The 288,358-nt window shown below is 40.1% G+C and overlaps 11 protein-coding genes and 1 long non-coding RNA gene across 15 annotated transcripts; 8 read left to right on the top strand and 4 right to left on the bottom strand.

Annotated features, from left to right (window-relative positions):
* Positions 1 to 9,896: 9,896 nt before the first annotated feature.
* LOC124260987 (fibrinogen-like protein 1) lies at positions 9,897 to 20,152 on the top strand. Its single transcript, XM_046695305.1, has 2 exons — positions 9,897 to 10,134; positions 19,476 to 20,152. The coding sequence occupies exons 1-2, from the start codon at positions 9,897 to 9,899 to the stop codon at positions 20,150 to 20,152; spliced, it is 915 nt and encodes a 304-aa protein (XP_046551261.1).
* A 5,319-nt stretch (positions 20,153 to 25,471) lies between these two features.
* On the bottom strand, positions 25,472 to 50,786 carry LOC124260992 (zinc finger protein 622-like). Of its 2 annotated transcripts, none has more exons than XM_046695309.1 (8): positions 50,646 to 50,786; positions 45,826 to 46,021; positions 43,140 to 43,431; positions 37,224 to 37,400; positions 36,026 to 36,188; positions 34,841 to 34,977; positions 34,297 to 34,428; positions 25,472 to 26,330 (listed from the first exon to the last, which is right to left on the bottom strand). In XM_046695309.1, exons 2-8 carry the CDS (start codon positions 46,009 to 46,011, stop codon positions 26,203 to 26,205), a joined length of 1,215 nt encoding a protein of 404 aa, XP_046551265.1. In that variant the 5' UTR covers positions 46,012 to 46,021; positions 50,646 to 50,786; the 3' UTR covers positions 25,472 to 26,202. The 2 variants fall into 2 exon arrangements, with proteins under 2 accessions (XP_046551265.1, XP_046551266.1); XM_046695310.1 differs by having other exon boundaries at positions 45,841 to 46,021.
* Positions 50,787 to 50,990: 204 nt separating this feature from the next.
* LOC124260993 (60S ribosomal protein L37a) lies at positions 50,991 to 57,983 on the top strand. Of its 2 annotated transcripts, none has more exons than XM_046695313.1 (4): positions 50,991 to 51,066; positions 52,309 to 52,437; positions 56,064 to 56,146; positions 57,889 to 57,983. In XM_046695313.1, exons 1-4 carry the CDS (start codon positions 51,064 to 51,066, stop codon positions 57,950 to 57,952), a joined length of 279 nt encoding a protein of 92 aa, XP_046551269.1. In that variant the 5' UTR covers positions 50,991 to 51,063; the 3' UTR covers positions 57,953 to 57,983. The 2 variants fall into 2 exon arrangements, with proteins under 2 accessions (XP_046551269.1, XP_046551268.1); XM_046695312.1 differs by lacking the exon at positions 50,991 to 51,066 and adding an exon at positions 52,095 to 52,110 and having other exon boundaries at positions 52,283 to 52,437.
* Positions 57,984 to 71,234: 13,251 nt separating this feature from the next.
* Positions 71,235 to 77,064, top strand: LOC124260989 (zinc finger protein 431-like). Its single transcript, XM_046695307.1, has 2 exons — positions 71,235 to 71,293; positions 74,420 to 77,064. The coding sequence occupies exon 2, from the start codon at positions 74,716 to 74,718 to the stop codon at positions 77,062 to 77,064; it is 2,349 nt and encodes a 782-aa protein (XP_046551263.1). The 5' UTR covers positions 71,235 to 71,293; positions 74,420 to 74,715.
* Positions 77,065 to 77,128: 64 nt separating this feature from the next.
* LOC124260991 (gastrula zinc finger protein XlCGF7.1-like) lies at positions 77,129 to 78,272 on the top strand. The gene has a single exon (XM_046695308.1). The coding sequence runs from the start codon at positions 77,129 to 77,131 to the stop codon at positions 78,065 to 78,067; it is 939 nt and encodes a 312-aa protein (XP_046551264.1). The 3' UTR covers positions 78,068 to 78,272.
* A 30,074-nt stretch (positions 78,273 to 108,346) lies between these two features.
* LOC124260997 lies at positions 108,347 to 121,642 on the bottom strand. Its single transcript, XM_046695318.1, has 7 exons — positions 121,367 to 121,642; positions 117,547 to 117,643; positions 115,384 to 115,505; positions 114,200 to 114,284; positions 112,730 to 112,821; positions 110,008 to 110,134; positions 108,347 to 109,331 (listed from the first exon to the last, which is right to left on the bottom strand). Exons 1-7 carry the CDS (start codon positions 121,516 to 121,518, stop codon positions 109,275 to 109,277), a joined length of 732 nt encoding a protein of 243 aa, XP_046551274.1. The 5' UTR covers positions 121,519 to 121,642; the 3' UTR covers positions 108,347 to 109,274.
* A 12,440-nt stretch (positions 121,643 to 134,082) lies between these two features.
* Positions 134,083 to 162,277, bottom strand: LOC124260995. Of its 2 annotated transcripts, none has more exons than XM_046695316.1 (6): positions 162,050 to 162,277; positions 157,993 to 158,083; positions 157,429 to 157,553; positions 156,063 to 156,147; positions 135,050 to 135,252; positions 134,083 to 134,299 (listed from the first exon to the last, which is right to left on the bottom strand). In XM_046695316.1, the coding sequence occupies exons 1-6, from the start codon at positions 162,250 to 162,252 to the stop codon at positions 134,140 to 134,142; spliced, it is 867 nt and encodes a 288-aa protein (XP_046551272.1). In that variant the 5' UTR covers positions 162,253 to 162,277; the 3' UTR covers positions 134,083 to 134,139. The 2 variants fall into 2 exon arrangements, with proteins under 2 accessions (XP_046551272.1, XP_046551271.1); XM_046695315.1 differs by lacking the exons at positions 134,083 to 134,299; positions 135,050 to 135,252 and adding exons at positions 153,565 to 153,805; positions 154,700 to 154,902 and having other exon boundaries at positions 162,050 to 162,272.
* Positions 162,278 to 164,573: 2,296 nt separating this feature from the next.
* Positions 164,574 to 165,101, top strand: LOC124260986 (jerky protein homolog-like). Its single transcript, XM_046695304.1, has one exon. The coding sequence runs from the start codon at positions 164,574 to 164,576 to the stop codon at positions 165,099 to 165,101; it is 528 nt and encodes a 175-aa protein (XP_046551260.1).
* Positions 165,102 to 166,430: 1,329 nt separating this feature from the next.
* LOC124260996 lies at positions 166,431 to 176,362 on the bottom strand. The gene is made up of 6 exons (XM_046695317.1): positions 176,162 to 176,362; positions 175,667 to 175,757; positions 170,418 to 170,542; positions 169,355 to 169,439; positions 167,652 to 167,848; positions 166,431 to 166,807 (listed from the first exon to the last, which is right to left on the bottom strand). The coding sequence occupies exons 1-6, from the start codon at positions 176,323 to 176,325 to the stop codon at positions 166,663 to 166,665; spliced, it is 807 nt and encodes a 268-aa protein (XP_046551273.1). The 5' UTR covers positions 176,326 to 176,362; the 3' UTR covers positions 166,431 to 166,662.
* A 1,485-nt stretch (positions 176,363 to 177,847) lies between these two features.
* Positions 177,848 to 185,706, top strand: LOC124261000. The gene is made up of 6 exons (XM_046695320.1): positions 177,848 to 178,027; positions 179,757 to 179,847; positions 180,502 to 180,617; positions 182,629 to 182,710; positions 183,763 to 183,920; positions 185,529 to 185,706. The coding sequence occupies exons 1-6, from the start codon at positions 177,876 to 177,878 to the stop codon at positions 185,629 to 185,631; spliced, it is 702 nt and encodes a 233-aa protein (XP_046551276.1). The 5' UTR covers positions 177,848 to 177,875; the 3' UTR covers positions 185,632 to 185,706.
* Positions 185,707 to 190,424: 4,718 nt separating this feature from the next.
* Positions 190,425 to 197,854, top strand: LOC124260998. Its single transcript, XM_046695319.1, has 6 exons — positions 190,425 to 190,659; positions 191,589 to 191,679; positions 194,476 to 194,597; positions 195,279 to 195,366; positions 196,529 to 196,689; positions 197,522 to 197,854. Exons 1-6 carry the CDS (start codon positions 190,472 to 190,474, stop codon positions 197,646 to 197,648), a joined length of 777 nt encoding a protein of 258 aa, XP_046551275.1. The 5' UTR covers positions 190,425 to 190,471; the 3' UTR covers positions 197,649 to 197,854.
* A 3,484-nt stretch (positions 197,855 to 201,338) lies between these two features.
* LOC124261002 lies at positions 201,339 to 221,632 on the top strand. The gene is made up of 3 exons (XR_006894234.1): positions 201,339 to 201,426; positions 205,867 to 205,871; positions 221,621 to 221,632. It is a non-coding gene; the product is annotated as an uncharacterized LOC124261002 (long non-coding RNA).
* The last annotated feature ends 66,726 nt before the right edge of the window (positions 221,633 to 288,358 follow it).

Raw genomic sequence — 288,358 nt, 5'->3', positions numbered from 1 at the left:
TGAAAGTGAAAAGTAAGGTGACATTGTGGGTTGAGAGTGAAAAGGAAGATGGTATTGTTGATTCAGAGTAAAATGTAAGATGGTATTGTTTATTCAGAGTGAAAAGTGAGATGGTATTGTGGTTTGAGGGTGAAATGTAAGATGGTATTGTTGATTCAGAGTAAAACGTAAGATGGTATTGTTTATTCAGAGAAATGTAAGATGGTATTGGGGGTTGATATTGAAAAGTGAGATGGTATTGTTGATTCTGAGTAAAAAGTAAGATGGTCCTGTGGGTAAAGAGTGAAAAGTGAGATGGTATTGGGTGTTGAGAGTGAAAAGTAAGATAGTATTGTGGGTTGACAATGAAAAGTAAGATAGTATTGTGAGTTGAGAGTGAAAAGTAAGATAGTAGTGTTGGTTGACAATGAAATGTAAGATAGTATTGTGGTTTGAGAGTGAAAAGTAAGATGATATTGTGGGTTGGGAGTGGAAAGCAAGATGTTATTGTGGGTTGAGAGTGAAAAGTAAGGTGACATTGTGAGTTGAGAGTGAAATTTAAGATAGTATTGTGGGTTGAGAGTGAAAAGTGAGATGGTATTGTGGGTTGAGAGTGAGAAGAAAGATGATAATGTGGGTTGAGAGTTAAAAGTGAGATAGTAATGTGGGTTGAGAGTTAAAAGTAAGATGGTATTGTTGGTTGAGAGTGAAAAGTAAGATGATATTGTTGGTTGAGAGTGGAAAGTAAGATGATATTGTGGGTTGAGAGTTAAAAGTGAGATAGTAATGTGGGTTGAGAGTTAAAAGTAAGATGGTATTGTTGGTTGAGAGTGAAAAGTAAGATGGTGTTGTGGGTTGAGAGAGAAAAGTAAGATGATCTTTTGGTTTGAGGGTGGAAAGTAAGATAGTATTGTGTGTTGAGAGTGAAAAGTGAGAAGGTATTGTTGGTTGAGAGTGAAAAGTAAGATGATATTGTGGGTTGAGAGTGAAAAGTAAGATGGTATTGTGGGTTGAGAGTGAAAAGTAAGATGGTATTGTTGGTTGAGAGTGAAAAGTAAGATGGTATTGTGGGTTGAGAGAGAAAAGTAAGATGATATTGTGGGTTGAGAGTGAAAAGTAAGATGATATTCAGAGTGAAAAGTAAGATGATATTGAGGGTTGAGGGTGAAAAATAAGATAGTATTGTGGGTTGAGAGTTAAAAGTATGATGGTATTGTTGATTCAGAGTAAAACGTAAGATGATATTGTGGGTTTAGATTTAAAACTAAGATAGTATTGTTTCCTTAGAATGAAAAGTAAGATGGTATTGTGGGTTGAGAGTGAAAAGTAAGATGGTATTGTTTATTCAGAGTGAAAAGTAAGATGGTATTGGGGGTTGAGAGTAAAAAGCAAGTTTGTAATGTGGTTTGAGAGTGAAAAATAAAATGGTATTTTTGATTCAGAGTAAAAAGTAAGATGGTATTGTGCGTTGAGAGTGAAAAGCGAATTAGGATTGTGGGTTGATAGTGAAAAGTTAGATGGTACGGTGGTTTCGAATGAAAAAGTAAGAAGGTCCTGTGGGTTGAGAGTGAAAAGTGAGATGGTATTACGGGTTGAAAGTGAAAAGTAAGATGGTATTGTTTATTCAGAGTAAAAAGTAAGATGGTATTATTGATTGAGAGTGAAAAGTAAGATAGTATTGTGGGTTGAGAGTGAAAAGTAAGATGGTATTGTGTGTTGAGAGTGAAAAGTAAGATAGTATTGTGGGTTGAGAGTGAAAAGTAAGATGGTATTGTGGGTTGAGAGTGAAAAAAAGTAAGATGGTATTGTGGTTTGAGAGTGAAAAGTAAGATGGTATTGTTGATTGAGAGTAAAAAGTAAGATGGTATTGTGGGTTGAGAGTGAAAAATAAGATGGTATTGTGGGTTGAGAGTGAAAAGAAAGATGGTATTGTTGGTTGAGAGTGTAAAACGTAAGATGGTATTGTGTTGGTTGAGAGTGAAAAGTAAGATGGTATTGTGGGTTGAGAGTGAAAAAAAAGATGATATTGTGGGTTGAGAGTGAAAAGTAAGATGATATTGTGGGTTGAGAGTGAAAAGTAAGATGGTATTGTGGGTTGACAGTGAAAAGTAAGATGGTATTGTTGGTTGAGAGTGAAAAGTAAGATGGTATTGTGGGTTGAGAGTGAAAAGTAAGATGGTATTGTGGGTTGAGAGTGAAAAGTAAGATGGTATTGTGGGTTGAGAGTGAAAAAAGTGAGATGGTATTGTGGGTTGAGAGTGAAAAAGTAAGATGATATTGTGGGTTGAGAAGTGAAATGTAAGATAGTTGTTGGTTGAGAGTGAAAAGTATGGTATTGTGGGTTGAGAGTGAAAAGTAAGATGGTATTGTGGGTTGTGAGAGTGAAAAGTAAGATGGTATTGTGGGTTGAGAGTGAAAAGTAAGATGATATTGTGGGTTGAGAGTGAAAAGTAAGATGGTATTGTGGTGTTGAGAGTGAAAAGTAAGATGGTATTGTGAGTTGAGAGTGAAAAATAAGATGGTATTGTGGGTTGAGTAAAAAGTAAGATGGTAATGTGGGTTGAGAGTGAAAAGTAAGATGGTATTGTGGGTTGAGAGTGAAAAATAAGATGGTATTGTGGGTTGAGAGTGAAAAGTAAGATGGTATTGTGGGTTGAGAGTGAAAAGTAAGATGGTATTGTGGGTTGAGAGTGAAAGTAAGATGGTATTGTGGGTTGAGAGTGAAAAGTAAGATGGTATTGAGAGTGAAAAAGTGAGATGGTATTGTGGGTTGAGAGTGAAAAGTAAGATGGTATTGTTGGGTTCAGAGTAAAAAAGTAAGATGGTATTGTGGGTTGAGAGTGAAAAGTAAAGAGATGGTATTGTGGGTTGAGAGTGAAAAAGTAAGATGGTATTGTGGGTTGAGAGTGAAAAAGTAAGATGGTATTGTGGGTTGAGAGTGAAAAGTAAGATATTATTGTGGGTTGAAAGAGTGAAAAAGTAAAAGATGGTATTGTGGGTTGAGAGTGAAAAATAAAAGATGGTATTGTGGGTTGAGAGTGAAAAGTGAGATGGTATTATGGGTTGAGAGGAAAAGTAAGATGGTATAATGTGGTTTGAGAGTGAAAAGTAAGATGGTATTGTGGGTTGAGAGTGAAAAAAGTAAGATGGTATTGTGGGTTGAGAGTGAAAAGTAAGATGGTATTGTGGGTTGAGAGTGAAAAAAGTAAGATGGTATTGTGGGTTGAGAGTGAAAAAGTAAGATGATATTGTGGGTTGAGATTGAAAAGTAAGATAGGATGGTATTGTTGGTTGAGAGTAAAAGTAAGATGGTATTGTGGGTTGAGAGTGAAAAGTAAGATGGTATTGTGGGTTGAGAGTGAAAAAGTAAGATGGTATTGTGGGTTGAGAGTGAAAAAGTAAGATGGATATTGTGGGTTGAGAGTGAAAAGTAAGATGGTATTGTTGGTTGAGAGTGAAAAGTAAGATGGTATTGTGGGTTGAGAGTGAAAAAGTAAGATGGTATTGTTGGTTGAGAGTGAAAAGTAAGATGGTATTGTGGGTTGAGAGTGAAAAAGTAAAGATGGTATTGTGGGTTGAGAGTGAAAAAAGTAAGATGGTATTGTTGGTTGAGAGTGAAAAGTAAGATGGTATTGTGGGTTGAGAGTGAAAAGTAAGATGGTATTGTGGGTTGAGAGTGAAAAGTAAGATGGTATTGTGTGGGTTGAGAAAAGTGAAAAGTAAGATGGTATTGTGGGTTGAGAGTGAAAAGTAAGATGGTATTGTGGGTTGAGAGTGAAAAGTAAGATGGTATTGTGGGTTGAGAGTGAAAAGTAAGATGGTATTGTGGGTTGAGAGTGAAAAGTGAGATGGTATTGTGGGTTGAGAGTGAAAAGTTAGATGGTATTGTGGGTTGAGAGTGAAAAGTAAGATGGTATTGTGGGTTGAGAGTGAAAAGTAAGATGGTATTGTGGGTTGAGAGTGAAAAGTAAGATGGTATTGTTGATTCAGAGTGAAAAGTAAGATGGTATTGTTGATTGAGAGTGAAAAAAGAAGATGGTATTGTGGGTTGAGAGTGAAAAGTAAGATGGTATTGTTGGTTTTGTGAGTGAAAAAGTAAGATGGTATTGTGGTTGAGAGTGAAAAGTAAGATGATATTGTGGGTTGAGAGTGAAAAAATAAGATGGTATTGTTGGTTGAGAGTGAAAAGTAAGATGGTATTGTGGGTTGAGAGTGAAAAGTAAGATGGTATTGTGGGTTGAGAGTGAAAAGTAAGATGGTATTGTGGGTTGAGAGTGAAAAGTAAGATGGTAATGTGGGTTGAGAGTGAAAAAGTAAGATGGTATTGTGGGTTGAGAGTGAAAAGTAAGATGGTATTGTGGGTTGAGAGTAAAAAGTAAGATGGTATTGTGGGTTGAGAGTGAAAAGTAAGATGGTATTGTGGGTTGAGAGTTAAAAGTAAGATGGTATTGTGGGTTGAGAGTGAAAAGTAAGATGGTATTGTGGGTTGAGAGTGAAAAGTAAGATGGTATTGTGGGTTGAGAGTGAAAAGTAAGATGGTATTGTGGGTTGAGAGAGTGAAAAAGCAAGATGGTATTGTGGGTTGAGAGTGAAAAGTAAGATGGTATATGTGGGTTGAGAGTGAAAAAGTAAGATGGTATTGTGGGGTTGAGAGTGAAAAAGTAAGATGGTATTGTGGGATTGAGAGTGAAAAGTAAGATGGTATTGTGGGTTGAGAGTGAAAAGTAAGATGGTATTGTGGGTTGAGAGTGAAAAATAAGATGGTATTGTGGGTTGAGAGTGAAAAGTAAGATGGTATTGTGGGTTGAGAGTGAAAAGTAAGATGATATTGTGGGTTGAGAGTGAAAAGTAAGATGGTATTGTGGGTTGAGAGTGAAAATTAAGATGGTATTGTTGGTTGAGAGTGAAAAGTAAGATGGTATTGTGGGTTGAGAGTGAAAAGTAAGATGGTATTGTGGGTTGAGAGTGAAAAAGTAAGAGATGTATTGTGTGGTTGAGAGTGAAAAGTAAGATGATATTGTGGGTTGAGAGTGAAAAGTAAGATGATAGTGTTGGTTGAGAAGTGAAAAGTAAGATGGTAATGTGTGTGGTTGAGAGTGAGAAAAGTAAGATGGTATTGTGGGTTGAGAGTGAAAAAGTAAGATGGTATTGTTGATTCAGAGTAAAATGTAAGATGGAGAGGTGAAAAGTGTTTATTGTTGAGTGAAAAGTAAGATGGTATTGTGGGTTGAGAGTGAAAAGTAAGATGGTATTGTGGGTTGAGAGTGAAAAAGTAAGATGGTATTGTGTGGGTTGAGAGTGAAAAGTAAGATGGTATTGTGGGTTGAGAGTGAAAAAGTAAGATGGTATTGTGTGTTGACAGTGAAAAGTGAAATGGTATTGTTGGTTGAGAGTGAAAAGTAAGATGGTATTGTGGGTTGAGAGTAAAATGTAAGATGGTCCTGTGGGTTGAGAGTGAAAAGTGAGATGGTATTGTGGGTTGAAAGTGAAAAATTTGATAGTATTGTTTATTCAGAGTAAAAAGTAAGATGGTATTATTGATTCAGAGTGAAAAGTAAGATATGGTATTGTGGGTTGAGAGTGAAAAGTAAGATGGTATTGTGGGTTGAGAGTGAAAAGTAAGATGGTATTGTGGGTTGAGAGTGAAAAATGAGATGGTATTGTGGGTTGAGAGTGAAAAGTAAGATGATATTGTGGGTTGAGAGTGAAAAGTAAGATATTATTGTGGGTTGAGAGTGAAAAGTAAGATAGTATTGTTTGTTGAGAGTGAAAAGTAAGATAGTATTGTGGGTTAAGAGTGAAAGGTAAGATGATATTGTGGTTGAAAATGAAAAGTAAGATATTATTGTGTGTTGAGAGTGAAAAGTAAGATGGTATTGTGGGTTGAGAGTGAAAAATGAGATGGTATTGTGGGTTGAGAGTGAAAAGTAAGATGATATTGTGGGTTGAGAGTGAAAAGTAAGACATTATTGTGTGTTGAGAGTGAAAAGTAAGATGGTATTGTGTGTTGAGAGTGAAAAGTAAGATGGTATTGTGGGTTGAGAGTGAAAAATGAGATGGTATTGTGGGTTGAGAGTGAAAAGTAAGATGATATTGTGGGTTGAGAGTGAAAAGTAAGATAGTATTGTGGTTGAGAGTGAAAAGTAAGATAGTATTGTTTGTTGACATTGAAAAGTAAGATAGTATTGTGGTTGAGAGTGAAAAGTAAGATAGTATTGTGGTTGAAAATGAAAAGTAAGCTGGTAATGTGGGTTGAGAGTGAAAAGTAAGATGGTATTATTGATTCAGAGTGAATAGAAAGATGGTTTTCTGGGTTGACAGTGAAAAGTATAATAGTATTGTGGGTTGAGAGTTAAAAGTAAGATGGCATTATGGGTTGAGAGTGAAAAGTAAGGTATTATTGTGGTTTGAGAGTGAAAAGTAGGATTGTATGGTGGGTTGAGAGTGAAAGGTAAGATAGTATTTTTTGTTGAGAGTGAAAAGTAAGATGGTATTATTGATTCAGAGTAAAAAGTGAGATTGTATTATTGATTCAGAGTGAAAAGAAAGATGGTCTTCTGGGTTGAGAGTGAGAAGTAAGATGGTATTGTGGGTTGAGAATGAAAAGTAAGATGATATTGTCGGTTGAGAATGAAAAGTAACATGGTATTGTGGGTTGAGTGTGAAAAGTAAGATGGTATTCGGTATTCAGATTGAAATACGTGATGGGACGCTGTGTTTAGCCGGAAACGTAAGATGGTAATGTGGATTCAGAGTATACATTGAGATGTTATTCTAGATTCAGATTGAAAAGATAGATTGTATTCTGAATTCAGAGTGAAAAGTAAGGTGGCATTCTGAATCCAGTGTGAAAGGTAAGACGGTATTCGGCATTTAGGACTGGGTAATAAGATTCAAACTGTCAAAAGAGTATTCTGGAATCTTGGGACGGTTGGTGTCCTTCGTAATTCGACGTGGACCACAACGGTCTGTCATGTGTATTTGATGCATACTCTATCGGCCTCATACTTCATGCACTCTTCGTTCTATAAATATCCCAGTTCGAGTTAACTGTCCATGCACGATATGTAAGGTGGACCTCAAACTCGAAGTTCGTCATAACAGATGTGCGTGTTTCACGAGTGCGTTAAACGCCTTGAACGGTATTTCATTTCTGTCAACTAATGCATGTCGTAGACGATTTTATCTTATGAGTAACCCAGAGTGTTTTTAATATATGAATAATGGAAATGGAAAAGAATGGTCGCTCAGTGACAAAAGATCAAATTGAAATACAAGCGGAGACTAGAACATTTTATAAAAAACGTTTTTCAAGTAAAGATTGTTGACAAATAAGATTAGAAGAATTATTCAACGAAGGTCAAATATCTGAATTTTCAGATGATGCAGCTTCAACCTTAAAAGGAAAATTAACTTATGATGAAACACTTTCGGCTCTAAAAAAATGAAAAATGATAAATGATAAAAGTCAAGGGCCCAGATGGCTTTTCGAGTGAATTTGTCAATTCTTTGTGGAATGATTTGAACAAATTCTTATAAACGCCTTGAAATATGCATACACAACCTGTGCGTTGTCTGTATCACAAAAACAGGGTCTCATTGCATGTCCCCCTAAGGGTAATAGAAGTAAAGAAATTCTGAAAAACTGGAGACAATACTACATATAATCTAGCCTCAGCAGTTATAGGAAACAGAATAAAGACAATATTACCTGTTATCGTTTATGAGGATCAAAAAGGTTTTGTTCCAGGAAGATATATAGAGGATGTTACAAGGCAAATCTTTTACATAATGGACTATACAGTAACATATATAATTCCAGGTTTGTTTCTACTCGTTGACTTCGAAAAAGCTTTCGATTCAGTTGACAGAACATTTATGCAAAATGTTGTAAAACGTTTTAATTGTGGACCAAATGTGCAAAATTGGATACACGTTCTGTTGAAAGATACTGAACCTAGCGTCCTAGCAAATGGATCGCGAGTGACTTCTTTAATATAGCCATGGGCTCTCGTCAGGGAGACCAAATATCACCTTATAATTGTATTTTATGTGCTGAGGTGTTAGCGCTATTACTCAGAAAAAGTATAAAGATCAAGGGAATACACGTAGGTAATATTCAAAGCCTTTTAGCCCAATTTGCAGATGATACTGCAGTGACCCTAGACGGATCTGAATCAAATGTTCTTTGAGATATTTGACACCAATGGGTAGAAATGTTGTCTTAAAATCCTTGCTACTGCCAAAGTTAAATCACTTATTCTCATCAATTCTCATAGCCCACCGGCTGATATGATACAAAAGTCTAAAAAAACGTGTTTTAATTTTGTGTTGCAAGGAAAATAAAGATCAGGTAAAGCGAAAAATCATGCTGGGGTAAAGATGGGGTTATCAGTGTACCTATTATAAACAATACTATAAATGCCCCAAATGTGTTGTTGATGAAGCAGCTTACATTCGAACATTCAAAATGTATCTCTATCGCAAATGAAAGCTTAGTTGATTCAAATAAATTATACTATGCAGATGCAGAATGAGTATGCAATAATATCATTCCTTATGTTTCAAATAAATTCTGGTGAGATGTATTAGTGGCATGACATCACTACCTAAAGAGGTGTTATGGAAATGTGAAAGAAATTTCAGATTTTTTTCTGCCAATCTTTATGGTTTAATTATAATATCAGGACAGCGGGAGAGTTCATTTATAACGAAAATATGGCAAAAAAAGGGAATATTTTTGTTTGTGATATTGTAGATCGGAATGGAAAATTCTTACAAAACGTTGACACTGAAAAAAATATGGAATTGTCAAAATAAACTGTGGATTCAGAGTATACATTGAGATGTTATTCTAGATTCAGAATGAAAAGAAAGATTTTAATTTCAATTCAGAGTGAAAAGTAAGGTGGCATTCTGAATCCAGTGTGAAAGGTAAGACGGTATTCGGCATTTAGGACTGGGTAATAAGATTTAGAGTGTCAAAAGAGTATTCTGGAATCAGGGGACAGTTGGTGCTCTTGGTAATTCGACGTGGTATATGGAATTGTCAAAATAAACTACCTCCACCTTGAAGGCATAAAAGTTCTGTTCTAGCATGTTGTAGATCTAAAGATGTACTTGATATGGGTAAGACTTGCTATCAGATTCAATATCCAACAATACCATTCAACATATTTTGTATTTATGGACAAAATCAAAAGAGTAAATCATTATATACTACTTTCATCAAAATGTCAAACCAGACCGACTGGGGTGGGGGTGATATCCTTAATAAACAATATTACAAGGAGGATTGGTCAAATATCTATTCAATGGCAAATAGATGCACAGTAAGTTTACAGTTTGATGGATTCACTTCAACATCACTCACAATATTCTAATGCCCAACCATGAGCTATAGTTGATGCAATACAACTACTCTCCGTTGTGCTCCTTCTGCGAATCTACTCCTGAAACAATTATACATTTACATTGTGAATGCCCTTATACTGTGAATGTATGGTGGGATGTATCCATCCAGTTTATTTCTTCAACTGATAAACATAACAATCCCTTGCTAAAAGACGAGTACATTGTACGATTACGGTTGTATCATAAACATATGTCTATGAATCGCTATCAAATAGTGATGATACCAAGTGTGTGTGAAAATGTGTGTGTATCCTGCCCCACCTGCAGCACTAGTCACAAACACACGCAAAGGCAAGTCATGTGTTCACCTGTATCAAAATCCACAGGATTTGCCCCACATGTATTTTTTTGTCACCAATGCGGAAGAATTAAAAATGTCCTGATAATATCTAAAATAAACCGACAAAAAAGTAGGACACTTAGATAACGAGTAATTGTTGAAACCCTTTTCAAACGACTCATTGGATAGTTTCACTTCAAATTGTTTAAATGTTCATTCCAGAATGGCGTGTGTACTGAAGATTAGGATTCTTCTCCTCGTCACCGTCCACGTTGCAAAGGCTGCAGACGTCTCCATGAAGGATTTCATCACATACCCAGGATGCACCAGTGGCATGGTCACAGAAAGTGTCTCCATAGCTACTATATCGACCAGTTCCGGTTTAGAATGCTCAGCCTTGTGTGCGCACAGAGATGACTGTCAATCTGTGAACATCTGTGAAGGGCCAGGATACAATACATGTGAGCTCTTGGACACCAGGAACGGCGGATGTGTCGGGCTGGTGAAGAGATCAGGCTGCATATATATGGAGAAACATGTTCAGGTAAAGTGAGTGAGTGAGTGGGTGGGTGAGTGAGTGGGTGAGTGAGTGGGTGGGGTGAGTGAGTGAGAGTGAGTGAGTGGTGGGTGAGCGGGTGAGTGGGTGGGTGAGTGAGTGGGTGATGGGTGAGTGAGTGAGTGGTGGGGTGAGTGAGTGGGTTTGGGTGAGTGAGTGAGTGGGTGGTTGGTTTGGGTGAGTGAGTGAGTGAGTGAGTGAGTGAGGTTTCACGCCGCTTCTAGAATCAGAAATGAGCTTCACACATTGTACCCATGTGGGGATTCGATCCCAGGCCTTTGGCGTGACAAGCGCACACATCAACCACTAGGCTACCTCACCTCCTCCGATCAGGTATAGAATCCTGCAGTAGCCAGTCACGTAGAATAGCCGGAAGAACAAGAAACAACGTCCCCATGACAAAGAGCGGATAATTTGAGTGAGCGAGTGAGTATGGTTTTACGACGTGCGCTCGACATAGTACTGCGTGTGCATGCTATACTATATCGTGCTATACTATATCGTGCGCGAACTTTGGTATTTTGTGTGCACGATGTACAATTATTTTTGTTTTCCTATTCAAGTCCCTTCAGCGCTTCCGTATATCACACTTCATTGTTTACACACAAACTATTTCATTTAAACGGGTATTTTGTGCACGTGTGTCGTTTAGTATTTTCAACACCATTCGTGATTATATGAATGATTGAGTATGTGCCGATTTTAGCAATACTCCAGGAATGTCACGGTGGGGGTAACAAGCAAAGGGCTTCACACATTGTACCCATCTTGTGCATCGAACCAGGACCTTCGGCGTGACGGGCGAACGCATTGACCACTAGGCTACCCATCCACCCCTTGTGAAGTATGACTGCAGACGTTGTGACCGCAAACGATTCTGAAGGACGACGCTGCTGTAAGACGTTGACGTTTTGGGATCAGTAGTGTGTAATACTACGATATGTAAAGCATTCATTCTCCCGACGAGGCATTCTGTGTATGAGTCTCGGTCCCTCTTTTGCATCGCGTGGTTTGTCCAAAGTGGTCGGCGGATTATCTCCGTTTTCAACGGTGGAAAGGTCTAGATTCATTGCTGTCCATGGCATTCTGTGGATGTTCAGCTGTTTGAGGTGACCACCGGCATTGTCGTCCTAAAAGACAAAAAATCAAACCACACACGGACAAGAAAGGTTGTCAGTTTGTTGGGCTGGGGTGTTGTTTAACGCTGCACTCAGCAATATTCCAGCTACATGGCGGCGGTCTGTGAAAAATCGAGTCTGGACAAAAATCCAAAGGAATTAAAACTAACCTTTATTTATTTTACAGGACCACAACCCATGTTATAACGGGGGTACCTGGATCTACGCCCAACCCTGTGTGTGTCTGCCTGGTTGGGCAGGCTACTATTGCCAGAGAATAGTCCGAGGTAACGTGTATACAGTAGATTACGTTTATAGCTGACACGCTTAAAGGTCACATGCAACCAAAAAATCAAACATAATTAAAACGCAATTATCACTTATTCATGACATATAATATACATTGCTGGTTATGAAAAAACATATAAACAAAATTATAAGTGTACAATCGCAAATCAAAAGTGCAATATTGTTGTACTTGGGTTTACTTCCCAAGAAACGAAGCAGCCGGGATACCGAACCCAGTCAGAGCGGGTGGGTGTGCACTCAAGTGTAACGGCTGGTTCATTTGCAGATGCCCTCACGGCTCATTGTGTGTGTATATATAGAGATGTTGGGTTTTGTAAATACATGCTCATTTTTTGTGTATAACATTTTACAATCAACAGACATCATAACATGTCATGTGTTCAAGTATCACACCTACCTGTCTGTGTAAATACATAATGTGACAGAGACCGAACTCGGGCCGTAAATCAATGCATTTTGTTTATGGTGTATAGCCTGATTGGTGTTAAGTTCAAATTGCATGTGGTCAGTGATAGCAGCTGTGTATTGAATATTGTCATTAGCAGCCGGGCAGGCAGACACACAAGTGTCAATAAAACAAGACATTGAGTTTTGTCTGTGACAACGACATATCTATATCACAGTTGGAAATTCTGTCAACGCTAAATAATGACATTGCTTTTAAGTATCGAACTGAGAAAGTGGCTCGGTAAGAAGAACTTGTGGTGAAATAGACAAATGAAATTATATAATCAGTTAATTTACTGTCATAACATAAAAAAAGCTCGCGCCTGTGAGATATCAACAAAACATTAGAAAAATAGCTCACACCAAAGCCTTCACCGAGTATTCACCGGACAACCCGCTCCCAAGCTGCGCAAACCTATTTCACTGCGCACGTGCTATGAGCGCAGCCCAGCTGTTGAAACCAGTTTTCCACCGAAAAGTCTGGGGAAAATTAGTGAAACGTTTGAACTCCGATTTCGCGCGGGTTTTTTCATCGCGTTATTTTTCAACTTTATAAGTTGAATTTGCATTTTTGAGGATTTGTTTCGGTAAGTCCATACCGAAAGGTATCAGAATCTGCAAAGTTGTGTTTTACGTTGCATGTGCCCTTTAAAACGAACAATCGGATGTAACGATCTGATTTGTTCCAGCCACTTTCTGTATATTTTAGTCGAGATGCGTATAACGAACAACGGTTATAGCGAACTACAATTAGTGTCAGTTCGGTAGATCCGTTGTTTATTTGTACGATAGTATAATGTTTTGTATAATTGACCATCTGGTGCCTCTGGAATCATTTATAAAATATTCTATTATCAACAAACAACATACTGTATCTATCTTTTTCGACTTTTCATGTAAAAGTGGGTTAAACACTGTCTGATTATTTCCACCAAGATCAGGGCGCCCCTCAAGGCGGCATCCTGTCTGTCACACGTTGTAGCATAAAAAGTAACAGCCTAACTAACGTTTTGAACAGTTGTGTTGATGGGTCTCTTTTCGTGGATGGTTTCAATATTTCATGGTAAGAATAGAAACGCAATAGAAACGCAGTTACAACTCAAACCACACAAAACACACAAAGATCCAAACCTATCTTTAGATGATACTCCCATCAAAGAAGTAAAAGAGGCCAAATTCTTGGGACTCATATTCGATCGTCAGTTGACATTCTTACCACACATAAAATATTTGAAAACAAAGTCCTTGAAGGCTCTTGACTTGATGAAAGTCGTTTCAAATACTGAGTGGGGAGGGAATCAGACTATCCTCATTCACTTGTACAGATCATTAATTCGCTCTAATTCGGCTTGATTTAATAAAATTAGATTCCATCCACCACCAAGGCCTCAGGCTCAGTCTCGGAGGTTTTAGGACATCTCCGGTAGACAGTCTATACGCGGAGGCTAACAAACCTCCTCTTGAAGAACGTCGCTTTAAACTTTCACTGCAGTATATCACGAAATTATATACGTTTAAATCAGTCCAATCCAACACACAATTGTGTTTTCAACCCTCACCATGAAAATCTGTTTCTTTACCTTCCAAGCCTGGTTCCACCACTTGGAATCAGAATTCAACCACACATATCTGCAGCTAATATTTATCTCAATATCAGAACACCTTACCAGCTTCTGCCTTCCCCACCCTGGCGGATGGTGAAGCCACAGGTGGATCTTTCCCTCACCAAACTAAAAAGTCCGAAACAAATCCTTTGGTATTCCAACAGGAATACAAGCAGTTACGTTCCAAGTATAACAGGGTCGGTGGGGTAGCGTAGTGGTTAAAGCGTTGGCTCGTCACGCCGAACACCCGGGTTCGAATCCCCACATGGGCACAATGTGTGAAGCCTATTTCTGGTGTCCCCTGCCGTGATATTGCTGGAATATTGCTAAAAGCGGCGTAAAACTAAACTCAGTCAGTCCAAGTATAACACCCATAGATCCATTTCTACGGATCCAAGGATGATGGCCAAGTTGCCAGTGCCACTGTCATAGGATCCAAGACTATCTCCTCCAGAATTCCCGACAATGGTTCCACTTTCACTGCTGAAACCAAAGCTATCTTCACGATAGTGACCTATATTAAACAGCAGAACCATTCCAAAAACTTCATCATTCTTACGGACTCTTTGTCTTGCCTTCAAACACTTCAAAATGTTACTTCAAGTCATCCTATCATCCAACACATTTTAGAACTTTACAACGAAGTTTCTACTGGCCAAAGTGACATCGCCATCTGCTGGTTACCGGGTCACGTAGGCATGGCAGGTACCACAAAAGCCGATGCTGCAGCTAAAGCAGCTCTTGACAAACCGTTATCCTCACTTCTGATCTCGAACAGTGATTTCAAAACCACTATCAAAAGTTATACTCAGGAAAACAGGTGGGACACCCAGGTAGGAAGAAGTAAACTTCACGAACTGAAACCAACAATCGGTTATACCTTCTTGTGTTGTCAGACAAGTCGTCATGACGTAATTTTACGACGATGTTGTATTGACCACAGTCGGTTTACTCATGACTATCTGCTGAAAACGGATGGAGATGGACCTCCTATGTGTGTCTCTTGCGATGAAGTGTTTAGAAATCAAGCATATTCTGCTTGATTGTGTGGACTTCTCAACTGCGTGGGACATTATGAAGCAAGGAATCTCAAAGATCTATTTTCACTAGTCAACGGGCATCTCATTTTGAACTACTGAAGGGAAATTGATCTGTATCGTAAATTGTAACTATATAATAGGGGTGGGTATTGCAAGGAATTTTCATATTGCGATAAATTGCGATGCGAAAGCATGTATTGCGAGTTTGTATTGCAATATATTGCAAGAAGTTTTCTTTAACAAAACATACGTATAATCGGGTTAATGCTTGATTTATAAAGTAAATACACAACAAAATCACAATGCTTTATTAGGCGTTAATAAAAACTTTTAATCATGACAAAATAAAAATGTAAATAATGTTTGGCACAAATGAAACAAGGAAAGGAACAATTTAAAAAGCCGGAAATATCCGAAGATTTCCGAGTGTTACGAAGTTTTCCGAATGCATGTCAAAATACCGGTTTTCGATCAGCCTATCGCAATACGTACCGTTTTCATGTCTGAAATGGTAAATCGGTTATATTGCACAGCCCTACTATATAATGTGAATGACGGATTGCTTATTTTTGAATTTGGTGCTATATGTTTTCAAGAAACTCTTTTGGACTTTGTGCTTAAAATGTGTATGAATGCAGACTTGGTCTCGTCGCTATAAGGCTGGAATAATGCCGATGTGACGTAAAACTCAACTCAACTTGTATAATAGATGGTGTGGTCGATGAAAAAATACCCAAATCCGATACTCCTTGTATGATATGCAAATGGGGTTATATAGCATTAACGGCTTATATAATTATAACGTCGGTGGTAGCAACACGCGACTAGGACTCACTTTGTTGAAATGAATATTGAAATGAAATGCCTGAACTGAGTTAGAGATAACTTCAACCAATCTGGATTTGTAAATACCTTCTCCTCTTACTTCTATACCATCATTCCTACTCCGATCTCTCGGTATATCCCTACCTTTCTACATTTCTATATTGTCCGTCTTGCTCTCACCTCTGGGTATATCCCTACCTTTCTACATTTCTATACAGTCTGTCTTGCTCTCACCTCTGGGTATATCCCTACCTTTCTACATTTCTATACAGTCTGTCTTGCTCTCACCTCTGGGTATATCCCTACCTTTCTACATTTCTATACAGTCTGTCTTGCTCTCACCTCTGGGTATATCCCTACCTTTCTACATTTCTATACAGTCTGTCTTACTCTCATCTCTGGGTATATCCCGACCTTTCTTCAATATCTATATAGTCCGTCTTATTCTCATCTCTGGGTATATCCCGTCTTTCTTCAATTTCTATATTGTCCGTCTTGCTCTCATCTCTGGGTATATCCTGTCTTTCTTCAATTTCTATATTGTCCGTCTTACTCTCATCTCTGGGAATATCCCGTCTTTCTTCAATTTCTATATTGTCCGTCTTACTCTCATCTCTGGGAATATCCCGTCTTTCTTTCTATATTGTCCATCTCTGGGAATATCCTGTCTTTCTTCAATTTCTATATTGTCCGTCTTACTCTCATCTCTGGGAATATCCTGTCTTTCTTCAATTTCTATATTGTCCGTCTTGCTCTCATCTCTGGGTATATCCGTCTTTCTTCTCACTTTCTATATTGTCCGTCTTGCTCTCATCTCTGGGAATATCCGTCTTTCTTCAATTTCTATATTGTCCGTCTTACTCTCATCTCTGGGAATATCCGTCTTTCTTCATCTCTTTGTCCGTCTAATATCATCTCTGTCTTTCTTCCATTTCTATATTGTCCGTCTTACTCTCATCTCTGGGAATATCCTGTCTTTCTTCCATTTCTATATTGTCCGTCTTGCTCTCATCTCTGGGTATATCCTGTCTTTCTTCAATTTCTATATTGTCCGTCTTACTCTCATCTCTGGGAATATCCCGTCTTTCTTCAATTTCTATATTGTCCGTCTTACTCTCATCTCTGGGAATATCCCGTCTTTCTTCCATTTCTATATTGTCCGTCTTACTCTCATCTCTGGGAATATCCTGTCTTTCTTCCATTTCTATATTGTCCGTCTTGCTCTCATCTCTGGGTATCTCTGGGAATATCCGTCTTTCTTCACTTCTATATATTGTCCGTCTTGCTCTCATCTCTGGGAATATCCCGTCTTTCTTCAATTTCTATATTGTCCGTCTTACTCTCATCTCTGGGAATATCCCGTCTTTCTTCCATTTCTATATTGTCCGTCTTACTCTCATCTCTGGGAATATCCTGTCTTTCTTCAATTTCTATATTGTCCGTCTTGCTCTCATCTCTGGGAATATCCTGTCTTTCTTCCATTTCTATATTGTCCGTCTTGCTCTCATCTCTGGGAATATCCTGTCTTTCTTCAATTTCTATATTGTCCGTCTTACTCTCATCTCTGGGAATATCCCGTCTTTCTTCAATTTCTATATTGTCTGTCTTGCTCTCATCTCTGGGTATATCCGTCTTTCTTCAATTTCTATATTGTCCGTCTTACTCTCATCTCTGGGAATATCCTGTCTTTCTTCAATTTCTATATTGTCCGTCTTACTCTCATCTCTGGGAATATCCTGTCTTTCTTCAATTTCTATATTGTCCGTCTTACTCTCATCTCTGGGAATATCCTGTCTTTCTTCAATTTCTATATTGTCCGTCTTACTCTCATCTCTGGGAATATCCCGTCTTTCCTCAATTTCTATATTGTCCGTCTTGCTCTCATCTCTGGGTATATCCCGTCTTTCTTCAATTTCTATATTGTCCGTCTTGTCTCTTGCTCTCATCTCTGGGAATATCCGTCTTTCTTCCAATTCTATATTGTCCGTCTTGCTCTCATCTCTGGGAATATCCGTCTTTCTTCAATTTCTATATTGTCCGTCTTGCTCTCTCATCTCTGGGAATATCCTGTCTTTCTTCTTCCATTTCTATATTGTCCGTCTTCTCTCATCTCTGGGAATATCCTGTCTTTCTTCCATTTCTATATTGTCCGTCTTGCTCTCATCTCTGGGTATATCCGTCTTTCTTCAATTTCTATATTGTCCGTCTTGCTCTCATCTCTGGGAATATCCGTCTTTCTTCCATTTCTATATTGTCCGTCTTGCTCTCATCTCTGGGTATATCCCGTCTTTCCTCAATTTCTATATTGACCGTCTTGCTCTCATCTCTGGGAATATCCGTCTTTCTTCCATTTCTATATTGTCCGTCTTGCTCTCATCTCTGGGAATATCCTGTCTTTCTTCCATTTCTATATTGTCCGTCTTGCTCTCATCTCTGGGAATATCCTGTCTTTCTTCCATTTCTATATTGTCCGTCTTGCTCTCATCTCTGGGAATATCCTGTCTTTCTTCCATTTCTATATTGTCCGTCTTATTGTCTCATCTCTCTCTGGGAATATCCTGTCTTTCTTCCATTTCTATATTGTCCGTCTTGCTCTCATCTCTGGGTCTTTCCTCAATTTCTATATTGATATCCTGTCTTATCCTGTCTTTCTTCATTTCTATATTGTCCGTCTTGCTCATCATCTCTGGGAATATCCTGCTCTTTCTTCCATCAATCTATATTGTCCGTCTTGCTCTCATCTCTGGGAATATCCTGTCTTTCTTCCATTTCTATATTGTCCGTCTTGTCCATCTTGGGAATATCTTTCTTCCATTTCTATGTTGTCCGTCTCTGGGAATATCCTGTCTTTCTTCCATTTCTATATTGTCCGTCTTGCTCTCATCTCTGGGAATATCCTGTCTTTCTTCTATATTTCTATATTGTCCGTCTTGCTCTCATCTCTGGGAATATCCGTCTTTCTTCCATTTTCTATATTGTCCGTCTTGCTCTCATCTCTGGGTATATCCGTCTTTCTTCCATTTCTATATTGTCCGTCTTGCTCTCATCTCTGGGAATATCCTGTCTTTCTTCCATTTCTATATTGTCCGTCTTGCTCTCATCTCTGGGAATATCCTGTCTTTCTTCCATTTCTATATTGTCCGTCTTGCTCTCATCTCTGGGAATATCCGTCTTTCTTCCATTTCTATATTGTCCGTCTTGCTCTCATCTCTGGGAATATCCTGTCTTTCTTCCATTTCTATATTGTCCGTCTTGCTCTCATCTCTGGGAATATCCTCCCTTTCTTCCATTTCTATATTGTCCGTCTTGCTCTCATCTCTGGGAATATCCTGTCTTTCTTCCATTTCTATATTGTCCGTCTTGCTCTCATCTCTGGGATATATCCGTCTTTCTTCCATTTCTATATTGTCCGTCTTGCTCTCATCTCTGGGAATATCCTGTCTTTCTTCCATTTCTATATTGTCCGTCTTGCTCTCATCTCTGGGAATATCCTGTCTTTCTTCCATTTCTATATTGTCCGTCTTGCTCTCATCTCTGGGTATATCCTGTCTTTCTTCCATTTCTATATTGTCCGTCTTGCTCTCACCTCTGGGTATATACCGTCTTTCTTCATTTTCTATACGGTATGTCTTGCTGGATTGGCTGTTGCAGACAGTTGTTTTGGTAAACAACAAACAAACACACAAAGCAGTGTATGGACTTAACCTAACTTATGTACATCCAGGCCCCAGTTTACCAAATTGATTTTAGCGTAACGGTTTCCGAAATTCCAATACTCTCACTTACAACATCTAACGATAGTTTTCAACAACAACTTTTCTCTTTGGAATGAGGGCCTGTATACAGGGCCCTTGTTCAATGACGTTCACTACGACCACGTGACTGCTTTCCTATAATTTCCAGATTGCAGTGAGGGGAAGAACTCTGGTCAAACTGGATACAGGATGTCCCAAATCCAACCAATCAAATGTCCGCACGCCTTTGAAGCTTTCTGCAGCTTCGAATATGGGGGCACGTACTTCTTGAGGAGGAACCATCCCTTAAGTGACGTCAGCGTCTGTGAAGGAAACATCCTTGAGCCAAACATGGACTGGGACGGTTTCAACTCGAAGTTCGGGGACCCCCGTTGCGACTTTCTCCTTGGTCTTCAACAGCTGTGGTACATCTTACGTCAAGGCGTTTACAACCTGCACGTCTATCTCGAATACTATGAACACCCAACAGACCTGGAGCCCATAATAGCTAATGTTTATTATTTGCACTTCCGGATAGGCTCTGACTTAGAGGGCTACCCCATCCAGTACAGCTCCTACAAGACTTACAATAATGCAGAGGACGGTCTCATGTTGGGGGTCGACACTCCCACCAAGTTCTGCACTCGTGACCGGGATTGTGGAACTTGTGCTCAGGACAGAGGAGTCGGGTGGTGGTACACGCCTAACTGTACTAACTTTCCCCTGACCGCGAGGAACGGAACAGTTGTATGGCCAATCAACGGAAAGGTCAGGACGCTGTATTTATTGTCGATGCTGATCACGCCTCCCAATTACTATTGGGAGAGCAGGGGCGTCGATGTATGATGCCAACAGCAGATTATACACTTGAAAAAATATATTGATGTTTTGATTTTTTAATCAATATTACTAGAAGTTATTATTTGAAGTTACCAACTTTGGTATGGTGATGGCAAACCCGGAAACAGAATCGGGATTCGAACTCACGATCGTAAGTTTCTGGCGTGTCTAAGGGAGGTATCCATGGAACTATGTTCACCAAGGTGAGGTGCCCAAACTGATTGCATGTCATGGTACCCCGTGGATCGTTCCTCAAAATATCAATCACTGTATTATCTGGTTTAGACTGCGTTTTCTAATAATGTCTCAGTTTTCTAACGTTTTCTTACGATGCATCTGTTTTTTCACGTTTTCTCATCATGTGTCTGTTTTCTCACGTTTTCAAATTATGTATCTGTTTTCTCACGTTTTCATAAAGTTTGACTGTTTTTTTTCACGTTTTCTCACCATGTGTCTGTTTTCTGAAGGTTTGTTACCATGTGTCTACTTTTCACGATTTTTAGCCATGTATTTGTTTTCTCAGGTTTTCTAACCATGTATCTGTTATGTCACGTTTTAATATCATGTGTCTGTATTTTCACGGTGTATCTGTTTTCTCACTTTTTCTAACAGGGTGTTTATTTTTCATGCTTTCTAATCATTCGTCTGTTTTCTCACGTTTTCTAAGCATGTGCCTTTTTTCTCACGTTTTCATAAAGTTTGTCTGTTCTCAAGTCTTCTCACCATGCGTCTGTTTTCTCAAGTTTTCTAACCATGTGTCTACTTATTGCGTTTTCATATCATGCATCTGTTTTCTCAAGTTTTCAAACCCTGTGCCTATTTTTCACGTTTTCAAACCATGAGTCTATTTTTCTTTTCATGGTTTCGCACGGTGTCTTTTTAGTCATGTTTTCTAACCGTGTCTATTTTTCATGCTTTCTAACCATGCATCTGTTTTCTCACTTTTTCTAACCATGCATCTGTTTTCTCACTTTTTCTAACCATGCATCTGTTTTCTCACCATGTATCTGTTTTCTCACGTTTTCTGACCGAATGGCTATTTTCACGTTTCTAACCATGCGTCTGTTTTCTAACCATGGGTCTGTGTTTTTCACGTATTCTAACCATGTGCCTGTTTTCTCACTATGTATCTGTTTTCTAATCATGTACTTGTTTTCTCAGGTTTTCTAACCATGTATGTCTTCTCACTTTTTCTCCCCATGTATCTGTTTTCTCACGTCTTCTGACCGAATGGCTATTTTCACGTTTCTAACCATGCGTCTGTTTTCTAACCATGCGTCTGTGTTTTTCACGTATTCTAACCATGTGCCTGTTTTCTCACTATGTATCTGTTTTCTAATCATGTACTTGTTTTCTCAGGTTTTCTAACCATGTATGTTTTCTCACTTTTTCTCCCCATGTATCTGTTTTCTCACGTCTTCTGACCGAATGGCTATTTTCACGTTTTCTAACCATGTGTCAGTTTTCTCACTTTTTCTCCCCATGTATCTGTTTTCTCAAGTTTTCTACCCATACATCCGTTTTCTCCCTTTTTCTCCCCATGCATCGGTTTTCTAACCATGTGCATGTTTTCTCACTATGAACACGTTTTCTAATCATGTACCTTTTTCTCCCGTTTTGTCACCAAGTATCTGTTTTCTCACCGAGTATCCGTTTTCTCAACATATGCCCGTTTTCTCAAGTTTTCAAATCATGTGTTGGTTTTTAACCATGTATCTGTTCTCTCGGGTTTCTACCCATGTGTGTCTATTTTTCACGTTTTCTAACCATGTATCTACTTTTCACGTTTTCTTACCATGTGTCTATTTTCCACGTTTTCTAATCATGTATCAGTTTCCTCATGTCTCCAGCCATGTTTTCCCTGGGCTGGAGAGTTTCCTCCATTTTCGAACTCAACATTCTTTGTTTAAGAGTGTCTTTTGACTCCCGTTACCAAATAAAGTGTCTTCATTTTGTTTCCATCTCAAATATAAGCTGATGTCAGAGAGTAATCGGTCTTGATTATCGGAACAGATTCTGGTTTGATATTAAACATTCAGATTGATACTAAACATTCATACAGTGTGTGCTTTCTTTCAACCAATGTTTATTCAGTTTTCCCCAAACCAATCACACAATACCCTTTTTGAAAAGGTTGTTGCTCAACTACTGCAAAAAAAATAAACGAAGACAAAAAAAAAATCCCCCCCAAAAAATAAAACAATAAACAAGTTCATTTCTTTTGTTTTAATTATATACATATAATTTGTATGCTTTAACAAAACAGATTTTTTTAACAAAGATATTAGGATGTTGAAAGCTTAAATAAATATGTTTTGTATCCATAATGTGAACATTTTTTGTGAAACTGTAGCATTAGTTCACAGAACAAGGGAAGATATTTTTACATTTCTCAGATGAATGGGAACATCATTTTGTCGCAGGCATTATTTTCAGCATATATTTTGTTTAAATACCTATCTCCCTGCTCATCTATTATACTCTGAGAGAATCTTCTTCAAACTATCACACAAATATTCACATAATGATCAATCTATAATAAATCACATCCTGCTTATGGACAATTAAGCATTAAAGAAATTAAACTGTTTTGGCTACCTTGAGATAATTATTTAAATTGAATAATGACCCGGTACTTATATGTCTAAGATAAATCTGCTTGTCTGATATTCCGGTGAGTTGTCCCAAAAATGTAGTTAGCATTGTTATCCAAAGAACTAGTATGAAATGATAAGATGGATTCAACACCTAGTGTCCGTCATGCTGATAATGACTTTAGAGAAACACATGACAATAAGTATGACTGACCGTATGTCACCATCAGTGTGACAGACTGTATGGCACCATCAGTATGACTCACCTTACATCAACATCAGTATGACTGACTGTACATCACCATCAGTATGACTGACTGTACATCACCATCAGTATGACTGTACATCACAATCAGTATGACTGACTTTACATCATCAGTATGACTGACTTTACATCATCAGTATGACTGACTCATCATCAGTATGACTGACTGTACGTCACCATCAGTACTGACTGACTGTACACCATCAGTATGACTGACTGTACATCGCCATCAGTATGACTGTACATCACCATCAGTATGACTGACTGTACATCACCATCAGTATGACTGACTGTACATCACCATCAGTATGACTGACTGTACATCACCATCAGTATGACTGACTGTACGTCACCATCAGTATGACTGACTGTACGTCACCATCAGTATGACTGTACATCACAATCAGTATGACTGACTTTACATCATCAGTATGACTGACTGTACATCACCATCAGTATGACTGTACGTCACCATCAGTATGACTGACTGTACATCACCATCAGTATGACTGTACATCACCATCAGTATGACTGACTGTACATCACCATCAGTATGACTGTACGTCACCATCAGTATGACTGACTGTACGTCACCATCAGTATGACTGACTGTATGTCACCATCAGTATGACTGACTGTACATCACCATCAGTATGACTGACTGTACATCACCATCAGTATGACTGACTGTACATCACCATCAGTATGACTGACTGTACATCACCATCAGTATGACTGACTGTACATCACCATCAGTATGACTGACTGTATGTCACCATCAGTATGACTGACTGTACATCACCATCAGTATGACTGTACTGTACATCACCATCAGTATGACTGACCATCAGCATGACCGACCGCATCACCATCAGTATGACTGACTGTATGTCACCATCAATATGACTGACTGTACGTCACCATCAGTATGACTGACTGTACGTCACCATCAGTATGACTGACTGTATGACACTGTACGTCAATCAGTATGACTGACTGTACATCACCATCAGTATGACTGACTGTACATCACCATCAGTATGACTGACTGTACATCACCATCAGTATGACTGACTGTATGTCACCATCAGTATGACTGACTGTACGTCACCATGAGTATGACTGACTGTACATCACCATCAGTATGACTGACTGTATGTCACCATCAGTATGACTGACTGTACATCACCATCAGTATGACTGACTGTATGTCACCATCAGTATGACTGACTGTATGTCACCATCAGTATGACTGACTGTACATCACCATCAGTATATGACTGTACTGTACATCACCATCAGTATGACTGACTGTACGTCACCATCAGTATGACTGACTGTATGTCACCATCAGTATGACTCACCATCAGTATGACGTCACCATCAGTATGACTGACTGTACATCACCATCAGTATGACTGACTGTACATCACCATCAGTATGACTGACTGTACGTCACCATCAGTATGACCGACTGTACATCACCATCAGTATGACTGACTGTATGTCACCATCAGTATGACTGCCTGTATGTCACCATCAGTATGACTGACTGTACATCACCATCAGTATGACTGACTGTATGTCACCATCAGTATGACTGACTGTATGACACCATCAGTATGACTGACTGTATGTCACCATCAGTATGACTGACTGTACATCACCATCAGTATGACTGACTGTACATCACCATCAGTATGACTGACTGTACATCACCATCAGTATGACTGACTGTACATCACCATCAGTATGACCGACTATGACTGACCGTCACCATCAGTATGACTGTACGTCACCATCAGTATGACTGACTGTACATCACCATCAGTATGACTGTACGTCACCATCAGTATGACTGACTGTATGTCACCATCAGTATGACTGACTGTACATCACCATCAGTATGACTGACTGTATGTCACCATCAGTATGACCGACTGTATGACTCACCATCACCATCATATGACTGACTGTACGCGTCACCATCAGTATGACTGACTGTAATTGACATAACTCTGTATACTACTTCTGCTCATCACACATATACGTTATTGTGAACTGAAACTGATTTGTGCCAGCTGTATTTTTCAACCTGTCCACATACTAGATTCCATAGAGGAAATAACTAGACATCTGTTCATTGACACCAAGTGATTTACCAGTGCAATAGAAAAACCAAAATCACTAGCCAATGTTTTGGACAAGATTTGTACCCGTAACATATACCACTCACAAGAAGTGAAAGACCCCTCATTCTTTCATATTACTTAAGTTGTACTTTGCCTTCACATTAGACTGTATTCTAAGATGCTCGGTGAAAGATCAAAGGCGCAGACAGTACTTTATCAGACGATAATGTACACTTATTGCATGACGTCACACTGTATTGGTGTCAATGCGTCCTTCTAGTCTGCCCCCTTGTAATCGAACGTACCCTTGGTAACCAACGTCACGATGCATGTCAGTTGTCATCGCCTCGTATAGTCTCCTACAGTAAACTACCCCGTAGCATCCCGTTTCTTGGTCTGCAGTTGCATCACTCGGCTAACATCATTGGTGGAAACATTACGTTTATATTTTTCGATGGATATAATACCTAAGTTCAACTCACGCAATGTTTACGTTCCCACAATGCATCCGTGGAATGTCATGTGACTCCTCAGCTTGGTAGTAGAAATGCGACGTTCATATTGCCCCATATGGTTTACGTTAATGACAGATATTATTAAAATAATTTAGAGAAGATATTTAACCCAAACGTAAACCGTCATCAAACTGTTTGTCATTTGTCTTTCTGGTCACGTGCGCCTTAACGTAGGAAGGCAGACCTGTCAGTTAGCCCTGAACAAAGATTGTTAATTTAGGTCACCGACAGTCTCTTTTCTAATTGTTTTCTGCCTTAGATTTATCATTGGTTTATTATTCAGAAAACTGTAGATGCCAAAATATTATAACGTTAAAGCACTCGGACACAAGCGTCCTCGTGCTTTAACTTTTATAGTTCAGGGCGAAAGTGTGCAGTATTACACTATACATGGAAGTAGAGCGAACTGTAATTCTTAAACAATGTGAAAAATTTGGGTTTTAACTTTTTTTGAGTGGTATATTTCACTTTATCATAATGTTAGAATCTGGTGCAGGATTTGCAATGGTTCTACCCCAGTTGTAAAGGTTGGCCAATCTGCAGTCATGCTTTATATGGGGTTCTGAGAGCGGAAGTGTGTCTGAAGGTTGTTGGCCTTGCAGCCCAGTTTCATGAAGTGGCGATGCTTCAACCTCTGCATGTAGCCCAGGTCCTTCACTCGCTGCTGAATCACTGTGCCTGAAACCATCACAACAGACCTTATCCACACCGTGTCTGGTACACATAAAGACTTAGTGAACATTGTTTTACACAGCTTTTAGCAATATTCCAGCAATATCATGGCAGGGGACACCAGAAATGGGCTTCACACATTGTACCCATGTGGGGAATCAAACCTATGCCTTTAAAGTAACGAGCGCGTGCTTTAACCACTAGGCTACCCCCACCACCCCTGTTACACATAAATATAATATATATAGGTTATCACGCAAGTGTGTTTTGGGATGGTTAATATCCTGCATTAGGAATAAACACTGTATTTAGTGAGCCTTGGCAAATGTTTGTTCCTCATAAAGGATATTAACCATCCCAAAACACACTTGCGTGATAACCTATTTATCATACAATGTCAATTTTACTTTATAATTTAAAAAAATGTGATTTCAATTACCACAAATCATGAACCTCAACTTCGTGGAATGTGCACAGATATCTATGACATCACAAATATGAGCATGTAATACGTTGCGTCACAAGCTTCGGTGACACAATTTTCTACTGATCACTCAATTGACAGCGTTAGGTCTTCTAGTTCCCAGTAAGTTTTTATGTTAAAGCATGCATTGTTGTCAACAAATCTTAGCTCAAGTTTGAAAAATAACAACTAACATTTCGAAACTTCAGAAACCTTCAGTTAACCTGGACTCCTGTGCCGTCTGCTCGCTAACACTGACAGTCGGTCAGGGAACTGGTGTTGGTATCTTTGTAAGCCTATGAATTTCTGTCTTTGCTTCGTAATCCACCCCATCTATCATAACCAGACATGAATTGTCTTGGATCAAAACACGGACAGTACCGTAACCACGGCCGTCAATCCGGACACGATCGCCGACATGTGACGCCATGTTTGTTTACACTATGAAAGTAGTCCCTAAACTTTGCATATGACCTCACTAATTTGCATTAATATCCGTGTATGACCCCAACGGATACCGAAAATATCTGTTGGCTTTATCCTGCTGAGAACACTATCCATTGTATGATAAAGTAAATTACGTTATAACGAACATGTTTATAACAAACTGAAGAATGTTTGAGGTTCTTGCTACTTGATGTATATTTTAGTGGAAGTGCGAACAAAAAATGGCTATAACAAACTAAAATTATTAGTGGTCACTAGGAGTTCTTCATAACCAAAGTATTTACTGTAAGAGGACTTTCTGCAGGAGAACTAGTGTTAACACTGCACTTCAAAGGAGTTCTGATTGAAAACTAATACTTACACATGCTTTTTTTGAAATTGATAGAGCCATATCATTGTTTTACAGGTCTTAGTGTGTAGAATATAGGATCTGCATGTACAATCAATGCCACTACTAGGGGTGAAATGGTACGCTCTTACCACGGTACGGTACGTATTGCGGTACAAGGCCTTCGGTTTGTTCCTCTTCGATTCGGTTTAGAGATATGATTATAATGCAGAAAATTGACAAGAGCCAATCCTTCATTGTTTAATAGCATGGGAAAAAAATAATCATAATCTTTTAGATTTGAATGAACAAATTTGAAAATTTTACTATAAATTGTATGTTTATATACTTATCCTATCTCACGGTATGCACCTCTCGTCTTCTTCTACGACCATGTGTGGAAACGTGCTGTAGGCTAAGTTTAATCAAATCTTACTGGCCTCTGACCCCCCTGACCTCTGCCCCCACTCCGATATCAGCACCTGTCAATCATCTCCATAAGCGTGCAGCTCGCTCAGATGATCACGTGACTACCTGTGCCTGTCTTTCTCGTCTTGGAACTTCCAGTAATCTGTGATGTGGGGCAGGTCGGGTGGGTATCCATCACGTGAGATAGGATAAGTTTAAAAATATACAATTAATAGTAAAATTTTCACATTTTTAAACTTATCCTATCTCATTGTATGCATAATCCCACGGTTGGTAGGAGGGCCGCAGATTACCCTGTCAATACTTACAACCGTGAAGACGCATAACCCAAGGAGGCCAGGAGAAAGCACCAACTCCCGATATGCAAACTCCAAACTTGCGATGGGTTTCTTCAGGTAACCCCTTAGCTTACACAGCACAAAAACTCTAGGGTGCTCCCGAATTAATGTGGTTTTCAGCCGCAACTTTTGACAAGCAATAGGACGCAGTTTGGCCCCACCGCCCCGCGATTTGTCAGGTGACCCCAGTGAATTAAAGTCGAAGACCTAATGTGGCAGTCCCTGCTTCGAAACTAACCCCACAGACACACGCTGGAAGGCGGTGAAAGAGTGAATAGTCCGGTTGCTCAACTAGTTTAACGTTCAGTACCAATCCCCCTAACTTACCAAAGGTGAGAATGGACTTAGGAGTGGAACGCTTCAAAAACCATGTAGGTAATCGGAAATCAACACTTCACTGACGTAATTGCTCAACGAGTAGAGGTCAGTAAGCGGAATGTCGACCATCTCTGCATGTAGCACAAGACTTGCCTCACAGTCTATCCAGTGATATTTATGACAGTGCAAACACGCCATAGTCCCCTAGGTGAGAATGATCTAAGCCCAAAAGAAAAAAGTACCAAGATATGGATTACATCGATATCTTATATTAGGTACAGAGCAAAACCGACCAAGGAAGGACTGCTTTATCTGCGAACACGGGCCGATGACAACTGCTGCGCCAGGGCCAGGGGGCCGAATTGATGTAGACCTTCCACGACTGTAACCGATAGGTCCCTCAGGTAGTGTGAAGCAAACACCGTATCGGATCGCCAAAAACATCCCTCCATGATGGACTGGAGGGAACAATTCCTGTGAAGCGCCCGAGTCTCATGAGGCTTCGCCGTCGACGGTGGAGGCAGGTCAGCAAAGGCATAAGCATGCAGGATTGTAGTTCTCATCCAAAACGCCAAGGTAGTGCATGAGACTTCCGAGGCAGAGGCAGTAGATAATGGAATGAACAATCTCTTACGCAGTCTGCGGCGATCCTGCGAGGCAGCTAGATAAATCCGTAATGCTCGAACCGGGCATAAGGAAAGATCTTCTATGCCATCTGGGCCCAAGATAGTGGACAATGGCGGAATCGTGAACGTGCGATCCGGCTGTCCTGGTAACTGATTCTTAGCAAGAAAATCCCACCGCAAACCAAGGAAAACTCCCTCATGTCTAGACCTCTCAAATCGTACACGAGGGACATCGAAAGCGTGCAACTCGGAAATACGGGTAGCAGTGGCCAAGGCCAGGAGAAAGAAGGTATTAAAGGAGACATGTTCGAAATCTTTCTCTCCAGAGGTTCATAATCAGCTGACTTGAGATGAGCAAGCACAACGAAAAGATCCCAAGCTGGAGGTTCGGAACTTCCGGGATTGGTCAGCAAGTTTAGAAGACCTGAGGAAAGACTGGAGCTCAGGGACAGTGGACACCTTCATACCCGAGGCCGATGCAATAACCATGTAAAGGGCAGCCTGGTAAGTAGATAGCGTAGAACCTTTGAGTTTTCTGGAGGTTCAAAGATGCTGAAGGTACTCTGCTACCATCTGCAGGGATGCCGTAGTGGGAGATGTTATGCCCTTCTTCCTGCAATACGCTTCAAAATTCTTCCACTTGTCATCATAGAGTGACCTAGTGGAGGTGCGATGGGCTGTAGTGATGGCAGTAGCAACACGCTTCGAAAAGCCCTTGGCCATTAGCGACAGATGTAAATGCGACAAGCGTGAAAATGGAGCGTGAGCGGGGACCAATGTAGCTGGTCGGAGTGCGGATGAACCAGTAGATCGAGCCGATTGGGAAGTGGTACGGGATTTGGTTCGGCTAGTTCTTGAAGATTTACTAACCAACTTCTGGCCGGCCAGTGAGCGCGACTAAAAGTAGTGTCATCCGATGAGTTGCGCGCAGTTTCACTAGTATGCGAGGAAGAAGAGCCACTGGCAGAAACGCGTAAGCGTTCAGGTCGTCCCACGGAATGGCTAGAGCATCGTGATCCCAAGCCAGAGGGTCCAGAATCGGTGACACAAACAGAGGCAGCTGATGGTTGAACCGAGTGGCGAATAGATCCACTGTCGGCGTCCATGGAAGGCAGAAGTTCTGAAACACCTGAGGATGTAATTTCCATTCCGTTGGAGAGGGACAACTCGGATGGGACAGGGAATCCGCGATGACATTCTTCACCCGCGGAATGTGGTTGGCTCGCACAGAGATGTTGAGAGAGTCCACTAGGTCGAAGAACTGCTGAGTCCACTGCAGGAGCTGAGTAAACCCTGTTGACCCCATCCTGTTGATATGCTGCGTTGTCCGATTGGACCATGAGGGAAGTTGCTCGTAGGACACCTTGCCAGTTAATGATTGAAAGAATCACTGCCCTGAACTCCAGAACGTTGATGTGACAGGCGCGATCTGCAAGAGACCACTGCCCTGCCACTTGCTGATTGAGAAGATGAGCTCCCCACCCGCGTTGAGACACGTCCACATACATGTGGTGAGACGGAACAAACGGCCCAAATCAAACTCCGTCGCAAACTCTTCCATCCACCACAGGAGCTGGGGATGTGAAGATCGAGACTGACATGTAGTCTCCTGGTTTGATAATGGTCTTGAGTAGGGCCACCGAAAATGGGGCAGAGGCTGCAGAAACATCTCGTTGAAGACCTTCACGTCTCAACTTGTCCGAATCCTTCTTGGGAACCAGAAAGATTGGAGTATAGAACCCCGGGTTGATCGGGGCCGGACCCAGGGATTCGATCACAAGTTTCTGGAGTAAGGCGTCTATTGTGGATCGAAGAACAGCCGTTTGCTGAGAGGGATACGTTCTGTGATCTGGAAGCAAAGTCAGAGGAGGATCCCCAATGATCAGCAGCTGAAACCCCTTGGACAACGTGGAGAGGATGTAAGGGTCGCCCAAGATGGTCCAGTTGGGAGCATAAGTCCCAAGTCTTCCGCCTACTGGGGAGGTCTGGATGGGCACGACTGGAAGAGGAAGAACCCAGTCACGCTCTAATGTCGCTGATGAGTGGAACGTCCTCTGCCGGAACCCTTTCCACGAAAGGAAGCAGCAGAACCCGAATGAAGGTCTGGATTGGAAGGAACATAACGGGCTGGCAGTCGCTGGCGCAACGAGTCCTCCACCTGCAAACGTTGGAATTTCAACAATTCCACTGACACTTGTAAATGAACATCTTGACCAACTCTGGTGGCGACATCTCTAATCGCCCCGTTGAAAAGTGACCTGCCAGACCACGGCTGATGAAAAAGATCAGTTTGGAACCTATCCTCCCATGAGAATAAGTGCAGAAGCCCCCTGCGACGCATAGCTGTGACGTAAGAAAAGAAGTGAGCCAACTGATCCAAAATGGTCTGAAATTGTTCTTGTTATAGCACTATCGCCGTCCGAATATACGCCTATTGATGGGACGTAGCATGTGCAACCGACACAGCCACCGCTTCGGTAGTCGTCAACACCAAGTTGAGTGGCGCCATAATCTTCCTTATGACACTATCCAAATGCAAGGGCTCATGATACTCGACCAGGAACGGCAAGTAGGCTTTCTGTTTGGTTCCGAACTACGTAATATCATCATCCACCGGAGGGGAGACGATCAGCGTAGAGAAACCATGAACATGAGCAGATGCTAAATTGAAGCGGGGAGCCGCGAACCCATCCTTAACCTTCCTCAGGTTACCAAACGCCTCATCCAGAGACGCTGCCAATTGAGTGATGCAAGGGCGAGGCGGAAAGGTGATAGAACCCAAATCACCTGTCTTCATAAATAAACTGGATAACAAATCCGAAGGCGAACTACTACGCTGTTGTCGAAGGCTATCAGCAATCCAAACTAACAATTGAGGTGTGTCAACAGCATCAACGCTAACATCTGAGTCTGATGCCGTAAAGCCGAGGCTACCGCTTGCACAATAGCGTCAAAATCAACAGGTTGTGAAGTCGAACCCACAGATAGGTCTCGCCACCTGGAGGAGGCAAAGACGAAACAGGAGCAGATAACGAGGGATGACGAGGTGCCCCACTAAGAGAAGACGGGCAACCAGCTGACTGATACAAGTTCCCGTGATGAAACGATGAAGCGTAGGGTCCCTCACACTCGCCGCTCTAGGTGGTAAACCAAACCCCGCTGTGACAGTTTCACAGGAAGAAACAGTAATACTCATGGAATGTGGCGCTCCCACCACTGAAGATGCATAGGAAACACAAGGTGTACTAACCGTCGCACTGGGAATAAGCAGAGCACCGGGAATCAATGTAGCAGAAGAAACATGCACCAAACAGGTAGCAAGCGACGCATTGAAAGCAAGAGCTGAGCTGAGTGTACCAAGCGCCGAACCAGACACATTGGAAGTAAGCGCTGAACTCTGAGCAGCGCCCGAACCGAATGCACTGTGAGGAAGCACTGAAGCCAGTGCTCTATGAGGAAGCGCCGAACTGGATACACTAAGAGCCGAAACGGGAGCACTGTGAGTAAGCGCCGAACCAGGGGCAAACAAGAGCGCCAAACTGGAAACAAGTGGCGCTCTAAATGGCGATGGAATCAGGACCAGCGGGCTCTGCAACCAGGTACCTGTCGATGTAAAAGCGGTGCTTGGGAGGTAAGCGACTCACTAGAATAAAGTAATGGTCCGTAACCAAATGGTACAGGATAAAGGGGATATATGTGGAAAAGTTAAGCACTGGGAATCATCGGCAAACTTGTCGACCCCACCGGAGGATGAGACAGCGCCGAACCCGAAACTATCCACTGTACCAGAACCAAGTGTCACATGAGACACAAGCACCCGAATGGGAAGTAAATGTAGAACCAACCACCCGAAAAGGAAAGCCGAACTACAAGCAAAGCGTAGCTTGAGAGGAGGTAATGTTAGGAATCACACCAAGTGCTGCATGAGAAACTCCCACCGAAGGAACATAGAGCTGAGGAACAGTTACCACCAAAGGCGGGGCCGGGACTGAACAGCAGATGTAGATAAAGCGACAACCCTAGGTGGTGTGGAGTCTTCTAAAGTGATAGGGCTGGATGCATGCAGACGGAAAAGAATCTGAATTTTTCACTGAGGTAAGAATCAGGCGCCTCTCCCTAGGAAATCTAGGAGGCGGGGACTTGAGCGTCGAACTGCAGTTTTCTTATGGCGTTCTGCCTTAGGGCGTTTAGACGCATGACGGACCCTCATATGTTTTGCGGCGATCCCTATCTGACATCGTCTACAAGCTACCGGCGATATTCAGAGAAAGCATCGTCATTGAAGACCAGCACAAAAGTGCAGCGTTGAGACCAATCACAACGACCTAAACAATCTACACATACAGCATGTGGATCTGCCGCCGAGAAATTACTGTTACACTTGTCACAATGTTTGCGCTTATTAGAACCATTGCGATTCGATTTACCAATGTTGAAACAACAATCAAACTTTCTTAGAGACAAGCACACGTCCACATGACGTAGCGACAAGAAAGAGAATGACAGGCACAGGTAGTCAAGTGATCATCTGGGCGAGCTGCACGCTTATGGAGATGATTGACAGGTGCTGATATCGGAGTGGGGGCAGAGGTCAGGGGGTCAGAGGCCAGTAAGATTTGATTCAACTTAGCCTACAGCACGTTTCCACACATGGTCGTAGAAGAAGACGAGAGGTGCATACCTTGAGATAGGATAAGTTTAAAATCTGTCATTTCATGACTAGTTAGAAGAACAATATGAAAACCAAAAATACTGAATTTTTGGATTGCATTACGGTATACCGAACCGAAGCCAAAATACCACGGTTCCACTAATACTGCGGTATACCGTTTCAGCCCCAGCCACTACTGTCACACACTTCAGCTCCCAAACTATATCTCAATATTGTTTGTCAATACTCAGCCCTAGCAATCTGCAAGACACCTGTGACAGTCGTTATGCCAAAATGATTTAACTCGCATACATTAACTTAATATACACAAGGAGGGAGAAACAAGACCCTGAACGACAACTGTCATCTCACCTGTTGCACCTGTCCAGCCAAGAGCCTTGTATTGAGCCAACATTCGAGGGACTATCGACCGTGTTTCCTTGCGAGTTGGTGGCACATTCTGGCGGTAGTATTTGGCAAGTGACCGATGACCAACTGTGGCTCCTGAAGACAAACAAAGTATGTGGTAAGCCAGCCTTTAGATACTCAACCTTGGTTAGCAGACTCTTGTTGATTCCATGGGCATGGTTAATGCTGGTTGGGTATTCTGACTTAACAAGGAACCATGAACATAACCAAAGAGCTGTGAGGACTAATACAGACTATATTTCCTGAATGAATAAATGGGGTATATTCCAAACCTATGTTGAGAGCACTTACTGTACTAATCCACGAGAGAATAGAAAATAGAGAATATACCCCATTTATTCATTCCAGGAAAGGCCTGGGAAGATCTGGGTTAGAACTTGATCTTCAGTAACCAATTCTTGTCAACCAACCAACCAACCAGCCAATCAATCAATGCTGCATCGTGACAAAAGGTTGTTAGATGGAGAGTAACCATGGCAACACTTACCTGAAGGCAGGACAAGCTCATAGCCGTCACTGATCAGACTCTCAGGCTCTGCGGTATTCTCCATGTCAACGTCCTCGCTGCCTCCCTCGGCTGACCCTGCCGATGTTCCTGAGGCCTCTGCGTCTGGGTAGCTGCTCCTGTTGTCAGACGTAGTACAGTCAAAACCCAATTCAAAAGTAACCATGGTAACCAATGTCCGTACAGATCATCAGCCATCAAAGTTATAGCCTGTTTAGGGGCTTTCCATGGGCCAATCAACAATGTCAAGGAACTATAGATTGGTCAAATGTCGGCCCGACCATCAGGCTGAAATAACTCTTAGCTATATTGCTGCACTGGGAAAGGTCACTTCGCGATGGAGATTAATTAACACCCATTGTCATGGATATTTTTATGTATAAGGTTTTCTATAAAACCAAACGTTTTGCTCCATATAGGGCCATTTTAGGGCAAATCACAGGCAATTAGGGCCTTTTGGGGGTTAAAAAGTATTTAGGGCCTTTTTAGGGTGAAAATGTCCGAATTTCAGGCTTTTTCAGTGAGTGAGTGAGTGAGAGAGTTAGTAAGTGAGGGTGGGTGGGTGGGTGAGTGAGTGAGTGAGTGAGAGAGAGGCTGGGTGAGTGAGTGAGAGAGTGGTTGGTGGGTGAGTGAGTGAGTGAGTGAGTGAGTGAGTGAGTGAGTGAGTGAGTGAGTCAGGTTTAACTGTATTCCAGTTATATCATAGAGGGAAGAAACTGCAAGTGAAGCAGGTCTCAGATGGTTTTTATTTATTTGGTGGAACCAACAGGCATGGATATGGTTATGTGGGGACATGATCAGGATGAATTTGTTCCCCAATCATAAGTTTCCAGTGTACTAAGGAACGCAATACTGCACAGAAAATGCAATTCCAGAACCTCAGGCAATTTGGCCACCCAATCCTCCAAAGTATTAAAGAAGCTTTAATTGTTTCAGCTTGAAAATCAAGATGACACTGTCACATGTCACTGCTGCATGACACTGCCCCATGTCACTGCCTCATGACACTGCCACACAACTGTCACATGACACTGTCACTTGACACTGCCACTTGACACTGCTGCATGACACTGCCACATGTCACATTCTCATGACACTCACATGACACTGCCACATAACTGTCACTTGACACTGCTGCACGACACTGGGTAACCTGCCAATACAGACCTGTAGTCATAGAAGTCTGTATATTCAAACACGACGTCTCCCTCGTGCAGCATCTTGCAGTGACCCTTGTCCACCATGTGACGCTGGACGGCCTGGGTTGTGTGGAACGTCTTGCCTTTCTCGTTACACCACAGACACACATGCCCCACGCCGATCTTCTCACCTGAACACAGGAGGTAATAACTCAAATATACAACAGCCTTACACACCTTGTACTATAAAGAGACACACGAACAAGAACAAAACATGGGTCATATCCCTGTTTCACTTAAGACCTACATTACTCAAACCCATGACCTTCATGTGTAAAATCCATGACCTTTATATGTCAAATCGATGACCTACATGTCTCATATCCACGATCTACATGTCTCAAAGCCATGACCTACATGTCTCATATCCACGATCTACATGTCTCAAAGCCATGATCTACATGTCTCATATCCACGATCTACATGTCTCATATCCACGATCTACATGTCTCAAATCCATGACTTACATGTCTCATATCCACGATCTACATGTCTCAAAGCCATGACCTACATGTCTCAAATCCATGACCTACATGTCTCATATCCACATGTCTCAAAGCCATGATCTACATGTCTCATATCCACGATCTACATGTCTCAAAGCCACGATCTACATGTCTCATATCCACGATCTACATGTCTCAAAGCCATGACCTACATGTCTCAAATCCATGACCTACATGTCTCATATCCACATGTCTCAAAGCCATGATCTACATGTCTCATATCCACGATCTACATGTCTCAAAGCCACGATCTACATGTCTCATATCCACGATCTACATGTCTCAAAGCCATGACCTACATGTCTCAAATCCATGACCTACATGTCTCATATCCACATGTCTCGAAGCCATGATCTACATGTCTCATATCCACGATCTACATGTCTCAAAGCCACGATCTATATGTCTCATATCCACGATCTACATGTCTCAAAGCCATGATCTACATGTCTCAAATCCATGACCTTCATGAGTCAAATCCATGACCTACATCTTTCAAATCCCACCTACATACATCAAAACAAAGACCATTCAATCATATGGTTACAAACATCCAACTGATTACACATTTCAAAACACGGTAACGATATGATATCACTGTACTCTTCAGAAAATCCAAATTGAAAGATAACAGTAACAATAAGAATGAAGCTGGCTTACCTAGATATGTTATAAGACCCTCCATGTCGACCACATATTCTATGTCGGGGATGAAGAAACTGTGTTTCTCCGTCATGTGACCGACGTTTTCCTCCAGGGATGAGCTGACGTGGGAACAGAACAGACATTCCTCTAGACCCAGCATGTTCTCCTCCCACGAGTCAGCATCAGAACCTTCTGCAACATTGATGGAAGAACTACATGAAGCAGTCAGCATCAGAGCCATCTGCAACATTGATGGAAGAACTACATGAAGCAGTCAGCATCAGAGCCTTCTGCAACAATGATGGAAGAACTACATGAAGCAGTCAGCATCAGAGCCTTCTGCAACATTGATGGAAGAACTACATGAAGCAGTCAGCATCAGAGCCTTCTGCAACATTGATGGAAGAACTACATGAAGCAGTCAGCATCAGAGCCTTCTGCAACATTGATGGAAGAACTACATGAAGCAGTCAGCATCAGAGCCTTCTGCAACATTGATGGAAGAACTACATGAAGCAGTCAGCATCAGAGCCTTCTGCAACATTGATGGAAGAACTACATGAAGCAGTCAGCATCAGAGCCTTCTGCAACATTGATGGAAGAACTACATGAAGCAGTCAGCATCAGAGCCTTCTGCAACATTGATGGAAGAACTACATGAAGCAGTCAGCATCAGAGCCTTCTGCAACATTGATGGAAGAACTACATATGAAGCAGTCAGCATCAGAGCCTTCTGCAACATTGATGGAAGAGCGACATGAAGCAGTCAGCATCAGAGCCTTCTGCAACATTGATGGAAGAACTACATGAAGCAGTCAGCATCAGAGCCTTCTGCAACATTGATGGAAGAACTACATGAAGCAGTCAGCATCAGAGCCTTCTGCAACATTGATGGAAGAACTACATGAAGCAGTCAGCATCAGAGCCTTCTGCAGCATTGATGGAAGAACTACATGAAGCAGTCAGCATCAGAGCCTTCTGCAACATTGATGGAAGAACTACATGAAGCAGTCAGCATCAGAGCCTTCTGCAACATTGATGGAAGAACTACATGAAGCAGTCAAAGCATCAGCAGAGCCTTCTGCAAGCATCATTGATGGAAGAACTACATGAAGCAGTCAGCATCAGAGCCTTCTGCAACATTGATGGAAGAACTACATGAAGCAGTCAGCATCAGAGCCTTCTGCAACATTGATGGAAGAACTACATGAAGCAGTCAGCATCAGAGCCTTCTGCAACATTGATGGAAGAACTACATGAAGCAGTCAGCATCAGAGCCTTCTGCAACATTGATGGAAGAACTACATGGAAGCAGTCAGCATCAGAGCCATCTGCAACATTGATGGAAGAACTACATGAAGCAGTCGGCATCAGAGCCTTCTGCAGCATTGATGGAAGAACTACATGAAGCAGTCAGCATCAGAGCCTTCTGCAACATTGATGGAAGAACTACATGAAGCAGTCAGCATCAGAGCCTTCTGCAACATTGATGGAAGAACTACATGAAGCAGTCAGCATCAGAGCCTTCTGCAACAATGATGGAAGAACTACATGAAGCAGTCGGCATCAGAGCCTTCTGCAACATTGATGGAAGAACTACATGAAGCAGTCAGCATCAGAGCCTTCTGCAACATTGATGGAAGAACTACATGAAGCAGTCAGCATCAGAGCCATCTGCAACATTGATGGAAGAACTACATGAAGCAGTCAGCATCAGAGCCATCTGCAACATTGATGGAAGAACTACATGAAGCAGTCAGCATCAGAGCCATCTGCAACATTGATGGAAGAACTACATGAAGCAGTCAGCATCAGAGCCTTCTGCAACATTGATGGAAGAACTACATGAAGCAGTCAGCATCAGAGCCTTCTGCAACATTGATGGAAGAACTACATGAAGCAGTCAGCATCAGAGCCTTCTGCAACATTGATGGAAGAACTACATGAAGCAGTCAGCATCAGAGCCTTCTGCAACATTGATGGAAGAACTACATGAAGCAGTCAGCATCAGAGCCTTCTGCAACATTGATGGAAGAACTACATGAAGCAGTCAGCATCAGAGCCTTCTGCAACATTGATGGAATAACGACATGAAGCAGTCAGCATCAGAGCCTTCTGCAACATTGATGGAAGAACTACATGAAGCAGTCAGCATCAGAGCCTTCTGCAACATTGATGGAAGAACTACATGAAGCAGTCAGCATCAGAGCCTTCTGCAACATTGATGGAAGAACTACATGAAGCAGTCAGCATCAGAGCCATCTGCAACATTGATGGAAGAACTACATGAAGCAGTCAGCATCAGAGCCTTCTGCAACATTGATGGAAGAACTACATGAAGCAGTCAGCATCAGAGCCTTCTGCAACATTGATGGAAGAACTACATGAAGCAGTCAGCATCAGAGCCATCTGCAACATTGATGGAAGAACTACATGAAGCAGTCAGCATCAGAGCCTTCTGCAACATTGATGGAAGAACTACATGAAGCAGTCAGCATCAGAGCCTTCTGCAACATTGATGGAAGAACTACATGAAGCAGTCAGCATCAGAGCCTTCTGCAACATTGATGGAAGAACTACATGAAGCAGTCAGCATCAGAGCCTTCTGCAACATTGATGGAAGAACTACATGAAGCAGTCAGCATCAGAGCCTTCTGCAACATTGATGGAAGAACTACATGAAGCAGTCAGCATCAGAGCCTTCTGCAACATTGATGGAAGAACTACATGGAAGCAGTCAGCATCAGAGCCTTCTGCAACATTGATGGAAGAACTACATGAAGCAGTCAGCATCAAGAGCCTTCTGCAACATTGATGGAAGAACTACATGAAGCAGTCAGCATCAGAGCCTTCTGCAACATTGATGGAAGAACTACATGAAGCAGTCAGCATCAGAGCCTTCTGCAACATTGATGGAAGAACTACATGAAGCAGTCAGCATCAGAGCCTTCTGCAACATTGATGGAAGAACTACATGAAGCAGTCAGCATCAGAGCCTTCTGCAACATTGATGGAAGAACTACATGAAGCAGTCAGCATCAGAGCCTTCTGCAACATTGATGGAAGAACTACATGAAGCAGTCAGCATCAGAGCCTTCTGCAACATTGATGGAAGAACTACATGAAGCAGTCAGCATCAGAACGCCTTCTGCAACATTGATGGAAGAACTACATGAAGCAGTCAGCATCAGAGCCTTCTGCAACATTGATGGAAGAACTACATGAAGCAGTCAGCATCAGAGCCTTCTGCAACATTGATGGAAGAACTACATGAAGCAGTCAGCATCAGAGCCTTCTGAAGCCAACATTGATGGAAGAACTACATGAAGCAGTCAGCATCAGAGCCTTCTGCAACATTGATGGAAGAACTACATGAAGCAGTCAGCATCAGAGCCTTCTGCAATTGATGGAAGAACTACATGAAGCAGTCGGCATCAGAGCCTTCTGCAACATTGATGGAAGAACTACATGGAAGCAGTCAGCATCAGAGCCTTCTGCAACATTGATGGAAGAACTACATGAAGCAGTCAGCATCAGAGCCTTCTGCAACATTGATGGAAGAACTACATGAAGCAGTCAGCATCAGAGCCTTCTGCAACATTGATGGAAGAACTACATGAAGCAGTCAGCATCAGAGCCTTCTGCAACATTGATGGAAGAACTACATGAAGCAGTCAGCATCAGAGCCTTCTGCAACATTGATGGAAGAACTACATGAAGCAGTCAGCATCAGAGCCTTCTGCAACATTGATGGAAGAACTACATGAAGCAGTCAGCATCAGAGCCTTCTGCAACATTGATGGAAGAAGAACTACATGAAGCAGTCAGCATCAGAGCCTTCTGCAACATTGATGGAAGAACTACATGAAGCAGTCAGCATCAGAGCCTTCTGCAACATTGATGGAAGAACTACATGAAGCAGTCAGCATCAGAGCCTTCTGCAACATTGATGGAAGAACTACATGAAGCAGTCAAAGCATCAGAGCCATCTGCAACATTGATGGAAGAACTACATGAAGCAGTCAGCATCAGAGCCTTCTGCAACATTGATGGAAGAACTACATGAAGCAGCCAGCATCAGAGCCATCTGCAACATTGATGGAAGAACTACATGAAGCAGTCAGCATCAGAGCCTTCTGCAACATTGATGGAAGAACTACATGAAGCAGCCAGCATCAGAGCCATCTGCAACATTGATGGAAGAACTACATGAAGCAGTCAGCATCAGAGCCTTCTGCAACATTGATGGAAGAACTACATGAAGCAGTCAGCATCAGAGCCTTCTGCAACATTGATGGAAGAACTACATGAAGCAGTCAGCATCAGAGCCTTCTGCAACATTGATGGAAGAACTACATGGAAGCAGTCAGCATCAGAGCCTTCTGCAACATTGATGGAAGAACTACATGAAGCAGTCAGCATCAGAGCCTTCTGCAACATTGATGGAAGAACTACATGAAGCAGTCAGCATCAGAGCCTTCTGCAACATTGATGGAAGAACTACATGAAGCAGTCAGCATCAGAGCCTTCTGCAACATTGATGGAAGAACTACATGAAGCAGTCAGCATCAGAGCCTTCTGCAACATTGATGGAAGAACTACATGAAGCAGTCAGCATCAGAGCCTTCTGCAACATTGATGGAAGAACTACATGAAGCAGTCAGCATCAGGAGCCATCTGCAACATTGATGGAAGAATCCACATGAAGGTCAGCATCAGAGCCATCTGCAACATTGATGGAAGAACTACATGAAGCAGTCAGCATCAGAGCCTTCTGCAACATTGATGGAAGAACTACATGAAGCAGTCAGCATCAGAGGCATCTGCAACATTGATGGAAGAACTACATGAAGCAGTCAGCATCAGGGAGCCTTCTGCAACATTGATGGAAGAGACTACATGAAGCAGTCAGCATCAGAGCCTTCTGCAACATTGATGGAAGAACTACATGAAGCAGTCAGCATCAGAGCCTTCTGCAACATTGATGGAAGAACTACATGAAGCAGTCAGCATCAGAGCCATCTGCAACATTGATGGAAGAACTACATGAAGCAGTCAGCATCAGAGCCTTCTGCAACATTGATGGAAGAACTACATGAAGCAGCCAGCATCAGAGCCATCTGCAACATTGATGGAAGAACTACATGAAGCAGTCAGCATCAGGGCCTTCTGCAACATTGATGGAAGAACTACATGAAGCAGCCAGGCAATCTTCAATACATTTTTGTGTTTGTCTCTCTCTGAGTGTGTGTATTTGTGTGCGCATTTGTCTTGCTCTGCATGTGTGTGAATGGTGTCCATGTGTTTGTGTGTCTGTATGCTTTAGTTTGCATGTGTTTGTGTCTGTGTGTGTTTCGCTCTGTGAGTGTGTGTTCCACAGTGTGTGTATGTAGGGATGCACACCCCCCAGGTGAAAATGGACTGTGCCGACCGCCCCTTTTTAAAAAAAACTGTATCCGCGCCTGGAGTCGGTCTTCTATCAGGCGGATATGATACATATCACAATGAATATGAATATTGGGTAAGGAATACAATCACAAGTTCGCAGACAATGTATTGTTCATCATGTTCAGATGTTCAGAGTGAGTGAGTGAGTTTGGTTTTACGCCGCTTTTAGCAATATTCCAGCAATATCACAGCGGGGGACACCAGAAATGAGCTTCACACAATGTACCCATGTGGGGATTCGAACCGGGGTCTTCGGTGTAACGAGCGAACGCTTTAACCACTAGGCTACCCCACCGTCCAGATGTTCAGAGAGGAACAATAACACAATCAGATATTTCACCTGTTTTGAACATGTTGACATCAAACCATTAAAACTGTTTTTTCAATAACATTTCAAACCTTGTTGTTAAAAAGCAAATAAAAACAAAATTAATAATAATAATATAAATCAATAATAATAAACATAATCAAAATCTTACTAACCATCCTCCGAGTCCATATCAATATCATCACCATCTCCTGACCTCTGACCTTGCAGCCTCTCTTTCAATGCCATATTTACTGTATCTTTGCTTCGAACGTCAGACTCGTCCAGCCCCTTCTCAGCATTTTTAGCATTCAGCTGTTTAACCCGTTGTGCCAGTTTCTTTTCCTGTTTCGCCTCCATCTCCTTGTGTTTCTTTGACTGGATGTGATTGTCAAACGCATTTTGGGTGTTGAAGTGCTTCCCACAGATCTGACAGCTGCGACCTGTGTCTTTTCCTTCATCAGCAAGCTGGGAAGAAAACATCATTTTCAGAAATATCTTAGAATACATATGTATCAACTGTATTAACTTAGAATATATATGTATAAACTTCTGTTCTCTGCTGTCTGGGTTTGGTTGGTTGGTTGTTGTTTAACGCTGCACTCAGCAATATTCCAGCTATATGGCGGCGGTCTGTAAATAATTGAGTCTGGACCAGACAATCAAGAATGATGTTCTGTTCAACAGCATGAGCATCGATCTATGCAACTGGGACATAATGACATGGGTCAACCAAGTCCGTGAGCCTGACTACCTCATCCTGTAAGCTGCATATACCGTATTCGACGTATTTAGCACCCTGTCCTCATAAGCGCAACCCGACCACATTTTCAGCTACACAAAAAATATACTTTGTTAGCACTCTCCTTTTTGAGGTTTATTTAAGTTGTATAGCGAATACAGTATGTGGTGAAAACGATATGCATCAGAAAATTTGGGCAACAAATATAGATAATTAATCACAAATACAATAATTAATGTTGATATCGTTGTCAAGGGCCGTCAAATGATTGCTTGTGCAAAGCATAACTGCTATTTCGTGTATTGTGACAAAATAAGCGATGTCATATTGTCGGATGTAAAAAAACCAAAAACTTTGAAAATGAAAATAAATATATGTGCTGGAAACTTGCAATCAAACAGCACCAGACATGATAATTCAATTGTCGTTCCTGTTATGCTACCCAGCTGTTGTTCAACTAAGCCAGAAATAGCAATTGCCTGTGTACACATTTCACTCTAATCTACTGGAGATTCAGTTAAAAACGATCCGAGAATTTCTGTTCCACCATTAGAGGAATTTATATCTTAAGCATTCATTTGTACAAGGATAATATAAATTGCTATCACATTAGTATAAAGCTTTATTCTACGTATATATTTAACATAATACTTGACATAGGCTCAGCACTTTGAGTACGTGGCTTGATACATTTTACGTGTGGAACAGTTTGACAAGTCACATTTGACGTCACGCAGTACATGTCACTTTGATTGCACTTGCAGAAAAAAATGTTGGCAATAAATTGTCAAATATGACTTCAGTGAGTCAATAACATGGGTCTTGGGGTCTGCTGTTCATGTAATTATTCAAGAAACCCCCAAATCTTTTTAAGCACCTGAAAACCCATAATGACTTGAAACTCCATATAATATGTACAATGAACAGTTTTTAATTGCGAACCGCTTTGAATTTCGCAAGTTTCATGATTGTTTGCAACTGGAAAAAGCAATGTACCATGCGCTTATTGGCTGATTATGTTTTGATTACCACTGATTGGTCGTTTTATTTAGGTCAATGACATTCTTCAATTTCATTGGCCCAGTGAGTTACTAATCGACAATATGGCGACGGCAAAATAGAGATTTCCATAGTTTGTTGTCATCATGATGATGTGAAGGTATTTTCGTTTCAGTTATGAATTCTTTCAATAGTAAGTGTTTTTTAGTGATCAATAATTACTTCCGAGAGTTGAAGTGATGGGAGTTCAGCGATTTGTCAGTCAACTCGTGTCTTAACGCATGGGCGAGTCAATCAGTAATATGCTGTGGAGGTGAGGTGGTTTTGTTGATTGCAGAAATGGTTGAGGTGTTGTAACTATGTAACTAACACCATTGTTTACATTTTGTAGAAACAGCAAAAGTTGTTTCAGTATCAAAAACAAAGTTAAAAAAATACTGCATACTTTCATTGCAAGACCTTATCTTATGTTGGATGATTCTACAGCAATTCAAAATGCCCTATCAAGCATCAATGCTCTTGTGTGCAGAAGTGTCTAAATTTCAAATGTGTGTCAGTCATGCTAGAATGGACTGACTGACTGAGTTTGGTTTTACGCCGCTTTTAGCAATATTCCAGCAAATAACGGTGGGGGACACCAGAAATGGGCTTCACACATTGTACCCATGTGGGGATTCGAACCCGGGTCTTTGGCGTGACGAGCCAACGCTTTAACCACTAGGCTACCCCAACCCCCCTGCTAGAATGGAGATAAAGCAAATCTCTTTACAATTTTGTGGTCCTTACTCTTGTGATTTAAGACTGGACATTTACCAACCTTATATCACAAGATAAAGGAATGCAAGAAGGAAAACAGAATAGCTTTATCTTCCTATCTTAATGACTAATACATATATATTGCCTATCATAGTGACATGCATATTCATTGTCAGGACTCAAAAGGGGCGATTGGGGTAGCCTAATGGTTAAAAGCGTTGGCTCGTCAACATTCAATCCCACATGGGTACAATGTGTGAAGCCCATTTCTGGTGTCCCCTGCTGTGATGTTGCTGGAATATTGCTAAAAGAGTCGTAAAACCAAACTCAGTGAGTTAGTACTCAAAACATGCAAAGAAACATACTTTAGTTACAGATACCTGAGCTCTTTGTACGAGAACACGCTGCTGGAAATTCTCCGCAGTCACTGGCGGCATCTCTGCTACTTTACGCTTCAGGTTGTAGCGATGCCAGTCAGTCTTGTAGTGTGCTCGCTGCAGCTCGGCATCGGCAAACGCCACTCGGCAGGTGATACAGGTATAAACCGACATCGTCAGTTCACTGAAAACAAACAGTCATTAATTACAACTTTAGTAAGAGTGTACAGACTGATCATTCTGTTGTGTTTTTTCAATCTGGACTAATGTCGATAGACAATCCGGGGTTTGACATAAACATTTTTTTACTACTAGAATAGTGATAAAGAAAGTAAGATTGTTTATGGATAACAACTTCTTTTATTATATATGATGCGACGTTTGGGTATGGATTCTTATACTGCTGTCTTGCTTGACAGGAATCACTTCTGCTAAACCTGGAGGGCAGTTAATCTAATCCGACCAAGTCATCTTGGTGTGTTCTGGTCATGCGCCTAGCAGGCAGCAGACTTGTTGAGCTCTCACAAAATTTTGAGTTTTCACTCGTTTACTCAACAATTTCCAAACTGAATTTTGGATACACAAGTGCATTGTGATTCCTTTAACCAGATGTTATGATGAAAATTGTGAAATTTTATTCAGAATGTGGACTTTGTGGTATTTTTGCAATTGTGATATGTGCACACTTTGCTGATTTCAACACAGAGAGCTATTCACAGTCAATCAAGACCCCAAGCCTGGATGGTGATAGACCTACACTGACTATGTCACCACTTTCCTACAACAAAGGACAGCTGATTGAATACTCCAGCCATACTCTAAAGCTTGACATTGATCAATTACATCACATAAGAAGGCTTGGAATAAGCACATCAAAACCCACTACCAGAGGTAAGCGGAGTGGACGACGCAAGTGGAGGAATACAATGACATCCACTCAAATGCAGGGCCCATGTGACCATTCTGTGACCAAACCCATTGTGTCTGACTCTCAGGTTATCAACTGTGAATTATGGAACGCGCAGTCTATCAGAAACAAAACTCTGGAAGTCAGAGATTTTATATCTGATTTTAATTTTGATGTCTTCATGATCACCGAGACCTGGTTATGCCATTCCGGAGATGAGGCCAAAATAAAAGAAATTACACCAGAAGGATACAATATCAAACACATTCCCGCGCCTAATAAAGCGAGGTGGTGGCTTAGCCATTTTGTTTAAAGACGGCTTCCAAGTTAATCTAGTTCATCAACAATCTTTTTCATCATTTGAACAAATGACATGCATTTTCACCTCAGACCAGAAATCACTTAAAGTGGTATACATTTACAGACCGCCTCCATCAATGCGTGGTAATAAACTATCTGACTCTGATTTCCACAAGGAATTTGCTGATCTGCTCATCACCCTCGACAGGACACCGAGATCATACAGTCATATTAGGTGATTTTAATATTCACTATGACAATGCCGAAAAACTCCTTAACCAAGAAGGTATTAGAACTCCTTTGCGTACATTGATACGATCAGCATGTCACATCAGCCACGCATTGAGATCCGGGTCATGTGATAGACTGGGTTCTGTCTGTGAACAATACTGTTCAAGATGTAAAGGTGACTGATCACCAAATGTCAGATCATTTTCTTGTGAAATTTACCCTTCAATTCAGTAAGCCCAGAGCAGCAGCCAGAACCATGAACATCCCGAAACTTTAAACCTGTAGACATTAACTCTTTTTCAAATGATTTTCTTGAGAGTGCTGAAGACACGTTCCTCCCCGGATGATGTAAACAACCTTGTCAGCGAGTTCAACACAAAACTGGCGGCTATAGTTGATAAACATGCTCCTGTCAGGACCAGAGTTCGTAGACCAAGAACAACATCTCCATGGCACACGGCAGAGATCAGAGAAGCCAAAAGCACTCGGAGAGCTGCAGAACGGCAGTGGAGGAAGTCGCAGCTGGAGATTCACAGACAGATCTTCAATGCTTGCAGGCACTCTGTGAACAATCTCATGCATAGAGCCAAAGCTGAATATATCAATGCTGAACTCACAGGCAGTTCTAATAATCCACAGAAGATGTTTTCTATCCTACACGGTTTACTCGGAAAACAGTCAATTGCAGCACTTCCTCATGGTGGAGATGCTCACCTAGCATCAGAATTTAACAGCTACTTTCTGGACAAGATCAGCAACATCCGCCAACATTTTGATTCTGATATGGACAACGAACCATCTCCTCAATACATGGGCACCAAGTTTAGTTCATTCCGGGTTGTAACAGAAAATTAAGTCCGTAAAACCATCCTCGAGGCCAAACCAACATCGTGCAGCCTAGATCCACTACCCACCAAGTTCATGTTGAAGATCCTGGACGTTCTCCTACCCACCATCACAGATATAATCAATGTCAGTATATCCACGGGTGTTGTGCCGGATTATTTTAAAAAAGCCATTGTCAAACCCCTTCTGAAGAAGCCAAATTTAGATCCGCAGCTACTCAAGAACTATAGGCCAGTCTCCAACCTATCGTTCATATCCAAAATCCTAGAGAAAATAGTTAAAAGACAGTTGCTGTACCACCTGACCTCAAATGATCTACTTCACAAGTATCAGTCAGCTTATAGACAGGCCAACAGTACGGAAACAGCATTAAACTGTGTGATGAATAGTGTGCACATGTCTGTTGACAGAGGGGATATTGCTATGCTGGTATTGCTAGACTTGTCATCCGCCTTTGATACCATAGATCATAGCATAATATTGCATCGTCTCGAAAATACCTTCGGCATCACAGGGATACCGCTCAGTGGTTGGTCTCGTACCTCACAAACAGGTCACAGACAGTCCTAATTGGTGATGAGATGTCCACTCCAGCCAGATTATTCTGTGGAGTACCACAAGGATCAGTGTTGGGGCCAATACTTTTACCCTTTACATACAACACCTCTAGGTCAGTGTATTGAAGAACATCATATACCTCATCACTTCTATGCAGATGACTTCGCAAAGTACAGAACTGCTTTAAGCCAACACCCATCAGTCAATCTGAAACAAAACATGCAATGCAACAGTGCACTGCTGATGTCAGTACATGGATGGAAAAGAACAAGCTGAAACTCAATTCAGACAAAAAAGCGGAGGTGATTTTGTTTGGACCTCCATCCAGGTTATGGAAATGTACTTTGGATCATCTGTCTATCGGGTCAGCTGACATCACCTTCAAGTCATCTGTCAAAGAACCTCGGTGTGTACCTTGATTCCTCGCTATCCATGGAAGATCCGTGAGCCACTGCTGCAAAGTCAGTCATTACCACCTGAGGAACATCAGTGCCATCAGACATTTGCTGACGAGAGACGCAGCTGCCTCCCTCTCGTGAGATCTCTGATATTCTCTCGATTAGACTATTGCAACAGTTTGCTCTATGGAATCACCAAACAACAAATCAGGCGTCTGCAGCACATCCAAAACTATGCTGCCAGATTGGTCACTAGGACGAACATAAAAGCACACATCACACCAGTGCTAAACTCGCTTCACTGGCTTCGCGATTCCTGAAGCGAATCATTTTCAAAATACTCTCAATCACTTACCAAGCTGTCCATGGTACTGGACCTGCCTATCTGAGTGATCTGACTGTCTCATACCTCCCTTCAAGAACTCTACGGCTCTAGTCAACAACAGCTCCTTCGGGTGCCTGTCACCAAACTTAAAACTTTGGAAGCTTCCAGATCCTTTTCTGTCTCAGCCACTACTCTGTGGAACTCTCTACCCGAATCACTGAAGTTGATTCCATCTCTTGAAACTTTTAAATCCAGTCTTAAATCCTACCTTTTCAAGCACTATACCTAAAAGATACACAACTCATACCACTGTGGAGAACTCAACTGCCTCTGTTTCCATCGTTTGAGGCAATGCGCTTTGAGCATACCTTCATGGCGTGGATATAGCGCAATATAAGTGCCATTATTATTATTATTATTATCTTCTGAATTGTAACATAGTTTCATACTATAGGCGCCAGACTCTGATATATTTATAAGCATGACCTGTATATATAAGTCTTATATCTTACATATAGATAGGTCATGCTTATTAATATATCAGAGTCGGGCGCCTATGCATAGTTTAGATACGCATGAAGGTTGGGTGTGTGTCATGAGATCTACAAATGGCTAGAATGCACTTTACCGGGCGCAGCCCTCGCTGCTCCCTTTACGATCCTTAGGGTTAGGGTTAGGCACCCTTTACGATCCTTAGGGTTTAGGGTTAGGCACCCTTTACTATCCTTGGGGTTAGGCACCCTTTACGATCCTTAGGGTTAGGCACCCTTTACGATCCTTAGGGTTAGGGGTAGGGGTTAGGGTTAGGGAACCCCAGCAGCGCTAATTAGTCTGAAAAAGTGCGCCCGGTAAAGTGCAGTACTCCCCTACAAATAAATAAGGGGTTGTTTTTATTTCAATTCAATTTGGCCTTGACCCACGACCAACCACAGACAGTAAGTCGCCATATGATAATAAGCTAAACCCTGTGATACGCTCTGATTTGGTGTAACATACGTGTCATGAGATCTACAAATAAATAAGGGGTTGTTTTTATTTCAATTCAATTTGGCCTTGACCCACGACCAACCACAGACAGTAAGTCGCCATATGATAATAAGCTAAACCCTGTGATACGCTCTGATTTGGTGTAACATACAGTTATCAATCGCATATCAAATAGACACATAGAAAGGCAGGATTTCAGGTAACAAATAAAATGGCAAATATGCTGTACAATTTAAAACAGCAAATATATACATACCTCGCACAAGCAGTGTGTCGGGAAAGAACTGTTATTATGAAATGTCACTGTCGAATGTTAGTTTTTATATTAGCAATAGCCTACATACAACATAAAAACATACACACGTGTGGCAAAATCTTGTGCAATGAACTTGTCAATTTCAAAACTATTATGACTACAACTAATTGCATTTATTAATATAGTAAAGATTCATGTAATAAAATATTAATTACAGTTCAACAAATACCTTTAAAATATTACTTTTCGTAATTTATACACAAGTTTGTAAATTTGAATATGTTGTTGTGATATATTTTGAGTTCTTTGTTATATTCTATTTTACGAAAGTGTATTAGTTGCTAGGAAATACACTTTCATTTTAGACATGCGCCGTCTTTAGCAAACTCTTTTCCTCTTCCGCTGCAGACTCGAAAAGATGGTATGGGGCTAATTGCTATAGTGAATATATCCATCTAATCCGACTTCACCAAGTGGCTACTTTGTTAAATACATTTTGGAAAGTTGAATTAATGCATCCCACTACTCACTGTGCTGAATATTTGTGTACCACAATAAAGATTTATCGTATGACACACATTTTCTTTGAACCCACAGCTCTTCGTACATAAACAAGACATGGTATACCGATCGTAGAAATCACAAAGTCTGCATCTATGATCAAGTAGTTTTTCGTGTTTTAACTACATATATATCTCGTAATATATATATAGTAATTGTTTGTAGTGTTGTTTCTGAACTAAAGTAATAATTCAACAAACACCTTGCTACCATTTGCATGTCAATTCACTTCGATGTGGAGTCGAGTACCCAGTTTTCGCAAACAAAAGTGATCGTGATTTGTTGCGCTGCAGAAAGATGTGACTGCCTAATCGACTGTACACTCTTTCAGACTGAAACATTTGGTTTATGTGAATAGTGGGACCTACCATTAAATTTCTGTGAGTTTTTTCGAACGTAACAATTCATTCTATTAAACAGACTAAATAAGCAGTTTTATAATCATCTGCCAGACAGTTGAACAGGTGAAGGAAAACTTCATCTAGCCCAGCAGTAAACAGGTACAGATAAGCTGCATATCTGCGTAAATTACACAAATATTTGTGAAACTCAATTCCTATTAAGTTTATTCCGTACAAGCACGCTTGATTTTTTTGTAAATACTCAATAAATTTGATCTTACATGTGCCACACAAATGTCAAATCTTAGCTTGCGTACCGGTTGACAGATAAAATAACTGAGGTATATTGAGAGGTTCTATTTCAACACATGAACATTGCAACTTGCAGTCTTTCTTATCGTTTCTCATGTTACATATCAATTGTAAATTAAACCAACATTTAAACTTTTTTATATTTTTACAATTAAAGGAGAATTAGGATATCCAATTGAGATGAACACAAGCGAGTACATAACCCAATGACCCAAAAAGTTAACTGTAGCTCTGAGTGTTTCATATTTGAATGGGGGTTGGGTAGCATAGTTTAAAGTGTTGGCTCGTCTTCAAGACCCGGTTCAATCCCCATAAGGCAATAATGTGAAGCCCATTTCTGGTGTCCCCAGAAGATGTTGGCGGAATATTGCCGAATATTGCTAAAAGCGTAAAACCAAACTCAGTCAGTCAGTCATATTTGATTGTTTTTTCTTCTTTCCTTTTTTAAGGCCAAGCGTACAAAGAAGGTTGGCATCGTTGGAAAGTATGGTACCAGATATGGTGCCTCTCTTCGTAAGACTGTCAAGAGAATGGAAATCTCACAGCACTCCAAATATACTTGTCAGTTCTGTGGAAAGGTATGAACATGTGTACTTTGTTATGAGATACACTTTGTCACGTCAGTCTGTAGTTGATGTTAGTGATATTTGAATGTCTTTATCTTTGCCTTTTTTAATCAAGCGCTGAATCATGGCATGTTTTACTCTATGCGATTATAATGAAGCTTACACTTATTTACAGTATGCACTTGGGCTGTTTCAATTTTCTTTGGTATATCAAAGTGTTTTACTTAATAAATTCCATTCATTTTTAAGAATGAAATGTTTACTTATAATTGTTTTAAACATGTTTTGTACTTGCACTTGACTGTAAAATATCAAGACATAATGGACTTAATGCAAACGATTCAGTAATGAGCTTACAGAACTGTCAACCCAAATATTAGGCTACAAGTAACGCATCTCGTTGCATATATTTGTTGTTACTGAATAGTGTCAGTAACACTAGGTGGGGTAACCTAGTGGTTAAAGCGTTCGCTTCGTCCCGCCGAAGACCCAGGTTTGATTCCTCACATGGGTACAATGTGTGAAGCCTAATTCTGGCATCCCCTGACATGATATTGCTGAATATTGCTGAAAGCAGTGTAAAACTAAACTCACTCACTATAAGTAACAGATCCATTGCTTGACTCTGTCCATGATTGTGTGTGTGAATAAGTGCTTGTAATTTTTACCCAGTATTTGTAATATGTATCATCTTTGCCTCAAAGAGTATTTGCTGCAGCCCTTGTGTGCATGCTCATTTTGAAATTAATATCACAGTAAATGCGGAAAGTATTAAAGTATCCTTTTAACCTATGGCACAATAAACTTTCAGTTCATTCCTCAACAGAACAGAAAGCCAGTTGTTGATAGCAGTAATTTAGGTAAACCTTAATGATTCAAACTAGCATGTTTATTAGTGGTTGTCCGACTAATTGAAATAATCGAAGATTGGTTGCAGTGACTAAACGACCAAGCAATCGATCATGTTTTCTCATGATCGAACACAAACAATTCTGGAATACTTGTTTTCATTAACAGTATTTTTCACAAGGTTGGTTTTGTCTGTTACATTTCATAAGCACTACAAGCTCATTCCAAGTCAAGATTGAATTTATCTTAAAGACACCAAGACATTTATGTTTCTAACATACTAGTCATCCTTTAAAGATGTGAAGTTTTGCCCAAAAAACCCCCAAAGAACTACATGTTTTTTCCTTATTTGTTTGTGCATTAACAAATTTCATAAATGACGCTAACCAATTATTTTCGATGATTGATCGGTTGTAATGAAGCCAATTGACAGACACTGAACTAGAAGGTTAATTAGGGTAACACCTCACGAATATAATGGAACAGTCCACTGTTTAGTGAGTAGAGCAGGGTGAGCCTGAAACAGGTTAAGTTACTGAGAAGTTTGATTGTAGGTACATAGAACTTTGTTGTGTTTAAATGATAAATGATTTCTCCTCTCAAAATTGTTTTTACTATCAATTACTATCGAATATAAAACAGGTTTGTCACTGAGAGGTTTGATTGTGTTTATTGATAGAAAAGCCCCCTCCCAATAATAGCATATGTACAACAGAAGTTAACTGAGAAAAACGTTTTGTTGAGAGATATATAGATATGTACATATTTATAAACATTCTGATTTGCAGTAAATGAGACACCTGCATTGCCATGTAGATACGGGTCGATTAATACAAATCAGTGTTCTAATTTTAACAACACTTTCTAAAGATTGTACAGTTTATGTCTTTGAGTAGTATCGATGGCCATTCAAAGGGCGTAATGATAAACATTCTCACATCCATGGCCACATTGACATGATCGTCATATTTTAAATATTTATTCTAAATAAATCGTAATTAAGTTCACTCGTCATAGATCTTAATACTGTGTGCAAAACATATAACTTCTTTATTCCATATGAATAATATTTAGGTTCACATTTACTTTATTTGATTTATATGATACATCAGTGTCGCAATTTCTAATAGCTAAGCTAATGTTTTCAATATAATGATGCCGACTCCGTTAGACTAGAAGGTTAAACCGAAATGTTTGTGAAAACTGTTTTCATATTGCAGCAATAAAATTCAAATTACTGTCTTTAGGTCCATCTTTCAAAATAAATAATATAGCTTCAGTTTAACACAAGACAAATCTTGTGGATAACAACTTCTTGATTTATGTTATCCATAAGATTTGTCTTATGTCTCTACCCAACTTCTAAATGCCTTTGAAGAATTTAGCTTTAGTTTGTTCCTGTGCTTTTATTTGGACTCATCAATTATGAGATATTAACCAATTCCCAACACTAGTGTTTATTGTAACCCCCAGAACTTGTCAGAAGTTATTTCTTTTATTTTGCATAACTGTTTATAGATGTGTGTATTCGGATAATGTGTGTGCAGGGGAATTTGTATCCTAATACAGGACTACAGTCGAACCACGTTTAGGCCTAAACAAATTTGTTGTGGTTCCGATTACCCGACCAACCCTTGAATTCTGGTGCCGACCCTAGTTTTTTTACAAGGTATGAATAACATAAGCTTTCAGATACCATTGTTTTCTCCCGGCAGCAACGGACATTTGTAATTCTGATAAAAAGTCGACATGATGGCCGCAAGCTTGATTGAATAAACAATTACACATTGATAAATGTGTTATTAGTTCGTACTTTACTTCTAAAAATAAATGTAAAAAAAATTCCTTCCTGCCTACCTACCCTGAATTTTAAGAGAGGTAATCAGAACCACAACATTTTTATTATTTGGCCTTACTCGGACCCTGTATATCCGGAAAGCCCGCATTCTGGACGGTTTTAGGTGAAATGAAACTTACCTTCAGTAATTGTACTCGCTTAGCTGGACCCCGCACTTCCGGGGAGAATTTTCAAACCATTCCCATAGATTTCCATTGAAAAATGATCCTGTTAACTGGACGGAAAGTTCTGTGCACATGTGTATGATTACCACACCACAAAGTGTATTCATAGTTAATCTTTCGACAGGCGTTTGATGTGAATTGATTAATTACCCATCAAAACACTAGGGACGCGTGAAAATATCTCATCAGTAATGAAAACACATGTTAATTAGGATTAGGATTAACTACATTGTAATTGTACTGTATATAACGTCTCGTCACATTTCTGTAGACAGGTATTGGGCATAATGGCAAGTCAGCCTGCTAAACGCAAACGTTGTGTGACTGCACCCAAACGTTTGACTGTCCCAACATCACTGTACACTTCCTTCCTCCCTTGATTTTTTGATATACATGTACATACGTGAATACATTTTCAATATGCATCATCTATATGTTTTGGTTGTTTGATCCAGTTAACAGGATGCCTCGCTATCCGGACGATTTCTGAGTGTAACCAAATTGTCCGGATGAACAGGGTTCGACTGTATTTCCATAAGTTCACATCCTCTCACTTTCTGCAGGTGAATCACAACCCTAACCATTTGTATTTCAATCTTGGACAGCAGAAATGGGATATTGTACGGGAGGAACGTATAAGCTTGGGGGCAGTGAGTATTCAGCTGTTGATAGCCAAATGGGAAATATTAGAGAATCTGGATAAACTAGTTCTGCATAAATTGACAAGAATGGCCAAGGCGTCACTGAGCTTGTGTTTTGTGTTATAGGACAGTATGAAGAGGAAAGCAGTAGGCATCTGGTTCTGCTCCAAGTGCAGAAAAATTGTCGCTGGTGGTGCATGGGTATACAGGTGAGCCAATTTATAAGGGGATTAACAAGAGCTGAAAGAGCTGACTAAATGGTGTTTGCCACATGGTTGGTGTCTTTGTATCGAGACAGTGCTATCAACCTAGGTGGAAGGGTTACTAAAGGCTAGGACTCTTGCTCATCCAAATAAAACACCAGTTCGATTCTTCAAGCAAGTAAATATTGCAGGGAAATATTGCACTAAATTGGCCCGGAAGGTTACTCACTTGCTAGTGCTTTCAGCCACTAGTTTGCTGGGCATGTCCAGTGTGCGAAATTTACACTTGTCCTGTAGTCCCTGGCTAGTAGAAATTCATCAGGACCACTAAATGAAAAGTTTGCAGTGGTCCTTTGTCAACTTTGTTATCCCCGGCAACGCTTTTCCATGGCAACAAGTTTCACTTTGACTGAAATTGATGATAGTGCTATTTCCTGGAGCAGAACTTTAAAAACCTTTCAATACTCTCCTTCCACTTTTCTATATACACACCTAAATATTTGACATAATCATAACTCGTAGACATAATCATGAAGAGTGTTTTGCCATTGCGGGGGATATTGATGACTTTGTCTTCTTGTTTTGATAGTTAAGTAAATCATCAAATGTTATTTTGGACCAGTGAAGTACAGACAGTACCGCTAATTATTGTCCACTCACTGGTCCTGTGGTCTAGTGGGGAATTTTGAAAGGTTTCTTTCCCTGCATGTTGCCCACACACGTTTACAGGCTGATGGGCAATTGGTGGAATATTCCTGACTTTGCTGTTAAGCTACAGTCAGTATGGACATGTTTGTTATAGTCACTTCTCTGACAATATTCATAATATGAAGAAAAGTGGAAGTTAATGAATCCTGTATGGATTCTGGGGTAAATAGAAGGTCCCCAAACAGCTTATGCAGGTTGTAACATGGGACAAGACAGATTGGGTGGTCAGGTTTGGTTTCATGGTTGGTCAGTAATTATATTTGTGCCACATTTGCCGAGTAGTGTTAAACCAAAACAAGAAAAAGCCAAATTATGTTCACGTCATTATTGAGTGGTCATGCAGATGAGGGGTGGTGGGCTAGCCTACTGGTTAAAGCGTTCGCTCATCATGCCAAAGGCTTGGTTTTTGATTCCCCACATGGATACAATGTGTGAGCACATTTCTGGTTTCCCGCGCCATGGTATTGCTGGAATATTACTAAAGCGACAAAACTCAACTTACTCATGCAGATGATATTACATTGCAGAGAAAAGTTGCATTTTAAAGAGCCTGGAGAGGTGGTCAGTTTCCTCTTGAAATAACTAAAATATGAACAGCATATGTTTTTTAACTGTTTATCACCGACAGAGACCTGCAGAGTGACCTTCGTAGGGACATGTTCGTGTCATACCTTGTTGACCTTTCAAATATGATGCTGACCTGTATATTTTACCAACTGACGACAAAATTTGTTTCAACTGTAGACAAGATTGAAAGCATTCAGCTGCGATATTGATATCTGACTCTGTGGCTACTGTATTAGTTTGTTTCTATTGTTCATGGGGCGGTGGGGTAGTCTAGTGGTTAAAGCGTTGGCTCGTCACGCCGAAGACCCGGGTTCGAATCCCCACATTGGTACAATGAGTGAAGCCCATTTCTGGTGTCCCCCCTGCCGTGATATTGCTGGAATATTGCTAAAAGCGGCATAAAACTAAACTCAGTCAGTCAGTCTATTGTTCATGCTCCATTTGCACTTAACCTTCATCCTTTCATCTTCCAGCACAACTGCAGCTGCAACTGTAAGAAGTGCCATCCGTCGTCTGAGAGAAATGAAAGAGTCCTAAGCTGTAAATACCCAATAAATAGTCACCACAACGGACCGTGTTTGTCTTTGTGTTGTATCTGACCCTTTGAAGATCCCATATAAAGCTGATCTTCCACAGCCCATGCTGGGCGGTGAATCTCTCCGTGCTCGTAAGAGGTGACTGATGGGATTGGGCGGACAGTCGCCTGTGTCAGTGTTTCATAATTGCATGGATTGGCTCGTGATGGATTTTCAGGTCCGGGATTGACATTTTACAGACAATAACATTCAGTAAGATGACAGAAAGACAAGGGTAGCATTAGGCAAAGAAAGAAGAGGTCAGCATTAGGCAAAGAAAGACGAGGGTAGCATCAGGCAAAGAAAGACGAGGGTAGCGTTAGGCAAAAGAAGCGAGGGTAGCATTAGGCAAAGAAAGTGAGGGTAGTGTTAGGCAAAGAAAGCGAGGGTAGTATTAGGCAAAGAAAGAAAGACGAGGGTAGCGAGGGTAGGTAGTGTTAGGCAAAGAAAGACGAGGGTAGCATTAGGCAAAGAAAGACGAGGGTAGCATTAGGCAAAGAAAGACGAATCAATGACTGTGAGGTAGCCTTGCAGTTTGGGCTGATGCTGTTTACTTTTTGGATGTTGACATGATCTGAGTGAGTCAGTGACCGTTGCTTGTTAAAAGTCTGAACTGGTCCAGTAGTGCAGGTGTGATGATCATACATGGGAGATGATGGGACACTGCTTATAATTGCAAACACTGAATTGAATGGTAGTTTACATGCCATAGTTTAAGACTGGACTATAGATGGTTGGTTGGTTGTTTAAAGCTGCACTCGGCAGGTTGGTTGTTTAAAGCTGCACTCGGCAGTATTCCAGCTATATGGCAGTGGTCTGTAAATAATCGAGTCTGAACCAGACAATCCAGTGAAAAACATCATGAGCAGCGATCTATGCATGTATTGTCCGTTTGGCTTAAAAGCGGACCGATGAATTGCAATCTAACTCGAAAACTAATAAACAGAAAATACTCAATGAAACACTGATCATAATCAAAACGTCAGACCAACTCTGTGAGTATGTCGCAGAATTTATGTCCTAAAAATAAAAAAACCCATCATTAAAATATTGACAGTTCACTATTTGTTACGAGGGAGGAGTGCAGAGAAAGGGACAGCCAGATGTTCGAGAAAGGATGGAGAGGGCACAGCACAGGTTGATGAATCAATAACTTTGTCGGTACTTGTGCACGTGCTTCTGTAACACCTGCCTGTCACTTTCTCTGCACTCCTCCCTCATAACAAATAGTGAACTGTGTCAATATTTTGATGATAGTTTGTTAAACAACTTTTTTTAATTTTAGGACATAAATTCTGCAAACAAATCACAGAGTTGGTCTGATGTTTTGATTATGATCAGCGGTTCATTTAGTATTATATGTTTATTAGTTTTCGAGTTAGATTGCGATTTATTGGTCCGCTTTTGAGCCAAACGCACTATAGGATATGATGACGTGTCAACCAGGTCCGTGAGCATGACCACCGGATCCTGTTTATCGCATCTTAGCACAAGCAAGGTTACTGAAGACCAATTCTAACCCGAATCTTCACGGGTTACTGGTCTTTTGAGGGGCGGTGGGTTAGCCAGGTGGTTAAAGCGTTGGCTCGTCATGCCGACGACCTGGGTTTGAATCCCCCCATATGGGCACAATGTGTGAAGCCCATTTCTGGTGTACCCCGCCGTGATATTGCTGGAATATTGCTAAAGGCAGCGTTAAACCATACTCACTCACTGGACTATTGATGACAGTCTCATCTTGGTCCTGGGTTGAGGCTCTTTGATGATGTTAAATACACTTGTTAAATGCAGTGTGTTCGTCTGTGGTGGACAGCACCAACATATTCCAGATTATATTTTTTTAACATTACTCTCTTTGTCAAGTGTCTGTTGATATTTTGGAGGGGCGGTGGGGTAGTCTAGTGGTTAAGGCATTCGCTCGTCACGCTGCAGACCCGGGTTCGTTTCCCCACATGGGTACAATGTGTGAAGCCCATTACTGGTGTCTCTCACCTCTCGCCTGGCGCTCGGCATTAATGGGTACAACAAGGACTGGTCGGCTCGGAGTCGGTATAATGTGTCTGAGTGGGGTATTCATGATTCACTGCGGCATGGTATCTCAGTGGGCTAGCACTATAAAACCAGCTGAAGTCTGGGCTGGTACCAGCAGCCGCGATCGGGGATCGAACATTCCAATGGTGAAAGTGTCCTTTTTTTCTGTTGTAGCCGTGTAAAGGTTGTGGAGGCCTTGGATGAATCTTTCCATGAGGTCCCAAAAATATGTCGAAGCTTTGTAGTACATGCGATCGATGATCGAGACGATCAGGCACTCGCTCGGCGTCGCGCATGTCCAGAATTAAAAAGATGGAAAAATATCTGGCAATTCCAGAGAGTAAAATTTGAATCGAGTGTTTTTTGCCCATGGGTGACGCCAAATGAGTGCATGTATGTTTCTCTAGATGTCACGAAGGAGTTATGCGACATGCTTTAAAATTAGTTTCCATTAGATTGTCAAGATGTTAATTATGCCTATAACATATGCAAAAGTTGTTTTTTTATGTCAACATTTCACACTTGAATTCACTTCGGCTATATACTTTGAGATATGGCTAACGCAGCAAACTGATATCTGTGCCTCTGGGCGTGCGAAAAGTTGTGGAAAGTCTCCTTAAAGTAACTGAGATAACATTTGGTTTATGCAGTATCACAAATGTGTCTTAGAATTCACACTTCACAGTAAAATAGGACAAGTATCTTTAGAAAAGTATTATGACCAACCCGTACACCAACTGTTTAGAAAAAGTGACCAACCCTGCAGTGTATGCCAAACCAACCCGTACACTAACAGCATTGACCGGCGCTGGAAAAACGCATTTCTACGGCCAAATGCAATGTTTCCACCAGTGAGTTCGTCTCAACGGTACCGTATTCCCAACATGTAGCAGAGGGTTCCCGTCATACAATTATGCGTGGTGACAGTTTCCAACTGTTGCTCGTTATCAAGAAAGAAGCAATAATACGAGTACACCAATTATTGTAGGGGGTTCCCCTAATCTGAAATTCAACACGAAAACCACGAAAACCTGACAATTTATCTATGATAATGCACATAATAGCTGGAGTTCATGGAATCGTATGATAGAAAAGTATTCCAATGAATGATGTAAACCTTAGCTGGCATTAAAAACAACACCTTATTAAACTCCCTGGGAAAAAACGGGTGGTCGTCGCCGAGTGGCCGCCATGTTGGTTTTTGACTAATCCGGAATATCGGTGACCAACCCCAAACTGCCGGAGCTGAATGGACGTTGTGAGTAGTGGTGGTCCGATTAATTGAAATAGTCGAGGATTGGTCGCAATGAGTAAACGACCAAGCAATCGATTGTGTTTTCTCATAATGGAACAAAAACAATTTTGGAACACTGGTTTGCATTAACAACCATTTTCACAAGGTTGGTTTTGTCTGTTACATTTCACAAGCACTACAAGCTTATTCCTTGTCATGATTGAATTATCCATGGATCATACCATACTAAAGTACTGTCGGAAATGCTAGAAAAATGCTTTTTTGACTTATATTTAAAATTCAGAGGTATTACAGTTACTTAAATAACAAATATCACTTCAAGAAACATCTACCTAATGTAGACCGAGGGAATAAATTGTGAGACATGCTCTAAAATGTGTTTTCACTGATGAAAATACCAAAAACTTAGAAAAATAAGGGGTAGTGGGACGTTATTTGATACAAACATTAATTGCCTGTGTTACGTCATCAGCATCCACGGTATCGACAGGTGAAATTGACACCTGAGCACACGCTCGGGCGAGGGGTCATCTCAATAGATGTTTTCTGCAAATTGTTGAATATGTGTAGGTATAGTATACGTATTGGTTATGTAAGGGATCATTTGTGTATGTGTGTTTGTTTTGAAATAAACATACGAATTACTGTACGTTGGAAAGAATCCTATCACATGTGTTTTGCATGTCAACAGTTTATTTCATTGAAAAAATATGGATGTAATTCGGTCAGTTTAATCCAGTTGTGAACATTGGCCAAAGATTTAACGAAGTCACTGGTGTAGCTTCTTTAGAATATATATATTCTTCTCATTAAGTTTGTAGACCGCCCGTCTATGCACTCCCTTGTCAAAGTTGTCAAGGATGGTTTTACGTCCCGGTTTTGCTTTTGAGACGGTCCCTGTCTTGTCTGATTTGTTTACTATATTGTAAACTTGTTGGTAAGACATACTAACAGCTCTACAAGTTCTGTAATAAACCCTTTCTAAACTAATGAAAGGTTTACCTCTGTCTTTTTCAAGCAGAAAAAACTTATAAACCGTTGCAACAATCGACTGCAAATCGTTGGCCATAATAGACGCTGTGATAAAGATGTGCATGCATGACGGGAAACTTATTTATCAAGACTTAACATTTATATTAATATTTCTTCAATAAAGAAACGATAATTAAGTAAAGTAACACAAACGTTTATTTGTTTAGGAAATACGTTAATTCATAGTTTTACACCACCTGTATTATTAGCATAAATGTAAAGACTATTTCAGATTTCTGTTGATGACTCGGAAAAATCTGAAGTTGCTGTTTTGGTACCAAATTCTCTCCTGTAAACTGCCCTTTAAATGCATGGGAATGTTAAATCGATTGAAATAAAAATTAGGTACACTATAGGCGAGTTGATATATTGACAACATAGTACATTTATTACCTTTATAAAGATATTAAGGCTAAACAGCATTTTTCTAGCATTTCCGACAGTACTTAAGTCGTCCTTTAAGATGTGAAATTTGTAAATGTATTTTGTGCAATTTGCAAAAGAAAACCCGAAAGAACTACACGTTTTTTGCTCTATATTTTTGTGCATTAACAAACATAACCAGGAGAATTTGATAAATGACCCTAACAAATTATTTTCGATGACTGATCGATTGTAATGAACCAATTATCAATTATGAGATGTTAACCAATTCCTAACACTAGTTGACAGTACCATACCTGCCAACTCTCGCGCCTTTTATTCCTCATGTCAGGCTCTCAGACAAAACTGATAAATCTCACACCAAACTGGGTTCATATGAAAAATAAAATAAAATAATTATAGAATTCTGAATACTTCGTCTTCAGTGACTTCTGAGAAGGGAATATGCAGTTACGCGTTGTCTTGGTCCCATAAATCGCAGCAGTCAAAGAAGTAAACATCTACCTGAATCATTACATTAGATCCATCTGCTCAAAGAAAATACAAATACTTTCGTACGGTTTTATTTCTCTTCCTCACAAATACACTGTCGTTATAGTATTCACGCACAAATGCACACGCGTTTAAAAGACTGCATAAACATACATTCCTGTCCTCAGTAACTGAACTATCACCCGGCCTGCATTCCACGTTGCCAATACCGTCGGTGCGTCGTTCATGCAGGGGCGGATACAGATTTTTGAGAAATGGGGGGTGCACACTATTGAGAAAAGGGAGGGTGCACACTTCATTTTCACCCGAGTTTCAATGGTCATTAAATAAACTTTCAGGACAAAAGGGGTGGGGGTGGTATGTATCATAAAACCTCTTTAATGGCTTTAAATTTCTATTGACAGAAAATAGTCTCATATCTTATCAGCCCCAAACTCGTTAGTATGCATGACTATCTCACTAAATTGCACAGATTATTTTTAGGATCACATTTAACAAAGGCAATTACAGAAGACAAGGAAAGTTTTACTGCTCATGATTATTTATTACATACTGTGTTGGTTGAACTGCACGTATGTTTGACATGAAAGGCAAGTGTTTAAAAATACAGTTGTGAAGATTTGGGATTCATGGCATCTTTAATGTAATTTGCTAAATGTTTAAGATGGAGCGTTGTTATCGTTTAAACTATCACTTGCATTAGCATATGTATGGACGGTGAAGAAAGGGAACTATTTTGAGCGAATATTTGCATATGCGGGGTATATCAATACAACATGAATTTCATTTTCAATAACACACAAGTTACAAATTGAACAAAACCGTAGTGTCCTATTGATACCAATCTCCTGCTTATATGATGAAATTTTCTAGTTCACCGATCCTTAGTAAGGATAGCATATGCAGCGTTCGAAATTAACGTCGGTCCTTAGGCCCGAAGCCGACTGAAAACCACTCGGACCCACTGCTTTTGTTTTCTGCAGGTCATTATGGCCGACAGCTTTTTCACCCCAATTACTAAGAGTATTATATCCATATTAACATATAGGACCTACACATTCTGATCAGGACCCACAACTTATTATGGTTCTGGGTCCTTAGGGCCAGCAGCTTTTCAGGGTAAAGGGCAAACACTGAGCATATGTCTGTTTTCTTTTGCTAAGAACTAGAAGGGGTCTTATGCTTGCATAATATTTAGCATAACTCTAGTTTTGGGCAAGTCTCCACCTCAGTATACCTGACGACGGTCGGGTAGCCGTGTGGTCCAAGCGTTCACTCGTCACGTCGAAGACCCAGGTTCGAGTCCCCACATGGTTACAATGTGTAAAGCCCATTTCTGGTGTCCCCCGCCGTGATATTGCTGGAATATTGCTAAAAGGGGCGTAAAATAAAACTCACAACAAATTCTACACCCTCCCCTGGCCGAAACAAATCAAAATCAATATTCATTAGTCTTAACTGTCTTTCTTTTTGAAAAATATAATGTAAAATTGTAACTAACAAAGCTAAACATAGTGAACAAGGGGTAAACTTTACGATCTTCAGCAACCCACGCTTGTCGTCAACTCAGTATGTGTGTTCGTCCTGGAAACGCAAGCATAAACATATAGGTTGAAGAGACACCAGGTGATCAGAGAAGCAACTGCATGTAAAAGTGCATCTCCTGTCTCGAATGAAGACAAACATAACTTACGTTCAATTACTTATGTCCTGTGATGACGTTCTGTATGTATTCAGTATTTCCATCTGACATTTGAGTCGGTAGCGGGAGTGGCAGAGGTTAGATGCCAGAGCTCTTCGAAATGGCCGGTAGGTGGCAGTGTAAATTAATACATTCCAAAAGCTGTTTGAAAATAAAGCAACAACACTACATTTCAGCCAACCGCTGATGTCATCCGTTTTCACCCCAATGATGAGCAGAATGATACACACAGACACTGGAACATAGGATACGCAGAACACACAAGCAGGCAGAAGTGCCACCAGAGAGGTTTTAAGTCTGGGTTGTATAAAATGTGAACTGTATGACAGCACTGGATGAAAAAACACTTTGCAGACGATACTCAAGAAGCAAAATACAATTACTCCAAATGTGGCCAGTGGTAGCACCAACACGCCGGCCATTCGGATCCTTATTGCAGATGTACTGTTGGTGAAGGCGGGAAGAGACATGGCCAAATATGGATTGTATTCCATTTTAAGACCGGTCGAGGCTATCAGTCCTATACGACACACACCCAAGATAACTGTGAAGACAATAACTGCAATGAATCTTCTGGTTGTTACAATATTCACGTACTTCAATGGCCATCCAGTTGCAATGTACCGATCTAAACCAGCCAGAGCGATGTTGGACAGCGTCTGCCCCAACAGAAACGAGTGTATGCAGAAGGACACATTCTTCATGCTATCGGAGAAGACAAAACGGCGGGAAAGCGCAGACGGCATGTAAAACACTGATATGAAACAACCCATGAAGAAGTCACAAACGGCCATGAAGGTGATCACCCACAACGTCGGAAAATGAAGTTCACGAGTCTTCGCGACGACGAATACAACGACGCTGTTTGCCGACATCACCAGAATCCCAACCACGAGGTACGCCCAGCCTAAGACCACCGTGTCTTTTAAACTGCCGTCCCCAATGTTTGTTGTGTTTGACATCGTCTTCTCTTTTGGTTGGATTGTCTCCGCCTAAAGCTATGAATCTCTTTGATTATACACAACAACGGGACACTTGAAGGTATCAATCACTTTGAACATCCATTTACGTCTTCACGTTTTGCCATTAGTTGGTCATACAGGATGATCTTGCGGAGTCTTCCTCTTGCTCATCCGGATGTGCTTATGTCCGACTAGATTCTTCGCGCTCAGTATGAGAAGTTGACAGAACACAATGGGGCGAGTATCTTTGACGACGTTACAGCCTACATATCGCATGTGGGCGTTATTATGAAGAAAATAGGAAGTGTCCATGTATCAGGCTAATTTTCAGCCTATTTGGGTTCAACAATCTTAATAATTAACTCCAAAGGCGATATCATTATGCACTTATTATAATTTGGCTTTGTAGATTAAGGCATAACGGACTATAACATGCACATCAATGCCGTGTCTTTGTTTACGGCTGTGTGTAATCAGCCATTAATGTCGTATGCTAATCATCATTTCTCAGACATTGTTAGTAGCTCTCGTGGGGGTCCATGTGACTTGATTAACAGACTTGTTGGTAAAGGGACGTTCAGTTCGACACAATGATATTAATATATGAAGCATTAACAAGGAAGCAACAGGTCGGGTGCACTACGTGGTTAGGGATCAATAGATTTTGCAACTGTGATTATTCGGTTGGTGTCGTCTCAGGACGTCCGATTTTCCACTAGTCTCAGGGGTTCAGGCTCATAACGACGACCTTTCGACCAAACTTTACGGTTGAGTGAAATATGAAGGTCGACGTCCTGAGACTAGTTTCATTTTGCCAATTAATAATGGATTACGAGGACAATGAAGGATCAACGAGTTGTTAGAGGAGGATAATCCGGATAATGCGGATGAGAGCACACCTAATGAGAAGATGACAACAGTTTAGATTTTTATCAGTTTATTTCCATACCTGAAACACTCAGTTGACAGATTTTAACATTAAGCAGCTTACTGAAACACTGTTATAAAATTTGACAAAAATGTGGCAATCATTGAATAATATTTATACTCTTACCTTAATAGCACTCGTGACAGTGTGATGATTGTGTTCATCTTTCACCATGGTGACGATGTCATTCGTTGTTGATGCTGTGGATTTGCAGTCTTTTGCAGTACATATCCAAGATATCCAGTCTCGTTTTCTCTTGCTGACTCTGTACATGAACCCGCCAACAACCAAGTAACGACTGCCGCGAGCTGTAGGGATGAATCTCTGATCTAGCTGTGCATTTGCCATTTCGAAATCGAATGTGAATCCATTGGCCATTCCATAGATATTTATACCAAAGATATGAACAGAGTTCAATATTGGCACTCTGCTAAGTGTTATTGTAAACTTTTCAATCAATTGGAAGTGACATGTGCGACGAGTTCACCTTATGAAAACATCTGGAGTAGATTATCCGCAACGTTACTTAAAGGTCACATGCAACGTAAAACACAACTTTGCAGATGCTGATACCTTTCGGTATGGACTTACCGAAACAAATCGTCAAAAATGCAAATTCAACTTATAAAGTTCAAAAATAACGCGATGAAAAAAAACGCGCGAAATCGTAGTTCAAACGTTTCACTAATTTTCCCCCGACTTTTCTGGGGAAAACGGGTTTCAACAGCTGGGCTGCGCTCATAGCACGTGCGCAGTGAAATAGGTTCGCGCAGCTTGGAAGCGGGTTGTCGGGTGAATACTCGGTGAAGGCTTTGGTGTGAGCTATTTTTCTAATGTTTTGTTGATATCTCACAGGCGCGAGCTTTTTATATGTTATGATAGTAAATTAACTGTTTATATAATTTCATTTGTCTATTTCACTACACGTTCTTCTTACCGAGTCACTTTCTCAGTTCGATACTTAAAAGCAATGTCATTATTTAGCGTTGTACAGAATTTCTAACTGTGATGTAGATATGTCGTTGTCACAGACAAAACTCGATGTCTTATTTTATTGACACCTGTGTGTCTGCCTGCCTGTCTGACAATATTCAATACACAGCTGCTATCACTGACCACATGCAATTTGAACTTAACACCAATCAGGCTATACACCATAAACAAAATGCATTGATTTATGGCCCGAGTTCGGTCTCTGTCACATTATGTAATTACACAGACAGGCAGGTGTGATACTTGAACACATGACATGTTATGATGTCTGTTGATTGCAAAATGTTATACACAAAAAATGAGCATGTATTTACAAAACCGCACATCTCTATATATACACACACAATGGGCCGTGAAGGCATCTGCAAATGAACCAGCCGTTACACTTGAGTGCACACCCACCCGCTCTGACTGGGTTCGGTATCCCGGCTGCTTCGTTTCTTGGGAAGTAAACCCAAGTACACAATTTTGCACTTTTGATTTGCGATTGTACGCTTATAATTTTGTTTATATGTTTTTGCATTACCATCAATGTATATTATATGTCATGAATAAGAGATAATTGTGTTTTAATTACGTTTGATTTTTGGGTTGCATGTGACCTTTAAGCCTAATCAGAACCTAACCTTCAAAGGAAACCGCAGGTCGGCGTCCTGAGACGGTGTCGCCGACCTTTCGATTTTCCACTAGTCTCAGGACACCGACCTGCGGTTTCCTTTGAAGGTTAGGTTCTGATTAGGCTTAAATAACGTTGCGGATAATCTACTCTAGATGTCTACTCTAGATGGTCAAATATCTTCTCTAAATTATTTAATATTAACTTACTGTGATAATCTACTTGTTTTACTGTCCTTCATTGACAGATGTTTAAAATTTACTTTTAATTATTGTAAATCTATAACTTGAATTAGTCACGATATGGCTGAAATATTGCCGATGTGACTATAAATTTTAACTCACTCACTCTAAATTATTTTAATTACATCTGTAATTAATGTAAACTATATGAGGCTATATGAACGTCGCATTTCTACTACCAACGTAAGTTTAGATCAGTACATCCACATTAAACTGACTGAAAACGGCTTCAGTTCCAAATTAAAACCAGTTACAGCTGGCGTCCCACAAGGTTCCGTCCTAGGACCGCTATTATTCTTAGTTTATATCAACGATATCGTCGATGACATTGACAGCAATATACGTCTATTTGCTGATGACACTTCGCTCTATGTAGTAATAAACGATCCGAATGTAGCAGCACAATGCCTGAATAATGATTTATCTGTAATATCAGACTGGGCTAAAGAATAGCAAGTTGATTTTAATCCAAATAAAACGGTCTCTATTCAATTTACCCGTAAACATACTGAGAATACCAAACCAGTCTTATCTATGGATAACACTAACATAAACGACGTCTCATCCCACAAACATTTGGGTATAGTTCTTCAACAAGATTGTATATGGCATAGCCAAATCGAAAATGTCATAAAAAAAGTCAGTCCAATGATAAACTGCCTAAGAAGTTTTAAATATCACATAACAGGAAAACGCTGCAGACAATGTACAAATCATTTATTTTACTAATGTTCGACTACGTGTGTCATGTATGGGATAATTGCACTAAAGAGCGGTACACCTACAGAATACTGGACATCTACCAATCATATTCTTTAACGTCACGCGCACTTCCTATTATAGGGAAACACGAGCTGTAAAATTCGAAAAAATAAGGGAGCATCAAAATAAAAAATAACCATTAAAATCGGATTAAAGTGGTTCTTCCTTGTATGAAATAGCGAAATGGGACAACAAAATAACGATCGTTGGTTAAACAATTTTTTTATTCGGATGTCAAAAATTATGAGACAAATCATCAGAGTTGGTCTGCCGGTTTCATGTGACTGTGCAAAATTTAGTTTTGTTGCAATTATTAGATTTTGTGTTAGTGAGCAATTCATCGGTCCAAAATGAAGTCAAACGGACTATAAGGTGGGGTGGTGGTGTAGCCTAATGGTTAAAGCGTTCGCTCGTCACGCCGAATATCCGGGTTTGATTCCCCACGAGGGTTCTATGTGCAAAGTCCATTTCTGGTCTCTCCGACGTGATATTGCTAAATCGGCGTAACTCACTCAGTGACTCACTCACTCACTAACACCAGGCAGCCGCTGAGAAGGACATCATCAGTGTATAGTCAAGTTTATTTTCTTCGTATTCTCAGTATCAGAAGATGAATATAAAACTAGGGGCGGATACAGTTTTTGAGAAAGGGTGGGATGGGGTGTGTGTGTGCGTGTGTGTGTGTGTGTGGGGGGGGGGAGTACGCCCCATCTGGGTCCGCCTGTGGTAACATTACAAGGTCTATCCATATATGAAATACTGGTTTTTATGTTCTAAACTTATCCGTCTTACTATAGGTTCTGTCCTTGTCACGATATCGTTGAACTGTGGCCGATGTGGCGCGAATTATTAACTCACTCACTGAAACATATTTAAAACACTATAAAAACGTTATGACGAAAATATATTGAAAAACTTGTCATGAAACCTCATGAAAATGTTTTGAAAATGTTATGTATTAGTTGGGTATAATATAGTGAAAGCTTTTAAACTGACATCATCACTTGGTGTCTGCAGCAATCCAGATGCTTGTTGTAAGAGGCGACCAACGATATCGGGTGGTCATGCTCGCTGTCTTGGTTGACACTTGTCACAATTTCACAGCTGGTTAGATCGATGCTCATGCTGTTGATTACTGGATTGTCGGGTCCAGACTCGATAATTACTGACCGCCGCCATATACCTGGAATATTGCTGAGTCAGGGGCTTACTGGTGTTGGGAATTGGTTGAAATCTCACAATTGATGATTGATTCATTACCAACGAACAATCATCGAAAAAAATTGGTTAGCGTCATTTTACAGATTTTCCTATCCAGGTTGTTATTGCAGATATGTATAACATGATGCAACTTGCTACTTTAAAGTGATGACTAATATATCATGAACATAAACTTCCCGGAGTCTTTAAGAAATATTCAGTCATGGCTTTTCTGTTAGTGAAGTGAGTTTTCTAAGAATTAAACACGTTTTCAGGTCCTGACACTTCAACGATATGTTCCATTGTCAAGTATTTTAAAGACTAAAACAGTAGTTCCAAAATCGTTTATGTTCGATTATGAGAAAATGTGATCGATTGCTTGGTCGTTTGGTCACTGCGACTAATCTCCGATTATTTCAATTAATCGAAACACCACTAGGGCTTACGCATGATTTGCTGAAAAAGTTGGGCAAGCCCTCAACACTATTGAAATATAAAGCTTTGCAACCTATAGGGCTTACACGAAAAAATGGCTAGCTACGCGCCTGTGAGTGCGGCGTTAAACAATAAGGCAAACTTGATCCTGTAATAGAAGGGAGCCGAGGTTCATTAGTCTACACCAAAGAAGCATGGCAACAATCCTTCGAATAAAGTACAACCGTAAAGTACAATTTCCGGCTTCCAGTTTCGCGTCGTTATTCAACGTAAGTTTGCTTGTATTTGTTCAGAATTATATCATTACGATTATCGTAGCTAATTATTTAAACTATGCATTACAGAAACAAAACAGAATATCCATTTTAGCCAGGACTTGTGACATTTTGATCAGCTCTCCCCCAATAACAGCACAGATGGCATTATCAGACAGGTGAAAATGATCTACAAGTGTCCGTGTCGAACACCAGCACGCGAACTGCACCATAGTTAAACGTGATATGACGCAATATGTACTGATCTGATGATTGCCATTAGGTTTATATGTGGAACTGACAGCAAGCAGTTATTGACTAATGAGAGATAGCAGATGACAATATTTTTCGCGTCGGACCATCGACCGCGTTTTTGAATGGAGTTACCTCCCCTGTTTATATACCATGCCGAGAATTTGTGTCACCAGGAAATATATTCATTTCATGTAGCTTTTCCTTTGTGCATTTCAGATTTAGCATTACTGTGTGTGGTATTTGATTAATTTGATCCCTAAGGGTAAGAGTTCCTCCCGTTCCCCCATCCCAAATAATATTTATAAACATACAAAAATTATTAACAAAACTTAACACAACAATTACTAGAGAACTCACAAAATTACTAAGAGTCCAAAATTTAAGTTAGGGTTAGGTTTAGAGTTAGATTTAGGGTTGAGGGAACGGAAGGAACTCCTTACTAAGACTAGAAAAGGTAATGATGTCAGTAATTTGAGCACACAGATGTAGTCATGATATAAATGTAAACCCTCACTGGCTCAGACTAAATCCTACATACAGATATTGGTGGTTGCAGGGATCCATGTCGTCACAAGTACTACAGATACGTACCTTATGCGATCAAATCAAGTCTTGCATGACGTGGGACTTTTGATGTACATACACTCCCACGCCTCACTGACAAAAATGTTCCGAATCTCTGCATTACACTTGTACGCTAAATCTAATTGTCCAGCACTGAGATAAAATTATCTCAGTTCGCTGTTTATAGCAAAAGATCACTAATGCCACTAATACCAATTTATATTTTTACAAAATGTCAAGTAAAAAAGATAGCGTAGGCATCAACCTTCTCACATCTCGTCGTCTGCTTTCATAGGTGTCAGTACTTACTGCAATGGACTGTCATACACAGTGATATATAGTAACCAACTATGTAATCCATGAAACAAGGTAACGTCACATTTTGTGTGCACATGAATGGGCGGTGATTGCAAATGGCTTCGGTAAACAAATGTTTCATTCACGCGCAGAATATTAGGCATTTTCCATTTGCTGAATCAGTGAAGAAGTAATTGAATCAGGGAGTATACAAAATGAAATCGTGCATTTAAAATAGGATTTTTGCAGCACTTCCCATATATCCATGAATCAAGATTACGAGAGTGAAATATTTAACGAGCATACACAATGTCGCGATGCACATTAGGCATCACTCGTAAGCAGGCAAACGGGAGCTATAACATGAACCGTCTTCGGAGCTATAATATGAACGCGTCTGTTGTTTAGGAAACGGGTATATGTAATGTATTCTGATATATGGCTAGGGTTTGTTATGTATACAGAAACATACCTGGGGTACATATCGGTAGTACCCCTTCAAAAGTACTGAAGCCTTCTAATCTGATGTGTGGTGGGGTAGCTGAGTGGTTGAAGCATTTGCTCGTCATGCCAAGTACTCCCCACATGGGTACAATATTAGAAACCCATTTCGGGTGCCCCAGCTATATGCTGGATTATTGCCAGAAGCATGACGACACCATTTTAAGTTTACAGGGTTGGATTTTATCAGGGATTTATCTAGAGCTGCTCAGAAGCCAATATTCAGCCTGCAGTACATACTAATAATCCTGGGTTTAATAACAATTTCTCAGTTTCTCAAAATTTATGAAAAATGGCTCTTCCATTTGTCTTCTACAGATGATTGAATGGAGTGTTTGTCAACAAATCACACACATGATAATTTGCATGATAGTGACTATTATTATATGACCCCAAAATGAAATAGGGAAGGTTGTCATTATAAATGGGGTGGTGGGGTAGCCCAGTGGTTTAAGCATTACGCTGAAGACCCGGGTTCGATTCCCCACATGGGTACAATGTGTGAAGCCCATTTCTGGTCTCCTCTGCCATGATTTTCTGGAATATTACATAAAACCATACTCACTCACTCATATAAAAAAAATAATACATTTCTAAATCATAAAAATTGATTTTCTTTGTCCACCATAATCTTGCTTCTTGATTGTTGCCATTTTGTAGTTTACAGATTGTGTACTATTGTTTTCTTGAATACAGTGCCTACTTAAAATGTTAAAACATTACGGAAATAGACATGTACTAGCTTGCTCTAACCCTAAAATATCAATTTTTTTAGCATGTCTGTGTATGAATTCTCTGACAGATATGGTATGTTTCAAGACATCAATAGCGTATGTGTGATGCCCATTTCTAGTGTCCTCACCCCTTCCAGCATCAGAATCGCCTTCCCCGATCCCCACGCAAACCCTCATCCTTGTCCTCCCAGCTAGTGATACTACTGGGCTGTTTTAAAAAATCATTCTCAGTCTATCCCTGCGACCTTAACTTTGATTTTGGGGTGGTTGGGTAGCCTAGTGGTTAAGTCCTTTACTTGTCACACCGAAGGCACTGGTCTTATTCCCCACAAGGGTACAATGTGTGAAGCCCATTCTGGGGTCCCTTGCTGTGACATTGCTGAAATATTGCTGAAAACCTGTAAACCTAAACTCACTCACTCACTCACTCACTCTCACTCATTAACTTGGATTTTATACCAAGTCTTCTCATGAATCTTCAAGTGAGTGAGTGAGGTTACTTTTACACTGCTTTTAGTTGTGTGAGTGAGTAAGATTTTATTCTGCATTTAGCAATATTCCAACAATATGACAGGAGGGTACACTTGGAACCCTTGTGGGGATCGATCCCATCCATTTATATAGTGAAGGTTTGTAAATATTGAGTCTGGACCAGACAGTCCAGTGATCACATCAGCATAGACTTTGTTTGAATGATCCAAGCTATGGTTTCTCTAAAACACACAGAAATACTTTCCAGTTAGGAAGTCCTTTGTTGATGAAGACTAAAATGGGACTTCTTTTGTTGCAGGTGGAAGACTTTCATAGACTGTCCAGGGCAGAGGTGGAAGGATAGCCTTGTGGTTAAAGCATTCGCTCATCACTCTAAAACACCCTGGTTCGATTCCCCACATGGCTCGATTCCCAACAATGTGTGAAGCCCATTTCTGGTGTCCCCTGTCGTGATATTGCAACAATACTTCTAGAAAGGGTGTAAAACCAAACTCTCTCAGACCACAGTTGACTCTTCACAACATACTGAACCATGAGAATAGGCAAAAGAAAAGTCCGACTGAGCCAGCCCAAGACAGAACTGAGAAGTCAATCATGGCGCAGAAGGGGAACCAGAGACAAACAAGAACAGACAGTGGTACAGTTAAGATGGACAAATCAGTAGTCACATCAGTTGACACTAGAGGACAAGACAGAGCTGAAGCTCTTGTCAGTGTAAAGAATGAAAGCCATGCCTGTGAGTTCTGTTTTGAGACTTTTACAGGTAAAAATGAATTTGAAAGCCACATGCTGCTTCATTTGCCCTTCGGCGACCGTCCTTTCCGGTGTGAGACTTGTGGCAAGACCTTTAAGGAGTCATACCAGCTCAAAGAACACATGAACACCCATCTCATAGAAAGGCCCTACAGATGTCATCTATGTGGGAAGTGTCTTTCGGCCAAGAAAACCTTGAAGAGCCACATAGCTAATCATACAGGTAACAAGAAGCACAGCTGTACCATTTGTGAGAAGACCTTCTTCTATGCTGGTGGGCTGAAGGAGCACATGGCTGTACACAGCTCAGAGAAGTCACATATGTGTGAAATTTGTGGGAAAAGCTTCGCGAAGAAGTCTGCTCTTGGACATCACCAACTGGTTCATACAGATGTCCGTCCATTCAAGTGTGAGATGTGTGAGAAGATGTTCCGCCTAGCATGTGACCTCAAAGTACACATGAGGTACCACAGAGGGGAACAGCCTTTTGAGTGTGAGCAGTGCGGGAAGACGTTCTACCGGGCTCAGTATTTGAAAAAGCATTTGTTGGTCCACGAGAAGAAGAGGAAGATATCCACACAGCATGAGACTGTTGCAAAGTGTGTTGATTCAGACAGTGGTCATGCGAGAAAAGGTTCTTCAGATGTTGTGTTGAAGCAGGTGGTTGAGACACCTTACATTGATCCTGAAGAAGACGATGGAGGTGATCGTGGTGAGTGTGACAGTGATGATGGATGTAGTGATGATTTTATTGGCTATCCTCGAAGTGAAGAAACTCATCCTGAAAGCCAGCAAGACAAGGCTGATCAAGGGAGTGGAGAACATGACAGGTATATATCTGTGATGAAGGAAGTTCCTGTACAACCAGTTGATGGTGCTGGTGAGATGGAGGATATCAGTGTTGCGGTCTCTGCAGGAGACTCATCTGAGGAAGGAACCCACCATCAAGTGTTGAACCTGGTTGAATTTCATGATTCTGGAAAGTCTCTGCTCGAGCACAATATCATCCGGGATGTTGTTCGGGATGTGAGCTGTCAGTATAGCGGTGAAGAAAAACAATTACACTGCAAACATACAGCTCTGCAACAGGAGAGTCAACATGAAACTATGCCAAACATCCTTGTGCAAAGTAATTCTGATACAATATTCATCACCGCAACCGAAAATCACAAAACTGTGTCAGGCGTGCCAAGTGATTTGGACACATTAGTGATCACTACAGCCAAATATCAACCCAAAACTTTGCCAAACATGCAAATGCCAAGTGATTTGGACACAGTGGTGATCACTACAGTCCCAAACCACATACCTCCACCAGAACTTTCAAAGCCGGATGATTCAGACACCAAGTTGATGACAGAATCTCATCCAGGTCAGGGCACTCCTGAAATCAGGTCTGAGGAAAAATGTCATGTTTGTGATACATGCGGCAAAGGCTTTGGTCTACATGACTTAAAAGTTCACAAGTGTGAAAGATGTAAAACAGCATTTGAGCCTCTTATTGAAGATGGTGTGTTACAAGATGACACGTCTGATGAAGACAAAAGCTTGACAAGTTTGGAAGTGATTAACAAAAGCATTGAAAGAACTGACAGTAATGATGATGACAAAAGTGCTAAACTAAACAGTAACAAGTCTGGATCAGATATCAGGAAGGAGAACCAAAACAAGAAGGAACAGATTATGTGCAGTGTTTGCGGAAAAATGTTTCGTTTTCCTGTCCATTTGAAGAAGCATATGATTGCCCACACAGAGAACAGACCGTTTCAGTGTCCACATTGTGATAAGAACTTCAAAACCCCAATGGCACTGAACCTACACAGTCGTGTCCACACAAAAGAAAAACCATATGCCTGTAATATTTGTGGAATCTGCTTTGCCCAGAAGAGTACTCGGAATCTACATAAGAACACAGTCCACCTGGGCCTACGACCTTTCAAGTGTAATGTATGTGGCAAGACATACGGTCGTCGGAGTCACCTGATCGAACATCGGCAGTCACATGTCGGGTTCGGTCCTACACATAAATCTTCTTATTGTAAACTTTGTGAAAAGTCCATCAGCAATCATGCCATGAAGGAGCATATGAGAAAACACTCGGGAGAACGACCTCTTAAATGTCTTTACTGCGACAAGACGTTTGCCTGGGCGAGAGCGCATAGAAGGCACATGAAAACCCATTCGGGATGAGAGACCCTTCAAGTGTGAGAAATGTGGAAAAGGTTTTGCTGTTGCTTCATACCTCAAGGTCCACATGGTGTCTCACACTGAGAAGAAGTTTGCTTGTGAAGTGTGTGGGAAGGCATTTCACTCTCAGTCAGTGTTGCAGATGCATCGTCATGTTCACAATCCAGACGAAAAGCTTCAGTTTCAGTGCGATCGCTGTGTGAAAAGTTTCCACTCTGCAAGCGCCTTACGAACACATATGGATGTTCATACCGCTGAAAAGATTTACCAGTGTCAAATATGTGGAAAGAGTTATTCGCGGATATCGGTCCTCAAGAAACACATTAAAAGCCATTCAGAAACTCCTATTGAAAAGACGATAAAATGTCCCGATTGCAACAAAAATTTTGCCAGCACTTTCCAATTAAAGGAACACAGGAGAACACACACAGGTGAACGGCCATACACATGTGCCACTTGTCACAAAAAATATGCTTCAAAGAAAGGACTCAAATCTCATATGTCCAATCATACTGGAGTCAAACCTCACCGTTGTTCAGTGTGTGGGAAATGTTTCTCGCGAGCGGGAGAATTAAGTCAGCATGAAATGATCCACGGAGAGAAATCTTTCTCTTGTAAGGATTGTGGGAAAAGTTTTCTCCGTGACTTTAATCTGAAAGAGCACATGTACACGCACACTGGTGGGAGAGAAAAGACAATTCCGTGTGAGGTTTGCGGGAAAAAATTTGCCACGAAATGCATGTTGAAGCGCCACATGATATTTCACACCGATGACAGACCTTTTGAGTGCAAGGATTGTAGTAAGAGATTCTTCTTGCTGGGACATCTCCAGTCTCATATCAGAACTCACACAGGAGAATCGCCATACTCGTGTAGTTATTGTGAGAAAACATTCAAGTCTCATCATGGCTGCAAGAAGCATATAAAATCTCAACATGGAGAACTTATTAAACCTGGTGAACCTATCAAGGAAACTGTGTACTTCTTGACATTAAATAACATGTAGTGGAGTGGTTAGAATTGATCTGCAGCCACCCATGCTTGTTGTAAGAGGCGACTGGATTGGGTGGTTATGCTTACTGATAGGGCTGTGCAATATTACTGGTAAACCGGTATACAACCGGTACAGTATCTCACGATACGATTATCGTGATATGGTTCAGATTCTGCAATATATTGGGTCATCCAGAGTTAGCTCCATTGGAATTATCTGCCCTTGAGTTCCATAGCAAATAAATGTGCTCTAAAAGTGCCAAATATACTTCTATTTCTGTTGGTTTCATGTAAAATCTTACAAGTGGAAGTGTCATTATAAGTGGCTCCAGAATTGCCAAATAGTCTACCAAATACGGTACATTTTGTGGGTTTGAATGGTTTCATTTGAAGGAATTAAGTGGCGTCAAATGGTCCAAGTTTTATTTGGACTTATTAGTAGAGCTTCTGGCTCTGAGTGACCATTTCAAAGTTCACAGTATTTTGTTATTTTTGTTTGTTTCATAATGGGGCATATGATATCAATTTATCCTACAGGCCTGAGTCTTCGAAAATATGTGGGACTGTATAATGACATTCCAGTCAAGGATATTTGCTATTGGAGGTCACATGCGATTTTAATCTCAACTAGTTCAACTAAATCTTGTTTTTGTTTCATTGGGCCATAGTTCATGTTAACACTTTGAATCTGAATGAATCACATACAGTAACAATATAGATATATACTGCACTGAAGTGCATTCTGTTTAAACACAACACTGACTATGAAAATCATGTTATACTATTACCTTTATCATTATGTTCGCAAAACGTTGGTGCAATATATTCCACATTAAGGCTCTATATTATTTTATTTATCTGTAAATGATTGGCATACAGCCATACACAATGGGAACAGTCCAGAAAGTATGGTGTAACAGCAACTGAGAAGATGATGTCGCACACAGAGAGCTATTATCAATTTATTATGTATGAACTTGGGTAGAAACCTTCCAGTCAATATATCACAATATGTATTGCAATATCTCTTAAATTATTGCAATATACCGCAATATGAAAATATCCAGCCCTACTGACTTGGTTGACACATGTCATCGTATCCTATTTCGATGCTTATGCCATTGATCACCATAGCAGTGTTAAACAACAAACAGACAAAACAGGAGACTGTCCATATTAAATTGTGTATTTCCCTTCTCCCACAAGCCTTGATGTTTCAGTCTGATGGGAATCAATAAAGAATTTGTTTTTATTATTTCTTGTCACTGTGAACATTGCGCCCTGTCGATGCTCATGATGTCAGTCAGTGGATTTTCTGGTTGAGACTTTACTATTCACAGGAATGTTTCTGTTTGGTGATAAACAAACAGCTTAACAAATTATCATGAGGGCGTGGGTGTAGATCATGAAAGACCCGGTTCAAATCCCAATAATTTGTGTTGAAGCCCATAATACACTAAAAGCCAAGCAAAATACAGTTAGTAAGTGTAGATCATGAAATGCAATAATTTGTGTTGGATACACACACAAACCAGTTATAGTAGTGAGTGAGTGGGTATGGTTTTACCCCGCTTTTAGCAACTTTCCAACAATATCATGGTGAGGGATACCAGAAATGGGCTTCACATATTGTACTTATGCGGGGTATCGAATCAGTATCTTGCATAACCTCCCCTGCACACGGACAACTGATTCAAGATGCCTCCCCATTTGTTGGATCAATCTCCGGATTTGATTCTGAGGAATCCTGTTCCATTCCTCATGCAAAACAGTAGTCAATTCCTTGAGGGTCTTGACGCGTGTCTTTCGAACAGGACCGTTAAATGTCCCACAGATACTCACGGGGATTGAGATCTGCACGTACTCTGTGATGTCTGGCATCATCACCCATGAAGATATGTCTTGTGGCAAGAGGATGGTTATTAAAATGTGGGACAACAGCCCTCTCAAAGATCTCCAGTTGCTACCGAGGCCCACTAAGGTTACCACAAATGGTAATGAGGTCCATCTTGCTACCAAAGGAAATGCATCCGCATACCATGATTAACCCTCCCCCCAAAGGGAACTGTCTCCTGGGAACCATAGCTTTGTCTCCCTACACGTGTACGACCATCCACCATAGGCAATAAGAAACGACTCTCCTCGGAAAAGTGAACCGCCTGCCATGAGGCAATGTTCCAGCGAACACGTTGATTACACCAGGAAAGTCGTGCTGCTTTGTGAGCTGGAATATTTTATACACTTGATGGGTCTGTATCCTGCTGCTTTCAGCCGATTCCTGAAGATCCTGCAGGAAAAGGGTTTCCCTGGTAACCACCGGTGCCTTAACGATGTGCTTGAGTACCATGAACGGTGCCTAAGAAATCTCAGTAATGCTTTATCCTCTCTTATTGTTGTATTACAGGGTCTGCCAGGTCTTCGAAGATCGTAAACAGCATTGTTATAGTCCGTTTGGCTCAAAAGCGGACCGATGAATTGCAATCTAACTCGAAAACTAATAAACATATAATACTCAATAAAACGCTGATCGCAACCAAAACATCAGACCAACTCCGTGAGGTTTTTGCAGAATTTATGTCATAATAAAAAAGTTGTTTAACAAACTGTCATTAAAATATTTACACAGTTCACTATTTGTTACGAGGGAGAAGTGCAAAGACAGGAACAGCCAGGTGTGCGAGAAAGGATGGAGCACAGGTAAATGAATCAATAACTTTGTCGGCACTAGTGACTGACTAGTCCTTATTTACAACAAAATCAACATCCATGTCAAGATCTAAGTCTTCTGAATCAGAATGTTCTGACAGGGATGTGTCAGTTATTGGGGATGAAAAAGCTGTCGGCCATAAGGACCTGCAGGAAACAAAAGTCCGAGTGGTTTTCAGTCGACTTCGGGCCTAAGGGCCTACGTTAATTTCGAACGCTGTACCCTAACCTGCCCCATCCCCACAAGCAACACTTACACGCTCACCCGCTTTTCACGTGACCCTACACACAACCTCTCCAACACTCACATCCACATCCACATCCACATCCATACCCACATCCATACCTGTCGCACATCCACATCAGGATCTACGCGTGTGGGACATCATCTTTCGTGTCCAGCAAGAGCAAACTCGTAGGAATATGTCAGAAAAACATCATTCTTATGCAATCACACTGCTCATATCTTATGTTGGTAAGGGTTTGGGTGGCTAACATTGGAAGCTGCTAACACAACATTTAATCATGGTGGAATGTGTTCTTGTGCATAAAGCTCAGGTTAAAATCAGCTGAAGTTAATGCTGTGTTCACACTATCACGATTCACGCCACGGTTGAAAGGAGGTCTTAATCTTGGACTAATCGTGGTGATCCTATCAGATCTTATCAGATCTTGAGGTCAGTCGTGGCAATCGTGTTGCTCGTAGACAAATTTTGGACAGTTAAGAAAATTTGGAGATGCCTTTACTGACATGAACAGCACACATTGAGACGGCGGATGCCCGAAATGTATCCTCCTTTATAACAGCAGCAGCAGCAGCAAGTGCCGGTGGCACTGAACTCACACTCTCCACCAGCCAAAACTCTGTAGTTGTCTCTACCACCACCAGTTGTTTCTGACACCACCCCTCCAAGCGGTCTCACCCCCACCCCCACCAGACAGCCTCCCAGTCAGGGTCGGTCGACATGTCTTGTGGTCACCAGTGGTCACCAGAGGGGTGTGCAGTCAGAGGGCAGAGTGGGGGTGTTTCAGTCTGTCTGACCCATTGAAAATTGGAATAAAAATTAAACCACCTCCAAACATAAGGCCGTTGAAGTTTGAACAGCAGACACTTAATAGTCGCCCAATATCTGAACACTGTTGAGCTGACATGGGCAGCTGACATATGTCCTTTTCAACCAAACTCGATCCTCACAAACTTGCAATCTTCATCCACCAGAGCTGGGAGTTGTATCGAAAAGAAGTCCTTGTAATGGAGGTACAGGCTGCCAGTTTGGGGTGGCTTCTTGACAGCAATGTGAGTTGCGTATCAAGATATCAAGAAAAGCATGTTTACTCGTAAAAGCGGGCAAAAATTTGAAAAAATACGAATAGCTGCTCAAAACAATAGATCGGACTATAGATGGCAATTAGGTTGCTCGGCCAGGTATGATGACGAACCGTCGACTCACCTGGCATGAAATGCACGTCCTGCGTAAAGCACAAGGGGTCATCTCAAAGACATTATATGCTTTTTCATGTATGTTGAATATGTCTCATCTATTGATCATAAAGTTTATGTTGAGATACCTAAAAGGGTATGATACCCATGGAAAAGCCTAATCAGCCACCGTATTAAATGTCTCAAAATATATAGGTGGCATGACCACCCGAAGATCGACAGGACTGGATATTATTTGTAAATTGTTATGACATGCCGTTTGCTTCCCAGTTTAATTCCCCTAAAGGATTATCTTATCTCAGCTTATATCTCTATCCCTCAGCCCGATCCCAACCACCGTCAGCGACACCCGTCCTGGGTTTGCTTTTGAGACGACCCCCTCCTACCTGTTTCTTTTTATAGTGATAGTGAGACTCCATGGCAGCTTCATCCTTAATAGTTTCAGTATTAAAGTTCTTATTTTTTACGTCAGCTATCTTTATAATGAAGCTAAGTTTAATTTCAAAATGGACATTTACAAATTGTCCTTTGTAATATAATATCATCGCACACTAATTTGCATAAAGCCATGGCCTGTTCCAAATAAGTCGCTTTGGACTAGGGGAAAAAAAACGCATTTCTCATTCTGCACTAATCTCTCCTCAGTAAAGTCATTTTTCTACGTTTCCTATCTCCCTACCACTGAGACTGTAGTTAGGCCGAACTTAGTTTAACAGATATTTCACACTTACACATATTAACTACATAAGTTGTAGATATCAATGCGAAAAAACAGGGTTTTTTAAAAATTGCCGACAGTACTTAAGCATAAGTAGCCTTGGGCGCAGAGAGTCGTGTTTGGGTGGGTGACCGTGTTTGGACTGTCCTGCCCCACAACGAAGCACCCGTGACATGTGTGGTCTCAATACAGGCAAGTTAGTTTTTTGAAAATTGGTTCGGTTCACCCAGCAGAAAATGGGTACCCGATGGGATAAGTCACATGATTATTAACCTTCTAGCGCCTCACAGGCAGCTTGGGATATCTTGGGTTATATCCATCATGTTGTATGGGTTAGCGATATCCCATGAGGAGAGGAGTTCAACGCCATATAAGTGTCCTTATTTTCATTATTAATCACATTGTAAATGGATCAAATAATCAAGATCACCGCGAATAGCTCACGAATGTTTAAGGGTCTTTTAACGGAATCCTGGACCAATATCACAAAAATATGTGAAAAAAAAGAAAGAATTAAAATCAAATTTATCTTGGCCACAACATGAAATAGAAAGTTGGAGGATAGTTCAAAACATTGAAATACACGTGCAACATTAGCAGAGGAAAATGTAGGAAATCATGACAACAATACCAGTTACCTCCCAATTTCAATAGAAATCGATGAAGCGTGAGCGAGTGTACAATGGAGTGAGGTACTTGAATGTGCAGTGGACCGAAGAAGACTCCCTAAAGATGTGGTAACAAAGGGGACAAAGGAAGGTATTGAATTGAGCGTGTGAATGGAGCGACGATGGTGTTCGTTGGGTTGGATAGGAAAAGTCCGTCTGCTTTAAGATTGTCGTCTGCTAGCGAACCACTTCCGGTTTACACGTCCGAGGAAGGTTGCTGAAACAGTCTGTTGCGTTGCGGTGTGCGGTGTGTGTGTGTGTGTGTGTGTGTGTGTGTGTGTGTGTGTGTGTGCGCGCGCGTGTGTGTGTGTGTGTATTAAATGTAATCGGTATATTTAATACATTTGAATGAAATTGCGGTCATGTAGGAATGTATGTGCGTGTAGATTTTATGCATATATCTGAACATGAATGTATGACACCTTTCAATAGATCCATTACGGTTCTAACCACGGCATGAAACATTACTATGAGTATGGCTAGCAGTTCGTATTTATAAACACATCGTAAGTAACAGAATTCTGATGAATGAACTCGCCCGCACACATGTCTAGGGTCAACATAACTCTGGGTATTTTCAGACCATCCAACTGTAAACAGTTACACATTGATAACAGGAGTGTGTAGCGTTTGTTCGGAATGCACTCATCCTTGTAAAGGTACATCCATGTAAAAATACGCGTTTAAACTCACAATTTAAATGATGGCATTACTTTTTAGCTGTATTGCTATGGATGGGAGGTTCGTAGATCTGTGAAGTGTGTATCGATGTCTGTCTAGGGACTACACATATATTATCATCGAGGTATATAAGGATTATATTCTAAGTATGCAAACAAAAAAACCCGACAAAACAAGCAATTCCATTCATATCATTTATTGATTCAAGTCAATCGGTTCGATACAAAGCTGTGATATACGAATGGACAATAGGATTCACTCTGGAACATTAAAGTCAACAGTTCAGTCACTCTAGACACAGGCTGCTGCTTCAAGGCGCGATTGTTTAAACGGCAAGTCCATGTTTTGAAACACATTTCGCACTGTTGAATATTCAGTTCACCTTTCCTATGCTGTTTTAAGGTTGAATGGTTATCAATAGTCTATGTTTTATCCACTGCCTTTAACGATGTCCGTCCAGGGGGTCCCAGTTTCACAACTCCTCTCACGTAGAGGAAAATTCGGCGTTTCTCATCGTTCAAGCGCCTCAGTGTATGAGGTGTTTTAAAAATATGAATCAAACTAGACGTGCGGCGTTGACTCGGCATTCTCTTCTGACTGTTAGACTGATATACTAATGACCAGTATTTATTTCCTATCTCCTTAGGCTTTTGTGATCTGTTGCGCATGCGCCAATGTCCTTTGAGACTGCTTACAGTTCAGTTCAAGATGTCTTACCTGTGTGACGCATGTTCTGGGTGGCTGCCCGTGGAAGCCAACGATGAAGACCATCAAGGATTATTTACCTGTGTGTATTGTAAGACCAAATTAAAATACACATACCATCGCTTTTTAACGCATAGTCACAAGTGTGCTGTGAAGAAAAGAGTGTCTTCTAAGATTCCCTCCTGCACGTGTAAGATAGTATAAACTCTATGGTAGTGTAGCCTGACAAACAGTTTAACTCTCGCCAGCAAACGGGTTGGACGTGAACAACATGAAGAAAGCATCAGAGATTAGACTTGACCCTAGAGATATATTTAGGAAGACCACGTTAAGAAAGTCACAACAGAGAATGAAACCACCAGCACCCAAGAAGTCGATGCTGAAGACAAAGAAGAGACAGGTAACACCTAAAATGAAAACGGTGACAACCAAGAAGGGACAGAAGACAACACCCCAACCCATGAACATACGATATATGTCAGAGATGCAAGCTGTAGTGAATCGGGCAAAAGCTGCTTTGAAACGAGCGGAAGCTGACTTGAAACGTCAACAGTATAAAAGAAAGCTTGAACCCTGGTAATCTGGACACTTGTATAGGATCACGATGGGAGTGACTACCTGTCTGGACTGTGGGATGAGGTTTACACGAAAAGATAATCTACAGCGACATTGGAAGCAGATACACGCTCTAAACGTACCTCCTCCTCTGGATAATGATGCCCCTCCTGTAGGTAGCGAGCCTCCTCAAGAGAGACATCCTCCTCCTCAAGAGAGACACCTACCACCTCCTCCTCAAGAGAAACACCTACATCCTCCTCCTCCTCAAGAGACACATCTACATCCTCCTCCCTCAAGAGAGACACCTACCTCCTTCTCCTCAAGAGAGACACCTACATTCTCCTCAAGAGACACCTACCTCCTCCTCAAGAGAAACACCCTCCTCGCCAAGAGGACCAGCATCAAGAACGGTTCAGGTTCCTGATTCCGTCGAATGCGCTCGTTGTGGGACCCAGTGGCTGTGGAAAGTCTGTGTTTACCTCCTCATGTGCTCCGACATGGCCTGATCCAACCCCGACCTACCCGCATTGTTTGGTGTTATACTCAATGGCAGCCCTTATATCAGGACATTAGCGAGCAGCTGCCTCAGGTGACCTTTGTCAAAGGAATTCCTTACGATATCTTGGACGAGGATTACTTTGATGCTGGCCAACGGAACGTATTAGTGTTGGACGATTTCCTGGCCGAAGCAAAGAACGACAAACGTATTTCGCGGCTGTTTACTCAAACCTCCCATCACAAGAATGTATTGATCTTTCTCTTGGTACAAAATCTCTTTCCGAGAGGAAAAGAATCGAGAGACATTGCTTTGAACGCGCATTATGTCAGCTTGTTTCATTCCCCCATAGATAAACAGCAAATCAAACTCTTTGCCCGTAGAATTTTCCCCGAACATATGGATCACTTTATGGCTACGTATGAAAAGGCTGTTGAAACACCCTATGGACAACTCACCATTGATCTAAAACCTACCACCAAAGATAAGGATCGATTGCAGGTCAATCTCATAAAAGAGGAAAACGGGCGAGTCAAAGCTCAGTGTGAACAGGATCTGCATAGGGAAAAGTTGACTACAACAGAATCTCTGGATAGTCCTCTGACTGAAGAAGAGAGACTGCCCCAACATCAGCTCACTCAAATTGAAACCGATTCAGAAACGAGTAGTGAGACATCGTTGACTATGGCCACGGCTTGCGCAGATTGCGGAGTGCTGATAGATAACGTGCACGATCTTCAGCGACATATCAAACATTGGTGCCCGGCCAATAGCCTTCAACCTAAGAGAAAGCGCGCCAGACTCGAGAGTGATGATAATGACAGTGACTATGACGACCTAGCCTCTTCCCAGAAAGGCAGTGGTCTTGCCGTCAAACCTCCTCGTGGGAAGCCAACATTCACTGATATGGAAGCCGAGGAGTGGCAAAATGTAGGCTTACAACGCATCTGGAAGCAGGTGTACGACATGTTCCAAGACAAGATGAAACTGCAGAGAAAACAGTACAAGCGACAGGGACGAACGCAAGAATGGATTGAGAGAAGATTGAAACAGAGGTGGGAAGATCTACTGCGTAATACTCTCATCTTTGCGGTGGAATATACCAAGTACTTTAAAGAGGCACCTCTGTTTCAAAACATGCTACACAGCCTGGGAGATATGAATCCTTTTCCACGGAGCAATCCGTTCTGAAAAATAAAATCAAACTCCTCCTGAAACCCAAGATGAAAGAGATCCTGCCTTTGATAGATATGCCGGAAATAGAAAGTGAGACTGAATCTGATAGCGTTGCAGAGGATAACGACGTTGATGACGAGGAGGATGACGTGGAGGAGAATGTTTGAGGAAATAAATACCGGTCATTAGTATATCAGTCTAACAGTCAGAAGAGAATGCCGAGTCAACGCCGCACGTCTAGTTTGATTCATATTTTGAAAACACCTCATACACTGAGGCGCTTGAACGATGAGAAACGCCGAATTTTCCTCTACGTGAGAGGAGTTGTGAAACTGGGACCCCCTGGACGGACATCGTTAAAGGCAGTGGATAAAGCATAGACTATTGATAACCATTCAACCTTAAAACAGCATAGGAAAGGTGAACTGAATATTCAACAGTGCGAAATGTGTTTCAAAACATGGACTTGCCGTTTAAACAATCGCGCTTTGAAGCAGCAGCCTGTGTCTGGAGTGACTGAACTGTTGACTTAAATGTTTCCAGAGTGAATCCTATTGTCCATTCGTATATCACAGCTTTGTATCGAACCGATTGACTTGAATCAATAAATGATATGAATGGAATTGCTTGTTTTGTCGGTTTTTGTTTGTTTGCATACTTAGAATATAATCCTTATATACGTCGATGATAATATATGTGTAGTCCCTAGACAAACATCGATACACACTTCACAGATCTACGAACCTCCCATCCATAGCAATACAGCTAAAAAGTAATGCCATCATTTAAATTGTGAGTTTAAACGCGTATTTTTACATGGATGTACCTTTACAAGGATGAGTGCATTCCGAACAAACGCTACACACTCCTGTTATCAACGTGTAACTGTTTACAGTTGGATGGTCTGAAAATACCCAGAGTTATGTTGACCCTAGACATGTGTGCGGGCGAGTTCATTCATCAGAATTCTGTTACTTACGATGTGTTTATAAATACGAACTGCTAGCCACACTCATAGTAATGTTTCATGCCGTGGTTAGAACCGTAATGGATCTATTGAAAGGTGTCATACATTCATGTTCAGATATATGCATAAAATCTACACGCACATACATTCCTACATGACCGCAATTTCATTCAAATGTATTAAATATACCGATTACATTTAATACACACACACACACACGCACGCACGCGCGCGCACGCACGCACGCACGCACGCACGCACGCACGCACACACACACACACAACGCAACGAGACTGTTTGAACAACCTTCCTCGGACGTGTAAACCGGAAGTGGTTTGCTAGCAGACGACTGTCCTAAAGCAGACGAACTTTTTTCTTATTCACATCCAACCCGTTGCAGACGGGGGGGAACCGCTAGCAGACGACGAACACCTGTGTCATCTCATTCACTCCGCTCTATTCAATACCTTCCTTTGTTCCCTTTGTTACCACATCTTTAGGGAGTCTTCTTCGGTCCACTGCACATTCAAGTACCTCACTCCATTGTACACTCGCTCACGCTTCATCGATTTCTATTGAAATTGGGAGGTAACTGGTATTGTTGTCATGATTTCCTACATTTTCCTCTACTAACATTTATTTCAAACACATGCATATGATTCTGTAAAATCTGTGCTGACAAAAATCTATTTATAACAGTTATTATAACAGAACTCACGAGGAAATTGAAAAATATGTGACAGGTGCAGTTGATGTTTTAGGTTCCGAACTTTGATAAGCCCAGTGAAAACTGATCTTTCTTGTTCTCACCAATCAGCTTCGAAAAAGACGAAGTGCACAATGTGCAAATATCAAACTGCATATTTATTTATACCATGGTAATACGGTCAAGTATCCTAGATATAGAAACCGTTATTTGGGTTAGAATTGATCTTCAGTAACCAATGCTTGTCGTAAGAGGCGACTAACGGGATCGGGTGGTCAGGCTCGCTGACTTGGTTGACACATGTCATCGGTTCCCAACTGCGTAGATTGATGTTCATGCCGCCGTGATACAGCTGGAATATTGGTGAGTGCCTCTTACGACAAGCATGGGTAACTGAAGACCAATTCTAACCCTGATCTTCATGGGTTGTCTTTCTATGACAACCAATGCTTCTATGACCGTCAGTTCCGACAATATGTGCCCTGTTTCACATCAAGCCAACCGTTTCATTCAATTAAAGCAGTAGTGAAAGCAAACGAGCCAGGGTAATACTCTTGAATGACACTGTAAATAGTCTTGTTTATCAAGTCCATGATGACAATGCTGCAGTGATTGTCAAGTCCATCGTATATCAGACAGACATTATGTTTGTAAAAGACAGCGCTTTCAGCATAAGAGCTGAGAACCTTTATCACTTTAAGTGTGTTACTTAGCAACGAAAATTCAAATACATCATAGGCATTTGCGTAATACAATACCTTTTTGTGGGGGTACACCTGAGCAAATGAATCTAAGGTTAGTCCCACTCTAGTGCGTTTTAGTTTCCGGCCATCATACGTGAATGAAATTATCACAGAGGTACTTAATACATACACGATTCTATTGTCCGTATCAGTTGCTAAGCCGTTCACGGGTAAGGACTTTGACAAATGTTTGAATTCTTTACCATCAGTCTTAACCCTTGCAAAACCAAGCATAACAACCGACAGAAAAACAAGCTTCATCTCATTGTCTACAACCATTTGACGTGCTGATACATTTTCTTTCCATAAAACTTTCTTATGGGTGTCAATATTAAATGATGATATTTCCTGGTTTTCTGCCACAAGAATAGCCCTGGCTGACGAGACATACACGGCAGCTTGGGCATCTTGCACAGTTAAAAATGGATATACTTCCACTGATGTATTTTGAAGGAACAACTGTTTGCAAGGTTGGGACTTTATGGTGTCTCTGGGAACAAGCAGGATTCTTGGGTTTGCAGCATCCCTCCTATTTAGCCCGACATCATCTCCTGCAATGAACAATAAAAGGCAACGTTTATGTCAACGTATGTGACAAAGCTTAAGATAATGTGATGTTACTAGGTGCGTCTCAGTGCATTGATCCATACACAATAGTGGTATATGGAAGTAATGCATTCTTAAACAATGTTGTCAATTGTTATACCGTAAACTACATCTATAACGAGTCCGGTTAGAAGTGATCTTCAGTAACCCATGCTTATCGTAAGAGGCGACTAACGGGATCGGGTGGTCAGGCTCGCTGACTTGGTTGACATAAATCATAGTATCCCAATTGCGTAGAACGATGTTTACGCTGTGGATTGTCTGGTCCAAGCTCGATTATTTACAGACCGCCGCCATATAGCAGGAATTCTGCTCTGAGTGCGGCGTTAAACAACAACCAACCAACCAGCCACATCTACGACGAACGTGTTTATAACGAGCTGACGTATATAACGAACTGATTTTCCAGTCTTGGCCTCTCAGCTGTATAATATATATAGTTGTAAGGCAGATACACCACCTTGATGCTTTTGAGTGAAGGATGGTCTGCAATAGTTTCGAACAGCCTTGACATATTGAACATGTCATTAGGATACATTGTTCAGTCTGTTCCACATGCATCCTTGATAATCTCCAGGGTATACGTTACGATCACTCTCCACTATACCCTGGATGCATCCACAGCTATGCCCGATAATTATATTACCTCCCTTTGCTGGCTCCGCATTCTCACAGTAGCCAATCAGTGAAGCCGCCGTTACATCCGAGCTTGCCAGTGTCAACAAAGATAGCGGTCGCGAAGGTGTTTTCGCAATGCCACTCAGATTTTAGGGGAAATAATACAGACAAATTGACCGATCTGAAACTTAAAATAAATATATGAAAGAACTCCTTCTACCTCGTTCAGAGTACTGTGCATCAGTTGTGTTGCCTAGTTTAAACGGTTAGATAATTTAAGAAGCGAAAGTGAGTTGTGATTGGTTCGCTCAACCTCGCAGCGTAGACACCTGATTAAATAAAAAGCCAACAAAGGGATGTAATTTAATAATCGGGCCAAGCCGTGGATGCATCCAGGGTATAGTGGAGAGTGATCGTAACGTATACCCTGCAGATTATCGAGGATGTTCCAAATGCAGAAATGTCAGCTATCATATATGTCACATACTAAGTATACCCAATAACACATCTATTTGATACTTTGATCCATATATTGACAGTGCTAACTTTCACCTCAATGTACAGGTCTCAGTGATCGCAAGAAATGCCACGTTGCTCAAGTAAGTTTGCCACTCTTCTACCGTCAGTATACTCAATAACACATCTATTTGATACTTTGATCCATATATTGACAGTTGACACAAGTACACACTTTCACCTCCACTTACAGTTCTCAGTGGTCGCAATAAATGTTACGGTTCTCATATAGTCAGTTATGCATATAACACACTGAGAGTGAGTGCGAGTATGGTTTTATGCCGCTTTTAGCGATAATCCAGCAATATCACGGAGGGGGGACACCAGATACGAGCTTCACACATTGTACTCATGTGGGGAATCCCGGGTCTTTGGCGTGACGAGCCAACGCTTTAACCACTAGGCTACCCCACCGCCCCTAAAACACTGAGAACTTCTATGAAGTTGGGTTCTCTCTAAAACTGGTATTCAATGTCTATATTCTGTATGTGCAAATAAACTTGTAGAATTATCATGCAATATAATTTTAAGTCTTGTTGATGGTTATCTTTTCTGTCATTAGGGCGAACTGGCTAAAGCGCCAGGCTAGTGATCCAGCGAGCTTGAGGTGACTGGATCGAGCCCACCCGTGACCGGGTGTAAAAACCTTGGAGTCAACTCTTTCAGTGTTGTCACAACCCCTAGTGTAGAGTACACAACCCTGTGCACTTGAAAGAACCCACGAATCCGTTGGTATATGACCAGATGGTGGCCACATGAATACGTGCAAACACCCAGTTGCGGGTACAGCAACGTGCAGTAAACTTGGACAAAGTACTGTGACTATGTGTCCCAGTCCACCCAGCTGTGAATGGGTACCTCGTAAGGATGTGAATGCCCCATTAACTCGGAGCGCCTAGTGGCTGCAAAAGTTCAGATTGACAATACGATGTGCCGTTGAGATTGACATCCAGTGATCGAGGGAAAAACAAAGCGCCTTTGAGCAGCTGAGCCTTTCAGCGAGCAGCTGAGCTGAGCTGGATATCAGCGCTATGTAAATGTATGTATGTATGTATGTATGTGTATGTATGTATGCAAATGTATGTATGTATGTATGTATGTATGTATGTATGTATGTATGTATGTATGTATGTGAACCTTGACCAAAATATCTGAGCTTTTACAGGATATTAGTAGAGACAGATATTATAATGTTCTGACAGCCTTTTTTATTTCTTTATCTTTCCATCAGAAGGCGGCTTCTCCACTGTCTTATTGAAGTAGTCGTCCGTGCTAACGGTATTTGGCTCACCGTCAAATCACGGGATTCCACACCTGTGACGTATGACAATTTGAATGCACAGTCAATTGTCATCCGTCAGCAATCACACATGTATGGCTGACACCACAACATCTTCCTAATTTTCTATTCCATATTCACAGGCAATAAACGAGATTTTTACACAGTCGTGGCTCTCCGTCCTATTTTTGTCTGCTTGGCATAGACTATGGCCTGAACCCGCGACATGCATAAAGAATTGAAGAATTGTGTATTCAGGTATCACGTGATGTTTGAAATGGTAAATTACAACACACAATAATTGTATGAGTATTTAATGTCGCAAGGAAAATACTATACGATACTGTACGCTTCCAGCCATAATCAGATAACGTGACCTTGTGCCTCAGCCCACTGTAATTATGTGGAAATATGCATATACAGAAAATAAACAATATCCAAAACCACATATAACAATTTAGTGATATAGTTGTTGAGTGAGTGAGTTTAGTTTTACGCAGCACTCAGCAATATTTCAGCTATATGGCGGCGGTCTGTAAGTAATCGAATCTGAACGAGACAATCCAGTGATCAACAGTATGAGCATTGTTCTACCCAATTGGGAACCGATGACATGTGTCAATCAAGTCAGCGAGTCTGACCACCCGATCCCGTTAGTCGCCTCTTCAACAATCATGGGTTACTGAAGACCAATTCTAACCCGGATCTTCACGGGATATAGTTGTTGACATATCATTGTTGATTGTTGACTGGTTGATCAATGATGGTTGGCCATAGATCTTCTGTCAGTCAAACGGAAGGTAAATATAACAGCTTTTATATGATGACCAAAGATATCTTGTAGAAAGTTGCCAAACGTCACACGTTATATTTGTGTGTACACTTTCTCAGTAAAATATAAATTCTAGTACTTTTGGGCATTGACCCCCATCCGAGATTCGAACCAACACGCTTACACAGGTTACAAAGTCAGCGATCAGTACCACTCAGCCACCGTGGCTTCCACTACAATAGGAAGTCCTGCTTGTTTACACCATCTACTTCGTGTACCCCTTGGACAAGTGACAAGTAACCTCACTAATGGTTTATAACAAATGTTCTGTCTATCAGAAAAGAAACTAACCACTACAACATTTATATGTCAAACTATAATAGAAACCGATTGTGCATGAGAAATATTAAGCATATATTCAAGTTATAGTTCAGTAAATTAACACACCCAGTGACCGGATGTGTAGATGAACCTCCATAAGTACAAGCCATAAGACGTTTCAAATTAAAATCTTGAAATTTCGAGATCAATTTGGTAAAATTTCCAGATATTGAAGTTCAGCGGCCTTCTGCAATAAAAGAAAAACACCATGAAAAGAGTCCCACTATCCCTTACCTTTGAGTTGGAATTTACGGTTAAGATATTCCATGTAGAAGTTGAGAGGTTTGGCAAGGTCACGTTTACAGCCAGTTCCTGAAACATCATTGTAGTTGTGATGGCTTTCCTCTGTATTGCTCTGGCCAATCAGCAGCAGAGTTATCGAGTACTTCATCAGTTCCATGTCTTTCTAAGCACTGTGGTCACCTGAAGGTATATAAACGGTTATATCATGAGCGTGTGTTCATTAGGGGTGACTACTGAGCGGGAAACAACTATTGTGATAGCGATAGTCTATTGCAACATACTATTGTGATAGATAGCGATAGCCTATTGCGACCAACTATTGCAATAGTTTATTTCTCCTTTCCCAAATGAATGCATGATTTATATGAAATATAAACAAGCTGAAGTAATTTCAGTCTCTTTTAGTAACTGGCAAGACACTTGTAATCCCGTTCAAGTTTGTTTAAGAGGTAACAGTGGTGGATAACCGATTAATTGCTATCGGAGGCACAACAATTGCAATCCATCGATAGTTCGATGCATCGTTACAGCCCTAGTGTTCAGGTCTCACCATCAAAGGGAAACACCTGGGAAAAGGGGAACGTATCCTGCAACACAGGTGACACCCGCCATTAACAAATACAAAGGCATGTCAATTGTTCGCCTGAAAGAAGTCATAAGAACATTTCAAAGTATGCATATGAGATGGTACAACTCGAAAAAGGGAATCGCGTCCGACATTCTTTTTGTCCCTGATGCGTCAAATGTGGAGCTGTCCTTCACATGTTTGTCATAAAACTTTATGAAAACTTTCTTGCTTTATTTGGAAACCTGGGTAAATGCATGCTAGGTCCATTCAGTTTTGTTTAATTTCCTTAAATGTTTTACAAGATTATAAAGATGTACAAATATTTGAAACACACAACCATAAAGTGTGTCTTGACTGACTTAGAGGTATCAAACATCCATATGATCTTCTTGTTCACCTAAGTGAGTGAGTGAGTTTAGTTTTACGCCGCACTCAGCAATATCCCAGCTATATGGCGGCAGTCTGTAAATAATCGAGTCTGGACCAGACAATCCAGTGATCAACAGCATGAGCATCGATCTGCGCAATTGGGAACCGATGACATGTGTCAACCAAGTCAGCGAAACTGACCACCCGATCCCGTTAGTCGCCTCTTGCGACAAGCATAGTCGCCTTTTATGGCAAGCACATGGGTTGCTGAAGACCTATTCTATACCGGATCTTCACGGGTCTGTTCACCTAAGTGGTGTGAACACTGTTTCTAAATGGTCCGTGTATGGCTCCCTGTACATATGGGAGTGAGTTTAAATTTACGCCGCTTTCAGCAATATTCCAACAATATCACGGCAGGGGACACCAGAAATAGGCTTCACACATTGTACTCATATGGGGAATCGAACACGGGTATTATGCATGACGAGTGACCGCCTTAACCACTAGGCTACCCCAACGTCCCTGAACATATGGAGCGACTGTAGATCGTCTTGAGGATGTCACACTAAATTGTTTAATTCAAAACTAAAAAATATTAAAACCATTACTTACAGACAAGCAACTTCCCCTTCCTTCCACAAGTAGCACCAATAACCTGTCTGATGCTACAAACGTACCTTCATGCTCAGGTTATATCTACTGAATGATTCTTCTTCTCATGAAGTGGTAAATGGTTTTGCTGTCTCGAGCACCTGTTAGGCTCTGTCAAACCGATCTGAAATCCTACACGTCCCTGATCTGTTTGTATTCACAATTAATGTCGGATCATATATATCCATTATTTTTATATTAGTAAATTTGTAATGAGTAAAATACACTTAAAGCCATATTCTCGGTTGGTCTCATGAATAATTCCTCTTCCCACTAAGTCCAAAATGTTTTGTTATCTGACACGACTCTTTCAAGCTCATCTGACATCAGTTCTCTGACATCACATATCTATTTTGAATCGTGGGGTCTTATAGGAAGTGCGAAATGTTCCCAGTGCGATGCGAAAATAGGAGAACTCATCACAATTTATTTCTGGAAACCTAAAAGTACAGAAGCTCTCCGCACTGTGGCCACTTTCTGACAAAGGATTCGACGAAATCCAACATGCAGTTATCAGGAACATATGCTGAGGATGAACAAATGAAAATATATTTTGCAAAAACCTTGTCTATGGGCCGGCTTAAAAGCGTCCGTTGTTTTACGTTTTAATGAACAAGACCAAAAATGGGACAGACTGACTTCTTGTCAATATTTCAGCAATATCGTGATGAGAAAACCTTATACGTCGGTAACAAATGTATGAAATATAATATAACGGTTTAAAGTCCTGTCGCCAAAAGACAGTATAACAACTAGATTATCACATTTTATTTAAAACTAGTTTGGGAACATATAAAATAGGAAACTGTTTATCAACAACACAATATGAAAATGGGTTATAGATCGCCAACAATTGAAGGTAGGGATTAACAGTACTTTTGCTACCTGCTTGGACCCCAGCTGGATTTATATCATCCCTTCAGTCAATGGGGACTGTAGTCAAATTAAGCCATCATTTAAAATCACCAAAATACTACGTTTTAACAATCTGGTAAGTTTAAATTTCTTTGAATCATTAGTGACTTATGTACCCTCTCAGGAGGACACTAATTTTAGAATAATTTAACCCCCTTTAAGGATACAGCCATTAACAATCTCAGTTACTAATTTAAACTTCCGATCATAAAAAATACATCGATCTACAATACATATCAATCAACATTTTTCAATTAGTTCTATATCGTTTAACAAATTAATAATTAAATGATACTTGATTTTACTAAAGAGATCCTTAACTGCTTTTACACTGAAATATTCCGGTAAAGTTCCGGTAAATGCTTCAGGAGTTGATAATGGATGTTATCATCTTCTGTACCAGTATCTAGGGCCTGGTCAAGAGCATCAATGAAAATACATCGTTGTAATCTTCCCCATTATCTGAAGTAAAATCAATAGATTTATTTTCTTGCTGTTTCTTTTATACTTTTGGAATTGAGGTACATAATTTGATGAAGAAGAATGTTTTGCCAATTTTTCACCAAGTGTATTAGCAATATCGGAATTATTAGTTAATAACTGGCTTCCGTCTTTAAGTGGTGAATGCTAGATATGGAGCCCTTACCCTTGATTTTCTCGATCATATTCCATACCGTAGAAATCGGTGTACGTGCATTGGTTTTAGATACATAGTTTCGCCAAGGTTGACGTTTATTTTCTATAAAAGTACGCCGTGCTTTAGCGTTTACAATTTTAAATTTTTTAAAGCTATGGACCATAGGATGGCAACGGAAATAATGCTCGGCCTTTTTCCGTGCCTTACGAGCCTGTTTGAATTCAATCTTAAACCATGGTTTTCGTACGTGAGGAATTGCAGAGGACTTTGCGATACACTCGTCAGCTATGTTGTTCAGTTCATCGGAAAAGCATTTTATAGTATCAAGAACATTTATAAAAAGTTCAGGTTTAAGTTTATCAGTACAGAGCGTTTCATATAAAGGCCAGTTGTCCTTTTTAAAATTCCATCTTAACGATGGAGGAACATCAGATGGGTTCATCGGTTTTAGTATTGTTGGGAAATGGTCACTTCCACAGAGGCCACCGCGGACTGACCATTCAAATTCAGACAAATTTTGGAGTCAGTAATTGATAAATCAAGAGCTGAATATGTGTTCCTGTGCCAGGATGTAAATATGTCTTTGAACCATCATTATAAATGCATAGATCATTATTTGAGATGAAATCCTCCAGTAATTTACCTTTGGTGTTTGTATTAGTACTACCCCAGAGTGGATTGTGGCCATTTAAATCACCAACGATTAAACAGGGTTTAGGTAGTTGATCATAAAGACCATGTAGATCAGAGTAAGGTGGAATATACACTGAACATAGAGTAAATGCAACTTGTAATGTAAATCACATTGCCACGGCTTGGGGATTTGTTTTAAGTGTGACTGGGCTATATATAACATTTTGCCTAAACAGGATTGACGACTGACCGGGATCCCTATCACTTGGAGGCGAAAAATAGTGATACGCATTAAACTGACGTAGGCCAAAACTATCTGTCTGTTCCAGATAAGTTTCTTGTAAGCCAAACGATGACGGTTCAAAATCTTGAACTATTAACTGTAAATCATTTAAATTAGCCCTAATTCCTGTACAATTCCACTGAATTACAGGTGAAGACATTATTTCTTCGGCGGGGGATGTACAGGAGATCTACCTCTCCCCTTCCTTGAGGGCGACAAGTTATGTGACCCCACTTTGAATTTGAAACGACTTTTAACAAATCGAGTGCCTTCAGGCATTTAACTTTAAGGTATTCTAATTGTGGTAGAAAGGTTAAGTGTGAGTCGACTCAACAACTATGCCTCCTTGAAAACGTTCATGAGAGTGCCATTTAAAAATAGTTGCGGGTCTCTATGCGGATTATATTTACGGCAGAAATGAATGCAATTAGTTTTTGATTTAGAAAATTTGAAACAGTTTTCAAGTGACTATATGTGAATTTTGTTGAGACAGAGTTGTAACTGCCTTTCTATTTCATGCATATATGTACCACGACAGGAATTATTTAAATCATCCACAAATAGCGATACATCGACTGAATCAGTTAAAACCTTTGAAAGGCTGGTTATGTTGATACTAAATAACGTGACATACAACATACTGCCTTGTGGCACACCCTGATCGTGATTGTCCTGATCAGACACTAGGACTTGAAATTGCCTGTCTGTTAAAAATCGTGATGTAAAAAGAGGTAAACGACCTCTCAAACTGAAATCATGTAAATCCCTCAAAATGCCGTGCTTCCAAGTAGTATCGTAGGCTTTCTCAAGATCAAAGAAAATTTAGACTGTTCTAAAGGGTCCGTGACAGCACAAATACACCTGAAGCGCGACAAGGACATTAGCTTTTCATGCTTCACGAGATTCTGTGCGAAGTTCGACTGCGTATGATACAGATGTTAAAACTTTCAGTTTAAGGCCCATGTGACGGGTTTTTAATGGGTAACTGTCCCCAAGTGATAGATGTTGAACTAGCAAGAAAAGTTTAGATTAAATAGAAATAGAAATACACATAGTTGAGAGAATTATCCATTAACATTTTGACAGTTGCTGGATAGACAGATTCTTCATATTAAGTTTATACTTCATTATTTATTAGTTTATTTCACATTTTTCATTGCGTTAAAAGGGGATTTCGCTGTTAGTTGGTTAAAAAGGGATTTCACATTTAGTTGATTGAAAGGTAAGTCATTTTTTTTGTATTAGTTTAACTTCCACTGCAAAACATAGGTACTTTGATTTTCCACTGCGTACCAGAGACAATGTGTCCAGAAGCAACAAAACCCTTTCCACACCCAAAGGAAATCTCTGCTAAAAGCAGGGCCGATTGTGTAATTGTGACAATATCATGAGAATATATTTGTGTCAGCAGTATTACAGCTGTACGATGTTGTTTGAAAACAAATCGAGTCTGAACCAGACAATCCAGTGATTGTCACCATGCGATACGATGACAGAACATGTGTTCATGAATCACTGTGAAATAGTGAAGATACCAGGTGTTCGCGAAAAGGTGACCGGTGGCACCCGTAATGAACATATGCTTAGTCTAGTCAATTGTTCACCTGAAATAATTCGGGAAGTCAAAATAGGAAATGCATCGGACATATTTTTTTTGCTCACTGATGCATCCAATTTGGAAATGTCCTCGACACGTCTACCACAAACCTTGAAAGCTTTACAACTTCAGAGCAAGACTGGCATGACGCTATTTGAAATCCTGATGAAAAAAGCACTCTTGATTGTACCTCAAAAGTTGTTAACTGTAAACACCAAAGGCTGGAGCTGTTGGAATATTGCTCGACATGAAAGGGAAGTTAACTATTGGACAGTTGAAATCATCCCTTTTGTCATACAACCTTTGGGGAGTTTTATTTGTCATTCTGAATCTTTATGCATAGATATAAATATGAAACAGTGGTCTCTTTAATTTCAAATTCAGGTGGGTAAACCAGTAGAAGGCAATTGGCAACTTGATGGTTATTGAACGATATTAAATCATCGATGTACCGGAAGGTTAAGTTAAACTTCTTAGCCAAATTACCTTGTTTTGAATTTGCCAACCCAATCAGAAATTCTGACTGATATGCAGAAAGAAACAGATCCACAAGGAGGGGAGCACAATTGGTGCCCAGGGGGATGCCTACTTCTTGGCGAAATGATTTACCCCCAAACTTCACAAAGATGTTATCAATTAGAAAGTCCAGCATTTCATATATTGTTTTCTCGGTACACTTTAAATGACATTTGCTTTCACTTTTAACAAATTGTCCTGAATCTCTGAAGACAGATATATAGGTATATCTTTGTTTACCACGCTTGTTTACAAAAGCTCCATGGTTACTATTGTATTTTAACAAAGGATTCTAATTGTACCAAATGATCAATAGTACGTCGATGTGTTTGGAAACCACATTGCATATTTGTAATTAGGTTATTTGTTTCGAAATACCAAATTAATCTAATATAAACCATTTGTTTCATGATTTTACACAACTAGTATTTATATGTAAATAGAAGTATCTGTATAATCCCGGCCAGGTTTTGGTATAGGAGCTACAATGGCATTATGGCACGAAAATGGAAAATTCCCTGAAGTCCATATTGTATCAAATATATCTAGAAGTGTTTCTAGACTTTGAGTCAGACAAATGCTTCACGAGCTGATAGTGAATATTATCAGCTCGTCGTGCTGTATCATGAGCTTGCCCTTGTAGCTCATGTAGCGGAAACAATTCGTTGTAGTATTCATCTTTGTCAAGTTTAATAGCAATGTCTGTTTTATCAAATAATAAAGTGTCACTGTCCTTCAGATGGTGAACGGTAGATTTTAAACATTTGCCTTTTATACTCTATTAAACCAACGTTTACGAATATGTGGTGATGCTGGGGAACTAGGAATTGTTCTGTCAGCAATGTCATTTAGTATATCTGAAACACGTCATTCTTTAAGTGATCAGTACATACTGTCTTATATAATGACCAGTCAGTCCTGGCGAAGTTCATTCTCCTAGTTCCTCCAACACAATACAACAGATAGCATAACACACATTGGATGTCTGTGATGTGCACCACCACATATCGCGTGAAGAAGGGTGTATATATTTAGAAGTATGAATTATGTACAATGCGAAAGAACCTGAAAAGAAGCAGGCGACAAGCCCCTCGCTACACGCCTCTATCGGCAACAAGCCTCTCAGTCGGTACCAAACATGGCCGTCAATGACAAGCCTCTCTATCGGCGACGAGCCTGCAGACAGCGATACGCCTCTCAGCTGGCGACAAGCTTTACAATGACCTGAAACATTAAGAATAGGATAATGTACAATATCAAAACATTAGCAGCCTCCAATGCATTTCTCACCAGAAGATTTTCAGTAGGACTGGGCAAGCCTATTATACTATGAACATGACAAATGCTACAAAAAGCTGTATGTACGGGCGAAAAGAAATGGCTGAGTTGCATCACAGAAACTAGGTAAGCGGTACAATTTAAAGGTTTTATGGGAAAATGTGTAGGCATGTCATTACTTCTCGCCCACTGTATCCACTTCTGAACTAAATAATCATATTTCTGATTAGTTATTATTATTATTATTATTATTATTATTCAAATTGCAAAAGTTCTGGAATTCCACGAACCAAATCTCTTGCCGGGCCTGAAAGGTTATGGATGTCATCAGAGAAAGGGACAGCCAGATGTGCGAGAAAGGATGGATACGGCACAGCTCAGGTAAATGAATCAATAGCTTTGTCGGCACTTGTGCAGGTGCTCCGCGTACACTTGGCTGTTCCTCTCTTTGCACTCCTCCCTCGTAACAAATAGTGAACTGTGCAAATATTTTAATGATAGTTTGTTAAACAACTTTTTTATTTTCAGGACATAAATTCTACAAAGAGCTCAAAGAGTTTGTCTGATGTTTTTATTATGATCAGCGTTTCATTGAGTACTATATGTTTATCAGTTTTCGAGTTACATTGCAATTCATCGGTCCCCTTTTGAGCCGAACGGACTATAACTGTGTGGCCAAGTGACGAAGGTAAGGTGAGGTGAAATTGGGTTTAAGGTCGTGCTTGAGAATATTTCGCTCATATGACGACGTGCATGGGCGTGTTTGTGTATGTGCGGCTGCTTGTACTAGCCCAGACTTAAGCTGGTTCTATAGTGCTAGCCCACTGAGATACCATGCCGCAGTGAAGCATGAATACCCCACTCAGACACATTATACTGACTCCCGAGCCGACCAGTCCTTGTTGTACCCATTAATGCCGAGCGCCAGACAGGGACCAACAAGTACCATATTTTAACGTCTTTTGGTATGACGCGGTCGGGGATCGAACCCGCGACCTTCCGCTCTCCGGGCGGACGCTCTAACCACTACACCACGAAGGCGGTCCCCAAGTGACGAAGAACAGTCGTTTGAAGAAGCATGCCATAGTGAAAACATTGTTGATGTAATTGATGGCAGTCGTATTCGACTGTCTGGCATTCCCAACCAAGATTAAGATTACATATGCAGAAAAGGCTTCCCATCAATCAAAGTACAGTCCGTTTGACTTCATTTGAGACCGATGAATTGCTCACTAACACAAAATCTGTTAAATGAAACAAAATCAAACTTTACACTGTCACATGAAATCGACAGACCAACTCTGATGATTTGTCTCCCTCGTAAGAAACAGCGAAAAGTGACAACAAAATAATGATCGTTTGTTAAACAACTTTGTTATTCGGGTGTCCAAACTTATGAGACAAATCATCAGAGTTGGTCTGTCGATTTCATGTGACTGTGCAAAGTTTGATTTCCTGGCATTTATTAGATTTTGTGTTGGAGACCAATTCATCGGTCTCAAATGAAGTCAAACAGACTATACAGGCTGTGACAGATGATAATTTGATAATCAGAGATATATACACTCGTGCCAACAAATAGGGGAACACCTAAATGAACACGTTTTCCAGGTTTCTTCACAAGCTTTGTATTGCACTGGGGGTGAAAGTTTGGAAAAGAATAAAGGAACACTTGTACTTTCATGTTTTTCGGAAAATGGGCCCAAAAAATCGGGCACACCCCCAAAATATATTTTAACATGATATTCCCCAGCACTTCGCAAAGTTTCAACTTCAAAATGTGACCTAAGTCACTGCACTATTATTCGTTTCCAGGAGTATATATTGGCCAGGCTGTCCCCACGATGGAATGGTAAATCTACTGTAACAGGTACATGTACTGTCATCGAATTTAAGTTCATCTTTGTATAATAAGGTTCCATATTGGACTTGCAATGTGTAGAGTATACGAAATCTTTTCAAAAGTTTATGCTATGCACCATACTGGCAAGAAACGCAAACATACGGCAATGAGTTTATGACCCAGACAAAGTCCAAGTCAGATATAGACACACCGTGTAAACAATGAAAATGAATGGTTAGGTCCCGTATTCGACCTTTGGATGGATGTAAAAACGAACTGGTCGGTTTGGAGGGGTGTGTCGTTTAGGTCGACTTGTTCCACACAATGAGCAGTCAATGTTTTTACAACGGCACAGTTAATGCTAAAATGTTCACCGGAACATAACTGAATAAGGATCACGCTGTAAAAAGTCATTTTTATTTGTGCATTCATTGGGGCATGATAAATAACAAATATAAATAAAGTTGATAGCTGTCCTTAAATAAAATAACATAACAGATGGTTTTATTTTGATACACACACATTATACATTAAACTATCCATTGCATTTACTAGTACTAGTATATGTATTAGAGTAATCTTTATATTATGCTCTATATTATATGATATATAGTCGAAAGATTTACCTTGACTTCGTTCTGTACAAGTCCGTGGTTGTGGTCACTCACCCATGTTGTTGTAAACACCGCGCCAAATGACGCCCTTCCGCCGCTCTCATGATCTCCCTCCTCGATTTTGCAGGAGGGCCCTCTTGGCACTCAAGAGTACGCACGCGAGAGACGCTCGGGCTTAGGAAATTCATCGCTCGTGCGAAACACTGCAAAACGAACGCACCCAGTACGATCGTGAGTCACACTCTCACCGGACTGCACGGGCTGGGTGCTGGATGTAGGTCATGACATCGGCCTACTCGGACATCCCCGTGAAGACCGCAGACTCTTGGCCTTGATCTTCCCGATAGCCTTGTTCTCTGCTCGGTTATTTCTCTGCTCTGCCTGTCATCGTCCGAGTTCTCAGCCAAAGCACATGACACCTAGTGATGTACCATTTCCCAACCAGCTTCGGAAGAATCAGCTATTCGTATCAACTTATTAGGCTTCTCTATCCAAGATACCTCGTTCTGCACAACGTCTTTCATGTAGTCTAGCTTCTCATACTCGAAACCAATTTCAATATGACGAAAGGCCTACATGTCTCTGTTTTAAAATTGTGCCGGATTCGATTACCTTCTATTGACTACGTAAAGTCTTTATCAGCCTTGGATTTCGTTAGTGTTTTTTCGCAACCTCTTCCCTCAAACGCTCGAGACTAGCCTCAATTCTTGATGCGATCTTGCGTTCTAAATCCACCTGAGAAGAGTCCAAACGCTTTAAAATAGCATCGAATTTGTCGTTAATAGAATTGCTAGATTCTTCAGAAGTACCATTGACGCAATGTATACTTGGTGCACAACAAGCGAGAATGACAATTCAAATATCTTACGCCATATATACTGTCGTTATAATGGTGCCTCCTACAACTGAACTGCATCCCTTTGTTGTATTGCCTTACGCTAGGAGAAAGTAATTTCTATCTCATTCGTCCCTCACACGATATATGCAGAATATGGTCAGTAGCTGGATGTAGATAAGTGGTGGGATATGCAGAGATCTTTCTCTGAAACAGATTCCTCAAGGAGTTTTCCTTTACTGTAGGACCTGTAAGTCTCGCGACGCGCTACTTCCGGTATTAAGGTGGTTCCCGGCATCCTTTGCATGCGCCAACTTGAGATATGGGAGACGGGGCCCAGCCTACTTCCGGTACCAGATTTCCGGTGACAAGCATATAGTCAAGAGTCAGTGAGTGAGATTAGTTTAACGCCATTTTTAGCAGTATTCCATCAATATCACGGCGGGGGACACCATACATCGGCTTCACACATATATTGAAAAGCCAGGCCTGGTTCCAACTTGCGCGACCATCAAATATTTCCAGAGCGGACAATTGTACAAACATGCTTGGCAGTCACAGCTCTTGACAGTCGTAATAGTTGGCTGATTTGGGGATGGTTAGATCGGTAATGTGTTATTCCTGCAAGGATGATCGGTTCCTTACTGCCAACTTTACAACCGTGACACCATTCGAAAAGTATGAAACGTTGTTTGTCACCGGAAGTACCAAGGCCTCGCGAAGTGCCGTGACCTACTTACGGGCGCTCTAACATACCGGACCACAGCTATAAGTTTTGATAAACGAAACAATGATATTATAACTTGAAACATAAAGAAGACCATATCCGTTTGACACAATAACGTTTTTTTTTTAAATGAGTGTGGTGATACTAATTGTTACACTTTGTTGTATTTTACGGGCGGTTGGGTAGTCCAGTGGTTAAAGCGTTGGCTCGTCACGCCGAAGACCTGGGTTCGAATCCCCACATGGGTAGAATGAGTGAAGCCCATTTCTGGTGTCTCCCGCAGTGATATTGCTGGAATATTGCTAAAAGCGGCGTAAAACCAAACTCAGTCAGTCAGTCAGTTGTTGTATTTTAGCATAAACAAGATTCGAGGAAAGGACAGTTTTGTCTGCTCATTTTATTCGACCCAAAATGGGCGAGATATTATAACAGTATTACAGCTGAATGAAGTTAAAATAATTATGTGTCATGATACTTGCATGTATTTTTAAACTGTATATTTGCAATATAAGGAAACATTTAAGCAAAAGTAAACATTTGACTCATGGGCGAGATATTATATTAACGCTCTAAATTGGCCGAATTAAGTTTAAAAGAGTTGAATTTTATGTCATGATACTTTTAAAACATACTTTCATTCATCTACAAGTAAACATTCTCGCCCATGGGCCGGCCTATGGGCGAAGTAGTTAAATTTGGACTTTTCGAAAAAAAGAAAAACCCAACTTTTTTTCAACCTAAGCATACATTCATGTTAACTGTTGAATTTTGTCGAAACCCTTTGTCAGAACTTCTGATTGGCCTCGGTGCAGAGAGTCTTGACTTTTGTGTTTCCAGACTTTAATTGTGTTAGACGCAATCGTAGCGGTCGTATAAAGCATTCATAACGAAAATGCATTCGTCCTCCTGTTTATCACTTGATTGTCTGGTCCAGACTGGTTTATTTACAGACTCCTCCATCGAACGGGTGACCTTCTTGAACGCAGTCTGGTGCCGGTCGCTCTCCCCTGCGTCGAAAAACTCGAACTCTGCCATCGTTTCTTAACATCACCTGTAGAGATCACTCTCTCCCAGTCACGTCGCTGCCACCGACGTACAGTTCGTGCCCATGGCAGTCAGCGTTGACGGTGTAGACGGGTCAAGGCCATTCAACGAAAGGGGCGGTGGGCTCGTATACCAGCCATACCAAGTCGTCGAGGGACTGTTCGTCTGTTGATGGCGTGTCCTAGTGCTGTCGTCTCGGTCACGAATCTGTTCCGGAGGTGGATCTGCCGGGTATAGCGGTCATCGGCCGGTGTCGTGACTCTCGGTCTTCCCGATCGTGGACGGTCTTGGGTCTGGCCTGTTTGCAATGTTTATCAATTTGTTGATGGTGGCTTGGCTTCAGTTGAAGGGTTTGCCAGCTGACGTTTGAAGCTCCCATATTGGCCATACCGATCGCCCTGTCTCGTTTAGCTGGCGTAACTCTTGGTAAATTCGTCTTGGTTTTGTGGTTTGTACTCCATGCTTGCTCTGACCATGTTGCGTTTTGGCAAATGTTTTCTGCTTGGGTTCAAACCGGTACCAGCGTTTTTGCTTTATATACAATTACTTTAAAAGTGATAACTTTCTTTTACCAGGTAGTTTAGTTCAGAATTGGAGGAGATACATATTTCATACAATATAGGACAAAATATAGGATTAAATTTAGGATAAAATGCAAAAACGTAAGTGCAAAAGAATTCCCAGTCTTGATTATTCTCAGAAACAAATTCCGTTAGGGTGAGTGAGTGAGTATGGTTCCACGCCGCTTTTAGCAATATTCCAGCAATATCAGGGCGAAGAACACCAGAAATGGGCTTCACACATTGTACCCATGTAGGGAATCGAACCCAGGTCATCGTCGTGACAAGCGAACGCTATATATATAGCTATGAAAATGATATGAATGTCTCGCGGAGATTCAGTGACAACACCGGGTGTTCTCGAAGAGGATAAATCCTTCCTTTTGATGGATTATGTTATCCCATGGTGCATTGTGGGACATTGTGGGCGCTTGGCGACTGCAGACATCCGAATTTATGACACTGCACCTCTCGACAAGCGGAGTTAACAGACAGCTTTCAACTGTATTGATTCATGTCACCGATTCACCGTGTGTTACGACCTGGGTGCTGTTGTACAAAGGTATCGTAGTGTACGACTGTCGTAACACCTATACTGTAACAGACTTACGACAGTCTTAGCGCTACGACTGCTTTGAACAACGACATCCAGCGCAGGTTGTTGGGGACCAGTTCTAAATCGGAGTCTCGAACCGGACTTACAATTCTATTATCTACGCAAGGTCAGATTAATACAAAATTTGTTTGTTTGTTTGTCTGTGCATGCGTGAGTCTGGGTGTGTGTGCATGCATGCGTGAGTCTGTGTGTGTACATGCGTGAGTCTGTGTGTGTGTACATGTGTGAGTCTGTGTATGTACATGCGTGAGTCTGCGAGTGTGCATGCGTGAGTCTGAGTGTGCATGCGTGAGTCTGTGAGTGTGCATGCGTGAGTCTGTGTGTGTGCATGCGTAAGTCTGTGAGTGTGCATGCGTGAGTCTGTGTGCTGCTGGTACTTACACCGGTACTCGTGAAGATTCGGGGTAGAATTGGTCTTCAACAAACCATGCTTCTCATGCTAAAGAGATCGGGTGGTCAGGCTCGCTGACTTGGTTGACACATGCCATCGTAACGCAATTGCTTAGATTGATGCTCATGCTGTTGATCACTGGATTGTCTGGTTAAGACTATTATTTACAGGCCTCCTCACATCGCTCGATTGTTGTCGAATGCAACAAATTAAATGAGTAGTACCCTTTCAGTGAAGATGAACATATTTTTATTACTAAACCGAAGTGCAATACAGCATGCATGGTAAATGTACACATGGATATAATGTTCTAGGTATAATAAATACAGATGGCATTTATATAAACGTGAAGCAAAAACACGATACTATGAACTCTCGTTATACTACTCAATTTAGATCGACATATACGTAGTTCGACATAAAGTAAAGTCGACATTACACAGCCATAGGGAGTGTATTGTAGGAGTCGAATGACAACCTTTGTCGTTGTACCGCGATGGATATTTAATAAACAAATAAATACATTAATAAATCATTCAAGCAATGGTAACAGGCGAAACATCAAATGAGTGAGGAGGTTTTGATTTCTCGGCGTTGGTGCCAAATTAACACATATTGCTCAAAATATTTTGGGACTGAAAATATACATTTATGGAGATAAATAAGGCATTGTCATATCACATATCAAGACAAAAACCCGTGTTTTTTTCAAGCGCTATGTGAGTTCTATATGGTACAGGGCGGTCAATAGAATCTTCTGTAAAACACATATTACAGTCCGATCTAAAATTACAGCCTACATCGCAATTCTAACACGCATCATGGGTATTCTATACTAGGTGTAAATATATAAGCGATAATTCGGATACATACCATTCGTGACCAACTCGTGTTATTCCGGAAAGGGACGACGAATGGAGACATACATGATTTAGGACTCTTTATTAGAGTTATCTGCCCTTGGCCTAATCGGGGCATTCTGGATGACAAAATGAAAATCGAGAGAAGGCCTGAAAGTTAGAGTTTGCAGGATAGAGGTAATGACGTAGGTGTTAAAAAACTTATTTGACTAAGCACCATTTGATGTACGATCGAATGCTCGAAACCACAGGGCGGGTTTTGTGCGTAACTTCCTGTCCTGCGCAGATACATGGTGTCTTTCAAACCTTCCCATAGCCAGACCGCCGACCACATGTGAATGTGAGAATGACCCCATCCTGTAAAATGAGAGAGTGAGTGAGTTTAGTTTTACGCAGCTTTTAGCAATATTCCAGCAATATCACGGCGGGGGGACACAAAAAAATGTTGGGAATCGAACTCGGGTGTGCGGCGTGGTAAACGAACGCTTTAGCTGCCCCGCCGCCCCCGTCCTGTAAACTATGTTCAAACACATGTCACAACTCACCAGTGATGTGAAATATGTTTATTTGTTTCAGACATTTTTGTCATTTTCCCCTCAAAATTGCGTCTCCGACCTTTATCGATAATCGATCTATATTTAGTTAACGATTATCGATCTGTTTTTCACTTCATTTGGTAAGGAGCAGTTAACCCAGAGATTTAGGCGTTCTTTCATTATCCGTTCTGCTTGTCTGCATATTGATGAAGAGGAAGAATGTTTATGGATAGGCAACTTCTTTATCGCAAAAGATGCGACGTTTCGGTGTAGACGCTGATTTCAAGCAGGGGACAAGCAAGTGTCAGCATCTACCCCGAAGCATCGCATTTATTGCAATAAAGAAATTGTCTATCTAAAAAAAAATCCTCTTCATCATACCAGCTTCTAAAAGCCACTTAAACATGTTCAAATGCATATTGATGGTTCAGCATGGATGATAAAACGTGGTCAAGGAATTTCGTAATTAGAAGAAAATGAAAATACCAATTACTCACTCGTATGAGACCTGGTAGCGCCGACCATAGGTTGTAGTTGGGTACCATCTCTCTGCCAGACGCTTTTCGTACAAAGGCTTGAAACACCAGGCCCGCTAAGATGTATACGAACGCCATACCAAAGAAACTGCAAGAGATTGTTAAGAGTGAGTGAGTGAGTTTAGGTTTACGCCGGTTTTAGCAATATTCCAGCAATATCACTTCGGGGACACCAGAAATTGGCTTCACGCATTTTGCCCATGTGGGAATCGAACCCGGGTCTTCAGCGTGACGAGCGAACGCTTTAACCACTAGGCTACCCCACCACCCTGATTGTTAAGACCAACGTTTAGATGTGCAGAGGGTAATTTGGCTTTCTAGTCATGAACATTATAGCTTCGTCACATGTGAAAATGAGTGGGATATATAGAAAATATCAAACTGATGTCTCTAGGGGAGACGTTTAGGGGATAGAAGTAACGTTTTGTTTTACGCCGCACTCGTCAATGTTCTCGCCCGGTGACTTTTAAAATGGGATGTGAAATAGAAAACAGCGTGATTAATATCATGAGCAACGAGCAAATACACCGGAGCATGATGACACAATACCAACAGAGTTATCGAGCCAGGCCAACAAGTAAAACTCGCTGTGGAACAATCAGCCCAGACCCTCACACTCTCTAAACAGTCGGTACTGTAAAGATCCAACCCATGCTTGTCCTAAAAAGGCAGCTATCGGGATTGGGTGGTCAGGGTCGCTGACTTTGTTGTCGCATGCTGTTTCCCCCCATTTCCTAAATCGATGCTCATGATGTCAATCACTGGACTGTCTAGTTGTTGTCTGATTATTTACAAACCGCCATGAGTGCAACGTCAAACAAGCATACAAACGAACAAACACAAACACATGTCGCAGGTCAGACACAGTAGACTGACAATACGCTCAAAGAGCTGACTGGCACTTGTATTTCCATATGGTTACGGACCGCCTTCGTGGTGTAGTTGGTAGAGCGTCCGCCCGGAGCGCGGAAGGTCGCGGGTTCGATCCCCGACCGCGTCGTACCAAAAGACGTTAAAATATGGTACTTGTTGGTCCCTGCCTGGCGCTCGGCATTAATGGGTACAACAAGGACTGGTCGGCTAGGAGTCAGTATAATGTGTCTGAGTGGGGTATTCATGCTTCTCTGCGGCATGGTATCTCAGTGGGCTAGCACTATAAAACCAGCTTAAGTCTGGGCTAGTACAAGCAGCCGCACATACACACACACACGCACACGCATGCACACGTCGTCATATGAGCGAAATATTCTCAAGCACGACGTTAAACCCAATTCCACCACCACCACCATATGGTTACAATGCGTGAAGCCCATTTCTGGTGTCCTCCACCGTGATATTGCTGGAATATTGCTGGAATATTGCTAAAGCGGCGTAAAACCAGTCAGAGCTCCAGATAAGCTTTTGGCCATGTGGGTATGATACCCATACTTTTTCAACTAAGTGGTTATTTCCAATTTCAAGTGGGTATCTAAACATTTTGATACCCACCATATTTTTAAAATTCGGGCATTTATTTCAAATATCAATTTTAAGAGGTGCAACATTTTTTTCATTCGATAATAGAGATAATACAAGATCCTCCAGGCTAAAGATGAATAACAAATAAGAAATATTATGTGCCTTGGTCTGCATCTGTTTTGGTGCCGCGAACAGCTAATGTTACAAGTTCATTTAAGATATCACCGTCAATTGAATCTGATTGTGAAACACAGCACTTGCCTATAAATTAATCTAGCAGTGATCTAATGAAATAGTTTTCTGTTTGTAGCGTAAAATAACTAGATATTTTATTTTGAGTGTGTTTAAGCTTTCGACCACGCTTGCACGACATTATCAGTATTACATTACATGTAGAAAGACAACAGCTATTTGATTGGTCGCTATTTATAGATGGGCCAATCAGTGAGGGATTAACAAACCATGACTGGTATTATATCTGTGTTGCGCATCTTAAATGCGTTTTCAATTATTCAAGATTCTTTTAATCACGAAAATTTGGAGATGGAAAAACTTCAAGTTTATTTCCATTGGTTTGATTTGATACGATACCAACATAATTTCGATGCATTGGGTACATACGCATTGCTATTTTGACATAGCGTAAACGTAAATATTTAGTGTTTTTTCGTACGCTGGCATTTATTTTTCTTGCGTATTTCAACTTTTCTACAGCGTATTGTACGCAAATACGCAGCTTATCTGGAGCTCTGAAACCACACTCACTCACTGTATTTCCTTGCTGCCAAGCGCCAGGCAGGGCAACAACAAGTACGATGCGGACGGGGACTGAATCACCAGCCCTCGACTTAGACGCTCCATCAAGATGTGATGGTCGGACGTCACTGACCTCCCGTACCGATTCTTATTGCACCCTGGATTTTCTGGGGATTAAATCTCCATTCTGCTACGATTATTTACAGACGCCTGTCATACAGCTTAAGGGGCGGCGGAGTAGCCTAGTGGTTAAAGCGTTAGCTCATCACGCTGAAGACCAGGGTTCGATTCCCATCTTAGATATAATGTGTCAAGCACATTTTTTGGTGTCCTTCGCCATGATATTGCTGGAATATTGCTAAAAGTTGCGTAAAACTAAACTCACTCACTCACTCATATAGCTTGACCGTTGCTGAGTGCAGCGTTGAACAACAAACAAATTAGACATTGGGAACGCCCATGCACGTACATTATGACAACGATGCTGCCTGCAGACAGCCCTCCCCCTCCATTGTCTTCGGGGTTAGGAAAACAACAGTGCTTGCTGGTTAGCGTGAAGTACTGAAATATACAAATATACAAGTTTACTCTTCATGCATTTCGGATGTGTCGAACAATAGTAAACGCGGTAGTTTGTGTTATCGCTATCGGGATTAGGAGCGCCGACTGACCTTTGGTACTATATCTATTCAGTTGACTGTATAATAATCATATCTGTTGTAAATAATGTGGCATATTGTCGCTGATCGTTCAATACCAGCGCGGCAATACCGGCTGCCCCTTTAGACCCGGAAGTGACTCACTATCACAGCGGTATTGCTATTTGCAGACTACGGCATGCCATACAGGCATATAACACTGTCTGACATTAGAAACGAATGTTAATGATATTAATGTTAAAAAATATTTTGGAATTGTAATAGGATCAGCAATGTAAATTTCCTTTTTAAAAATGATTTTAACTACTATTCATTTTCAAACATGGAAAGAAACGTATCAAAATAATGTTTAGCCTCAAAACGTGACATAACATTTGCTTCCGTTTGATCTACGTCAAACTCAGTAGAAATACAGTCAAACACCTTTGCACAATATTAACAAAATTTAAGGATAACAGCTTCTTATATTTCGAGCGTCGTTTGTCAATATTTTACTTCATGAATTTTTACATACTTCGAGTTATGCGAGGGTCGACGCAACTGCAAACTAAGACTTAATAAGAAATACACAGGGAACTTCGAGAAAACCGTTAGTTCGACACATCAAATCTCAACCCAACGATGTTTAACTGTATGTACAACAATTTATGTAAATACTTCGAGTTATCCGAGGTTTGACACAACTGCAAAAAGAATAGGATAGGATACTATATATAGCGCACATATCCACGTAACTAGTACATGCTCAAAGCGCTGGGTTTTTACCCTCGATCATTGGATGTCAGTCTCAGCGGCACAATGTATTATCAATCTCATCTCCCTTGGGAGCATACAACTCTTGCAGCCACTATGCGCACCAAGTTATTGCGGCTTTTCCACCCTTACGAGGTACCCATTCACAGCTGGGTGGACTGGGACATATATTCACAGTACTTAGTCCAAGTTTACTGCACGCTGCTGTACCCGCAACTGGGTGTTTGCACGTATCCATGTGGCCACCAACTGGTCATTTACCAACAGATTCCCGGGTTCTTTTAAGTGCACAGGGCTGGGTACTGTACACTAGGGGTTGTGACAACACTGAAAGAGTCGTCACAGGTGGGCTCGATCCCGGCACCTCAGGCTCGCTGGATCACTAGCCTGGCGCCTTAGACAGCTCGCCCACCAATACTATATAATGGATGCGCAGAGGCCAAACTTCGAGAAAACCGTAAGTTCGATACATCAAATCTCAACCCAACGATGTTTATCTATAATACTATGTACAGCAATTGACTTACGTATAATGCACTTCCTGGGGGGTTTTCACCGTCAACCGTAAAACTTTCAGTGGTTTCATCACATTTGAGAGTTACATAAGATGTTCTGCAAGTAAACAATACTGATTACGAAATTCGAGGAAATGAAGCTGATCGTGCTTCACCGGTAGATTCATGAATACCAGAGAGAAATGGTTTAGGATTCAGGATTCATTAATAATGGTTGTGGATTTAAAAATGCTCTCCAGTATTGTTTCAGGGCTCCAAAGATTCGCAAGTAAGGACACACCTTTTGCAGTTTGTAGTCACGCTCGGGAGATTACAAGTATATATTTTCCCGTGTTGTTTGAAGTGACGCTCAGGTGAGATAAGTAGCTATTTAAACCTTGTCATGTATGTACGGATTCTCAGGAGATACAAGTAGATAGTTTCACCTGTGTTATTTGAAGTGACGATCAGGTGAGATCAGTAGCTATTTGAAACTTGTCATGTATGTACGGATTCTCAGGAGATACAAGTAGATAGTTTCACCAGTGTTGTTTGAAGAGACACTCAGGTGAGATAAGTAGCTATTTGAACCTTGCAGAGTATGTACGGATTCTCAGGAGATACAAGTAGATAGTTTCACCTGTGTTGTTTGAAGTGACGCTCAGGTGAGATAAGTAGCTATTTGAACCTTGTCATGTATGTACGGATTCTCAGGAGATACAAGTAGATAGTTTCACCTGTGTTGTTTGAAGAGACACTCAGGTGAGATAAGTAGATATTTGGACCTTGCAGAGTATGTTCGGAATATCAGGCGATACAAGTACATGTAGATATTTTCACTTTGAGTAGTTTGTAGTGACGCTCAGGTGAGATAAGTAGATATTTGGACCTTGTCATGTATGTTCGGATTCTCAGGAGATACAAGTATATATTTTCCCGTGTTGTTTGAAGTGACGCTCAGGTGAGATAAGTAGATATTTTCACCTTGTGTGGTTTGTCGTGACGCTCAGGAGATTACAAGTATATCTTTTCCCGTGTTGTTTGTCGTGACGCTCAGGAGATACCAGTAGATATTTTCCCCTAGTAGTGTGTGCAGTAATAATCGGGTAAAACAAGTCGATATGTTGATCTTGGGGTGCCTGGGGTGATGTTTAGGCGAGAAGAATATAACTTTTGATCTGTAGTGCTTCTCAGATATGATAGGTGGATAAATTTACCTTTTTGTATCTGTCGATGCGCTGTATTCTATCTGTAGGCCATTAGTGGGGTCATCTTTGAACTTTGCCGAAGCTTGATCGCCAAGATTGAAGTAGGAGGAAATTGTATCCGTCTGACACGCCTGTACAACAAGGATTAGATGACAATTTATGTCAGCCGAAGCAACGGCAACGCGTGGCCCATGAAGTATCCACCATTCTTCCGTGACTTCAGTAAATACTGGATTGTCATTGGTTAATTAAAGTCATTCAGAGGTATGTAAGCCCGTTATACACATCTAATTTTGTAATTTTATGCATATTTTTAAAAATCTTAATAACGCGGTTATGATAGAATGGAGATAAACATACTTTGTTGGAAAACCAGAGGTATATAACGTAATTATATTAGCTCTAAGTTTTATAGTATGTTTATCTCCTAATTATTGGTTTCGAATCCAATATAACCCTTAAGTTCTTGAAAGGCTTTTAGAAGTTGATGAACATGAATGCAAGACACGTTTTATGATTAACAACTTCTATTTATTCTTTATGCGACGTTTCAGAGCTAATTCGTACTCCTTCATCGTTCACCCGATTAAGGACGAATAAAAAGAAGTTGTTACCCATAAAACTAGTCATGTATTATATAACCCTTAATCTGCCAGCCGCCTCCGTGGAGTAGTGGTTAGAGCGTCCGCCCGGAGAGCGGAAGGTCGCGGGTTCGATCCCCGACCGCGTCATACCAAAAGACGTTAAAATATGGTACTTGTTGGTCCCTGTCTGGCGCTCTGCATTAATGGGTACAACAAGGACCGGTCGGCTAGGAGTCAATATACTGTGTCTGAGTGGGGTATTCATGCTTCACTGCGGCATGATATCTCAGTGAGCTAGCACTATAAAACCAGCTTAAGTCTGGGCTAGTACAAGCAGCCGCACATACACATACACACGCATGCACGTCGTCATATGAGCGAAATATTCTCAAGCACGACGTTAAACCCAATTTCACCTTACCTCACCTTAATCTGCCATTAATTAAATATCCTTTACCTAACCAGATAATGTTTAAATAAAAACTCACTATATGAAACAGTCACCTGTACAACTTGTTTCTGCTATATTTAAGTTTGTATTCACGAGGATAATATGCGGTGGACTATACGCTCTATCAACGTAAGCTATAAGGACGTAAAGACGTAAAGAAGGACCTAAGAAGCAACCCGGCTCTTTAGGTCATACGTTCACAGTGAGGTGAGGTGAGGTGAAATTGGGTTTAAGGTCGTGCTTGAGAATATTTCGCCCATATGACGACGTGCATGCGTGTGTATGTGTATGTGCGGCTGCTTGTACTAGCCTAGACTGAAGCTGGTTTTAAAGTGCTAGCCCACTGAGATACCATGCCGCAATGAAGCATGAATACCCCACTCAGACACATTATACTGACTCCTAGCCGACCAGTCCTTGTTGTACCCATTAATGCCGAGCGTCAGGCAGGGACCAACAAGTACCATATTTTAACGTCTTTTGGTGGATGAGGCTAAGTATCCAACATAATTTCAGAATTGTCAAACCAACACACCTGCTTACACTGTCTTCCTTTGTAAACCACAAGGTGCTGATTCGATTGAAACTCACACCCTTTTCCAGTACCTAAACTTGTGATTAACATGTCGACATAATGGAAGATGCCAACCTTACGTCTTTGGACAGTTTTACTTGACTTGTAATTAAAGAAATTGGTTGTTGGTTGTGTAACGCAGCCCTCAGCAATATTCCAGCTATATGGCAGCGGTATGTGAATAATCTAGTCTAGACCAGACAATCCAGTGATCAACATCATGACCATCGATCTACGCAATTGGGATACGATGACATGTGTCAACCAAGTCAGCGAGCCTGACCACCGGATTCAGTTAGTCACCTCTTAGGACAAGCATGGGTTGCTGAAGACAAATTATAACCCGGAACGTTTCACAGAGTATGGGTGATCATTAGCTTTGTGCCATATTTTGTCTTGATACCAGATACCAATATTTGAAGGCATCCAGCGAACTGGGATTTGACATCTGGAATACTAATTAACAAATTTCAGCATCCGGCCTGCTACAGAGAGGTTTCTCGTGATGTTGCAGCTTCTACAACATGGTGTATTCACGACGACGACGACGATGAACCACTTACCGCTACTTTGTCGCATCCCCCACTGCCCTCGGAGAACTCGTTGCACGGGTTGTAGGAGTAGTACCACTGTCCAGTACCGTCTGCCTTGTCGGCATATCTGGCGAGGATGAACGATAATAGAGTCTTATAGTCGGAATTATGGCATTGGAGTAAACAACAAACAAACAAAGAAACAAAGCACGTGACAATAGTTAACTTTGTGAGATAGTTTACCTGCTGACACAGATAGTTTAACGGGTAGTTTAACTCGTGTTGTAATAGTTAAGTTAAGGTTGTGGTGTACCTGGTATTAAAGTTTTATAACTGGGCTGTATTGCTTATACTGTGTAAATGTTAACCTTGTGCTATATTGATCTAGAGCTTTAGGAAAACAGTGTTATAACCGGTGTTATAGTTAAATTGGTGCTGTTGTTCCCTGGTTTAATACTTAACGGTGTATTATAGTTTACCTGGTGTGAAGGTAAACTGAGTGTGGTACATGTACCTGTCAGGGACCAATTGCACAGAGCAATCTTAGTTACAATCAATCTTAGGCCCCTACAATCAACTTTACAATCACCATACAATTGCCCTAATCCACTTGCACAAAGCCGATCTTAGAGCGATTGTAAGACGGCATGTATTTAAGATCGCGATCTTAGCTAAGATCGAACTCTTCAACGGTAGAGGTACGAATTTCTTAAACTCGACTCCCGTCTACAGTTGTCTGAAAGTGCGCATAGCATGCTGCGCAAATAAAAAGTGATACTGGTCCAAGCACACAATACATACCCCCCTCAATCGCACCTTGCAGAATTTTCGTGAAAAAGTCCGAGAAATCTTAGAAGGAACCGATTACGTGGACGATAGCATATATTTTTCTACATTCTAACTGTCTTGATTTATGAACTGAAAATGTGATATTGCAACCACAGAAATACCTACCCATGTTTTATGAAAATACTGAAATACGAAAAAATACATGAATAAATTTGAATCTAGATTTAGTGACTTAATTATGGAACTTAAAAAAAAAAATATCAACAGTATCTCCTTATGATATAACACCTAAATGTATGATTTGCCAATGGTTGTCAATGAGACATTGTTTAATACGCAGCTGTTGGTGTGTGTGTGTGTGTGTGTGTGTGTGTGTGTGTGTGTGTGTGTGTGTGTGTGTGTGTGTTGTTGGGTGTGTGTGTGTGTGTGTGTGGTGGGGTGGTGGGGGTGGTGTGGTGGTGTGATGGTGGTGGTGGTGGTAAAATCCTAAATATATCCTAGACTACAATACAATAAAATAATGGCTACAGAAGTGTTCTAAAGAATCCATGGCAGGGAAGTACGTGTATTAAATAATATTTCAAGAGAGTAGTAGTTATTAAAAACCTATTCACAGTATATAATTTATTTAACCCTATTGCGTTGATAAATATTTTCCTTAAAGTGAAATTCTTTTGAAACATAATTTTTTAATGCCTCAACATGTGTATATCCCTATTTGATGACTACTTGTATATATTTAAATTGCATAATCAAATTTAGATTTATGGATGAGAAAGAAACTTGAGTTTGCACGTTAACTTGTATCTAATTATAGATTACTTTAATGATAAACTAAGACAAAATCACTCCATGACCGAAAAGAGATATCAGTATGTTGAGCTCTGCACATTGGGCATGACAGACTGTACGGCAACGGCATATGCCAAGGGAAACCACTCCCATCTTGCGTATAAAGTAAAATTATCTGCTCTTGAGTTAATGAAAAGGTCACGGCCATTGTTAATCGCACGCTGACACCATTCACTATTATCCTTTCTTTGATTATCAAGAAGGTATGTTGTTTCACACTTATTTCAACATTGAATCGGGTGGGAATAGTACTTTGTGATATCGACTCGATAGTTATGTGTTTCACTACAGTAAATAACAATGTATCCGACGTTAAATCGGTTGTGCATTCTCCGTGTTGTTGAAGTGTCGAGGCGAACCACACAGTTTTATGCAATATAAATGCAATCTCCAAACGTAAAGCTGATTATTTGCGTGAAAGACACACTAATTTGAATGCCATTTCTAAAATGACTCAAATGATCTTAGCTCCTTGCAATTGGTCCGGACCAATTGTAAGTTTCGATTGTAACTTACAATGATCTTAGCCAACAATTGCTTTGTGCAAGTAGATGGCGATTGTAACCGAAGCCTAAGATCGCGATCTTAAGGAATTACAATAATTGTAGCGCTAAGATCGTTCTGTACACGCGGGCCCAGGTATGTTTTATGCTATACTTCACCTGGTATTACAGTGAGTGAGTGAGTATGGTTTTACGCCGCTTTTAGCAATATTCCAGCAGCATTACGACGGGGGACACCAGAAATGGACTTCACATATTGCACCCATGTGGGGCATCGAAACTGGTCTTCGGCGTGACGAGCCAACGCTTTAACCACTAGGTTACCCCACCGACCCCTGGTATTACAGGCTACTGCCTGTTCATTTACCAGGTGTAATAGTTTGTAATCTATTTCATACCTTACCTTCCCCATGGTCCCTAGTATGGTGATCTACCTTCAGTTGTTGGCGATCTACAGCCTGTTTGCATATTGTATTGTCCAAATGGTGATATTAGTTTTAACTTTCCACGCTAGTTTTAATTCTAATTGTGATATTCTAGTTGTTTTAGTGTCATTCGTCGACAGGTTCTTATAATATACATATATTCCATTTCAATGTCAAATATGTTCTCGTCACGATATGGCTGAAATATTGCCGATGTGACGTTAAATATTAACTCACTCACTCACTCTTACTTTACCTGGTCATATATCTATATCTGTATTGTGGTCATGTCAGTACTTTTGTTCGGTGTTATCGTCACAATGTGTACAGGTATGTGTTGCATTCCCCATGTGTCTCCTATCAGTAAAGGTTATCGTCCTCATTGTGAATCTCCACATCCTGGTCACACGCGGTGTGAGTACGTCATCGCGGTATACCCAGATAATATCAGATAAAGTTACCACGAGTACTGGCATCGGGTGGTCACGTTCTGTGACACTGCAGATTGTGCATTGTGTTGTCCAATGTCATGGTTCCTTGAGTGGAGATCGTGCTTTTAGTCATTGGTGTGCCAAACCTAAGGTTACACATCGTACAATATGAATAGTGTTGTGCTCACTATGGTGTTAAACAAACCTAAGGTTACACACCGTACAGTATGAATAGTGTTGAGCTCACTATGGTGTTAAACAAATCTAAGGTTACACACCGTACAGTATGAATAGTGTTGAGCTCACTATGGTGTTAAACAAACCTAAGGTTACACACCGTACAGTATGAATAGTGTTGAGCTCACTATGGTGTTAAACAAACCTAAGGTTACACACCGTACAGTATGAATAGTGTTGAGCTCACTATGGTGTTAAACAATATTCTCCGAATCTGATGTTGGTTTGTTTAACGCCGCACTCAGCAATATTCCAGCTATATGGCGGCGGTCTGTAAATAATCGCGTCTGAACCAGACAATCCAGTGATTAACAGCATGATCATCCATCTACGCAACTGGGATACGATGACAAGTCAGCGAGCCTGGCCACCTGATCCCTTTAGTCGTGTCTTACGTCACACACGTTTTGCTGAAGACCTACTAGTTTGCTGACTCCCCACCATCCGATCCCGTTAGTCGCCTCTTACAACAAGCATGGGTTACTGGAACAAATTCTAACCTGGATCTTCACGGGTTCAGGATCTGAGAGTGCAATAACCCAAGTATATCCCAAGAACGCCATATCAATCAGACTTGATCAATCATCAAACAGTACATGGTGAAGGTACTTACTTCGCAGTTCCGTCATTTTTACCCAGGGGTGACAAGTCAATGGTCCCTTTAGAGTTTTTACATGAACAAGAATTGATTTTCTTGCAGTCTTCAGATGAACTGGGCGTTATCATATAAACACACAAAATCACTATCAGCGTAGAAGCATTCATTTTTGGTCAAGGAAGAATCTTCAGTTAGACAACCATAATCCGACACAAGCGGCGTACAACACTGTCCCAAAACGTGAGAATCATGTGACAAGACAATCAGCACCTTCCCGGTGGAACTCGTGAGACAGTATACCCATATGACTAACCGACGTTATCCGAAGTTTTCCGAATGAACACTTGTCATATGATTACAATGAGCTATGCAAAGTTTATCGTATGTGAACTTGTGTATGAAGATATCTGTAGATAGTGACACATTCGCGACATTCAACAGTTATCTCCCTTAGATGGGTTAAAACTCTCTAGTGATGGTAACAATAAACTGATGAAATGTCGTGGTCTTAGATTAGACAGACATGTGATGAAGGCGTGACCATCAGTGTGTATTCTATATTCGTGATATAAGCATGATTTGACAATAAACAGCTTTTTATCAATACACTTTTGAATCTTCCTATATCTTCTGGTCAGGTCAAACAGGGCGTAATCGATTGAAAATTCAACAACTCTGAGAAACCGAAGTTCGCTGTGCGTATTCGCCCGGTAATTTCCCCATAATAGTGGGTTCAAATCCAAAATACACAAATGATGGAGGTGTAGCCTTTTGGATACAGCGTTCGTCACGCTTCCACACTCGTTTCCAGTGTGTGAAGCCATTTCTGGTATCATTGCTGAAATGTTACTCACTCATGCACTCACTCACAAACTCACTCACCCACCCACTCACTCACTCATGCACCTACTCACTCACTCACTTACTCACTCACTCACTGAAGACCAGGTTAGAACTGGTCTTCAGCAAACAGTACTTGTAAGAGGCGACTAACGTGATCAGGTGGTCAGGCTCGCTGACTTGGTTGACACATGTCATCGATTCCCAATATCGCAGATCGATGCTCATGCTGCTGATCACTGGATTGTCTGGTCCAGACTCGATTATTTACAGAAGGCCACCATATAGCTGGAATATTGCTGTGTGCAGCGTAAAACTAAACTCACTCAATAACTCTCTCTCTCTCCCCCAGATCTCACAACAGTTGTTGTGTCATCAGCTCCACCTCAAGGTACTGGAGGGGTTAAAGGAACTTCCAAATCTCCACCTTAAGGATGAATGACAGTCCATAAGATTTATCATCTATTTTGAAGAACTGTAAGGGAGTACCCCATTATCATTTTTGTTCTTATGAATAACTCATGAGTATAAATGATAGCCACAATATTATGAGCATTAATATTTTACTGACATTTATGGGCGTTTCAAAATGTCAGTACTTATGTGAACAAAATATTTCTTAAACAGAAACTGCAAGTGAGTACCCTATTGTCATTCTTGTTTGTACGAATAACTCACGAGTATGAATGATCGATATAATATTGTCAGCATTAACATTTCATTAACAACTTATAGATGTTTCAAAATGTCAGTACTTATGTGAACTAACTATTTCTTTAACAGAAACTGCAAGTGAATACTATATTGCCATTCTTGTTTGTTTGAATAACTCACGAGTGTGAACCATTGATATAATATTGTCGGCATTTTCATTGACATTTTATAGATGTTTGAAAACAAAGATGCTTATGTGAACCAAATAAGTATTTTTTCCTCTAATAGGAAATGCAAGAGAGCACCCTATTGTCATTTTTTCTTGTGTGAATTACTCATGAGTATGAATGATCGACATAATAGTGTCGGCATTAACATTTCATTAACATTTCATTGACATTTTATAGATGTTTGAAAACAAAGATGCTTATGTGAACCAAACAAGTATTTTTTCCTCTAATAAGAAATGCAAGAGAGCACCCTATTGTCATTTTTGCTTGTGTGAATTACTCATGAATATGAATGGTCGACATAATATTGTTGGCATTAACATTTCATTGACATTTTATAGATGTTTGAAATGAATGATGCTTATGTGAACCAAACAAGTATATATTTTTTCTAATAGGAAATGCAAGGGAGCACCCTATTGTCATTTTTGCTTGTGTGAACTATTCATGAGTATGAATGGTCGACATAATAGTGTCGGCATTAATATTTCATTGACATTTTATAGATGTTTGAAAACAATGATGCTTATGTCAACCAAATAAGTATATATCTTGCTAATAGGAAATGCAAGAGAGCATCTTATTGCCATTTTTGTTTGTGTGAATACGCATGAGTATGAATGATCGACAATAGTGTCGGCATTAACATTTTATTAACATTTCATTGACATTTTATAGATGTTTGAAATGAATGATGCTTATGTGAACCAAACAAGTATATATTTTTTCTAATAGGAAATGCAAGGGAGCACCCTATTGTCATTTTTGCTTGTGTGAATTACTCATGAGTATGAATGGTCGACATAATAGTGTCGGCATTAACATTTCATTGACATTTCATGACTGTCTCAAAGGAGTTTATGTAAACTAAATAAGGAAGTTAAGTATTTAATGTCATTGTTAGTTTTCACAGAGGTACATTATTTAAACTCCTCACAACATCTCTGTAGTATAGGCTGCAATTTTCAAGGTGGGATCTTTGGGTGAAAATAACCACTATGATCTATATCTAATGTTTCCTTTGTGCTTACAAAGGTACATTAATGATTGTCCTCATAATACCAAGGAATACAAAGGATATACTGTACTGTTTCTGTATTAGGGCTTATAAATTTGAAAAGATGACGTGTGTGAAAGCAGTCATTATGCTCTATACTTAACGCTATCTCTAGTCTTTACAAAATACATTACTTTTGCCCCTCATAACGCCAAGGATACCTACAACCCTCTATCTTTTGTGTTCACATATATATATATTACTTATGCTCCACATAATACTAAGGATATAGTAAACAATATGAGTTTATTGAGGTGTATCTATACTATGGTTTATGGCTTGTAACCTCAAAAGGTGAATTTGTGTGAGAATAGTCATGATCTATGCTTATTGCCAATTTTCCTGTTTACGAAAGTTCCTGATAATATCAAGGAAATACCAAGTTATATATGAGTGTATACAAATGTACTGCTTTCTGTACTATGGTATTGTAGCTGATGGCGATAATAGGAAACACAGTACCTTGGAGCACTAGTAAAACTATGAAAATATTAGCTTGTGATGTTAATTAAATTTGATGTACTTTCTACAATTTTACCCAGTTCCCTGTTTTGTATAATTGATACTTTGAATATATGTAGCATACCCTTTTTTAAGGGATGGATGCCTTTCTACTTAATGCATATGTTGAAAGTGGGGAGCAAACCGCCTGATGTTGTACAAGGCGAATTATGTTTTTGTTTTTATGTTTTAATCGTATTTCCCAATATATAACAATCAAGGAAGTCAGTACTATTATGTTGCTTTCACATGTACCAGTTAATGACGTACAAAAAAAAAAATCCCAGATGTTTACCATGAGACTCATAGATTCATAGTTGTCAGGTTTGGTAAGGGCACCCTAATGAACTACACATTAGTGTACATTAATGAAAGATAATCAGGAAAAGTTTAAAATCCTTTTTTTAAATTGTAGAGGCCTAAATAATAATTTTGAAAGAAAACGAGTATTTAGATTCCTATGAAAAAAGAAGGCACAGATATTTAAATTCAAGATGTACATCTTACAAAAGAACAGGAACAATTAATCAAACAACAATGGGGTTATAATGAATGTTACTTCAGCCATTATAAAAGCAATGCAAGAGGGACTGCCATCCTCTTCAATAATGATTTTCAGTTTGACATTCTATAGACTGTAATAGACAGGAAGGAAGGTAATTATGTTGCATTAAAACTAAAACTAAATGAAATTGTACACTCACTAGTGAATTTATACGGACCAAATACTGACGATCCAGATTTCTATAAAACAAATTAAAACAGCTGTTGAGAATATGGAAATTGAGAAGACAATACTCTGTGGTGATTGGAATCTAGTATTAGATACTGAGAAGGATACATATGATTATAAGCATATAAATAATCCTAAAGCTAGAACTGAACCTATGGAGAAAATTGAATTTTTAGACTTAAAGGACCCATGGCGTGAGATTCACCCTAACGAAAGACGGTTTACTTGGCGACAGCCAACTCCTTTAAAGCAATCTCGTTTAGATTTCTTTTTAATCTCTCATAATCTAATGCACTCAGTCTCGGACACATATATTATTCCAAGTATTAATTCTGACCACTCAATAATATCTGTTACAATCAATTCGGCACAACTGGAAAGAGGTAAAGGATTTTTGAAATTATTATTACTCATTATTGCACGATGCAGAATACATTAGAATGGTTAAGGAAACAATAAGAGCTACTTTACAGCAATATGAAATCTCTAACCAGGAAGAGGAAGGTTTGAAGTATGAACTAAATGACCAGTTATTGTGGGAAATGTTGCTACTTGAAATTAGAGGTATGACTATATATTACTCATCAACAAAGAAGAAAAAGAGAAATAAACAAAAACAGGAATTGAGGGTAAATTACAAGAATTAGAAATTAAACTAGATACAGAGGAAAATATGACTGAAAAGGAGAATATATTGAATAAGTTAAATGAAATAAAAATAGAATTAGAAACAATAAATAAGGAGAAAAGCCAAGGACTTTTCATTAGATCAAAAGCGACCTGGATAGAACATGGAGAAAAACCAAGCCAATACTTTTTGCACCTTGAGTCGAGAATGTTTTTAAATAAGTCGATTTCAAACCTTGTAAGAAACGATGGCTCTGTAATAAATAAGCAAAGTGATATTCTAGAAGAAACAAAACAGTTTTACCAACAGTTATACTCCAGGGTAGACAGAGGAATGCATATAAGACTTGTTGTAGAAAATATAAATCTGACCTCGCTAAAGTACGACTAGATAATCTTTGTAAATCTTCAAAATCTCCTTCAAAATTTTGGAAAAAAATACGATCGCTACAGAATCGGGAAAAGATAACTTCTCCTGTTTCTAAATCTGAATGGCTCGGACACTTCAAAAATATGTATGCAAATACTGATCTATTCAACAACATTGCCAGTACAATTGAAGATGATACCATATACTCCGATTACGATGATAGCGTTGATGAACAAGTTTTAGATTCTCCAATAACAGAAACGGAAATAAGGGAAGCCAAAAGACATTTAAAGAGGGGGAAAGCAGCTGGGCCTGATAATGTTATTATAGAAATGTTAAAATGTTCGCAAAATGAAACTATGCCTTTTCTTATAAAACGCTTCAATTACCTTTTTAACAGCGGTACTTTTCCCGCTAGCTGGTCACGTTCTATCATTATTCCACTGCATAAAAAGGGAGACTCTAGTAATCCAGATAATTACAGGGGAATATCTCTAATGAGTTTATTAGGGAAGCTATTTTCAACAATATTGAACAATAGGATATCCCAATGGGCAAATATGCGCGATAAAATTCCAGAAACACAAGCAGGGTTTAGAAAAACTACTCCACGACTGATCATATCTTCACTTTATATGCAATTATTCAAAAATGTCTATCACGTAGAAAACATAAATCATATGCTGCATTTGTAGACTTCAAAAAAGCATTTGATACAGTTGATAGGTTTAAACTCTGGAACTGCTTAAGAGATACTGGTCTCAGGGGCAAAATGTATTCCATGCTGAAGGAAATGTACTCAAACATAAAGTCCTGTGTCCATTGTGAGACGGGTACAACAGACTATTTTGATTGTCCTTTAGGTTTGCGACAAGGTTGCATCCTCAGTCCCATCCTATTTTCATTTTTTATCAGTGAATTATATAATGATATTGTTTCTTATGGAAAACATGGTATTCAACTGTTCCCAGATTATTTGGAAATTTTAATGCTTCTCTTCGCAGATGATGTGATTTGACTATCAGATACGGTAGTGGGATTACAACGACAACTTAACATTCTAGATAATTACACTAAGGAATGGAAACTCTCAGTAAATCTTGACAAAACCAATGTAGTTATTTTTCGGAAGGGTGGTCACATTTCTCAAAAAGATAAATGGTTTCTTGGTAATCAACTTGTGAAAACAGTTGATTGTTACACGTACCTCGGTGTTCGTTTTTATCATACCTTCAATATAAAAAAAGTGTTTATGATCTCTCCCTACGTGCTAAGAAAGCTCTTTTCCAGTTAATACCGGTTATTTACAAGACTGGAATGTTAACACCAGGTCTATTTTCAAACTTTTTGATGCCCAAATACAACCAATTTTATTATATGGTTCAGAAATATGGGGATTTCAACGTTTCGATTGTTTAGAAAAAATACATTTGTTAGCATGTAAAAGATTTTTGGGAGTTGTGTCGTCAACACCAAATATTATGGTGTATGGGGAGTGCGGGAGATACCCACTTTACATAAATTCACAAATAAGATGTTTAAAATACTGGCTTAAAATTCTTAATATGCCTAACCATCGTATTCTAAAACTGTCCTCTAATATGTTGGTTCATTTAGATAGTATTGGCAAAGTAACGTGGGCATCAAGTTTAAGATATTTATTATGTTCTCGTGGTTATGGGTATGTCTGGTTAAACCAAACTGTTGGTCATATCGATGTTTTTATTAATGATTTTCGCAATCGAGCTATTAATATGTATCACCAGGAATGGCTATCACGTTTGAATAATAGCACACGCTATGATTGTTATAGGACATTTAAAACTTTACTACAACCAGAAAAATATTTATCTGTTCTTAGATGCAACGATCTATGGCATACGTTTATAAAATTCAGACTAGGTTTGCTAAATTTAATGGTAAATGAAGGAAGAAAAAATGTCCATCGAGAGGAATCAAAGAATCTGTCCATTATGCAAAGAAGCAGTAGAAAACGAAATTCACTTCACCTTTATCTGTAAATTTTATGCTGACATTAGAAAAAAATATATACCGGAGTATTACCTGTCAAACCCCCCCGATGTAGCTTTTAAATCACTATTATGTTCTTGCAATGAACAAAATATTAGAAATCTGTCATTGTTTATAAAACACGCCAGTAAGTTAAGAGATGAATTGTTGAAACATTAGTTACAACTGACTTGTAAAAAAATACTTATGTACAACTCTGTAAACTGTATATGGGCCGGAGGCCTTGATTACAATAAAATTCTTGTCTTGTCTTGTCTTGACCACTCAATAATATCTGTTACAATCAATTCGGCACAACTGGAAAGAGGTAAAGGATTTTTTGAAATTATTATTACTCATTATTGCACGATGCAGAATACATTAGAATGGTTAAGGAAACAATAAGAGCTACTTTACAGCAATATGAAATCTCTAACCAGGAAGAGGAAGGTTTGAAGTATGAACTAAATGACCAGTTATTGTGGGAAATGTTGCTACTTGAAATTAGAGGTATGATTATATATTACTCATCAACAAAGAAGAAAAAGAGAAATAAACAAAAACAGGAATTGAGGGTAAATTACAAGAATTAGAAATTAAACTAGATACAGAGGAAAATATGACTGAAAAGGAGAATATATTGAATAAGTTAAATGAAATAAAAATAGAATTAGAAACAATAAATAAGGAGAAAAGCCAAGGACTTTTCATTAGATCAAAAGCGACCTGGATAGAACATGGAGAAAAACCAAGCCAATACTTTTTGCACCTTGAGTCGAGAATGTTTTTAAATAAGTCGATTTCAAACCTTGTAAGAAACGATGGCTCTGTAATAAATAAGCAAAGTGATATTCTAGAAGAAACAAAACAGTTTTACCAACAGTTATACTCCAGGGAAGAATGCACAGAAATTGAACTAGAGCATCTGTTTTCCGAGACAGATGTTCCAAAATTATCTCCTAAGGAATCATCAAATCTAGAAGGTAAACTAACGTACGAAGAATGTTTGATGACACTAAAAACAATGAAAAATGAAAAATCACCAGGACCTGATGGGTTCACTACCGAATTTTAAAAATTCTTTTGGAATGATCTAATCTCTTATTTAATCAATTCCTGGAACTACGCGTATGAGCATGGCTCCTTATCTGTAACCCAGAAACAAGGGTCAATTACATGTTTGCCTGAAGCAAATAAGCCTAAACAACTTCTCAAATCTTGGCGTCCCATTAGTCTATTAAATGCCTCATATAAAGTTGCATCTGCAGTAATCGCTAATAGAATTAAATCAATACTTCCAACAGTCATTAATGAAAACCAAAAGCGATTTGTCACAGGTAGATATATAGGGGAGGTAGACTTATTTATGATATTATGGATTATACTGAAACACTTCAGGTCCCTGGATTGCTATTATTAATAGATTTTGAGAAGGCTTTCGACTCAGTCAATAGAAATTTTATTATGAATGTACTCACTTTCTTTAATTGTGGACCAAGTTTACAAAAATGGATTTCAACCCTCCTACATGATATAGAATCATGTATCCTCGTAAATGGTTTCGGAAGCTCTTTTTTTAAGATTACGAGAGGATGCAGACAAGGGGATGAGGTCTCGCCCTATATATTCATCCTATGTGTAGAAATCTTAGCAATTATGATCAGAAAAGATAAGAAGATAAAGGGTATCAAGATGGGAAATATTGAAAGTATTCTAGCTCAGTTTGCAGACGATACTTCGCTAACACTAGAGATGGTACTAAAATGGCTCTTTATGCAGTGCTTACTGTTTTAACTGTTTTTGCAAGGTTTTATGGACTTAAAGTTAATACTGAAAAGACAAGACTAATATGGATAGGATAAAAAAAGGTAAAGGTAAATCTTTGCAAGGAGTATAATCTAGATTGGTCACAATCACAGTTTAATCTACTAGGTATCAAATTTGATGTTGATCTAGAATCTATGGTAGACATTAAATATTCTGACAAGTTTGGGAAAATTGAGAGAGAGATGAAAACTTGGGAATTAAGATTGTTAACACCTATGGGAAGAAATGTTGTGCTGGAATCACTACTACTGTCAAAATTAAATCATCTCTTCTCATCCATACCAAGCCCACCAGATGATACGATTCTATATTTTCAGAAGAAATGCTTTAACTTTATTTGGAAAGGCAAGAAGGATAAAATTAAAAGAAAGGTTACGACTACCATTGTTGAATATGGAGGTTTCAATATTCCAATAGTAAAAACATTATAACATCCCAAAAACTTTCATGGATTAAAAGACTGTTATGTGACAATTCTACATGCTCAGAAAATGCCACACTATGTATTCCAAATATTCAGAAACTATGGTTCGCTGATGGCGTTTATATTAACAAATGTATGGTACCCAATGTTTCAAACAGATGGTGGAGGGAGGTTGTGGAGGCATGGTCTGACTATCTAAAAATTTGTTATCAGAAAAAATTAATAATACAGAGGTATTAAATCAATCACTTTGGCACACTAACAATATTTTGATCGGTGACAAAACAGTCTATCACAGGAACATACTTAAGAAATATAGTGAATGTGGACGGTAATATACTGTCCTTGGAAGAACCGAATTACAAATATGATGTAGATGTTGATTTTCTTACATACCAAGGACTTAAGAGAGCAATCATTGGATATATAACAAAGAGGAATTTCACTTTTAAACACGTGGAGAACATACATGCCTACCCTAGTTTACCTTGCAACATCTCCAAAATAGTTAGTAGCATCCAAAAAGAAATATTAAGTTACTATCAAGCATGTTAATTCATTGCTTTTACAAACAACAATCAGTCCAAAGTTTTTACATTTTGGTCCTCTTTCCACACGCTATTTTTAGACTTGTAGCTGAATATTTAATTGTAAACCTTAAAGAGTACCTTTTAATGTTACAATGATTTGCCTTGCAGGTGATTAGAAACAGTGAAACATGCAGTAGACGTTGTCATACACTGTGTACTTTGTACATTTATGTATAGGTAAACATCTGTTGAGAAATAATGGGTAATGTTAAATGACTTATATCTTGCATGTTACCAGAGGTAGTCAAACATACACAAGTTGTAATTCAAACACAATACGAAACAACATTATGCACCGATATGTAGTTATGCCCACTTATCTATATGTAATATCTGCAAAGATAGAAAGGTCAATGTAACACCGACTAAGGCCCTATGCCAAGCCTGTTAATACTACCTATTTATGTATGGCTTGTATATGTGAATATCTATTCATAATTATAATGTCATGTAAACATGTACTGGGAAATAAAAACGTGAAAATAAAAAATAAATCTATTTTGAAGAAGAATGGAAAACTATTAAGTCAACCCCAAAAAATCTAGATTCTGTTCTTTACTGAGACAGTGTAATCCTAAATAGTACATAATTATGTTACATTTGACCTCTTTCTCAAAGGCATTGTGTATTCACAGCTTTGGCCGTGGGAGCCGTGCCAGTGTACACTTGTCAGAGGGGTAAACAAGGTCTTTCGGACTTCCATTTTTGTGGAGACCACAGTGGCTGAGTGGGTTAGATGGCTGACTTTGTGGGCTGGCGACGAGGTGCTTGACTCTGAGAGTGTGGGCTCGAATCCCGAATGGGACTCAAACGAAAAATAGAAAGTACTGGAATCTGCACTTTTCTGAATGTAATTCAAACTATAACATATGTTATACACACTCTACCTTACGTTGTTATGTGAGACCCGTGAAGATCCAGGTTAGAATTGATCTTCAGTATCTCATGCTTGTTGTAAGAGGCGACAAACGGGATCGGGTGGTCAGGCTTGCTGACTTGGTTGACACGTCATCGTATCCCTCATGTGTAGATCGTTGCTCATGATGTTGATCACTGGATTGTCCGGTCCAGACTCGAGCTGGGCTATTGCTGAGTGCGGCGTAAAACTAAACGCTTGTACTCACTAAGTATGTGAAATCGGCCTGGACAAATGTAGTTCTGATCGGCCCATGGAATCAGGGTGTAAAGTGGGAATTTGTTGTCGTGGCATGGATTGTACAATCCTTGGCACAAGGCCCCATGTTTGGAGTTCGTCAACATGGTATCTCTTAAATTTAACCGTCTGAGTTGGAACTGATCGTGAAGCCGGGTATGGCTGATATTTCTGACCCAGATCAAATTCAGTCAACAATTTTGCATGCAAGGCAAACATTATCTTTGTTTCAAATGATACTTCTCAACAGAAGCAAATACAATCCAACACCACTGTGTCGAAGCTGTAACGTTGAGTAGTCAGACACAACGGCGAATTGATGAACAAAGCGAAAATACGACCACTATTGGCCTGTAACACAGTTCCACAACGCCAACCCATTGAACGAGTTTCCGAGTTCGAGCCTGTGGTATTCATGCCCATGCAATATCTGGGGAAGTTACGTAAGCGTTTGATCATGAGGCCATGGAAGCACAGTGAGAACTGATTCTGATTTTCGTCTCCTATGATTCAAAGGTGGCCTTGAACTGCCATGCCCCTTAGCTCATTAACAAAATATGTACAGGCCCCTTAGCACCTTAATAACTATAGTTATCTCCCTTAGGCCAGAGGTGCGGGCTAGGGAAATTAATTTCCAAGACAATCACGTAGAACCGGTACAGAAGAGACGGTGTCTGTCTCTGTAATAGCCCGATGACGTGATCCTTGGTCTTCCAGATCTTGGACGATCTGCTGTAGACCCACACTGTATCTCTCCCAATGATGTGTACCCGTGAAGGCCCGCGTTAGAATATTGATCTTCAGTAACCCATGCTTGTTGTAAGGGGCGACTAACGGGATCGGGTGGACTTGGTTGACACATGTCATCGGTTCCCAATTGCGCGGATCGATGCTCATGCTGTTGATAACTGGATTGTCTGGTCTACACTCAATATACCACCATATAGCGGGAATATTGCTGAGTGCGGCGTAAAATAAACTCACCCACTCACCCAGTGATGTGAAACTGTGCTGTGACGGATGTCAAAATGAAATGACGGACAATAGACGACGGCGATTCTCCAACCTCTGTACCTCCGATGGTGTTATTTTTGTTGTATAATCGTGACATTACTCACATTTTACCGCTAGAATACCGCATTTTTATACCCAATAATCCAATGTTCTATTTCCCGAAAACAACTCTCAGGCACCTAATCGTCACAACGCACCCACACAGAGATCTAACCCACTCAGCCATCGCTGCTTCCACAAAAAGGGAAGTCGGACAACTGGTAGTCAAGAACCTGCACTTTGCGTGCCCCTAAGTGTAAATTGACACGGTTATGAATACACAAAGCCATTTAGAAAGTGGTCAAATATAACACGTTATATTTGGGATTACACTTTCTTTACTTCTTTTGTTTGTCCCATCCGGGTTTCGAACCCACACTCTCAGAACCAGGCAGCGTTTTTGTGGGAGCCGCGGTGGAGAGAGAGAGAGAGAGAGAGAGAGAGAGAGAGAGAGAGAGAGAGAGAGAGAGAGAGAGAGAGAGAGAGAGAGAGAGAGAGAGAGAGAGAGAGAGAGAGAGAGAGAGAGAGAGAGAGAGAGAGAGAGTGTGTGTGTGTGTGTGTGTGTGTGTGTGTGATATCGATTTAGTTTCTCATTACTAACGCTTCAGAAACCTCACGTTTATCCCCTCGTATTGATGTCAACAAAATATGCAACAAAATTCTTTTGTCTTAATTTGTTTTACTTCCGTTTTGTCGACAGATACATGCGCAGTGCAGTCTCAAGGTGTAACCAGCCTCTGCTTGTCACTCACTTTCGAGGACGAGTTACTCCCGTAGTCGTGCGTTGGTGATGCAGGAGTCGTCGTCCCGTTGCCGAGACGGAAGAAGATGTAAGATATCATCATCAACATCACTGTAACCAGGAGAGTCAGCACTGCCCTGGGAATAGAGGCATGTAAAGGATGAGGATAGTTTTTGACTAAGGTAACACCACGAAGTGATGATAATGACCGGATACTGTTGTAAACTGTTCTCTGTAGATATACTACCGGCTATACTTCCGCATTAAGCAGACTCGTGTAGTAGCCTTTATTTATCATCCCAAACTGTGTTCCACTGGGGATAAAGCTTGTGTGAGATCAAACGATATCTCCTAGGAGCCCAATTTCTGGTGTCCCCCGCTGTGATATGCTGGAATATTGCTAAAGCGGCATTCAGTATTTCAGAGCAGGGAAAACTAATGAAGTGACGCCTGTCTTAAGGTGCTGACAAACCAAAGATCTGGAATTCGACGCTCATATGATTCTTAGGATCCCGAAAGAAGCAACGTGCGCAGGAAGACCTTGCCCATCGTGCCTCTGTATATAGACATACAGAATATTAAATATATCATGAAAGTGAGTGAGTGAGTGAGTGAGTTAATATTTAACGTCACATCGGCAATATTTCAACCATATCGTGACGAGAACATTCGATATTGAAATGAAATATATGTATATTATAAAAAACCTGCCGACGAAGGACAGTAAAATAACTAGAAAATCCCAGATATGTATGTAAAACTAGTAATTAAACTAAAATATGTTACTTTTAAATTACAATACAATATAAAAACGGGCTATAGATCGCCAACGACTGAAGGTAGATCACCATACTAGGAACATATCATGAAAGAAGTAAGATACTTACAAAACAACAATCATTAAAGCACCAAGGGAATTCATGTCAAAAAGAGGTTCCATGGTCGTGGTAGGTGGTGACGGGGTTTTCGCTGTTCCGATAAAGGCTGGAGTTGTCGGCCTTTGACGCCTTGTCGTGGAGACCGTAGGTTGAAATGAGGTACTTGCGTTGATCTTCTGTGGGCATGCGTACTTGCTTCTCAGTTCAAGGTACTGTGAAAAAAAAGTCACACTTAACACATGCTCTGTCGCCTGGTTGTTCATAAAATGCCTTTGTTCTTTAAGCAATAAATGGGTACCCGGTGGGATGTTGGTAAAGTGACTGCTAACATTCAAGTGCCTCACAGGCAGATTGTGTTGTATAGTTTCCAGGGAGCTGAGAAAGAATATCGACTGCACATTGATCCAAGGAATGAGGGATGTTGTGAACGGTTGGGGCATACACCTCGTGTGTCGAAGCTAGTGCAATATAAGGACACACATATTTTATTCTGATGCTACTGACTGATTACTGATGTTAACGGTTACTTTCATTCCTGTATGTCACATTGCCATAAAACACCTTCATCCCCGCTCCCCGCCGTGATGTTGCTTAAATACTGACTTCTTTGAGAGGCTTTTAGAAGTTGGAGCAGCAAGGAAGGATAACAATATATGGATGAACAACTTCTTTATTGCTGTGAGAGCGGCGTTTCGGTGTAGGTTTTAACACTTGCTTGATAACGGTGAAAGCAGAGATATGTCTGCTCACTGACTTTATGTATTGTTTAGTGAGTGAGGTTAGTTTTACGCCGCTTTTAGCAATATTCCAGCAATATCACGGCGGGGGACACCAGAAATGGGGCTTCACACATTGTACCCATGTAGGGAATCGAACTCGGGTCTTCGGCGTGACGAGCAAACGCTTTTACCACTAGGCTAACCCACTGCCCTTAGGTATTGCTTAAAACTGCATGCAGTAATATTACCTCTGTATGACGGCGGCCTGTATATAATTGAATCTGGACCACACAATACATCATGTGATATTGTGATCAGCTGTTCCGTCAATGAGACGAAGCCTTTGAGGCTTTGATGATGTTTGTTTTGTTTGTATATTGTTTTAAACCACCTTCAACAAATTCCAGCTTTATGATTATGTGAGTGAGTGAGTTTAGTTTTACGCCGCACTCAGCAATATCCCAGCTATATGGCGGCGGTCTGTAAATAATCGAGTCTGGACCAGACAATCCAGTGATCAACAGCATGAGCATCGATCTGCGCAATTGGGAACCGATGACATGTGTCAACCAAGTCAGCGAAACTGACCACCCGATCCCGTTAGTCGCCTCTTACCACAAGCATAGTCGCCTTTTATGGCAAGCACATGGGTTGCTGAAGACCTATTCTACCCAGGATCTTCACAGGTCTTATGATTATGTAAGTAATAGAGTTTTGAATAGTCAATCTAGAGCATCGTTCTAAGCAATTTAGACACGATGACATGCATGAACCAAAACAGAGAGTCTGACTCTTTACGTCTTGTTTGTTTGTTTGTTGTTTACTTCTATAGCGGTGGGCTGTAAATAATCGAGTCTGGACCAGACAATCCAGTGATCTACAGCATGAGGATATATCAACGCATTTGGGATACGATGGCATGTGTTATCCAAGTCAGCGAGCTTGACTACCCGATCCCGTTAGTCGCCTCTTACGACAAACATGGGTTCTGAAGACAAACATGGGTTCTGTTTTAAGGTAAGGGAGTTACGATCACCTGAGCGCTAAGGTTGCTTTGTACAACGACACCAAGAATGATAGAGAAGCGGATAACACGCTATATTACTCACAAACTCGCTGGCAAAATCTGCATCCGGGCGTCTGGTAACAACGCCTTCTTCACCTGCGTCACATGTTAGGATCACGTTACCGGAACTGGAATACGAAATGTGTGAGTGAGTGAGTATGGCTTTACGCCGCTTTAAGCAATATTCCATCAATATCACGACGGAGGACACCAGAAATGGGCTTCACACATTGTACCCATGTGGGGAATCGAACCCGGGTCTTCGGCGTGACGAGCGAACACTTTAACCACAAGGCCAACCCACCGCTCCGAAATACGAAATGAAGATTTGTCACGACTGACCAACAGTATTACAAAACACATATACATGTCACATAGGAGTTATCATTTCAAACTTAGTTTTAAAATTCATTGTAGAGAAAACGTGGGCCTGGGTGCCGTTAAACAACCTTGGCGTAAAGACTGTCGCAAGTCGATGTTAAGGTATGGGAGTTACCTCCACCTCAGCGCTAAGATCGATATGTGCAACGCAACCCTGTTTCATAGAGGCAATATTCGACCACGGGAAGACAGCCAAACACTCTGACCTTTGCAATACATTATAAACATTTCTAGGACTGCACCGTATTACCGGTATATCGGTATATCGCAATACGCTTTTCAAACGATACGTATTGCAATGTTTTTACTGAGAACCTGTATATTGGGTAAAGAACATATATGAGTTTTTTCAGTATCTTTATGGTTTAAATTAAAATCTACACATACTGCCATTCACAACAAATGTTTTCCTTCGTTATTCAATGACATAAAAGGCATACAGTTATACTATAAATTAAATAGAATCCATGACGGCAACCTAATGTTGAGATTGCACAACCTAACATATATGTTTGGGACTTATAATGTAGAAAATAGGGTTGATGTACACAATAAGTGTCACTCACTGTCAAACACTGAAGTTCCCAATATATCGCCTACGCATCGCAATACGGGTACCTGAATCGCAGTATACATAGGTATTGCAATACAATGTATTTTGCCAATACACAGTTCTAAACATTTCCGCATGGTTCTGAAGTCATTCCTGTCAGGCAATATTCCTGACAATCTCTATTCGCCTACATCCCATTTCGCCTACATCCCATTTCGCATACAAAAACAATGTAGGCAAATTGGGATTAGAAAATGCACCCTTACTCTTATAATGAACTCACTGGTCAGCGCCATACTAATCAGGTAAATCTTTCAAATTATCCTTACTCATCTCTAAATTACTTTTTAATGACACACATTTTGGAAAAAGTAAGCATATATGGATAATGAATATTAAATATATTTTTGACGAAATTTATATCTGGAATTCCCAAAATTTTGAAACTTTGAACAAACTAAAATTACAGTTAAATGTAAACTAGACGATGCGTATAAGCATGTGTGGTTGTCGACGGTAGAACATTCATCAAAAGGTATCTAATATTGCTCCTTATCTAACTTAGATTTAAGGTTGAGAAAATATTTGAATATTTTACATGATAATTGTTCAAAGGCATTGTTACGTTATGAAACAACAAATCATAACTTACCCATTGAAACAGGCCACTGGAGCAATATTCAAAAATGTGATAGAATATGTAAACTTTGTAATGGTTACGACATTGACGATGGATTTCATTATTTATTTATTTGTTCTCACTTTGTAAATGCAAGAGTTAAATATGTAAATCCATATTTTTGTTCCAAACCAAATTTTCATAAAATGTATACATTATTCAATAACAATAAGAAAGTTATTCTTAGAAAACTGTTTATTCTGTAATATTATTATAAATGTTTTAAAGAATCGTCGGTAAGAATACTCCATCTAAATATTTCTATTATCTTTATGCAATCTATTTGCAGATAGATTTGCAATCTATCCATATATAATGCATTACTTATTCATCTGTATACTAGTATATGAAATACTCGACTGCACATATATTGTATATAACTATATGAATATAATTAATTGCAACATATATGTAACCTCATATGCCGCTGTCTGCGGCCTGAGTTGAAATAAAGTTCAGTTCAGTTCAGTTAAAATAAAATGAAAGGGATTAATGCACAAGCTAAATTGTAAAAGCAATGGTGATATGTAGTTGAGTAAAGAGGATTGGTGCATCCACTAAGAGGTTCAAACAAGGTTATAATAAAATACTCAGTTCTCGGCTACTTATAGGCTTTAAACCAACTTAACCATATAAAATGGAGCGTTCGCCAAGCACTGACAGTCACAATTAATGGCTAACTTGCAGAGGGCAGAGTTCATCTTGTCTCAGAGAGGAGGAAGACAGGTACTCCATGATGGCCACAAGTATCGACTGAATGTTGTGAGACAAGTAGCCACACATAGATAAATGTAAAGGTTAATGCAGTACCATTGGCGACCACGTATCTTCCGTCACAGAACACCCTCCTCTGATGAATGAAGAAGAGCCTCCTCACCGGACTGAGACAAGGTGCTCGTGATGAAGTGAGAATGGACATCCGCACAAGTAAACGTCCTTTACACTAATGTGATATGATGTTATATGATGTGATATGATGTGAATATCATTGTGATCGGAAAATGACAAATAACAGAGTAAATAATTAACAGACAAATAATAGAAATAAAAACTTTAAAAAAATGTCTTTTTGTCCTTCAACTACTCCAACTAGAATAGACCACTTTTAGATCATAGGGGTGCCACTAGTTTACCATTACGTAATCAACAGTCAACAGGCCATGAAGGGTTGTTTTAAGACTGTAGTCGAATTGGGATGTAGGCGAAATGAGAACATGCCGCAATTAGTTCTCAGTGTGTTTTCAAGAATAATCCTGGCAAAAAAAGGTGTCACAGTGTGTCGTTCATGAACTCGCTAATGAATATCACTTTTGCTGTTATACTTCCCCGTCTCTTGTCCAATGGGAAAGGAAACAACATAAATCACGTGACTTTTGAATAAAAAAATATTTTGTAACATTTGCATCGCGATAGATATATGCTACAGAGCGCGTATGATATTCTGTTAAATCGTGTGTGTGTGTGCGTGCGTGCGTGCGTGCGTGCGTGCGTGCGTATGTGCTGGATAAAACGTTCGTTCGTCACACCGAACACCCGGGCTCGATTCCCCATATGGGTAGAATGTGTGAAGCCCATTCCTGGTGTCAGCTGCCGTGATATTGCTGGAATATTTGCTTATATCGGTGTAAAACTAAACTCACTCACTAACTCGGTTTTGAAAGTTATTCATAAACACACGTTCATGATATAGTCGGAAGTTTACAGTCGAGATCTGTTTCTGGATGTGGAAAGTTCTTCTCTCTCAAGTGTTGGTGTTACTCACAAGTTAGCCCCCCCAGTTGGTGTACTGATACACCTGGCCGTATTCAGAGGAAGCCACGAACACCAGACTAGACTGGTTGCCCAGGCTCTGACTGGTGGCACCGTTATCCTTTATCTGACACATCTGAAACGTAAAACAATATTTTTAGAACACACAATCACACGTGATACATTTAAGAGAGTTGGTAGTTAACTCAACAATATTCAATGCCCATGCTGTAGATCACTGGATTATCTGGTTCAGATTCGATTATTTACAGACCGCTGCCATATAGCTGGAATATTACTTGGTGCGGCTTTAAACACCAAACAAACAAAAAGCATATGAAATGACACATCAAATGACGCAATTTAGTTCATTGGCATTATGAACCACTGTGACGTCACATTTGTGACTAAAGAGCACATGAAATAAGTTTCTCCCGATGACGTTATAACATTAGTGACGCCATAAACAACGGCATTATGCCATATTCTCAACGTTGGAGCAATGTGACTTCACATAGCCTCAAGCGACGCACGTGTGCAAATATTAGAAAGCTATTACTGTCAATCTTTCTAACCTAATCGCGCCGCCATATAGCTTGAATACTGCTGAGTGAGGCATTAAACACCAACCAACCAACGAATCTAACCTAATCGTTCATAAACCAGCGTTTTAAACTACCCTTACTGAATATTCATAAATGTTCATCTTACTGCAACATCCCGGCATCCAGCCTCGTCAAAACCATAGCAGGGGTTCCAGGAGTAGAACGTCTTTCCGTCTGGGTCGGGGATGTCCCGGAATCTGAAGTGGAAGTATAAATATTGATAGGGATCTTTAGTCTAAGGATTGCATTAAAGAAGTTGTATCACATATTACGAGTAATCAGGTGAAACTATTACATATTTAATGATCAACACACATGCAAAAACTTAAAACAATTTTGATATAAGTATTTTTTTCTCAAGCCTAGTGTGTTTTTAAATATTACTTAAATGAGCGAGTAAATGAGTATGGTTTTACGCCGCTTTTCGCAATATACCAGCAATATCCCAACGGGGAAATGGGATTCACTCATTATGACCAGGTGGGGGGTCGAACCAAGCTCTTTACCAGGTGTGAGGAGCGAACGGTTTAACCACTAGGCTAGCCTAAATGACGTTAAACGTTAAATGACATGATGATAAAAAATATATGAATGGAGACTGCTCATGCCTACACTCACCTGGGTGTTCCATCGTTGTTTCCAAGTGGGTGAAGATCTATTAACCCGTCAGCGTTAACACAGGAACATGTTGATTTGGGAGCACAAGGTTTTAGGGGAAGAAGGCAGGTCCCGTGTTTAAACATGCCAAGGATACCTATCATCAATATGGTGCTGAATGACTTCATCATGGTTGCAGCTGATGGATGGTTTGAAGTGGCCATTCAACGTGATACGTGGTTTATAAACACCTTTATCTCTGTGACGTCTTCCGGGTGAACTTTGACCTTCACGAAGCCCGATACGTGTATCATATACCCTATGTCTATCCAGAGGTGGGTGGTAGGATGTGGGTCACAGTACTTGATAAGCTAATGAACAGGTGTATAATTATGGTGTCAATAATAAATAATTTAACAGTTGAATAAAGCGCTGGTTTCTGTAGTTTTCTAACATGACTGAAGTTTTGGTAAATGTATATTTGTTGTCAGAGGTTTTTGATGAAAATAATCACCCTCCTATAACCCTGGTAATATTTTTGGATGCCCCTCCCCATGTCCTCGTACATTATTTTTCATGTCCCTCCCCGCACAGAGAAAATCCAAAAGCACTTCATATGCGGTTATAAAATGTTCACCTTTTCATTTATTTACCTTCCCTAAATATGTATATTATTTTATGACCCTCCCAGAAGACTTGTGTTGGTGACCATCCCTGATTTTCTCTGAACGATCCCACCCGGTTTCAACTGACAAGCCGCTTACAACATTCAAGGCCTCAGTAAATCTTTCAAGATGTTTTACAGTCGGCATGTGGAGGTTAGATGTTGATAGATAGGACACCATTGATAGAATACTGTTAACCATACAGCTGGGATATTGCTGAGTGCAGCATTAAACAACAACATCCGACAGACAGAATAATTGACATAGAAAATACTTGGAATGACAAGTCTTTATGGTTGATCAACTTTTTTATTGCATAATAGCAACGTTTAGGTTAAGATACTTATACCGTTTTGAAGCATGAGGTGGTGAATGGATACAGCAACTTATATACGAAACCACATTAAGCAGATCCTTCTTTATTTGTACATCAGCATATCTAAATGAACTAATTTCATAATATTTTACTTTGAAATTATTTAGTATATGTGACTTTTCAAAATGTCACAGCCATTTCATGAGGCCAGCCAAATATAAGAATATTGGTGAAAGCCAACAATTCAATCAAGATGAAATACACTATGGTAGAAAGCAGGTTAACATCAGATATGAGAAAATAATGCAAACAAGACAATATAACATGACTGCATGTATTGTTTCATAAATACATAGACCCTATTACAGTTACACATGTTAAATATATATGTAATACCATTTACAAAAACATAACGTTTACGTTCCTATTTGGTTTTACTTTCTTCAGTATGGTTGTAACAAAACAACATAAACTCTAACATTACAGGAATGACACACCCACTTTATAACTCGAATGCACTTTAATTATGTAATATAGTAATAGTGCTTTTAGTGTCAATACGAATAACATGACACATGACAATTCCATGAAAAGGGGGAATCTTCTAGCCATGACATGAGGACCATTCTGTTTTTACCTAGACAGGGGTATTTAAAACAAAAACAATTTCAGACTTAACAAGAGCTCCCAAACTCTATTTACTTCTATCTATCTATAACTACTGCCAATTTAACTTGTGCCTTATCAAATATATCCAGTGCATATCCAGTGCATCACATATGCCGCCCCTAGAGAGAAGTCACGAAAAAGAGCAACCAAGCAAAATATCGGGTAAATACAAATCTACACCCCATCTGAGCCTATAAACACACATGAACTGCCTATAGAGGACCAGGGAAGACATTTATGTGAAAAATGATTGACATTGTCCTATATAGAGCTAGGATCGGGAACTTTTCACACCCGAGGGGTACACGGCAGATTAGCCATGTTGACACGTACACACGGTATACAGCCAGCTCCGACATGCCCCTCAGATTCAGTGTGTGTGTAGTGTTATTATCCCTCCATCTCATCGCCTCATTCTCCCTCATCCAGTGTGTTGAACGTTGTGCAGTGCTTGACCATAATGTGAGGGCCTATAGACAGTCAGGAATGCATTGTTTACATTTGTGCGATCAGAGTGACGTCACAGACTACACACACAGTGTCAGGCTTAGTGAGCTGTATCTACCACCCTCTCTCCCTGTGAGTAGTTTTCTCTCTCCGACCCTACTCCTTTCTGGGGATGTTGAGTTGAATCCGGGACCAACCCCAGGTTTGGATGAGATGAAGAAGGCTATCATTGATCAAATAAAGGATTCGGAAGAAAGATTGTCGAAAGACATATGTTCAATAAAAGAGGACATAAAATCTATGAAAACTGATATCAATGAATTAAAGACAGATGTAAGTTTTACTAAACAAAACCAAGAAGTAATCAACATAGATATTGACGCTCTTAATGGCAAGACTATGGATATGGAGAGAGAGTTAGAAGACTTAGCAGCACGTGTTGAGGACCAGGAACAACGTAGTAGACGCAACAATTTGGTGTTGTATGGTGTACCTGAGAGTGGGGACAAGGAGACATACACTGAAAGTAAACAGAAAGTGCTAGACGTACTTAACAAAGCACGAGTAATGAGAGATCTCCCACCCCTTATCCCCCGCGACATAGAACGAGCCCATAGGATATCCACCAAACGGAACGACAAGACAAGACCTATAATAGCCCGCATGTGTCATTGGGAAGACAAGTGGCACTCGGTTAAGATGAGAAGTGTCTTGAAAGATCAAGGAGTGGGGATTGCCAATGACCTTACTTCCCATCAACGTCAAGAACTGTATCGACTCCGCAGTGAGAACCCCGAAACTCGATACTACTACAAGGGTAGTAAGTTGCTGCATACTCCCCGGGAAGACACTAGTAGATCTGCGGGTACGTCGGCCTCACACCGTCCCTCACCGACAAATACTGACCGTACACCCAGATCCTGGGGTAGCCAGGACACAGGGGGTAAATACCCCCTGAGGTCGACATCCAGACGTGTCGACAGTGACAAGTAGGGGTGTGGCCAGGGCCAACATGTATATAGGCATTTTATGGCGCATCGAAGTGAAGCAAATAATGAAGATGATGATGTTAAAGATACTACTAAAGACTCTTATAACCCAATTAATTTATTATTTTGGAATATTTCTGGTATTACGCAGAAACTAACAGACTCTGATTTTATTGAATATATTAAGTCATTTGACATAATTGGATTAACTGAGACATGGTCAAAGAATCTAGATTTAAATGATATTTTTTCTGATTATAAGAATGTTATAAAACATGCACAAAATATATCAAGCGGTGGTCGATCTTCCGGTGGTATTGTGGTTTTAATAAAGAATCATTTACTTAAATACTTGAAGTGGTTTAAAGTAACAGAAAATGCTGTTTTCGTTCTTTTCGACCGTTCGCTGTTTGGTTTTGATAAAGATATTCTATATTCCTGTGTCTATGTACAACCGGAGTCATCGTCATGGTATGATAAATTTTCCCCTAACTGTAAAAATGGTATTAGTATATTCCAGGACTCTATATTAGAAATTATCTCATCTTTACCAGATTGTTATATCTTGTGTGGCGGAGATTTTAATGCTCGAACCGGAACGAAAGCAGATTTTGTTGAAGATGACTTATTTGAATATACAGAAAATAGAAATCATTCCTACTGGGATTTTCTTATAGATTATTTTAACTTGAAGCGTTTCTCCGCCGACAAGGTCGTTAACAACTTTGGTAAAACATTTCTTGACATGTGCTCTGTTTTTAACATTCATATACTAAATGGCCGATGTGGAAGTGACACAGAAGTTGGAGACTTTACTTTTCTTGGTCCAACTGGCACCAGTGTTATTGACTATATCATTTCTTCATCAACAATATTTGACTATATTCTAGATTTTAGCATACAAACGAGAACTGAATCTGATCATCTTCCCACTACATTAAAACTAAAAACAGTACAACTTGAGCAATCCAACACTTCTACCAAATGTAGGAATAAGTCGTTTAAGTTCATTTGGGATAACGATAAATTAGAACAGTTTAGAGAAAATATTTTGTCAGATAACGTACAAAAATTACTAGATAAATCGATTGACTGTGCTTTCGTTAATATTGATGATAGTATAAGCTATATGACCGAGGCACTCTGTCTGGCCGCCTCTTGCATGAAGAAAACAGTTAGCCCTCCCACAACAACTACTAATAAATGGTTCGACTCTGAATGTGAAAGATTAAAATCAGACCGATGTAGAGCTCTGAATAAGTTTAGGAAATCGAAAGATAAAGAATCATACGATCAATATTGCGCTAAAAGAAATAAATATAACTCAATTTGTAAGGAAAAACGCCTTAATTATTTTAAAGAGAAGCAGAGAGTAATAGAAAACAGTATATCTGATTCAAAACAATTTTGGTATGAACTCAAACACCTGAATACTAGACATGAAGCTCAAAACAACATCGAAATGAACGACTGGCTAGAACACTTTCGGACACTGTTTAACTCTTTACATAATGAAAATGACGATGTAACATGTGATAATTTCGAGAATGAAAACCCATCAGATCCGAATTCTGAGCTTACCACGGTAATACTTGATTCCCCAATTACTAGAGATGAAATCTTAGCTAGCATTAACCAATTGAAATGTAATAAATCACCAGGAATTGATAAAACGATATCTGAATTTTTTAAATACTCAGCAGATCTTATCGTCCCGTACTTAGAATTGCTTTTTTAATTTGATATTAGAAACTGGCACGTTCCCCAGATGTTGGGCAATTGGCATAATAGTTCCTATTCATAAACAAGGTAATATAAATAATCCAAATAATTACAGAGGCATAACACTACTGAGCATATTTAGTAAAACTTTCACCTTTATAATAAATAAAAGACTTGTAAACTGGGGAGACTCAATGGATAAGATCAGCGAAGCGCAAGCTGGCTTCAGACAGGGATATACGACAGTAGATAATATGTTTATACTGCAAAGTATTATTCAAAGGTACTTAAACTCTAAAGGGGGGAAATTCTACGCATTATTTGTAGATTTTTCAAAAGCTTTCGATTCAATACAACGAAAAAAACTTTGGCTTCTATTTAATACCCACGGTCTCAGTGGTAAAATGAGTAAACTTTTATGCAATATATATGAAAATGTCAAGTCTTGCATTAAAAGTAATCATAATTATTCAGAAACATTCGACTTGCAACTTGGTGTGAGACAAGGCTGTATACTAAGCCCATTTCTATTTTCCTTTTTTTATAAATGAGTTAGCACGACAAATTGAAACTAATTGTGTACACGGGATTCAACTCCACCCTGACATAGTTCATATTTTCCTATTGCTATTTGCAGATGACATTGTTTTGTTCTCAAGCACGATTAATGGCTTACAGAATCAAATTAATGAACTTGAAAATTACTGCGATAAATGGAAATTAACTGTAAATAGAGAAAAAACGAAAATTGTTGTATTCAAAAATGGAGGCAAATTGTCAAAAAAGGAAAACTGGTTATATAAAGGTATGCAGCTGGAGTGTATTGGCTTTTATAAATATTTGGGACTATACTTCACCAGTGGCCTGTCATGGACGAGGCATGTAAAATATGCAGCGTTACAGGGACAAAAAGCATTAATTGGAATTATGAAACAGTTGAGTATACTTGGTAATATTAACTACTCTTCATTCTTTAAAATATTTGATGTCAAAGTCAGTCCAATTTTATCATATGGGGCCGAAATTTGGGGAATAACAAAATTTGACGAAATTGAAAAAATCCATTTATACGCATGCAAAAAAGTTCCTCGGAGTTAAAATTAACACTATTAACGCAGTTATTTATGGTGAATGCGGTAGGTACCCAATGCACATTCTTACAAGCATTAAAGTTATTAAGTACTGGCTAAAACTGCTGATTATGCCTTCAAATCGCTTACCCAAGAAGTGTTATAATATGATGTTGTTATATGATAAAGGTGGACAAAAAAACTGGGCAACTAATGTAAAAAACTTTTTATATTCTATTGGTTTTGGAATTACATGGAATACACAATATGTCGAATCACCTACGTTATTCATACAATCCTTAACGACAAGATTAAAAGATATGTATATTCAAACATGGAGTGAAAGGATATCCTTATCAAATAAATGCATGTATTATCCATTGTTTAAAAATGCCATAGTTCTTGAGTCATATCTATCCTGTGTTAATGTTAAAAAAGTTTAGAATAGCACTGGCACGATTCAGATGCTCTTCTCATGATTTGTTGATTGAAAGAGGCAGATATATGAATGTAAAAAGAGAAAATAGAATATGTACACTTTGTAATTTAAACGAAATAGAAGATGAATTACATTTTCTCCTAATATGTCCATTTTATGACCGGTTGCGAACAAAATATATTAAAAGATATTACTATGTCCATCCAAATGTGATAAAATTCTCCTCATTGTTAAGTAGTAAAAATCCAGTTCTTCTACAAAATATTTCAATGTTCATTTACTATGCTATGATTACCCGATCTAAATTCCTCTCAAATGTAACATAACTTTATGTACTATAGGCCTGTGGCCTTCTCAGTGCAAATAAAGATTATTATATTATTATATGCATGTATGCATCAGGGTTACAATCAGTAAATAGGGTGAAATGATATTGTGATTGTATGTCCGTATGGATGTTTAGGTGTACAGAAACTACTATGTACGTCAGTGGACCACTGGCGGCCACATCTTAAAGTTCCGCTGAGGCCTGAAATGTGTTCTTTGTTAATGATATCTGACTGACTGACTGACTGAGTTTGGTTTTACGCCGCTTTTAGCAATATTCCAGCAACATCACGGCGGGGGACACCAGAAATGGGCTTCACACATTGTGCGTATGTGGGGGGATTTGTACCCGGGTCTTCGGCGTGACGAGCCAACGCTTTAACCATTAGGCTACCCCACCGCCCCAATGATATCTGAAAAGGAATATGACAGGATAATAAGAGCTGAATTAAAATGACAGGCGAAACACATTAAAAGTATAAGAAAGAATGCACCATGATGTTTGGATGTTATATACATTCAATGTTCTCTAACGCCATGTAATAGATTACATTACATATTTTAAAAAATGGAATGAATTGAAAAACATTTGATTGCTTCTGCATTTTTCATCGTTCCTCTCTATTGCCTCCTTCACATTTATTTGAAGAGCTTTCTCTTCCCTTGGCGTAAACATTAAGGATTTAAAGAAGGACTAGAGCTTACATATACATACATATATACAGTTGTGTATTTGATCATACTTTCACCTGAATCTGACTTGACAAACCTGTTGGGTAAGCAACTACCTGTAAATTCCAGGTAATCGTTGTGGCCAACTGACCTGGATCTGAATTACTGAGCTTGGGGTATTTGCTTCAGAATTAGATTATTTGACCTATGAACAGGAAACTAAAACCATATATAAAAACGAGAATTTGTGGATGTCAACATCTGCATGTTGAGGAATGCGATTCCTCAAAATATAGACGGTTACATCCAAATATCCTCGCCTTTATGTGTATCAATTCTAAATACAATTCAATGACTCTAAACACAAACACTTTTGTCATGCCTCCAAAAGTCAAATATAGCTATGTTTGAAGTATTGAGGCCAGATGTAGGAGGTTGTGTATATGTGCAACTTTGCATACAAAAGCGTTATAAACAGTTTTATTATGCTGCCGGGACATAACACTTCCTGGGAATTTAGAAATTAGAGATACTTGAGAAATTCTATTTACCACTATATTGAGCTAACTACTCCTAAACCTGCATCAACATTCATTTGTTTACACCACTGAGCCACCCACACCGGTAACCTCCCTAACCTCCTACATCCAGCTTGTAACCAAAACGTTCATGATTCAGTGCACTGTTAATCTCCTGCCTGTTACCTATTTCATACAATGGACCAGCCCGAACATTTAGTAATTAAGAGAATGATTTTATTTAACGATTTCAAAACTAAGAGTTTGAAAGAATGGTTTTCATGGATGATAACAAAAATATTTTAACAAAAGTTTAATAATATTGAACTTGAGGTTTAATTAACTTTATTAAATATCATAATATCATTAGCATATTAAATATCATTCTAATTCAACTTAGTATGTAACACGAGTTCTGATTGGTCAATGCTATAAATTTCCGACCGTATAATCAGCATATACGGTCGCAATTTGAAAACCTATTTACCAAAGCTTTGAATGTATCACTACACTATTGGGGTAACGCTGTTTTTCAGGGCATTGTCATTTGCAGAAGCCCTAGGTCAGTTTAACTCCCCTATCCCGCTAAAATGGTTGGAATTTGTGTTCAAAAAGACAAAACAGTATCATAAATTTAATTGTAAGTTCAAAGAACTAACTCGCAACGGGCTGTTGACCCAACACTGTTAAATCATGAAACAAGATTTAGGACGTCATTATGGAACGTGACGTCACCAGCTATGACACTCTAATTTATTCATCATTGTCAGATTTAGTCAGTGTGAATATAACCTCACCTATGTCTCACAGCTCATAGAACGTGCAGTGTGTCTTAGACTGTCAGAACATCTCCAACAACACGACTTGTATGACAATCTCCAGTCTGCATATCGTGATCATCACAGCACTGAGACAGCACTAGTCAAGGTCCTCGATGATATGAGGCGTGGTGTTGATGAACACAAAGTTGGTATATTAACCCTTCTCGATTTAAGCAGTGCCTTTGATACCATCGACCATGACAAACTCATCCATCGTCTCAGGGGTGATTTCTCCATTGACGGAACGGCTCTTCCTTGGTTCCAGTCGTATCTGTCGGGTCGTGTTCAGACCGTCATCATGGATGGTCATTACTCTGACTCGGCCAGCATCAAGTATAGTGTTCCACAGGGGTCGGTCCTAGGACCAGTCCTGTTCACATTGTACATAACTAGCTCGGAGGTGTAACTGATGAGCACCGTGTGAATCGTCATCACTATGCAGATGATGCCCAGGTTTACAGATGCTTTACTCCTGACAAGGACCTAACAGATATTGCCTCGAGAGACATGTCCCAATGCTGTGTCAGTATCAAATCCTGGATGCTAGTAAATAAACTGAAATTGAATAGCAGCAAGACCGAATCTATTCTGGGTCTAGTGAAACGGAGGAATCTGTGTGCTATTGATTCCTTCGATTTCGACAACTCACATATTCCTTTCACAGATCAAGTCAAAGATCTTGGTGTAATTCTAGACTAAAATTTGACACTTGACAATAATGTCTCTAATCTCGTTAAGACCTGCTTCATCTCACTCCGGAACATTGGCAATATCCGTCAATACCTGACAACTGAAACAGCAACAACTCGTTCTATCCCTTGTCATGAGCAGACTTGACTATTGCAACTGTCTGTTGGCCGGTGCAACCAAGTCTCAGATACAAAAGCTACAAAGAGTCCAGAATGTAGCAGCCCGCATTGTGACAAGATCCAGGAAGAATGATCATATCACTCCTCTTCTATACTTTCTACACTGGCTGCCCGTGGATTTCAGAATTGAGTTTAAACTTCTCTGCCTTGTCTTCCGCTGTCTGTCTGGAACTGCCCCTGCATATTTATCCAGTCTTCTTTCTCCGTACAAGCCTTCTCGTTCGCTCCGTTCACAAGATAAAAGTCTTCTTCTTGTCCCTAAAACTTGAACAGTGCAGTATGGAAACAGACCCTTGCCTATGCAGCACCAGTGGCCTGGAACAAACTTCCACATAATCGCAGGGACTGTACTGACTTTGTCACTTAAAAAATCCCAGTTAAAAACACATTTGTTCAGGACAGCCTTTTCAACTATAACTGTGTAATTTGTTACATTCTATCTGCGCTTTGAGCATGGACTGCATCGATACCAGCGCATTACAAATGTGTTATGATGATGATGATAATAAACGTGTTGAAGTTTTAAAGGGAACTACTTTTTCTTGCGATGGTGTAAGTTCAAGGAGTGATATCATTTACCTTTGACCTATAAACACTTTGACTTGGTTTACATAATGAATTTCTTTCACGAAAAAAAGCGTAAAACGAGTTGAATTAGAATGGGGATAACTGTACTGTGTTTGACGAATTGGGGACGTATACCGGTGGTTATATAGCCGCAAATTTATAGCTTCCGCGGAGCCGATATAACGTTACATTTGCGGCTAAATAACCACTGGTATACGTCCCCAAATCGTCAAACACAGTAGTTATCCCCTAAATTTCCACCAAAGTACATTATCCCAGTGTCTCTTATTTTAACAAAGGTTCAACAATCTTGGACGTGAGGTTTAAGAGTGAGTGTTTCAGTGTCTCTATCCAGGTTCGAGCAGATGGCCACAGTGTTTTCAGTCCAAGATCAATCTGCTCCTTGGGGCGATGCTCAGTCTCTCTTTACGCATCTTTCTGCTTCTCACAGCTGCACCAAAGTCTTTCTGGGCAATCTTGGCCCTCTCTGAGTGTTCCACCTTCCGGATGACTTCGACAAATATACACGTTGGGATGTCGATGTGGGAGTCCTCTGCTCAGGCGGTTGCGGAATCCCTCCAGGTTGTTGTTCGTCCAGGGATCTGTCGTCGAGAAGTTCCACAGGGGAAGTCGGAATCTTGCCGTATCGTCGACCCAGGTTCTCATCATGTAGTTGTTGAAGGAGGCTGCTCTGGGTACGTCGGGAGTGTCGTACATGGCGTCAACCCAAGTGTCCTGGATCGTATTCTGGGGAAGTAGAGACAGTCCTGCAGCTCGTCGTATCCATCTGGAGGGTGTGCATCGGTGTAGACTCCTCCCTTGTTCTCCTTGGGTGCTACCTCTCTGTGACATGACAAATTCAACATTGCGAAGACCATCCACATTGATGTCATGGTAGTTTGTTTCCTACATCTATATGCCACCCCAAATCATCTCAAATTATTTATTTCAGTTTCTCAGTTTACTATCTTCAACACAATTACAACCGATATTATTACAATTAGCAAACTCTGTCTCCTCACTATTTACACCAGGGGCTCCTTTCACGAAGCAAGCTTTACTTGCAAGTTAACCTTAACTCCCATTCTTTAACATTGCACTAAGGTTACCTTAGTGACTTACGATCACCTTAATGCTTTGTGAAAGGAGGCCCTGGAAGCTAAATAAAACTAGTTCAATATTTAATTCATTTCAATTATTTAAATTTATTTTAATCTATTTAATTATATAAACCCTACTAACAGCAGCACCATCTTAATCCCTTCTCATCTGTATACTCTATGCAACTTAATCTCACACTGTAATCTCTTCTTTGGGTCAGTTCATTATGCCACACCGGTAAATGCCGCGTGTTGTTGTAAGTAATTGTAGGGGTACTGGGTTGTAGGGGTTATGGGAGACAATCCCCACACCCACACCTTCCCGGAGTGATACAACTGTCAGCAGCTGACACAGTGCCATCCTACCCCAAGCCACAAATGGCACGTACCTGGTACAGCACGTAGGTAACAAAATCAGACGCAAGTCGGTGATCTAACCCACTCAGCCAGCGAGGCGTCTATAAAACTGGAAGTCGGACAACTGGGAGCCTAGAACCTCTACTTTGTGTACCCCTCTGACAAGTGTAAGTTGACACGGCTCCCACTGCCGAAAGCTATGAATACGCAATGCCATTTAGCAAATGGTCGAATGCAACACGTTAGATTTGGGATAACACTTTCTCTAGCACTTTTGTTAGGTTGAGTCCCATCCGGGATTCGACCCAACACTCTCAGAGTTAGGCACCATTTTTGTGTGGTTCCTGCATTCATCTGTCTACGAGGAGTGGTGTCTCTTTTCCCTCACTCTCTATGTGTGTGCGCGCGTGTGTGTTTTAAGGCGTTGTTTCCTGCTTTCATCTGTCTGCGAGGAGTGGTGTCTCTTTTTCCTCTCTTTCTATGTGTATGTGTGTGTGTGTGTGTGTGTGTGTGTGTGTGTGTGTGTGTGTGTGTGTTTTAAGGCGTTGGTGATATCGATCAAGGTATTGATTACTAACGCTTCATAACCATCACGATTTTTACCTCGTACTAGTGTAAAAAAATGTATAACAAGAATCCTTTGTCTTTATTTGTTAACTTCTCATTTCTCGACATAACAGATACATGCGCAGTGCAGTCTCAAGGTGTAACCAGCCTCTGCTTGTCATTCGCTTTCGAGTAAGAGTTACTCCCGTAGTCGTGCGTTGGTGAGTTGAGTCGTGCAACAGTCGTCGTCACGTTGCCGAGACGGAAGAAGATGTAAAATATCATCATCAACATCACTGTAACCAGGAGAGTCAGCACTGCCCTGGAAATGAAGGTATGAGGGAGTGAGTTTAATTTTACTCCACTTTTAGCAATATTCCAGCAATATCACGGCGGGGGACACCAGTTAGGGGCTTCACACACTGTGCCCAGATGGGTACTCGAACCCGGGTCTTTGGCGTGACGAGCGGACGCTTTAACCACTAGGCTTACCCACCGCCCCGTTTAACAGAATATCATAGGAAGCACAAAAATTACATAGAATTTTCATGGATGGTGCATTTTACCAGTAAAGCAGAACATGCTAATCAAACTCGCGAAGACAAAGTTTAAGCACTGATTGACTGATCCATTCGTGACGAGCGTGACGAGCGAGCACTTTAACCACTAGGCCTGCCACCGTCCCTTATCATTAAGAAAGTAGAAAGCAGATCGCGTGGAGGATAAACGTAGAAGTCAGTTCAATATTTATGTTTTGGGACATATAACGAAGCGATGCCTGTTGCCTCCAACATGGACAAAGCTCCCAGCACTCGTCAGATGCCGACAAATCAAATATCTGGAATTCGACAGTCATAGTATTCTTAGGAGCCCCAAAGAAGTAACTATGCACGGCGTATTCTGGTGTCCTAGGAGACTTTCTCTATCTGTCTCTCCATATCTACAAACCCGTGAAGACCCGGGTTGGAATTGGTCTTCAGTAACCCATGCTTGTCCTAAAAGGCTCTCTGACTTGGTTGCCACATGTCATTGTATCCCAATTGTGTAAATTGATGCTCATGCTATTGATCACTGGATTGTCTGGTCCAGACTCGAATATTTACAGACCGCCGCCATACAGCTGGAATATTGCTGAGTGCCGCGTTAAAAAACAACCAACCAACTATATATGGACATAAAGATATTGAACATATCATGAAAGAAGTAAGATACTTACAAAACAACAATCATTAAAGCCCCGAGGGAATTCATGTCAAACAGAGGTTCCATGGTCGTGGTAGGTGGTGACGGGGTTTTCGCTGTTCCGATAAAGGCTGGAGTTGTCGGCCTTTGACGCCTTGTCGTGGAGACCGTAGGTTGAAATGAGGTACTGGCGTTGATCTTCTGTGGGCATGCGTACTTGCTTCTCAGTTCAAGGTACTGCGAAAAAAAAGTCTTATGTAACACATGTTCTGTTGCCTCAGGTAAGTGACATTGTTCATAAAATGCCTCTGTGCGTTCAGCATTAAATGGGTACCCGGTGGGATGAGATGGTACTGTGCCTCATAGGCAGATTCTGTTGTATACTTCCGAGTGAGCTGAGAAAGAATCTCAACTGCACATTGATCCAATAAATGAGGGATCATGTAAATGCTTTGAGCACACATTTCTTGTGTCGAAGCTAGTGCAATATAAGGACACACATTTTGATTCTGCAGATGTTAACGGTTACTTTCAGTCCTGTGTGTCACAATGTCAACATAACACCTTCTCCCCATCCCCCGCTGTGACGTTGCTGAAATATTGCTAAAAGCAGCGTAAAATCCAACTCACTCACTCCTAGCAGGCAAGCTCCTCACAGAGATAAATTTGCTCACTGACAGTGGTGTTTACTTTAAGTATTGTATAACGCTGCATGCAGTAATATTACCTCTGTATGTCGGCGGCCTGTAATTGACTAAATCTGGACCACACAATGCACCATATGATATTATGATCAGCGACCCACAATGGTCCGTCATTGAGACGAAACCCTTGAAGTTTTGATGACGTTTGTTTTGTTTGTATGTTGTTTAAAACCACCTTCAGAAAATTCCAGCTTTATGACGGCGGTCTGTAAATGATAGAGTCTGGAACAGTCAATCCAGACCATTGTTTGGACACGATGACATGCATCAACCCAAGACAGCAAGCCTGACTCTTTACGTTTTGTTTGTTTATTGTTTAATGCCGCACTCAGCAATATTCCAGCTATATGGAAGTTGTCTGTAAATGACAGAATCTGGGCCAGACGATCCAATGATCTACACCATGAACATTGATCCACGCATTTGATACGATGATATGCGTCAACCAAGTCAGCGAACACGACCACCCAATCTTGTTAGTCGCCTCTTACGAAAAAAACCCATGTATTGCTGTAGACCAATTCTAACCAACATCTTGACGGTCTGGGTGCCGTTGTACAAAGTAACCTTAGCGCTACGGCAGTCGTATATCTGTTTTAAGGTAAGGGAGTTACGATCACCTGAGCGCTAAGGTTGCTTTGTACAACGACACCCAGAATGATAGAGAAGTGGATAACACACTATATTACTCACAAACTCGCTGAGAAAATCTGCATCCGGGCGTCTGGTCACAACGCCTTCTTCACCTGCGTCACATGTTAGGATCACGTTACCGGAACTGGAGTACGAAATGACGATTTGATAAACAGTATTACATAATAACATCACGTATGGTCCGTTTGGCTCAAAAGCGGACCGATGAATTGCTATCTAACTCGAAAACTAATAAACATAACATACAGCCATTGGACAGCCAGGTGTTCGAGAACGGATGGACACGGCACAGCACAGGTTAATGAATAAATAACTTGTCTGAGAACGTGCTTCTCGAACACCTGGCTGTCCCTTTCTCTCTGCACTCCTCCCTCGTAACAAACAGTTAACTGTGTCAATATTATAATGATAGTTTGTTAAACAACTTTATTATTTTTAGGACAAAAATTCTGAAAAAACCTCACAGAGTGGGTATGATGTTTTGATTATGATCAGCGTTTCATTGAGTATGTTATGTTTATTAGTTTTCGAGTTAGATTGCAATTCATCGGTCCGCTTTTGAGCCAAACGGACTGCAGGACTTATTGTTATCAGCTTTGATTAAAATTCGTCGTAGACAAAACGTGGTCCTGGGTGCCATTAAACAACATTGATGTTGAGATATGGGAGTTACCTCCACCTCAGCGCTAAGATCGATTTGTGCAACGGGACCCTGTTTCATAGAGGCAATATTCGACCACGGGAAGACAGCCAAACACTTTGATTTTTTGCAATACATTATAAACACAGAGTTCAAGATAAACATTTCCACATGGTTCTGGAGTTACTCCTGTCAGTAAAATGTCTGTGGTTTCCACAGGAATGAGGAATTAGTTCTTTGTGTCATTTCAGAAAAGATGTTAAAAAGTGTTGTTCTTGAACACGCTAATGAACATCACTTTTGTTGTTATGCTTCCCTGTCTCTTGTCCAATGGGAAAGACATAAATCACGTGACTTTTAAATAATCAAAGTATTTTGTTACATTTGCATCGCAATAGATATATGCCACAGAGCGGGTGATTTCGTCTTTGCTCTTGTGTTTCCTATGATATTCTGTTTAATCGGGGGGAGGTGGGTTAGCCTAGTGGCTAAAGCGTTGGCTTGTCACGTCGAAGACCTGGGTTCGATTCCCTATATGGGTACAATGTGAGAAACCCATTTCTGGTGTCTCCCGCGGTGATATTGCTGGAATATTGTTTATATCGGCGTAAAACTAAACTCACTCACTCACTCGGTTTTGAAGGTAATTTATAGACACACGCAGATGATGTAGTTGATTTGTAGGAGCGACTCTACCGACAGAGATATTTTTTCTGGATGTGGAAGGGTTTCTTTCCCTCTCTAATGACTGTTCGTGTTACTCACAAGTTAGCCCCTCCCCAGTTGGTGTACTGATACACCTGGCCGTACAGAGAGGAAGCCACGAACACCAGACTAGACTGGTTGCCCAGGCTCTGACTGGTGGCACCGTTATCCTTTATCTGACACATCTGAAACGTACAAATATATTTGTAGAAAACACATTACTTTTCGACCAGTTGCCATATATACGCACGTGATAAACGATAAATTTGAGGTCGAGCTGGCAACATTTAATGGTGGGCACATCAGTATTCTTCAGGCATATCAGATTAATGTTGGAAAAAAGAAAACTGTGCTCATCGACCAGTCGGGAAAAATCTGAGAATCGAACTCGGATACTGGCAATTGAGAACTGATTGACTAATGATGGTGTAATTTCGTTAATGACGTCATAAACAATGGCATACAACTATATTCACAACGCTACAGCAATGTGCCTTCACATCGCTTCAAGTGACAGCTTTGATAAACGCAAGGAAGTTATTAAAGTCAATCCTTCTGACGTTATCGTTCATATTCCAGCGTTGTAACCTATCTGTACTGAATATTCATAAATGTTCATCTTACAGCAACATCCCGGCATCCAGCCTCGTCAAAACCATAGCAGGGGTTCCAGGAGTAGAACGTCTTTCCGTCGGGGTCGGGGATGTCCCGGAATCTGTGGGAGTATAATTATTCATTTCACAGGAATCCCAAGTCTAACGACAGCATTAAGACGTTGTACCACATATTAAGAGTAGTCAGGTCAAGCTAATTTATATCAATGTTCAACGCACATGCAAAACTTTAAAACAATTTACATCTTATGAAATATTTACTCTCCACCCAAGTATGTTTTAAAAATTAAAATATTACTTAAATGAGTGAGTGGGTATGGTTTTACACCGCTTTGAGCAATAACCCAGCAATATCACGGTGGGGGGACACCAGAAATGGGCTTCACACATTGCATCCGTGTAGGGAATCGAACCCGGGTCTTCAGCATGAGGGGCGGTGGGGTAGCCTAGTGGTTAAAGCGTTGGCTCGTCACGCCGAAGACCCGGGTTCGAATCCCCACATGGGTACAATGTGTGAAGCCCATTTCTGGTGTCCCCCGCCGTGATGTTGCTGGAATATTGCTAAAAGCGGCGTAAAACCAAACTCAGTCAGTCAGTCTTCAGCATGACGAGTGAACGCTTTAAAGGATTTAAAAACAAGTTAAACACTATGGATTTTTAGTACATGATACCATTCAAATATGAATATATACCACAGCTGCACCATCCATTTACGAAAAATAGTCGTAAAAAATAATAAATATGCACCAAAACTAAAACCACTTAAGCCCCGCCCACTCGTATGCATATTTTTATTTTTAGCGGTCTGCCGTCTCTGGGTGTTACGTCATACCAGAGAGTCCGCTCAGTGTGTTGACTTTTCAGTAGTGTATACGCCATCGAGTTGAAAGTGACACGAAGCGCAATATTTTGAATGAAGCGTTTTTGATGTATTGGAAACTGACAACTGCACTTCGAGTTTTGATGATTATCCAACTGCGTAAACAACACGGATGTACATTTCCTGAGAAATTCTATTTGACAAGAGGAAGGGCATAGATTGTGTACTGTCGTCGTGCGGAGTTTTCCACGCACGGTCGTCTGTGTTCGTTACACTTTTCGAAGAAGTGCTATGAAAGAGACCTAACTTCTGGCGAAATATGGATACGAATATTTAAAACTTAAACTATATAAGGATGCTATATATCGGGCATTCCTTTCGACATTCCAAACAAACACAGAGGCCGAAATGTCAACTTGGGGCTGAGACCGAGAGAGTTGTATTCCGGACGTGACGTTGGTTGCAGGTGAGTTTTAAGATGTAGTTGTTTTGGAGCAACATAAAACACTCCAGTAGCTAGCTGTATAAAGCAATAGTTGATGAAAAAATACGTCATAATTTGCGTTCATGTCCTATTTTCGATCAGAGATATATTTTCACAGCCACTGTTACTGTTACTCAGTAGGGCCAAGTCATCTATTTCCCGAGACTGGTGTGTTGTGGTGTGAGTGTGTGTGAAGGGATTAGGATGGGGTGTGCATGGACAAATGAGAACTTGCAACATATGGGTGCGGTGGTGAGAGAGAGCACATAATTATTAAAACATAATTAAAAATGAGTCATAGCAGATAATTATCCACCAGGGACTGGTCCCCTACCATGTTAAAATGGTATGTGAAATGTGTGTGTGTGTGTTAGGGCATGATTAAAATGTTGACTTTCACTCTTTCTCTCTTTAAGGCAATGTACAATAAATAAAATGAAAATGACTGCTCTCCACTGGCATAAACGTTAGGTATTTATGCACCCCTTGTAAAAACATCACGGTAGCTGTATGTATAGGTAACTTTTAACTAACTTTCAAAAATGGTAAATCAGGGAAATATGTTCATTCAGATAATGTATTTTTTGTGGGTTTTATTTTTGGCAAATGTAAAAATGCTACTTTAATGCTATTTGTTAGGATGAACATGGCAACATTTCACATCAATGAAAACAGCCTATATACCCTAGAAGTGACCAGGACTGCAGAACCCAAGTGGACAATCAGCTACCCCTTGGCCTAAACCAAGAGGCCAAGCCAGTGAACAAGAAACCAACACGTGGTAAATATAATTCAGACAATCAATATTTTTTTTGTTGAACTGGTGCACTCCACTTTGAAAAAAACCCCACTGTTCCTATTACTGCATGTTTTTCCCTACCCAATGAGTCAACACTAAGTCTTGTTTGCAAAGACACTGGTTTTTATTCCTCATATCTATTTTCCCTCTCAGCATATGTAACGACAAAAGCACTTTCTTTTAGTGCAGATTTCAAAGAAAATTATTATTATGGTTGCCAAAACAAAATATCCTGAAATTGTGTTACAAAATGTCTCTAATCCAATCCAAAATTTATTCACAGGGTATGTGGAATTCCTACTCAGGGACATTCTCGAGAGAAGAAACATGTTTCCTTCCTACAGACTTGCAGGACACAACAGCCTATTTTTCCAGGATATTCTGCTAGACACTTTTATTTATAACTAATAAACAGGAAAAGGTGAATTCACTGACATCAATATAGAAAATGAAATCATGCATATGTGTCTAGGGTGTGAACTGAAACCAGTTGTGCCCGATGTCTTAAGGTCTATTGTATTCGTCTTTTTGAATCCTGGGACTTGTTCAGATGGTAAATGTTTCCAAGTTGCAGTCACCACTGTGTCACATGGTGTTATTGGAGAGAAGTCTTGTTTTCTTAGGCTTTTACCAGTCCATCCAGTTAATATACACACAAGCCTTTGCCTTCATGATGTTGGTGTACACACTGTATTCATGATTTTGTCATAAACAGTTTGTATACAAATATACTATTTGTTTTAATTTTTGTGTGCTGGTTTCTTGATTTGATCGCTGGCCTTTCTTTGGGACTGATCACACTTTACACATTACTACTAGAACACAATGAAGAATTTTCTTTTTTAAAGAGAACGATAAGGATTTGTTAGTTCTATTTTTTGCATCTATATTTATTTATTATATCTATTATCAGCTGTTAAGGAGGTTACAGCTGGGTCTTTATCATTTTACATTTTATGTATATTTTGCAGATTTAAATGACTAAGTATCACGACATATAACCGATGCTTTACACGTGTATGGAAATTGAAAATGTAATTAAACTGATGTTTGATGCACCATATCAGAGACCAGAGACGATACACCGACTTCTCTGAAAACATACACTAACGAATTTAGGGGGACTTCTCAACAATACAGTAGTGAGATCGAACTTATCGACTTTAGCAGGAGACGCATTTTATGAAATAAAGCTGAAAGTTACTTAATAACCTTCATAAAATCATGAACCTCGAACGTAACTATTTCAGTGTTTACTTTCCCATACCGATGTATACCGAAAGACAGGCTGAACACATTGATCGAACATTGCCGTTATCATGACTGCAAATGTTACCGTGACCGCGGAAAAAAATTAATTCAGTATCTAATCAGTTTTCCATGAACATGTGACAGGCAAATGACTTGCATACCAGTCTGCAGTAGGTCTATTCAAAACAGTCAGGATCGGGATCGTCCACGGCTGTATGTTGTCAACTGGTGGAATCATATATTCATGTCGGTCCTGCCCCTAGAAATACTTTTAAATTGATAAGGTTGTATGTATGTGATATTATCTGTATCTATTATGCCATCCAAATCCAGGTTTGACTTCGTGGATTGATTTATTTGCTAAACTAGAAGCAGACCTCAGTAAGCGAACAGGCTCGGTACCACTGTATCTTCCGTGTGTTGATGTAGCGACTCTCCGGTATGACGTCACGCGACCACGTGATCATCTACCTCATTATCTTGCGTAATCGCAAAATGCTTTCGAGGGAGGTGCGTTTCAGATTCCTGATTTTAACTGTAATTTGTGAATATTATATATACCCAGGGGTTCATTTAGAGCGAAAATACACAATGTGAAGTGACCTTTTTAAAAATCCTTTAACCACTAGGCTACCCAACCGCCCTTATTTAAATGACGTAAGGCATTGTTCATAATGAATATAAAAATTGAGACTACTCCAGTCTACACTCACCTGGGTGTCCCATCGTTGTTTCCAAGTGGGTGAAGATCTATTAACCCGTCAGCGTTAACACAGGAACATGTTGACTTGGGAACACAAGGTTTGATGGGAACACTGCTGGTCCCTTGTAGAACCCCACCAACCACAGCTAGCATCAATATGGCGCTGGAGGACTTCATCATGGTTGCAGCTGATGGATGGTTTGAAGTGGCCATTCAACGTGATACGTGGTTTATAAACACCTTTATCTCTGTGACAAGTTCCGGGTGAACTTTGACCTTCACGAAGCCCGATACGTGTATCATATACCCTATGTATATAGCTAGAGGTGGGTGGTAGGATGTGGGTCTCAGTACTTGATAAGCTAATGAACAGGGGCATAATTATGACAATTATAAATAATTAAATAATTTAACAGTACTTTTCTTACATTATTATAGTTTTGATAAATTGTACATTTGATGTAGAGGTTTTTTTGATCAAAACAGTATTAACCTTCCCCCCAAACATTTGGATGACCCCCAAAATGTCGTTGAATATTTTTTCATGGCCCACCCCGAAAAGATGAAATTCAAGAGCCCCTCATATGTTTTTACAATAATTCACTCGTTATGGCTAACCCCAAGCCCCCACCCCACTTGTCCTTCCTCCACTAACTGTGTACTAGTATTATGACCCTCCCGGTCATATTTGGAGTGACCATCCCTGATTTCCTCTGACCCATCCCAAATGATGTCAAATGACCAGCCGCTTACAACATTCAAGATTGGTTTGTCGTTAAACGCCGCACTCAGCAATATTCCAGCTGTATACTGGTCAACAGTCAAGGTCTCGGTAAATCTTCTTAATGTTTAACAATAGACTCCCCAATAGATTGGTCCCCCTCTGTTGAAAACAGTTCCATTAAGGCAAAGACAGCTTTAGTGTCTATAATAAAATGCCTTTGTAGCTTTATAGACTTGTCATATGATATCTATTTCAACACATTCGACTGTAAGATACTACCTGTATTACTATAGGGGTCAGACGTTCACAAATCTGATTGCTTGGAAAGGGTATTGTAAACGATTCCTTGGTGTGCGAATGTGTACACCAAATATAATTGTCCTTGGAGAAACTTACATATCCTATCCATGTGTACACACTTAAACGCCGTATTGCTTACTAGTTAAAGCTCATATCCCCCTTCACGCTACCCATTTAAAGCTTACAAAATGTTACGTATTCTAGATTTAAACGCTAGCGCGGAGCGTAATTGTTTAATCGGGTTTCACATGTAAAAACAGTTCTATTTAGATTTGGACTTGGCTGTGCGTGGATATGGCAGGGAGTTGGAAATAAACATCATTTCTTAAGTTTACTTGTAAGAAGAAGCAAAGATTGCTTTATACAGGAGTGGCATGCAAAACTCCAAAGTAGTCCCTGTAGGTTTACATATTCCCTGTTTAAAGAAAATTTCATGTTTGAACCATAATTATGTACGTTATATCAATATTAAGAAAGTAAGAATAGCCTTATCGCAGTTTCATTCCTTTTATTATGATTTAAGTTGTTATAAGAAATCTACTGTATGCAGATACTGTGCAGATAATATCCTTGAAGATGAATACCATGTTCTGCTAATTTGTGATTATTTTGGTAACATCAGAAGCAAATATATACCCAGTTATTTTCCGAAACAAACGTAAATGTATCCAACTATTGTCTACTGCTAACCGCATATTTATTGAAAATATTGCACTGTTTATCTGTCATGCAATTTTGAAGAGGAATCCACTCTGCTGTTGAACTTTGTATATACTTGTACTATGGGCCTGGTTGATAATACTAAAAAATCTAGACTTGAGGAGTATTTTTCCACATTGGACGGGTCAGTTACACACTGATGTCCTCAGCAATCTATTTCATTAGTGTGATGTGTTCACGTGATGTTTCAGGTGAACAGTTGTCTCGCCTTTGAACGTGTTTGTAACAGGTGCCACTGGTGGAACACCTGGTGTCATCACTAGTGATTCATCACCACATACTCATCATATAGACAGAATCATACAATTGTTGTGTATTGGCAAATATATTGTATTGCAGCATACTGCGATTCAGGTACCCATATTGCATTACTTACTGCGATATATTGGGAACTTAAGTGTTTGACATCTAGTGGCACTAATTGTGCATGTCAATCCTACTTTCTACATTATAAGTCCCTAAACATTTATGTTATGGTTCTGATAACAGCAATCTCAGAATAAGGTTGCATGGGTAGGGATTCTATTTTCTTTTTTATTTAATTTGTAGCATTACAGTATTCCGTTTTGTCATTGAATAACGAAGGAAAACATTTGTTGTGATTGACAGTGAATGAATGTTGTGAATGAAATGAATGTTGTGTAGATTATAGTATAAACCATAAAGATTATTACAAAAACTTCAAATATGTTCTTTATCCAATATACCGGTTCACAGAAAAAAATATTGCAACACGTATCGTTTGAAAAGCGTATTGCGATATACCGTTACATGGCTAGTCATGGCAAACATGGCGAGTCAGCCTACTAAAAGAAAACGAAATGAGACTACCGCATTCGAAAAGAGAGAGATTGCAAGATACAAGGAAGAACATCCAAAAGCAAGTTTAGATTTCCTAAGTAAACACTTTGGTGAATTATTTGGACACTCAGTCGGAAAATCTACAATCGGTGACATCTTGAAGTCCAAGGAAAAATGGCTTACCGTTCCTAAAGATTCTGCGGCCCTGTCTCGAGCAAGAAACGTCAAACATCAGAAAGTGGAGGAGGCGCTCTTTTTATGGATGAATGACATGACCAGTAAGAATGCAGCTGTTAATGACGAGATGTTGATTCTAAAAGCGAAAGACTTCGGTGACAAGTTGTCAGTTAAGGATTTCGCGTATTCTCGTGGATGGCTGGCCAGATTCAAATCTCGACACTCTATATCGAAGCAAGCGCTCCAGGGTGAAGCAGCCAGTGCCGACAAGACTGCAGTCATCGCGGGGAGAGAGGAACTGAAGAAAGTTTTAAGCGAGTACGCCGCCGAAACCATTTGATGAAACAGGACATTTTTACAGATTAGGACCAAATTACACCCTAGCAACTAAAGCCACGTCTGATGTGAAACGTTCAAAGGACAGAATAACTGTGGCATTGTGTGCAAATGCAAGCGGAACTGTGAAAGTAAAGCCATTTGTGATCGGTAAGGCAACATAGGCGGATCCAGAAATTTTCAAAAGAGGGGTGTGTGTGTGTCAGCGGATCCAGAAATTTTCAAAGAGGTGTGTGTGTGTGTGTGTGTGTGTGAGTGTGTGAGGGGGTTCGAAAGTTTCCAAATTGCCGTGTTGAGGTGTTATTATTTGGCGCAGATGATTAAAAAACATTTTATACGAGAATATTTCTGACAAACCAAGAATCATAATCCATCAGGAACTGAGATTGGACCAAACGATCTTTGGATCCTGACAGCACTAAGTGGCGCAACTCTTCACAGTATGATATAATTAAACACAACGCGTAAATACAGACATACATTGGGCGTGACAATGTCAATCCGCATATTATGAGAAGGCCATCTTCCTCCTTTAGAGATGCTTTCATATCTCCATACATTACCCAGCGGTGGTAAATGAACGTTATGTACAACGAACGATTAATAAATTATACAATCATGTACAGATCTATGCGGTCTTCTGACAGTCTCTGTATTATTTTTTCCCCTTCCCAGCCCCTTCTGGAGTGCTAAAGCCCTAAATGAAGTCTAGAGCGAAGGAGCGACAACATTCGGACATTGTCTAGCATTGTTACGCTTTGGGTATTTTTGACAAGTTTTGCTTGTAAAGACGACAATCGGACAACGAGAATTCCATACCTGGTTAAGCGTTGAACTTACTCTCAGCAGCTAACTGTGCCACCAAAACCCGAACACCATCATGTGGCGACAGGAGTTTTATTAAGGCTGGTCAAATCCTCTGGAATGAACTTCCAGATGACATAGAGAAAACCACTGCCTTTCAGACTTCCCAGCATGAAGTGAAAGCCCTGCCGTTCCAAACAGCCTATGACCCGCGCCTCTGGAATTTAGATGCCATAAATAAATTTAAACTTATACATTTCCTACACAGCATTTCATTCTTCCTTAAATTCGTTCACAACCAAACCAAATGCGTGGTTTTGAGAATCGCTTTCAAAACGCAACACAACATATATGTTTATATTCGGGATTTTTATGTGAACAAAACGTACAAACAAATTATGGTGATTTGATTGGTCATAGAGGAACATATATTTACATAAATAGCATTAACAAATATATAAAGATTGAGTCGAAAACATGCATCTCAATGGCCATTTACCTCCATATATCATTTGTATGACGATCAGTTCCATGAACGAACAAGTGGCACCTGTTATAACATAGAACCTAAGTGCAAAAGAACCGCCAGCCTTAACTATCCTTAGAAACAAATTCAATTATGTGTAAAGGAAACACACGCCGTGACAATTGTATGAATGGATGGCTGAAATCAGTGATGACACCAGGTGTCCAACTGGATATAACAGCGTTCTAACTGATCGGTGATCTGAGATTACTGTATTACTGGGATCGGGTAGTATTCATGGATCGTTCATCCCATATTTGCCATTGATTGTCACAGATGACAGTTTGTGTGAAGATCTTTGTCCAGCGATAGCGTTCAGCCGGCGGTAGAGACAGCAGAACATGGTGGACACCAGGATGATCAGTAGGACCATCAATACTCTGTAGGGAAAAAGTACTTTTGTTAACTATAGATGTATGTGTTAACATTATTATTTGTTATTCATTAGCAGGGGCGTAGCTACCATTATTAAAAAAATGCCCGGGCTTACACATGATTGTTTAATAGACATTGCTTAATAGGTTGGGCAAGCCCTAAATCCTATCTAAATATTAAGCGCTGCGACCTATGGCTTTACATGAGAGGAAAGTGGCTTGCTACCCGCCTGATTAGACGTAAGCAAATTTCAGATATGTCACAGGAATTTGAAACCCCCCAGTAATATATGCATAAGAAAACAGTGTCTGAGCGCTGTTCAGGGTCCGACAGCTAGATATCAGCTAAATGAGTAAACAGCGTTTATAATTTCGGCTGATATTTAAATTATTTCATTTGTATGCTACAATGAATTTTAATCACCCTATACAAAATGAACAGTTGCTAGGCTTCTGGTTAAGGCAGGACCGCAAGTGATATACACCAGAAGAAGACTAACTGTTTCTAAAGGAAAGACATCTATGTGTTTGTGCAGTTGTCACCAATAAGGCAGGTTGCTTTCACCTTGGCGACAACACCAGCTGACGTCACAATCTGACATTCCTAAATATATGCCAATAACATAGTGGAAATGGTACATAGTAGGAACCTAGAGATCGATATTTCTTAAGGTTCCTAGAAAATCTGTTCAAATAATATGTAAAAGCGTGATGTTGATTTTCTAACATTTTTCATGTTTGAACGAATGATACAGCCAAATTAACGTTCCTTGCATCAAACTTTTCAGATATCAATAATACACTGTATGCAAGGTACGCTAATACTGTGCACAGTAATGGTTTTGCTTACATCAGGCAGATGGAGACAGTGCCGAGTGTGTTCAAATCTAAAAGAGGCGCGGGTGAAGGTTTGGAGGGTGTGATTGCTGGTCTGATGAACGCAGGAGTTATCGGCCGTCGATACCTCTTTGTGGACTCAGTAGGTGGCGCTGTTGTACTTCCATTTATTTTGATTGGACATGCATGCTTACTCCTCAGTTCTAGGTACTGAAACAAGATTCGCAACAGAATAACAGGGGGACAACGAATATCTTTATACAAGAAGAGCATGCGTGTAAGGCACAGTCGCTCAACATATCTCGAATAGGTTAAGTTGCGTCCTTTAGGCTTTCACGCATCCTATTATTGTCATTCGCCATTTTTATTCTTGGTTTGATAGCATCATGCCTGTTTCATGGGTTTAAAGTGGTAAACGTCAAAGACCTTCATTTAGATATCTTTTACTCCTTGACGCCTTCTAACAGAAATAACGGCATTGTTCAAAGCGGCGTTATCTGGAATAGATAGGGTAGTAGTAGCGTTGGAAAGTTTCTTTTCTGTTGTAATATTACTGACATCAAACCTAATAACCGACAACAAACAGAATTACATGAAGTTGTTTGATGACATAGAACTGAACCTCTCATGTTACAACAATGACATGTTACCGCCTTGGCATAATTGTCAAACAATATTACCGCCTTGGTATAAGGATCAAACAATATGCTACAGCCTAAGCATAAAGACTAAGCAAGATGTTACCGTCTTGGTAAAATGATCAAACAATGTTACCGCCTTGGTATAAGGATCAAACAATATGCTACAGCCTAAGCATAAAGATCAAGCAAGAAGTTACCGTCTTGGTAAAATGGTCAAACAATGTTACCGCCTCGGTATAAGGATCAAACAATATGTTACAGCTTAGGCATAAAGATCAAGCAAGATGTTACCGTCTTGACATAATGATCAAGCAAGATGTTACCGTCTTGACATAATGATCAAGCAAGTTGTTACCATCTTGGCATAATGATCAAGCAGGATGTACCGTCCTGGCATATTGATCAAACAAGATGTTACTGTCCTGGCACAATGATCAAGCAAGATGTTACCGTCTTGGCATAATCGTCAAACAAAATGCTACCGTCGTGGCATAATGATCAAACAAAATGTCACCGCCTTGGCATAATGATCAAACAAGACTTCACCGTCTTGGCATAATGGTCAAACAAGATGTCACCGTCTGGGCATTATCGTCAAACAAAAAGTTAGCGACTTAGCATAATGATAAAACAAAATGTCACCGTCCTGGCATAATGGTCAAACAAAATGCTACCGCTTTGACATAACGGTAAAAAATGTCACCGCCTTGGAATAATGACCAAACAAGATGTTACCGTTTTGGCATAATCGTCAAACAAGAGGTTAGCTCCTTGGCATAATGATCAAACAAAATGTTATCGCCTTGGCATCTTGATCAAACAAGATTTTACCGTCTTGCCATAATGGTCAAACAAGATGTTAGCGCCTTTCCATAATTGTAAAACAAGAGGTTACATTGGCATAACGGTAACAAAACGTCAAAGGTCGAATAAAGGTCAATTGAATCCGCTTGCACTGATCTTGATTAATTAATGAAAATCAGTTTGAGATGAAAACAGCAGAGACGGTAATGACAGACAGAAGATATAAGTTTTGGTGTCATGACTGACAAAAGACTTTACACATTCTACTTACGAAGTAGCTGCCGAAGTCACTGTTGGGGCGACGAGTAACGACGCCTTCCTCGGTGTGATCGCAGGTGAGAATGATGATTCCTGAACTACGGTTGGCATGGAAATAGAAGACGTGCTATATCATACTTTTTTAAGTGAGTAAGACTTAGGAAAACAATGATGAGTTTCCTCTGTCACTGCCTTAAATTAAGGAATCCTTATTTTCGTTTTTCGTGTGTAATGTGTGTTTTTCCAATATTGAAATACAGATTCCGCAGCTGACTATATGCTGTGTTTTGTTCTTTAAATAACTCCGTGGGTAACTGCTGTTTGGGTACCTTTTAATCACATGCTTCGCTTCAGTGCTTTGTGTTTGTACTGTATTGGGCGCCAGTGTAGTATGACGAGTATGTGCAGCTGGAGTGAGTGTAATCGCGTGTACGGAGCGTGTGTATGTGCGGTTATTATTTACAAAACATAAATACGTTTTGAAATAAGGAAGAGGGTGATGCTTCTGTTTCATGATGGGTATAAAATGCGCAACAAGACATGCTGTCAGTTACAGAGGGGTTATCCTAACCATAAAGATAATAGTGTGTAAATAACCGAGTCTTGACCAGATAATCCAGTGATCAACACCATGAGCATCGTTCTACACAATTCGGATACGATGACATGTGTCAACCAAGCCAGCAAGCTTGACAACCCGATCCCGTTAATCGCCACTTACGACAAGCATCGATCTACACAATTGGGATACGATGACTTGTGTCAACCAAGTCAGCGAGCCTGACCACCCGATCCCGTTAGCCACCTTTTGCGTCAAGCGTGGTTTGCTAAAGACCAATTCAATCAAGATGAACCAACGTAAGGCAGAATGTGTATACTGTGTCAGTGAGTGAGTAAGTTCGGTTTTACGCCGCCTGTAGCAATATTCAAGTAATATCACAGCGGGGGACACCAAAAATGAATTTCACACATTGTACCCATGTGGGGAATCGAACCCGGGTCTTCGGCGTGACGAGCCAACGCTTTAACCATCAGGCTACCCCACCGCCCCATATACTGTGTCAAGGAACACCTACTAGTTCGCTGACCCCCACTGCGTGTACTTAAGCAGCTGTCCATACACGGAGTCGACCACGAAGTGGACACTGGACTGCGGGCCAAGGCTCACGCTGGACACACCATGGTCCGTGATCTTGCACACCTGTTGAACACAAATAGAATACGAATTGTAGTGAGTGAATATGCTTTTACACCGCTTTTAGCAATATCACGGCGAGGGACACCAAAAATAGGCTTCACACATTGTACCCATGTGGGGAATCGAACCCGGGTCTTCGGCGTGACGAGAGGACACTTTAACCACTAGGCTGACCCATCGCCCTATGCAAAGTATAAACACTGACTGATCGCAATGATATTATAGAACACTTTATAACATTTACAACGCCGCGATAAAGCAAAGTTGAAAAGGTTGGTATCAAGTTAGAAAGATCAGGTAGGTATATGTGAACTCATGATTTTGAGTTAAGCAACGGTTGCCTCCGTGGTCAAGCGGACTTAGTGTCTGTCTGAAGGGCTTAAGGCTTGTTGTTCGATTCCCGGCCATAACACCAAAAGAAGATGGAACTTGTGATTACCCTGGCTGGCACTCTGCATTAAGGCATAAAGTAAGTGGGGTACCAGTAGTAAACATCTCAGTGGACGAGACCCGTGATGAAACATCTAACGGGTTTGGGTGGTCAGGCTCGCTGACTTGGTTGACACAAATCATCGTATCCCAATTGTGTGGATCGATGCTCATGTTGGTCGCTGGATTGTCTGGTCCAGGCTTGGTTATTTACAGACCGCCGCCATATAGCTGGAATGTTGCTGAGTGCAGCGTTAAACAACAAACCAACCATCCAAAAGTGGATGAACTGCAGCAATAGGTCTACCACGTGTACACAAACTGCAGCAATAGGACTAGCACGTGTACACAAACTGCAGCAATAGGGCTAATAACGTGCACACAAACTGCAGCAATAGGGCTAGCACGTGAACACAAACTGCAGCAATAGGACTAGCACGTGTACACAAACTGCAGCAATAGGACTAGCACGTGAACACATACTGCAGCAATAGGGCTAGCACGTGTACACAAACTGCAGCAATAGGGCTAACTCGTGTACACAAACTGCAGCAATAGGACTAGCACATGTACACAAACTGCAGCAATAGGACTAGTACGTGTACACAAACTGCAGCAATAGGTCTAGCACGTGTACACAAACTGCAGCAATAGGACTAGCACGTGAACACATACTGCAGCAATAGGGCAAGCACGTGTACACAAACTGCAGCAAAAGGGCTAGCACGTGTACACAAACTGCAGCAATAGGGCTAACTCGTGTACACAAACTGCAGCAATAGGACTAGCACATGTACACAAACTGCAGCAATAGGACTAGCACGTGTACACAAACTGCAGCAATAGGACTAGCACGTGTACACAAACTGCAGCAATAGGACTAGCACGTGAACACATACTGCAGCAATAGGGCTAGCACGTGTACACAAACCGCAGAAATAGGACCAGCACGTGTATACAAACTGCAGCAATAGGGCTAGCACGTGTACACAAACTGCAGCAATAGGGCTAGCACGTGTACACAAACTGAAGCAATAGAACTAGCACGTGAACACCTACTGCAGCAATAGGGCCAGCACGTGTACACAAACTGCAGCAATAGGACAAGCACGTGTACACAAACTGCAGCAATAGGGCTAGCACGTGTACACAAACTACAGCAATAGGACTAGCACATGTACACAAACTACAGCAATAGGACTAGCACGTGTACACAAACTGCAGCAATAGCGCTAGCACAAGTACACAAACTACAGCAATAGGACTAGCACGTGTACACAAACTACAGCAATAGGACCAGCACATGTACACAAACTGCAGCAATAGGACTAGCACGTGTACACAAACTACAGCTATAGGACTAGCACGTGTACACAAACTACAGCAATAGGACCAGCACATGTACACAAACTACAGCAATAGGACCAGCACATGTACACAAACTACAGCAATAGGACTAGCACATGTACACAAACTGCAGCAATAGGGCTAGCACATGTACACAAACTGCAGCAATAGGGCTACCACGTGTACACAAACTACAGCAATAGGACTAGCACGTGTACACAAACTACAGCAATAGGACCAGCACATGTACACAAACTACAGCAATAGGACCAGCACATGTACAAAAACTACAGCAATAGGACTAGCACATGTACACAAACTGCAGCAATAGGGCTAGCACAAGTACACAAACTACAGCAATAGGACTAGCACGTGTACACAAACTACAGCAATAGGACCAGCACATGTACACAAACTGCAGCAATAGGACTAGCACGTGTACACAAACTACAGCAATAGGACTAGCACATGTACACAAACTACAGCAATAGGACCAGCACAAGTACACAAACTGCAGCAATAGGACCAGCACGTGTACACAAACTGCAGCAATAGGACCAGCACATGTACACAAACTACAGCAATAGGACTAGCACGTGTACACAAACTACAGCAAAAGGACTAGCACATGTACACAAACTAGAGCAATAGGACCAGCACAAGTACACAAACTACAGCAATAGGGCTAGCACGTGTACACAAACTACAGCAATAGGACTAGCACATGTACACAAACTACAGCAATAGGACCAGCACAAGTACACAAACTGCAGCAATAGGACTAGCACGTGTACACAAACTACAGCAATAGGACTAGCACGTGTACACAAGCTACAGCAATAGGACTAGCACATGTACACAAACTACAGCAATAGGACTAGCACGTGTACACAAACTGCAGCAATAGCGCTGGCACAAGTACACAAACTACAGCAATAGGACTAGCACGTGTACACAAACTACAGCAATAGGACCAGCACATGTACACAAACTGCAGCAATAGGGATCCAGCACGTGTACACAAACTACAGCTATAGGATCTAGCACGTGTACACAAACTACAGCAATAGGACCAGCACATGTACACAAACTACAGCAATAGGACTAGCACATGTACACAAACTGCAGCAATAGGGCTAGCACATGTACACAAACTGCAGCAATAGGGCTACCACGTGTACACAAACTACAGCAATAGGACCAGCACATGTACAAAACTACAGCAATAGGATCTAGCACATGTACACAAACTGCAGCAATAGGGCCAGCACAAGCACACAAACCACAGCAATAGGGCTAGCACGTGTACACAAACTACAGCAATAATCCAGGACTAGCACATGTACACAAACTACAGCAATAGGACTAGCACGTGCACACAAACTGCAGCAATAGCGCTAGCACAAGCTATACACAAACTACAGCAATAGGACTAGCACGTGTACACAAACTACAGCAATAGGACCAGCACGTACACAAAACTGCAGCAATAGGACTAGCACGTGTACACAAACTACAGCTATAGGATCCAGCACGTGTACACAAACTACAGCAATAGGACCAGCAATACGTACACAAACTACAGCAATAGGACCCTGCAAATTATGTACACAAACTACAGCAATAGATCTAGCACATGTACACAAACTGCAGCAATAGGGCTAGCACATGTACACAAACTGCAGCAATAGGGCTACCACGTGTACACAAACTACAGCAATAGGACTAGCACGTGTACACAAACTACAGCAATAGGACCAGCACATGTGCACAAACTACAGCAATAGGACCAGCACATGTACAAAAACTACAGCAATAGGACTAGCACATGTACACAAACTGCAGCAATAGGGCTAGCACAAGTACACAAACTACAGCAATAGGACTAGCACGTGTACACAAACTACTGCAATAGGACCAGCACGTGTACACAAACTGCAGCAATAGGACTAGCACGTGTACACAAACTACAGCAATAGGACTAGCACATGTACACAAACTACAGCAATAGGACCAGCACAAGTACACAAACTGCAGCAATAGGACTAGCACGTGTACACAAACTGCAGCAATAGGACCAGCACATGTACACAAACTACAGCAATAGGACTAGCACGTGTACACAAACTACAGCAAAAGGACTAGCATATGTACACAAACTAGAGCAATAGGACCAGCACAAGTACACAAACTACAGCAATAGGGCTAGCACGTGTACACAAACTGCAGCAATAGGACTAGCACGTGTACACAAACTGCAGGAATTGTCCTAGCACATGTACGCAAACTACAGCAATAGGGCTAGCACATGTACACAAACTACAGCAACAGGGCTAGCACATGTACACAAACTACAGCAATAGGGCTAGCACGTGTACACAAACTACAGCCTTAGGACTAGCACATGTACACAAACTACAGCAATAGGGCTAGCACGTGTACACAAACTACTGCAATAGGGCTAGCACATGTACGCAAACTGCAGGAATTGGGCTAGCACATGTACGCAAACTGCAGCAATAGGGTTAGCACATGTACACAAACTACAGCAACAGGGCTAGCACATGTACACAAACTACAGCAATAGGGCTAGCACATGTACACAAACTACAGCAATAGGACTAGCACATGTACACAAACTGCAGCAATAGGGCTACCACATGTACGCAAACTGCAGCAATAGGGCTAGCACATGAACACAAACTACAGCAATAGGGCTAGCACATGTACACAAACTACAGCAATAGGGCTAGCACGTGTACACAAACTACAGCAATAGGGCTAGCACATGTACACAAACTACAGCCTTAGGGCTAGCACGTGTACACAAACTACAGCAATAGGGCTAGCACATGTACACAAATCCTGTTGGAAATGCAGAAACCGTGTTCTTTTTAACCAGTGAGTGAGTGAGTGAGAATTTACACCGCTCTTAGCCTATTCAAACAATGTCATGGAATATCACCAAAAGTGGGTTTCACACACTGTACTAAGTGTGTACTGCACACTACACACTTACGGAGAAACGAAGTCAACTCTTCGGCGTGACGAGCGAACACTTTAACCACTAGCCTACCACATAGCTCGTTGGGTTCTTGTCTAAAAAGGGGCGGTGGGGTAGCCTAGTGGTTAAAGCGTTGGCTCGTCACGCTGAAGACCCGGGTTCGATTCCCCACATGGGCACAATGTGTTAAGCCCGTTTCTGGTGTCCTCCGCCGTGATATTGCTGGAATATTGCTAAAAGCGGCGTAAAACTAAACTCAGTCAGTCAGTCAGTCTTATCCAAAAGCACAATTGTTATTGAAATGACAGCATGGAAACTGTTCATTCAAGAATATTTGTTCATCTTACTGCAACGTCCCAGCATCCAACCTCATCAAAACCATAGCAGGGGTTCCAGGAGTAGAACGTTTTCCCATCGGGGTCGGCGATGTCCCGGAATCTGAAGAATTATTGATACATCATAAGGATCCTTAGTCTAACGAGTGCATTAAAGAAGTTGTATCACAATTTACGAGTAGCCAGGTCAAACTATTGTATATTTAATGACCAACACACATGTGCATTAAGACGTTTTAGTACCCCTATGGTGAAACATAACTAGTGTCATATATGTCATTTGTGCACATGATACTTTTGACTAGCAACCATTGTTTCTGTAATACTTTGTATGTGACGTCATTAAAAAAAATCACGAATTATTGCCGCTTTCATGATAAGCAGTTTTGTTTAACCCGGCAAAATCACTTACACATACCAGAGGAGCGAGGTTTCTTATCGTGGCGGGATATACTATTTTCCTTACGTTTGTAGGACGTATAACATTCTACACACTTTCACACTCACCGTGGTGTACCGTCGGTATTGGCAAGAGGGTGGAGATCAATCGTTCCTTCCCCAGTGTGACACGAACAAGTGGTCTTCGGAAAGCATTGGATTAAAGGAATGACACAAATCCCTGCTTTAAACATGGCCAGTAGATAAATAACTTGGATCACCTGCCCCGCCATTATTACAGCCGGGTGATATCCACTGTAGGCCTGTCAGATCGCCTTATCTGCTGGATAGAAGTACATGGCCTTGCGTGACGTAGGTATTTTTTCAGACGACGGTGCAATACCGCGTCTTATGTAGGCATTTTATTTTTAGCGTCTGTAAGGTTTCTTCCGTAAAACTAACAACACAAACTCGAAATGTTGTAGTTTCCCTCTTCCGACAAATAAGTAATTTTGTTTCAGCCATAAAGATTACAAATATTTATATTTCTTTTACAATGTTCTTATATGACATACGTAGCAAATATTTTATCAATCGGGCAATTCTTTCTAGATCAAGATGACAAAATGTTAAAATGAAACAACTACCACAAAGTATGTTTTCGGGACTGCAGGTAAAATGTGGCTTAACATGTTCTCTCGTCGTAAATTATTTTACGTAAAATGATACATTTTATGGATATTACGAATTTTGAAATGTACTCAAAATACAAGCTATATGTACAATATTGCCGGAGACTCATAAAGCCCTGCATACAATATACTATACCGTTTTATTCTGAAGTTGTATATGTAATTTGGCACGTGTCCCTTTAGTAAACAAATAATGTAGAGGTCAAAGTAGGCGGGAACAATCGCTTCGATCTTTGACCTTTGTCAATTCGATATAGCCGTCGACTATACACAGGCGATAAATACATGGGGTTAAGTTACTTGTTATTGTGGTGTCAGTACACATTCACCCGAATACAGCATGACAAAACATCATACGTGTGTGTGTGAGAGAGAGAAAGAAAGAGGGGAGAGAGAGAGGGAGAAAGAGAGAAAGTTTTAGTGAGTTTAGTTTTACGCCGTACTAAGCAATATTCCAGCTATATGGCGGAGAGAGAGGTGAGAGAGAGAGAGAGGCGAAAACGAGACACAGAGTGTGGGAGAGAGAGAGAGAGGGGGAGAGAAAGGGAGAGACAATGTGATAATAAAGAGAGAGAGAGAGAGAGAGAGAGAGAGAGAGAGAGAGAGAGAGAGAGAGAGAGAGAGAGAGAGAGAGAGAGAGAGAGAGAATTGTCAATCAATAATTATTGACTTCAAACCAGCATTTCAATTCCGATAAAACCTCTAGCTAGTCAACTCGTTCTTGAGATAATTTGGAAACATGTCGCTCATATATGCCATAGACATTACCCTCAAACATCTTAAATGTCAGCTACAATTAATATATTAAGTTAATCAAAAGCCAGGCAAAAGATGGTATACACGTTTTGGAAACGTTACCATGCTGAAACACCTCCGAAACACAGCACATTCTCACAGATAGCCTACATGTATCAACACAACACTATCACCAACAAATAATGCTTGTTAGTTGCTTAGCCACAATGAAGCGTGCGTTTACATTATTTTGTCCTGCAATTTATCAATTTTATTTCCTATAATATTTCACTTGATATCATGACAGTATCAACGGGCTATGTTCATCACACGGGTGCACTATCAGCTGATTATCTTAACCGTGATACAGTATCAATGTCACGAGGTCAGTTTGCCCTCACTCACTCGCAGCCAGCATGTCGGCCAGCAGGTTTGTCTGTCTTATATCTGTAGGCTTTGTTTTACATCTAGCCACAGCGGCCATCCCAGGGTTGAATACTTGTGTGGTGGACACCGTGTCTGGCAAAGTTGATATTACCCCACTGGGGAACCAAGATGGAGATCCCAGGTAAGTGTGTGTATACTCATGTTTATAAGTTAAGCAACTATCTCCTCCCTGGGCATGTGGAAAGAGCGTGTGTCATTAGAGAGGAGCTTGTGGTTCAATCCTCGGGAGCCTCAACGAATGACTTAAAATATGGTACATGTTGTTACCTTGCCTGCGGATGACCTTTAAGAGGATGGGACGAGGACTTGTCTCGGAGACAGGAAGCAGTGACTGAGAGGGGTTAAAACAATACCATAACACCTGTATTAGTGAGGACAAGTACAAACAGCTACATACAGCAAACACGAACGCACACACACACGTGTGCTTTGGGTATCATTTCCGTCACCATCTGTCTTGCATTTTTCCTTGTTCTTTATAGACTTCAATTTTCCGGTGTCATAAAATCATCAACTCAGTGTGACTTTGGACATACTAGGGCTGTGTATTGGCAAATAAATTGTAAATGTATTGCGATTCAGTTACCTGTATTTCAATACGTATTGCGAAATATTGGGAACTTAAGTGTTTGACAATGAGTGACACTAATTGTGCAAACTTAGGTTGCATAGTCAGGGGTTCTATTTTCTTTTTTATACAATTTATACTATTACAGTATTTCGTTTTGTCATTGGATAACGAAGGAAAACATTTGTTGTAAATTAATGTCTGTGTAGATTGTAATTTAAACCATAAAGGAAATCACAAAAACTATATATATATTCTTTATTCAATATACCGGTTATCAGAATAAAATATTGCAATACGTATTGTTTGATATACCGGTATACCGTGCAGTCCTAGGACATACACAGCTTGTTCTTCAACTGTTGACGTTAAATGTTTGACACCCTACAAACCTTTACTTATGACCATGAGTATATATCATTAGCATACGTTTCCTTAAATTATTTTTCTAACAAAGGGAATATGTTGTTAATGATGAATAACATATCATTCAATAATGAGTATGATACGTCATGAACTTTCAAAGTAGCGTGTGATGTTACGCCTGAAGCCACCCATAACTCGAGGGGGTTCCGGGTAAGAAGTATAGGGGAAAACACGCCCCCGAGGTTTTGATAGAGAATTTAAACCCGAGGGAGGAGGCATTACCCTCCTCCCAAGGTTTTACATTCTCTACCAAAACCGAGGGGAAGTGTTTTCTCTAACATATAAACCGTCAATGATGGATAATTATAATGTACATGATCATTTAATAGATAATTCAACCCCAAAGTTTTCGTCGGCTCGGTGGCCGTGATGGAGAGCGTCCGTTTCAATTAACCTGAAAGATGCGGTTCCAACCTTACTCGGGAAAACATTTGCACTTTGAAATTAAACCTGGACGATATTTTCAACTGATTTCAAACACTCATTTAACATTTAAATGTTGATGTTCATATAGAGTTGGGACAAAATAATTACAAAAAGTAAAACCTGGGAAGAGGTCTTACTTACAAAAAGTAAAACCTGAGAGCAAAACAAAAATCTCAAATGCGTTATTTCCGGGAAAACAAGAGATGTTTAATATATAGTGAGAAGCACACTTCAGGTTTATATTATTGGTCCCAAGTAACTCTCACTTGTAACGATCGACCAAACGAGATCAGCCGGTAGGGCGCAATGATCATGGATTGTGTGGATCGATGTTCATGATGTCAGTCACTGGATTGTCTGGCCCAGAACCAAGTGTGGCGTTAAACAATATACAAACAAAACAAACACCAACTTTATGTTTAACTTCCAGGTTCAAGGACATACCCGACCAGAACAGCTATACCTATTCATGGAACCCATGCTACGGATTTACGGAGTCTGAGTCTTGCCAAAATGTCGAGGTATGTATAGAAATACTCAAAATATCTAAAGTAATCTTAGAACAGTCGGTTTTCAATGTGTTACGTGGCGGAGTGTGTGTTTTGGTATCAATGACTGGTTCAACTGGCCCACACTCGTTAATAAATACATCGATGTGACATAGCTTCAATAACGCTCAAATCCACCTCAAAACCCAACTCACTCACTATTCTCTAAATGTTATGCAGTGCAGCGCTTGCCCCGGTAGTTCAGGTCTAACTGGATACTTCATGGTCCCTAGCATGGTGACCTATCTTCAGTTGCTGGTGATATCCAGCCCGTCTTTTATATCGCATTGTCCATAAAAGTTTAATTAATTTTACAGTGACATGCTAGATTTAATTCTCTCTCTGTGATAATCTAGTTATTTTACTGTCCTTCGTTGACAGGTTTTCATAGTTCAGTTGCGTTTATTATGAATTCATAACTTTTTAAAGTCATGATATTGCTGAAATATTGCCGACGTAACTATAAATCTTAACTCACTCTAACTAGTTACTACTTCGATATTGCTGAAACAACTGTAAATGTGAAATATCAACGTCAGAGAATAACAGATTCGCTTAACCATTATAAGAGATTTCAAACTACCAACTATCGGTGATAAAAGGTTTTCCTTTTGTCTGTCTGATCAGCTGTGTCAACATGACAAGAGAATGGACTACGCGCTCGGTTCCGACACAGTGGCCGAGTTCATCCAGAATACCACGCACCTGTTCTTGTCATACACTACATTCGCAGCCGTGGTCAGGTGAGCTTAATCCTTTTATTCTGATGGCGAGTTCATCCAGAATACCACACACCTGTTCCTGTCATATACAACATCCGCAGCCGTGGTCAGGTGAGCTAAACCCTTTCTATGTGATGGCCGAGTTCATTCAGAATTCCACGCACCTGTTCCTGTCATGTACAACATCCGTAGCCGTGGTCAGGTGAGCTAAACCATTTCTATCTGATAGCCGAGTTCATTCAGAATTCAATGCACCTGTTCATGTCAGGTGAGCTGGTCAGGTGAGCTGAATCCTTTTTATATCCTAATGGCCGGGTTCTTTATAACCAAATATATGGTCAACACTGTTCGGATAAGCCGAATATTGTCAAAGTGAAAAATGAAAATAACATAATCAATATTTCACCCCGAGCTGGATTTAAGAACAATATTAAATTATTCGGGAAATAGGTGTTTCGTTAGTGTAGCTCTGCCGAAGCCACTAGTGCCTGTAACGTTTCTTTGCTACAAGAGACAAATCTTTTTCTATAATAACGAGCCTTCATATTCAGAGTACATCATACACACGTGGTTTTGAATCATTGCTAACTTCACTCTCTCGCTTTAAAAAACATCCGTGGGTTTGTTATATCCGTGAAGAGCCGGGTTAGAATTGATCTTCAGTAAGCCATGCTTGTCGTAAGAGGCGACTAACGGGATCTGGTGGTCAGGTTCCCTGACTTGGTTGGCACACGTCATCGTATCCCAATTGCGTAGATCGATGCTCATGATGTTGATCACTGGATTGTTTGGTCCAGATTCGATAATTTACAGGTCGAAGCCATATAGCTGGAATATTGCTGAGAGCGGTGTTAAACAACAAAACAAACATTTATCATATTCCAAAAAATTAACTAAACCATCACTCGAAGATTGATGACAATTTTTATGGATATACAACTTCTTTTATAGTGAAAGGCGACGTTTCGACATAGATTCTAATGTCGTTATCAAGCAAGTGATGGCATTAGAATCTATGTCGAAACCTCGTCTTTCACAATAAAAAAAGTTTTATATCCATAAAGATTGTCATCATTCTTCACCAACTCAACTTCTAAATTCCCCATCAAATAAACCATCACTCATTGAGCCTTCGCGAACTCATTGTATAATCACGATATGATGACTCATAGACATATGACTGTGATTTTGTCGGAATCCTACAAATGACTCAAAGTCATATGGGGGCGGTGGGGTAGCCTAGTGGTTAAAGCGTTGGCTCGTCACGCGGAAAACCCGGGTTCGATTCCCCACATGGGTACAATGTGTGAAGCCCATTTCTGGTGTCACCCGCCTCGATGTTGCTGGAATATCGCTAAAAGCGGCGTAAAACGAAACTCAGTCAGTCAGTCAAAGTCATATGATTGAAATGGTTTTGTCACTTCTATTTACAGGCTGATATAGCTATAATGTTAGGATTGAATAGCAACAGTATTTGTGTTATACTTGTCTCTTAATAACATCCGATTAAATGTGTAAACGTTATGTTGTCTCCCATTTTTTAGTACAGGCCTTAAAGGAAATCTGACATAGTATGACTGTTCTATGTCTACCACTGAGGCGTAGTACTGATTGCACAGCAGCGCGGATGGCTGGTTGGTTTGTTGTTCAACGCCGCACTCAGCAATATTCCAGCGATATGGCGGCGATCTGTAAATAATCGGGTCTGGACCAAACAATCCGGTGCTCAATATCATGAGCATCGATCTACGCAATTGGGATACGATGACATGTATCAACCAAGTCGACGAGCCTGACCACCTGATCCCATTAGTCGCCTCTTACGACAAGCATGGGTTACTGAAGACCACTTCTACCAATTCAGACATAGTAGATCGATTGTCATGATATCAATCACTGGATCGTCTAGTCCAGACTAGAATATTTACAGACCGCCACCCTAGTTGTAAAAATGCTGAAAGCGGCGTTAGCAAACAACCAACCAAACAAATATTCAGCTTCAACCTGAGAATGATGTTGTTACTTGCAACAGGAAGAGCTACATCCAGCTGATCTGCGATGCCTCGGAGGAAGGAGTATTTGCCGCTCAGGGAGAACTTCCTCAAGCTGTGTATGTGAGTACCTCGTACAGAATGGACTTCAGTTTCCATCTTCCAAAATTTTGAATCCGGACTGCTTCCGAGCCGGAAACCTTTACTGAAAAAAAATATATCGGCTGTGCATTTTGTGCCATCGGAGGATGCTTAGAATGTAAATATTGTAATCCGCCAATGCCTTCTTGCTATACATGCTAACCTGGATATATAGCAGGCAGTTGTAATATAGTCTGCCTAAGTGTTTATCTGAAAGTTGAACACGTGTGTTCTACATTTACCATCCCATCTGTCTTATTCAAGTATATGTAATGGGAGACGACTCAACGGAATTACGCCGTTCTTGTGTAATCAACTAGAAAATGTGGCGCATTATTTACTGCATTGCAAACACTATGTAAATCAAGATATGGTGGAATCTCTCACAGCTCTCAATATTGACCTCTCAGTGGCTGTACTTTTATGTTCAAGGAATATCGTTGGGGACAAGGTCCAGAATGTAATTCTTGCTTATATTAAAGCGTGTGGTAGCTTTGATACTTTCTAAAATTTAAGAATTTATGATGGACAAGGTGTAAATGGGCGAACACCTATCAAACTTTTAATTATGAATCAATCAATCAGCCGTTTTCATCAATTTCTTCACCATTATCGTGTTATTGTGTAGATCATTGGGAATATGTTTCATATTTGGTACCAAGTTTTGAATCGAACCAGGGCCTTCGATGTGGACGAACACATTACCATCTTGGCTACCTCCCCGTATCTGAATAGACTGCTTCCAATACCCTCTGATGACCGTCATGACCAGTTCCATCAAGTGTAAAGCCAGACCCTCCTAATGTCTTATGTTGACATTTCATCCATGCATAGTCATATTTTTTGCCTACTTCACTGTATCTGAACATGCAGTGTCCAGTGCCCTCTGGTGACCTTCACGTCTAGTGTCCATTAAATGCGAGGCCGGACACTCCTAACTTGCTATGTTGACGTTCCTTCTGTCATCCGATATTTTGCTCAGAATTAACACCCAGTTACTTTTACAGATTTTAATTCTTTCCCCATACTTCCAGCACTTCACACTAAGGAGCAAGTACGCTTGTCCCAAGCCCAAGACGACGACCCCTTTAACGACACCTGCAGCAACGACCACAGCCGTGGCCCCTACGCCATCACCACCACGACCAATCTTCACCCTTAAGACAATCACTATACTCCTTGGATGTATCCTGTAAGTAGAACACTTTAATACGACGAGAAATAATAAAAGTGTGATATTTGTTCTAATTCCTGACAGTGTGGTTTAACGTCGTCTTGAAATGTATACTCATGTAGATTGCATAAGGAATCATGTGAAAAGAACATTCTGAATTGATACCATGTCTGCTTATCTGCCCCGTTCTCTCTGCCCTTCTTTACCCGTCTCTGTCATCTCTCTACCCTTATCTGTCTCTATCACACGATTTCTTCCTCTGTCACTCTCTCCTAGTTCTACCCTTGTATCTTAATCTCATTTCTGACTGAGTCACCACCGTCATCAGTCTCTCTACCTTTTTCTATCTCTGTCATCTCTCAACTCCAATCCGTCTATATCTCCACTGTCCCCCCTCTGTATGTCTTTCCTAGTCCTATACTTGTATATATCTTTATCCCGTATCTCTCTCAGTCTGTCTCTGTATGTCTCTCCTAGTCCTAGTACCTGTATATATGTCTATCCCGTAACTGTCTCAGTCTGTCTCTGTATGACTATCTATTTGGTTACCTACCCTGCACTATATGACTATCTCTCTAACTATCCGTCTAACGCCCTTCGATGTTTGTATTTGTTGTACATAATCCATATTCATTCCTTGTAAATCTTCATTACTGGAGGTGAGGTGAAATTGGGTTTTACGTCGTGCTTGGGAATATTTCGCTCATATGACGACGTGCATGCGTGTGTATGTGTGTGTGCGGCTGCTTGTACTAGCCCAGACTAATGCTGGTTTTATAGTGCTAGCCCACTGATATACCATGCCGCAGTGAAGCATGAATACCCCACTCAGACACATTATACTGACTCCGAGCCGACCAGTCCTTGTGGTACCCATTAATGCCGAGCGCCAGGCAGGGACCAACAAGTACCATATTTTAAGGTCTTTTGGTATGACGCGGTCGGGGATCGAACCCGCGACCTTCCGCACTCCGGGCGGACGCTCTAACCACTACACCACGGAGGCGGTGTCGTTACTGGAGAATATAAAGAAGTATATATAAACATAAGCTGACAAACCAACGGTTATAATCTGTTCTTTTAACTCACGACCATATGATCCTGGCATGGATAAGGGACATAACTCTTCATATGATTATCCCATTTGTTCCCCAAATAATACAAAGAGATGTGTCACCTCAAAAGTGTTTATTCAGGATCTGTCTTGAACATTCAATATGCACAGCCCCCAGTATAGCAGATCTCGGTATGAACATGGATATTGTACTTGAATAGCAAGTAACATTATCGGGTCGAAGAATCCGATTTCAAATCCACAATCATCAGATTCTTCTGTGGTTAAGAGATTCACCTCAGACGGTAGGTCATCCTTGTCTTCGTTTAGTGTGATCCGTTTAACATGATCCACTGAACAGTGTTTCCGTTAATTCAGAGAGTGTCACTTAAATTGTGGAAGACACTTCCTCTTGAATTCGTTGAATATGGTGATAATGGAAGTCGGCCAACATATCCTTAAACTGGAAAGGGACACAACTCTGCGAGGGCGATATGTGGTCAGTTGACCACCCGTTGACTGTCTTGATGTTTGTGATGATAATGATGATGGCTATGGTTTGTATATTCCAGCGTGTGTATCTGTATCCTGATATTCATGGTCTTCGTTGGGCTCTTGACAAGGCGGTCAGGTGATGTCGCGGTAGCGTTTGACAAAAAGAAGATGAAGTTCTAATCATAAAACATGCTGTCCTCTGCTTGTTGACGAGGTCGAAACTTATTGTATTTGGAGAATAAATACTATACATGAGTTAACTGTACTGTAACTTAACTGTCTTTCATTTGACATTCTACCACAATATGTCCGAAATATTCTGCAAGATTTCTTACAATGCTTGGACTATTGAACACTTTGCTTACTTACTGAGACACGTCGAACAATATCTACAGACCATTTCTTTGATCGATTAGCGAAGCTTGATTGATTGATCGGGGTTAGTTTTACGCCGCTTTTAGCAGTATTCCAGCAACATCACGGCGGGGGGACACCGGAAATAAACGTGCAACTATATTATCCAATCAGAGACTCGCTCTACCATTCGGTTCGGGTCTGTAGCCTGAGATTTGATTACTTCCGGGCATATGTCCTGACTTCGTGCGAGTATGGACGGCAAAATTATTGAAAGCTTTAAATGGGAATAAAATCACCAGGTTTGTGATACGCAAGGTACTTAACAGAGGTCAACTGAGTATAAATTGTGCAGTTTATTCAACGGCCAAAGCGATGGAAGCGTTTGTCAGACTGAAACAGAGCCGAGCCGAGCCGGGCCGCCATTTTGTTTCGATGTACTGACACACCTTTCTTATATCTTATACATATAGGTCATACTTATAAATATATCAGAGTCGGGAGCCTATGTAATAGTCATACGTATGCAGTGGCGGTAACAAGTATCTTTGCTTACCCCTGGTCAGTGAATGTGTTCTATTCCCCCCACTCCCTATTTATGTGTCAACTGCGATTATGTAAAACTCCGCGTTAAACAATATTCACCTACTCATGGACAGTTACTGTTTTCTTCCGAGCTCTGAGTTGAGCTCATACCGTTGTCGTGTTGCATGGTCAATGGTCCAGTTGTCCAAAGTACTGAAGACTATTGCAGGATTTGAGGATCTGAACCCCGTTCCACAACATATTGGAGTAATAGGAATGTAATCGCTTAGTACTGCGAGGTCCAAGATGTTATAAATTCTCACATAAACCTATAAAACAACAACCTTAAATAGTGATCTAAAATTATCCAAACACAGCGATGGACACCATTTCACATATTTTAGTTATTAAGGAATCGAACTCTTTTTCGGCTATGGTGGCTTCGTGAAACGGTGTATTGTATTTGTAGTACCTAATGTCAAACCTCGGTAGTCCAGAAAGACCGCCTTCGTGGCGATTACTGTCAGATGAATACACAATGCCCTTTCAGAAAGTGGCTGAACGGGTTAGATCGCCTACTCAGCCTCACACTGAGAGCGTGGGTTCGAATCCCGGATGGGGCTTTACAAACGTACTAAAATCTGTACTTTACTGAGAAAGTGTAATCTCACATATAACATATGTTTGATTCATTTGAGTAAGTGAGTGAGTTAAGATTTTAAGTCACATCGGCAATATTTCAGCCATATCGTGACTAAAACAAACTTTAAATTCACCATAAACACATGTAAATTATAAAAAGCCTGTCAACGAAGAACAGTAAAACAACAAGAATATCACAGTTATGAACATAAAACTAGTATGTAAATCTAAAATGTTTAGTTACAGAAGACAACAACTGAAGGTAGATCACCATACTAGGGACCATGGGGACTTACAGTACATTTGCTTCCTGCATGGACCCTAGCTTGATATGTTACATTTGACCACTTTTTAAATGGCGTTATGTATTCCGAACAGAACCAAACTGCCGAACCGAGTTTGTTGCGTATATTTTGGCCATAAGACCAATAGTACAGTGGTCATAAAATGTGCTTGGTGGTTTACAGAATTTCTAAACTTAAACAGTCATTTTCTCACTAAATAACAATTCATCATTATGTGCAGTAATTAAGGTCTGGATATAAAGTTATACATTGAAGGGTAGTTGTAATAATATGGAGGTAAATACCTTAATCGAAGTTATTTGTAAGATAAACATATCAGCAATACATGTTATTCATTTTCTATTCTAAAATTTGCTTCTAACAAGGCAATTCTTGGTGACACTCGAAGACATTTGATTTTTATATCGACACAAATAAAGGCCATTAAGTACTGCATAAAAGTTCTACGAATGACAACCGATCGCCACGCACACCAGTGATACCGAATGCTTAAGTCACTCGATGATGTCGGAACAAGAAACTGGACTTCTGATTTTCGAGAAACATTGGGATTCGCACATGTATGGATCGCACAGGATGTCGGAGTTGTAAATAATTTCTTATCATGTTTAAAACAGCGCTAGTTTCCTTACCCACTACGTTTCATTCGAGTTTTCACTGGAAAGAGAATAATTTATCATCCAAAACTGTGTTCCACAGAAGATGTCGCTTGTGTGAGATCAGACGATATCTCCTAGGAGATATCGTTTTGACAGTAGATTTTGTACAATGCCCTGACAATGCTATGACGTCATGAACTTGTTGACGTTACAATGTTATGACATCGCTGCACTGCAAATCTAATGGCAGTACTGTGTTCAGAGATGTACAGTTTTCATTGAAAACTAATGAAGAGTGATTTTTGATGACAAATAGAATCTCACCCTCGTGTCTTCTGATATCAAATATATTAACACTCGTTGATAAAAGTAAATATTTGTTACTTTATCAAGTCGTGGTGATATATTTGATATCAAAGGACACTTGGGTGAGATTCTCTATATATCACGAACATCAGAAACAAACAACTAATAAGAGTCTACTTCAAATTTGGAGCTTCGCTAACAAACTTCAAGATAAACAAGCTAAGAAACAATAAAGATACGACGGCGATCAACCCCATCTGTAAACTTTGTAATTATAACCTTAATGAAGACAAGAACCATGTATTTTTTGTTTGTGACCAGTATACTCAAGCCAGAACTCTATACCTACTATACAGAAGCTACAATCAGTCTACAGAGGCCCACTAACCATTCAGGCAATTTTTAGGTCACAAAACAGCAATGTACAGCATCTAACAGCTATTTATCTCAATGAAATATTTAAAATAAGATCTATATAAAACTCAAATTTTTATGATCACGTGCAATTAATATTGTTTTTGTCAACTGTATCATAGACCTTATGGGATATGGCTGCAATATTGCCGATGTGACGTTAAATAATAACTCACTCACTCGTAGACCTTATGGCCCAAATACTACTGAATAAACTTCTGTTCTGTTCATTTTCTATTCCTGCCGTACAAACTTCACATAAAGCGTCAATAAAATCAGACCCATTGGATAATCCAGAGCCATTGAGTTTAAAATCATTTGAGCATCTAAACTTCGTTATTTAAAGCCCTTCTTACATTTGATGGTTGAATGGAACTTAAATACGTTAAACTTTTCAGGTTGCAAAAATACTTAAAAGTACAACACATTGTTATATGATGAAGCACAAATAGAAGTAAGCCAATCTTGAGTAAAACCATCCCTAAATCAGTTGTGTTTTCATAACCTATGCGTTGATTTACAGTTGTTATCACAATATAGTGAGTGAGTTTTATTTAAGTCACGGTGGCAGTATTTCAGCCATGTTGTGCCTCGATCAAGTTATCACATTCTACGATAATAATGAACAATACTTTTCAAACTGAAAGCTGTCAACAAGGACAGTATTATAACTAGATGATCACAGATAGAAATTTAAGACTCGTGTGAAAATCTAACGAAATGTAACAAATGACGACAAAACAATAAAAAAACAGGCTATAAATTGTCAACAACTGAAGGTAGATCACTATATTAGGGACCATGGGGACTTACAGTACATGTGGATAGCGTGCATGTTTTGCATTAAAAAATATATAACATCAAACAATTGTGTATTGCGTGTTATCCATCCAGTATCAACCCTGATAGCGATATATGGTACGTTTATATTCACTCCGCGATAAAGGAATCCTTATTTGGGATATTTCGACTAACTATATACAGGTATTGAAACAAATGCCAGTGGCAGGTATAAGTACTGGTTGAACGTGCGAACGCTTTAACCACTAGGCTTCCCCACCGCCCCAGCGTTATTCAGCCTGAGCCAAGACGGTGTAGAGCAGTGAGAACATACCGTGCTCAGTCCATGGCCGGAACCCATGTTCACTCAGTCTTTTGTCCACAGATCGTCATGCTAAATGCATCCCTGTATAAGTAAAATTAAATAGAATATGCACATATATTTGCACACATCGATGTTAGCTAATGTGTTTCTTTTTCTAGAGAGTGAAGCATACCAACAACTTCCGGTCCAGGTTTTCCATTCGGCTTTATCACTCGTTGTTATTATTCAAAATGTATCCATCGAAATTGATAGATTTGCACATCATCCAACTGACAAAAAATAATGTTTCTCAATACACTGACACTCCGCGTGGTTTTTATACTTTGCATAGGGCGGTGGGGTAGCCTAGTGGGTAGCATAGTGGTTAAAGCGTTCGCTCGTCACGACGAAGATCCGGGTTCGATTCCCCACATGGGTACAATGTGTAAAGTCCATTTCTGGTGTCTCGACAGTGATATTGCTAAATGCGGCATAAAACCATACTCACTCACTCACGAAACAACCGTAAGTTCGACACAACGGTGTTTGACTGTATTTACAACCAACAAGGCATGCAGTATGTTTATCAAAGGGACACAACTGCTTCTGTTAGCATGTCATTGCCGTTATCAATAGTTATCTAGTAGTCATCATTATCACATGTCTAACAATCAGAACACTTGCGAAACTGATATGGTGTGTATCACCACGTCCGAGACAGACAAGATATGCGTGGAAGTATCTCACTGTCATATCACAATCATCGCCTCGTGACCGTCATCTGTATAAGAATGCACGTACGGGGCATTTCGTCCTCCACAATGAAGACCCACAGCATGTTGGCACTGTTTCTCGTTGCCGTTCTGGTGTCTCCGTCTGCTTCCCTGGATACATGTGAAAAAGTCTCACCGTGCTCATGTCAGAACTCGGAAGGTCTGATCGACCTCTCACCTCTGGCCAATGTTGAAGGGACGGCTAAGTATGTAACGCTATCTAACACTGATCAGTAATAGTGAAACCTCTGTTGTCCGGACCCTGTTAAATTAATAATATAGAAATATTATATACTATGATTTTGGGATGTATTAATTTTCAGCACTGTATTTAATGATAATTATTCGAATCTTTCGAAATATGTGATGAGGAAAGCCCGTTAACTTTGAAAAGAACGATTATCAAAATGACAAATATTTGGTTAACGAACTATTCTATATTCAAAATGTCAATGTTTTCGGTAGTGAATGAAATCACAATGATTCATGACATTTCAACAAATTACACTCAATACGTAATTGACTAAGGAGAAATTTCAAACGATAAGAATTAGTCATAATCAACGAGAGATTTTAGAATGTCATTGATATTTGTCATTTCAATTCATTTCCTCGCCGATCTTAATATCTCAATATCTCAATTCATGAAAATATTATTAAAACCAGTTTATTATTTTTTATGGTCAAATGTTAGAACAAAGACGCATCAAAACGTCCTAGTTAGATAAAAAAACACACTTCAGAAAGGAAAATAATTCAAAGAATTGGGAAAGTGGATTGGACTGCAGGTGAAGTTTGGACAGGGACATGTGTACATTTTGTTGTGGCCACATATTCCTGCAGGAGTTGATATCTGTTTTACTCTATCTCACAGGTATGGACCCGTGAAGATCCGGGTTAGAGCTGGTCATCAGCAGCCCATGCTTGTCGTAAGAGACGACGAACGGGATCGGGTGGTCAGGCTCGCTGACTTGGTTGACACATGTCATCGTATCCCAATTGCGTAGATCGATGCTCATGCTGTTAATCACTGGGTTGTCTGGTTCAGACTCGATTATCTACAGACCGCCGTCATATAGCTAGAATATTTCTGAGTGCGGCGAAAAACTGAACTAACTCACTCACTCACTCACAGGTATGCCGACCAGCCGGACGGTACAGGCCAATGGTATTACTCTTTCAACCCGTGTAATGGCTTCACAGAAGGACAATGTAACAACGTTGCGGTAAGGGTTCAAGCAGTATAGTTTCGAAACATAAAGAAACGCCAGATTCCACTTCTTTTGAGGGGAGAATCTCAGGGTCACTGAAATATACTACAGAACGGTAATCCTGGACATTTCTATGTCCGTCATCATATATATACATTAAAATATTTTGCGTAATTTCTTGATATCAACTCTGAATTAAGAACAAATTACTATTCTGGAATAATCCTGACAGATAGTTGAGATTGTACGGCAGTATTTAATTCTCATGAGCTATGTTAAATCTCTTCATTGCAACCAATGCGACGTTTCGGTGTAGATACTAACATTGTTATCAAGCAAGTGATGCAAAAAGGAAACTGACTATTCATAAAACTTGGTTTTCCTCATAACAAACATTTGCTTGATAACAGTGTCTTCCCCGATACGTCGCGTTCATTGCGATAAAGAAGTTGGCTTTCCATAGAACGTTTTTCCCTCATCTTTACAACTTCTAAAATGGCTCGCAAAGAAGTTAAATCCCCTCTGTTTTATATTGTTATGCAACTGAATCATAAGATAGACGATGTCGTTCAGGATGCCTCTTGTCAGTTCTTCGGCATGCCTTGTTTTGACCAATTCGAGGTTGCATGATCAGACATCACGGTCAGGCTTTCACTTTCGCCATCTCGTAAAGAACGACGCAGTGGTTCGTCCGATGGAAGTTCTGGAAGAGGAAGTTTATGTCATTGACAACTCACTTATTTCAACAGAAGCGACGTTTCGGTGTAGATGCTAACACCGGTATGAAGGAAGTTATGTTAGCATCCAAACGTCGCAGGATCTTGTTGTCAATCCAATACCCTGTTCCTCTTTATCATACCAACATCGAAATGTCCTGTACAAGGTCGATCTAACATTATCGACATTTGTACCTCCTGCAGGTGTTTGTGTCGCGGTAGGGTGAGTGACTGAGTTAAATAGTACGTCACAATATTTCATCCATATCGTGCCCACAGAAATTAATAAATTAAGAATAAATCATATTTTTTTTCTAATTAATTAGAGATCGCTAAAGTGAGGCCACTATACTAGGGGCCGTGGGGACAATCAATACCTCTGCTTCTTGCACTGTTCCCCAGAAGAAGTTTTACCATCCCTTTAGCGGCCAGCGATAGGATGCAATGTTAGCCTTGACTCTAAAATGTACAAATATATCACGATTAAAACCGGTCATATATACTAAGCAGCAAAAGAAACGTCAGTTTGGAATTTTCCGTCGCAGAAACGGATAACGGTAAACTCATTTAATGTATTGATTGCATAGTTTTGACATCTCCAACTTTACCTGAGCAAAGACATTCCTTCCAAAATTCAGAATGGAACCCAGGAAATGGTCTCAAAAACGCAACCTGATCTCGGAGATGGTACGGTGTTCTCAATGTTTTTCATGCAACTTATGCTGCACGTCCTGTTCACAAGGACCAGCCCTATAAAATGCACCCCAGGCACTAGGAAGACTTGAAGCTGGCCACACTGCACAAGCCGTTGCCAATCACTTCCAGGTCAACGTTTGGACCATCTCCAGGCTGCAGCAACGTTTCCGGGCACCAACACCACAAATTATTACCCCCGTACTGGCAGACCAAGGGTTGACCGCAAGACGACAAGACCGCCATGTTGTGCGACAACATGTACAGAATCCCTCCCTTCATGCAGGCATCCGAAACAGCACGCCAGACAGTGGGAACACACGAACACCAATCAGTCCTGATACAGTACGCCGACGTCTTAACAGCGGGAACCTCCATTGCCGTAGACCTTACCGTGGACCTATCCTCACCCCTCGTCATCGGCGTGAACGTCTACAGTTTGCCCTATAACACCAAAACTGGCGATACAGGCAATGGAGAACTGTTCTGTTCACAGATGAGAGTCGGTACTGCGTATCTCTTGCAGATGGCAGAACAAGAATATTGCGACGACGTGGCCAGCGTTACTCAAACCAATGTGTTATGGAAAGAGACTCATGGGGAGGTGCAAGCATCATGGTATGGGGTGGAATAGGCCTGAACAGAAAGTGGGTCCTGTGGTGTTCCAGAACCTTGGTCCAGGGAGAGGAGGCGCCATCACAGCGGTGCGCTACATCGACCAAGCTCTCAGACCCCACATCATACCACATTTCGCACGACACCGGAACAACTTTTCCAGCATGATAACGACCCGGCCCATACTGCCTGAGCTACACGGGACTCTCTACAGCAGAACGGTGTCAACATTATGCAGTGTCCAGCCTGATTTAAACGCAATTGAACATCTTTGGGATGAAATTCAAAAGAGACTGAATAATGTCATACCAAGGCCGAACACAGCCGATTTATTGCGCCAGGCCTATCTCAGGGTGTGGTTCCAAGTGCTAATGGCCTTCATCAATCAATTGGTGCACTCCATGCATAGACGCTGTGCTACAGTTTTTGCTGCTCGTGCTGGTCACACTAGATACTGAAGTCAAGGGTCTGAATGGACTGCAAACGTTCACGTAGTGTCTTGGAATTGTGCTGAGTTATTCATTGATGTGTCAAAATATTGTACACAAAAATGTTTTTGATCCGCTTATTATGTCCGTTTCTGTAATGATTTGATTACAGTGCCTATCTAATTTTGAATTCGTACTGACGTTTTGTTTGCTGCTGAGTATATATGAACATTCTTTGAATGATGTGGGCTTATACACCCTCTCAGGGAACAAACGCATGTGTAACGGTAGGGGGCACAAAGATCTAATATCAGGTTAATTCATACACATTATGATTTTATGGGTGCGGATTTACACAGGTTTGTCAGACGGACAAAACTGCAAGCTACTTCAGCCTAGGAACCCAACAGTCTGCAGCGTTCATAACAGACGCCACACGCGGACTCCAGATGCAGTACAGCGCCACTACTGATACAACAAGGTGAGGAAATTCATTAAATTCCTCAGCGTATAATATAATATTAACAGTGAAGAACCGGGTTAAAATTGGTCTTCAGCAACCCAAGCTTGTCGCAAGAGGGGGCTTACTCTCAACTGCATATGATGGATGCTCATGCTGTTGATTGTTAACCAACTAACTAACGAACATTAACTGGATATCCAGTATCGTACACGAGTTCATTCACACTCTGCCCACCAGACTATCCAGTGCTCAACAGATTGAGGATCGATCTACGCAACTGGGATACCATGACATGTGTCAACCAAGACAGCGCGATCCCGTTCGTCGCCTCTTACACATGGGTTGCTGAAGATCAATTCTAACCCGGATTTTCACGGGTACAGTCAACTCTCACCGTGAGTGTCCTGCAGGGAATGGACCACATTCAACCTGTAAACAGATCGCTGCAGTGGTCTTGATGTTCGAGCATTTAATCTCTACTGGTAGTGTACAGGCTGGGAAGGGAGACAATAATTCTACGCTACTTTAACATGGCACGGTCAAAATAATCACAGTTAATAATCATATACTACCGAGTTATGAAATACTTCACACATTTATAAATTAGATTTATTTCTTTTAAAAAGCACAATATTGTCGTCACGGGTATCCTGTTAATGAAGTGTCATATGTGTTTGAAATGTAATTTGGGCATTTCAGAACAAGTTATGTATCACTCATATGTGATCGGACGACCACTGGGAGCTTCGAGGTCAATGGCGAAAACCCACCTGGAAGCGGTCTTTATGTAAGTTAAGTGAGTGACTTGGTAATACGTCATATATCTCTGGGCGGTGGGCTAGCATAGTCAGTGAGTATGATTTTACACAGAATATGGTTTTAGAAATATTCCAAAAATATCACGGCGGTGGACACCAGAAACGGGCTTTACTCATTGTACCCATGTGAGGAATCGAACCGGGTCTTCGGCGTGACGAGCGAAAGCTTTAACCACTACGCTAATCCAACGCCCATAGCATAGTGGTAAAGACGCTCGCACGTCACCCTAAAGGTCCGGGTTCAATTCCCCACATGGGTAAAGGGGATGCTTTCTGGTGTTCCTCGTCATGAAATTGGTGAATTATTGCTGAAAGCAATCACTGACTCCCCATTCATTGATAACAATGTTTTAAAAAGAATTATCCAATACAAGAACCTTAGGGTTGATGCAGAGGATTGAAATAATAATAGATTGGAAATAATGACTTGATAATCAAGATGTGTATTTCAAACATTGAACTTAAATCTTTGCATTAGTTTGATCGTAAGTTCTTTCACGGCGATTGTTATGGAATGACACAAATGCACTTTCCCAAACATCAACGTGTCCAAAACACTGTAGCCTGTATTGTCAGCAAAGTGTCATCTCGAGTGCACAGAACACCTGTACTCCTAGCTTTACATTGGTTGCCTGTCAGAGCCAGGGTGGAGTACAGAATCCTAAGTCAAGCCTACCAATGTTACCATGAAACTGCTCCAGGCTGCAATGAATTCTTCACAAAACACGACCCATCCCGAGCTCTAAGATCTGCAGATAAATATTTATTGACAATTCCGCGTTGAAAACTGAAATCCGTTGGTCTCCGATCATTCAGCTATGCAGATCCATAACCACCTGTCACTTGAGCTACGACTTTCTCCCTCTGTTGAAGCTTTCAAAAGTTTCAAACCTTTCGTTTTTGAATATATTACAAAGTCCATGCTTTATCTTCAACCACTTTATTCTTTTATGCATTGAAAACTGTTTATTTGTATCTTCTTGATATTGGAGCGCTTTGAGGATACATTATGTATGGAATTCAGCGCGATATAAATACACACAATACTTATAATAATACATTCCTAAATGTCCACAAGATATATACCCTTGGACGATATTCCTGTTCACCCATGCTATTGAACGTTTCCAGTACTTCACACTGAGGAGTGTCTACGCTTGCCCTGGAGGTCTTGATACCACCACGACGACGACGGCGACTACAGCTGCTCCTTCTCCGAGACCAGCCCCTACTTCAGCCCCATCTCCATTCTTTACACTCAAGATGGTTGTCATTTTGCTTGGATGTGTCGTGTAAGTCCATCTTCTATGACCAACTCTGTCTGTGGTGTAACGCTGCACTCAGCAGTAAGCCAGGTATATGGCGGCGGTCTGTAAATAATCGAATCTGGACCATGTAACATATGTTATTTTTGGGATTACACTTTCTTAGTAAAGTACAGATCCTAGTACTTTTTGGGTTGAGTCTCATCCGGGATTCGAACCCACACCCTCAGAGTCAGGCACCTTATCGCCAGCACACAAAGTCAGACGCCTAGACTGCTCAGCCACCGCGTCTGACTTTGTGTGCTGGCGATTAGGTGCCTGACGGTGCTTGATGGTAGTTACACAGTGGCAACGAGTTATGTCCCTTTTATACTTCTACTATTGGCCAATCAGATTCCGCCTATCATATTACTTGCATTCGCTTCCTTAAAACAACTAGAATATCACAGTAAGAGATTTAAGACAAGTTTGTAACCTAAACATTAAATCACTACTTAGGACAATATAATATAAAAAACGGGAGGTTGGCAGGGTTTACCGATCCCTGTTATGATTTCACTTTATTTGTGTCCAGTGCCATAAGTGTTACGCTTATACAAGGGGCTCATAAATCAGGACGAAGTAGATCCTTCTGATGTTATGGAACAGAACTCTGCTTTTGGAAAAACGCCGCCATAATGCCCTGCTCCGCTCGTGTTTCTTAAAAAGAGGCATGTTGTTGACACAAGAACATAAGCATAAGTAAAAAGGATTCATATCCATTAGTTTTAAGTCACACTGTTGTGTCTATTTCTCATCTGGGCCACCGTACTTTATTTTGATCCCAGTGAACTGACGATGACTCTTTTTTATGTTTCAGAGGCTGTCTAGCCATCCTGATATGTCTTGCATTTGTTGGCCTCGTGACCCGGAGATCATCAGAGCAAGAATTGCCCCTCTCTTTCATGACAAGAGGAAATTGGTTTCGTAATTCTATTAAAACCTGATTAAAACAGTAAGAGACATTATACGTTATGATATCTGTTGTATAATGTTAATGTTTATAAACAAAAACAAAACAATGAAGGGTATTTGAAGGAACCCTGAGGTTGAAAGATGAAACACTGTTTTCGAACTAACCTATTCCCACACAAATCATTGTTACGCTAGACGCTGTAAATGAATGACCTCAAATAAAGACCATGCAACTGAATATTTCATGTTTTTGTTAGATGTTTTGCCACGCTGCTAGCAATATTCTAGCATGATATCAAGGTGATCTGTAGATATTCTAGCATGATATCACGGTGATCTGTAGATATTCTAGCATATCCCGGTCATCTGTAATTCTTCTAGCATGATATCACGGTGATCTGTAAATATTCTAGCATGATATCACGGTGATCTGTATATATTTTAGCATATCACGGTGATCTGTAGATATTCTAGCATGATATCACGGTGATCTGTAATTATTCTAGCATGATATCACGGTGATCTGTAATTATTCTAGCATGATATCACGGTGATCTGTAAATAATCTAGCATGATATCACGGTGATCTGTAAATATTCTAGCATGATATCACGGTGATCTGTAGATATTCTAGCATGATATCACGGTGATCTGTAAATATTCTAGCATGATATCACGGTGATCTGTAGATATTCTAGCATGATATCACGGTGATCTGTAAATATTCTAGCATGATATCACGGTGATCTGTAGAAAATATTCTGAAAATATTCTAGCATGATATCACGGTGATCTGTAAATATTCTAGCATATCACGGTGATCTGTAAATATTCTAGCATGATATCACGGCAATCTGTAGATATTCTAGCATGATATCACGGTGATCTGTAAATAGTCTAGCATATCACGGTGATCTGTAAATATTCTAGCATGATATCACGGTGATCTGTAAATAATCTAGCATGATATCACGGTGATCTGTAAATATTCTAGCATGATATCACGGTGATCTGTAACTATTCTAGGTTCGACTAGAAGTGGTTCAATGGTATATCATAGCGTCATAGCATGCCACTCAGTCGCCTCTATTGGGCCATTACAGTGTTGTTTATGAGGGGCGGTGGAACAGCCTAGTGGTCAACGCGTTCGCTCGTCACGCCGGAGACCCGGGTTCGATTCCCGACGTTGGTACAATGTGTGGAACCCATTTCTGGTATCCCACGCAGTGATATTCCTGAAATATTGCTAAAAGCGGCGTAGAACTGAACTCACTCACTCACAGGTTGTTTTCTGATTTGAGTCCCTGAGTAGTTCAACATGTTGTTGCGGTTGTTGATACTTTTTGTTTAACGTTTCTGTAACAAAGCGTGCTTGAGGTAACTAACTCCAAGGCAGAAATGAGGATCCGATAGTGGATGAGGTGAGGTGAAATGGGGTTTAACGTCGTACTTAAGAATATTTCGTTCATTTGACGACGTGCATGCGTGTGTATGTGTGGCTGCTTGTACTAGCCCATACTTAAGCTTGTTTTATAGTGCCAGCTCACTGATATACCATGCCACAGTGAAGCATGAATACCCCACTCAGACACATTATACTGACTCCGAGACGACCAGTCTTTGGTGTGTATGTGTGTGTGTGTGTGTGTGTGTGTGTGCGTGCGCACAATCGTTTTTTTTTTATTTCAAAGCAGATATTTCACAACTCCATGTTGTGCATGACGATATCCAACCGACCTAATTGTCAGAGTAGTGCATAGTAATGCCATGTGCACATTTTCCAAGGCAGTGTAACTGTAGTCATTAGCTTCACATGTATGTTCACCTTCACAGCTGTTTATCTCTTGTGCTGCAGCCGACGTAGCCATGGCTTATTCATGACACAGGAAGCGGAAGAGTGTCTGTCAACATTCTTGGAAAGCGATATCTAAAGATGTATTGCATTCCTGTAAAACAATTGAAAGCTTACCGTAAACATGGGGGAAAAAATAACATAAACTGGTTCGGAATTCAGTGACGCAAGCGTAAAATAGCATTGGTTAATAGTCTCAAACGGGCCACTCCTCACAAGCGTAGATTTGATCTGTCCATAAGTGAGTGAGTGCGTGAGTGAGTATTGTTTACGCCGCATTTAGCAACATTCCAGCAATATCAAGGCGGGGGACAGCAGAAATGAACTTCATACATGTGGGGAATCGAACCCGGGTCTTCGGCATGACAGACCAACGCTTTTACCATTAGGCTACTCCACTCCATATTTATAGTAAATGCATACTTTACTTCGTGTTTCCATTTTTGACATCAGAGATCCTTTAAGACATCGGATTTATGAATACTCAAGAAGGAAATAACCTATACGTCACTTATCACATATATGCCAACACACAACCACAGAAAGGAATGGAATGCGTTTTCTTTCTTATCACAAATCATATTTTCCGAAGACGAGGATACACTGCAACTGATAAGTTTCCATACATATTGAATTCAGTTGCCTAGAAACAGTTGAACGTCTGACACTGACACAACTTAAAGATGTCATCTTTACAGTCAAATTTGAAAACATGCACGCGTAAAAGTTGAACCGAAGTTGCATTTCCTTTCGGCGTCATTTTCATTACTTGTAACTTACAACGCAGTTATGTTGAACCGCTGTTTCTCTCTGGTAAGTGCTATGTAACATTGGCCCCACCTCAAAATATGATGAAAGAAAATCTGCACTAAATTTGAAAACAATACTAACTGGTTATATTGTTAATTGGGTTATGTTGCTCACTGATATTTATATGCTTCAGTGTTGACATGTCTGTCAAGGTGATTATAGTAAGTGAGTGAGTGAGTTCACTTTTACGCCGCACTCACCAATATTCCAGTTATTTATGAATATGAATAGATCCGTAAATAATCGAATCTGGACCAGACAATCTGATGAGCAACAGCATGACCATTGATCTAGGCAACTGGGATACGATGACATGTGTCAACCGAGTCAGCCAGCTTGACCAGCCGATCCCGTTAGTCACCTCTTACGACAAGCATGGGTTACTTAAGGACAATTCTAGCCCGGATCTTCACGTGTCCAAGGTGAGCATAAGTTATGCTGCTCAGCAGTTGGCAGTATCTGAATAGAACAATGTCGCAGTGTCGTGAGGTACGGATAACTGTAACGGTTTAAAAAAGTGGTGAGAACCGGAATGGCCATAGGTCAAGGTTCGGTTACTGAGTTGTCCCAGGTACAGGTAGCTCAGCGGGTGCAGGTAGGTACGTGAGTACCACGGAGTGTAATGATAACGAATTTTCCCTAAAGGTAAAAATAAAAGTTTGGACTGAAAGAAAGAAAAAATTGGAAAGAAAAATAAATTCATTAAAAAGAATAAACTTTTTAGAAATAATGAAAAACACTTCCAAAGGCAAATGAAAACAAATGGTATGGTGAGCATGATAAACGGCCTCCCATGGATGCCAGTGAAAGGTTCTAGAAACAGTTGTGGTCTGTACCCGGCGACTGTAACCTTGAGGCACCATGGGTCCGTGATTATGACCATGCAATACATGAGAAAATAACTAGGTCGTTTGTCTGTTCCATCTCACCAGATTGCCTGAAAAAGTGTTATCAAAAGGTCCAAATCTAATACAGCTCCAGGGCCTGATGGCATTCGAAACCGGTACTGGAAATTATTCCCCTGTGTCCATTACTTCACTGCTTCAATTCTCTCGGTGATGTTCCCCCATGGTTTTGCAACGGTCGCACAATACTCCATCCCCAAAAAGGAGACTTGACTGATCCCCCAAACTTCCGCCCTATCACATGTTTGAATACACAATATATAATATTCACAGGGTGTTTGACAAACCTTGTGTCATCTTACTGCTCTTCCAATGACATAAGTTATCGAGAGAAAAGGGAGTCGAGAAAGGGATTTTAGGGTGCAAGGGTCAACTTCTTGTACAAAAAATGATTTTGGAACAGGCTATCTTTTACATCGAGCTCCTTGCCAAAGGAGATACCAATTTGAAAGAGCAGGTACTCCTTGTCGAGTCCTTTTCTAATGAACTCTTCATTTGAAACGTGGCAAGGTAACTAATGATGGATCGGTCATGTTACAGGGGGGAGGAGTTATTGAGCATCTTGTGGAAGATCAGGCCTACACCTATCTTAGAATGCAAGTTAGAGACAATTAAGTTCGAGAATGGCCAGATTCAAGAGAAACTTCGGGCCGAGTACACATCTCGCTTAAAGAAAATCTGGAGCTCAGAGCTAAATGCTCGAAACAAGGTCAAAGTCTCCAATACTTTTGCTGTGCCAGTCCTTTCCTATTCCGTGGGAGTAGTTCATTGGACAAAATAAAACATTTAGAGTCTTGACCGCCTGACCAGAGCCCACCAACCTCGCTCCTTTCTTAATCGTTTATATATGGTAATCATTTCTGGAGATTGGGGTTTGATTAATGTGGAGGCTCTTCATGATAGAATTTTTGTGTGTACTTTTGTACATATTTATCGGATGATCCTCTGGTGAAGCATGTCAAGACTCCTGATCTTGTCATCTTTGATAAAGTCACTGAATTCATTTATATCATTGAATTTTCTGTCCCTTTTGACAGCAACGTGATTGGCAAGTTTCAGGTAAAGCATTCTAAATATGCGGACTTCGCCTTTGAAATGTCTCGCTTGTATCACTGTCGTCAGACTCCCTATCGTTCTCAATGCCCTTGGTTTGGTATCTCCTGATCATTCTGGCACAGATCAGGAGAGTGCCCGGGTTCTCCACCGGGAGCACAGCCCTTCTGACACTCTGGGTAAAGCAGAAGGCTGCAGTGTTGGGGAGTCTACATATTCTCCAGAAAGTTCTTGGTGGGTTCGACTAGGCAGCGTTTCCTGGGAGAAGTTCCATTCTCTGTTTGGGCTGCGTGTAGAGGGGGCAAGGGCCATGAGCTGATAATGAGCCTTACCAGCCTGACTGTGACAGGGTCACCTGAACCCTCTCTGCTGCATGTTATCTCAGTCTGTAAAACATAATAATTAGGGCATTTGTAATACCCTGAATTCCGCACCAGGGAGGGGCACGTACAAAGCGCTACAATGTGGTTACTATTACCCGGGAGAACCCAAGCTGCCTGTTCTTAGGCGCTGGAAGGTTATAGTCACATGGCTTATCCCAACGGGTACCCATTTTCTGCTGGGGAGCTTTCATATTCTCTGGAATAGTGGTTGGTCCGCAAGGCAGCGCTTCCTGGAAGAAGTGGGCCAAGGGACTGTGCTAGGATCACCGGAACCCACTTCAATACATAACACATTATAATATATTTAGGAGATAAACCTACTGTGTGGGAAAATCAGAGGTATATAACGAAATTATAATAGCTCTAAATTTCATTTAAAACCGAACGCGTAGCGTGAGGTTTTAAATGAACAATTTAGAGCTATTATAATTTCGTTATATACCTCTGATTTTCCAACACAGTAGGTTTATCTCCATTCTACCATGACAATTTTATGAACAATTTCAGGTGGAGCTCTTTCTTTGGTTACGAGTCAATACGTGAAGCGGCCTCGCATTCCAATCTCAAGTGGTATCGCCCGAAACGGGTGTTTGGTGGCAAACCGTCAATGACTAACAAACTCCAGATTCAGTAATAACAAATCACGTTTTGTTTTTCAATGCATCAATCACCAATCATTAACTGATAAGTTGGAAAACATATATCAAATAAGTTTCAAAAGCTTGGTTCACATTTGAAAATTCCACCGTAGACCCTTTCCCCACCAGAATAGTGGCAGCAACCTCATGGCCTTGACCTTTTCTCGAAGTCATTGTTTACATTTGGAAAGATGCGACAGGAGAGCCACTGACAGTTTGAGCAAGGTTAACCTGATTGTATGACTGAGATAGTCTTTGATATCTAATTACTGGTACTGGTACAAAATTTAAGAGTAGAGGCGCTTTTGCTGTAACGAGAAGTCCGGGTTGTACCGAATTAGATGCTGTTGAATATTGCGCCCTGTCAACTTGACGATTTCACGCACCTCTACGTCTGCGTGCGACAGCTGTGGTGACTTACACACTCATGTACTTTTGTGCTCAAATTCGATTCTACGGATATTATTTTCTACATTTTGGAAAGTGTTTTGTGACCTAGTGGCTTCAAAGTGTAGTGAATTCAAATTGAATCGGATTCGCTGGCATGTTCGCGAGTCTGTTGACAAAGAGCCAGATTTGTGGTGATATTTCCGAAAGGATGGACCAGGACATGAGGGTGTACCTCTGGCATAAACACGGTAAGGTAATTAATTATACTTTTATAGACTACTTTAGATCAAGCAGTGTAACGGATAAGAGGGATCATGACTAAGCCAAATAACTTTTCAACGATATTACACTGTTAGAAAAATATATGTTTGGCTAAACAGAACGGTTTGCAGATTCAGTAATTGTGTTTTACTACCGCTGAATTTGAAACAGTACAAATTTCAAAATATCATTTTGTTTGAATTGATAACCCAACTGTTTATTTATGTGGACGGAAGGCATTAAAATTTCTTCGGCGTTCGATGTTAATACATCCTCCGTTACCGGATCAAGATCAGTGGCGATATCGTTGACGAAAGCTGATAATAAATTTAACACGGAAATTATGTAGCAGTCTATTGCTGGATCTATTCTGACGTAACATAGAATCAACGTAAACATATTTGTTTTGCTGAATTTTTATTCGGAAAGCAGACGATGTTTTGATCTTGTTCGACTGAATATTTGTTTCCATGCTTTCGAAGTACTTTTGTATGTATAAACACCTATTGCTGTGATTTACGCAAGTAGTGAGTCGAGCCCGTCATCGCTAAATCCATCTTTAAAGACATATGTGTAATTTCCGACAGTAAATCGCCGTAATTTATCGATGCATCGGTAGGTTGTTTGGTGTCCGCCATGTTAGATATCTAGTGGGCAGACAAAAATAGTGCATTACCGTAAACCATGTATGATTGCGCACGGAAAACAGAGACCTGTATAACGTGATTATATACCTCTGAATGACTTTAATTAACCAATCACAATCCAGTGTTTACTGAAGTCATGGTAGAATAGGGATTTATATAGCGCTAAGCTACACACAGTGTGTGTGAGTGTGTGTATGAGTAGTATACTCATGGCGCGTATGGTAACTGGGTAGTCTAGGGTGCGGGAAGCTTTACGATGCGGGTATCACTTCGGTCTGAGGTGCCGGGATTGCGATGAGATGTTAAGTTTAGACGGTAAAATGGGAACTGCCCCACTTTATCCTAGTAAAGGAAGGAGATGAGATTTCAGTTAAGTGAGCCTGTCAGGGAAGCGTTTGGTTTTATTCAGATCTCTTGGAATGGTGTCTCCAGAATGAAAATAATAACAGTGGTACGTGAATAACTGAGGTTTGAACGATGACGTGTATCGGCCATAGCAGCAAGTCTGTCAGTTGCCTCTGACGACAGGTAAGACTCGGGAAGCTGGCGCGTGTGACATACTAGTAAGTAGTTTTAAAGTTATTGTGCAACACTTGAGACATGCTAAGCTATAAAGGCTATGTACTATTACATGTGTCATCAATATTAATACGAAGACACTGTGTAAAGATACCCGTGAAGATCCGAGTTAGAATTGATCTTCAGCAACCCACGCTTGTTGTAAGAGGCGACTAACGGGATCCGGTGGTCAGGCTCGCTGACTTGGTTGACACATGTCATCGTATCCCAATTGCGTAGGTCGATGCTCACGATGCTGATCACTGGATTGTCTGGCCCGGACTCGATTATTTACAGATCGCCGCCATATATCTGGAATATTGATGAGTGCGGCGTAAAACTAAACTCACTCACTCACTTATTGTGTAAAGATTTAAGAAGATGGCAATGTAAAACAATCGATATCAGTATATATTAGAAGTGACAAGCGCAATGGAAGCTGACTGTCTGCCCCGTATCTATGACAGCAGTCGCTGTGTTTGCTCCACACCGGAGTAATCTGGTTGTACCGGTTTCAGTCAGTTTATCGACTTGGCGGTAGTGGTTCCAGGACAGCATTGCCTGCATCACTGCGCTCTACCCTGTTGTCAGCTCACGACTATAGTAGCCGTAGTTTTCCTTTACATTGTTTTAAGGTCCAGATTTTGGTATTGATACTTGTGTTATTGCCGTTTTCGGTTGTGGTTCACCATCATTCAACACTCAAGATGGTACAAAGATATTCGAGTTACTCTGTGAACTTACTCCTGGAAGTATCAGTTATTCTCATCTGTGTATTTTCCACATCAGCCATGACACAATGTAAACCGAAGAATATCCCTAACCTTGGCATCAAGCTGTGCCAGTTGAAGTGTAATGAACACAATCTATGTTCTAACTTTGCATACAATATTGAAGATTTACCCTGTCGTTTGTCAAGAAATGATTCAAAGAAGACTGAGAAGCCCGAAGGCGCCAGGTGTCTTTCAGACGTAAGTATACCCTAAAGCTGAAGTTATTGTGACACGAAATATATGTAAAAGCTTTCCATGATTTTACGAAACGATTAAAAATCGTTAGGACGATAGATACTTGTTGGCTTTACGGTCTGTCCTTCGTTGAGTTGAGTTGGGTTTTACGTCACATCGGCATTATTCCAGCCATATAGTGCCGAACTCATACACATTTTAAATACAAAATCCAAAAGATTTTTTCTTAAAATTCCCCACATATATTCATTACATTATTATTTACAAATAGAAAATGTCATAGCACCCAATTAAAAAAACAAGCAATCCGTCATTCACTTTACATAATTGCAAGTTATGATACAGGTCAACTTCCCTCAGGTAGCTAACAATGAGATACCCGCTCACGCTGCAAAACAGGTCTTTCAGATGTATCGCTTCATAATACAGTCCCATGCAGCTGAAAAGCCTACACAGTCAAGCTGTATATGCTTGATGGCGAACACCTCCTATTTATCATGAATATATAACTATTTTTAGTCGCAATATGGCTTCAATACTGCTGCTTTGACTATAAAAACGTAAACTCACTCACTCATTATGATGATATCTGGTGGCATCCATATGCAAACACATGCAAAGGCATTTGATGTGCCAAATTGAGAACTGTATGATACAAGTCAAGATAGGGAATCATGTTGGTCTCTGATGTGCCAAATTGAGAACTGTATGATACAAGTCAAGATAGGGAATCATGTTGGTCTCTGATGTGCCAAATTGAGAACTGTATGATACAAGTCAAGATAGGGAATCATGTTGGTCTCTGATGTGCCAAATTGAGAACTGTATGATACAAGTCAAGATAGGGAATCATGTTGGTCTCTGATGTGCCAAATTGAGAACTGTATGATACAAGTCAAGATAGGGAATCATGTTGGTCTCTGATGATGCCAAATTGAGAACTGTATGATACAAGTCAAGATAGGGAATCATGTTGGTCTCTGATGTGCCAAATGAGAACTGTATGATACAAGTCAAGATAGGGAATCATGTTGGTCTCTGATGTGCCAAATTGAGAACTGTATGATACAAGTCAAGATAGGGAATCATGTTGGTCTCTGATGTGCCAAATTGAGAACTGTATGATACAAGTCAAGATAGGGAATCATGTTGGTCTCTGATGTGCCAAATTGAGAACTGTATGATACAAGTCAAGATAGGGAATCATGTTGGTCTCTGATGTGCCAAATTGAGAACTGTATGATACAAGTCAAGATAGGGAATCATGTTGGTCTCTGATGTGCCAAATTGAGAACTGTATGATACAAGTCAAGATAGGGAATCATGTTGGTCTCTGATGTGCCAAATTGAGAACTGTATGATACAAGTCAAGATAGGGAATCATGTTGGTCTCTGATGTGCCATTGCCAAATTGAGAACTGTATGATACAAGTCAAGATAGGGAATCATGTTGGTCTCTAATGTGCCAAATTGAGAACTGTATGATACAAGTCAAGATAGGGAATCATGTTGGTCTCTGATGTGCCAAATTGAGAACTGTATGATACAAGTCAAGATAGGGAATCATGTTGGTCTCTGATGTGCCAAATTGAGAACTGTATGATACAAGTCAAGATAGGGAATCATGTTGGTCTCTGATGTGTCAAATTGAGAACTGTATGATACAAGTCAAGATAGGGAATCATGTTGGTCTCTGATGTGCCAAATTGAGAACTGTATGATACAAGGCAAGATAGGGAATCATGTTGGTCTCTGATGTGCCAAATTGAGAACTGTATGATACAAGCCAAGACTGGGAATCATGTTGGTCTCTGATGTGCCAAATTGAGAACTGTATGATACAAGTCAAGACAGGGAATCATGTTGGTCTCTGATGTGCCAAATTGAGAACTGTATGATACAAGTCAAGATAGGGAATCATGCTGGTCTCTGATGTGCCAATTTGAGAACTGTATGATACAAGTCAAGATAGGGAATCATGTTGGTCTCTGATGTGCCAAATCTGCAAATGTTCTCCAGATGTCAATTAGAATGTTGTAATCCTTCTGACCATTGAGCATGTGTCCTAAGACGTTTGTTAATATATTCGAGAAAGAGTATGCTCGATTGAATGAAGGTAAATACATGTACAAAACATATGTTTCGGAGTCAAGTGAATGAGTTAATGACAAAGAAATGGCTTTTCGCCTGTTTGAAGCGAAATCTGCACGTTAATCGTTTGACAGGGTTCATACAGCCATGGGCCCATGAGATTCAACGACTTGTAAAGGATTTGCATGGACTAAGATGTGTTTCAAGCATCACTTTGTACCAAAGATATTACACAAAACTTCATATTTGTGTGACGCCAATAACATAAACAGATATAATCAGACACAATGTCTTAGGTTCGTGTTAAACATCAGGTTTTCACATGACAGTTAAATAATCACTATAGGCACTTGCCTGCTAAAGTCTAAACGAACAAAGGTTTTAAGATCACACTGATTTGAATCCTTCCAGATGCCTTCAGCTGGTCTGTTATTGTCGCATGACCTGAAATATATCATGCAAAATGATTTCATAACCTTTAAACAAATGATGAAGAAAAAATAAGTGAAAATGTCACAATTCATTCCATTCCTTTGGAAATGTTCCATCTGTATGGATTTAAACGTTAAATAAATATTTCTTGGGATAACACTTCTGCAATAGCAATAATAAGACAAAAGGGAATTGGCAAAATTTACTGCGCCATACTGCAACGTTACAATGCCACGTAATATGACAAATATTGAATGCAAATCAATTAGCCTTGTGCATGGCTTCGCAGTGCCGTTATTGCGTACTTTACACTAATTAAAACATTCCCAACCCTAGAGAAAAGAAGGAGTAAGGTATTCGGGGGAAAACTGTAGATAACATTAACAATAATAAACTAACTTGAAAACTCTGACAACGATTGAACAAACTGTGCAAAGGCTCTCAACTTTGTCCATGTATCTCAAATAAGTGTCACTTTTACAAAAGCCCAGGGCCTGAAAGATTTCTCCCGTTACCCCAAATTCAAACGCCCACGTGCTCTGGGTCATGGTATCTTTCACTCTGGAGCAGATTATCCAGAGCTGCTGCAGGGCACACTGCTTTACCTTCATCTCTGGGCAGCAGAAGCCCCATCTGCCGCTCTCTAAACTGCAATGTTTTTGTCACTTTCAGGTTCAGGAAGTACCCTCCTTCACAAACAGAGAGATCCGAGAGACGCAGATCTTTGTGGATTAAATAGCTTAAAATTATAATTTTTAATTTAAATTTTCGCCGTGCACGCCATGCCACCTTGCTTGCTAATGTTAGTGTCGTCATCCAGGGGAAGCAACTCTGCTCACTATACGAAATACAATATTCCTACCACTAAATGAAAACCGAATTTAACCTGTTAAATTCCTATTATATATTACTTTTTCTCATATGCATTAGCATTGGCTAGTGGTATGCTCGCACAATGGATTGTCCGCTACTTTTTTTGAATGGTATATTAGACCGGCACTCACATCGAGGAGCTTGGTCTTTATGAGTGCCTTCACTTTTTTTATCTATTTATATTGGATATTTATATAGCGTACATAACCACGCACTAATGCATGCTCAAGGTGATGGTATTTTTCCCTCGATCATTGGATGTCAATCTCAACGGCACATCTTATATCAGTCTCAGCTCCCTGGGGAGCACACAACTCTTGCTGCCACAAGGCGCAACGAGTTATTGCGGCTGTCCCATCTTTACGAGGCACTCATTAACAACTGGGACACATCGTCACAGTACTTTGTCCAACTAGGTGTTTGCACCATCGGGTCATATACCAACGGATTATAGGGTTCTTTAAAGTGCACAGGGTTGTGTACTATACACTAGGGGTTGTGGCAATACTGAATGAGTCAGCACACCAAGTTGACTCCAAGGTTTTTACACCTGGTCACAGGTAGACTCGATCCCGGCACCTCATGGTCGCTGGATCACTAGCCTGGTGCCTTACCCAGTTCGCCCACCACGCCCCCAATAACAAATTTAATTGCTCTCATCCATAAAACTCACTCACTGGTTATACAAATTATTATAATTAAACAAGAAACTAAATAAACTTGAAATTTAACAATGCATCAGATAAACACAAGAACAAATGTGATCTGAGCTCATTCGATTCAGTGATATAACAACACTCACTCCTGTTTGAAGGTCACGACTTACTCATGTCCATCCAAGACTTGCAGTCTCAGCCAACTATGCCGGGAGACTCGATCTGGGAAAGCCGTCAGCGTGGTAGTTTTGGAATTCTGAATAAAATATTTTTTTGCGTTTTCATGACAAGTACGACCTCGACTGAATTTGGTGGTAGAGCTCTTTTCCGGAGGAGAACTTTAAAACCGTTCACTATTTCTTCACCAAACTCCCCAAATTTGCACAGTGTTAGTTATAGGTCTGGTAGTGTACAGGTGCCTTTTGGTAGTTTTGGAATTCTGAATAAAATATGTTTTGCGTTTCCATGCCAACAAATTTGGCTTCGACTGAATTTGGCGGAACTTTAAAACTTTTCAATACTCTCTTTCCACTTTGCCATATACACACCAAAACATTTGACATAATCATGAGTAGTTGTGTGTGGTCCAGTGCGTAGAGCTCAGGTCACGAATCAGTTGAAGTTGAGCAACGTCGAGCTCGGACAGTCCTTGGGTGGGTCACCGTGTTATGCAGCTTGACTCCTGAGAGTGTCTCGGACTTCAGTCCTGCACTACAACGAAACACATGTGATACATGTGGTCTCACATTAGGCATGTGAGTTTGTTCAGAATTGCCTCTGTTCACCCAACGGAAAATGGGTACCCGCGGCCGGTTTGACAATAGCCTTCCAGCGCATAACAGGCAGCTTGGGTTATCCGGGGTGATAATAACTGATTACAACGGTATTGTTAGTAGACATATTCATGAAGAGTATATTGCCATTGCGGGGGATATTGTCTTTGACTTTGTCTTCTTGTTCATCATGGCTTGGATGTGCTGTTTGTTAAACATACAGAGGTTGATTGGAACATAGAATAAAGTACCTATGAAGTGAAATCTTCAGTTGTGGCCATTACATGATGTCACATGAGTCAGTTGTCACACATGCATGAGTCAGTAGAAGTGGGTAGCAATATATGCTCAACATCAGTACACATTATAAGCATTCTTGACTATCTCCAGAAAAGACATCCAACTTGGGGTAAGGAGTAAAATAGCTGGGAAAGTTAGAAAAGCCAGTATATTAGAGAAAAATTGATTTTCAAAAATGATGGTTTTGACATCATAAAAAATATCCAGAATTTGCTGCAAAACTGGAAGAGCCTTGAAGACGACTCCCGACCTGGAAGGCATATGTTACAGTCAATCTTTCCAAAGAGTCATTTGACCAAATGACTGAAAATTTCAAGATGCAAAATATTCCTTTTGAATGTTGTCTCAACAAAGGGGTTTTCATAGAAAACACTTGGTGCACATGTGGCATTTGCTTTCGCAATCCGTGTTTATCGATCGTCAGTTTAAATAGGACAATCAAGAAGAATTTCTCAAAAGGCACGGAGGTCCAACATGCCTATGGTATACTCAGAGAAACGTCAGAACAGCACACAATCCGAAAGGCGAATGACTGAGCGTCCAAGGAACGTATTGGTTTCTGAGGCACTCATGAAGAGCAGCCTCCTCGTGGTGAGTGATGGGTAACGCTGGGGACCCGGGGTCGAATAGATCCTCAGCACCCTATTGCTGGTCGTAAAAGGCGACCGATCTGGGCAACTTGTTTGACGTGGGTCGCGCCCATGTGTTGGTGGAGGACGGGAGTCTGGTGGCTGAAGGCACTTTGTTCCAGGAATAGCGTTCCTTTTCCCAATACAGAAGTACGACCCTTCCGTCACCTAGAGGGATGGTAGAATAGACCCGGTTCCATCAATCGGATGGTCACGCGAAACCCTACAACTATGTAATGTTGCACAAAATTGTTACAAATGTGAACCTGATTTATTAAGTTTTGGCCGAATTATTTGAAATCAGAATTTCAAATACATGTCATTGATGTTTTGTAGAATCCTACGCCAAGGAGGCGGTGGCTCATGGGCCAATCTGGTGGAATAGTTAATCTTATAATATTTCTCCTGGAGTATATCTTTCGAATATTTTTGGTGCTGCAAATTGGAGACCCACTTGGTATTTTAAGCTCGGATAATGAAATCTAAACAACTAGACATGCCCCCATTGACCGACGGACCATTCTAAGTTCAACAGACCGCTTTGCAATACGAATTAGTGTTACAGTGGTTCCCGTGACGAGTCACATGACTCTGTACTGATCTTGTATTAATAGATTAATATAAGTTGTAGCATTCTTTTGGCGTCCTGTATTATGTTTTATCTACAGAGACGGGGGCGAGGTGGATAGCACCTAACGAGGAATGCAGAGAACCCTGTATATCTCGAATCATAATGCTACAACGAATTTATCTTACCGAATGTTTAATTCTCTCAAAAGGTAAATATAACATTAAAACAAACTGAAATTCAATCATAAATTTTACAAACATGGTACTAACTAGTCGATCCTGGCGCTTTAGACAGCTCGCCCACCACGCTTCGGATATAGACAGTCTCAGCGACGTGCCTGTCTTCTCTACGATGACTAAGCTGTTTGCCCAGTCGGTGGCGTGTTCAACTTTGACGACGACATCATTTGATCACGGGTTTCCTACAGTTTCTTGTGCGTGCTGTATGATGCTTTGCGTGGTGGATGGATCACTGGTTTCACTGTAAGGTCAAGTTCGATGTGATATTTCCCACTGAAGTGGCCTAGACCTGTGAAATTGTCACCATTCGCAACTAAGATTGTTAATGGCTGTATCCTCGAAGGGGGCGGAAGTACCGTAAACATATTGTCCTTCTGAGCGGGTATGTAAGACCACGACCGTCAAAGTAACAACATTTAAGGCTACCAACCTTTTAATCGTAGAATATATGTGATTTAAATTCACAGCTAGCTTTGCCCATAGTGAGTGACCTTTTGCAATATTCCAGTAATATAACAACGTGGGACACCAGAAATGGGCTTCACACATTGTACCCATGTGGGGAATCGAACCCTGGTCTTCAGCGCGACGAGCGGACGCTTTAACCACTAGGCAACCCCAACGCCCCAGCTTTGCCCATAATCGGCAACAGTTGAGGGGATAGTGTAAATCCAGCTAGGGGGCATGCAGGTAGCAAAGGTAATGAAAGTCCCCATGGTTTCTAGTATGGTGATCTGCCTTCAGTTGTTGGCGACATATAGCCCGTTTTTATGCTGCGTCGTTTAGAAAATATCATTTTATGGTTACTTGCCATTTTTAGGTCTTAAGCTGGGATATTGCAGTTTTACTGTTTGTTGTTGGCAGGTTTTCATATTGTTAAAGATATGTAAGTTTCATAGCCACAATATGGCTGGTATGTTGCAGATGTCAAACACAGCTTCTGAAATCTGATCAAAACCGCAATATGCCGCTTGATCATGTTTTGGCAAATAAAGCTTGTGCTCATCTCTTCAAGTCAAAGTGTGAACAATAACCAAAGCAGATGATATCATCACCACACAAAGGGTCAACAAAACCCCGTCCAATCAGTTGGGATGCTGGGACTGTTGGCATGAATATGTTTCCAACGGATTTGGAACACTGACAAAAAGGACAATACGACAGTGCACAAACCATAATCCACGAGCAGGGCTACGTTACTTTCCTAATCTGACTCTGTTTAACGTACACCTGTACCAAAACATGAGGAAGATCAGTCCATTTCGACTTGAGAGATACGCTATGGAGGACGGTTAGCAGAGGGATTAAAGGGACAACAGCAAAAATCCCTCCATGTCATTTGACAGCAATAATTGAGCATGTTTAAAATGATTTTATTGAAGCATCAATTAAGGGTCATTCAGGGCAAGCTTGTCTTTGGGAGACTCAGCACCTGTCATTAAACCTTCGTCTTTGCACTTTTTAGGACAGGTTGTTTATTTATATTGTGCTACGTTATCCTACTTTTACATTCGATGATGGGGCAAGTGTGTGATATGCTTTCATCTGCTACCTATAGCCCATTTATATATTGTTCGTTCTGTATTGAGTGCCATGTCGTTTTATGATAACATGGTTGTTTCAAAGAAACCTCAGTGACGCTCTAGTTGTTTTACTGTCTATTGTCGACATGACATAGTCCAAGTTTGTTTTTATTAATGTAGATCTTTTGTAATCACTATAAGTTTGCAATACCGTCGATGTGACCTTAACTCACTGAAACGTTACAAACAATGATGTATTTGTCATACATGTTTCATGATTTCAGACATACTGTTTTTCAAGTAACGATAGAGTGTTTAGTTTGCAATAAACTATACTAGTAACATGCTTTCTGACAAACTTACCGGTGAAGGTCTGGGTAAGAATATTGGCCTTCAGTAACCCATGCTTGTCGTAAGAGGCGACTAACGGGATCGGGTGGTCAGGCTCGCCATCGGTTCCTAATTGCGCAGGTCGATGCTCATGCTGTTGATCATTGGATTATCTGTTCCAGACTCGATTAATTACAGACCGCCGCCATGTAACTGGAATATTGCTGAGTGTGGCGTAAAACTAAACTCACTCACTCACTCTGAAAAACTGTATGAAGAAAATAATCTTCAGAAGTTAAAATAGACTTCTTTGCAACTTCCAAGTGTCAATTGACGTTAGTGAGTTCAGGGCTTACAGGGGTTATAGTGAGTGAGTGAGTTAATATTTAACGTCACATCGGCAATATTTCAGCCATATCGTGACGAGAACATTTTACATTGTAATGGAATATGTATATATTATAAAACCTGTCATCGAAGGACAGTAAAGCAACTAGAGTATCACAGATATATAAATGTAAAACTAGTAATTGAATCTAAAACATTTTAACCATAGGGGACAACACAATCTAAAAATGGTCTATAGATCGCTAACAACTGAAGGTAGATCACCATACTAGGGACCATGGGGACTTACAGTACATTTGCTTCCTGCATGGGCCCTAGCTGGATTTATATCATCCCCTCAGCCGTTAGCAATTAAGACATATCTAGCCATACATTAAAATTACAAATATTCTACGATTAAAAAACGGAAAGTTGAAATTTACTTTGAATGTTTTGGGACTTACGTACCCTCTCAGGAGGACAATAATTTTACAGTACTTTAACCCCCCTCGAGGATACAGCCACTAACAATCTCTGTTACTAATTCAAACTTTCAATCATAAAATATTTAGCTATTTACAAATCTGTTAACAAATTTAATTCTTTTAAAAAAAGCAATAATTAAATGAGGACTTACATTAGTAAAAAGATCCTTCATAGTTCGGGATTTGAAATAGATATCCCTTGTGATGGAGTACTCAACACAGTCAAGCAAGACATGCTTGACCGTGATTCGTTCATCACAAGGGATACAAAACGGAGGATCCTCACCTTTTAATAGGTACTCATGCGTATATCTAGTGTGGCCAATACGACATCGTCGCATAATGACCTCTTCAAATCTGGACTGACAACCCAAGTAAGTGTAACCGATATAGGGTTTTATTGCATGTAATTTATTGATACCTACTTGGGTGTCCCACTTCTTTTGCATCAGATCACGAATATAAGATCTTATAGCAGCTTTGTAATCAGAGTATGGAATAAGAAGTGGTGTCACAGATTTGTTGAGTGCTGCCTTGGCAGCAAGATCAGCCATTGTGTTCCCAGAAATGCCAACGTGGCTGGGTAACCAACAAAAGACGATGTCGCATTGGCCAGTAGCAAGATCATTATATAATTCGATTATTTCAATTAAAAGTGGATGTTTGCAAGAGATTTTTAATTGCCTGAAGGCAAGAAAGAGAGTCAGAAAATATTATATATTGTTTATATTTACGGTGTTTATTAATATATTTAAGAGCTGTTAAGATGGCGTTTGCTTCTGCTGTGAAAATTGAACTGTCATTGGGTAGTCTGGAAGATATTGTTTTGGACCCAATGACAGTGGCACAAGCAACCGCGCCACCATCCTTGGATCCATCTGTATATAAGGATTTATAGGTATTATATTTGTTTCTTAATTGACTAAATTCTTGTTTATATTGTAAATCATTAGTTTCGGATTTTTTAAATGTGGTTAATGTTAAGTCAACTTCTGGCCTCACCAATTGCCAAGGAGGAGAAGAAAGAAGACGAGAAGGAGATATATTCTCCAGCTCAATGCCAGCAGCAGAAAGGAATGGTTTAATTCTGTGCCCAAGAGGCGGAACAAGAGAAGGCTTTTTGTTATACAAATCCTCATAAAGAGGATTGAAGACACAATTAAATGCAGGATTAGATTCGTTTGAATATAGTTTAGTAATATATTGTAAGGATAATTTAATACGGCGTTGGGAAATCGAAGGCTCATCTGCCTCAACATAGAGACTATCAACTGGAGAGGTTCTAAATGACCCAAGACAAAGTCTTAGACCTTGGTGGTGAACAGAATCAAGTAATTTAAGATTGCTTTTGCAGGCTCCGCCATATACGATCGAACCATAATCAAGTTTAGATCGTACCAATGATCGGTATAAGTGAAGGAGGGTAGTTTGATCCCTCCCACTTTGAGTTGGAAACAACTTTTAACAAATCGAGAGCCTTCAGGCATTTAGTTTTAAGTGCTCTAATATGTGGTAGAAACGTTAAGTGTGAGTCAAAAATAATACCCAAGAACTTGGCCTCCTTCACAACTTTGATAGGAGTGCCATTTAGAGATAGTTCCGGGTCTTTATGCGGCTTATATTTTCTACAAAAGTGTAGACAATTAGTTTTGGACTTGGAAAATTTAAAACCGTTTTCAAGACACCATTTATGTATTTTATTTAAACACAGCTGCAGTTGCCGTTCAATAGTATGCATATTCTTACCACGACAAGAAATATTAAAATCATCCACAAAAAAGTGATCCATCTATTGAATCATTTAAAACCTTGGATAAACTGTTAATTTTGATGCTAAAAAGTGTGACAGACAAAATACTGCCTTGTGGGACACCCTGATCCTGATTATAATGGTCAGACAGGGTAGAACCCACGCGGACTTGAAATTGCCTGTCAGCTAAAAACTTGGATATAAATTGAGGCAAACGGCCTCTCAATCCAAAATCGTGTAAATCTCTTAAAATACCATGTTTCCATGTAGTGTCATATGCTTTTTCTAAGTCGAAAAAGATCGACACTGCATGTTGTTTATTAATCATGGCATTTTTTACAAAAGACTCTAAACGTACTAAATGATCGATGGTACTACGGTTTTTTACGGAAACCACATTGTATATTAGTTATAAGGTTATTGGTTTCCAAGTACCAAACAAGTCTGTTGTTGATCATACGTTCCATGGTTTTGCAAACGCAGCTTGTCAGTGAAATTGGTCTATAATTAGAGGGATCTGTATGATCACGTCCAGGTTTAGGGATGGGCACAATGATAGCATCACGCCACGACGAAGGGAAATTTCCAGTTGTCCAAATATCATCAAAAATATGTAACAGTGTCTCCAAACATGACTCTGGCAAGTGCTTCAGGAGTTGATAATGTATGTTATCAGCTCCAGAAGCAGTATCGTGAGCCTGATCAAGAGCGGTATGAAGCTCATGTATCGAAAAGGTTTCATTGTAGTCTTCCCCGTTATCTGAATTGAAATTAATAGCTTTCTTTTCTTGCTGTTTTTGATATTTTTGGAATTCAGGTACATAATTTGCTGAGGAAGAATGTTTGGCCAACGTCTCACCAAGTTTATTTGCAATATCTGATTTACTAGTCAATAATGTGTTCCCATCTTTTAGATGGTGGATGCTAGATTTAGAGCCCTTACCCTTGATTTTCTGGATCATATTCCACACCTTTGATATAGGTGTGCGCGAATTAATCTTTGATATATAGTTTCGCCAAGATTGACGTTTACTTTGCTTGAAAGTGCGTCGTGCTTTGGCGTTTAAAATTTTAAATTTGTCCAAATTGTGGACCATAGGATGGCGACGGAAATAGTGCTCGGCTTTCTTCCGGGCCTTCCTAGCCTGTTTGCAGTCATTGGTAAACCATGGTTTTCGTACGTGAGGAATTGCAGAGGACTTTGGGATACACTCGTCAGCTATGTTATTTAGTTCATCTGCAAAACATTTTATGGCATCAGGAATGTCATTAAAAAGTTCAGGTTTCAGATTGTCAACACAGAGAGCTTCATATAAAGGCCAGTTAGCCTTTCTAAAATTCCATCTTGACGATGGAGGAACATCAGATGGATTCACAGGTGTCAGTATTGTTGGGAAGTGGTCACTTCCACAGAGGTCGTCATGGACCGACCATTCGAATTCACTCAGTAGGTTAGAGTCAGCAACAGTCAAGTCAAGAGCTGAATATGTTCCTGTGCCAGGATGTAAATATGTCTGTGAACCGTCATTATAAATGCATAAATCATTATTTGAAATAAAATCCTCCAGTAATTTACCTTTGGTGTTTGTATTAATACCACCCCAGAGTGGGTTGTGGCCATTTAAATCCCCCATGATTAAACAGGGTTTAGGTAGTTGATCATAAAGAGCTTGTAAATCTGAAAGTTGAACAGTTGATGAAGGCGGAATGTATAGAGAGCACAAAGTAAAAGCAACCTGTAATGTAAGGCGAACTGCAACGGTCTGGAGATTTGTTTTAAGTGGCACAGGGCTATGTATAATATTGTTCCTCACCAAAATTGATGCTCCACCAGACGCTCTATCGCCAGGAGGAGAGAAATAATGATATGCACTGAACTGACGTAGGTCAAAATTATCTGCCTGTTTCAGATGGGTTTCTTGTATGCAGAACGCTGATGGTTTGAAATCTTGGACTAATAGATGTAACTCGTTTAAATTAGTCCTAATTCCTCTACAATTCCATTGAATTAGAGGTGAAGCCATTATTTCTTTGGCGGATGGACAGGAGATCTACCCCTCACCTTCCTTGAGGGTGACAAGCTATGTGTCCTACCATGGCTGTGGTCGGACACATCCATGTCCTCAAGGGATCCAAACTTATTGTAAAGTTTGACCTGGTTAGTCGACCCTTTTGGGGCTCTGTGACTTTGATTCTTTTTTGTTTTCATAGTTTGGTTTGGATTGATTCTTCACAGTTACTTTCACATTTTTGTCAGATGGTTGCTTCTGAAATGAGGATGTGTCTGTCTCAGAAAGTGCCTTAGACGGAGTGATAGTTTGCAAAGGCATGGTTTGAGCACTTGAAGTCACCTTTGAAGGTCTCGCTTGAATTTCAGCAGTTACCAAGGTAGGAGCAGAAGTCCTAGCCCACGTATAGTCGGTTTGGCAACCTACTGAAGTATATGAAACATTTTTTTGGTGTAGAGGGCTGAACCGAAGCCGAAACAGTGGCAGCATAACTTGGACCTAAATGTTCTTGAGCAAGAACAATCTGTTTAGCTTCAAAGAAGGACACGTTTCGCTCATGCTTCACTCGCGAAATTTTGGATTGCAACTTCCAGGAAGGACATTCCTTGGAAGAAGAAGGATGGCAACCTGCACAGTTGACACAAAGAGGTGTTTTGTCACAAAGGATACTGTCTTCGCATGTTCCAGCACATCGATGACATGCAGCTGGATTGTTGCAAGACTTGGCCCCGTGACCATACTTCTGACAAGTATAGCATCTTAAAGGATTGGGGATGAAAGTATCCACCCTCAAGTTGCAATAACCTGCTTTCAGTGATTGTGGGTGAACTGGCATACAAAACGTGAACAAATAAGTATTTGTTTTCAAGGTTTCATTATTCTTTTTTAGCCGTGAATCGTTTGACATGAGTTACCCCTTGAGAATGCAATTCGGTAACGATTTCAATATCGCTCATGTCTGATAGGCAACGTCCATTATCACGGACGATGCCTTTGCTGCTATTCAATGTCCTGTGAGGGGACACCTCCACAGGAACATTTGCTAAAGATGTTGTTTTCAGAAGAATGTTGGATTGGATTGGTTTCCTGCATTCGATTAGCAGGGAGCCAGATCGCAACTTTTTTTTATTTCTTTAACGTCTCCGGCCAAACCTTCGATACCCTTTGCAACAGCAAAGGGATTCAGTTTAACAGGGCCACCATCGGGGGCACACATGACTACAAAGCGAGGCCAATTTTCAGGGTTGGTGATAATACTTTGAGCTTCATCCTCTGAAGACAATGAATCATCTGATTCATGTGAGCGTTTTTTGAGTGGGGGGTGCCATGGTTAAAGTATATATGATTCACCCTCCTAGCTCCCCACCCACCATGGAGTGTCAACAAGGACGATGCCTCATGTCTATGGGTCTCCAACAGACGGCACCAGGGATACTAGGAGGGTATACTCAAGCAGAAAAAATCTTGAAAAGATAAATTCTACCGGATTGGCCCATGAGCCACCGCCTTCTGGGCATACGACTCTAGGCAAAAACATACATGAAATATTGTATTTGAAATTATCATATCAAAATTGGCCAAGACTTAAAAATATCATTATATAAATCCAAAAATTTTGTGTAACAATTCATAATTGTAGTACACACAGGGCTTGGCGTGACCAGCCGATTGATTGAACCGGGCCAGTTCAACCACCCGTCTAGGTGAAGTAAGGGGCGAAGTGGTGTGTTGGGCAAAGGAACACTGTTCCTGGAACCAGTGCCCTCAACCACCAGCCTCCCGTCCTCCACCGACACAGGGGCGCAACCCACGGCAAACGGGTTGGTGGACCAAATATGCCCCCGGGTCCACAACGGGGGGTTGAAGGGCTCTTAGCGTTACCCAGCACCCACCACGAGGAGGTGGCCCTTCACGGGTGCCTACAGGGGTTATAAGTCGTAAAGTTCGTAGTATTGGAAAAAGCCTCAATCTACACAGACCGTTCTTTGTCTCACATTAATCGTCGACAGAGGCCACAATACACAAATTACTTTTTTTTAAGCTTATTAAGTTCAGGTTATTACGCAGTATTCATTCTAAATGATAGTAGATTGTCATTTTTTCATCATAACATACATATCACCAGATATGAAGCAGAACTACCCGGGAAGATGTCCAAAACAAAAAGCAGACAAGCTGGACACTCTCCACGATGCCTGTAGGAAAGGGAACCTGGGCCGAGTGAGACGCATCCTGTCCCGAGGTTTGGTTGACGTCAACAGCAGAGATGAGAAGCACAGAAAGACACCACTCATGGTGGCGGCTCAAGAGGGACATAGACGACTATTTGCCTTGCTTTGGGGAAAAGGAGCTAATGTATCAGACGTAGATGAAAACGGAGACAACGTCCTGCACTTGGCCTGCAGAGGATGACGTATGGGTATTGTGAAGGATGTAGTCAAACATTACAGTGTTGATATTAACAGTAAGGGAATGCACGGGTCAACTCCATTGCTGCAGGCTGTATATTGTGGACACAGAGACCTGTTGAAGTTCCTCGTGACCAAGGGAGCTAATTTGTCACACGTGGATGATGATGGAGAGAATATGCTGCACTGGGCCTGCAGAGGGGGACATGTGGGTGTCGTGAAGGATATACTCGCACAATACAGTGTTGATATCAACAGTAGGGAAAATCATGGAGAGACCCCCCTTATGAAGGCTGCATCAGAAGGACACAGAAATGTTTTTGAGTTCCTCGTGAGTTTGGAAGCTAATCTGCATACGTGGATGATGACGGCGACAACATACTTCATCATGCTTCAGTTGGGGGACATGCAAACATGGTTCAGCATATCCTGTCCCAAGAAATGGCGAACATCAACAGTAGAGGAAAATACGGAGGGACACCATTGATGAGAGCAGCATTTTATGGACATAGAAAAGTGTTTGATCTTCTTCTGAGTAAAGGTGGTCTAACGCAGTTAGTGGATGATCATGGTCACAACATCCTTCATCTGGCCTCTTTACGTGGAAGCGTTATGATGGTGAAGCACATCCTCTCACTGAATGTGGCCGACATCAATGTCAGGGACAACCGTGGGAAAACGGCAGCCATGATAGCAAAACGTAATGGAAAGCCAAGACTGTCTCACTACTTGCATCGCAAGGTTGTCCAGTAATATGAGTGTAGTTTATGGGTATATTTCATGCATTATGATATGTTAGCTGTTACCAGTAGTAGAATTTCACATGCTTCCTTTAAGGCGTTCAGCTAACAGACATGGGTGAACGCTTATTCATTTATTCTTTTTTTTTATTGCTTTATTTCTTTTTTTATCTGGGTACAGCATTCCATACACATATCACAGGTCGGCATATTTGTAATATATAAAGCAAGACAAATATAATCATTGTCCATATAAATAGATTGTTGCAATACTACCAAAATGAGACAAAAGTGAGCTAGAGAAGGTAAAATGTTTTCGACTTTTCTAAAATATATCATGTATTATTTCGTTAACATAAAAATGAAGTTCAGTACATCATTTCGTCTCTCTTTCAATCCAAGATTATTTTTTTCTGCGTTTAATTTCAAATGGGGGGGTGTCTGTTTCATTTTCAATCCATCTTAAGCCTTGTTTATATGCACCCCTTTTACTCCCATGGGTATTTTGCCCCCGGGGGTAAATTTACCCACAGGGGCAAAGGGCAAAATTATGTCTTCGTTTACATTGCAAGTATGGGTGGGGGTATTGATACTTCTTGTCACTTCTCTCTAATCATGGATAAGTATAGACGTTTGTCCAAAGAGAGAAAACGGAAGCGATTCGTCCAAACGTTGATTTTGTGCGTGGGTTCATCACTACTACTACTAGAGACCGCATTGTTTGGGAAAATAAAAGGAGTAACTGTACCACCTTATGATGAAGCTCAGTGGAAGGATAACTTCATAATGTCAAGAGACATGTTCAAATGCCTCTGTGAAAAGCTCCATCCTCACATCCTTAAAAAAGCCTTCGAGATGCTCTGACAACCGAACACCGAGTAGCGGTTGCAATTTACTACTTGGCAACAACAGTCGACTATCGCCTTGTTGGTAATCTCTTTGGGATTGGTTGTGTAGTACATGGAGTGTGTTATGCAATCTGTACACACGTGTTTCCAAGTGTTGTGAAGTTTCCTACAGGCGAGGAGCTAAGGAAAGTGATATCAGTTATAGAGAAAGTGATAAAGATGCAAAATATATTATGCCGACTACGTCAACAGAAAAGGATGGAACTCAGTAATCCTGCAGGCTGTATATGATGACAGGTACAAGTTTACAGATGTGTGCATAGGGTGGCCAGGTCGGGTTCATGATGCCAGGGTATTCTCTAATTCAGCATTCAAAGCTTCAGCAGATCCTGGTCGCATCTTACGACAGTCCCCAGAATGGAAGAAAAGATTGGGTACTGGTGACAATGAAGTTGACATGCCTGTCGTCACCATTGCAGATCCAGCCTACCTCGTGTCTCAATGGTTCTTAAAACAGGACAGCAACAGAGGGAACTAATCAGAAGAGAAGTCATAAATCAACTTCCGCCTCAGCAGTGCACGGATGGTCATTGAAAATACGCTTGGACGCTTCAATGGAATATGGAGGCCCTTCATGAAGAGTATCATGAAGAATGTTGACTTTGTGCCGACTTTGGTTGTAGCCGCTGTCGGTCTGCGTAATGGACGAACATGTTCAACCCTGACTGGCTGGATGAAGTTCAGGTACATGACAGGACCACAAGATCAAATTGATACCACTGGATCTGCTGTGCAAGATGTTCTCGCATCACAGTTTGCGGAGGAGCGATAAAACAAGATACATCATTACCACTTTTTTATTAATTCCTTTGTTAAGGCAAAACAAGACAAAAAATGTTCAATGATTTTATTTCTGGAAAGACTAAGCAAATGACAAACAGCTTGTGTTTTGTTATGTTCAAAATATAATATTTCCCTCAAGTCATTTGTCATCTTCCTTTGTTGATAATTTAAAAGGTTTTAAAGAGTACCAAAAAATGATCATGTTCCCACATCATCCCACTGCAAGTTACATATTGTAGTAGCTGTTTCCATCCTCTTCTTAAGTGACGCTGACTCTGGTTCTTCTCTGACCACGGCGAGGAACATGGTCGTTGGTGTAGTCAGAGCTGACTGGAGGCCTGGCTCCTGAAATGAATCATATACCGGATCAACAGGAGGCCGAGGCATTGGTGGACATTGGATGGATGATGGATTGGCATATGGTTCACGAGTGTTCGAGATTTACTGTAGCATATTGGTGTTCTCTTTCTGTCTTTCTTCTTTATCGAGTTTTCTAAGTTCAAACTCTCTTTTTTCTTTCTCGTCATTGATATTTCTCAATTCCAGCTCAATTCGTTTCTTTTCCAACAAAATCCTTGCTTCAATATCTTCATTTGGTTTAGCAAACTTGTCCACGACAGTTTCTAAAGATTTTTGCAGTTTGTTTTTTCCTTGTTTTCTTTTTTGTTTCTTCTGAGTTTCATCTTTTGTTCCTTTTGTTGGTCATGTTTAGCATTTTCAACATATTCATCATCTCCTGGGTCAGCATGTTCGACATCATCAGCAGTGTTGTCGGTAACATGATCATCAATAACTTCAAGACCAGATATGTATGTATCTGATGCAACTGACTGCTGGAGACTTTGAATGACCTTTCCAGGTGATGTCGCAGGTCTGGTATCCAAAATTTCATTTAGCTGTTCATAAACTTTCCTGGGCTGTCCACCCCTTTTAAGTAAATAACTACACTGGCAATAGGATTTTAAATGTTTTCATTCGTTCTCTGCATTGTACGGCCATGTTCTCAAACCCCAGTTCAAGCATTGCCTTGTTCACCTTTGAATAAACAGCTGTATCATGGACTGTCCATTTTGGATTTGATGTGCATGTCTCCCCAGATACTACGCAGACACTTTATCTCATCTGCCCAGGCATAACCCCGTCGTAAACGCTTGTCTTTCGTAGTCATGCTGTTTCCAGTGTAGAGCTACAGATTAATGCAGGGTGGATAGTGCATAGTAACAGGTTGTATCATAGCTTTGCTTAGATTTCCTGGAAAAACATTCCATTATAAGCAGGGATGGATGGTTTTATACAAATGTACCCCTGGTTGGATTCACCTTGACGGACCGTTTTCATGACACTTTTACCCCTTGGGGGTAGAATACCCCTGGGGGTAACTGAATTTGCTCCACCTCTTGACCAGGGGCAGAATACCCCCATGGGGGTATAATTTACCACCCTGTAAGACCCGTTTACACGACAAAATCTGCCCCTCAGGGGTACTTTTACCAACCGGGGTATTTTATTCCAGGGGCAAAGGGGTGCATGTAAACAAGGCTTTAGTAAATCTTGCGACAGACTTTTGACAAATTTGCATTCATATAGTAAATGAATAATCAATTCTATTTCAACATCACAAAATGTACAAATGGTGATTTTAATACTTTGTATTTGTATAAATCTGTATTTGTTGTGAGAATTCTATAGTAAATACGATATTGAAACCATATGTGTTTAGCAATGTAAGATGATCGAAATGGTATTAATTGTATGTTACGTCTTCTGGAGAACAATACTGGTACTGCTAGTTTGTGTTAACATGGTATATATATTTGTCTGTGTATATTCAATAAAGTATTATTATTATATGTTGTTATTATGCAACTTAGATGGGCATTAAGAACTTATAAACATGCGTCAGTAGTGTGTGTGTGTGTGTGTGTGTGTGTGTGTGTGTGTGAGTTGGTTTTTGTTGTGCATTGAACAATGTGTCAGTCATTTTTATCCCAGCTTATGGCTTTTTTTGTAAATAAAGCCTCACATGGAGCTAGTCGATGTTGCAAAACTAGAATTTGAATCAACGAACATACATGTGGAATTCTAGACAAACACTGTTCAGGGCTTACGACACCTGGCCAATCGTTCCCCTTCTCTGTTCATGCGAAACTGAACTTGAAGTTGATCTGAGTTCTCAGCAGGACTCCATGGGGCATTTAGCGGAATATTTGTTCCTGTCATAAATGTGACATAAATGCAACAATCTACCGACAGCGTTATCCGAAGTCCAAGAATAAATAATAAGAATTTCATAACGTACGATGAAGGTTTTTCAATGATATGGATTTGGTGTGTATGTTGTAGTGTGTATGTGATGTGTTTAGTGATGTATGTGTATGTGATGTGTTTAGTGTTTTGTGGTGTAGACGTGTATGTGTGACGGATGTGTTTAGTGATCTATTAAGTGTTTTTTTTATGTAGACGTGTATGTGTGACGGATGTGTTTAGTGATGTATGTGATGTGTTAAGTGTTTTGTGATGTAGACGTGTATGTGTGACGGATGTGTTTAGTGATGTATGTGATGTGTTTAGTGTTTTGTGATGTAGACTTGTATGTGTGACGGATGTGTTTAGTGATGTATTTAGTGTTTTGTGATGTAGACGTGTATGTGTGACGGATGTGTTTAGTGATGTATGTGATGTGTTTAGTGTTTTGTGATGTAGACGTGTATGTGTGACGGATGTGTTTAGTGATGTATTTGATGTGTTTAGAGTTTTGTGATGTAGACGTGTATGTGTGGCGGATGTGTTTAGTGATGTGTTTAGTGTTTTGTGATGTAGACGTGTATGTGTGACGGATGTGTTTAGTGATGTATGTGTATGTGATGTGTTGTTTTGTGATGTAGACGTATATGTGTGACGAATGTGTTTAGTGTTGTATGTGATGTGTTTAGTGTTTTGTGATGTAGACGTGTATGTGAGACGGATGTGTTTAGTGATGTATGTGATGTGTTTAGTGTTTTGTGGTGTAGACTTGTATGTGTGACGGATGTGTTTAGTGATGTATTTAGTGTTTTGTGATGTAGACGTGTATGTGTGACGGATGTGTTTAGTGATGTATTTGATGTGTTTAGTGTTTTGTGATGTAGACGTGTATGTGTGACGGATGTGTTTAGTGATGTATGTGATGTGTTTAGTGTTTTGTGATGTAGACGTGTATGTGTGACGGATGTGTTTAGTGATGTATGTGTTGTATTTAGTGTTTTGTGATGTAGACGTGTATGTGTGACGGATGTGTTTAGTGATGTATGTGATGTGTTTAGTGTTTTGTGATGTAGACGTGTATGTGTGACGGATGTGTTTAGTGATGTATGTGATGTGTTTAGTGTTTTGTGATGTAGACGTGTATGTGTGACGGATGTGTTTAGTGATGTATGTGATGTGTTTAGTGTTTTGTGATGTAGACGTGTATGTGTGACGGATGTGTTTAGTGATGTGTTTAGTGTTTTGTGATGTAGGCATGTATTTGTGACGGATGTGTTTAATGATGTTTGTGTATGTGATGTGTTGTTTTGTGATGTAGACGTTTTTGTGTGACGGATGTGTTTAGTGATGTATGTGATGTGTTTAGTGTTTTGTGATGTAGACGTATGTGTGACGGATGTGTTTAGTGTGTTGGGTGTTTTTTTGTATTGCTTGTTCAGTTCATGCTGGGATGTGGTGGGTGCGGGGTGTATGATGTGTTAGTGTGATGTGTTTTTTGCACGATGTTGCATGTTTGGTGTATTTAGTACTGTATGTGTACATTGTATGTGGTGTGTTGTATATGTTTTGTGTTCCCGGGTTTTCTGTGTGTATTGTGTGGTCGTGTGTGAGAGGATTTTGCATGTTTATTTAATTCTGTAAAGGTTCATAATTTCGCAAAACCATAAGTTTCTTTGGAAATTGTTGACATGTCTTCATGATAGGTGACTGCATATTTGAAGGCTGGGATAGATGGGTGTGAGTGAAGCTTTGAAATATATTGAACTTTGAGTTTAAATCTCTTTAACTTTAAACGGCGATGGAGTAGCGCAGTGGTTGAAGAGCCGGGTTCGATTCCAGAATGAGTAAAATGTTTGGTGTCCGCTGCCATGATATTGCTGGAATATTGCTTAAAGCGGCGTAATCTAAACTTACTCACATATAAACTCTCGATTGGGGAAGATCTGAATGCCCACAAACACAGTATAATAACCCTGATTAAGAAGACATGATTTGCGAATTGAACCATAAATGAAGCATGCATGGTCAAGTCGGGATCTGACCAATGACGTGAAATGAATTTCTTGAATTTCCACCCCATTTAGTATTTTAAACAATTTTCACAATGCCCAGAGCCTTTAAAACAAAACAAAACAAAATTCCAATACCTCAAGATTGAAGGACCTGTGCAGATCCGGGTTAGAATTGGTCTGCTTGGGCGACTAACATGATGGTTGACACACATTATCGTATCCCAATTGCGTAGTACAGTGCTCATGCTGTTGATCACTGGATTAACTTGTCCAGACTCGATTATTTTCGCCATATAGCTGGAATACTACTGAGTTCGGCGTTAAAAAACAATCAATCATTATTTGGGTCGGTGAATGAGTCAGTTTATCTAACGATATATTAGTCATATCACGGAGAGAGAGTAGTAAGATATTAGAGGTTAACCACTTTGGGCTAACCCGTATAGAACTGGCAAACCAAAACCATATGCAGTGTATGAAATAAGGCCCGTCCGACAGCCCGAGACGGGTTAGATTTCAGACGGACGGGCTAGATATACAGCTAGCCAGCCCGATGGTATGTTAAAAAATTTAGGTGTTATATACATCTGTGTCATATCTTGGTGTCTGGTCTGGTTAAATCCACTTTGGACTGGTAACATTTTGAAGTTACCAGCCCAGATGTCTGGCTGTAGTTTTGGCTTATTTCATACACTGCCATATGATTACTAAAGCATTACTATAATTCTGTTTGAGTGAATAAATGAGCCAGTTTGTTTGGTTTAAACATATTTTATTGTCCAATAGACAACGGGATTAGGTACAAGTGCACCACTTGTGGTCGCCTTCTCCCTAAATACAGTAGAACATGTTATTACATAATGGGAATGTACAATTTCCAGTGGAAGCTTGACATTGAGGGAACATATTTCTGTTTCAGTTTGTTGCATGCCTTTACAATCAGTGTATGTGTTATGTCACAGTGTCTAACCTTTTGTATGCACATGGAAACAAGTATCGCAAAACCTATGACTTTTAACACCCAAATAGACATTTATATTTATTTGAGATATTTGTTTGTATGGTTTCCCTTTCGGCGCACCATACATGTACATTGATTTTGGATAAACACGTGCTACGATTAAACGTGATCATCTAGTAGTATAGGTGTACCCGTCACCCAACAAATATTAAGTTCGATACAACCGTTCTTTCAGCTCAACAACTAGAAAATTAATTGAGTTCGTTATTGATAAACCAATGTGGGTTCCCTTCAGCCGACAGCTCCCCAAAGATGGCAAGTTATTGGTATGTGGAATGCTGGCATGTCATTGCAAGAGATGTTGGTTATTGATAAACCAATATGGGTTCCCTTCAGCCGACAGCTCCCCAAAGATGGCAAGTTATTGGTATGTGGAATGCTGGCATGTCATTGCAAGAGATGTTGGTTATTGATAAACCAATATGGGTTCCCTTCAGCCGACAGCTCCCCAAAGATGGCAAGTTATTGGTATGTGGAATGTTGGCATGTCATTGCAAGAGATGTTGGTTATTGATAAACCAATATGGGTTCCCTTCAGCCGACAGCTCCCCAAAGATCGCAAGTTATTGGTATGTGGAATGCTGGCATGTCATTGCAAGAGATGCTGGTTGTCATCCATCGACTTTCAGCCGACTAGCAAGAAATCATCAGCAAACTAATAACATGAACTCAGTAATGTTCCAGCTATATGGCAGCGTTATGTACATAATCGAATCTGGACCAGACAATCCAGTGACCAACAGCATGAGCATCGGTCTACGCGATTGGGATACGATGACATGTGTCAACGAAGTCAGCGATTCTCTGACCACCCGATCCCGCTAGTCGCCTTTTACGGCAAGCATGAGTTGCTGAAGACCAATAGGTATCGTACTTCGACCCTGGACCCGTTAAGGTCCGGGTTATAATTATTCTAACTCGGGCATTCACGGGTCCAGGGTCGAAGTACGATAATTTGTATTTCTCTCTCTGAAAGCATTATGTATTCCAGATTCCAACCATCATTTATAGAACAAAACATCCTTGTCATTATTATCCTACAAAGCTCTCATTTTCTTACAGTCAATGTTAAAGCCATATTTGCAGCTCTTTCTAAATAAGTGGATAAAAGTCTCCACATGAATGCCAACTTGACACGATTTTTTTACTGACATCGCGGATTCCAGTAGATACGTGGATAATAACTTCGAATGTGATTCATACATTGTACCAATGTGGGGTATCGAAGCCGTGACTTCAGTGTGACGAGCGAACGCTTTAACCATTCGCCGTCAGCGTGAAAGAAATCCTTGAGAGTTTCTTTGAAGCTCGACCACAAAAGCATGGGCTGGCAGCGTAAGTGATCATGTGACAAATTTAACTAATCAAATCACGACTTGGAAGTAGATCAAGCTGAAAGTTACGTACAAAAAATAAAACATATATTTTGATTTGATATTTGTTGTACATATTTCTGTTGAAAATCATTTGCTGCTGATGTATAATTATTGCAAACTGTGTCAAGTAGTTCCCATATGAATATCTCCCGAGTATGCACACGTAAGTGAGACTTAGCGTAAGTAATTTGGATGGTCATCCTAACCATTTGGTGCGATGGACCGCACAATTCTTTCAGATGAGGGCGATTTTCAAAATATATGGGGGAATCACGGCGCCAAGCATGTTAAAATTGTTCCAAACAAAAATATATACAAATATAGCTGTACGAATGAAAGAAGAAAGAAAGGGCTCCATGGTCCTTTCTGGCTTACTCCAAATTAGCCATTTAGAACTTCCTCAATGTGCCTTTTTCCTTCTTTGCAAGTTTTGTAATCAAACGATTATCCTTTCACTAGTCAAATTTCTGGTTTGGGAAATACAGGGAAATTGTGAATTAAAAAACCCTTTTCACATCCATAAATCTGAGTTGATTGTAAAATTCCGACTAGGCAATCCAGTGACTGAGACCATAGGATATGGTTTCAGAGCAAAAAGCGATACATGGTTCTTAAAAAAATAGTAGATGGCAATCTTGTATGGATCATGTCACTTCCAGTAACAGGAAAGGCTTCTTTCATTAACTGTCAAATGGAATTATCATCGCCCGTGCCTAGCGGGTGTGTACTCTGGTTTTGGATAATGACACTTGTGACTTTGGAATCAGTTGCAGACTTTGTTAGAACTTTAAAGAAGCGTACAGCTGTTGTAGGTTCCATTGCAACTTCGTCATTTGTACTAACTGAATGGATGACATCACCTTAGGTTTTGACATATTTATCCTGCTTGTCAAAGCTTTTCAACTGGAAGTGCTGGAAGTTTAGATCAATTTTATACGAAGCAAATTTTATTAGATTTAAAAATATTACTTGGGAAAATGACTCTAAAAACAGAGGAAACATTTGTTTAAACGGTCAGGAAAACAGAAAATTTCGTCGAGACCTTATTTGAAAAAGCTTCTTGGGTTCACTGTTCTGTTACACCAATTAACGATTTTATGAACGCTTCAGTCAGTTTTCCCTAATAGAGTTACCTCCACCAGTGGAACTCTTCCAAGAGGAGTTAGACTTGTGAGCACTCACAGCAAGATGTCGTCTGCTACCAGCAGCTCATATTTCGAACCAATTCGACAACCAAGTCAGATAATTACACAGTCCGCACAGCGTAAGATTTATTTATTTAATCTCAGTAAGGCTTTTTGTCCCTTTCATCATAATTTAATAGTTAAACGATACTTACCTTTGTGTAACGTGGTAAGTTGAAGTTTGACTATCAGCTAATCTTTAGTAATGCAGGGATTACATGAGATTGCAATGCGCATGCGCGAGTTAGACTTTAAAGTTATATTTCGAGTGTATATCAGGACCCAGAATATATAAACAGTATATTTTTTGGGTGGGCTTGAATTCAAATGGGAGGGCATGTAATCCCTCCATTACTAAAGATTAGCTGATAAAACTACAGTCAAACTTCAACTTACCACGTTACACCAAGGTAAGTATCGTTTAACTATTAAATTCTATCAGCTAATCTCTTAATGTTCCATGAGACTTTAAAGCCTGAAATACACTCGACATATCAGCAGTAACAAAGGATTCACTCATATCAAAACAAACCCAATATTTCTTAAACCCACAGTTTAATGCGTAGAACACACGTCATGTACATAGGACCCATAGTCTTATTTGGAAATTATCTCCTGTTTCCACAAACATTTCTCACAAATCACTGGGTGTCAGTCAACACAGCTACGTCATATTGGACACATGGCGAAACGAGAGTTTTTTTTATAAAACCTAGCAAAAGTCTTGTTTGAGGTCCAATCAGCTTTCTCAAGTATGTCTGCAATTGGCAATGAAGCCTGAAAAGTTGCAGATGTTGAGGCTGCCCTGACACTATGTGGTTTAAATATACTGACATCCATTCCTGATCTAGATCACCCCACTTTTATCCATCTGGATACTGTATCACGACAAACTGCTTTATGGGGTTTAATGTAACCAATTAAAAGTCTGGTAACAGATCCTCTAATATTCTCAGTCCTCTTAATATAAGTTCTCAGAGTAGTAACAACACACAAAGACTTATCATACGGATATGATCTGAGGGTCACTGGTTTAGGCAGTCGAGCAGGACGTGATTGTTTCAAGAGTCGATCAAAGTGAAATGTAAATTCTGTCTTGGCAGAATTCTTACTCATGTTTGACAACTCTAACAGGGCAGTGGGCAGAGAAAGTAATAAAACAAGTTTTATCGTCAAATCTTTAAGCGACAAAAACTTGTGTGGAAAAAGTTTCCCAATGTAACATAAAACAGATTTTACACTCCATATCTCAGAGTAACGTGGTTTCGGTGGCTTCAACTGAAAAAAAACTTTCAGAAATCTACACACTCACTACTGGGTGTGACCCGCATGGTTGATTGTCCAAGAACACAAACGTAGAAAGAGCACATCTGGCTGTGTGTATAGAATTATAACCAAGGTTCAGGTTCATCAAATACACAAAGAAATCCAACACCTGTCCTAGATGTGGTCGATGTAAATCAAGCTGTCTCTCACAACAAAACTTCCATTTCCTAATGTAAGAAGCATACTGTTTCCTAGTAGTCTTACTCCAGGAACTGATGATAACATTGGCTGCCTCAGCAGAAATTCCTCTGTCCGAGTAGGATTCCCTGATAGAAGGAAGGCTGTCAGGTTCAGCCGCCGGGTCAACGAGTGGAGCTTCCCGTCTGGGGAAGTTACCAACTTGGGAGTTTTTTTCAGCATGAATGGCCTAGAACAGATGAGATTAATCAGTTGAGAGAACCAAGATTGTGTAGGCCATAGTGGTGCCAAAGCATGCATTATGATCTGTCATAATTTTTTTCAAACATTTTGACAATAGGCAAAAAGGAGGAAAACAGTGACAAATTAAATGCATCAACAGCCTCGGCTTCTGGTTCTAGCTTCCAGCTAACGAAACGAGGAAGATTTATGTTCAATCTAGAAGCAAACATATCAATAGATGGTACAAACTTGAAACGTTCGGTTAAAGATTGAAACACTGAAATATCAAGAGACCATTCAGTTCTCTCTGAAAATTTTCGAGAGGCTTTATCTGCTTCAACATTGTCTACTCCTGGCAAATGAGAGACCGTTAACCAGATATTTCTTTCTCTGCACCATAACCAAATTTGCTTTGTGAGTTCATTACAAATTTGAGATTTTGATCCTCCCATTGCCTGCAGGTAAGCTACAGCAATTGTGTTGTCACTAAGTATGTGAATGAGGTACCATTAAAGGTCACATGCAACCAAAACATCAAACATAATTAAAACCCAATTATCACTTATTCATGACATATAGTATACATTGCTAATTATGAAAAAACATATAAACGATATAATAAGTGTACAATCGCAAATCAAAAGTGCAATATTTTGTACTTGGCTTTACTTCCCTAGAAACGAAGCAGCCGGATACCGAACCCAGTCAGAGCGGGTGGGTGTGCACTCAAGTGTAACGGCTGGTTCATTTGCCGATGCCCTCACGGCTCATTGTGTGTGTTCATTTAGAGATGTTGGGTTTTGTAAATACATGCTCATTTTTTGTGTATAACATTTTGCAATCATCAGACATGATAACATGTCATGTGAACAAGTATCACACCTGCGTGTCTGTGTAATTACATAATGTGACAGAGACCGAACTCGGGCCATAAATCAATGCGTTTTGTTTATGGTGTATAGCCTTATAGGTGTTAAGTTCAAATTGCATGTGGTCAGTGATCGAAGTTGTGTACTGAATATTGTCATTAGCAGACGGGCAGGCAGACACATAGGTGTCAATAAAACAGACACTGAGACAACGACATATCTATATCACAGTTAGAAATTCTGTCAATGCTAAATAATGACATTGCTTTTAAGTATCGAACTGAGAAAGTGTCTCGGTAAGAAGAACGTGTGGTGAAATAGACAAATGAAATTATATAAACAGTTAAATCGGTAATCTACTGTCATAACATATAAAAAGCTCGCGCCTGTGAAATATCAACAAAACATTAGAAAAATAGCTCACACCAAAGCCTTCACCGAGTATTCACCGGACAACCCGCTTCCAAGCTGCGCGAACCTATTTCACTGCGCACGTGCTATAAGCGCAGCCCAGCTGTTGAAACCAGTTTTCCCCCCAGCCATCAAGACTAGCGTCAGTACATAACTGAAAATCTGGATCTGTATTATTTACCATAGATTTTTCTGATTTAAGGATGTTCTGTTTCCAACCGTGAATTTCCGCCTTAGATTTGTCTGACAATATCATGTCTGCGTCAAAATTTCAATCTCTATAGAAAAGTTGATCAAAGGGCACAGCATGAAAACTAGACACCATAGGCCACAAAAGCTGAGCAACTGATCTTATTGAATTATTATCTTTTAACAATAATGAATTGCATTTATTCAATAGGACAAGGCATTTGTCATCCGGCAAGGAAACAGTCATCCTTTCAGAATCTACATAAAAACCCAGAAATTTCATTCTTGTAGATGGAACTAAAACAGACTTTTCAAAGTTTACAAAAAATCCCAATGACTTAAAGACTTTTGACATGTATGCCAGAGAAGTACACTACAAAAATAAGTTGGTTTCCGGAACACTGACACTGAGAAGAAACGACATGGAAACCACCATTTCCAGTTGGTTTCCATGTAGTTTCCTATAGTTTCATTGTAGTTTCCATGAAAACTGAAACTGAATTTTGCACCATTTCCGGTTGGTTTCCAGTGCGATTCATTACCCACTCCTCCAAGCAGGATCCAGCTGGTTTCCATGTTTTCGTTTATGGTAGGTTTCAACCTGGTTTCCATGTTTTAGTTTGTTGTAGGTTTCAACCTGTTTTCAATGTTTTAGTTTGTTGTAGGTTTCAACCTGTTTTCAATGTTTTAGTTTGTTGTAGGTTTCAACCAGTTTTCAATGTTTTAGTTTGTTGTAGGTTTCAACCTGGTTTCCATGTTTTAGTTTGTTGTAGGTTTCAACCTGGTTTCCATGTTTTAGTTTGTTGTAGGTTTCAACCTGGTTTCCATGTTTTAGTTTGTTGTAAGTTTCAACCTGATTTACATGTTTTAGTTTGTTGTAGGTTTCAACCTAGTTTCCAAGTTATAACCTAGTTTCTATTAAAACTGAAACTACATTTTGCACCAGTATCTGGATGGTATCCATGTCGGGACTTTACCCACTCGTCCATGGAGGCTCCTGCTGGTGCTTAGTTTATTGTTGTTTCCAACCTAGTTCCCAGCTTACAACCTGGTTTCCATGAAACTGAATCCGTTGTGCCGGCCCCTTACCCGCTCCTCCAGAAAGGAGGTTGTGTTTCATGCGACACACATACCAAATCAGGTATTTTATACAACTGCACAATGGTAAAACCCTCAGGTTGACAAATAACAGAATAGAACACAAAGTCATGATAGGTTCATTTACATTCAACAATTGGCTGATAAACAAATGATATTTGGAATGTTCACATTAATAAAAACTTAATTTTCAAAATGCATAAATAATTAAAAGCAATAAGGGCATAAATAGCAGTGAGTATGGGATGTTTTCTTAAAACTCATCAATGTAGATGAGTCCATATTATTTGGTTTTCCAATTTGAGAAATGTTAACTCTTTCCCCAAGAGAGGAAGAAGTTTCTGCTTCTACTACTCCGACCAGTCAATCGTTGTCAGGACTTTCTTCCTGCTTTCCAGCTTCTGAAAGTTAGAAAACAATAAACAATCAGTACAAACAAGCATTCGTCAACAATATCGCTAGCTAGAGAAAGGAAAACTGTCCAATGTTCCTTAAGCTTGAGGAAAAATGAACTGAAACCACTGTCCAATAAGCACGAAGTTCAATAAATCAAAACTGATCATTTGACCTGAAAAGTGACAAAAGTTTCAATCGCAGAACTTAATAAAATTTGTGAGAGTAGAGAGACAAGCGAGAGAAGGACATATTTCCTTAGCTTGGGTTGGACATTTGATGACTGACAAAGAAGATTTTCTTTCACTAAAATAATAGTTGTGACTTATAGAAAACATTGACATGCACACTAAATTCATACTGTCATTGCCTATTTTTCCGAGAAATTCTCATGTGTAACTTATTTTCTGAATGTTACATACATTATGCTTTGATATTATATATTGGCTCTAAATCCGAGCAATCATTTGTTATTTCCTATGTGTTGAGTCCTATTGTGGAATGTAATACTCTAAATAAATATATATATCATTACCGGCATAACTGTGTATTCTTGTGTATTTATTATCGTCACATACATGTTGTGACAGTTCTCCCATAAATGTGATGTGGTATATGTAACATACCAAATGAATTACACACAGGTGCGCCTAGATTTATGACCTGAGATTCACTTTGTTTGTAATTGCTCTTGAGGTATGTAGATTTATGACCTGTAGAGTTATGTGCGACATGAATACACTCAAGTGTGTCACATTCTGTAATTTCCCAATCAGTCAGATAACAGCTCCACTTTGTGTTTTTTGTGTGTTTATGGTCTGGTTAGATATCGTGAGCTGGTTACAACAATTGGTTTCACTTCAATCAAGGATTAAGAAATAAATCAACAACTTTCAAAATATTAATATTTCATATATATAGAAAACATACAATATATACATACAAAATATATACAAAACATACAATATATACATACAGAATATATACAAAACATACAAAATACATACAAAACATACAAAATGATTTATTTACATTGCTTTGTAGCCTATGTAGATACCTCTGGGATCTGGAAACCTCCTACGTATAGCCAAAACCACACACGAAGGAACTACACGTCTGTTTCCATGACCAAAACGCCCAAACCTTTGTAACGTAAATTGTCTGTAGGCTGTATTGTTCCGTTCTTGATCGTGGACGAAGAAATCGTTGTAGTGTGCCATGGCGATATCAAGCACTGCAGGTGAAATTACAGCGTAAAAGTTTAGCCCATCCACTACACACTGGGACGAGCCAGTCTGCCAGCAGCACTTGTCCTCTTGCGCTGATGGCATGGGCCTACAGTTGCCACACCTGCATCATCTTGGTAGGTCGTATCCCGAAACAGCAGTTCTGTCACAATAGTCCGCAGTTCCGTGACATCTAATGAAGCAGACAATTCCTGAACACAGAGATATAGAATTAGAGTCAAGCATAAAAAACCCCCAAAACAAGAGTTCCAGAATCCATTTTAACAAATCTTTTAGACAAACAATACTTCATATGCAAGTCAATGCTAAAAATAACATACCTTGACTGCCTGATGGTGTGTTCACGGGCCTTTGAGTGAACTTGGACAGCATGTTGTAAGTCTTGTTGGTGCAGATCCCAGCTCCTTATCTGTGCTGTCATTCTGTGAACATGTGTGAATTAGCATTTCTTAGCTTATACACAAAGGGGCGCTACTTCACCACTGTTCACATTTTTTTTGTGGAGATAAAAGCTAATAATAAAATACACCTAAATATTACTAATTAGCAAAGATGAAATGAGTATGAACATTCATTTAAAAAACATTACCTGCACTTGCACTTGGTCAACCTCGAGCCCCGAGTATCAGCTGCAGCCTTCCTCTTCCGGTTGGGTTTTGGCAGAAGAGGGGTGTGATCAATGTCATCATCCATGTCCTGAAATCATATTAACATTTGTGAGAAAGATAAAATAATAACATGCTTCCAAAGAAACTATATTTACATAAACCGTGCTGAGAACCTGCTGAGATTGTCAGCAAGTGTAATACTGTAGCAATCAACAGTTGCAAGGAATTTTTTGTAAAACAAATATTCAGAAACTATATTTTATAGTAAAACCAAAAAAGATATTTTAAATACTATTTTGTCATTGTGGTCAACGAATTTCTAATCTTCAACTAACATGATGCTTTATGTTTTGGTGAGATTATACGAAAATCAAATTTGAGTGTGTGCATAATCTTGCGTAATCATTTAGTGAAGACAAATATATATATAAATATTAAAAATATATGCAAGTAACAACATATAACGTACGTCTCGTGCCATGCTGAGTCCACGTCGATCATCTTCGGCTTCGGAGGCTTGCATTCTAGCTTGTTGATGCATAGCACCATCCATCCACAAGAACACAAACTCGTGCACGTTTTCCCGGCGGCACGACATGGACACGATCCTCTCTTCAATACACGGGTACACGTGATTTTGCAGTTGCATACGATGTCCTGTAAACTAGCCATGTTGACTGTCGTCCATATTTGTGGTCTGGGTAGATCAGCGTTCAGATAACAGAAAGGGGGTTCCCCCTCGCGACGGCTCGAATAACAAGCCTGCCGAGGTGGTCAAATGCCCAGAGCCGGTGTCTGTTACGGGCGGTCGAGAGAGCAGACACTGCCCACCCGGCAGCCGATCGCGGCAATTAACACGTTGGCTCGAAACAAGAATCCCTCTGCATCAGTGGCCCTTTAATTCCCTGATATTCTAGTTATTGAGAAATCCGTAATGTATGTACCGGATTGACAATTGTTTGAATGACATTATACTAAACTTCCTAAATGCTTATACTCTTTCACATTCTAGGGGAATTTCGGCTCTGGGCCGTTGGGTACAAGACAAAACAATGGTGATGATGTTATGATTTTATTATGAGGCTGTTGCTGAGGTATCTGAAGAAAGAAAAGATGTTTCCACCTCAGCAACAGCAATTGGAGTCATTAAAATATTAAATTTACATTAACTATATTATGCATTGTAAACAAGTATCAGTTAGCAAAAGTAATCAATAAACCTTTTGCAAAACAAATTTGTAAATGTATGGAGAGCACATGGTCCATGCACATGGTCAACACAATGTATACAAGTTATGATTAATTGCTTTAAAGTTTAAAATGATAAATTAAAAATATTACCCTCAATAGTTTTAAATTACAGTTTGAATGAATTTAAGCACCTTTATATAGAAGTTAAGATAAAATTGAGGCAGATGGAAAAGGATTAGAAAATGGCCATACCTGAAGAAAGAAAAGATGTTTCCACCTCAGCAACAGCAATTGGAGTGAGGTGGAAGACAGGTATACCAAAGGAAGTAGACAGAGGGACACAATAGCCAATTAGAGGACAGATAACACATCAAAGGAAGCCTTTGATGTGACTTATAAATAGAATAGGGAAAGCCCAGAAGATGGGTACTGAATCAAAAAATAGAACAGAGGTGAAGGGAAATCCTTGTCAACAAGTCTCCTGGAAACAGATAAAAAGGTGAAAATTAAGAGGCGGCGTTCAACGGCAAACACAGACAACATATAACAAATGGACATTTAACAGATAATGATATGAAAGATGGCTGATGCAACAAATGGAAAGATGAACATACAATTAAATAAAGAAAACATACCACGATATATACAAAAGATCAAGTCAGTTATCCCTGCTACACACGCAAAACTAAGATATTTCGGCGACGGGGAAGTACACTTATTAAGAAATGAGGGGGGAAAATAGAATATATAGAAATTTTGAAAGAGTGGTGTTACCACCAACCCCCAAAAAACCAAACCCAAAAAAACTGAGAAGTGTGTCCGGCGCTGGACAAAGGTCATTTTAAAGTTGCTGTTCCGTTATCCCACGATTAGTATGTTTAGTATCATTATTGTGAAGTTTGTGTGTATGGCAGCGGAAACATGATACTGCTTTATTTCTCTGCCTATCACATGTATGAGTTGATGGTGAATAAAAAAGAATGCGAAGAAATGAAATGTGTCTTTTTTTTTTTGTGTATCATCAGTTTAAAGACACATTGGTAACCTTTCTTCATGTTCATCTAAGCAATCTTACAAATTACGTACTCTTTCAAATGTAAATCTGCTATTCCTTCCCCAGGCATATTCATTTTTAATTTTACGACCTCATAATTATTCTACGCAATTACTGATAATGTAATATGATATGAAAGTAGTTAATCTTCGAAACTAAGTTTCAGGAATGGAAACCAGCAGTAGACACATGACCATAGTTTCTTGTTGGTTTCCATTACCGGAACTATAAGTTTACAGTATCCATTATGGATTCTATTAGGAAACTAGGTTACCCAGTTTCAATGAATGGATACCAACTGGTTGCCAGCATGGTCAACTACATGCCAAATACTTGCAAATTTGAAGTTACTTAGTCAAAACAGTGCACAGGAAACCAACAAGAAACCTATAACCTTAGTTTCTTGTTGGTTTCCATTTACAGAAATGCAAAAATCAAAGAATGCAAAATGGAATCTAGTTGGAAACTCAGTTACTCAGTTTCAGTGAATGGAAACCAACTGGATTCCCCAATTACCCACTATACGGATGGTTTCCAGGTTTCAGGAAACCAAGTCATTTTTGTAGTGGTACTACATGCTTCAGTTGTCCTTGCTTGTACAAACGAGTCATCAATATAACCCAGACAAGAATGACCTACAAATCTGAAATGGGCATATATTGATTGGTTTGAGAATCTTTGTGAATACACGAGGTGCCGAAGCCAGACAATTTGGCATGCAAGTAAACTGGTACAAAATACCATTCCATCTAAATCTCAGATACTTCCTATGAGTAGCATGTATATTGACTGAGTAGTAAGCATCAGATAAGTCGACTGATCCCATGAATGCATTTCGGGTAATCGTAGCTTGGACATTCTGAAAACTTTCCTTTTTGAAATGGTGATACTGAACATATTCATTCAAGTTCCTTAAATTCAGTATGAGTCTGTATTTTCCACTACTCATTTTCCTAATAAAAATGTTTGATACAAACTGTCCCTGACTAGCATTTGTCTGTTCGATCACTTTTTTAGATAATAGGTCTTGGATCTCCTGATCAATAATTTTACTCTCTTCAGTGTTAAATCTGATTTGATGAGGTTCAAATATTTGTTTTGGTTCTTCAGAGAATTCAATATGAAGACCCCTGACATTGTCTAATATGAAAGGGTCAGATGTCAGTTTTTGCCATTCATGTACACACAAAGATATACCACCAGCAATGAAAATATTATTTTCAAGAGATAAATCAGTGTTGTACTGACCTACCTGACTGTTGCCTGTAGCCTGGTCAGATCCACTTACTGCCCCCCTTTTTTCCCGGAGGTCTGCTTGTTCCATGTCCAGCGACCTCTGCTGCCTAAAAAATTCCCATGTTGATCGTAGACGGAAGTGGAGGGTCTTCCACGACCTTGGCATCTGCCTCGACCTCTATGTCGAAAACCCTGCCAGTATGGGGAGTATCTATAAGAGTGGTTTTGATTTTGAAAACCACGACCCGACAGGGCCTGTGGCCTTGTATCCCAAACGGGTTGCCATGGAAATGTCCTTTAGACTTTGAGAAATATCATCTCCAAACAGGAGCTCTGCACTTATAGCAGCACTTGGAGCACACAACGCCTTGTATTCCTCATTCAAGTACTCTGCACTTATAGCAGCACTTGGAGCACACAACGCCTTGTATTCCTCATTCAAGCACTTGGAGCACACAACGCCTAAGTATTCCTCATTCAAGTACTCTGCACTTATAGCAGCACTTGGAGCACACAACGCCTTGTATTCCTCATTCAAGTAAGGCCTTATTAGCTCCTTTCTCCTCAAGTTAATGTTCCGATTACTGTTTGCTGGCAACGTTAAGGAGTCACTCAACTGTGCAACTATCTGAGTAAATAAATCCTCAGGAATGTCTTTCTTTTTTGTCAAGAGAGTGTTTAAAGTGGAGACCACTTGTGTCGTAGACTATAACAGGCCATTCTGGACCTTTTGCATTCTCACATCCATCGACGTGTTTCTACCGAAAATGTGTCCCATAGCACTTTGTTTACATGTGGCGTGTTTAAATTTGGACAATTCTCCGGTCTTTTGATGTCTTTCATCTTTTGAATAACAGCATTGTCATCGAAATTTGATTCGAACATTTGCTTTATAAGGTCTGCTAACTTAGGGTCTATTTTTCTCCGTCCTCACACGGTAATGACAGATTTCCTCGTATCAAGTTAATGACAGTTTCAGATCCGGAAATGTTTTCACTCTCATTATCATGCGCAGAAACCACGTCCGCATCATGTGTTGATTTCAACAACTGGTTAAGCAACGATATTTAGATCCAGATCGTTTGTCACGTTTGTATCTTTGTACTGACTAGGCTCGATGTAATCGTCAGCCTCATAATCCTGATATACTAATTCATCTTGTGAAAAACAACCAAGCCTCTGCTCAAACTTTGACATTCTATCTTCCATGTCACCCTGCATATTTCTTATCTCTGCAATAACAGACAAAGACTCTTTATCTGACGAATGCGAAGTATCCGCATCAGGCTTGTGTTTTGGTACAGTGCTTTTCACTGATTTTTTGCTGCTCTTTAATTTAGAGCTGATCAGCGGCAATTCCTCGCCGTCTTTCCGCGGACTTGTTAAAGCCGCCTCCGCCATGCTTTCGTCAGCCACGCACGTGGTCTGAGAATTCAGAGTTGAATTGAACGATTTAGAGTTCCAAATACGCGTAATTATACGCTAATTGTCAAATCATGTGTAATTATACACAGAACAAATAACGTAATTGTACGTTATATGTTCAATCATGAACAAATTCACACAAAAAAATACAAAAATTGCCAATGCAAATTCTGATGTCTGATCGCGCTGGATGCGCTGCTTGCACTGACTCGCGCATGCGCATTGCAATCTCATGGAGTCTCGAACATTACGAGATTAGCTGATAGAACCCTTAGTCAGGCAATGAGCTTTAAATGTAATTTTAAATGTTTTGAACTTGTTCTTTGTTTTGGCTCCATTGGCAGAGGTCACAGCATTTGGCTTCACCCAAAATATCATTGTATTCTCTCTTTATTATTTATTGATATAGGAATCATTTCCATGAATTAAGTGAGTGAGTGAGTTAATATTTAACGTCACATCGGCAATATTTCAGCCATATTCCATGAATTAAAGACATTCTTTGTCTCACATTAGAATTTATAATGTAAGAAATATAAATAGGCTTAAACATTTTGTACAGATTTATTTCATTGACCTTTTGAATTGCAAGAACTATTGTAGAACTAATTCGATCTTTTTATGCAATTTCATTCTTTTCACCATATAACTATCAAGTCCTAATACATCAATATGTCAAATTGAAAATCAACTGCAATGTTCTATTAAGCATCAGAAATAATTAAAAACCTTGATGGTTTGTTTAGCTGGCTGTGTCATCATACAAGACAGAATAACTGGTCACCGTACATTCACTGAGAACCACATTATACGAATTCAAATCTATGTCTATCTTAAACAACACAGCAAACGTTTTAAGTGATATATTTTCAAGAATACATGTATATACCAAAATTATCAAGGAAAGACTTTTATTTTACACCAGAACCTCGTACACTGAAATGCAGCTAATGGAAGCATTTCATCTATTTTAGGAAGCTTCCGTATGACAAATTTAGAACATCAGTGCTAAGAATAACCAATCTTGACTATTATGAGAAACAGATCCCATTTCATGTAATGGGAGCATACACGTGGAAATAATATGAAATGGATCACTGAAAATGAGTGGTAAACATGTCCTGGCCTACCGTGTCATCGGTCATCCACAAAATGTGCCTAAAAGTGGAAATGTTTATTTGGCCTGATGCTGCACAGCAATTTTCCTGCCATTGGACGTCGGCTTCACACACACACACACACACACACACACACACAACACACACACACACACACACACACACACACACACACACACACACACACACACACACACACACACGATCAATGGACCGGAAATTCCAGCTGCATAATTGGAATTATGATTGTTCAGATATTATAATTAAAGAAAAACGTTAAAGTATTAATAACTCAACGCACAAACAGCACAAGACCGAATTGTCACCAAAAGTGCATTGCTCTTTGGACATTGGAAAGCAGGTGACTAGGGTTTTTGGGTACATTTCCATGGCGCTTCCTTCAGCTAACTTGATGCTTGGTTGACACATGTTATCGGTTCCCGATTGCGCAGATCGATGCTCATGTTGTTGATCACTGAACATGCACTATGTAACAAAAATTGATCAACAAGGTACACATAGATGCATATTGCAAACTTACAGTGTGATGTGTACAGAACCGTACAAGATACGAACTACAGTGAACAAAATGTATTTTTAGTTCCCTAAGTTGTTTTATGAGCTATGTTGTAGTAACTGGGTGGCTGGCACACTAATAGCAAACAAGGACTGGCATATTTTGGTCAAAATAGGACGACTGGTTGCAGAGTTACAGATAAAGTATATTTGAGGTCTAGAAATCGTAAAAACACAAGAACACGTTTTTGACACGCGAGCGGATCTCTGAAATACAGCCGATGTCAATGTACCTTCGAAATAGTTCCGGAAAAGAAATAGTTCCCTTTTAACAGTCTGTAGCTCTGTTATCCTTGGGTCTACATTTACACCAACAAATGTTCTGGAATCACCTGTACCTGAGCTGTTAGGCGCATACATTCAACATTTTATACATTTTTATTCAAAACATTTCACCTGGAAAGTTTGGAAACATCGTGAAGAAGTGTTTGAATTTTTTCTGAAGAGAACTTTACCCCAGAAGTAGCAATCAATATGTCGGCCATCTTGGTCGAGATACTTCCGATGTGAGTATTAATATTAAGGATATTAAGGACATTAAGGATGTCCTGCTTGACTGTGTTGAATATTCCATCGCAAGGGATAACTATTTCAGTATAAAAATGACGAAGGATCTTTTTAATGATATACATATTCATTTAATTATTGTTTTTGTTTTTAAGAAATTGATTTAATTGACAATTTTTTTGTTTGTTTTGTAATTAGTAAATGAATTTTAATTTGTTAGAATGAATTAATGACTTTGACTGTTAGTGGCAGTACATTCAAACGGGGTTGGAGTAGTGTAAAATGATTGTACACCTGAGAGGGTATGTCAATCCCACTCCATTCAAAGATTTTTTTCATACTACGTCGTTTTAATCGTAGAATATGTGTTATTTTAATGTTTGGCTAAACTGGAATACAATCGCCATTTAAAAGGTTAAATTAAATCGCTGTTCATTGACCTGTTCATATGAAACTATAATATTGGTCCCAATAACACAGCATAAGAACCAAAGTACATGTTGCAGCTATGCTTACGTTTAATCTTCTAACGCTCTGTAATTTCTTATTGTAATATTATTCAAACAAACAAAAACTTTCAAAGACTAAAACCCGTATACCCTATATTCACGTATGATATGATATGATATTGAACAAGGCTAAATGTAGATAATGAAATTATTTTGATAAAAAAGTATCTAAACGATACCCAAAATACAAGTTTCAATTCAACTTAGTATGTAACACGAGTTCTGATTGGTCAATGCTATAAATTTCCGACCGTATAATCAGCATATACGGTCGCAATTGAAAAACGAATTCACCCAAACTTTTGAATGTATCCCTACATCCCTTGTTTTCAAACAGAGATAGCGACCTGTCAATCAAGCGAGAACGTACGCTAGCTTAGATTACGGCGATTTTGTTATCGATTACGATGAAACATTGGAAAGTGGTATAACCGATCTAAAACGATCTACAGAGGACAAAGATCATTTCCCGAAACTGGAAGAGTCCGATTTGGAAAATCTTTTAACCAACTCTAACAGTACCAACACGGATAAAAATTAATGACCAAGTGGGGTGTCAACACTTTCCGCCGTATGATTCTGTGAATAATTTCAAGCTTAGAGGATTAACTTTTCACAAGAATAGAAAAATGATTATCACAACACGAAATAAATAACTGATAACTTATCCTTTCATTAATAGATAACGTTATCGTTGAAATATGATTGATATATCGATGTAACAACAGGTGATTTATCTGTGAAAAGAACCGTGAGGTGAGGTGAAATTGGGTTTTACGTCGTGCTTGAGAATATTTCGCTCATATGACGACGTGCATGCGTATGTATGTGTATGTGTATGTGCGGCTGCTTGTACTAGCCCAGACTTAAGCTGGTTTTATAGTGCTAGCCCACTGAGATACCATGCCGCAGTGAAGCATGAATACCCCACTCAGACACATTATACTGACTCCGAGCAGACCAGTCCTTGTGGTATCTATTAATGACGAGCGCCTGGCAGGGACCAACAAGTACCATATTTTAACGTCTTTTGGTATGACGCGGTCGGGGATCGAACCCGCGACCTTCCGCTTTCCGGGCGGACGCTCTAACCACTACACCACGGAGGCGGTTGAAAAGAACCGTGAAACCATATGAAACGCAATGTTTTAATTCAAATGATATGAGAAAGAAATATCGGTAATGGTGTAGGCGATAAAATCCAAACATAAATGACACCTAGGTTCGAAAATGAAAACGAAGATTATTATATTGTTTTGGTTACAGAATGGCTACAAAAACGGGGAGCGATTTCAGAGTTTGAGTCCCCAACAACAGATAGATTAGATGTACGTACCACTTCTATGCTGAAAGTAGAAACGGAGACATGTACCGCAAAAGCACCTTTGTTGGTGTCAGGGCATCATTAAACAGGTATTTGAGATAAAGCAAACTACAGCCAAAATATTCGTTCCTCAAGGACAAGGAATTCTTAAAATCTAACCGAACTTTTAAATCCATGTTAAAATAGCTCAAACATGAGGGTAACGACAGAACCGAACACCATCCGACTATCTCTGAAGGAGATCTGAAAGAAATGACTCTAATATTTTTGATGTAAACAAGCCGCGATCACTACAAAACAAAGTATGGTTCGATATTACTTTGAGCTGTGCACGCCGAGGCCGAGAAAGTCAGCCAAACTTATGCCTGATTCCTTTGAATTAAAAAAAAGTTGATTCCGGTTTGGAATATGCAGAATTGGCCTATAACGAGGTCACGAAAAAAAACACTAAGGAGATGAACTACGAGATCGCGACTTTGAACAATGGATGAACATTAGCCTATCTCTTCCTTACGACGCAATCCGGACAACGATGCATTCTTTCAGGAACCCAAGGCCAGAATGTATCTGATACATGCTGGTATACCAGCAGACCAGTCGGTGTCAAAACCCTGAATGATATGATGAAAACAATCTCAGATGAGGCCAACCATAGTCGCAGTTGTACAACTCAATGTGTCAGAGCTACAACAATTACCCGACTTCCTCACGCTGCTGTGGAAACCAGAGAAATGATGAGAATGTCTGACCACGAAAATGAGCAGAGGATCCGTCGTTATAACACTGATTCATCTGATTTTCAGAAACGCCAGTACTCTCCTATCAAACACGGGTATGACAACAATGCTACTCTATCAACACGCCTACAACACGAAACACTGTCCGTGAGCTCTACCACTCTAACTTGTCTACCTTTCTTGAAGCAACTTGAAGTGCCCAACTCACAAGTCAATGTGTATACAATTACTTTAGTACCGCCGATACTAAGCGTTTGGCCTATGTAACAAATTTTTTTATCCAAGCGCTTCGGCCTAGCCTCCATTGTAAACACGTAGATCTAACACTGTCTGAACACTTCGATCGGAGGTATTGTGTTGTTCGATGTTCATGTTACCGTTGAAAATAAGGAATGACATAGCATTGATTACATTATTTGATATATTTCAAATAAAAAGAAGTTTAACTTACTTAAATAATAATAACGCCAAGATGACTCTCTAGTGAAATAACTTGATGATATTGTTGATTCTCCATGTCCACTGTTTTTTAGGGCTGAGCAATATTACCGGTAAATCGGTATATTCCGTTATATTCTACCAAATGCTTTAAGTTTTGTGGGTTGGAATGGTTTCATATATGACATTTTTTAGGAATTAAGTCTAACCAAGTGGACCAACTGTTATTTGGACTTATGAGTAGAGCCTCTGACCGTTTCACAATTCACATTTTGTTTTTTCCTTTGTTTCATTATGGGACGTATGTTATCAATTTACCATAAAGGCCTAAGTCTTATATATTTAGCAGGACTGTATTATATGACATAATAGTCAAGGGTCTTAAATTTTGGAGACCACATGAGATTTGTAAGCTCAAGTAGTTCACCTAAATCGTTTATGTTTCATTTTGCAATAGTTCCTGTTGACCCATATTTATACTGGAGTTGAATCTGAATGAATCACTGACATACAGTAACAATAATTACATGCTACATTGAAATGTTTTCTCTTGAAGCAAACAACACTGACCATGAAAAGAGTGTTATACTATTACCTTTATCGTTATGTTCGCAAACCTTTGTTGCAATACTTCAAATTAAACATTCTACATTAAGGCTCTATATCATGTTATTTATCTGTAAACCATTGCCATACAACCATACAAAATGGGGACGGGGAGCCTGAAAGTATGGTGTAACAGCAACTAATTATGAAGATGATGTCGCACACAGAGCTATTATGAATTTGTGATGTACGCACTCTGGCAGAAACATTCCAGTCAATATATCACAATACGTATTGCAACATCTCTTAAATTATTGCAATAAATCGCAACATGAGAACAGGATAAATGACAACTCTCTCCTTCGACCAATCTAGAGGCTGAAAAAACACTGGAGGGCTGGTTTCAGATCTGTTATTCAACAACTCTTGCTTTACTCTCTCACTGTGACTTTTTGCAGGCTGCAGTTTGGTGATGAACACATCACCAAGGAAGGAAGCCAGGTCACCCTCAGTTTGATGACACACTGACACTGTGCCGTCAGTCTTTACAGGTTCTGGGTCTGTCTTCAGCTGAGAAATGCCTTCCCTCTCGTCATCACTTGTGTAGGGGAGATTCTTGAAACGTGGGTCCAGAATATCACCTGTAGGTCCTGGATATCACCTGGGTATCTGCAAATTGGAATTAATCTGGAAAGTCATCACGATCGTGTGAAATATTTAGATACTTTTTAATCACCAATAGTGAAGTAATCGGTGTGCAGTATCTGTCAAAAGCTCAGCTTAGAATTCTGAACTCTGCCAGCATATATAAATATATAATCTGTTTGTATGTATCCATCTATATTTTTGAAGGTTACAATTATATTCCGTTTTAATCTGAATTAAATAACGTAAATCTTTGTAGTTGTCTATCATGATTTATGATTGTTTTTCAAATTGTAAATGAAATAATTCAACTTTTGTATCTTTTGCTCGAGATAAGATAAAATAAAGATAAGATCATAATTTTGCTCGAGATAAGATAAGATAAAGATAAGATCATACTTTATTACCCAAGAGGAAATTTTGTGTACATCAGAGGTATATGACATGTTAAAACAGAGAGCACAATACAAACAGACATACAAACGTAAACAATAATATTAAAGACATCCAAAGCAATAGCACATGTAGAATCCATAAAAGTTAAACATAATGAGCTATGACAATAGCTACTAGCCTAGCACAACAGATAACAGAACATTTATTATTGGTTTAACAGAGATATACTAACAGAAATAAAATATCGTTTTGCTCTCTAAGATTTCACATTCGGGATAAGATATCTGTGACCAGAGGGTAAAAGCTCATAACAAGAGTATAAAACATGAGATGGTTCATTTAAAATTCTTGAGGTAAGATTTCAAACAGTTGAAATGTATAGAGTTTCTAAAATTCCAAAATCACAAAAGGATATTTACCACAACTCTGTTTAGCTTGTTCTTGTTCTGGAGCGTTAAGGGCCCATGCTAGCACTGTATTGAGAAAGTTAAAATAGATTAAATACATGATTTGTAGAACAGTTACAGAATGGTAGAGTCTATTTGGAATGAACAGAGGTTTCGCAAGAAGTGTAGACGGGACTGGCATTTCTTGTAGATTGCATCAGTATTCTGTGAAAAGGAAAGTTTATTGTCAATAACTGTCCCTAGGTGCTGCTCTTCAACTACTTCTGTTTCTTGGCCCTGGATAGTTCGAGGAGTGATCGTTTCCTTCGAAAGTCAATTATGAGCTCTTTAGTTTTCTTGACGTCAAGTTCGAGAAAACTATCTTCATACCACGGTGTGAAGGCTGATACTTCCTCTTTGTATGAATTCTCTTTGTCGAACAGGAGACTGCATATTGCTGTATCATGTGCTGAGATTAACTCATCGTTGCAGTATTGTTAAATTGTTATTGATCTGTTACAATGTGCAATATTGTTTTTTCCATTTAAATATTACTTTTGTCAGAAAACATTTACGACGGCAGCTTTCAGCTGCTTGACCAGAGCAGCATCAGTTACCTGATGGTGAGTCGATCGAGACAGATCAGGACGACCAACCACAGTGTGTTCCACAGTTGTCTGCGCATAACCTGATAAACAGGGATCACTTTGCCAACACTCACTTCTAGTGTAAGGCAAATTACTGGACATTTTCATCAACATGTCAGTAAAAGTTTTAGTAACAAAGAATTTCATTGATATTTGTATTCTGTGGTTGCTATATGTAAGGCAACCAGTGAATCTCTTTTGAATATTTGAGTATACATTTAAACCAACTTCAAAGGATCGTGGGGGGAAAAGGAACACAATTTCAGAATTGCGTCAAAAACGAAATGATTATGGATCAACGGACGGGGAGACGGACGGACAGATCTGTGGACAAAATTACTATGTGAATCATACCGGTCCACAAATTTGCTCGAGACATGATCTTCCATTAACTTCTTTACTTTCTCTTCCATCATTTTTTTTATATCTCAAGTCCCTCAATTTCTAATTTCATTTTTTTATGAAACAGTTTATCACAGCATGGTGACAGATGGGATCTCCTTGCTGGTGGAGCACATCTTTCATTACTTGGTGATGCAGTGACGGTGCGTACGGCCTCGACAGTGGGAACTGCTGCATCACACGGAGTCAACGCAACGCTTGGCGTCACCGCCACGTCTGCTACACTGGTGGCCATTTCCAAGGACCCTCCCATAGCAGTCAGCGTCTGGATGTCTAACAATGACGGGGTATCACTGAAATTTAAATACACTAGAATCAGTTTTATTGTTATGTATTCAGGTGACAGTTTATATGCAGTTATTTATTCAAATAATTCATTTTATATTATGTCAAGGCTAAGGGTGTTTTCTTATAGGTAAGACTAAGCAGTGATCACCTTTATAAGGGTTTTGGGTATAATATTCTATGAAAATTATAAACATCAAATATTAAAGAAAGTCAAGGGATAAATGTTTGAAAGAAAGCTTTATTAATCTTCTTGATATGTGATTTTTACATTTTGGAATTGGACTTTAAACATGTTAAACTGATGCATTTTCAAGTTAAAGTTTGTTCAGTAAGTCTTCGTCAATAGATATTTTGAAAATAAAATGGTTTATTAATAATAGTAAGTGATTTCCATGATTTTGCTTGTGAGACTTTATGCCATGACAAGTATATTTGGAATCTGATGAAACCAATTTTATTGAAGGAATTATCTAATGACATTCTCTGAAGCTTCAAGTTTTGACTAACTTTGACTGAGTAGACTCATTGACATTCATCTGAACTTCTGAATGGGTACAATGTGTTAAGCCCATTTCTGGTGTCCCCCGCCGTGATATTGCTGGAATATTGCTAAAAGCGGCGTAAAACCAAACTCACTCACTCTGAACTTCTGAAGTAAAGTTGAGTCCATTGACTCGAGTACGCCTGATATTGACACATTGTCTTTCCCCAGTATATCCTACACGACTTCTGCGGTTTCATTCAACGCCTGACAAAGTGATGGCCCACCACCTGCAATGTATAGAAATTTACAGAATAACCCATACGTTGAAACATAATCAGAAATTTATATTTTTTCATGAGGGTCTTTTCAACTTATTTTGTCCGGAGGTTTTTTTAGGGTGCATATTATTTTCTATTCAAAACCCCGTAAACAGCCTAATTTTGCACACTGACCATTGCCATTTATTACTTGCACTGCTTTTGGTAAGCTCTAATTAATGTTACGTAAGTAAACATATTAGCTGACACACCCTCATTCACTATATGTTATTACCATAACCATTTATTTCTCAATTTATACTCCTTTAAGTAATCCTTTTTCATCACACACAGACTGTCCAAAATGAATAGGTATGGACCTTAAATCTATATTTGAGCTCTTACCTGTAGGCATAGCCCCTCTCTCAGACGCTGCAACTTCTGACTTCGACTTTGTGTGTTGTGCTACTTTTTTTCTACTTCTTCATTTGTTCTAACACATCCTGTCAGAAAATGAAGGAAAAACACAACATTTAATTGAACAATTTGAGGAAACTAATATGAAAACAAATATTTCCCTTTACAATAGATTCACATTATTAAATTCATGATGCAATGTTATTGACAATTATTATGATGTAAACAAAGAAGTCTGAAGGAATGACATTTGACTCCAGTATTTGTTACTTCATTTACATTATAATCAGTTGTTACCCGTGAAGGTCCGGGTTAGAATCAATCTTCAGTAACCCATGCTTGTCGTAAGAGGCGACAAACGAGATCGAGTGGTCAGGCTCGCTGGCTTGGTTGACACATGTCATCGGTTCCCAAGTGCGCAGATCGATGCTCATGATGTTGATCACTGGATTGTCTGGTCCAGACTCGATTATTTACAGACCGCCGCCATATAGCTGGAATATTGCTGAGTGCGGCGTAAAACTAAACTCACTCACTCACTATAATCAGTTGTTATGCACAAACCATATGACTGATGTTTGAAAGCATAAGTCCAATATCACTTGTCAAAGTTGAACCATCTCCCTTTTCAACTTGCACTTTTTTTAACGTTTAACTTCTTATTAACAAATAAATAAATTTATGAATTGATTATTGCAGGGGACAAATACATCACAGTTACATAAACAAGGTGATACTATTTTAAAGTGCATTAAAAAATTTACGATCGTCACTTCATACTTACCTGTGAAGGTGGCCATTAATCTACTTGGTAATTGTAACGGGGTGGGGAACGTGGTCGTCAAGATATTTTATGTCCCATCCCAACCGTCAGTTTTGTAACAAAGAAATAAAGTCAATGGAAATCTTTACTCGCTGTTGTTATTTTATTATAGATTACAATGGTAATTTAAGGATAAGCAAACTGCAAGACGAAATGAAACTTTGCTAGGTTAACGGCTTGTACGTTATAACAGTTCAGAATTATGTAAAAGTCTATTATTTCTACAACTTCCAAATCTTTAATTCCACAAGAATATCTACTGTGCGCAAAGGCAGAGCCCAGAATACAGCACCGTAATTATAAAACTCTAATAAAATCTATGCAATTCTAAAAATTCCTGAAAAATATAAGGCCCAAAAAGTCTACAACTTACGGTGAGCCTGTTATGTCTCGACTGCTTTGGAACGAGAGTATGCTATGTGACGTCATCCTACTTCCGGTAATACATGTAGAAGACGCCGAACGTTAGAGCGAGCAAACCGCAATCATGTCTCGAGTAGATATTAAACATGAAAACGACCTCAGGAGTCGGAAAGATCAGCGTTTGAAATGGCTTCATGGTGTTTTGAATTGTCAAGGCCCATTTCTTAAAGTTTTTTTTAACATTCCAACAAAGACATTATTGGTGCTATGAAATTCAACATCTTGGAGGATGTAGATATTTCTCTCAAAGGGCGGGGCCCTGAGATGTCTGTGGATGGAAGATCGAATTCCCACAAAGGAGGACTTGGCATAAAATCCCCCCTCGGTTGTCCGAACTTCCGCGTAAAAGTGGCGAAGAGAGGATGCAAGTTGTTCTTTTGGAAGTGATTCGAATTCCTCGGATTTACCGTGTTGTGAGAGCCATTCTAAAAAGGAAAAAATGGAGGTAGGACAAGTGGACCTTTGTATAATCAGTAGGGTTGTCTTGTTATTTCTTTTACTACTGTAGGAATTACTTATTTTCTTTGATAAATGATTGACATATGCAGATTCTTTTGTAGGTTGTTCAATTTGAAAAATAAAATATGTTTTTTCTCGTTTTTTTAGGTATCATTTTATAACAATTTTTTTTGCTCACGTTTCAAAATTTTAACACCCAGCTTGTTGTTCGAACCGGTGTTAGGTCCCTCTCCGTTGTAGCAGCATTGGCGAAGATTTCTAGAAATGTATTTTTATAATTTTATTGTAATTTCATTGTGAAATTGGTTATAAGTTAGCGCAAAAACGTATTGTGACTGGATTTGTAAGCAGACGATACTTTTATAGCTTTTAGTCAATTCACCTGAGGTATCAATAGTAGACACAATTTCATCAAATTCCTCGTCGCTGAAATCCATCTCGTAAACTTCCCAAAAATTGCCTATGTGGAAAATTCCAAAGTCCGCGTCAAAATCCATGGAGTTGTTGTTATGATCCGCCATCATAGTGGTCAAACGGAAGTAGTTCTCACAATAAGATTTGTTAATGCGCGGTGAAGCGGCCTTAAAATCAGATGAGCGTCAATCCAGAATTGATGCTGTCTGATTTTTCTGAACAACCAATCAGAATCTAGTATTTTCTTGATTCATGGTAGAATTATGATTACTTTATGGCAGATGACAAACGACGGTGTCGGTGACCTAAATTAAGAATCTTCGCACAGGGCTAGCTGCACATGCAACCAAAAAAAGGTCACATGCAACCAAAAAATCAAACATAATTAAAACACAACTATCACTTATTCATGACATATAATATACATTGCTGGTAATGAAAAAATATATAAACAAAATTATAAGCGTACAATCGCAAATCAAAAGTGCAAAATTGTGTTCTTCGGTTTACTTCCCAAGAAACGAAGCAGCCGGGATACCGAACCCAGTCAGAGCGGGTGGGTGTGCACTCAAGTGTAACGGCTGGTTCATTTGCAGATGCCTTCACGGCTCATTGTGTGTGTATATATAGAGATGTTGGGTTTTGTAAATACATGCTCATTTTTTGTGTATAACATTTTGCAATCAACAGACATCATGACAGGTCATGTGTTCAAGTATCACACCTGCCTGTCTGTGTAATTACATAATGTGACAGAGACCGAACTCGAGCCATAAATCAATGCATTCAAATTGTATGTGGTCAGTGATAGCAGCTGTGTATTGAATATTGTCATTAGCAGACAGGCAGGCAGACACACAGGTGTCAATAAAACAAGACATTGAGTTTTGTCTGTGACAACGACATATCTATATCACAGTTAGAAATTCTGTCAACGCTAAATAATGACATTGCTTTTAAGTGTCGAACTGAGAAAGTGACTCGGTAAGAAGAACGTGTGGTGAAATAGACAAATGAAATTATATAAACAGTTAATTTTCTGTCATAACATATAAAAAGCTGGCGCCTGTGAGATATCAACAAAACATTAGAAAAATAGCTCACACCAAAGCCTTCACCGAGTATTCACCCGACAACCCGCTTCCAAGCTGCGCGAACCTATTTCACTGCGCACGTGCTATGAGCGCAGCCCAGCTGTTGAAACCCGTTTTCCCCAGAAAAGTCGGGGGAAAATTAGTGAAACTTTTGAACTCCGATTTCGCGCGTTTTTTTTCATCGCGTTATTTTTTAACTTTATAAGTTGAATTTGCATTTTTGACGATTTGTTTCGGTAAGTCCATACCGAAAAGTATCAGAATCTGCAAAGTTGTGTTTTACGTTGCATGTGACAGTACATCCAGATGAAGCTGAGTAGTCAAGCGACATTCAACGATTGCATTGTGGGAATGTAAACATTGCGAACGTTACCGTGTCACTGAAAGCTTGTGAGTCGAATTGACACATTTTAACCGTCGTAAAACATAAACGTAATGTTTCCACCAGTTATGTTAGCTGCGTGAAGCAACTGCAAACCAAGAAACGGGATGCAACGGAGTATACTGTAGGAGGCCGTACGAGGCGATGACAACTGACATGCATCGTGACGTCGCTCGTACTTTAACTATAATAGTTCAGGGCGAAAGTGTGCTTTATTACACTATACATGGTGGTAGAGCGAACTGTATTTCTTATATTATTATGATACGGGGATTACCAATGTAGGGACAGCATATCTTCATAGTACCAAAGGGTTGGCTCATAGACTTCTTCGGTACCTGCCCCAGATTTGTCTTATCTCTTTTCGGAAATTTGCCCTTTAGCGCATTAAACTTCCTTTTCACATCATCCTTTGTTGCATTTTCATAGCGCTCCCTGTACTTGACAAGCAGCTTGTGATAGGCCTGTTCCTTTTTCATGCGGTAACTATACCCGTCACTTTTGACCTTCCAGAGAGAAGGCAACTCCCTGTATACCTCTATGCATTCTTGTGGAATTTTCTTTCCTCTTCTTTAGTTTCTTTGGACATGGTGTTGTGTTGAAATCTTTGCTGCAGTTGAAAAAAATGATCAATTATATTGTACTATACCACAAACCACGCAATATTATTGAGAATTCGCCAAAACTTTGGGAAATCGTCAATAAAGATATAAATTATTTTGATTTCCTCAATACATTGCGCATTACAATTGATGTGTGTCAATATAACTCACTAACGATCAATATTATTGTCAATCTCCATAATTGACAACAATATTGTCAATCGTATTGATATGTGTATAGGCAGCTTAAATTTGTATCCCATAATCCCATGTGTTTCTCACGTAGAAAATTCTAAGGATTTTAAAATATCTCAGATACGATTAATGCTTAGTCGCATGGTGGATTGCTAGAAATCTACTTAAGAATTCTCAGCTAAGAATTCTTAGGAAACTTAAGCATAAAAACTAAGAAAATTCGTAGAAGTTTAGTGAATACAACGGCCCCTGTGTAATCGGCGGGATATGGTGATTGTGTTAGTTTTCGTGTGACACAGCAACGGGTTACGCCGGAACAAGTGTGATGTCACGTATTCATTCTTGCTCTGTTCACGCAGCAGGCAGGACGGCCGCCATTTTGCTGCGGCAAATACGTCATTGGAAAAATCAGAACCAGCTGAGAATCCCAAGCTTGACGAGATTCTGGCCCTTGTACAGAACGTGTCTGACTACTGTGAAGAGTTGAGAGCACGAGTGGCTGCACTAGATAGCGATTCTTATCGCCCAAGGAGCTGGCGCAATCTTACTGGCGCGTGTAAGAGGTCAAACCAGACCCGACGCAGGGTTCAACACCCCGTCGCCGCTGTAGACGCAGATATTCAAGGTGAATACCAGAGTATGAAGTCAAAGTTAAATTTAAACTTGCCAGATTTTTAAACGTATTTTTGCTTTTTTATACTTCGGTTAAACTTTTCCTACAATCGCAATCGGTTGAAGGGATGGTTAATAGATCCAACTAGGGTCCATGCAGGTAGCAAAAACACTGCCCATGGTCCCTAGTATGGGCAGGGCCTTCACTTGTTGGCGACCTTTAGCCTGTTTTTTTTATACTGTATTGTCTTCGTAAATAAAATAGTTTTAGATTTCCAAGCTAGTTTTAGACACCATCTGTGATACTCTAGTTATATTACAGTCATTCGACCTTTCTCGTCACTATATGGCTGAAATATTGCCGAGGTGACGTTAAATTTTAACTCACTTACACACCCAGAGTGTGAAGGACACTGTAAGACCATCTCCAGAATTAGGGGTAAACGAAAGTCGCCAGTGAATTAGACGCTTGGATGATTGAGTTTACAATGTCATTGCCATATATGCACATTCTACCGAGACTGTTTAAAGTGTATGTCTTTATTACCGGATGTGGTGATTCGGACTTTGACAGTCGTCATAACCAGGTTTCAATCATCCTTCAAGCAGAGATAGCTTATCTACAGGACGAGTTATAACATTATTAAAGTGAGTGAGTGAGTTCATTATAGCCATACGATGATAATACTATGTTGCGTGTAATGTGCCAGGGATGGGCATTATGTAATATCGTTTTGTGAAATTTTATCACTAGTTGTGTGCTTCACTATGACAGATATTTGTTAAAATTACTCTTATTCGATCCATCTTCACCTGAAAGAAATTGCCAAATATGTAAAACAATGTTGACGTATGACATCATGACCGATTTGTTACAAAATGCCGGCTTTGCTGACATGGGTACGCAGGATTTTGCGGGGGCCCTTTCCATGATTTAGGGATCGTTTGTACATAAATATGAGATGAAAGTAATCCTGACTATCTGTGTATTGTTATATAATTTTTTTATCGTTTTCATTAAAAGTAAGAGAAGAAACCGGAAATGCCGATTAATTACCGTTGTCGATCTGCGTGATTTTGCGTCAGTCATGGCTACACAGGAACTTTGACACTTTTGTATAAACATATCACATTACCGGATTGTATCTTTTTTAATTTGCTATTTCTTGCTACGATACTCTTTCCATGCAAAATCTTAAAGTATTGAGTCTATGCACGCTACGAATAAACGAATGGGTGTCTGAAAATTTGAGAAAATGCTACACATTGTAAAGTCTGAATTTTTCTTTGTTTACATTTCAAACGAGTGCTGTCTCTATACACTTGGTATTGGTGACAAAGACCAGTTGTAATGTCATTCTAAAAAGTATGATGAATTCAGTGATGCATTTTCGCAGCTGAATATGAAATGTACGTGATGTAATAGGCGTCTCAATACCGGCCTTCGCGAAACGTGATATTATAAACACTATCCAATATGGTGGAAAGCGCAATTCGGCTTTCGCGTTGGTGTATTTTCGAAAACATCCCAACCGATTTAAGGTTCATCGGCAATGTTTCAGTATTATAATAGGTGATAAAAAAACCATATCAGTGATCATCAATATGCGATTTTTGAAATTCAATATGTAGACAGGTCCAATAAAGGTCAGAACACGAATTTGAGTTCTCTCAGATTTTACTAGGTGTGGTGAAAGGGCGGCAATTCGCTAGACTGCATACAGTACTCCTCCTGCAACACAACAAAATTGAGACAAGTACTTGCTCAGTAGCTAATAACAAAGAGAGAAAGTTGTTGGAATAAACACATGGAAAATATTCAATATATCCATATTTGTCCTATCCCACTACTGATGCACCTTTATTGCAATAATTACTGCAAGTGATCACCACTGTGATAGTTGTAAAAATACAGACACTCATATATATTCACCACTATGGCACCAAAAAATCAAGAAAATGTAATTCCTAGCCATCTTTAGCCTATCATGTTACTGCACTTGTGTTGCAAATAAAGACATAATCTATCACCATTGCAACTATTAATTACCTTTATAATAATAGAATACAAAAGCACGCCACCAGTGGGCGAGCTGTCTAAAGCGTCAGGCTAGTAATGCAGCGAGCTTGGGAGTCTCCTGGATCAAGCCCACCTGTGACCGGGCGTAAAAACCTTGGAGACAACTTTGTGTGTAGACTCTTTCAGTGTTGTCACAACCCCTAGTGTACAGTACACAACCCTGTGCACTTAAAAGAACCCACAAATCCGTTGGTAAATGACCATATGGTGGCCACATGAATACGTGCAAACAGCTAGTTGCAACGTGCAGTAAACTTGGACAAAGTAATGTGACTTTTGTCCCAGTCCACCCAGCTGTGAATGGGTACCTCGAAAGGATGAGAAAGTTGCATTCACTCGGTGCGCCTAGTGGCAGCAAGAGTTGAATGATCCCCAGGGAGTTGAGATTGATAATATGATGTGCCGCTGAATTGACATCCAATTGATCGAGGGAAAAACAAAGAAGCGCTTTGAGCATGCTTGTGGAATGGACTATAGGGCTATATAAATATCCATATAATAATAATGATGTCATATGGCACAAAACAGAATACAATCAGGTTTGATAATCTGACACAGTATTTAAGCAGCATACAGCTATAGAGTCAGTGCTCGCAAGTACGTACGGTTTTGGTCCTAAAATGAATGCGCCGCTCACTTCCGTATCTAGTTTGGGAATGTCGTATAGCAGAATGAAGCTCATCCAATGGGGAGTCTGAATATAGAAAGCGGTTCATTATACGGGTTTCAGTTTATCATCCCTGTTAAAACCTTTTTCCCACGCAAACCTCTATGCCGTACGGAATCACTGTAATACCGTACGCCCAACCTCTCAATATCGTACAGGGTGCTCAATACCGTACATACTGAATTATATATTATTATTAAATATTGAATTTCTAGACAAAAACAATGTTTGTTTTGCATTTCACTTTGTAAGTGTTTCTCAATAAAGTACACAGTGTCTCTCTTGGGGGCGTGCATGGCTATTACATTGATTGACAGCTTAATAGGCCTGCCCACAAATCAAGGAGCTTTGCTATCAAATGCCAACAGTGGTATCACCTGTGACGACATGGCGAAGCTTTCAATAATTCCAAATAAGTACCCTTTGTGTTTATTTAATTCGTAAATGTATAGCATGCATGCATTATTCAATAATGTGTTTAATATACAACATGAAAACGTGATGAATAGTAATTTTAATCCCGAACGATGAAACAGTTAGGTCTGTTTGTATTTCTCAGTATAATTCACACATAGAATGACATTGACTTTATCTTAATTTCACTTTGAATCAATACTTTATGGGAGAATTACTTCTGTTTATTCTTAAGTTTTTGTTTAAGTTCTCTCTGCTCTTTTTATCCCCCGCAACGCGTTTTGGAGTCCGTCCGTCCGTCCGTGTGTCGGTTCACATTTGTTGTTTCCGGAGCAAAACGTTAAAACCGTTTACTATTTCCTTACCAGACTTGGCACATAGATTGGTCTGGTTGTACACTGGTATCTTATGGTAGTTTTGGATTTCTGAACTTTTTGCGTTTCCAAAGCAACAAGATTGACTTCGACTGAATTTAGTGGTAGTGCTCCTTTCTGGAGCAGAACTTAAAACCTTTCAATACTCTCCATCCACTTTGTACACGGCAAAACATTTGACATAATCATAACTAGTAGACACATTCATGAAGAGTATTTTGCCGTTGCGGGGGATATTGATGACTTTGTCTTCTTGTCTGGCCTTATATTCTGGTTAATATTTTTCCGTTTCTGCTCAACGTTCTCTCTTTTCATTTCAGTGAAATGGTCACTTGTCAAAATTCTATGTGAGGGCAGCTTCCTGGGATTGACTATGTATGCTCTCTGACTTTTTAGTTTCAGGCAAAGCAAACTCCCGGTTCACTGCTCCCAGTTGTGTAACAGGCATCCCTTCATCACTTGCAATCTCTACAACCATGTTGCCAGATTCATGAAACGACGAAGGGGCGTCTCCAGTGAGAACAGAAAGGATAAATTCTCCAGCTGACAAGACCTCTGCTCCCTCTGGAAGGTCAGCCTCCTGCTGGGCGGATGGTGATTTAGATGGTATCGATTCTGGAGTAGCTGTATCTTTCAGTAAATCTGCATCACTGGGTGTTTCAACCGTTTCAGGGGTAACATGCAACTGTTTCGTTGCTCACTGGGGAGTATGATGTAAGAGCGTTATCAAAGGGTTGCGGCGGTGCAAATCCTGACCTGGGGATGGCTGTGGGATTGAATGGAAATATCTCAAATTTCCTTTAGGCCATTGATGATATTGCTGGAGGTGAATGCTTTGTCGTAAACACCCTCGGCCACTCCCACTTACGAACAATGTTGTTTGGCCTACTGATCACATAATCGGAGCAGCCAAAGTTCCATTCCCCACTGAAAGAACTAAATACGCTTTTGTCTAGTGGACAGAGCCACTGGGTTGTATGGGAGAGGGAACGCAAGAACTGTAACCTTGTTCACCCGTGCCTTCTCCAGAAAACCCAGTGTCTCGTGAGATGAATGGCTGGCTATCTAGGCTGATCGGCTGGGGTCTCTCTGAGCCGCAATACTTGAGAAAATGGTCATCGAACCATCTCTCTCTCCCCCAGTTGTTCTTCGATCCACGCTACTCCTGGTATGTGTAGACAGTCACCGAGTGCCAGGAACGCAACGTTTAATGTTGCTTGCGCCTAAAGTTCTTTGGGTCTTGCTTCCCACGATGGCCACTGCTGGTATTGTGTTTCCAGCTTCATCAACACATGCCAACACCGTAACCCTGTCTCGGTCATTTCCAAATCGGCAAGGAATGTTTTAATGCCTGTTTGAGCGAAATCTTTCGCCGGTCGGTGAGTGAGAGGAACCGGTGTTTCACAATGCCACCTAAAGTCTTAAAATAGTTGTCCACAATGACGAAGTTCACATCCTGGCTCTCATGGTAGATAACACCACTGGTGCTCTCCGTTTCACGTCAGGGTGACGTTTTAGGAAGCCCACGCTCCACTTCTTGCCAGGAATCCTGTCTTTAAAGGGTTTTTTAATACCTAGCTGTTGGCAAATTCGAACCAACTTCATTATTAACTGGCGTCGAAGGATGCCGAATCCCTGTAATGCGGCTAATTTCAGTTTGCTTGCAATGTGTTCAAGTTTGTCTGGTCCAGACTCGTTTATTTACAGACCGGTGTCATATAGATGGAATATTGCTGATTGCGGCGTAAAACAATCCACCAATCATAGTAGATTCCTTACAGCCCTGTTTGTTAAGAAATGAGCCGTAGTATCACTGATAATCCAATCCCTACCTGCATCACTGATTTTTGGTCATTCCTTGGTTTATAAAGTATGTATCAATTAATGTGATATGACATAATATAAGTTGGTCACTGGTCACGTGGGGGGCATGGGTTGATGTACACAATGTCCTCCTTCTGACCCGTGTACAACGTACCTATCTTACCAAACACCCCAATGGTAATTTTGAAGGACGTGTATCGGATCGTAAAAAGGAGCACCGGAGTTAGGCAGTTAGCCAATACCGACAACAGCCAACCTCTTTTCTAGATAATCAAAAGAAAGGGATAATAATTTATTCATTTAAACAATTCAAGTCTTGTATTTTGCTGTTTTTCCAGCAGGTATTGTCTTAATTAAGTAGCTGCGTTGATACTCACACTCTTAGAATTAACAGGGACTACATTCGAACTCAAAATGTCTTCGTCAGAATGACAAACTAATCTATTTATCCCTATATTTTCAGATGACATAGTAACGAGCAGACGACAAGAAAACCAAATTAAGAGTTATTTCCCTTCCATCGATTAGTATTCGCAAAGCATCGATAATTTCCGTACATCATACGTGACTCAGTTATTCGAGGTAAAGAATTACCAACACGAAGCACCAAATGAATTCCCACAGGTCAGCATTCTCAGACATAGAAAATATCACTCCCTCGTAAGCGGGGTACATTGAAAATAATAGAAGACTGCTCAGGCAATCAGTACACGGCATTTCTGTGTGAGGTAAGATAATAGGTGTTGGCTATGTACAGAAGAAATCATACTTTTGCAAAGTATAGTTTTACTTAATTAAGAGAACATCTTTGGGACGGAGAGACGAGAGAGCTCTTCCTTTTGCCCATCCAGTTAAGCTGTAATGCAATGGATTGGAGACAACCTTTTCGATGATACGGATGGTTGTCTTTTTTCTAATCCAGTTTCACCACCGTCGTGATATTGCTGGAATATTGCGAGAAGCGGCGTAAAACTCAGTTACATACTCCTATAGTACCAGTGAAGATCCGGGTTAGAATTGATCTTCAGTAACCTATGCTTGTCGTAACAGGCGACTAACGGGATCAGGTGGTCAGGCTCGCTGACTTGGTTGACACATGTCATCGTATCCCAATTGCGTAGATCAACGCTCATGCTGCTCATCACTGGATTGACTAGTCCAGACTCGTTTATTTACAAACCGCCGCCATATATAGCTGGACAATAACTGATTGCGGCGTACAACGGCGTACTTATAATCAGACAGCCTTTTAAACATACATCCCCATCTATACAAAATTTGCAGTAAAACGTCAGTAAACATGGTATATTTGTTTCCGTTTAGAATCGGAAATTCGCAAGATAACTGTCAGACGAAACACCAAATTTAAGCGACTCATACTCCATCATGTCCCGTTACATCGTTCACAAAAATATGTCAAAACTTGAACTGTCATGTATTTCCGATGTTGGGGGTGGATGGTCCTGGATTCCAACAGACAACAATAAGTCCGCCATGCGTTTTTAATCCGCCATGATCTTATTACATCATCACACAACTTGATGACGTCACTTGCCTACGTCATCATTTTTTGGATGTACTATTTACTTGAAGGTCACATGCAACGTAAAACACAACTTTGCAGATTCTGATACCTTTCGGTATGGACTTACCGAAACAAAGCGTCAAAAATGCAAATTCAACTTATAAAGTTGAAAAATAACGCGAAGAAAAAAAACGCGCGAAATCGGAGTTCAAACGTTTCACTAATTTTCCCCAGACCTTTCTGGGGAATACGGGTTTCAACAGCTGGGCTGCGCTCATAGCACGTGCGCAGTGAAATAGGTTCGCGCAACTTGGAAGCGGGCTGTCTGGTGAATACTCGGTGAAGGCTTTGGTGTGAGCTATTTTCCTAATGTTTTGTTGATATCTCACAGGCGCGAGCTTTTTATATGTTATGACAGTAAATAAACTGTTTATATAATTTCATTTGTCTATTTCACCACACGTTCTTCTTACCGAGTCACTTTCTCAGTTCGATACTTAAAAGCAATGTCATTATTTAGCGTTGACACAATTTCTAACTGTGATATAGATATGTCGCTGTCACAGACAAAACTCAATGTCTTGTTTTATTGACACCTGTGAACCTGCCTGTCTGCTAATGACAATATTCAATACACAACTGCGATCACTGACCACATGCAATTTGAACTTAACACCAATCAGGCTATACACCATAAACAAAACGCATTGATTTATGGCCCGAGTTCGGTCTCTGTCACATTATGTAATTACACAGACAGGCAGGTGTGATACTTGAACACATGACATGTTATGATGTCTGTTGATTGCAAAATGTTATACACAAAAAATGAGCATGTATTTACAAAACCCAACATCTCTATATATACACACACAATGAGCCGTGAAGGCGGCATCTGCTAATGAACCAGCCGTTACACTTGAGATCACACCCACCCGCTCTGACTGGGTTCGGTATCCGGCTGCTTCGTTTCGAGGGAGGTAAACCCAAGTACAAAATATTGCACTTTTTTTTATAATTTTGTTTATTTGTTTTTTCATAATCAGCAATGCATATTATATGTCATGAAGAAGTGATAATTGTGTTTTAATTATGTTTGATTTTTTGGTTGCATGTGACCTTTAACAAATATCACACTCCTCCTCCCTATCAGATACTACCATTATATGGCATTCATTTTTTTCATTTAAACTTGAACTTGAAACCTTAAAAGTCTTTCAATAGCTGAACTAGAATAATAAATTCATTCTGTCATAATGGTTTACACATATACAGTCTCAGTATTTCCTCGATCGGCTTCAAAGGCAATACACTTGTGGACCAACAGTGTTTAGCAAGGCCGTTCATGACATATTAAATATTAAAGGTCCAGTCTTTGAATTGGTTTCCTGGTCCTCTCCGGATAGCGCCTTGGTGGTTCAGACTGGCTTATCTCCCTTGCTACACTTGGTTTGGCTGAAGTATCTGCACATCTCAGCGGTGGTGTCGCCTCCCCCGACATTAATGATGTCGGCAGCGACTGCTGTGGAGTTGTTTCGGCAGGTGGGAAGCGTTCAGTAGGCACTGGCAACTTAGTGAACTGCTCGTCTTGTGATGACACCTCCTCTGCATGGCCTAAAGAATGTATCATCTGGTTTACATGGGTGTACCTGGTGCGTGCGCCTATCTGAACCAGGTACCGTTGAGGTCCCATTATGCGGATGACTCCTCCCGGTATCCACCGTTCGGTCGTTCCATCTCTGTAGTTACAAACTCGACAGGGTTAATTGGTCTGGAATTCTCTCAGAGGATTCTGATTATCATGGAAGTCCTTCTGTTTCTGTTGAGCAGTTTCAACCTTCTTGTTGAGATCAGGTTTAAATAGAGACAGTCATGTGCGTACTTGCCATAAAAAAAATAACTCTGCAGGTGTGCGCCCTGTCGCAGAATGTGGTGTTGACCTATATGTCAAAAGAAAGTTCGACACGTGTTTCTTCGGTGGTGTATCGTTGTCCCCTATCTTCTGAGATATGAAGTTTCTTCAGTGCTGCTTTGATTATCTGAACAGAATGTTCTGCTGCACCATTCGATGATGGATGGTATGGTGGTGTGAGTGAGTGCTTTACTCCATTCTGGGCTAAGAATGTCTCGAACACTTCTGCTGTAAAGTGTGGCCCATTATCCAACACTTATTCTTCTGGTAAGCCGTAGCTTGAAAATATTGTTCTCAGAGTCTCTACAGTCTTTTCTGCTGTTGTAGCCTTCATTTGGGTGACTTCAATTCATTTTGACCGGCTGTCGATCAGTACTAGGTAGTTTTGTCCCTGAAATTTTGCGAAGTCCTCATGTATTCTCTCCCAAACTCTCTGTGGATAACTCCATGGATGCAATGGAGCTGTGGGTGGATCTCTCTGTGTGGTTTCACAAACTGTGCAACTCTTCACTGTCATTTCAATATCGTAATCCAGCCCAGGGTACCATAAGTAACTTCTAGCTCTTGCTTTCATTTTCACCATTCCAGAGTGATCTGTATGTAACTCTTGGAGTACTTGATCTTGCAGTGTAGGAGGGATCACCACTCTCATTCCCCACAATATACAGTCTTGTTCAACAGAGATTTCATGTCTTCTTTGAAAGTATGGTCTCATTCCTTCATCTGTTACGTACTCTTGATAGAATCGGGTCTTTCCTTGTTGCGTTTGCGACTTCACTGGCTTAACAGGTAGGTTATTCACTTCGGTGAAATAGTTGATCTGTCCTTCGATCGTCTCTGGGTAGTCGTTCCCAGGTAGTCTAGACAGTCCATCGGCGTTAGCATGGTCCTCCGATCTTCTATATCGGATCTCGTAGTTGTGAGCCATTAGAATCAACGCCCATCGTTGTAGACGAGCTGCAGCTAGTGTGGGTATGCCTGTCTTTGGGCCTAGAATAGCTGTCAACGGCTTGTGATCTGTGATCAAGGTGAACTTTCGTCCATAAATGTACTTGTGAAATTTCTTGATCCCGTATATGATGGCTAGAGCTTCCTTTTCAAGCTGAGCGTAGTTCCGTTCGTTGGAAGACAACGTTCTGGAAGCATAGGCTATCGGTCGCTCAGATCCATCATCCATCAGAATGGATAGGACACATCCTACTCCGTATGCGGATGCATCACATGCCAGCGTTAGAGGTTTGTTCATGCCATGATGAACCAAAACACTCTCACTTGACAACATTGTCTTTCACTTCTGAAACACAGTCTCTTGCTTGGTCGTCCACTTCCAAGCCGTGCCTGCTTTAAGCAGATGATACAGTGGTGACAGCAGAGTAGACATATTCCCTAAGAACCGAGAGTAGTAGTTGATCATTTCCAAAAATTCACATAGCGAACTAACGGCTAGGCAACAGGTGCATTAAAACAGTAGCCTGCGCATCGATACACAACAACCACACCTATACCTGCCCCACGTCTAACAACGTCATTCGCCTTAACCTAATTCAAGGGACATAATCCATAGTGTGTTTATTGTGTACATAGAACTCTCGGTGAGACGATTCCATTATACTGTGGCCAGGGGGGATAGAGTAACGCAAAACAATAGGCTGGTTTCGGTATTGTGAATCTGGGATTATTTAAACCAAGCTCTTAGGTATCATATTATTGCATTGAATAAACAGTAGTTTGTTTTGTTTGGACAGAATATATTTTTTTTGTGGCAATGCTAAAAAAAATACGTACGGCACCTACCACTCCCCTTCACAGACGAGTTCAATTCGCCTCTCGTCCCATGCCGGATTACAGCACACAGAAATACATGATAGATTCATATAGCGAATTAGTGATGTAAGTATCAAAATACAGTGTAACTTTGTATTCAGAATGTTGCTGACAAATAAATTAGGTTATCCCGAAAGGAATATACTTGGTTCAACAAACTAATGGATATAAAATCGAATAGGAATTATAACAGATGATTTATGGAGATCAGATATCTGCAATGACTGTGCCAATAAACATCTTCAAATAATGAATGACTGCAGGTGTTCTTTCTAATAGTGTCAAAATCGTATGTTCATTAGACTATAATAAACAGCAAAACACTTTACAGTAAAACATATTACAAACATGATTTCACCTACCATTAAAGTAGCTTCATTGTCCTCAACCGGCAGTCATATCTCGTCTGGCAGCTCATTTCCATCTTCAGAAGACCTTGTTCATTTTGTGAGAAAGGTGAGACACATCCACACGAATCAGACCCATTGTTGTCAGAATAGGCAAGTTCATTCCTGGATATAAGTAACAGAAAAAAAATGAAAGATATTATTCGAGGTGGTGGTGGTGGAATTGAGTTTAACGTCGTGCTTGAGAATATTTCGCTAATATGACGACGTGCATGCGTGTGTATGTGTATGTGCGGCTGCTTGTACTAGCCCAGACTTCAGCTGCTTTTATAGTGCTAGCCCACTGAGATACCATGCCGCAGTGAAGCATGAATACCCCACTCAGACACATTATACTGCCTCCGAGCCGAAGAGTCCTTGTTGTACCCATTAATGCCGAGCGCCAGGCAGGGACCAACAAGTACCATATTTTAACGTCTTTTGGTATGACGCGGTCGGGGATCGAACCCGCGACCTTCCGCACTCCGGGCGGACGCTCTAACCACTACACCACGGAGGCTATCTATATTATTCGAAAGCATGCAGAATTAGATTAGAAGATTATAATTTGAGCCATGTATGCCATGTCAAAAAACATGTATGTGTTACACAATTCAATATAGTGCCAGTATTTGATTATAATTTTTCTTAACAATAAGTTATAGTTAGCAAGCATCAAAGATGGATTTTATGGTAGATACGTGTAGTCTACATTGCAGCCAATGGAATTTAGGCCACGCCAAAACTTCATTGGCCCTGCATGTGCCCAACAGTGGCATACTTCATCAGCAGTGCATTGACCCAAAGTCAGCACTGCATTTGCCCACTGTCTGCCATATATATTAACAATAATCTCAAATTGTCATCAGAGAATCAGCTATTAATCAGCATATACTTTGTATTTGAACATGCACTGAATGCTCAATACTCCTTCTGTTGTTCTAAATTTTTTCATGTCTAATATTGTAATACATTTTGATTTTACACATCACACAAACAGTACTTTTAATAATATGTAAACACATGGTCAAGGGAGATAGGGATACACCATGTACACTTACCTGGGTAATTGTAGGCTTTGGCATTGCAGAAAGGGCTAAGCTTCTTATACCTTGCCAATATTTGAATATCAACCTCATGCATAGTTACAATACTTGTTCCCAGATGAATCACAAATACAAGTATGTGGCTGAATTGTCAAAAATGTTTGCCAAAAGGCAAGGTAATCACTTAACTTAATTTACAATGCACATGTATGTGTGGCGTTTTGGTAAATATGGCATTCTACCTGGGATATTTATTGAAGGACTTACTATTGCTGTTTCTTAATATATATATATTTTAAAGTGCAACCTGTAGAACACCCAAACTTCAAATGCTATAATGATACCTATCAGCAAGTGATTAGTTCTGCCAACTTCCGGTACACACTTCCAATAAGAATAACACGAATAACACATTGTAACATCAGAAAAAGATCATGCAGAATTCCCAATTTCTTTGACGAACCAATGGGTAAAGATTAATATTGAAACTTACTATTCATGATCGTTATTACATCTACAAGGACGTGAAGTTTGCAGCCATAATACCCACCTCCACTTTGTAAGATCTGCCACGCATCGAGGCCGGAACAACCGCACTTACGTGCAGACATTCTCTATCGAACAGAAACTTCAATACGTGATCACTGTTAACAGCAGTTTCCGACTTCCTCATCGGTTTCAACTTATCCCGCGTATAGTTTACCCAGAACATAATTGATAACGCCATATTGCCGGGATTTGCTTGTCACCGGAAGTAGGAATCACGTCGATTCTCGTATTGCCCCTTGACCTACTTACGGGCCCCTATACCTGCCCCACGTCAAAGGGGTCTAACAACGTCATTCGCCTTTACCTAATTCAGGGGACATAATCCATGGTGTGTTTATTGTGTACATAGAACTCTCGGTGAGACGATTCCATTATACTGTGGCCAGGGGGGTAGAGTAACGCAAAACAATAGGCTGGTTTCGGTATTGTGAAGCTGGGATTATATAAACCAAGCTCTTAGGTATCATATTATTGCATTGAATAAACAGTATTCTTTGGAATATTTTATGTGGCAATGCTAGAAAAATACGAACGGCACCTAAGACTCCCTTCACAGACGAGTTCAATTCGCCTCTCGTCCCATGCCGGATTACAGCACACAGAAATACATGATAGATTCATATAGCGAATTAGTGAAGTAAGTATCAAAATACAGTGTAACTTTGTATTCAGAATGTTGCTGACAAATAAATTAGGTTATCCCGAAAGGAATATACGTGGTTCAACAAACTAATGGATATAAAATCGAATAGGAATTATAACAGATGATTTATGGAGATCAGATATCTGCAATGACTGTGCCAATAAACATCTTCAAATAATGAATGACTGCAGGTGTTCTTTCTAATAGTGTCAAAATCGTATGTTCATTAGACTATAATTAACAGCAAAACTCTTTGCAGTAAAACATATTACAAACATGATTTCACCTACCATTAAAGTAGCTTTATTGTCCTCAACCGGCAGTCATATCTCGTCTGGCAGCTCATTTCCATCTTCAGAAGACCTTGTTCATTTTGTGGGAAAGGTGAGACACATCCACACGAACCAGATCCATTGTTGTCAGAATAAGCAAGTTCATTCCTGGATATAAGTAACAGAAAAAAAATGAAAGATATTATTCGAGGTGGTGGTGGTGGAATTGAGTTTAACGTCGTGCTTGAGAATATTTCGCTAATATGACGACGTGCATGCGTGTGTATGTGTATGTGCGGCTGCTTGTTCTAGCCCAGACTTCAGCTGGTTTTATAGTGCTAGCCCACTGAGATACCATGCCGCAGTGAAGCACGAATACCCCACTCAGACACATTATACTGCCTCCGAGCCGAACAGTCCTTGTTGTACCCATTAATGCCGAGCGCCAGGCAGGGACCAACAAGTAGCATATTTTAACGTCTTTTGGTATGACGCGGTCGGGGATCGAACCCGCGACCTTCCGCACTCCGGGCGGACGCTCTAACCACTACACCACGGAAGCGGTCTATTATTCGAAAGCATGCAGAATTAGATTAGAAGATTATAATGTGAGCCATGTATGCCATGTCACACGTATGTGTTACACAATTCAGTATAGTGAAAGTATTTGATTATAATTTTTCTTAACAATAAGTTATAGTTAGCAAGGATGAAAGATGGATTATATGGTAGATACGTGTAGTCTACATTGCAGCCAATGGAATTTAGGCCACGCCAAATATAACTACCTAAAATGTAATTACTGAGTGAGAGTGTTCTGATAAAAAGGACTTAAATGTAAGCTTGTATATTAACTTGCTTCTGTTAAATCACTTGATGAGAAACATCCCCGAGAACTTTGTGTGGCTGACCTAAAACATGTGATTCATGAACACTTCCTTCGCTATTTCTGGCCCAATACTACAGAGCACTGTTGACAACAATATTCTTCGCAAGGAAGATTCACATGCATTGCATTATCACCTTGTTTCATAGAAATGACTACATTATCTAAATGAAGTTCTTCGAACGTACTGTGTGGAAAATGTGTTGGCAGAGGACCCCTACTATGCTCTTACTTGCATCCTCTGAAACAGGATTTGGACCGAGAAACAATATTTCTGTCAATCTCCGAAGTACTTGTTCAAGACATCGCTGGATGCGAGCGTTGACATTCTAAATTAGTTTGTCATTTCCGAAGACAGGGCCAAAATGCTGAAACAAGTTTTTCCACATAATCACGATATTGTGAGCAGTGGTGTGTACTTGATGAAATGGGAGTGCTACTGGTCCATTATAAAGCACATAATTCCTGAATTCTGTGGCTTTCCTTCTGTGAACCTCTGATAAGGACCGGCCTTTCCTTGCACATTCTTGTGGATTAAAGGATTGAAACTGACAACACTTTCAGATATTTGACGCAGAATATGGCAGCCAATTCGTGTGGGTAGGGGTCCTTAGTCCACAAGAGAATAAATTTTCTTACCACTCACAGACAAACCAAATATATATAATCCAAAGGAAAGCCAGAGACAAAACCAACATCAAAAGACATATTGTTGATGTTCCTCGGTGATGTTCCTCATCAACCATTTCATCAAACATAATGTCAGTTCTGGGAGGTGCATGGACCTCTGGCAAAGTCCTACGATGATCTATCCATTCACCAGTTTGAACACATTTATCACCACCAGAATAACCCGTATGCCCCCTTGTTCACAAAAGCTCTGGTAGACGTGCCACACACACACTTCAAAAGTTTGATTTGCTTGACTGAGGTTTTATATGTAATTCCTTCATTCTGTATCTTTGTCATTTCATCAACAAATGTCCTTGTATACATGTATGAATTAGCATACAAGAGCCAACCCATAAGCCAATCACAAATCAGCAGACCAAGAATTGGCCAAAATTGAACATAGGAGCTCTTGGACAGGGGAAGCCCATCAATATTTACGGGAGGGACAAAGTGTCAAGTCAAGTCAAGTATTTTATTCCCTATGTAGGTCACAGGCCCATATACAACATACATACATTTGTTTACAAATATAGGAACACTTTAAAGGGCATACATATTTGTACAAGTTGATTTCTTGTCAGTATGAATATAATATTGTAATATAAACATATATACACACCTTTGTAAACGTTTAAAATGGACAAATCTGTTTAAAGAAAATTTGAAATGATTGCTCTGATTTTATATGCATGAAAGATATATTTACATAAATTTCTTAAAAGTGTTTCATTATTTGTTGATAACAGGGACTTAAATTTTTTGTTTGGTTGTTTCTGATATACATATGGCAGGTATTTTAATCTAAGGGAGTTATATTCAGTACATAAAATAATAATGATACACATCTTCTACAACTAGATTACACAATGGACAATTACGTTCAGCAACCTCAAGATTTAACCTTAATAACCCACAAATATTTCGAAACTTTTTGTCCAAGCTATATGACAAATATTTTTCTGGAGTTAACAGACTTTTAACTCTTGGTAAATACGGTATCGTGAACTGTTATTTTAATGTACAATTCCATGATTGAAAAAAACATTTATTGCAACAGTTTTGAATCCATTTACAAATGAAGCTGCATCACCAACTGTCTGAGACATTCAGACGAAACCAAATCCATGTGAGAAAAGTATTTCTCTAATATATGAAGCATGTCTTGTATCCACAGTTATCGTACTACATTTGCATTTTGTACACTTTCAAAGGAGTTCTATCTTCATGCATATGAATAACCTTTAACCAATATTTTAAAGTTTTACACAGTGCGTTTATAAAGAGAGGATATCTTCCACACTCGCCATACACAATAGCAGTAGGTATTTGACAAAGTGTCAAGACGTAAACGTTCTTCATTGGTTTCCAAGACAGCAGTGATGTTAAATTTAATACCAAAATGCTATATTTAACCATCACCAAACTTCTTCAAAATTCTCTTCTTTCAGTACCTTCGCATTGCAAGCTATGTCGTCTGCTAGGCACGCGACAGATGTAAACACAAGCATTGACGTCATAAACGGTGTCATATGAAGAAGCAGACTCAAATTTCAATGTTGGGCGGTATTTGAAAGAGAGATTTTTGTTTGCAGTAAATGCTTCCGGGAGATATGGAGCAAACAAGTTTGTTGCAATACTATTGGCACGTCACTGTAGCTGGTTCAGGTTTAGATGTTTATCATTTATATTTTAAGATTGTGTGAACGGACTATGCCACCAAACAAGTTATCGTGAGACTGTATGAAGATGAAAAATGAATCGGAAGTATGTCATTTGTTGGACATTCCAAGGAGTACTATGGTAGGTATCTTCAGGAAATATCAAACCACTGGCTATGTCGAAAACGAGCCGCGGAAAGGACAGTCTGTAGTCCGATCGTGACAAGACAACCCTTTTTCGGATCGTAAAAAACAAGCAAAAACACTGTTCATTTTTTATTATTTCATCAAATTTGTTTCAGGTCACAGAAGTGAAGCGGTTCGTCTATATACTGGAACAAGTGACTATATACACGAACAAGTGACGACCAAAAATGGCCTTCTGTGTGCTAAATCCAGGAAAGTGGAGTAGAAAAGTCAACATAAAACAGCTTAGAAGAATGAAGACAACCAAGAAATAAAACGCCCAAGAAGTAAAACGCTCAGCTCGAAAGGATTGTGAAAGTGAAGGCCGGTCTATCACTCTCACCTTCAATTTTAATTGAAACAATGGTCATGGAATTATCTCTGAGTGTTGTTTGTTTTCTGGGTTTATCCCCCCGGCATGTAATGCGGTGGGATATAGTCGACGCCTCGTCCGTCCGTAATCATTTTGTTTCTGGAGCATAACAAAAAAAAAAGGTTCAATATTTTAAACAAAAAAGGGTGGATATATCAAACAGAACCCAAGGTGGTGCCCTTTGCTCTTTAAAGATTTTTTTCATTTTTATTTTTCTCGGTTTCCATGGAAACAATTCGGACTCCCTCAAAGGGAGGGGTGGGTTTCATTCCGGAAACTCGAAAACCGTTTTATATCTTTCTACGAGACTTGACAGATATATCAAACAGATTTGGAAACAATTTGGACTTAGTCCAAAAAAATCAAGTTGGACTTTAACTTTCAGTTGATTTGTTCTTTCAAATTTATGGGGGCCGGGGGTATTTGTCATCTTGTGATGACGCTTGTTTTTTCGGGTTACCATTGAAAGGTTTTGGACGTAGTCTCAATAGGGAGGGGTGGGCTTCATTTCAGGAGCATAACTCAGAAACCGTTCAATATTTTTCAACCCAATGGGTAGATATATCAGACACTAAAGTGGTGCCTTTTGCTAGTAACAGATATTTAGCATTTTTATATTTGTCCCGGTTTCCATACAACAAAACAAGTCGGACTCAGTCTCAAAAGGGAGAGGTGGGCTTCGTTTTCAGAGCACAGCTCGAAAACCGTTCAATATCTTTCAGCAAATTTGGCAGATATACAAGGCAGATCCCGAAATGGTGCCTTTTGCTATTTACAGATTTTTGGCATTTTTATATTTTTCCCGGTTTCCATGGAAACAAGTCGGAGTTAGTCTCAAAAGGGAGAGGTGTGCTTCGTTTCCGGAGGACAACTCGAAAGCCGTTCAATATCTTTCAGCAAAACTTGGCAGATATATAAGGCAGATCCCAAAGTGGTCCCTTTATTATGTTAATTATCAATTAATCATTGCATTTTAATAAGAAGAGATTTTTTAATAAATGATTTGTAAATAGATAAATATTTTACAAATGGTAGTTTAACTGAGCAGCTGAGATTGTTAGTGTATGTATTTTCACAGGGTGTTGATGTATTGTAAAATTATTGTCCTACTGTGGGGGTACGCAAGTCCCGAAAGCATTTAAAGTTGATTTAAACATACCACTTTCTTTAACTTTTCTTTAAGGGATGGTGTAAATCCAGCTAGGGTCCATGCAGGTAGCCAAATGTACTGCGATCTATAGCCTGTTTTTATATTGCAGCGTCTTCTATCGTTAAACTGGTGTACATTTACACGCTAGTTTTATATTCATTTCTGTGATATTCTAATTGTTTTACTGCCCTTTGCTGTCAGGCTTTTTAAAATTATACAGGTATATTTTATGGCGGATTTAAAACCTGTTTTTGTGACGATATCGCTGAAATATTGCCCATGTGACTGTAAATCCTAAACTCACTCACTCACTCCCTGACCATAAATCCCCTGAGCTATATACAGGGCACATACATTATAAATACAAGTAGACAACAAGACACCCACTGATGAAAACGTCATCTCCATGTGCAAAAACATTCTCGAAGCGTCTATCATGAAGGGTGATATCGAGTTATATCTTTGGCGAACATAAAGATAACAGAGCACAAATACTCGTAAAGTTTGTCTCTCACAATACCAAATCCGAAATGTCCGTGGTGAAAAAGAAATTGAAAGCCAATGCGGTCAGGATTATCATAGCCGAGGACCGCCAGGACGCGTGCACAAACTGCATGAATTTACCAAGACAAAGAGAATACATTTATAACCTTTGTTGCAATGACATTCTAGATCTGACATGGCTTTAACTCCATTATGACAGAAGCAGCTGTGACATATACAGGGAGTTTCCCCTGCCATGAGACCATGGAGGTACTAGCTGCTGCATGAACTAAATGTTGTCTTTAATTATACACTTCATTGATATACAAAAGGCGATTAATTAAACGTAAAAGGTTTTAAAAAATCTATACAAACGCAATTCCAAATGGGCATTAATTAATTAACGATTCTGTTAAATATTCTCTTTTAAAATTGAAAAGAAGTAAATAAAAGCTTATTACTCAGTGAATGCGCGCGAAACCAGTAGAAAATATCTTCGGTTAAGATGGAATGGTCAAGTATTCCAGTTTACTTGCATGCCAAATGGTTTGGCATGTGCCACAGGGATATTCACAAAGCTGCTGAAGCCAGTCTTTGCACAATTAAGAACAGAAGGATTTCACTGTCTTGGCTATGTTGATGATATACTAGGCACATAACGAAACTGTGCATACAAACATTTAATATCTAAATTTATCAAACCTGTGTAGGATTTAAACTTAGAGATTAGTGACATGTATCCAACATGTCAGCACGTGCCACGTACCGTGACGTCAGTGGGTTCGTCCTTAAGACGTGCAATACGTTGTTGCACGTGCACTCCGGGAAAGAGAAACAGAGCAAATGAATGCCACACAATACTGTCACTGTGGAAAGCTCAACCCCTGCCCTTGCGATCGTTCAAATAATTAAATACCTTCTGGTGTTGGCGATCTATAGCCCATTTTTACATTGTATTGTTTTCTTTCATTGGAATATTTTAGCTTTGGTTGCTAGTTTTATATTTTCATATCTGTGATTGTCTAGTTATTTTACTGTCCTTCGTCGGCAGGTTTTTTATAATATACATATATTTCATTTCAATATCGAATGTTCTCGTCACGATATGGCTGAAATATTGCCGATGTGACGTTAAATATTAACTCACTCACTCACTCACTCAAATAATTAAACGGCTTTTGAAACGCATAGCATGCCAAGGCTCACGTCTGCACAACGTCATGAGGCCATTGGGATGGTCCATGGAGGAATGTCTCAATGACAAGTGGCTGCACATTTCCACTGCCACCGGAACACCATTTCTGCACTTATGAGACGCTACCAGAACACAAATGACGTCATCGATCGGCCACGTTCTGGACGTCCACGTGTAACAACGCCAAGACAGGACAGATGGATAAGGGTGACCCATCTTCGCCACAGGTTTCAGACTGCAGTGATGACTGCCCAAACCATCCCAACACAGATTGACAACGTTTACGTCATCACGGGATCAGACCACGACGTCCCGCCATACGGCCTATCCTGACACAATGTCATCGACAAGCTCGCCGAATGTGGTGCCGAAATCATGTCCGCAGACCCTTGTTTTGGTGGAGAAATGTTGTTTTTACAGATGAGTCCAGGTTTAACATTTCCCATAGTGATGGACGTCAACGTGCCTATAGACGCGTGGGAGAACGTTATGCACAGGCCTGTGTCTTGGAGAGGAATCGCTTTGGTGGTGGTTCCGTGATGATTTGGGGTGGAATAACAGCACGCCAAAGAACTCCTTTGGTGATTGATCAGGGCAACTTAACTGGTGTGGGCTACAGGGATCAGACTCTTCGACCTGTGGCATTTCCTTTTCTGCAACGTCATGGCCCTGGGTTAACATTCCAACAGGACAATGCCCGCCCTCATACGGCAAGGGTTGCTATGGATTTCTTGCAACACCACGACGTTGACTTACTGCCTTGGCCTGCAAATTCACCGGATCTCTCCCCGATAGAGCATGTTTGGGACGAGATGGATCGACGTCTACGCTGTCTTCCTCATCCGCCAGATAACGTCCTTGACCTTGCAACAGAACTTAAGAGAATCTGACGTGACATCCCAGAAGCCTTCCTTGCACGTTTGATAGGCTCTATGCGTCGTCGATGCACTGCTGTTCTCAATGCCGATGGTGGACATATCCGTTATTGAGCTTGTGACGTGGTCGTTTGACCCCTGTCCCGCTTGTGGACTCGTGGCGTCATTGTGATTCACTTTTCAATTGAAATTCTCCCGACGTGTTATGGTCTCATAATCCCTCCATTAAAGTTTATATGTACCTTTGACATTGTTATCGTACTTATCAACTGGGGTAATATTTTGACAATGCACAGTTTCATTGCTTGGTTTCAAAATTTTCATTGCTTGGCTTCAAAATTAATATAGAAAAATCCTGTCTTGAGCCTTCTACAATTATCAGATTTCTTGGATTGTTCATCGACTCTGTGAAAATGACAGTCAGAATATCAGATGAAAAGGCATGTTATGTTCAGGAACAATGCTTATCACAATGCATATGTACTTTAGAAACAAGACCATAAATTGAGAACTTATATATGTATATGCTGGCTATCCTGACGTACTTGCGCAACTTAGTACAATAACCAGTCAAGAAGTTTGAGACCAATTCATTTAACTAGATACATAAATATTAATCAGTATTATTTCATACCTCTAAGCACATTTATATTGCAACACTACGCGTGCAAACAGGGGGAATTCCATAGTAATTCCTGTTTTTATGAAATACTTACGAGTAATATCATGAGTTCTTTTCAATTTGCACATACTAGCCAAACTTACAAAATACACGAAATTTGTTACCCCGAAACCGGAAACAAAAGTAAAGATTTTCCCAGCAGCATGGTTCTAGCGCTGCGCACGGGGCAACACACCACTCGTCCGTGGCGGTTGACGTCACGCTCCAGATGACGTCACGATCTGTATAAATACGAGCGCTAGCCATGCAACTTCCTCAATGTCTAAACCATAACCTGTAACCCAACCACTCCTAGAGGCCCGTCCTTGTTAGAACGTTGCTCAACACTCGGAAAATAAGTTTCCCAATGTGGGGAAGAAGGGTGGGAATTATGATATTACTCGTAAGTATTTCATAAAAACAGGAATTACTATGGAATTTCCCCTGTTTACTACTACTTACTCCTAATATCATGAGACTTTGTCATAGCGGACGGCGCACGAACCGAGCCTCGTCCTGACAAGTCGCCGATATAAGGAGAGGTATTGTAAAGCGAAGGAAAATCCCTGCGGTCATGCAGACCTAAGTCAGGTCGACCCGGCCTTGACATTGCCACCCACGCAAGGGTGGGTCAGCCCGACCTGGTAGGAGTTGCCTCCCCTAGAACATAGGGAACTTCAGTGCACAATAATAGAGAAAGAAAATTTACTCACCTTTGGCTTGTCAACCTTCAAGATGGTCGGTCTAGCCGTTACCATGACTTCCACCCCGTGAAGGGTATACAGAAGTTTCTTCTCCAATCCCAGTTAAGAGAAAATGACATTTATGGCACTAAGGAGCACAATGTTATTGGTACCCATAAAAGCAGCCCATATAACATTACTATAAACACACTAACTCTGCAACCACAGCGCAATATACTCAATATTGCGGGAGGACAAATATTCCAAACTCACACACACCTCAGTGGGTGTAACGGCATGGTCTGAGACAGGAAGTCTCGCGCTAACCATTGACTTATGGACGAGTTGAACCACGTCCCAAGGGGAACGGGTGTGTCCCAGCTCAGATGGTCCCACTTGGAGGCTAGCATCAGCTGTAGCTCTCTTTTTGCCAGTTTCGCCGAAGGTAAAATTTTTGAAAATGATTCCAGACCCGTGCCGAAGAGTTGCCGGCTCTCAATTGGGCACACCTAAACCTTGCCCTTGTTTGCTTGTCGTAAGAGCAAGCAGCCAAGGACGCGTCTCGCCTCGTTAGCAGGAGACCTGCCATGAGGCGCCCTTGCAAGCGTGACAGATGTGACAACGCAGTCAGAGCCGATGTCATCCACGCTTGCAAGGGAGGTGTGTCCACCCCAAGCAAAGGTTGGGGGTGGGTCCCTCGGAGCTGAAAGGGCCTTGGGGAAGCTTCCAGTGGTCGCTACCCAACTAGGCACATTCTGCTGTCCCCCTTGAATAGGGGAACCCCGTAGAGAAGACAGAACCTGCTCCAGAAGCAAACTTTGCCTCTGGATGGCCTGCCACATCTCTGCGGGAGCAGGAGTGTCCTGGCCGGGACCCAGGGCAGCCATACACTGGCCGGCACCCACCGCAGGGCCGGCCAGGACCTGACCCGTAGTCAGGTCGGCCCACGAGGCTGAAGGCTCGGTGTCCCGTTGGGATACACCAACCCCGATCCCGTCGGTCCCGTAGGGACGTTCGGGAACTATCTGGGCCGTCAACTCCAGACCCAGGGGGTCTGACGAAGCCGGCACCTGGGAACTCGGGCCGACCTCAACCCCAAGGGTTATGTCAGACACAGGAAAGTCGGGGACGTCCGGGACGAATCCGGAGGTCCCGGACAGCGGGGAGGTGGCCCTGAGGGCCCCTACACCCGCCACCACGTCGGAGAAAGACCGGTGGTCCGTCGCCAACGACCAAGAGCTCCTGTTGGGGAGGTGGCGTTTGGAATGAAGCTCCCGTTTCCGCGACGCCTTTGGAATGCGCCTCTCCAACTGGGTCAACTGCTCTGATGTCCAATCCTTGCACACAGCATATGGCGACGACCGAGAGCAGTGGCGGCATGCCAAACATAAGGGGTGCTGATCATCTGCCTTCAGATTGATCCCGCACCCCCGAGCTTCCACACCAAAACACTTCAAAAAAGTATGTGACATGATTCTTTGACTAAAAGAGCAAACTTCGCTGCTAGGGTACTATACCAGGGGTGTGCTCCGTAGCAGCCAAAATTGAAAAGAGGAAGTTGCATGGTTAGCGCTTGTATTTATAGAGATCGTGACGTCATCTGGAGCGTGACGTCACCCGCCACGGACGAGTCGTGTGTTGCCCCGAGCGCAGCGCTAGAACCATATTGCTGGGAAAATCTTTACGTTTGTTTCCCGGTTTAGGGGTAACAAATTTCGTGTATTTTGTAAGTTTGGCTAGTATGGGCAAATTGAAAAGAACTCATGATATTAGGAGAAAGTATTGTAATAAAAACGTCGCGCAACGTGCTCTGTCGTACATCGGAAATCTCAAAACGATGCTCTGCCGCTAGAAACGTTTGGCCGTCTGGTACGGACTTGATATTATATCAATCACATTGTGCGTAACTACACTAAATTTACGCAAAGAACACAAATCAGGTGTAACCAGTGACCCAGATGAATTGCCGACCCTTTTACGACCTGGGTAGTCTGTGACGTCTTAGTTAAGTCATGCTGCCTGACTTAACTAAGACGTCACAGACTGCCCAGTCATGCTGCCTGAAAACTTCCGGTTACCTGTCCATGGATGTAGGACACTGAAAAAAATCGCTCCCCAAAATCCGCCAAAATCTAACTAAAATGTCGACAAATAAAGGCTGAAATAGACACCAGAAAGACACAGAAAGTCAATCAACCTCATCCGGACAATTAGATGAATATATTACAAGGTCCAAGGCTGCGGCGACTGAAAACTTCAACAATCCTAAAACAACAGCGAAATCAGGGGACGCCGCCATTACAGTTGAAAATTTCAACGATATGAAAGCTTACATGGACCAGTGTCTGAAGAGGTATAGCAGTGACATTTCGGCCAAGATTGACCACATCAGTACGGACATTACACAACTATGTGCCTCTCTAGACGATACTCTAAAAACAGTCGAATACAACGCACAGGAAATAGACAACAACAAGGCCAACATACACAAAATGAGATTACCGGACCGAAATGGAGCGAAGATTTCAACAGCAGGAGCTATATCAGCGGAAAACGAATTATCTACGGTATTCCAGACGACAAGGACCCGGAGACAGCTACACGTGAGTTGTTTACACAACTAGGGCTACCCCGGCACGAGAGATGATGTTTGTCAACATCCACCATCTACCCCGACTTGGTAATTGGGAGCGCACTAAGGACTCCCCTAAACCTATAGTGGTGAAGTTCGTGGAAATGCAAGACCGAAATGATGTACATCAAGCTTCTTTCAAGAATTGGAAGATACTGCGGGAGCAGAGAATATCCTTTCGGACCGACCTCCCGGTCATGCTGAAGAAGAGGCGCTCGCATCTAGCTGCGAAGGGATATGAACTTCGACAGCAACACCAAGTTCAAACAAGGATCCTCGAGAAAGGAGTGGATATCACCCTACAATATCGACGAGATAAGTTTTCCACTTGGAAAGATATCGGACTGGATGACTCTATTTAAGATCTAGTGGCCTACACCGCTGTGATTGAAGGAAATATACCATTCTTAGCCAATATGCATGACCTCGAGGTCAAATCGAAAGCGAGGTTTAGATAGGCTAACCTTGAAAATGGCGACCTCGAAAAGGAGAGATTACTGTTGTGTGCCGTTGTGTCGGAGTGATGCCCGGAAGGATTTTACGGTGTCCTTTCACCACATTCCTAAGGATAAGATCGTAAGAAGGCAATGGTTGACAAAAATACGGAGAGATCCTGGAAAATTATTCACAGTCAGTACATGTATATATGTAATAATTAGACACGGCATATGTCTGCATAGTCTAGATCTGTCGTGAAATATATACAAACTGTTCACTATCCAAGGTAATGATTACATCTATCAAGTCAAATCCATTAAAAACAATATCGTCTCTAAGCTGACGTTTGTTATGTCAGCATAAGTTTATACAAGTAAATGTGGAGAAATGCCGAAATCGGAATGCAACAATTATTTAGCGGTTAGCAAGTAAATAGAAAAGTTCAGTCCGTGTTAAGTGACTGCATGTCGGTGGTTGGGCAGTTTCAGTGTTTAAATGGCACATGATATTTTTTAAAGCTACATTTAATGGACATTTGAATGAATGATATGAATTTGTAAAACCTTTTTTTTATATCTAAGTACATTGTCTGCATGTCTACGACAGTCAATATTTCACCAATATATTTCTTTGTTTACGATATAGATCTATTCTATTCATAGGTAACCACAAACACAGCTGTGTGTAGCAAACATTTCATGAAAGATGACTTCAAGTGGACACCCAACAGGAAGACGTTGAAGTCGGGTGCTGTCCCCTCAGTGTTTGAATGGACTGTGGATAGTGGGAGTACTGCCAGGAAATTACCCTCAAGGAGACACTTATGTCATGAAGGCAAGGGAATTTTATTTGTAAATATTTTGTGTCACTGAAATAAGATTTGTTGCAAATCAAAGTAACATTTCAAGTATATGCAGGACACTTATTTGCAGTTAGAAAGAATTCAAATAAATACTTTTAAAATTACTGCATACTGACCAGGGCCCCTACTCTCGAAAGGATCCTAGCCCTAGGATATCCTAACTTTCCTCCTAGGGTCTGGGATAGGTGTTCTACCTTATTCTCGAAAAATATCCTAGCGCTAGGATATCCTAACTTAGGACAAATACTAGGATAGGTTGTGACTTGTCCTAAGTCTATCTTAGTGGAAGTCAACATGGTATGGTTCTTGTTTGTTCACCAATTTTGACGTTGTCAAACAAAATAACTCGCCTAAATTACATATGAATTGACAACAGCACACGGTTTTGATGAGTTAAGAAGAGTTTGTGTGTATACGTTATCAATGTATCGGTAATGAATATACACACTTGTTGCAATGCACATATTCTTTAGATCTACGAAAGAGATTTGTTCAGTTCTAACCTATTCTCGGCCTTTTTAATCACAACTTTACTGTCACATTGCCGTGAAATTTCAATGTCAAGGCCAACTTGATAGGGGAAGTAACTCCTGTTTATTTCCTAAGTGATATTTAGGGGAATCCCTAACTTAATTAATGTTTTTCTATCTCACCTTCTGAAGAGCTCGCTATCCTAGCTAGGATCGGAAGCTCAAGTTAGGACAGAGACAGGATCGTTTCGAGAATGGGTCTTATCCTAACAGTAGGATGTCCTAACAGGACACTCTAGTTACAATAACTGATATATATTTAGTGTTTAAATATGCATTTCAGATGCTGCTGAGTCAGAGACCCTTTCACAAGCTGAGGGTCCTCCCACGTGGAATGCACCACAGTCACCATCTCAGATACAGTAAGAATGATCATATTAAATTAATTTTTCCATTTGACGTGGTTTTGATGTATTGAATACAACTGATTTTTACCTACCTACTACGGTATTAACATATAAGAATATTGATTGCCCATATTGTCGAAAGTATTAAATGATGTTAGCCTCTATTCCTTGACATATATTAGTAATTACAGAGATATATTTATTGTTGTTTGTGGGGTCAAGGAAGTAAGTGATGCTTTACAATGTTTATATTACAGTGGAGCAGAGAAGTAATAGTGATGCTTCATAGTGTGTATGTTACAGTGCAGCAGAGCCTGATACAGTGGCCTTGGACCCCCAGTCCTACATAGAGCAGCTCCATGAGAAATTACAGGAACAGGAGAAGCAGCTGAAGGAAAAGGATATAAAGATAGAAGAACTGAACAGAAAACTTGATCTTGAAAAGTTTGGTGTTTCAAAACTCATGTATGATGATAAATTGATAGAACATTATACAGGATTTCCATCTTTCCAAATATTGCAAGCATTTTTTGATTTTGTCAAACCTACAGCTTCTAATATGAGGAGTATGTATTACAAAGGTGAATCCTGTCTACCAAAACCAAACCATTCTCACTCTATTCCATTATTTGATGAGTTGTTTATGTTTCTTGTGAGAATTAAGCTAGGTTCCAGTGAAATCGATTTATCTGTTTGGTTCAATTGCCATGTCTCTACTATAAGTAGAAGGGCTTTGACTTGGTGCAATTATCTCTATTTTGTTTTGGGTAGCATTAATATTTGGCCCTCTGCTGATGTTGTTCTGGAAAATATGCCTGAAGACTTCAGATTGTTGTACCCTAGAACTCGAGTCATTATAGACTGCACGAATATGTATACTGAGAGACCCTCCTCTGTACATTTAGGTTCCCAAATGTATTCACATTACAAGAGTTGCAATACATGGAAGGGCCTGGTGGGTATTGCTCCTCATGGTGCATTAACCTTTGTATCTGCCATGTTCTCAGGCTGTATGTCTGACATTGAAATCACAAAACTAAGTGGACTCTTGGAATTACTTGAGCCAGGGGATGTCATCATGGGTGACAAGGGTTTTCTTATTGGGAAGCTTTTGGAAGGAACTGGTGTGTCAATAAACACTCCTCATTTCTGAGTTCTGCTGGTCAATTTGAGCAAACTGAAATTGAAGAAAATCAACAAATTTCGAGCCATAGGATCCACATTGAAAGGCATATCAAACGAGTAAAAGAGTACCATCTACTCAATGGCACAGTCCCCTTATCAATGGAAGGCTCAATCAATCAGCTATAGACTGTAGTAAACTTACTAACTCTGTTTAGAAGACCCCTCATAGCCAAATGAGATGCACATTGCTTAGCACAATACAGCTCTTAGTCCTGAACATAGACTAACGCTTAGTCCTCAATATATATAATTTTGATAGTAACAAAAAAACAAAAACATTTAAATTGAAAAGGAGCCCCAGTGAGATGGGATATTCATGTTTCATTGAAATAATAATTTATTGCATAGCAGTCTATGACGGAACAAGGCAATATTCTATAAATTACATACATAAACACAGTAGATACAAAGATACAGAAATACAGAGATAATTTCACATATATAAACGATATACATTATAACAATTTCACAAATCATATGTAGTATAATGACATGGAAACAATATGAGGAGACTATGGTTGTACACAGAATTCATTTATAATTGTAGATATGATGACATATTTTGGAAATTGTGTCTGGATATCTGTTTGTGAAAATTGTTCATTTTTGACAGAGTAGCAAATTCTTGATCATAATTAAGCAATGTTTGTAGAAGTGGTTTTCTTTCTTTAATATACTTCATACAAGATATTAGAGGGTGTTGCTTGTCTTCTAAGCCATTACACATTTTGCAGAGATGTTGAGACCAGTTTCAATTTTGAGCTTATGATTACTTAACCATAGTTTTGAGAAATGTGATGTATGAGCTTTGTTTTTACATTGAAATACTAGTTGATCATTCTTGAGTATTATAGATGACTTGACTACTCTGTATGTTCTTAATTTGGTATTTGGTGTATGAGAATCACTTAATGAATGCTTGATCATGTTTTCCCATTTGGACTGGAGTTTATTCATGGTAGATAAATTCCATTTATTCATGTTCAGTATTACAAAAGTTTGCTTTATTTTATTAACTTTATGAACCCAGGCTATATTGAGTTGACAGACACTGATATTTGCTTCTAAGGTATCTTGAAGGATGATATTTGTTGTGTTATCTACATGGAACTTGTAATCATTTATCTTTTTGATCAGTGGTACTAGTAATGGGTATACACTTAGTTCTGTGCAACAGGCCCAGTTAGTGGTTTCTTGCCCACTCCTAAGAGTGATTTACAAAACTGAAGCTGTAGTTTTTCTGGGAACAGTGTGTCACTATTTTTTGACATAGTAAAATCTACACCCAAACTTCACAATTGTATAACTGTATTGGATCTATGGGGATAATTTTATTGTTAGTTTTACTGGAATACCATCATGACAGACCGACGTTCTTAATTCTCTGATAAACACCTGTGCCTTTCCTAGTTGTATTCTGAGATATGTGTACCTGTCATCTGCAGCTATCGTTTTCCTTGTGCAGTCCATTTAGAGTCTTTGTTGCATCTATTGTTTGCATTAATTGTTGCAGTTAGATATGTTTACTGTGCAACCTAACACGACCCCTAAAAGTTTTCTTGTAGATGGAAAAAGACACTGAACCTGGAGAAATCTAGATGTAATAATGTATGGCTTTAGCATTGCATTAGCATTGCAGGGAGGGCTATGTAAGAGGGAAAATAATGTGGTTCAGGGTCTGTGAGACAGACTATCCTGAACATTAAATGTGCACAATACATAGATTTGTGTGTGTTTTTAAACACCAGTTTCAGCAACATTCATTCATGTGGCATATTAGCTGGGAACTCTTTTATTTGTTGAAAAACTTCCCAAGTTTTAGTAATACCTTACCCAAACAGCACATCAGTTGGCAGACATGAATGTAAATATATTTGTTTGGTACTACTGTGTTGTGTAAATGATGGTTGAAATAATACATAATAGAAGCTGTAATGCATGTACATTGATGGAGTTGCCTGCACAATAGAAAGGTTTTTCAAAATGGCATGGTTGTAGATGTAACTCATTTGCTGCTGTTTGAATAATCGATGAAGGATATTTCATCATGTTTGAAAAGAGTTAGTTGGGAATATGAAAAAATAATAATGTATACGTAAGAGATTATAATGTCTAAGGGGAGGCAACCTATGATAAATTACAAATTGATCAAACTGTAATTGTTGAAATTCATATGATCATGATTAATGTAAA

Source organism: Haliotis rubra, unplaced genomic scaffold, assembly GCF_003918875.1.
Source record: "Haliotis rubra isolate DU_JTF1 unplaced genomic scaffold, ASM391887v1 Scf783, whole genome shotgun sequence".
Classification (NCBI taxonomy): domain Eukaryota; kingdom Metazoa; phylum Mollusca; class Gastropoda; order Lepetellida; family Haliotidae; genus Haliotis; species Haliotis rubra.
Note: the sequence above shows the minus strand (reverse complement) of the source record. Positions and strands in the feature narration are given on the sequence as shown.

Bases quoted from the DNA above. Each gene is read 5' to 3' on its own strand.
- LOC124260993 (XM_046695312.1), top strand. The intron at 52,438-56,063 runs GTATGAACATGT...TTTGTGTTATAG, and splicing joins CTTGTCAGTTCTGTGGAAAG to GACAGTATGAAGAGGAAAGC. The intron at 56,147-57,888 runs GTGAGCCAATTT...TTCATCTTCCAG, and splicing joins GGTGGTGCATGGGTATACAG to CACAACTGCAGCTGCAACTG.
- LOC124260995 (XM_046695315.1), bottom strand. From the start codon at position 162,252: ATGGCCACTTCAAACCATCCATCAGCTGCAACCATGATGAAGTCCTCC. The intron at 154,903-156,062 runs GTGAGTAATATA...TTTTTTTCGCAG, and splicing joins CAGATTTTCTCAGCGAGTTT to TACCTTGAACTGAGAAGCAA. The intron at 153,806-154,699 runs GTAAGTATCTTA...CTTCATTTCCAG, and splicing joins GCTTTAATGATTGTTGTTTT to GGCAGTGCTGACTCTCCTGG.
- LOC124260986 (XM_046695304.1), top strand. From the start codon at position 164,574: ATGGCGAGTCAGCCTACTAAAAGAAAACGAAATGAGACTACCGCATTC.
- LOC124260996 (XM_046695317.1), bottom strand. From the start codon at position 176,325: ATGGCGGGGCAGGTGATCCAAGTTATTTATCTACTGGCCATGTTTAAA. The intron at 175,758-176,161 runs GTGAGTGTGAAA...ATAATTCTTCAG, and splicing joins AATACCGACGGTACACCACG to ATTCCGGGACATCGCCGACC. The intron at 169,440-170,417 runs GTAGGTGTTCCT...TGCCAACCGTAG, and splicing joins CAGTGGGGGTCAGCGAACTA to TTCAGGAATCATCATTCTCA.
- LOC124261000 (XM_046695320.1), top strand. From the start codon at position 177,876: ATGTCGGCCAGCAGGTTTGTCTGTCTTATATCTGTAGGCTTTGTTTTA. The intron at 179,848-180,501 runs GTATGTATAGAA...CTGTCTGATCAG, and splicing joins AGTCTTGCCAAAATGTCGAG to CTGTGTCAACATGACAAGAG. The intron at 183,921-185,528 runs GTAAGTAGAACA...TGTATATTCCAG, and splicing joins ATACTCCTTGGATGTATCCT to CGTGTGTATCTGTATCCTGA.
- LOC124260992 (XM_046695309.1), bottom strand. From the start codon at position 46,011: ATGTCGGTTTATACCTGTATCACCTGCCGAGTGGCGTTTGCCGATGCC. The intron at 34,429-34,840 runs GTAAGTGTTGCC...GTTTGTCTTCAG, and splicing joins TGAGCTTGTCCTGCCTTCAG to GAGCCACAGTTGGTCATCGG. The intron at 26,331-34,296 runs GTGAGATGACAG...TGATGGTTTCAG, and splicing joins TGGCTGGACAGGTGCAACAG to GCACAGTGATTCAGCAGCGA.
- LOC124260989 (XM_046695307.1), top strand. From the start codon at position 74,716: ATGGCGCAGAAGGGGAACCAGAGACAAACAAGAACAGACAGTGGTACA.
- LOC124260991 (XM_046695308.1), top strand. From the start codon at position 77,129: ATGGTGTCTCACACTGAGAAGAAGTTTGCTTGTGAAGTGTGTGGGAAG.
- LOC124260998 (XM_046695319.1), top strand. From the start codon at position 190,472: ATGCACGTACGGGGCATTTCGTCCTCCACAATGAAGACCCACAGCATG. The intron at 190,660-191,588 runs GTATGTAACGCT...ACTCACTCACAG, and splicing joins AATGTTGAAGGGACGGCTAA to GTATGCCGACCAGCCGGACG. The intron at 191,680-194,475 runs GTAAGGGTTCAA...GGATTTACACAG, and splicing joins GACAATGTAACAACGTTGCG to GTTTGTCAGACGGACAAAAC.
- LOC124260997 (XM_046695318.1), bottom strand. From the start codon at position 121,518: ATGAATGCTTCTACGCTGATAGTGATTTTGTGTGTTTATATGATAACG. The intron at 110,135-112,729 runs GTACGTGCATGG...AATCTCTTGCAG, and splicing joins GGCAGCATCGTTGTCATAAT to TTTCTTTGGTATGGCGTTCG. The intron at 109,332-110,007 runs GTGAGTAATTGG...CTCATTTTACAG, and splicing joins CGCTACCAGGTCTCATACGA to GATGGGGTCATTCTCACATT.
- LOC124260987 (XM_046695305.1), top strand. From the start codon at position 9,897: ATGGCGTGTGTACTGAAGATTAGGATTCTTCTCCTCGTCACCGTCCAC. The intron at 10,135-19,475 runs GTGAGCTCTTGG...TATAATTTCCAG, and splicing joins AGGGCCAGGATACAATACAT to ATTGCAGTGAGGGGAAGAAC.